At 42.7% G+C, this 288358-nt stretch overlaps 1 protein-coding gene across 1 annotated transcript; it reads right to left on the reverse strand.

The window, feature by feature from the left end:
• Positions 1–28282: 28282 nt before the first annotated feature.
• On the reverse strand, positions 28283–195173 carry rad50 (RAD50 homolog, double strand break repair protein). Its single transcript, XM_073067338.1, has 26 exons — positions 195092–195173; positions 176857–177026; positions 175144–175227; positions 167931–168082; positions 166879–167064; positions 163652–163856; positions 145720–145848; positions 137958–138123; positions 136742–136935; positions 134363–134569; positions 129451–129633; positions 124577–124734; positions 109687–109862; positions 106922–107159; positions 103364–103553; positions 98290–98416; positions 96811–97004; positions 94103–94213; positions 92760–92852; positions 91438–91551; positions 72986–73113; positions 71687–71911; positions 43203–43288; positions 38137–38279; positions 34186–34319; positions 28283–28669 (listed from the first exon to the last, which is right to left on the reverse strand). Exons 2-26 carry the CDS (start codon positions 176983–176985, stop codon positions 28486–28488), a joined length of 3936 nt encoding a protein of 1311 aa, XP_072923439.1. The 5' UTR covers positions 176986–177026; positions 195092–195173; the 3' UTR covers positions 28283–28485.
• Positions 195174–288358: the final 93185 nt, after the last annotated feature.

Below are 288358 nucleotides of genomic sequence, written 5' to 3' on the forward strand. Positions count from 1 at the left end.
AGGAAGGAGTTGTGGTGGCCCCACCATGTATTAGGCAGATACTATTGAAATTATATCATGGGGTGATGCATCAGGGAAAGCAGAGCATGAGCACAAACCTCCGGCAGGACTGGTGGTGGCCAGGGATGGGCGAGGATGTTGAGAAAGTCTGCCGCCATTGTATCAGCAGCTGGCAAATCAGCCTCGGCCGAGGGACCCTGGGAAAACATCCAGATGGACTTCACAGGGCCCCAGCCAAAAAGCAGAGGGAAAAGCTACTAACTAGTAACTATGGACCACTTCACCCAGTGGGTAGAGGCTTTCCCAACAAGGGACTGCACTGCCAACACCACTGAACGGATCCTAGTCTTGGAATTCCTCCCAAGGTGGGGAACCCCAGTCCAGATGGATTCAGATCAGGGAGGCCATTTCACGGGGAAAGTGATGAAGGAAGTGTGCCGACTGCTAGGAACAACGGTTCCACGTACCCTACCACCCCCAGAGTTCAGGGATGGTAGAAAGGATGAACCAAACAATCGAGAATGTGTTAGCCAAAGCTATAGTTGAGACAGGAAAGACATGGGTTGATGTATTACCGGGAATCCCGATGAGATTGTGCGCAACCCCGAACCGCACGTTGGGTCTCAGCCCCTGCGAATTATTGATGAGGCGAGCAATGCAACTCCCCTATGGGGTAATTACGAGTTGCAGGGAGCCTGGGGCTTACACGGATAGAATGACCCAATATGTGAAAGACCTTTGTAACCCACTTAAAGTGTTGAAGGACCGAGCAAAACAACACAGCGAATCAGAGAGAGCCAGAGGGAAAGGAGATAGTCCTTCCACAGCCTGGCGACCAAGTGTGATGACAACGGTACTCTGTAATGAAGACTGGTTGCTGAAGGTAGATGATTAATTTTATAGCAAAGAATAGAAAATTATTGGAAAATAGATGGGGAGGGATTTTTAAGTTAAAGCAGAGACAGCAAGTTCCACCACTTCGATGGCATTTCAGACTGCACACGGTATCTGAAAGCAGTCACCCCCAGTCTGAGGTTGGGAAAATGATCAACCGGACAGTTCAGAAGGGGGTGACACAGGGGAGAGGTCCTTGCAGACATTTACGTAGAGACCACCCCAGCCCCTTCCTGTACACCAATGAGAGGGTCTGTGGGTGTTCCCGGAAAGAGAGCTTCAGCGAACAGAGAATGAAGGGCTGAAGACAAAGGAATGCGATTAAGCTGCAATTAGTCTGTAGGAAAAGAGCTGACAGGCACATAAAAGAGGCCGCATTTCTAAAGACTTGTTTAAACTTCAGGGACAGGCTCTCTGCTTAACATTTGGTAGGGAAATCTAGGGAAATCTAGGGTAGATATTGAGGCACACAAATTGAGGGGGAGCTTCAAGACAGGGCACTTTTGCTGCCCTATTTGAGTAGATCCTAGGTTGGCCTTTCCTGGTACAAATTTAATTTTGTCCAGGAGGACCAAGAGGAGGGACTGTTAGAGTAAATTTTTGAGTTTAGGTCATTCACACTTAGCAAATGGTTTGGCCACCGGTCTTCTGTTTGACAAAGTACTGTGGATTGAGTTCATAACATTTCCTAAAAGCTGTGAATACCAGAAGCTGCTGACGCCGTAGTTTGACCAGATGCTGTAGTTTCGAAGAGAGTATTATCTATACTTTATCTATATGCAAAATACCAAATAAATATATTGTGGATTCAGTTTGGAACAATGCGCCGGTGGAATGGATTTAGTCAAAAGGTGTGAATGCTTCAAAAGAAAGCATTGTCTATACTTCATAAATAGGGATTACCCTTTGTGTTTAGCAAATAAATATCAAGCCCACATTGGGCTAGCAGACCTTTTCCACCAAAGGGTCTCCGTATGATGCTTGCTGTACCATGTTGTGTCGAATAAAGAAACTGCTTTGTATCTACCAGTAACACGCTCTCCCGTGATTTCATCCATGCTACAATGCTGATTGTTCATGCCCCTCTCATCACCACATAACTCAACTCCATTTTAGTAAAGTCCCTTTCTACCTACATACAGGGCACCTTGTATGCTCTTCAACACTTTAACTTTCAATTTCCTGATCCCACCACTCACCACTCATTTTCACCGTGAACTTCCAGCCCCTATACAGCTCTAACCCCCACTAAAAAAGTCCTGGCGCTCTCCATTTCTTTTTCAAGCACTGATCTAACCAATTCCAAATCCACTTTCCTCTGCTTGGAAAGACTTGTACTTAACAAATTCTCTTTGAACTCCTCCCACTTCCTCCAAATCAAAGGTGTAGCCATTGACTTGTTCATGGGCCCAAGTTATGCCTGCCTTTTATTCAGCTTCTTGGAACAGTCTATGTTCCAGACCTACCCAGGTAATGCTCCCACTCTTTCCTCTCCACAGGTGCTTTGTAACCTGTTGAGCCTTTGTTGTCTTAGATTCCAGTGTGTTCAGTCTCATTAGCCTTCAGGCCTCTATAGTTACTGGGGAAGTGACCAAGATATTGAAATAGAGTCATAGAATACTACAGCACAGAAACAGGCCTTTCTGCCCATCCAGTCCATGCCAAAATATTATTCTGCCTCGTCCTATCGACCTGCACCCGGACCATATCCCTCCACACCCTTCCCAACCATGTACCTATCCAAGTTTCTACCCCGCATCCACGAATGCAGCTCATTTAACAATCTCACCACCCTCTGAGTGAAGAAGATTCCCATCATGTTCCCCTTAAACATTTCTCCTTTTACCCTTAACCCATGACCTCTAGTTACGGTCTCACACAATCTCAGTCAAAAAAGCTTGCTTGCATTTTCCCTATCCATACCCTTCATAATTTTGTATACCTCTTTCAAATCTCCCCCCAGTCTTCTATGTTCTAGGGAAAGAAGTCCTAACCTATTTTACTTTTCCCTATAACTCATGTCCTCAGGTCTTAGCAACATCCTAGTAATTTTTTTCTGCACTCTTTCAATCATATTTACATTTTTCCAGTGGATAGGTCACAAAACTGCACACAATACTCCAAATTAGGCTTCAACCAATGTCTAATACAATTTCAACATAACATCCCATCTCCTGTACTCAGTACATTGATTTATGAAGGCCAATGTGCCAAAAACTTTCTTTACAACACTGTCATGCTGTGACACCACTTTCAAGGAATTATGGACTTGTATTCCCAGGTCCCTCTGTTCTTCTGCACTGTTCAGTGCCTACTGCTCACCATGTAAGGCCTACCCTAGTTGGGGCAACAACTTACACTCATTTACAATAAATTCCTCCTGCTATTTTTCAGCCTATTTCACCAGCTCCTCCAGATCCCACAGCAACCCTTGATAATCTTTGTTGACCACTGCACACTCAATCTTGATGTCATCTGCAAATTTACTGATCTAGTTTACCATCTTATCATTCAGGTCATTTATACAGATGGCAAACAACGATATTCCCAGCACTGATCTCTGCAGCACACCACTAGTAACAGGCCTCCACTCAGAAGGTGGCCATCTGTATCCACTCTCTGGCTTCTTCACTGAAGCTAATGTCTAATCTGCTTTACTACTTCATCCTCAATGCCAAGTGACTGAACCTTCTTGACCAGCCTCTCATGTAGGTCTCGTGAAAGGCTTTGCTGAAGTCCACGTAGACAACATTCACTCCTTTGCCCTCATCAGCTTCCATGGTAACTTCCTTGAAGTGAATAGACGTGACTTTCCATGCACAAAGCCATGCTGACTATGCCTAATCAGTCCCCATCTAACCAAATACTTATATATCTGGTCCCTTAGAATACCTCGCAATATCTTTCCCACTACTGATTGGCCTATAATTTCCTATCTTATTCTTAGAGACTTTCTTAAACAACAGAGTAACATTAGCTATCCTCTGGTCCTCCGGCATCTCACCCGTGGCTAAGGATGTTTTAAATATCTCTGCTAGGACCCCTGCGGTTTCTGCACTTGCCTCCTACAGGATCCAAGGGAACATACTGTCAGTCCTTGGGGATTTATCCATCCTGATTTGCCGCAGGACACCAAGCACCTCCTCCTCAGTAATCTGTATAGGGTCCATAACCTCACTCCTGCATTGCCTCACACCTATAGGTTCTGTGTCTGTGTCCCTAGTAAATCCAGAAGCAAAAAAATCCATTTAAGACCTCCCACATCTCTTTTGGATCCATGTATAGATAGATTACCACTCTGATCTTGCAGAGCACCAACTTTGTCTCTTGCTATCCTTTTTCTCTTAATAAATCTGTAGAGTCTCTAGGGATTCTCCTTCTCCTTGTCCAATAGAACAACCTCATGTCTTCTTTTGGCCCACATTCAAACACACATTACCAATTAGTCTTCTGTGTCGCACAATGTTAGCGGTTGCTCCGGCTTAGAATTTATCTATCAAGGAAGACAGAATATAAAACAATACAGCCCAGGAACAGACCCTTCAACCCTCGATGTCTGTGACAACCACGATACTAGTGCAAATTAATCCAATCTGCCTATAATATTCAGCCATTCCCTGTCTGTGCAAGTGCCTCTTAAATAATGTTATCACATCTGCTTCGTTCTTCTTCTTCTTGTAAAGTTTCATGGTAGAGTACATAAGGTGCATTACCGCTACCTTGGAGTGGAGTGGGGAGCTAAGAGCTAAGAAGTATACCTACTAAATTCCCCTCAAAAAAACTCAAATAAGATAATCTGAGGGGGCTTATTTACCTCATCCTCAGAAGCAATGAAGATATTCTGCTGGGTGTTTTTTTTATCCATTTGTATCTCTGGAAATAGGTGACTTCCCAGCATCTCGACTTTTCAGCAATAAGTTAATCCAGTGAGGGAATCATACTCCATGGACTGCTTCTCCTTATAATTAACTCATGGTTGAGTGAACTTGGCCTTTTCTCCTTGGAGGGACGGAGGATGAGAGGTGACCTGATAGAGGTGTATAAGATGATGAGGGGTTTTGATCGTGTGAGTAGCCAGAGGCTTTTTCCCAGGCCCAAAATGGCTAACACGAGGGGGCATAGATTTAAGGAGCTTGGAAATAGGTACTGAGAGGATGTCAGGGGTAAGTTTTTCACACAGAGTGGTAGGTGCCTGGAATACATTGTCAGCAGTGGTGGTGGAGGCAGATACAACAGGGTCTTTTAAGAACCTCTTAGATAGATACATGCAGCTTAGAAAAATAGAGGGCTATGCACTAGTAATATTCTAGGCAGCTTCTAGAGTAGGTTACATGGTTGGCACGACATTGTGGGCCAAAGGGCCTGTAATGTGCTGTAGATTTCTATGTTCTAATATCAAAAAGTCTATTGCTTTTCAGAAGGTCAAATATATACTTATATATTTTACAATGGCAGTGATATCCTTACAATTTTTCCATGTTAAGCTGTGTCTCTCCCAAAGGTCTCAATTTAGCATTAGATGTTTCCTTTGTACCTCATAGGAACTGCGTTCAAACAATATATGCTGCACCATTTTTTTGACAAGTGCCCTCCCTACAAACGCCAGTAGCATGGATATTATGAACAAGGAATTATTCAACTTAGCATGCCCAATATGTAAATGTGTAAGCATAACTTCTTCTCTCCTTTTATAGACATCTCCCAGTTGAGTTCCCACCATCCTCTGAATTTTATAAAAATGCTGTCATTTCTTTTCCTTATCCCAATTTTGTTGCCACAGTGATTGAACAGACTTTTTAATTATGGCTTTTAACTCCCTCATGCAAAGGCGCCACTGCATTTATATCCTTAATTTTAAGTGATTGTTTGGCTAGAATGTCTACCTCCTCGTTTCATTCAACCCCAAACATGGGCAAGGACCCATAAGAGCTGGATACACAAGACTCAACAGATGTTGCTCAATCCCAAGAAAAAATTCTGGCCAACAATTTGAAATACGGTACCTGTTTTAATAGAAGTCAAAACCAAGAGCTAATCAGAGTACAGAAGTACATAATCAGGATGTACTTGTTCAACCCATTCCAAAGCTGAAATGATAGCAACCATCCCAGAGGTGAATACTGATCCTTTATCTGATACTCTTCTTAATAGTCACCTGAAATTTTGGAACATGAACAGAAACACCTGAGCGACCAGTCATTGGATCTTCAGAAGTTAAGATGATATGTTGCAATTGTACGAGACCTTGTTGAGGACACATTTGGGATATTGTGCTCAGTATTGGTCTCCCTGCCAAAGGAAAGATGCCAGTAAGCTAGAAAGAGTTGCCAGGACTCAAGACACTGAGTCCTTTGAATCCTTGATGGGTTGAGATAGTCAGAGATAGGTTGAGTAGGTTGGGGTTTCATTCATTGGAGCATAGGAGTCAGAAGTGTGAACTTCTAGAGATGTATAAAATGATGAGGAACATAGGGAGAACATGGCCAGCCTTTATTTCCAGAATTGGGGAATTAAGAACCAGAGGACACAGGCTTAAGGTGAAAGATTTAATAAGGACTTTTTCACCTGAAGTACGGTCCATATATGGAATGAGATACTGGACGAGGTAGAATAACCTTATTTTGATACATTATAGGGTGTAATATAATTTCACATTTTTGCAAACAAATGAAAATAGATTTGATGTCCAGACTTGTTGCTAGAGAATAAAAGAAATAGTATCTACAGTAGGACAATTGTACCTTCCATCCTGCTCTGCCGTTCATCAAAATCAGTGGTATATTAGCACAAAGATTAGGGAAATGAGCTTAATGACTAAGCCATTATCATCTAGGGTTAAAAAATTCTGAAGATTCACTCTTTGCTGAGAGAATAAATAGTTCTTACCTCAGTTGTAAATAGCTGATCCATTTTTCTGAGCCACGGAAACATTCTTCTTACACAAGCCTGCTGAACTGTAAAAGAGTTTCCAAAGCTTCAATTATTTTATCCCCTCACATTCCTTCAAATTCCAGAAAATATAGTATAGTTTACTCAATTTTATGTTGATGAGGACATGTACAGGAGTGAGATACTGTAGATTGCTGGTTAAGTGGTGACACAACAATAACTTTGCATTCAATATCAACAAGACCAAGGAATTGATATGGATTTCAGGAAAGTGAAGTGGGGAGAACACACACCAGATCTCAGTGGTGGAAAGAGTGAGGAACTTCACATTCCCCTTTCTGCATTTCACAATCAATTCCTCGATCTTGCTGACATTAAGTGCAATGCTGAGGCAACACTTAGCCAGCTAATCTACTTCACTCCTGTATACTCCTTCGTTGCCACTGAGATTTTACCAACAACAGCAGTATCATTTGCAAATGGTGTTTGAACTGTGTCAGTCATGTATAGAAAGCAGAGCAATGGGTTAAACACACATCCTCAGAGCAGTTGTGTTGTTTGTCAGTGAGGAAGAGATAATATTGATCCATACCAACTGTGGTCTCCCACTGAGGAAGCTGAGGATCCAGTTGTTGACAGAGGTTCAGAGGGCCAGGTTTAGATCTTGGTGATTAGTACTAATTGAACAATGAGATGTAATCAATAAACAGTAACTTGATATATGTTTTGCTGATGTCTAGGTCATCCAAAGCAGAGTGCAGAGCCAGTGAGATCACATCTGCTGTAGACCTGTGGCAGCGGTAGGTGAACTGCAGTGGGTCCAGCTCCTTACCAATCTAACTGAATTTGGACTAAACTTTGATACCTAAATGTCAAAATATAGGGTGATTCCACATTTCCATAAAATACTGAAAAAGGCCGTTTTGGTGCCTAGGGGCTATGGCTCACAGACCAAACCCCTTTCCACACTACTTTTCCATATTCTCCCCATATTCTTGTGAACTTTCCCCAGATTCCAACACCCACCACTGGTAGGAGCAATACACAGCAGCTGATTAACCATGGACCAACATATCTTTGGGATAGTAGAGGAAACTGGAGCACCAGGACAAAAAGACAATGTTCACAGGGAGAATATACAAATTTCATACCGTGATTGCTGGAAGTGAGGGCTGAACTTACGCCATGGGGGGTGCATTATTGTGCATTGTGTCACACTACTTTTAAAACAAAGACTATACCTAGGGACAAAGATGCTAATGACACATCATATTATCTCTTGGTAACAATATTGAAACAGCAAGGTGCAATGCCAAAGCAAATAGAAAATGCATTGGGACTGGTGTGGTTGACAAAATTAAAACATTGATCAGTGTCAAAGTAAATTTATTATCAAAGTACATATATGTCACCATACACACCTTGAGATTATTTTATTGCAGCCAATTACAGGAAAATAAAGAAACACAATAAAAATTATGAATAACTGTACATAAATAAAGATTGATGACAAATGTGCAAAAGAAGACAAATAGAACAAAAAAAACTGAAGCGTGAACTGTAGAATCCTTGAAGATGAGTGTGTAGGTTGTGGAATTGTTCAGAGTTGTTCTGAGAGAGGTTATCCACACTAGTTCAGGAGCTTGTAGGATAATAACTGTTCCTGGACCTGGCAGTGTCAGACCTAAGGCTCCTGTACCTCCTAACCGATGGTAGTAGCAAGAGGGCATCATGGCCTGATGGTGAGGTCTTTAACGATGGATGCTGCTTTCCTTTGGCAGTGCTCCATATAATGGTGCTCAAAGCTCGTGGTGGGGGGGGGGGGGGACATGGACTATGCCTGTGATGAACTGGGCTGTATCTACTACTTCTATCGACTTTTGTGGTGTGAGAATATATACACAGTACTGTATGTTTTATTTGTAGTATGACCTCCCTACTTTATACTTAGCTGTAACATCCATTACCTTCTCCAAATTATTTGCTGTCTTGCATACAAGACTTCAGTAAATCATGCTCTAAACAACCTAAATTTCTCTACATCTGAATTCTGCAATCTCTTAACATGTTTTTAATCTTCACGGGTCATCTTTAACTCTTATCAGTTACTTGGGGAACTAAAGCACAGAGCAGAGAGACTGTGCTTTATTCATTTCTTCTTCCAAAATCAGAAGCATGATTTTCTGCACCATGCTCCATATGCCCATTCATTCAATATCTTGATAATCTCTTTGTAGATTCCCTAAGTCCTCTTTACAATTCAGTTTCCTGCCTTTGTCAGCAGCAAACTTGGTGCTTCCATCGATGTCATTCATATGAAGTTGGGACTCTAAAACTGATCCTGTGGCACTGACTTGACACATCCACCAACTGGAATAAAACTATGTTTGTTCTGTTTCTTCCTAGCCAACCATTTCTACTTACACCACTGTATTACTCCCTCTACCATGAACTTTTATCCACTAACAAGGAACCTTCACAAAATCTAAGTTCAAAGTTCAAAGCACAGTACATCCGTTAGTTTCATTTTACCTATAACATGCTACTTCGAAGAACACTAATATATTGGTCTGTCGTAGTGCAGGGTTTCAACCTGAAACGTCAACATTTCCTTTCCTCCCACAGATGCTGATTGACCCGCTGAGTTCCTTGCTAATCGGTCTAACATGATTTCCCTTTGATTGGCTGATTACATGGAATCTTTCGAAGTAACTTGCCGTAACATTAAGTAATAGATTCCAACATCTACCCGTAATGACGTTCAAGTTGACAGATCAGCTATTTTTGGTTTTCTGCCTCCCTTCATTTTAGAATAAGTCTGAGGAAGAACTGTTTACTCTTTCCCATTCTCTCTTAACCAATTCTGAATGCATGCTGGTGTTTCACTCCTACTTCCTTGTGCTCTAACCTTATTGACATATGTCCTCTGTGGGATTTTTACCCAAACCTTCAGAAACCTAAAAGCACCTCATTCATTAGTTGCCCTTTATCTGCTCTGCTCATTATATCCACATTGCATTAGGTCACAACTATGAAAGGAATGGAGATGGCAAGAGACTGCAGATGCGGGAATCTGGTGCAACAACCAACCCCCTGGAAGATCTTTGCAGGTTGAGCAGAATCTGTGGCGAGGGAGTGGGGGTGGGGGAAAGAATTGTCGACATTTGGGGTCCAAACTGTGTATCAAGCACCTTTACCTGAAACATTGACAGTTCTTTTTTCCCATGCACCACACCCACTGCCCCCCAAAACAGATACCACTCAACTCATTGAGTCCGACCAGCAGATAGTTTGCTGCAAAGAGAGTTATATTGCTGACCTCAGTCCCAGAAGAGGATAATGCAGCTAAGGTCATTAACTCAATCCATTTATGTTGAAGTTAGACGAGCACTGCCATATTACTTGAACAATCATCGCTTAGTCATCAAAGGTGTTTCAGATTTGTTTCAGATTCTTTTGGTACTGCAAATTGGAGGCTCCACACCAGGTGGTGATGCAATCCGTCAGAATGCTCTCCTGTGGAAGTTTTGTAAGAGTCTTTAGTGACCTACCAAATGAATTACAGCCACTGACGTGCCTTCTTTGATTGCACCAATATGTTGGGCCTCGGAGGGACTAATCAACTTGCAGCTTTCTGGGATGTGGGAGGAAACTGGTAAACTTAGAAGAAATCAATGTAGTCACAGAGAGAACGTGCAACACCAGAGGTTGGGACTGAATCTGGGTTGTATGAGAGTTGGGACAACTTTATTAGTTGTGGCATTGTTCTACCCAAAATGTCACCAAAGGGAAAGTACCGGAGAAATTAATGGAAATAGCACTGGGGGAAAACCACCTACTCCAGGCAACCTGTATCTTCCATTGGTAGGGGGTGACCATGAATGTTGCATCCTCGCTGGACTTGGTTGTCAGATGCAATTTGAGATGCATCATTGAGAGCATTTAATAGGTAGTGGGAGCTTATTCCCGTTACCACCTCCATCTATAACAACTTTAAGAAACCAACCTGTATCAAAAGCTTTGAAATAGCTGTAGGGGGAATATTAGTAATGATCTTCCAAAATCCCCTAGATCTTCAAACAATCCCAGCAGACTGGGAGATAGCAAAATGACAAGGTTGTTAGGTGTGCTTGCCTTCATTTAGTCAGGCTCTGAATTCAAAAGCCATGAGGCAAGGTTGCAGTTCTATAAAACCCAGGTTAGACCACACTTGAAGTATTGTGTTCATTTCTGGTCACTTCATCATAGGAAGGCTGAGGAAGCTTTAGAGGTGTACAAGATGATGAGAGACATAGATCGAGTGGATACCCAGGAACATTTTCCCGGGACAGAAATGGCTAATACCAGGGTCATAATTTTAAGGTGATTTGAAGGAAGTATAGGGGGATGTCAGAGATAAGTTATTTACACAGAGAGTGGTGGTGCATGGATTGCCCTGATAGGGGTGATGGTCAAAGCAGGCACATTAGGAATATTTAAGAAACTCTGAGATATGCACAGGGATAATAAAAAAATGGAGGGCTATGTAGGATGGAAGGGTCACCTTGATCTTAGAGTAGGTTAAAAGGTTGGCACAACATTGTGGGCGGAAGGGCCTGTAGTATGAAGTAATGTTCTATGTTCTAGCATTACTATTCAGGAAAGGAGGGAGAGAAACATATTGAGTTGGCTTGGTGTGTAGTTAGAAAATACTAGTATTGGAATTGGTTTATTTTTGTCACGTGTAGTGAGTTACAGTGAAAAATTTGTCTTGCATACTGTTCATAGGGAGCAAATCGTTGCACAGCGCATTGAGATAGAACAAAGTAAAACAATAACAGAATGTGTTAAGAAATGTCACACAGAAAGTGTGAGGCAGGCAGGCAATAAGTTGGGGGGGGGGTATGAGGACAAGTGTCCATCTTACCTAACTAAGTCTTATAAGCTGTTTTTGAGCCTTATAATACGTACTTTCAGGTTTTTGTATCTTCCCCCTGATGGAAGAGGGGAGAAGAGGGAATGTCTGGGATCTTTGATTCTGCTCTACTGAGGCAGTGAGAAGTAAAGACATTCATGACTGTGTATGTTGTGTGGGACATTTAGAAAATGACACTATGATTAGTTCAAGTTAAAATTTAACAGTCATTCAACCATACGTGAAGACCCATGAATACAGCCAAATAGAACAGCATTCCTCTGGGGCTAAGGTACAGAACATAGTCCCAACAGTCATGCACAACACAAGACACATATAAGACAGCAAGCACATATAGGATATCAGTAAAACACAGTTACACAAAAAAAATCATTCAGGATTTTGAGTCCATGAAAATTGCAGCAACCTACCGTCAAACACTGTTTGGCCTGTCTTCTGCAGAGCAAACACTTGGGGGCAGCATCAACTCCGGCATGGACTCCATGCCACTGATGGGTGGCAATGTCTCCAATGCCTCTCCCCTGGGCAGCTGTAAACAAGGCTTGAAGCTTTGTCCTCGCCACGACCAAGGCCACAAAACACTCCTGCCATCCGCCAATATATCAGTGAATCAGACATGCAGCTACCCACATTAACAATATCCAACAGGGTCTCGCAATCACAAGAAAAGCAGTGGAATTGATTCTATGAAGAGAAGGTCTTATTGGTGTCTTCTTAAAGTATGTAAACAGTTAAGGAAATAACTTGAGTGGTTAAGGACTAGGTGTATAATACCTGGATTTTCAAAATGGATTTGATGGGGTACTTTTATATCAGATTGTTACATAAAATACAGGACTGTGCAAAGAACTTATGCACCTAGCTATATATATATCACTAAGATTTTTGCACAGCACTGTAAATAAGATTACTACATAAAATTAGGAGTCCAGAGAATTAGTATCATACAGACAAACAGCACAGAGACAAACCCTTCAACCCACCATGTGTACGTTGTTTGTGGTACCTATCTATACTAATCCTAGTTATCACATTAGGTCCACAACGCCCTATGCCTTGGTGATTCATCTGTGGTCCAGATACTTCTTAAATGGTGTGTGTCTGCCTCCAACGCCACTTCAGATAGCAGATTACAACCATCCTGTATGAGAAAGAAATTCCCCACAGTTCCCCTCTAAATCTACCTCTCACCTTCAACCAATGCCTTCTTTTTGTAGATGGGAAAGTTAGTTTTACCATCTATACTACCTTATGTTGGGGGTAGCACATGGATAGATTATGTAAATGGGGAATTGGTATAAATGGGCACTTTTCTGACTACCGGTGTGGGTACAGTGGCCTTTTCAGGATCTACAGTTATTCATCATTCATATTATTGTCGTTATTGCTTTCTGTGCCTTATGGCACATCGGGTGGTAACTTTGCTGTTTCTTTAGCACTTGTCTGTTTTTTTTTATGAGGCTGAGTTGCTAGCTCGACACTCAACCCCGCGTGGGTAGGAAGCGCGTGAGGAGCTGGCGAGACCGCTCACCTCGAAGTCTGGTGCGGATGCCACTACACCGCCGGTTGGCACGTATATTCTCACCATCCTCACCACATTCTACAGGGGTTGTGTCAAGAGCATCCTGAGCAGCTGCATCACTGCCTGGTGCGGAAATTGCACCGTCTCGGATCGCAAGACGCTGCAGCAGATAGTGAGGTCAGCTGAGAAGATCATCGGGGTCTCTCTTCCCGCCATTACAGACATTTACACTACACGCTCCAACTGCAAAGGAAACAGCATTATGAAGGACCCCATGCACCCCTCATACAAACTCTTCTCCCGCCTGCTGTATGGGAAAAGGCACCAAAGCATTTGGGCTCTTAAGACCAGACTATGTAACAGTTTTTTCCCCCAAGCCATCAGACTCCTCAATACCTAGAGTCTGGACTGACACCAATTTACTGCCCTCTACTGTGCCTATTGTCTTGTTTATTATTTATTGTAATGCCTGCACTGTTTTGTGCACTTTATGCATTCCTGGGTAGGTCTGTAGTCTAGTGTAGTTTTTTTCGTTTTTTTTTTGTAGTTCAGTGTAGATGTTGTACTGTTTCATGCAGCACCATGGTCCTGAAAAACGTCATCTTGTTTTTACTGTGTACTGTTCCAGCAGTTACGGTTGAAATGACAATAAAAAGTGACTTGACTTGACTTGACTTGATATATTATTGACATAGGTGGAAATGCAGATGTGACATATCCCCATATGGTAATGACGCAGAGTGGGCTGGGATCACCAGGAGGGTGCAAATCTGTATAACAGGGCGGACAGATTAAGAGAGTGAGTAAGAAGGTAGCAGAAAGTTTTGAAGCATGTTTATTATCAAAGTATTTATACAGTATACAGCCCTGAGATTCATCGTACCACATGAAACAAAGAAACATCATGAAAGTAATCAAAACATCAAACATTCAACGCATGAGAAAAACAGATCATGCAAACAGCAGACTACGACGTGGGAGCAAGGCATCTGGAAGTAGGAGACTATGGACTTTAGAAGAACAAGAAAGCAGTCTAATTTTTAGAGACTGTGTATAGAAAGCAAGTATTCACATATATATGTTGGCTGTGGAGTAGAGGCATCAGCACTGGAATTTGAAGCAAGTTGTCCAGGTTTGAATCTGGCCGACCCCTTGCATGCTTTCCATCCATGCTGTGGAGCATCAAGCTAGCAACTCAGCCTCGCAAAAATGGATAAATGCTAAGGAGATGGCAAAAATACCGCCGGATGCACCACGGGGTGTGAAAAGGAACAACAACATACATGGAGAGAGGGTTACCGTTGAAATAGTTCATGAAACACAAAGAATAAATATAGCAATAAAACAAGCAGATAAAAAATGATAAATGGGATTGATGTAAACACGTGTTTGATGGTCGACATTGATCCAAAGAATCAACGGGTCTATATGCCTCCATTACTCTATCATATGCAGTAAGTGCAGAGATAAAGATCAACCATGATCTCATTATTCCCTCCCATTCAGTACCAGATAAATTAGATGGTCAATGACCTCAACAGAGTTGACAAACGTATACCATAACCAAGGCTGGATACAGATTGTGGAGGAGGAGAACATGAAACCATGACCATATACAGCCAAAGGCATTGGTGGCTTGGTACAATCCAAGCATTCAACCAAATGTCAATGCAGCTGAAGTAGGGTGTAGATTGTTTGAAAGGATGGGACAAAATTGGCTCAGATCTGACTCAGCCAGCTGGAAAAATTATGTGGTGACAGATGACTATTTGTCAGACACCTGGGAAAATTGCTTCGAAAACTTCCTTCATCTTCAGTATCTTACAAGTTCAGTGGACAGTTTAGCAGAGGCAACTAACCACAGATGAAGGGCAATGGTTCACAGCGGACAACCTTTTGACAGTATCGGGCCAAGAGCCAGGCATGGCAGAAGGCTGTGGTGGCTTGATTCAGTTTGGGCCCCTAAATCAAATACTGTGAGGGCATAAAGGAAGAACAGCTACCAGCGCAGGAAGCATGCGGATGAGGCTTGTTTGATAGAAGTAGATGAGGAGATACCATAGTATACACCACAAACCCCAAGATAGGGTGGAGTACTTAGCAGCACAAGTATTTCATGCCAGTTTGAAGCACATGGAAAATGGGCAGCTACTTGAATGTATTTTTCCTCTCCTTTCTTTCATTGTTATATGAGAAATTAAAGAAAAGTGATTGAAGGACTATAACGGTTCCTTTAAATATGTTGCCCCTTAAGGATTGTACCCACATCACTGCTTGCTTTGCCATAGTCTCTCTTAAAAGAAAGCTCCAGAAGTAGCCTGTTCAAACAATGTGCAGCGTAGTGCAGGCCCATTGGCCTATGAGGTTGTGTTGACCTTTTAACCCATTTCAAGAACAATCAGAACCAGAAACAAGTTTAGTATCACTGGCATATGTAGTGAATTTCGTTGACTTTGTGGCAGCAGTACAATGCAGTACATAATAATAGAGAAAAAACTGAATTACAGTAAATATATATATTTACTGTAATTATATAAATAGGTATATACATATATATATATATATATATATATATAAATAGCTAAATAAGTACTGCAAAAATAGAAATAAAAAAAGTTAGTGAGGTAATGCTCATGGTTCATTGTTCATTCAGGAATCAGGTAGCCGAGGGGAAGAAGCTGCTCCTGATTCGTTGAGTGTGTGTTTTCGGGCTTCTGTGCCTCCTCCCGGATGTTAGCAATGAGAATAGGGCATGGACTGGGTGATGGGGGTCCTTAATGTTGCATGCCACTTTTTTGAGGCACTGCTCCTGGAAGATGTTCTGGTAACTAACCTTTTCCTACTACTTACTGTTGTAAGAAACAACTGTAAGGATGCAGAATGATCCCTCATCGGGACACCATTCTTGATGAAGGATCTCGGCTCCATAGACCTTGCTGATCTGCAGAGTTCCTCCAGCATTTTGTGTGTAATGCCCAGCATTTGCAGAATCTCGTGTTTAGCCAAAATACCCTCTTTGATCAATGTCCACCACTCAATTCTCACTCCTCTTTTCACTAGAATATGCAACAAAATGGGAAATCGCCATCGCATTTCCCACACAACCTAGGCAATGGTAGTAATGCCGCTCTGTGTAGATTTCCTTCCAAACCCTACACTGTCCTGATTTGGAAATCTGTGTTTCTTCTTTGCCACTGATTAATGTCTGGCTAATTGTGGCAGCACTTTGAACAACAGGACTGCCTTAGATCATGACAGCAACTGCCTTCAAAATAGGCAATTAGATATGCACTATTAATGAACACTGTTAATGAATTTAAAAGTTTATATTCAGTAGGTTACGGGGGTGATTGATAAGTTCATGGCCTAAGGTAGAAGGAGTCAATTTTAGAAAACCTAGCACATTTATTTTTCAACATAGTCCCCTCCTACATTTACACACTTAGACCAGCGGTCGTGGAGCATACGGATCCCTTCTTTGTATAAGTGGTCCACAGCAGGGATGATTGATTAGTTTGTGGCCTAAGGTAGAAGGCAATGAGTTATACAGCTCTTGTTACATGCACATGCAGTTCAACTCTTTGAGTGAAAATGCAGAAAGTTTGAAGTTAATAATTCATCTCTTCCTACCTTAGGCCACGAACTTATCAATCACCCCATGCTGTGGACCACTTCTACAAAGAAGGGATCCGTATGCTCCACGACCGCTGGACTAAGTGTGTAAATGTAGGAAAAATAAATGTGCTAGGTTTTGTAAAATTGACTCCTTCTACCTTAGGCCACAAGCTTATCAATCACCCCTTGTACCTTAGGATTCATCTTTTTGCAGACGCTTACAGGAAAATAAAGAAATTACAAAAAAAACATAAACAAAGATTGACAAACAACTAATGTTTGTCCTTAAAGGTGATCCTTAATGATCCTTAAAGGTGAGTTTGTAGGCCATAGAATCAGTTAGGAGTTGTTATGAGTGAAGTTATCCATGACGGTTCAGAAGCCTGGTGGTTGTAGGCTAATAACTGTTCCTGAAAATAGTGGTATGGGACCTAAGGCTTCTGTACCTGCTGGCCAAAGGCAATGGAGAAGGGAGCAACATGCTGGATGGTTGGGGTCCTTGATGCTAGATACTGCTTTCTTATGGCAACTCTCCATTTACGTAACTGTGCTAAATAGTGGAGGCTTCTTTATCTGCGACGGACTGGGCTGTATCCACCACTGTCTGTGGTCTTTGCCTTTCCTGGGCATCGGTGGTTCCATACCAGGCTGTATTGCAACAATACTCTCCACTGCACTATCGCTCTTACTTAAAATCAAATAATCCAACATCCTTGGGAATTTGGTGGTTAGCAGAGTGTTAGACAATTGGATATTACTCATGTTGATACCTAAACACACTTATAGTCACTTTCGAAAACACCTTACACGCATTATAATGATTTTTTCAGTGAACCTCGTGAATTTGAAAGATGCAAGAAACATACAGATTGGACCTTGGGACTGTCCACAGACCTATGTTTCAAACCCCAGATGTTCTCTACCATAACCCAGGCTCTGCCTGTACCCCCAGCCCACATTTTAGATATGTGCAATCTGGATTTCCAGCTTACATTCTTGACTAATGAGTGAATAACCAAGATTTACAGACAGTTGGATGCCAGGTCATTACAGTTTTCTTTGTGTAAACGTACTTTCAAATACTTATCACTCCCTTCTATCTCAGCAGTATCCTCAATCTCTTAAGATACTCCTCCGATTCTATCTAGCTGATTTAAAATTTTATCTCTTCATCACTGTTTAGTTTCCAATATCCTAAGCTTTAGATTTTCTTCCTGAAACCTCTTCAATATTTCCATTAAGATGTTTAGCCTCCACATCTTTAAGCAAGGCTATAGTCACATGCTCTAATATCTCCTTATGTGCATTGGTGTCATTTTCTTTTAATGCTAACGCTCCTGTGAGGTACATTGGAATAACTTGCTGTTTTAAAGATATTGTTTAAATAAGTCGTTGCCAGAATTTTTGACTTTTTAATGTGCTGATAATGGTGCCCTCTAGTGGTAATTAATGGGAACTTATCTTAGGTCAAGGTAAGATAGGAACAAGATTGAAAGACTACAGAGAAAATTTACAAGGCTATTGCCAAGACTTGCGGATCTGAGTTAAAGGGGAAGATTGAATTGGTTAAGACTTTCTTCCCTGGAGCCTAGGAGAATAAAGGGAGATTTGGTAGAGGTACATAAAATTATGAGGAGTGTAGATAAGGTTAATGCAAGTAGGTTTTTCCCCCTGAGGTTGGGTGATATGAGAACTACAGGTTAATGGAGAGAGGTGAAATATTTAAAGGGAACTTCTTCATTCAGAGGGTGGTGTGAGTGTGGAATGAGTTACAGAGGAAGTGGTGGATGTGGGTTTGATTGCAACATCATGAGACTCTGTCAAGCAGCTTCACTCCATCTGCTGCAACAGACCAGATATCCCGGCGGCCATGCATTTTAATTCTACTTCCCATTCTGATTCCAACATGCTGGCCCATGGCCTCTTGGACGACTGCAATGAGACCACTCTCAGGGTGGAGGAGCAACACCTGATATTCTGTCTGGGTAGCCTGTAACCTGATGGCATGGATTTCCCTTTCCACCCCATCCACAAAAAGCTAAATTTCCTGGTGGCCAACCACTTTAACTTCTATCCTCATCCCGTTCTGACATATTGATCCATGGCGTCCTTTACTACCAAGATGTGGCCACTGAAAGAGTGGAGAAGCAACATCTCATATTCCAATTAGGTAGCCTCCAACCTGATGGCATGAGTATCAATTTCTCCTTTGGATAATTCCCCCTCCCCCCCTTCACTCTTCTATTCTCCACTTTGGCCTCTTATCTTTTCTTCTCACCTGTCTATCACCTCCTCCTGGTGCTCTTCTCATTCTCTTTCTCCCATGGTCCACTATCCTCTCCTCTCAGATTCCTTCTTCTCCAGCCCTTTGTCTTTTCCACCTATCACCTCTCATCTTACTTCATACCTCCCCCCACCCATAGACTTTACCAATCACCTTCTAGTTGTTTCTCCTTCCCTTCATCCCTTTTTATTCTAACATCTTCCCCCTTTCTTTCAAGTCCTGATGGGTCTCAGCCTGAAACATCAACTCTTTATTCATTTCCATAGGTATGTGACCTGCTAGACTCGAGTTCAGCTCTTTACCTGTCAGCTTCCCACATAATCCCTCTTCCCCCACCCACCCATCTTCCTTGTCATTTGGTTTCTGGTTTCGCCAACTTGTACTACTTCCCCTCCTGCCATCTTCCCCCTTCCCTTCCTTTGCAGTCCTGATGAAGGATCTTAGGCCAAAAGGTTTGCTGTTTGTTTACTTACCCTCTCCCCCATAGATGCTGCCTGATCTGCTGAGTTTCTCCAGCATTTTGAGTATGCTTTTTGTGACCCCCCAACTTCATGACAACAAGGCTGAAGCAACTAACTGCTTAGGTGAGCCAGACTTCCACCTGGTGTATGAAAACATATAACTAACTGTCCTCTCAGGACCTGTGCCATTAGTTAGCTACTTATCATATTACATTAAAAAGTATATCACATAAAAGTGTAGCTCCTGGTGTAATTTGGAGATTTAACTTACAAATTAAACTGATAAATGAATACAGGAAAATTCTATCTCCTGATATTCCATCTAGAGAACATTTCCTCCACGTAGGTTGTGGTTCAAGATCTACAGCAGTCACTCGACTGTAAAATGGTGGCCGACCCTCCTTGGAGTATTGAAGTGCTATACGATCAGACACGCCATTCTCAGGTAAAGAGCGACAAAGCCTTTTACTTTTTCTAACAGATTTTAAAAACTCCCATGAATCACTTGAAAGCAGAGAAGAGAATTTTTCAGATATATAAACAGTCTTCACTGTGGAAGACAAAAGCAGTTTGTCAAGAAGTTCAAGAGTGTCAGGGGGTAGAAATGAGTGCAGTTGGTATTAGTAAGGTGAAGGTGCTCCAGAAGCTGGAAGGTCATAAGGTAGATAAGTCACCTAGACCAGGTGAACTACACCTCAGGATTCTTAAAAAAACAGATTGCGGAGCCATTAGTAATGATCTTTCAAGAGTGGAAGAGTTAAAGAAATTTGAAACCTGTAAAAGTGGCAGGATAGGGAGGGGTCTTATATTGGAAAAAGTCAATTTAAAACTTCTTTAAGAGAACAACGTTCCTTGATGGGCGTTTAAAAGAATGATTTAACCTGGACCCTCAGCACCTCCTCATTAGCAAAGAAGGCACACTTTCTGCAGAGATTGAGGCATGCAAGACTCCCTGCCCCCATTCTAACAGCTTTCTACAGGAGCACCTTCAAGAGTATCCTATCTGACTACATCATTGCGTGGTACAGAAGCAAGACCCTATACAGGATAGTTAAGACCACTGAGGGGGTCATTGGGGTCTCCCTCCCCACTGTCTGTGACATTTACCGGGAGTGTTGTATACGAAGGGCCAGAAGCATTGTTGACGATCCCTACCACCTATCCCACAGTCTCTTTGACCCACTACTGTCAGGGAGGAGGTACAGGCACATCAGGACCAGGAGTGCCAGACTGGGTAACAGTTTCACAAACAAGAGAAAATCTGCAGATGCTGGAAATCCAAAGCAACACACAGAACGCTGGGTGATCTCAGCAGGTCAGGCAGTATCAATGGAAACGAATAAACCTCGACGATTCGGGCTGAAACCCTTCTTCAGGACTGAAAAGGAAGGCTATGAGACTCTGTCAGCACCGAGGTCTTGTCACTAGGCCAGCGAGCTGTTAACTGTTTACCTGTGCTGTGCACTACATGCACTTTGAGTTATATTTTATTTACTTACTTTGTGGTAATATTTTGTTCTATGTCTGTGTGATAATGTTTTGTGGGTGCACCATGGTCCGGAGGCACGTTGCTTTGTTTGGTTGTATATATGTAGTCAGATGACAATAAACTTGAACTTGAACCATTGTTTTATAAACTGAGGCATCGAGTACAAGGTCACACTAAACCTTTATGGATTGTTCAGTTCATTCTGGACATTTCACCCTCAATGTCACGAGTATCACCTGCCAGAAAGTTACTTAGACAGAGGGCTGGGTGCCTTTAATCATGAACATACTAGTGAACCTACATGTTTCACCAGAGAATAAAATGCGGTGAAGGGACCAGCCATCAATCGACATCTGGAATGAGTTTTGAAAACACATTATTTCCCCAGTGAGACTGCATGTCTAACCAATGACCGGAAGCCTTGGGATTGGTTTTGAGATTATCGTCAGTAAGCACAAGAGATGTTGCAGATGCTGGCAAACCAGAGTCACTGAATATGCTGAAGAAACTCAGAAGGTCAGTCAGCATCTGTGGAAAGGAGGGAAGAGTTGATGCTTGGGGCTGAGACCCTCCATCAGGATGAAGGGTCTCGATCCGAAACGTCAACCTTTATTCCTTTCCACAGATGCTGCCCGACCTCCAGCATTTTGTGGTGTGTTACTCTGGTGAAGAAATGGAATACTTTATCACTGTTACAATATGAAAACACAAGTATTTTAAAACGGGTAGAAAAGTCTATATAGAAGACCAAGAACATGAACGAAATGGACAATCTTTGTAAAGACTTGGTGCAGGTGAACATAGAACAATACAGCACAGTACAGGCCCTTCTGCCCACAATGTTGTGCCGACCCTTAAACCCTGCCTCTCATATAACCCTCCACCTTAAATTCCTCCATATACCTGGAGAAACGGGTGAACCTGACTTATTCTGTGATGTAGTATTCATAAAAGTACAAAGTAAAGCTGGCACATGTATCTTACATCATCTGGCTCAAAACCACAGATGAATCACGAAGAGACAGATACTGGCCCCCCAACCCAAACCCTTGTGGACCCGGCTAATGAGTTTTCAGAATTGCCCCCCTCTCTGTCCTGCCCCAGGTAGACAGGTGAGAGGAGTGTCATATGGATTAGGGCCATAAGGGTTGTAGTGAGGACCATCGAATGATTCCATACAAATAGATCCCTGAGCTGTAGTGGCAAAAATTTCTCCAGAGTCCAGACACAACCCAAACCCAACTACACTCAGTGACCACTTTATTAGGAACATCTTGTTAAAGCGAATATCTAATCAGCCAGTCATCCAGCAGCAATTCAATGCAAACATTGTCAAAAGATTTAGTTGTTGCTCAGACCAAACATCGGAATGGGGAAGAAATGTGATCTATGTGACTATGATCATGTAATGATTGTTGGTGCCATATGGTGTGGGTTGAGCATCTCAGAAGCTGCTGATCTCCTGGGATTTTCACACGCAGGTCTCTAGAGTTTACAGAGAATGGAGTGAGAAATAAAAAAAAATAAGACAACATCCTGTGCTTGACTGTTCTGTGGGCAAAAACACCTTGTTAATGAGAGAAGTTGGAGGAGAATGGCCAGAATGGTTCAAGCAGACAGGAAAGCAACTCAAACAACCACGTTACAACAGTGGCGTGCAGAGAGCATCTCTGAATGCACAACTCGTTGAATCTTGAAAGTGGATGGGCTACAGAAGACCACACCAGGATGGACCCGCTTCCTGTATGTGCCAAGCTCCGGCCAGCTATTATCATAACGATGGCTCAGGTTGGATTTAGTCAAAATATGATCAAGCCAGAATTTTAAACCCACTTCTACAAATTCTGATGAAGGTTTTTACAACTTGTCTTTCCCTAGATGCTGTCTGACCTGCAGAGTTTTTTTTTTCTCCCACAGTATCTTTTATATTTAGTTTCAGACTTCAGTACGAGTTTCCATCAGTAGCTGTCCACGACATGACATGAACATGACAAACTGTCTCGTTTCCTCCTTCCTTGCAGACAGCGCAGAGTAATGAAAGTGGAAGCCATGCACTTACAGCTTCCTCTGCAGCACAATGGAACAATAACAAAGACTGCAAACTACTGCAGAGAAACATTTCAAAGCAAACTTCAAACACTTTCTCCAACGACCTCTAGCAGTTTTATTGGACTTGAAAGCCTCAATGTGGTGAGGCATAAAATAGGAGGCAGTTTTATATCCCTGAACAGGATATGCCAGAGTGGCTACAGGCTTCACTAACAGAACAGTTCTGGCCATTACCTTATAGACTTAGTTTCTATCATGACTTTACATTACTAAACAACTTAAACACTTCATTCATTAAGGAAGCGGAAATCAGGAGAAAACACGCCATTCTTCACTGAAAGGTCAATGGTGGAAAGGGTGGGCAGCTTCAAGCTTCTTGGCACCTCGGAAGATCTATTCTGTGCCCAATTCATTGATGCACACAAGAAGGTGGCACGGCAGCAGCTCTACTTCATGAGGAGTTTGAGTACGTCTCCAAAGTCGCTTACAAATTTTCTACAGATGTATGGTGGGGAGCATTCTGACTGTTACGTCATGGCATGGATTTTGCTGTGAAGACTGATGAAGGTAGAGCAGTGGATGTTGTCTATATGGACTTTAGTAAGGCACTTGACAAAGTCCTCCTGGGCTAATCCAGAAAATTAAGACATAGGATCCGTAGCGAATTGGCTGTTTGGATTCATATGTTTGCATATAGAAGACAGTGAATAGTGGTTGAAAGGACTTATTTGAGCTGGAGGTTTGGAATCAGTGGTATTCTGTGGGGATTTGTGCTGGGACCTCCACTGTTTGTGATATATACAAATGACCTGGATGAAAATGTAGATAGTTGGGTTAATAAGTTTGCGAATGATACCAAGATTGGTGGAGTTGTGGATAGTGTAGAAGACTGGCAAAGAATACAACACAATATAGAGCAGGGCAGAGAAATGGCAAATGAAGTTTAATCCAGATAAATGTAAGGCATTGCCTTTGGTAGGACAAATGTAAGGAGACCATAACAGTGTTGCTGAGCAGAGAGATTTTGGGGTCCAAATTCATAGCTCTGTGGAAGTGGCTAGATAAGTCCATAAGGTGGTTAAGAAGGCTTATGCAATGTTTGCTTTTATGAGTTCAAAAGCAAAGGAGTTATGTAGCAACTTTATAAAACTCTGGTGAGGCCACATCTGGAGTATTGCATACAGTTCTGGTCGCCCCACTAAAGGAGGGATGTTGAGGCTTTGGAGAAGGTGCAGAAGAGGTTTATTAGGATGCTTCCTGGTTTAGAAGGCATGTGCTTTCTTGAGAGACTGGTTGTTTTCTTTGGAACAGCAGAGGCTGAGGGCAGATCTGATAGAGGTATATAAGATTATGAGAGGCATAGATGGAGCAGACAGTGATCATCTTTTTCCTAGAGTAGAGATGTCTAATACCAGAATGCATGCATTGAAGATGAAAGTGGGCAGTTTCAAATGGGTAAGTTTTTTTTTTACTCAGATGCCTGGAGTACGCTGCCTGGTATGGTGGTAGAGGCAAATACATTAGCAGCTTTTAAGAGATGTTTAATTAGGTCCACGAATGTGAGGAAGATGGAGGGATAGAGACATTGTGTAGGTAAGAGGGATTAGTTTTTTGGGGTGTTTGATTTATTTTTTAGCTGGTTCAGCACAACATTGTGGGCTGAAGCGCCTGTTCCTGTGTTGTACCGTTCTATGAAACAGAGATTCTAACGCATGGACTGCAAGGTGGCAGAGGGTTTATTGACTCAGCCAGCTCCATCACTATCACAGCGCTCCCCATCTTCAAGAGGCAATGACTCAGAAAGGCAGCATCCATCGCTAAGGATTCTCGCTGTGCGGGAAATGCCTGCTTCTCATCACTACCAGAGATGGTCCAAATTTAATGATTCAGAGAGAGCTCTTCCCTTCCGGCAGCAGATTTCTGAATAGTCCATGAACATCATCATGTTCTTTTTATTTGTACTATCTAATTTTGTAATTTATAGTAAATTTTAATGTCCCTGCTGCTGTAAAACAAATTTCACATTGTATAAGTCAGTGATAATAAAACCTAATTCTGATTCAGAAAAAGTTTACAATGTTTACAAAGCAAAATAATAACATCTTCCAACTTTTGCAGTCCCAACGTTACCAAATTTTCTGAACTAAATTTTTAGGCTTGAGACGCTGTACTTGATTCGACAAGTTCTTTTCATTTGTAGTTGCTCCAATAATTGTGCTAAAGATAGCTTTGGGCCAAATGGCCATCTTTGGGCCATTTAAGTGTACGTATGGTGTGTCAAGTCACTGACAGCCAATTTCAGAATTTATCAAATTTGCCCATTGCCCTTTTCACTCTCTGCTTACTGAGATTGATGGACAGTGGGCAAGCTTATTCAGATAATTCTAGCTGCACCAACCTTAGGTGATATCAAGGCACAACTTAGAACTTCTACAAGGGCCTAGCTGGAATGGAGAGCAGAATAAACTAGCAAGATTCACAAAGATTCAAAGAGATGAAACTTTATTTGAGGAAAGTGTATAGTCAGCCACATATCTCAGCTTTCCTGCACTGAGAAAATGGCTAATACTGGACTACAACCTAGCTTCCCCACTCACTCTAATTATTACTTGTTTTAAATAACCCTTGGCCATGGAAGGCAGAGGATAATGGTGAATGGGTGTTTCTCTGACTGGGGTTTGTGACAAGTGCTGCCCTAGGGATTAATTCTGGGACCCCTGTTGTTTGTGGTGGTTTGGATGAAAGGGTACAGTAGGTGTGCTGGTTAGGAAGTTTGTAGATGACACAAAAGTTGGCGGAGTTGTAGATAGCGATGATGGTTGTCAAAGGATTTAACAGGATCAGTTAAAGATATGGGCAGAGAAGTGGCAGATTGAGTGCAAAGTGTTCCACTTTGGGAGATCAAAAGTATAAAGGGAAATTAAATGGTAAATGATAAGCCCTTAGGAGCATTATGTACAGAGGGATCTTGGAGTGCAAGTCCATAGTTCCCTGGAAATGCAACTCAAGCAGCTGGGTGTTAAAGGAGGCATACAGCGCTACAGGCAGTCCCCGAATTACAAACAACTCGTACTTACGAACGGCCAGCCATAAAGGCTATTACATAGAAAATTTGAGTTAAATACAGTTGTTTGCAATAACAAACGCACACACTACGTAGTGATGTACCTGTTCCGACTTATGTACAAATCCGACTTGAACAAAGACAGACTTAGGAACGGAACTCGTTTGTAACCCGGGGACTGCCTGTACTAGCCTTTGTCAGTCAAGGCATTCTGTATAAGAGTTTAAAAGTCACATCACAGCCGTGTAACTCTTTGTTTAGGCCATATTTAGAACATTGTGTGTAGTTTCAGTCACCGCTTTACATGAAGGATGCGGAGGCTTTTGAGAGGGTGCAGAAGAACTTCAAGCAAGTCATCTCCAGAACTCAAGAGTATAAATTAGGATTGGTTTCTCTGGAATGTCAGAGGCTGGAGAGAGAGGTACATAAAGTGTAAGGCATTGACAGCATAGATAGTTCGTCTTTGTCCACATGGTGGAAATGCCAGATACTAGAGGAACACACACAACACGCTGGAGGAACTCAGCAAGTCAAGCAGCATCTATGGAGAGAAATAAACAGTCAATGTTTTGGGCCAAAAACCTTCATCAGAGTTTATTTTGCTTTATAGATGCTGCCTGACCTTCTGAGTTCCTCCAGCATTTGGTGCGTGCTGCTCAAGAATTCCAGCCCCTGCAGAATGGCATGAACATTGACTTCTCTAACTTCTGTTAATGCCCCTCCTCCCCATCCCTGATATATTTAGTGTTTATCCCCCCTCCTTTTTTTCCATTCTCTTTCTGCCCATCACTCTGCCTGTTCTCCATCTCCCTCTGGTGCTCCCTTCCCCCTTTCTTTCTCCCTCGGCCTCCCGTCCCGTGATCCTTTCCCTTTTCCAGCTCTGTATCACTTTTGCCAATCACCTTTCTGGCTCTCAGCTTCACCCCACCCCCTCCGGTCTTCTCCTATCATTTCGCATTTCCCCCTCCCCCTCCTGCCTTCAAATCTCTTACTATCTTTCCTTTCAGTTAGTCCTGACGAAGGGTCTTTGCCCGAAATGTCGACAGCGCTTCTTCCTATAGATGCTGCCTGGCCTGCTGTGTTCCACCAGCATTTTGTGTGTGTTGTTGTTTGAATTTCCAGCATCTGCAGATTTCCTCCTGTTTGTCCTGCAGAATCTCTTGTGTTTATGAAATACTAGAGGATATAGCTTTAACTTGGGGGGGGGGGGGGGGGGAGAATTTAAGAGTGCATTGCAAGTATTTACACAAAGAGCGTTAAGTACATGGAATATGAAACCAGCCGTCGGTGGTGACAGTGATGTGATAGTAATAATTAAGAGTCATTTAGACAGGCAGAGTAGGAAGGGATATAGATCATGTGGTGGCAGACGGGATTCATTTAATTTCCCCATCATGGTTAGCACAGGCATCATGGGCTGAAGTGCCAGTCTTTTCTACACTCAGTGGCCACTTTATTAGGTACAGGAGAGGTCTTCTGCTGCTGTAGCCCACCCACTTCCAGGTTCACACTGCTGCAGATTCAGAGATGCCCTCTGCACATTCGGAGATGCCCTCTGCACACCACTGCTGCAGTGCATGGATATTTGGGTTAATGTCGCCTTCCTGTCAACTTGAACCAGATGGGCCATTTTCCTTCGACCTCACTAAATACAAGGCATTTTTGTCCCTAGACCCACCACTCACCGGATATATATTTTTTGTTTTTCCTCCCATTCGCTGTAAATGCTGTTGTGCATGAAAATCCCACAAGATCAGCGGTTTCTGAGATACTCAAATCACCCCATCTGGCACCAACCATCATTCCAGTCAAATTCACTTAGATCACATTTCTTCCCCATTCTGATGTTTGATCTGAACAACAACAGAACCTCTTGACCACGTCTCCATGCTTTTAGACACTGGGTTACTGCCACAGATATCCACAGGCTGATCAGATATTTACATTAATGAGCTGGTCCGCAGGTGTACCTAATAAAGTGGCCACTCAGTGTACTATTTCAAACACAGTTCATGGAAAAACTGTAATTGTACTTTCCTGAATCCACCTGAAATTCACATCCATGACTGACTTCAACGTTGCATAGATGGGAGAGTGAAGGATGGGGAAAGCAAGTTGGTTTTATTTTTGTACCAGTTCAGTGTTGTTACATGTCAGAAGAGAAAACTCAAACTTTATATCAACAACAAAATAGAAAGTACAAGACTAATCTTGTAATCATCCAGAAAGAATAGTATCTGTTTCATAAAATGGTTCTCGCTACAGCTTACCCTGAAAACTATTATTCATGACATACATTTTTACTAAACATGGGTGTTCAAAGAGCTGACGCGGCATTTAATGATTTCTGAGCATTGGTCGATGTTCTTCTTGATACGGTAAAAGTGCTCGACGTATTGGGAACGACTCAGCAACTCGACAAAATCCTCATCGTGTGTGATGACCAGAAGCTGAAAGTTGCTTTGGTTTGAGCGGCTCTTTATTATCCTAGAAAACAGCAACACAGCTTGGTCATCGGCTGCAGTCTGCCATCACTACAGGACTCACGAGGCAAAGAATCAGATAGGAAAAATCATTGCAGATGCTACTTGTCCCGCCAACTGTCTTTGCCCAAAGTTCCCTTCTGGTAAGCACTATAAGGCTATTAAAAAAAACTTCACGCCACCTTAAAAATTTCTTCCCCCAGGCAGTTAATCTGATCAACCATTCCAGTTAGCCCCATCCCCACCCCCTCCCACTATCTACTTTCTTAGTCACTGCACTTCATGGTAAACACTTTAAACCGCTGCAACACCCACAAAATGCTGGAGAAACACAGCAGGTCAGGCAGTGTCTATGGAAATGAATAAACAGTTCTATCACCTTCCGGCTATCCTCTTTCCCTTTGCCTCAGCTTTTTATTCTGGTATCTTTCCTCTTCCTTTCCAGTCCTGAAGAAGAGTCTGAGACCAAAACGTCGACTGTACTCTTTTCCATAGATGTTGCCTGTCCTGCTGAGTTTCTCCGGCATTTTGTGTGTGTTGCTTTGGGTTTCCAAAACCTGCAGATTTTCTCATGTTTATAACTTTAAATCACTTTTTAAAATGCTGCTGGTATATACATGCTGGCAATTATGTATTTATGCACATTTTAATCCATATCCATTTATTCTAAACTTTTAATATCGTTCTTTATAATTGTTGAATGTTTGTTTTGTTGTATGTTGTGCTAACACATAACAGCAAATCCCTAATACACATAAATGTGTATGGCAACTAAAGTTGATCCTGGTTAATAACAATTGATTCCTTGTTAGGAAGGATAACACACTTGTCATCCAAACCTCATTGCCATTGCTAGCAATGCAAAGGTTGGCTAAGGGCAGCACTCTTGACAAAATGTTTTGGGTATAAGTTGGACTTCAGACTTTAGTATGTAACCTGGGTTGGCCGTGGCTTTTATGTCAGTCTGTGATCATGGGTCACTCAAAGAGGCACATTTAATTCTCTCAGCTAATTGGAAAGCCATCAGGCCAATGCATGTGTCAACATGTGCCAAAATTCATCAGCTTTATTGGCTTCACTGAATGTGGAGAGTTGTTCTGGAGGGAGGGAGAGGAGGCAGTGGAGGGGAAGGGAGAGGGGGCGAGTGGTTGAGAGGGTGAGGCGGCCAAAGGAGAAGGCAGGTGGGGTGAGGGAGGACGAGGGCAAGTCACAGTGTGGATGCAGGACCGAGAGGGAGTCAGAAATGGGAAATGAGGGCGTGGGGTAAAAGGAGGGAAGTGGTATTGGTGGGCAGGCATGGAATGGGATGAAGGGAGCTAAGGCACAGCAAGACTACACAAGGATAAAGTTAAGAGGTGGTACAATAGCACAGCAGTTAGCATAACACTATTACAGTGCAAGGGACTGGAGTTTAATTCCGTCACTGTCTGTAAGGAGTTTGTACTTTCTGCCCATGACTGTGTGCGCTTCCTTTAGATGCTCTGATTTCCTCCCCAATTCCAAAGACATACTGATTAGTAAGGGTTAGTAAATTGTGGGCATGCTGTGGTGGTGCTGACAGCATTGTAACACTAGCGGGCAGTCCCCAGCACGCCCAAGTGTTGATTGTAGATGCAAACGATGCACTTAACGATATGTTTCAATGTACAGCACATGTAACAAATAAAGTCAATCTTTAAAACTTAAAAGGTTAGAGGCTTAACCATTAATTTTTAGGAGTAGGACATAATGCAAAAATCAGGAGGATGATGAACAGATGGAAATGGGTGGATCGTCTTAATATGTAAATATGATCACATGGAGATGCCAGAGTTAACTATCAAAGTATTCAATCAAAATGTGGTTCCAGATCCTTGCTCAGTCATTTTTAAAGATCAAGTTTTCAGCAAAACAGTTTGCCACAAAATGTCAGTATGACCAGTAAGTGCACACAGGAAGAACTCTCAGTGTCAATGTGATGTCCAAAAGGGGAAAAGATGATTTGCTTTTAAACCCGAAAAAATCTGTAGAAGCTGGAAATCCAAAGCAACGCAAACAAGTCAGGCAGCATCTATGGAAAAGAGTAAACAGTTGACATCTCAGGCCGAGACCCTTCCACAGGACTGGGAAAAAAGATGGGGGGAGGGGAGGAAGGTGATAGGTGAAACTAGTGGGGTGGGGGGGTAAAGTAAAGAGCTGGGAAATTGATTGGTGAACGAGATAAAGTGCTGGAAAAGGGAAAATCTGATAGGAGAGGACAGAAGATCATGGAAGAAAAGGAAGGATGAGAAAAGGAAACTGGAATGGGATAATGGTGAAGGGGGTGGGGCAATTATCAGAAGTTTGAGAAATCGATATTCATGCCATCAGTTTGACGGCTACCTAGATGGAATATAAGGTATTGATCCTCCATTCTGAGTGTGGCCTCATTGTGGCAGTGGAGGAGGTTACAGATGGATATTTCGGAATGGGAATGGGAAGTGGATGGCCACTGGGAGATCTCGCTTTTTCTTTTGGATGGAGCTTAGGTGCTCGGTGAAGCGGTCTCCCAATCTGTGTCTGATCTCAGCGATATACAGGAAACCACACTGGGAACATCAGGTAGAGTAGATGGCCCCAAGGGTGAAGTGTTGCCTCACCTGGAAGGACTGTTTGGGCCCTGAATGACAGTGAGCGAGGAGATGTAGGGGCAGTTGTGGCATTTGTTTCGTTTGTAAGGATAAGTGCCAGGAGGGAGATCAGTGGGGAGGGTTGAATGGACAAGGGAGTCACGTAGGGAGCGATCCTTGTGGAAAGCAGAAAGTGGTGGGGAGGGAAAGATCTATTTGGTGGTAGAATACTGTTGGAGAAGGCAGATGTTATGGAGAATTATGTGCTGGATGCGGAGGCTGGTGGGGTGGTAGCTGAGAACAAGAGAAATCCTATCCCTGGTGGGGCAGCGGGAGGACGTAATAAAGGCAGACATGAGTGAAATGGAAGAGATGTGGGTGAGGGCAGCTTTGATGGTGGAGGAAGAAAGCCCCATTCTTTGAACAAGGGGGACATCTCATTATTTCTGGAACGAAAAGCCTCACCTTGAGAGCAGATATGGCGGAGATGGAGGAAATGAGAGAAGGGGATGGCGTGTTTACAAGCGACAGGGTAGGAAGGAACTCTTTTAAATTCTTTGGCTTTATGTCATTTCTGCACTCTTCTGGCAGATTATGGAATTACAGGATAGGTGTGGGTTGTCACATGAACTTAAATATATGTAATTAATTTAAATTGGTTTATTATTGTCACATGTACTGAGATGCAGCGAATACCTTGTTTTACATACCTTTCACAGAGATCAATGCAGAATAAACTGTTCTCATAAGGTGCAGTGCAGGTAGACAATAAAGTGCAAGGACATAATGAATTAAATTAAAAGGTCAGGAGTCCATCTAACCACACTAGGAAACTATTCAATAGTCTTACAACAGCAGGACAGAAGGTGTCCTTGAGCCTGGTGGTGTGCGCTTTTAGGCTTTTGTATCTGCTGCCCAATGGGAGGGGGGAGGAGCGAGAACGGCTGGGTCTTTGATTATGCTGGCTAGTTTATGGAGGGGAGGCTGGTTTCTGACGTGCTGAGCTGCATCCACACTCCCTGCAGTTCCTTGCAGTCACAGGCAGAACAGTTACCATACCAAGCCATAACTCATCTGGATAGGATGTATAGGAGCCATGCATCTGTCCTCTGTCTGCACTGTACTCTGTGTTCCACTGATGTAAACTGCCTTTTCCTGAAATGAATGACGTTTGCTGTGCTAACAGTGAGGGAAAGCTTGTTGTCAAGACACCATGCCACTAGGCTCTCCATCTCCATCCTGTCCTCCAGCTCATTGTTACTTGAGCTGCAGTGGTGTCTTCAAACTTGTAGGTGGAATTTGAGCAGAATCTGCAGTGGTGTCTTCAAACTTGTAGGTGGAATTTGAGCAGAATCAGAGCACACAGTTCTGAGTGTATAATAATTAAGACTGTATGCAGTTAATACCTCTGGGACATTTATGTCATGAGTAAAAGGGGGTTGGTGTGGATGAAGCCACCAGTGAAGGAAAGTCTATGTAAATGGAGAATGAGACATGGAGAAAAAGCATTGAAATATTTGAAGACCGAATGTCACAAACACATGAATGAAGATTTCAGGAGAAGATGCACTGAGACACTGGTATCCTGTCTCCACACCAGTCTTCAAGTGTTGTTACAACAGTGCCGTCCGAGGTCATGATGTGGGCTGTAGTGTACTGTATTTTTGCAAGGACAGCAGACAAGAATCTGTGGGGCAACAGCATAAGGATTTTGGAGGAACAGGAGGCTGGAAGCAGGGCTGTCAAAGCTCACATTCCTTCAAAGGCTTCTGACTTTGCTTCAGTCTCCCAGAAATGGTGTGGAGAGAGACACAGTACATGTTTTATTCCACTTATCCAGTTCCCCATACTCTTTTAAGCATGGAGAACATAAGCCTGTCAGTTTCAGCGTTTAAATATGAAGTGACTCCATTTATAAAGAGCATTAAGTTTTTTTGAACTCTTTCCTGCATGCAAGGTGTCTGATTTAAAATATCTATCACAACATTTTAGAGCTGGTGGGTATGGAATCTAGAACTTATGTAATAAAAAATCTTCAAAGCATTAGTTTGACTTGGGAAAATACTCCATTTCTTCTTGGGCAGATCTGGATGATGGATGATCTGCTTCCAACTCACTTTCACTGATGTGCACCATTGAGCACATTTTCAAGGAACATTGCCACATGAAAGCAGTATCCATCATCGAAGACCCCCACCACCCAGGTCGTGCCCTCCTCCCACTATATAGATCCCACACCATCAGGTTCAGGAACAATTCTTACTCCATTGGGGGAGAAGAGCTGGACTTGTCTTCCTTCTTGAAATGGTTATAATGACTGCATTTCTAAGGTCGACTGGTATATTGTCTACTTTCCAGAAATGGTCAATGAAGTTGTGGATTCACGACTGAAACCCTTCACTCTACAGCCTTAATAAGAAACCAATAACTCTTCTCAGGCTTCCAGCCGGGTACAGGTATTGATTATAACAGATGTTTCAATGTCAAACTCTGCTACCTTCATCAGGGATGATGTCTGGGCATGTCTAGTCCGGTGGTATTTATACTCCCATCATCCATCTCTCCTGTTTGATTATTTCTCCTTCAATGGGAAACAATGTGGGAGAGCAGAAATCTGATTGGATGAAGACTAATGGTGTGCTGACCTTTTAACCTACTCTAAGATCAATCTATCTTCCCCTCCTACATAGACCATCACTGTTTTATCGTAATTGAGGTTGACACTTTGACAGTGCTAGCTATACGTGTGAAAGTAGATTAGGGTGCTGCATTTACCCTTGAGGTTAGAAGAAGAATTAAATGAATGAATGACGAAAATGAATGAATACCAATCCCAACGCAATGCAAAAAGGAAACCTGAATTAATTTGGGATGAACCAGAAAGCTCACTCCTACAGATCGAATGTTTTCTAGGTCTGTTCGGGATACTCACTCAACCAAAGCATGGGCCAGTGACTCAATGTTTTCCCGGTCTAAGTTTGTGGTCGGCTCATCCAGAGCTAGAATCCCGCAGTTCAGACAGAAGGTCTCCGCCAGAGCCAAGCGGATAATGAGTGAGGCCAGAACCTGAAATGGAATGAGACAGCAAGTCAGAGAGAAGCCCTTCTTTAATGGCTGAGTCAGAGTGTGTGAGATGAGTGTGGTTACTCATAGAAACCAACTGAATATTGAGTAGAGTAGAATGTCAAGCACTCGATAGAGTAGATGTGGAGTGGACGTTTCCTGTGGTGGGGGAACTCTCAAACCAGAGGACACAACCTCAAAGCAGAGGGACGCTCTTTTAAAATGGAGATGTGGAGGCATTTCTTTAGCTAGAGAGTCGTGAATCTGTGGAATTTGTTGCCACAGGTGGCTGTGGGGGCCTAGTCATTGGGTATACTTAAGTTAGAGGTTGACAGAATCTTGATTGGTTAGGGCATGAAGGGATACGGGGGGGGAAGGCTGAGAGGGAAAATGGATCAGCCATGATGAAATGACAGAGCAGACTTGATGGGCCAAATGGCCTAATTCTTCTCCTATATGTTATGGTCACATTAGATTCCGCATAAAGTACTAACCAGGCCACATTAAGAGTACTGCACAGTTTGCAGTCCACACTACAAGAAGAAAGCTTGGTACCAGAAAGGGTCCGAGGATACAGAGTCATAGTGTTAAGCAGCGAGGAAATTGTCACCTGCTCGACCAAGTACGCATCAATCTTTAAGCATCCACATTTTCAATAATCCTATCCCAACCAATATCTTACCTTTCCCACATTCCTTTCAATTTCCCATCCCAAATCTTATTGTTCACTTATGCACTTCAGGCAATTTACAATGTTCAGGTTTATCATCATTCAACCATACACATGTACACTGCCAAACAGAACCATGCTCCTCTGGACCAAAGTCCACAGCACAGTACATATAGACACAGAAAACACATAAAGCAGTATTACCACAAATAAATCAACAAATAACAAAAGATATTCTACAAGATTTGACATTTAGACATCATTAGTTGGAGCCAGACTGGCCGCTCTGCCATTTTATAATGTGATCAATTAACCTACCGATCGGCACTTCTTTGGTAATGTGGGAGGAAGATTGAAGCACTCAGAGGACCGCAATGTACTTACAGGAAGAACGTGCAGACTCCACACTGGCAGCACCAAAGATCAGGATTGAACCCAGATGACAGGTGACAACAGCCCTCCTCTACGTGCCACCGAACAGCCCTGATGTGCAATGCCAGGGCTGGAGAACAAGCAAGTTCGGATTCAGTTGGATCGTTAGTATGCAAAGGTATTGATGTATTAGAGGAGTGAATTCAGACATCCAGGCAGAGATGGCTCAGGGAAAAAGTCACAGTATCAGAGCAAAGGAACAAGTCCACGTGGCCCACATCAAGCATTAACCATTAACTTTTACATTGATGCTATCCTAACCCATCTATTCTCCCCACAACACTAACTCTCATTCACAAGGAGAAATCTTGCCATCGGGGTAAAATACTTTTGCTGCATTTGAACATAGAACATTGCAGGACAGTTCAGGCCTTTTGGCTCACGATTTTGTGCCGACCTTTTAACCTACTCCAAGATCAGTCTTACCCTTCCCTGCTACATAGCCTCCATTTTTCTTCTTTTTTGTAAATTTATTTTTATTGAAGTTTATCATTAAACATTTCCATAAGATGTATTTCAGATACTGTACATATATATCATATAATCATATTTGTCACAAATCTCCACATAATAATTATCTGAGGTATACACTTATAGAAAGGAGAGAAAGCCTCCATTTTTCTATCATCCATGTGCCTATCTAAGAGTCACTGAAATGTCCCTAATATATCTGTCTCTAACACTACCCTTGACAGGGCATTCCATGCACTCATCACTCTGTGTGTAAAAAAGAAATTAGCTTTGACATCCCTTTACATCTTCCACCAATCACTTTAAAATCATGCCCCTCACATTAACCATTTCTGCCCAGTTAGTGAAAAGGCATTCTCATAAAATGACTTTGATAGCCTACTTAGGGAACCACAGCCAACTGGATCTTACATCTTCTATGTTCTAAAAGCTGTAGGAAATCCTTATTGTAGAACTGTCATACTTATTCTTATTTGTGGCAGTGTTTTAAGTTTAGGTATGGTTCAATAAAAAACTAGTTACTGGCTGTTGTCTTGCCAGACATATAGTATCATCCTGATGACCAAATGCCATACAGTCTAGTAGTGAGTTGCTGTCTTGCTCGCTTTTCTGAGATCACCAGACCCTTCTAGACATTGTTAATGTGGAATGCTGCAAGTTGGATTCACTGACTTATTACCAAGAGTGGATGGTGCTGGAATCCCGTGGACTCAGTCACAGTGAGGACAACACCTCATGCTGCAGTGTCTCCTGTTTACAGCCGCAAGCAGAGAGGCATTGGAGCCAGTGCGCTCTAGCACGGATGGTGTAGCGTGGCATCCGGGCTGGAGTCAGTGTTGCACCCCGGTATAAACTCGGCAGAAGACAAGCTGTATTGTGGTCGACTGCAGATCTCTGTGGCATTCACAGCTTAGGTCGGGATTATTTTTTTTTGCGTGGCTGTATCTTACTGATAACCTCATGTGCTTGCTATCTTGTATGTTCTATGCAACACACACAAAATGCTGGAGGAACTCAGCAGGTCAGGCAACGTCTATGGAAAAGACTACAGCTGATGTTTCAGGCCAAGACTATTCAGCAGGATTCACTGAGGTACTTTTTCATAGATGCTGCCTGGCCTGCTGAGCTCCCCCTGCCTTTATGTGTGCTACTTGGTGCAGATTTTCTATTGTTTGTATGTTCTGTGTGTGTTTAGTGCTGTGTGAACACTGGTACTGTGATTTGTACCTTGGCCCTGGAGGAACGCTCTCTTGTTCGGCTGTATTCATGTATGGTTGAAGCACAATCAAACTTGATTAAATTGAAATGAATCATTAATGGTTTAAAACCTCAGATGCATGAATACTGTATAGAACACAGAACGGTACAGCACAACCCAGGCCCTTCAGCCCACAGTGTGGTGCTGACCTTTCAACCTACTTTAAGATCAATCTAACCCCCTTCTACAGAGCCCTCTATCCATGTGCCTACGTAATGTATCTGCCTCTACCTCCACTCCTGGCAGAGTGCTCAATGCATTAAGAAAATTTCATGCTTTAATCAACTTTGAATTAGAAGTGCAAATTGGTTAAAGGAGAGAATTTACATCATTTTCAACTGCAGTTGAAGAAAATGAAATGGACTGTTAAAATGATCAAAGAAATAGTATTGCTTTATAAATGAACAAATGAAGGACAGAGGCATAAGAGTAGACAGGAAAGGACCAAAGTAATCACATAGTTAAGCACAAGATAATTACACAGAGCTACTCTTCAGTAAAAATGAACCAGATTTAGCAGATTATCAGGTAAATATGGAATAGTTACATTATTATATGAAGTTTTACCTAATGCCTCAGAGAGGAGGTACCGAGAGATGCTACCGCAGCAGAACAGTTAGTTCACCGCTTTGCAGCACCAGCAACTACCATTTGGGGTTCAATTCCCGCCATTACCTGTGAGGAGTTTGTACGTTCTCCCCATGACCACATGGGATTCCTCTGGGTGCCCTGGTTTCCTCCCACATTCCAAAGATGTATGGTTAGGATTAGTGAGCTGTGGCTATGCTGTGTTAACACCAGTATGGTGGCACTTAAAGCGGCCCAGCTGATCTGATTCGACACAAATGACACATCTCCCGGTATGTTTCGATGTGGATGTGACAAATAAAACTAATCTTTAAAAGGCCAGAGAGAAAAGAATAATATTGCTGCCCTTCTGTCACTGATGTTAAATACATGATGCACAGAATCTGAGATTTATTCCATACCTTCTGTCCAGCACTGTACCTTCCTCTCATGTCCAGAGCTGTATCACCCTTCACCATGACTACACGGTAATTGTAATTTCTTCTTTTGTCACTGGCAGACACATTTTCATCAGCATCAGAACGGATCTCAATGTATTCAATATCTATCGAAAGAAACCACCAAGTCAGGACACATCACAATAGTTTCTCAAAATCTTCCACAGACACTTGGAGAGGCCAAGATTGGGAGGAATTTCTTCAGACAGAAGGTGGTGAATCTGTGCAATTCATTGCCACGGATGGCTCTGGAGGCCAATTCACTGGGTGTATTAAAGTGGAGCAGAGGACACATTTGATTAATAAGGGTCTCAAAGATTATGGGGAAAAGGTAGGAGAATGGAGTTGAGAGGGAAATTAAATCAGCTAAGAATGAATGGACCGAATGGCCTAATTCTTCTTCCATGTCTTGTGCATGATTCCTCAATTTAAAATCTTATCGGAACAACTGTGCCTCTGGCTGGGTAGAACATAGAACATTACAGAACAGTCCAGGCTCTTCAGCCACAATGTTGTGCCGACAACTTAACCTACACGAAGACCCATCTAATCCTTCCCTTCCACATAGCCCTCCGTATTTCTACCATCTATGTGCCTGCCTAAGAGTCTCTTACATAATCCTAGTCTAATTGTCTCCACCACCATCTCAAGCAGCATATTCCATGAACCCTCCACTGTGTGTAATAAACCTACCCCTGACAACCCCCCGATACTTTCCTCAAATCACCTTAAAATTATTCCACCTCTGTTAGCCATTCCCGCTCCCTCTAGCTCTGCACTATACTGCAGTGTCTGTCTACTCAGAAACAATTGGTGGGCCGGACACGATGGGCCAGATGGTCTAATCTTCCAGCTGTTTGTTGTGGTCTAATGGGCAATTCCTCATATTGAAATCCTACCTGAGCAACTGTGCTTCCGGCAGGGGAGCACTCTCTCAGCACTACATTAGTCTATCGCATCAGAGAACCCAGAAACAAGTGTGTTACAACTGAGCCACTGTTAGGACATAATGCAATATTCTGAAGCTCAATCACTTGTAGTAAACAAAATTAAATGCTATACTAAATTTGAACTCAAACTTACATCCAGTTGAAACATTTACACTGAACTAGAAGTAACATATTGACACTGACCTTTCCACATCCTCAGTCAGTGGGGGTTTAACCCTGTGAAGCCAGCAGATTATGTGCTTTTAAGGCAGGGGTTCCCAACTTTTTTTTATGCTATGGGCCCTTCTCATTAACTGAGGGGGTCCATGGATCCCAGGTTGGAAACCCCGGTTTTGAGGTGACTCACCACTGAGTTGCTACAGATGACTCTGTCTAGCATCTTGTCACTGTTTTGTTTTCTTTTTCCTTCACTCTCCTCAAACGTCATCAAGTGTGGACTTCGGAGTTTTAGTTTCAGACCAATAAATAAATCCAGCAGTTCAAAGTAAATTTATTATCAAAATATGTATATGTCATCGTATACAACCCTGAGATTCATTTTCTTGCGGGCATTCACAGAAGAACAGAAAAAAAAACTACAGTAGAATCAATGAAAAACTACACAGTTTACCTCAGCAACCAAAACACTGAGATACCTAGGAAGGAATTCAAAATGAGCTTACAGAGGAAACATATGTAAGGAATGACAATTATTTAAAGGACAGGAAACAGACAACTCGAACAATTAAGTCCTCCTTGGGTGGTTGGTGGGGCCAGTGGGCTGCTGTATGGGCCATCACTGGGTAGCATGGTAGCCTAGCAGTTAGTGTTATTACATTGCCAGCAATCAGTGATTGGGGTTCATTTTCCCACAATTGTCTGTAAGGACTATGCACTTTCTCCCCACGACCGCCTGGGTGCTTCGGTTTTCTCCCACGTTCAAAAGACGTATGGGTTAGGATTAGTAAGCTGTGGGCATGCTACGTTGACACTGGAAGCACGGAGACAGTTGCAACCTGACCCCAGCATATATTTGGACTGTGTTGCTCATTGTCGCAAATAACACATTTCACTGTATGTTTTGATGTACATGTGATAAATAACTTATTTGATCTAATAAAGCTAATATAATCTGAATTGAGATTCCAACTTCCCATAATTTATCAGAATTTAGGTACTCACTCAATCTTCTCATCCAAGTTTGCTTATCGTAGATGAGAACGTGACAAGGGCCAGGTTGAAGGGATTGGAGGAGAGGGATGGCTGGTTCAGCTCACTGCTCCGCGAGATTTACTCACCTCTGTGCTAAACTGAGGATGTGACCTGCTCCTGAATCAGCTGCAATGATGCCTAGCTTCACATCTAGGGACTCACTTTTGTGAACTTCGGTTTTGAATGTTCCTCGCTTACTTTAATTGTCTACACAATTTTTTTTCTGCCCATTGGGTGTTTGACGGCAATCTTTTTCTAAATAGGCTCTTTTTGGTTTCTTTGCTTTGTGGCTGCCTGTAAGGAGGTAAATCTCAAGGTTGTATATATTATACATACTTGATAACAAATGTACTCTGAACTTTGACTCAAACGGATATGGACAGATTATACTCGTGGGGAAGAAGTTATGATAAGGGACATCATTAAGTTATAGACTTTGGTACAAAGATTGAAAAAGCCAATATCATATCCAACTGACAAATCAATGGTGCTGGTTGATAGAAAATTGCTGTGCTCATTCACAAGGTACAGAACGTTAACATACAGAAACACCACACCACTAGGAAAGCTGGAGGTATGTTAGCCTCAGTCATAAAGGGCTTAGAATAAAAAGACAAAGGAAATCTTGATTATTATCAAACCTTTGAGTAGGTTTCTTTTGTAGCGTGAGCAGTTTTGATTTTCTGAAGATTTTTGCTGCATTCTTCATATAACTCAGTGGCTACTTTATTAGTACACTGCTCATTAATGCAGTATCTAATCAGCCAATCATATAGCAGCAACTCAATGCATAAAAGTATGCAGACATGGTCAAGAGGTTCAGTTGTTGTTCGGACCAAACATCAGAATGGGGAAGAAATGTGATCAAAATGACTTTGACTGTGAAATGATTGTTGGTGCCAGATGGGGTGGCTTGAGTGTCTCAGAAACTGTTGAACTCCCGGAATTTTCATGCACAGCGGTCTCCTAAGTTTACAGAGAATGGTGCAAAAAACCAAAAAAAGCAAACCACTCTGTGAGTGGGAATTCTGTAGGGAAAAATGCCTTGTTAGTGAGAGAGGTCCAAGGAAAACGGCCAGACCATTCACACTCACAGAAAGGGGGTAGTAATTCAAATAACCACACGTTACAACAGTGGTGCACAGAAGAACATCTCTGAACGTCTATGCTCAACCTTGGAGTGAGTGGTCTACAGCAGAAGCACTGGCCACTTAATTAGGTACAGGAAGCCAAAGAAATAATTTTTAAAGGGGAGACCGCACCTAGAGTATTGTGTGTAGTTTTGGTCCCCTAATCTGAGGAAAGTACAAAGAAGGTTCACCAGATTGATTCCTGGGATGGCAGGACTTTCATATGAAGAAAGACTGGATCGACTAGGCTTATACTCACTGGAATTTAGCAGATTGAGGGGGAATCTTATTGAAACGTATAAAATTCTAAAGGGATTGGACAGGCTAGATGCAGGAAAATTGTTTCCGATGTTGGGGAAGTCCAGAACGAGGGGTCACAGTTTAGGGATAAAGGGGAATCCTTTTAGGACGGAGATGAGGAAAAACTTCTTCACACAGAGAGTGGTGAATCTGTGGAATTCTCTGCCACAGGAAACAGTTGAGGCCGGTTCATTGGCTATATTTAAGAGGAAGTTAGATATGGCCCTTGTGGATAAAGGGATCAGGGGGTATGGAGAGAAAGCAGGTACAGGGTTCTGAGTTGGATGATCAGCCATGATCATAATGAATGGCGGTGCAGGCTCGAAGGGTTTTACCAATGTAAAACTACAGTTAATTATGCTGACACTATGCACGGAGTTTGAGTCTTGCTCTCCTTATTTAAAACCACTGATAATAAACTATTCGGAGCTTTTGCTTTTCCAATGGTAATTTATATCTTGGAATGACTGGATTTAATATTCCACATTATACTCTTAAACTGTCTTAGTAGCTCAAAAAATGGAATGGCACAGTAGTGTAGTGGTTTGCACAACACCTTACAGTACCAAGAACCCGGGTTCAATTCCAGCTGCTGCCTGTAAGAATTTTGTAAGTTCTCCCCGTTTCCCCCTGGTGTTCCGGTTTCTTCCCACAGTCCGAAGATGTACCAGTTGGTACATTAATTGGGCATTGTAAATTGTCCCATGATTAAATTAGGGGATTTCTGGGCGGCATGGCTCGAAGGACCAGAAGGGCCTATTTTGAGCTGTGTCCCAATAAAGAAATAACATTTCAGCCAAGGTACCATGGTAAGATCTTGGGTCCAACGTGGTACTGGAGGGGTTATGGGAGAGGGCTGTATGTCAACACCAAAACTCAATGAAGATGGAGACATTTAAAAGTATGATGATTTAAGTTCTGTGCTCTGCAGAGAAGCCAAGTTACATTTCAAAATTAAAGGCAATTTATAGTGCCATGTAAAAATTAAAAAGTGTAAAGGACCCTGATGGGGTCCAACAGATAATCAGGACGGATGATGGAAAACAGAAGGTTTTAGTAAGGAAAATAAGGAAACAAATTCCTGTCTTCAGACATGAGATATTCTGCTGATGCTGGATATCTTGAGGAATACCCACAATGCTGTAGGAACCCAGCAGGTCAGCAGCATCTATGGCGTGGAATAAACAGTTGACGTTTTGGGCCTTCAGGAAATGTGTGGGCAGGCTTGATGACAAGATCTGATGAAGGATCATGAACATGAAATGTTAATTCTGTTTGTCTCCCCAATGATGCCACCTGACTTGCTCAGTATTTATAGCACGTTTTATTTCAGGATTCTGGCATCGGCTTTGTTTTTTGTTATTTTAATTTTTCTTCACAACCTGATCCCCAAAACCTTGGTTCTTTTCTCTGGAACTCCCACACTGGAAATGGTAGTCCTCATCATCATGTACTATACCTTGCCCTCGATAAGTGCTCCGCCACAAGTCCCGGATAATTTTGTTAATTTCTTCCATCTTCATGCTGTGGAATTTCATGATGGCTCTAAACCAAGAGGAAATATTAATTACTCTGACCTTGTTTCTGGACCTGATCACTAGCATCATTTTAATAATGAAAGGTGGCCAGTACATTTTAATGTCAATTTGTACATTGACACTGCAAGCAGCCTGGCTCATAGTAAACCCCTTGAAAAGCTGTAAGGAAAGATCACGATAAAGCTAGCATTTTCCAGATTCAGTCACAGGACTCGACAATTCAAAGATACTTTTTGCGCTTTTTATTTCGATCAACCTTCAATCGTGATGCATCAGCCCATCAGCACAAAGAAGCAAGCAGGAAAAAATCGTTGTGCGGATTACCCGTCCATCCTACTAACTCCGTTTTCCAAAGGCTCCCTTTGGCAAAGTGCTAGAGGGCTATTAAAACAAAAACTCCACACCGTCTTAGAAGTTTCTACCCCCAGGCAGTTTATCTGATCAACCATTCTAGTTATCCCCACCCCCCTCTATCTATTATTCCTATCGCTACATATTAAACACTTTAAGTGGCTTTTCATAATGCTGCTTACATTTTATTTATTTATTCATGGATATTTTACTCCATATTCATTCTTTAACCTCTAAATTTATTAGCTTTTAATTTAAATATAATTTTTAAAATATAGTTCTTTGTTATAATTTTTGCATGTTGTTGGTATATGTTGCATGCTGACCAACACAGCAAATACTTTCTACCTGTAAATGTACCTGTAAATAAAGTTGATCCTTGATCAAGCTGTCTGAGCACCTTTACAGCAACTGTACAAAATGCACTATTTGGACTTCTTCACAAACTACAGGTAGCACTAAGCTACACTCTGAACTTTAAACAGTTCACCTTAAAGCATCTATTTTCCCAATAGAAGTTTCAACCTGTGCAGACTTTTTTAATATTAGGAATGAGTGAATATGTGTATTATGTTTCATCACATCAAAATGGGCACAGAAGCAAGTTAGCCTGCCTTGAAATTTACTTATTTATAGAGATACAGTGCGTAACAGAGCCTTACGGCTCTTCAAGCCTTGCCAGCCAGCAAGCCCTGATTTAACCATAGTCTAAACACAGGACTATTTAAAATGACTAATTAACCTACCAACTGGTACATCTTTGGACTGTGAAAGGAAACAGAAGCATCCGGAGGAAGACCACTCGTTCAAGGAGAAAACGTACAAATTCCTTATAGGCAGTGGTGGGAATTGAACTTGGGTTACTGGTACTGTAAAGCGTTGTGCTAACCACTATGCTACCGTGCAATCCCAGTTTGAAATTATTGCACTAAAGATGAACATTATATATTACGCAAACCTTATCATTCCTGCTGATATCTCAAAGTATCTCTGACTCCCAGTATGATGTATATTTTAATGTATTGCCTGCTTTCACATGACTGTTGTGGTTTGGATTAAACAACCAGGAGCTTAATTTCTAAACCAACCTTGTTCTTTCCTGAACTGCCACTGAATTTTACAGATATATGATCATTATTTTTAACTTCAAGCATTAAAAAAGGTAATAATGTATGACAAGAGAACAAATTCTGTGTAATAGGAGTTAGAACTGCACTTTGTTTGCTAGAGATACCATATTGTGAATAGTTCCTTTATTAAAGCAATTGATAGATCTCATTTCTTAGATGTAGACATTATTTGTAGGAAACATTATTTAAAAAAACATGAAGAACAAAAGGTTGCATTATAACATTATGGCAAATTACCAATAACGTGACAATGTGTTAAAAATATCGTAGCATGACAACATTATGAGAGGCATAGACAATGTAACACAAACAGGCTTTTCCACTGGGCTTGGGTGAGATTAGAACTAGAAGTCATGGGTTAAGGATGAAAGGTGAAATGTTTAAGGGGAATGAGGGGGAACTTCTTCACTCAGAGAGTGGTGAAGGTGTGGAAGGAGCTTCCAGCGCAAATATGGATGCAGATCACCATTTAAGAGAAACTTGGTAGGTACATGGATGGGAGGGATATGGAGGGCTGTGGTCAGGGTGCAGGTTGATGGGAGTAGGTGCAAAACACAGTGCGGACAATCATACAGAACAAGGCACAAATAGCACATATAAGATACCAGGCACATACAGTTCCTATAAAAAGTATTCACTCCCTTTGGAGTTTTCATGTTTTATTGTTTTTACAACATTGAATCACAGTGGATCTAATTTGGCTTTTATTTGACACTAATCAACAGTGTCAAAGTGAAAACAGATCTCTACAAAGAGTTAACACTATGGTTCACATTTTTACTGCCTTGTAGGTATTTCATTTCAACAGTTCTGTAAGCAGTCTGCTCTGCTTTCAACCTGTTTGGGTTACCATTAAGATAAGGGAGGCTTAGGAATGTATGTCATCCAGTTAGGATGGTGGAAGTGGGAGAAGGTTGTAGAGATGGCTGGGGGAGAGGTTTTGTGAGGGACACTAAGGTTGATCTCATGCTTTGTTACAGGGAGATGAAGAGAGAAGGCACTAGAGAGAACTGGTCACAGGTTTCGATCCAGTGGGAAAACGTGATTTGATGGAGGCAAGGCACAGAGGCCTACCAAGGATGAGTGAATATGACTTTTGGAAGATTTGAACTCCAACCCGTGCAAATTTGACTGTTTAGTTATAATGGGCCATTTTTGATTTTTCTTTTTTTTCTTTACTAACTCTTTGGTTAAGTTGACATTCACAAATATACTTCTTTATAATTGTATGCAGTATGAGATCTGTCATTTCGTGCTGATGAGCTATTGCAGGGTAGTAAATCACACAACATTCACACAAATCGGAGTCTGGGTGGGTGAGACATCCCAACCCCACGGATTTGGCGGGACCAAAGCCACATATACCCTAGATGAATGAAGCCTGAGAAAGATGGGTTCTTGCTCCAGAATCCAGTGGCTGTTAGCGAGGGGCTAACGAGCTGCATTTCCAGAGATGCCCAGTAAAAGGGGGTTTCATGATCTAATTTAATTGCAAATATTAAAAACACTAAATAATCAACTGCATAATTCACCCCCTTTAATGTGACACACCAAATCATCACTGGTGCAGCCAACTGGCTTTAGAAGACAGTAATTAGTTAAATGGAGATCACCATGTGCAGTCAAGGTGTTTCAATTGATTGGAGTAAAAATACACCTGTATCTGGAGGGTCCAACTGCTTCAGTCAGTATCCCAGCAAAACCTACATCATGAAGACAAAAGAACACACCAAGCAACTCCACGAAAAAGCCATTGAAAAGCACAAGTCAGGAGGTGGTTAAAAAAATATTTCCAATTCACTGAATATCCCTTAGAGTACAGTTAAGTCAATCATCAAGAAATATAAAGAATATAGTGCAGCTGTAAATCTGCCTAGAGCAGGCCATCCTCAAAAACTGACTGACTATGCTAGAGGGGGATTAGTGAAGGATGGCGACAAGACCTATGACAACTCTGGAGGAGTTACAGACTTCAGTTGTTGAGATGAGAGAGACTGCATACAACAACTGTTGCCCAGGCACTTCACCAGTTGCAATTTATGGGAAAGAAGAAAAAAAACTCACATGAAATCTCAGCTAGAGTTTGCCAGAAGGCTTGTGGGAGACTCTGAAATCAGCTGGAAGAAGGGTCTATGGTCTGGTCTGATGGAACAAAAATTGAGCTTTTTGGCCATCAGACTAAACACTTTGTTTGATTTAAGTCAAACACTGAACAACACCAAAAACACACTGTCCCCACCGTGAAATATGGTGGTGGTTGTGTTATGCTGTAGGGATGCTTGTTAACATCCTCCGCCAGTTCCATGATGGGATGACTGATCGGGTGACCATAGGAGGACAAGAGTCCGAGCTCTTCCTTGTACGCACAGGGGTGAGGCAGGGGTGTTGCTAGCGCCTGTGCTCTTTAACATCTTCCTCTTGAGTGTTACCAAGCTTCTCCACAATGAGATTGAGGATAGCAGCAGTGTGGCAGTGGACGTCAGATTAGATGGCAACCTCTTTAACATCAGGAGGCTCCACACAACCACCAAGCTCCACAGAGAACGGGTCCTGGAGCTCCAGTATGCAGATGACTGTGCTCTTGTGGCCCATATTCATACTGTCCTTGCTGTGGCGGTGAGAGCATACAGCAGGATGGGGCTGACTGTCAATACCACCAGGACAGAAGTGGTTTGCCAATGGAGTACCAGTGTCCCACCCACCCTACCTGACTTCACTGTTGGTGATGAAAAGCTGTCAATAGTGCCATCTTTCAAATATCTGGGGAGCATTCTCTCTGACGACAACAGCATTGCCAAGAACATCCAGAGTCGCATTAAACATGCATCAGCTGCCTTTGGGAGATTTTGGCGTAGAGTATTTCAGAACAGGAGCCTTTGTCCCTCCACAAAGGTCGCTGTATACCAAGTGGTCTGTGTCACCACCCTCCTTTATGGCTGTGAAGCTTGGGTAAGCTACAGCCGTCACATCAAGCCCTTGGAGCGCTTCCACATAAGCTGCCTTTAGTGCATCCTGGGAATTACCTGTCGTGAGTGGGTACCTCACACTGAAACACTTGTAAAGACCAACTGCAGAAGTATTGAGACCATGATCACCCAGTGACAGTTGCAGTGGCTGGGACACGTGATAAGGATGCCCCGATGTCGGCTACCCTGCAGAGTGTTATACGGCCAGTTATATCATGGTCGACGCTCAGCTGGAGGGCTGAAGAAGCGCTATAAGGATCAGATGAAGAATGCTTTAAAGAAGTGCAAGATCAGACCTGAGGACCTGGAGGATGTTGCTGCTGACCGTAACACTTGGTGACAGCTGTGTAGGGACGGGGTTTGTATTCTGGAGATGGAAAGAACAACCAGAAGACAGCAGAAGAGAGCCAGGAGAAATGCAGCCATGGTTGCCATCACTACCACATATACATGTTCCACCTGCAATAGAGCTTGTGGGTCCAGGATTGGACTGTATAGTCATCAAAGATCTCACCGTTAAAGGAGTGGACTTCGTCATCAGATTCCGATGGACAACCGAAGAAGGGGATGCTTCACTGTATCAGGCTCTGGAAGGCTTGTGAAGGTAGAGGGTAAAATGAATGCAACAAAATACAGAGAAATTCCGCAGGAAAACCTGATGCAGTCTGCAAGAGAACAACTATTTGGGAGATTCGTTTTCCAGCAAGACAATGACACCAAGCACAAAACCAAAGCTACACAGCAGTGGCTTAAAAACAACAAAGTTAATGTCCTGGAGTGGCCAAGTCAGAGTCCAGACCTCAACCCAATTGAGTATTTGTGACTGGACTTGAAAAGGACTGTTCACTCATGATCCCCATGGCAATCTGACAGAATTTGAGCAGTTTTGTAAAGACGAATGAGGAAAAATTGCAGTGTCCAGATGTGCAAAGCTGATAGAGACCTCTCCACACAGACTCAAGATTGTAATTGCTGCCTAAGGTGCATCTACTAAATACTGACTTGAAGGGGTGAGTAATTATGCAACCAATCATTTAGTGTTTAACAATGGAAATAAATTTAGACCAATATGTAGAAATTTGTTTTCACTTTGACACAAAGGAGTCTTTTGTTTTGATCAGTGTCAAAAAAGCCAAATTAAAGCAACTGCGATCCAATGATGTAAAACAATAAAACATGAAAACTTCTAAAGGGGGTGAATATTTTTATAGGCACTTTATAAGACAGTAGTAAAAATATAGTCCAGGTTCCTGAGTTCATGAATGTTGTATCTGTCTGCCTTCTGACACAATATAGCTTGCCTTCTGTCGAGCAAGCTCTGGTGGGCCGCACTGGGTCCAGCATGGATTCCGTATCACACCGCCTCCGGCACTCTAGTGAAGTGCCTAACTCTGATGTTTCTCCCCGAGTGGCTGCAAACAGGCAACACCGTGGCCTGAGGCCTGGACCTTGCTACAACGAAGCCCATGCAGCTCCTCTGTCTTCCGCCCCTGCCATTTGCCAACGAACAAATGAACGGGACTTGCAGCATTCAACACCACCATTGTCCATCAGGGTCTTGCAATCACAAGAGAAGCAACTAAGATGATCACTTGCTGTTAAGACTGCACATCTCCTTTGTGCACCAATGCCTCTAGTGACACAGCAAGAGTTTGGAAATAGCAGGAGCTTTTTAAAGAGACAGATGATAAATGTTCACGGAATTACACCACAGTAGGAATCAACATGGTCTACTGAGTCCACATTAGCTCCTTATCCAGTCAGTCCCATTACCCTGCTTTTCCCAAGGCAGCCCTGCATACTCTCTTCCTCTCTGTATCTTATCTAAATCTCATTTAAAAGTTTCAACTTGACATTTAGTAAAAATAAATGGATATTCAAATGAGGGGTTGGCTGAAATTGGGAAGAACATTTAAGGGTGAGTTTGATTAGCAACTTGCCAACTCAATGGAAGGCTACTGGCTAATATCGTTCTCAGATACTTTGAATGACAAGGGAATCACAATGAATTTTTTTGGCCCTACACTGTCATCTAGATCTTGCATAATCAGCACAAATCAGATCTTCTGTTATCACTTGTAATATTTATTCAAAATAACACATTAACGTGATGCAAAATCTGTAAGAACATAATAAATAAGAGCAGAAGCCTAGTAGGTCCTTTAGATGTTATTCACCATTCGGCATCATGGCTGATCTGCTATCTCACCACTACTTCCCTGCACTATCTCTACATCGTTTGATTATTCTAATATTCAGAAATCTATTAACCTTTGTTTTTTGATTGAATTTGATGAATGAACTTCCAGTCGACTGCGATTGTGAATTCAAAATACTCACCAGTGTGTGGCTATTGCTTCTAATCTCATTTCAAAATAACACCTTGCTTATTTTGAGGCAATAGCCCATGGTTCTAGTCTCATTGGCCAGGGGCAACTTTCTTCCCTAATGTACCCTGCTGGGCTTTTCATTGAGGTCATTTCTCATTCCTCAATATATTTGACTATCTCAGGAACCAGTCTGTTGAATTTTCTCGATGCTCCCCTAATATAGCAAGTATATCCGGTTGTAGATAAGCAAACTAAGGTTGTACACGATTGTACACAATAAATGCCAAAAAAGGCATTAGGCTTTCTGAATTCACCGTACAGCTCTCCAGAGGTTGCAAAATGACTCAAATTACCGATCATAATAACCCAGCATCTTTGACACAATAATTATCTGATTTAAGAAACAAATGCAATCAACGTTTTTTCTAAACCAAGGTTGAGTACTTTCGAGAGCTGACAGAAATGAGTCACACAACTTTTCCAAACTTCACTGCACTGAGAATCTCCGACAATGCAATTTATAGTTGCATTGTTCTTTAAAGAAACAACGCTTTTGTTATATTAAATTAAATGAACTCTGGCAGTAAACTAAAAATAATAAAACATGGACTTAAGTATAAAGACATCAATTTTTGGAATTCAATTCCATTGGAACTTTATTTTTGCTAATATGTTACTGCAGAGTTAAATGTCAGAACATCAGAGTACCCTTGATAGGGAGATGACTGAAACCTTAGCACTGTTGCAACTTCATCTACTTTTCCACCTGGTCACAGGGATTGGTCATCTCACTTCCACACATACCCCATCACAGAGATGCTGAACAACCTCCACTCGACTGTACAGATTTGAAAGATCTGTTAATCCATTGATTTAGTTTTAAATTTTGAAAACATTGTTGTATAAGACTATACGACCAGAGCAGAATTAGGCCATGTGGCCCATCGAGTTAGCCCTGCCATTCCATCATGTGATTTCTTATCCCTCTCAACCACATTTTCCTGCCTTCTCCATGGAATCATTGACACCCTCACAAATTAAGAACCTAGTCACAGAGAAGTACAGCACAGGAACAGGCCCTTTGGCCCATCTAGTGCATGCTGAAACCATTTACTGCCCACTCCAATCGACCTGTGCCGGGACCATAGCCCTGCTATCCACCTACCTATACGAACTTCTCTTAAATGCTGCAATCAAGCTTGCATGCACCACTTGTGTTGGCTGCTTATTCCATACTCTTATGACACTGATTGAATAAGTTTCCCCTCATGTTCCCCTTATTCTTTCACCCTTATCCAATGTGCCAAAGTTTTCTTTACGGCCCTATCTACCTGTGATGCGTCTTTCAACGAATTATGTACCTATACCTGTATTCCCAGATCCTTTTGTTCTACCACACTCCTCAGTGCTCTACTGTTCACTGTGTAAGACTGACCCTAGCTGGTCCTACCAAAGTGCAAAACCTTGCATTTGTCTGCATTAAATTCTATCTGCTACTTTTCAGCCCCCTGCAAGCCATGATAGCCTTCCTCAGTATCCACTACACCCCCAGTCTTGCTGTCATCCGCAAATTTACTGATCCAATTCATTATCATCTAGATAATTGACTAGGATTACATACATCAAAGGACCCAGCACCAATCCCTGCAGCACACTACTAATCACAGGTCTCTACAGAGAGGCAACCCTCTACTACCACTCTCTGGCTTCTCCCACAAAGCCAATTTACTATCTCATCTTGAATGCTTGAGTGACTGAACGTTTTTGACCAGCCTTCCATGCGGGACCTTGTCAAGTGCCCTGCTGAGGTCCATGTAGACAACATCCACTTTCCTGGCAACTTCCTCGAAAAACTCTGTCAGATTGGTTAGACATGAAATACCATGCATGAAGCCACGTTGACTATCCTTAATCAGTCCATGTCTACTCAAATGGTTATATATCAGGCAGGTCCCTTAGAATACCTTCCAATAACTTTCCCACTACTGATGTTACACTCACCAGCCTATGATTTCTTGGTTTCTGTGGAACAACACTGGTGGTCCTCCAATCCTCTGGACCTCTCCTGTTGCTAAGGATGATTTAACCATCTCTGCTAGGGCTTTGGCAATTTCTGTACTTGCCTCCTGTAGGGTCCGAGGGAACACCTTGTCAGCCCTGGGGATTTATCCACTCTGATTTGCCTCAGGATAGCAAACACTTCCTCCTCTGTAATCTGTACAGAGTCCATGAAGTTGATGCTGCTTTGCCTCACTTCTATAGACTCTGTCTCTCTCCTGAGTAAATACAGAGGCCAAGAATTATTTTAAGATCTCCCCCATGTGTTTCGGCTCCACACATGAATTATCATTCTGAGGACCGGTTTTGTCCCTTGCAATCATTTTGTTATTAACATACTGGTAGAATTCTTTAAGATTCTCCTTCATGTTGTTTACTAGAGCAACCTTATGCCTTCTTTCAGCCCTCCTGATTTCTTTCTTACAAATTCTCTTGCATTTCTTATACTCCATAAGCACCTCATTTTTTTCTACCGGTCTCTACCTGCTATACATCTCTTTTTTTCTCTTAACCAGGGTCTCAGTATCTCTTGAAAACCAAGGTTCCCTACACAGTTATATTTACCTTTTATTCTGACAGGGACATACAAGCTTTATACTCTCAGTATTTCCCTTTTGACGGCCTTCCACTTACCAAGTACAGCTTTGCTAGAAAACAGCCTGCCCCAGTCGACGCTTGCCAGATCATTTCTGATACCATTAAAATTGGTCATCACAACCCGTGGACCAGACCTATCTTTTTGCATATTCACTTTGAAACTAATGGCATTGTAGTCATTAGATGCAAAGTGTCCCCCTACACAAACTTCTGTCACCTGCCCTGTCTCATTCCCGAATAGCAGATACAGTATGGCGCACTCTCTTGTTGAGACTTCTATGTGCTGATGAAAGAAATTTCCTGAGCACATTTGACAAACTCTATCCCATCGAGTCCTTTTACAGTATGGGACTGCCAGTCAATATGTGGAAAGTTAAAATCCCCTACTGTAACAACCATGTGGTTCTTGCAACAGTCTGTGATCTCTTTACAAATGTGTCCCTCTATATTGCTAGGACTGTTGGGTGGTCGGTAACATAGCCCTATCAACGTGGTCATACTTTTCTTATTTCTCAGTTCCATCCATTACGTCTGACTAGTTGAGTCCTCCAGTCTGTCCTGACCACTGTCGTGACATTTTTCCTGACTAGTAACACAACTCCTCCTCCTTTAATCTCTCCCACCCTGTCATGTCTAAAACAATAGTACTCCAGAATTTTGAGCTGTCAGTCCTGCCCCTCCTGTAGCCACGTCCTGCTAATGGCCACAATATTAACTGTCCCTTTTGTACAGGTTCCACCTTCCCTGAAAGAGAGCCAAATTATCCAAAAATCTTATGCCCTCCCTCCTACACCAACTCCTTAGCCACCTGTTAAACTCTATAACCTTCCTGGTACTGGCCTCACTAGCACGTGGCACAGGGAGAAATCCTGAGATCACAACCCTCGAGGTCCTGCCCTAAATCCCTGAACTCCCTATGCAGAACCTTGTCTCTTGCTCTACCCTTGTCATTGGTACCTACGTGGACCATGACCTCTGGCTCTTCACCTTCCCTCTTGGAATGCTAAGGACTTGATTCGAGATGTCCTGGACCCTGACACCTGGGAGGCAACATACCGTTTGGGAATCTCATTCTTGCCCAGAGAACCTCCTTTCTGTTCCCCTAGTTATTGAGTCCCCTATCGCCACAAAGCGGCTCTTCTCCCCCCTGCCCTCTGAGTCACACAGCCAGACTCAGTGCCCGTGATCCTACTGCTGTGACTTTTCTCTGCAGGTCATTCCCCAATAGTATCCAAAGTTTTGAGGGGGATGGCCACTGGGGCACCAAGTTCCACCTTAAATATACCCAATGACTTAGCCTTCACAGTTGTTGTGGCAGTGAATTCCATAGTCATCATCCCTGGTTAAAGGATCCTCACCTCTGTTTTAAGAAAATGTCCTTGTATTCTGAGGCTGTGCCCTCTGGTCCCAGACTCCACCACCATAGGAAGCATCCTCTCCATGTCTACTCTATCTAGCCGTTTCAATCGAGATCATTCAACGCAAAATACATTACAAAGAGATCAATGATTAAACAGTGTATCCTCTCTAGGTTTCCAAACACCACATAACTGCCCTCTGAAATGACCCTCTGAGTGGCTGTCAAAATTTAAAAAAAAGGTTAAATGTTTGCCATGCAAACTGTCCTGGCCACAAAACTGCTATCTCCCAGGATCTCCAGCATAGGAGTGGCCTGTGATGTTATCAGATGCTGAACGGGTGATGAGCGTTTTATCAGAAGTGAGCAAATGGGGCTTTCTTCCAAAAAGCTTACAAACCACAATTCTCCTTAACAGTAGTAATTACCCTTCAGAAGTCTGCTAATCCCACTCTCTCCACTCCGCTTCATCCACCCCACCCATCCTCCTCTTGCCCCTCATCCTTTTAATCTATCATCCTCTCTCCCTGTCCTTTCACCCATCAACCTCTCACCTACTGTCCTTTCACCTCTCCATCCTCTTACCCATTGTCTTCTTCACCCTCATCCTCGCCCCATCCCCTTTACTCAATGTCCTCTTCCATCCTCACCCCCACTTTTCTCTTACACCCTTCTTCTCTCCCGTGTCCTCTTACCCCATCCCCTCCCCCACTGTCCTCATACCCCATCCTCTTCACCCATTGTCCTCTTACTCCTGTTCTCTTTACCCCCAACTGCCCTCTTCACCCATTGCTTTCACCCCATCCTTACCCCACCATTCTTCTTTGCCCTGTCCTCTTTACCCATTGTCCTCTCCTCCCTCCCATCCTTTCCCCTCATGCTCTCCTCTCCACCCTTCCTTTATCCCCCTCCTCAACAAAGTGAACCTGAACTTTTCTTTAAACTTAAAAGAAACTGAGTAGAAGAAAGCAAATACTAACTCCAGAGGCTCTCCCTGTGTCTGCACATCCAGACTCTCAGATCTGGAGTCAAGCTCTCTGCCCTTTCACTATACATCCAGTTCATTTGAAGTCACTTTCTATAGGAACTCCTCTTTTTCTGTTCCCCATTCTGTTTCTCCTCTCGTCCTTCCCTTCTCCTTAACCTGCCCAGCACTTCCCTCTGGTGCCTCTCCTGCTTCTCTTGTCCCCATGGTCTACTTTCCTCTTCTACCCACAATCTCCCAACTTTTCACTTTATGTTCCCTCCCCCACCCACCTATTTCCCCCCCTCACATGGCTTCACCTATCACCTGCCAGATTGTCACTTCTTCCCCCCTCCTCCCATTCTTACTCTGGCTTTTGCCTCCTTCCTTTCCAGACTGATAGAAAGGGTCTCGGCCCAAAACATTGACGAGTTATTCCCCTGCATAGACCTGCTGCCATCTTGTAGCATGTTGTGCATCACTCAGGAGAATCAGGCAGAGGTTGATGAGCATGTGTGAGAATAGTTAATGAAGGAATGAGGACTGCTGGGATTGTTCTACCAGCCAGTCACCCAACCCAGGACATGTTCTCTTTTTATTACCACGATCGGGGAGGAGGTACATGAGGCTGAAGACACATACTTAACAGTCCAGCTTCTTCTCCTCCACCATTGGATTTTTGAACAGTCACTGAACCATCACATGAATACCTCACTACCTTTTAAATTTTAATTTATCATCATCATCGCCATGCACTGTGTTCTATGACGTGGGCGATCATAGTCTTTGGTCTTGATTGTTCTTGGCAAATACTTCTGCCAAAGTGGTTTGCCATTGCCTTCTTCTGGGCAGGTCTTTACAAGACAGGTGACCCCAGCCATCATCAATACTCTTCAGAAATTGTCTGCCTGGTGCCAGTGGTTGCATACCAGGACTTGAGATGCTCATATGACCATCCACTACCTGTTCCCATGGCTTCACGTGACCCTGATCGAGGGGGCTAAGCTGATGCTGCACCTTGCCCGAGGGTGACCTGCAGGCTAGCAGAAGGAAGGAGTGTCTTGCACCTTCTTTGGTAGAGATGTATCTCCACACAGATGTCTCTCTTCAGAGAGACATCAGACACAGACATCACACACATCTCTCTTATACAATATTCCTTATTGTAATTTAGAGTGTTTTTTATGCGTAGCACCACACAATTACAAATTTCACAACCTATGTCTAAATAAACCTGATTCTGATTCAGTATTTACCTAATGGGCTGAATGTCATTTTATGACATAATAGTTCTATGTCAACAGAAATATAAGAAAAATATTGATCCCTGAGGACGCCTGAAACCAAGTTCTTGATAAGCACTTGGTGTTCATATAATGTGGGAGGACTTCACGGGATGTGACTGAAACATTATCATATCAAGAGGCACATGATGAGTATAATGCTGACATTCACTGCACCTAGTACCGGTATCCCAGGCTTTTATTCCGAAAGACTGCTCGAGCCACTGGACAAGGGTCGTTGTGAGAATTGAAGAAGAATGTTATGTAAGTGACTTTGTTTTCCTTCTGATTTCAAGTTAAGCAAAAATAATTCTTTATGTATCAAGAATGAGTTCTTCCATATGTCCTATCTGATTAAGGTGCATATTAACAGCTGGCGGTTATTTCTAGAGTGGTGTTAAAATGGAGAGGAGATAACGGTTCAAGCAGATAGTAAATGCTATACATTTTTAGATTTTATGATCATCATTACTGGTGTTGCCTTTCTATTCTAAATTTATTAACTGCATTCCAGAATGATAATGAACTTGAATTCTCCTTTCCAATCTTTGTCACAACATGAACCATAAGAAAATTATTATCAATCTAAATTTATGTCAGGATACATAACCTTTTGTGATCTGGTGTTGATCTCTCACATTTTGTGTAGTTGACGCAGATTACACAATAGTTTTCCTTATATTTCATATGAGAAAAAAAAAGGAGGCACTGCAGTTCTTCAGGTCAATACTGTCTCCTAGAACAATCCCATTCAGTAGTTTGGAATTATCTATGGAGATAAGCTATCTTATGTATTTATATTCACTATATTTTTATTATTGTGTCTTTATGTTAGTCTGTTTTTTATATGCGGCATCAGATCCGGAATAATATTATTTTGTCTCCTTTAAACTTTTGTACTGGACATTACATTAAATAATCTTATTTCTTGAATTTATTTTTTAAGTATATTTCTTACTGCAATTTTCAGTAATTTTTTTTATATATTGCACTGTACTGCTGTCAGAAAATAGAAGTTCACAACATATGCCAGTGATAATAAACCTGACTGTGATTTTGAGGGAGCTCTGATTTGACTGCTTTTCAAGAATCACACATTATATCCCGGAAAAGATTAAGCCGACTTTTCAGATACAGTGGAGATATGTTGGAATGAGACTTTAATGAAATGAAAAGAAACAAGACTACTGTCACAAACATGACAACAGAAGTTTGTGCAAGCTAATTCAGATGTTTATGTTGATGACAGCATTTAAGGAGGAATAAAAGAAAATTCTTTGCTTTTGGCTGGGAAATCCAGAACAGGGAGATGTGAGTTTAAAATTGACAGCTTAGATAATTTTGTATGCTTTGTAGAAATTGCATTCAACCTCAAAGATCTAATAAGGCCAGGTGGTTGATTGGAAATTGCAAAGTTGCAGTTGGCAGATTTTAGTTAGATAAGACTGTAAGGGCAAATGGAACAGAGGTGGGGTGAGTGAAATACACTACAAGCAATATAATTGATTGTTCTCGCATGGTCAGAGCTCACCCATTTTCTTGCAGCAAAAATGGAAATAAATGAAGAATCTGTCCCCTACTTTCTGCCTGTTTGTCTATATCCTCATGGAATCCTTAAGGGAACAGGAGTTAAAATGTTCAGAACTTCCCCGAGAGGAGGAGAGTAGTACTGAAAGGCAAATGGAACTCAAGCAAACAGGAAATACACTTCAACCAATATAACTGATTGGATTCATGGCTCTAACTTGGCTGGACGTACACCCATTTTCTTAAATGCAAGCAGAGCAGAGCTAGTTGTTGAGTGCCTCATGGCGACCCCCATGGATAGCGTAGTTGCCCATAGGGTTTTCATGGCAAGACACAGAAGTAGATTGCCAGACGTTACTTCCGTGCAGGTACTGCTGCTGCCCAGGTCGGGATTTGAACTAAGGATCATCTGCCTCGAAATCCAGTGCTGATGCCACGACACCATTCAATTACTGCTGTTTAGGAAATGACAAGGAAGATTCTCTTCCTTCATTTCTGTCAGTTTGCCTTTATCTCCATTGGAATCCTCAAGGGAACTGCAGCCAAAAATTTCAGGAGCTCCCCAAGAGCAGAATAGTATCGAAACTCAAATTCTAAAGTTAGTAAGTTATTAAATGCAGCTTCAACAAAACGTAGGTCAGAATGATTCCAAATAACTCCTAAACCAGGGACTCCACAAGTTCCTGAGTAACTGGATCCTTGACTTCCCGACCAATATACTGCAATCTGTAAGGATAGGCAGTAACTCCTCCACCACGAGGACCAAAACTGCTGCTACAGATCAAACGTGAGGAAATCTGCAGATGCTGGAAATTCAAACCACACACACAAAATGCTGGTGGAACACAGCAGGCCAGGCAGCATCTATAGGAGAAGCACTGTCGACGTTTCGGGCCGAGACCCTTCGTCAGGACTAACTGAAAGGAAAGATAGTAAGAGATTTGAAAGTAGTTGGGGGGGGGAGGGGAAAATGCGAAATGACAGGAGAAGACCGGAGGGGGTGGGATGAAGCTAAGAGCTGGAAAGGTGATTGGTGAAAGTAATACAGAGCTGGAGAAGGGAAAGGATCATAGGACGGGAGGCCTCGGGAGAAAGAAAGGGGGAGGGGGGAGCACCAGAGGGAGATGGAGAACAGGCAGAGTGATAGGCAGAGAGAGAGAGGTGCTACAGATTATGTCCTCACCCCCTACTCTATTCCCTGTAGACTCACAACTACCTGTAGAAGCCCCCGGCCCCCTACTTTACTCCTGTAAAAGCATTCCTGCGTAAGTCCAGCAAAGTACTTTAAAAAGCAACAAGTTTTTCAACACGTGTCTTTGACTGGAGTACGGCGTAGACACAGTAGAAGAGTTCCTGCGCAAGTTCAGAGAAGAGCTTTAAAAACCCAGTCCCCATAAAAGAGGGATACTGTCTAGAGGAGGGGACACTGTGGGAACGGCCATTGTCAGAGTGACAAGGCTGTAGCTCAACAGGGCTTCAGTGAGGCGGAGGCAAGGTGGGTAGGCAAGTTCATTCCTGGTTTCTCACTTTTTTCTTATTTAACCCTTGAGAAAATAGGTGTATGTCTATAGGGTCAGCATTCTGTTCCGGGTGTCAGATGTGGGATTTCTGGGAGACTACCAGCCTCCCCAATGGCCATGTCTGCACCAGGTGCATCCAGATGCAGTTCAATGGCCTTTGGCTTGTAAGGGTAAGTGCAGAAGTGCTAGACTGGAGCTACGGGGACGTAATAACCCCAAGACTGCAGGAGACAGATGAATGGGTGACTATCAGGAGAGGGAAGGAAGAACAACTGATAGTGAAGAGTATCCTGTGGTCATCCCCCCCAACAGTAAGTACTCCATTTTGAGTACTGTTAGGGGGATGACCTACTGGGGGAAACAACAGAAGCCATGTCTCTGGAACTGAGTCTGGCCCTGTGGCTCAGAAGGGTAGGGAAAGGAAGAGGATGGCAGCAGTGATAGAGGACTCTATAGTCAGAGGGCAGACAGCCGATTCTGTGAATGCAAGAAAGAAACACGGATACTAGTTTGCCCCCCAGGTGCCAAGGTCTGCAATGTTTCTGAGCATGTCCACAATATCCTGAAAAGGGAGGGTGAGCAGCCAGAAGTCATGGCACATGTGGGTACCAAAAACATAGGTAGAAAAAGGGAGGAGGTCCTGAAACAGAATACAGGGAGTTAGGAAGGAAGCTGAGAAGCAGGACCTCAAGGGTAGTAGTCTTGGGGTTGCTGCCTGCGTTGCAAGACAGTGAGGATAGGAATAGAATAAGGTGGCAGATAAATGTGTGATTGAAGAGTTGGAGCAGGGGGCAGGGATTCAGATTTCTGGATCATTGGGTCCTCTTTTGGGGCAGGTGTGACCTGTACAAAAGGGACAGGTTGCACTTGAATCCGAGGGGTGAAGAATCAAGGACTGGAGGTGCTGTATTTAAATACATGTAGCATTCGGAATAAGATGGACAAACTTGTGGTGCAGTTAGAGACAGGTCGCTAAGACGTGGGCATCACTGAGTTGAGGCTGAAAGGCGGCCATAGTTGGAATCTTAACATCAAAAGATATACTTTGTATCGAAAGGACAGGCAGGAAGGCATAGGCAATGGTGTGGCTCTGTTGGTAAGAGATGGAATTATATCTTTAGAAAGAGGTGACCTAGGGTCAGAGAATATTGAATCTTTGTGGGTGGAGTTAAGAAACTGCAAGGGTAAAAATAAGCATTATGGGAATCATATATAGTAGCCAAGATGTGGGGTTGAGGTTGTAAAGGGAGCTGAAAAGGCACGCAAAATGGGTAATGACATAATTGTAATGGGGAACTTCAATATGCAAACGGATTGGGAAAATCAGGTTGCATGTCAGATCGTACGAGAGGTAGTTTGTTGAATGCCTACGAGGTGGCTTTTTAGAAGAGCTTGTGCTTGAGCCTACTGGGGAAAGGACTGGATGTTGTGTAATAACCCAGATCTTATTAGAAAGCTTAACATAAAGGAACCCTTAGGAGGCAATGATCATAATATGATTGAATTCATATTGCAATTTGAGAGGGAGAAGCATAAGTCACATGTATCAGTATCGCAATGGAATAAAGAGAAGTACAAAGGCATGAGAGAGGAGCTTGCCAAGGTGGACTGGAGGAGGCAGGGATGACACCAGAGCAGAGATGGCTGAAGTTTCTGGGAATAGTTCACTAGGCGTGGTTTGGATATATCCCACAGAAGAAGCAGTTCACAAATGGCAGGGGTAGGCAACCATGGCTGACAAGGGAAGTTGAGGACTGCATAAAAGCCGAAGAAAGCACATATAAGGTAGCAAAAGTGAGTGGGAATTTGGATGATTGGGAAGCTTTTAAAAACCAACCAAAGGCAACTAAAAAAGCTATAAGATCAAATATGAGGGTAAATTAGCCAATAATACAAAGCAAGATACTGATGAGTAATGGCTGACAAGCGAGTGGGAATAAAGGGGGCCTTTTCTGGTTGGCTGCCAGTGACTAGTGGTGTTCCTCAGGGATCAGTATTGGGACTGCTACTTTTCACTTTGTTTTTCAATAATTTGGATAATCGGACTAATGGCTTTGTGGCAATAGGTAGTACTGAGGAAGCAATGCGATTGCAGCAGGACTTAGACAAAATGGAAGAATGGGCAAAAAGTGGCAGATGGAATACAGTGTTGGAAAATGTATGATAATGCATTTTGGTAACAGGAACAATAGTGCAGACTATTATCTAAATGGGGAGAAAATTGGGGTGCAAAGGGACCTCATGCAAGACTCCCAGAAGGTTAATTCACAGGTTGAGTCTGGGTAAAGAAGGCAAATGCAATGTCGGCACTCACTTCAAGGGGAATAGAATATAAAAGCAAGGAGATAATGTTAAAAGAAGGTGGATGTGTAGAAGATGTTTCCTATGATGGGGATATCCAGAACTAGAGGGCACAGCCTCAAAATTGAGACGACCTTTTAGAATAGGAGGAGGAATTTTTTTTAACCAAAGAGTAGTGAATCTGTGGAATGCTCTGCCACAGACTACAGTGGAGGCCAAGTCCATGGGTATAATTAAGACAGAAGTTGATCGTTTCCTGATCCGTCAGGGCATCACAGAACACAGGTGTGTGGGGTTGAGTGGGATCCGGGATCAGCCATGATGGAATGGCAAAGCAGACTGGATGGGCTGAACGGCCTAATTCTGCTCCCATGTCTTATGGTCTTCTGGGCTGCGTGGCCAGACTCTGCTCTAACTCCTCCTACAACTTTGCACGATAGCACTGTAGTGGGCCGTATCTCAAAGAACGATGGGTTGGAGTACAGGAAGGAGATAGGATTTTGTCACCAACCTTTCTCCCAGTGTCAGCAAAACAAAAGAGTTGGCCATTGACTTTAGGGAGCAGTCCACCTGCTCCTGTTTAGGTCAATGATTCTGACGTCAAGTTATGATAAGCACGTTCCCGTCTGTATCAAATGTATTGAGGAGGAAAGGTTTGAGAGCTTCAAGTTCCTCAGAGTGAACATCACCAGCACCAGTGAACATTCCAATCACTTTGACACTCTGGCCAAGGAAGCTCATCAGTGCCTTTATTTCCTCAGGAGACTAAAGTTGTCTATTACGTCTCCTTTGACTCTCACTAATTTTCATACATAACCCCACAGAAAGAATCCAATCTTTATGCATCATGGCCTGGTATGGGAACTGCTCTGCACATGACCACAAGAAACTGCTGTGTGTTTGACATAGTTCAGCGCTCACGGAAACCAGCCATCCACCTCCCCCTCCCCCACAGACTGCCTACACTTCTCACCGCCCCAGTAAAGCAGCCAGCATAGTTAAAGACCCCAACCACCCTGAACCTCCCTCCCATTGGACAGAAACACAAATCAGGGGTTCCTATCCTTTTTTATGACAGGGACCCCTACCATTAACTGAAGGGTCTGTGAATCCCTGCCTTCAGGCGTGCACCACCAGGGTCAAAGACAGTTTTTATCCTGGTGTTACAAGACTATCTAATGCTTCCCTGGTACAATAAGACGATCTTGATCTCACAATCAACCTTGTTGTACCTGCACCTTCATATCCATCTGCATCGTAATTTCTCTGTTCTCTAACACTTTACTCCACACTGTTACAATTTTACTTTGTACTACTTCAAAGTGCCGTTTTTTTCTCAGTACATATGAAACAAGGATCTCATTGAAACCTTTCGAATGCTGAAAGGCCTAGACAGAGTAGATGTGGAAAGGATGTTTCCCACGGTGGGAGAGTCTAGGACAAGACAGCATAACCTCAGGATAGCGGGGCGCCCTTTCAAAACGGAGATGCGGAGAAATCTCTTTAGCCAAAGGGTGGTGAATTTGTGGAATTTGCTGCCACGTGCAGCTGTGGAGGCCAGGTCGTAGGGCATATTTAAAGCAGAGTTTGATAGGTTCTTGATTGGACATGGCATCAAAGGTTATGGGGAGAATGCCGGAAACTGGGGTTGAGGAGGAGATAGAAAAACATGAATCAGCCAAGATTGAATGGTGGAGCAGACTCAATGGGCCAGATGGCCTAATTCTGCTCCTATGTCTTATGGTCTTACATGACAATACAGAATAATTTATCACTTTTAATGGAAGCGAATAACCAGAGAGATCCCTGGTTTCAGTTTACCGTTTCACAAAAGATGAATGCAAACACACAGTTCAGATACACAACCCACAAGTATTTCTGTGCTTCCAGCACAGGCATAACATGCCCATATCTTACCTTAGAAACACAGAAAACCTACAGCAAAATACAGGCCCTTCGGCCCACAATGCTGTGACAAACATGTACTTACTTTAGAAATTACCTCGGGTTACATGTAGCCCCCTATTTTTTTAATGCCTCTTAAAAGACCCTATCGTATCTGCCTCCACCACCGTTGCTGGTAGTCCATTCCATGCACTCACCGCTCTCTGCAGAAAAAACTTAACCAACATCTCCTCTGTACCTACTCCCCAGCAACTTAAAACCGTGCCCTTTTGTTTTAGCCATTTCAGCCCTGGGAAAAAGCCTCTGACTATCCACACGATCAATGCCTCTCATCATCTTATACACCCCTATCAGGTCATCTCTCATCCTCTGCCGCTCCAAGAAGAAAAGGCCGAGTTCACTCAACCTATTCTCATAAGGGATGCTCCCCAATCCAGGCAACATCCTTGTAAATCTCCTCTGCACCCTTTCTATGGTTTCCACATTCTTCCTGCAGTGAGGCGACCAGAACCGAGCACAGTACTCCAAGTGGGGTCTGACCAGGGTCCTATATAGCTGCAACATTACCTCTCGGATCTTAAACTCAATCCCACAAATGATGAAGGCCAATGCACCATATGCCTTCTTAACCACAGAGTCAACCTGCACAGCAGCTTTGAGCGTCCTATGGACTCAGATCCCAAGATCCCTCCGATCCTCCACACTGCCAAGAGTCTTACCATTAATGCTGTATTCTGTCGTCATATTTGACCTGCCAAAATGAACCACCTCACACTTAACTGATTTGAACTCCATCTGCCACTTCTCAGCCTAGCTTTGCATCCTATCAATGTCCTGCTGTAACCTCTGACAGCCTCCCACATTATCCACAGCACACCCAACCTTTGTATCATCAGCAAATATACTAACCCATCCTTCCTCTTCCTCATCCAGGTAATTTATAAAAATCACAAAGAGAAGGGGTCCCAGAACAGATTCCTGAGGCACACCACTGGTCACCGACATCCATGCAGAATATGACCCGTCTACAACCACTCTTTGCCTTCTTTGGCAAGCCAATTCTGGATCCACAAAGCAAGGTCCCCTTGGATTCCATGCTCCCTTACTTTCTCAATAAACCTTGCATGGGGTACCTTATCAAATGCCTTGCTGAAATCCACATAGTCTACATCTATTGCTCTACGTTTCATCAATATGTTTCGTCACATCCTCAAAAAATTCAACCAGGCTCATAAAGCATGACCTGCCTTTGACAAAGCCGTGCTGACTGTTCCTAATCATACTATGCCTTCCCTAAAACATATGCCTTTGGAATATGGAAGGAAGCCAGAAGAAATCCACACAGTTGTGATGAAAACATACAAACTTCTTCGAAACAGCAGAGGGAATTTAACTCTGATCACTGGTTCTATAAAACTTCACACTAACTGCTACACCACTGTGCCAGTATATACGCAGCTCACCCTAAAAAGCAAAATCTGCTCTGTTCCAATAGTGTGAATAAATCAAACCCTCTTTGACAACGTCTACAGTTAAATTCAAATTGCTTATTACTTTTCATGCCAATTACAACAGTCAGAAGAAGCACAGAAACATCAACCTTGACATTGTTTATAGATCAGGTGAGCAAATTCAAAAGGACACTTGGTTCTGAAATTGAAAATAAGTGGATTGGTAGGGAGAGATAGACCAACATGCCAGAACATTGCGTAGGAAAGCTCCTGTTCATAAACCTAAACTGATCTGTTGAGTTTGTGTGCTTTTATTGAGAAGTAGTTAACTGAAGGGGAGTTGCAAGTCCAGAAGGCAGGGTTTAATGACATGGAAAGGAAAATCTCAAACTTTGCCCAGCTGTGATTAAAGATCATTGGCCGAAATACTAACTCTGTTTACTCTCTTCATAGACGCTGTTCGACCTGCTGAGTACTTCTAATGTTTATTTCAGAATCTCCTGCATCGAAGGTATTCTGCTCGCAATACAGGAATAGCAAAGTAAGGCAGGTAGTGTGTGGCTGGAGAAATAAGAACATTAAAAATATGAGCAGGAATACATGAAGATTGGCTTTATTTGCCACATGCACATCGAACCATACAGTGAAATTCACTGTTTGTATCGAAGACCAATACTGTCCGAAGATGCCTGCAAGTGTTGCCGTGCTTCCAGTGCCAACGTAGCATGCTCACAAGCTACTAAACCATATGTCTTTGGAATGTAGGAGAAAACTGGAGCACCTGGAGGAAACCCACGTGGTCACGGGGTCAACGTACAAAATCCTTACAAACAGCGGCAGGAATTGAAGCCAGATTATGGCCACTATGTTACCATGACGCCCTAGGCTATCTGGCCTGTCGAGCCTGCTCTGGCATTCAATAATATCATGACTGATCTGGCTGTGGACTCAATACATCAACCTACATTTTCCCCATAACCCTTATTACACAAAAATCTAAGTTTGTCTCAAGTATATTTAATGCTGTGGACCCTAATGCTTCCCTGGGCATTTGTGAATTCCACAAATTCACTAATCTCTGGGAAAAGCAGTTTTTTTCTCATCTCCATCTTAAATCTATTCCCCTGAATCTTGAGGCTATGCCCTCTAGCTCTAGTCTCACCTACCAGTAGAAGTCTTCACATTCACATCTGAACCAGTTCTGGAATATTGAATCACAGTTTTAGTGCATGACATACTTAACACAAAAGGGGCTGTATACTTGCAACAACATTAGCCAATTATTTGGAGGACAGTTGGCACCTAGACAACATATTACTGCAGTAAACTCATACTGAAATAAAGAGCAGATCAGAGAGGTGAGGAGGTAGATAGGGGAAACTCCGAGCAGCCTATATAGATCTGGACAGGACATGCCTAAATGCACGAACTAGATCAGACAAACACAAAGGACAATAAGAGAGGAGCACTGACAGAGACTTAGCCTGAGGTGGCAGGACCAGGTATGGAAACCCCAAGCAACAAGGCATTCAGGTAAGACTAAGGATAGGAGATGATGGAACATTAATCTGATGAAGTTGCAATGATGAAGTTGCAAAGGTGAGTCAAATAAAGTATCTATTTGGAGAAAATTAAAGAACAATATACAAGGGTTTCAGTTCTTTTTGTGTTGGCTATAACTGCACTGTGGATTCCGTCTATCCACAGCAGGGGCTCCCAATCTTTTTTTCATGCCGTGGACCAATACCAACAAGCAAGGGGTCCGTGGACCCTAGTTTGGGAACCTCTGATCCAGAGCCACTGCAGAAGCAAGGTAACCCAAATGTTAGTCGTAGTAGCAGTGCGATCACTTGAGCCGAGAATGATGTTCCCCTAAAGAGTTGTCCATTGGTGGGTCCTCAGGTGGCTCTAGAAGCTGAACTGGGATCCACATGGCCAAGTGAAGTGTGGGCATGGGTAGCTGGGCTGCAGCATGTAGACAAACTTTGCTGACTCCTATACTCAAGCATAAAAGAGAACTTTACACTCGACATCTGCAGACCCAAGGTCAACTGGGCAATCTAACTATCTACAATTGTCCCTGATGACTACAACTGCAAAAGGTGCATCCGGCTGCAGCTCCTGACAAACCGTGTTAGGGAACTGGAGCTGGAGTTGGATGAACTTTGGATCATTTGTGAGGCAGAGGCAGAAATAGACAGGAGTTTCAGGGAGATAGTCACCCCTAGGAGTCAGGAGACAGGTAACTGGGTGACCGTCAGGAGAGAGAAGAGGAATAGACAGGAAGAGCAGAGCACCCCTGTGGCCATTCCCATCAACGATAAGTATACTGTTTTGGATACTGTTGGTGGGGATGACCTACCAAGGACAAATTGCAGTGGTCGCGTCTCTGGCACCGAGACTGGACCCTCAGCTCAGAAGGGAAGCAGGGAAAAGAGGAGAGCAGTAGTGATAGGGGATTCGATAGTTAGGGGGACTGATAAGAGGTTCTGTGGGAGAGATCAAGAATCCCGAATAGTCTGTTGCCTCCCTGGTGCCAGGGTCCGCGATATCTTGGATCGAGTTCTCTGTATTCTCAAGAGGGAGGGTGAGCAGCCAGATGTCGTGGTCCATGTAGGGACCAATGACATGGATAGGAAGGAGGAGGTCCTGTAAAGAGAGTTTAGGAAGTTAGGTGCAAAGAGGAAGGACAGGACCTCCAGGTTGCAATCTCAGGATTGCTACCCATGCCACGTGCTGGTGAGGCTAGAAATAGGAAGATAATGCAGCTAAATACGTGGCTAAGGAGATGGTGCAGGAGGGAGGGCTTCATGTTTCTGGACAATTAGGCCTTGTTCCAGGGAAGGGGGGACCTGTTCCGACGGGGCGGGTTGCACCTGAACTGGAGGGGGACTAACATCCTTGCGGGAAGGTTTGCTAGTGCTGCTCCGGGGGGTGGGGGGGGGGGGTTAAACTAAATTTGCAGGGGGAGGGGAACCAGAGTGTTAGAGCAGATAGTGAGGTGGAGGAGGATAAAGGTCATGCGAGAACTGCAAGTATAGTGAATGGAGTAAGGCCAGATCTAACATATAAAGAGGCTTTGAGGAAAGAGAAGCAGAATAAAGGATGTAAAGGTAGTAAGGTAGAAGGACTAAAGTGTGTGTACTTCAATGCAAGAAGCATCAGGAACAAAGGTGATGAACTGAGAGCTTGGATACATACATGGAATTATGATGTAGTGGCCATTACAGAGACTTGGCTGGCACCAGGACAAAAATTGATTCTCAATATTCCTGGATTTCAGTGCTTTAAAAGGGACAGCGAGGGGGGAAAAGGGGAGGAGTGGTGGCATTACTGGTCAGGGATACTATTACCAGCTACAGAAAGGGTGGGTAATGTAGCAGGATCCTCTTTTGAGTCAGTATGGGTGGAAGTCAGGAACAGGAAGGGAACAGTTACTCTATTGGGAGTATTCTATAGGCCCCCTGGTAGCAGCAGAGATACCGAGGAGCAGATTGGGAGGCAGATTTTGGAAAGGTGCAAAAATAACACGGTTGTTATCATGGGTGACTTTAACTTCCCTAATATTGATTGGCAGCTGATTAGTTCCAATGGTTTAGATGGGGCAGAGTTTGTTAAGTGCTCCCAGGACGGATTCCTGTCCCAGTATGTTGACAGGCCAACTAGGGGGAATGCCACACTAGATCTAGTACTTGGTAATGAACTGGGTCAGGTCACAGATCTGTCAGTGGGTGAGCATCTGGGGAACAGTGATCACCTCTCCCTGGCCTTTAGCATTATCATGGAAAAGGACAGAATCAGAGAGGACAGGACAATTTTTAATTGGGGAAGGGCAAATTATGAGGCTATAAGGCTAGAATGGGATAATGTTTTTGCAGGGAAATGTACTATGGACATGTGGTCAATGTTTAGGGATCTCTTGCAGGATGTTAGGAATAAATTTGCCCCGGTGAGGAAGATGAAGAATGGTAGGGTGAAGGAACCATGGGTGACAAGTGAGGTGGAAAATCCAGTCAGGTGGAAGAAGGTAGCATACATGAGGTTTAGGAAGCAAGGATCAGATGGGGCTATTGAGGAATATAGGGTAGCAAGAAAGGAGCTTAAGAAGGGGCCAAGGAGAGCAAGAAGGGGGCATGAGAAGGCCTTGGCGAGTAGGGTAAAGGAAAAACGCAAGGGATTCTTCAATTATGAGAAGAACAAAAGGATGACAGGAGTGAAGGTAGGACCGATTAGAGATAAAGGTGGGAAGATGTACATGGAGGCTGTGGAAGTGAGCGAGGTCCTCAATGAATACTTCTCTTCGATATTCACCACTGAGAGGGAACTTGATGACGGTGAGGACAATATGAGTGAGGTTGATGTTCTGGAGCATGTTAATATTAAGGGAGAGGAGATGTTGGAGTTGCTAAAATACATTAGGATGGATAAGTCCCCGGGGCCTAACAGAATATTCCCCAGGCTGCTCCACGAGGCAAGGGAAAAGATTGCTGAGCCTCTGGCTAGGATTTCTATGTCCTCGTAGTCCACGGGTATGGTACTGGAGGATTGGAGGGAGGTGAATGTTGTTGTCCCCTTGTTCAAAAAAGGTAGTAGGGATAGTCAGGGTAATTATAGACCAGTGAGCCTTATGTCTGTGGTGGGAAAGCTGTTGGAAAAGATTCTTAGAGATAGGATCTATGGGCATTTAGAGAATCATGGTCTGATCAAAGACAATCAGCATGGCTTTGTGAAGGGCAGATCGTGCCTAACAAGCCTGATAGAGTTCTTTGAGGAGGTGACCAGGCATATAGATGAGGGTAGTGCAGTGGATGTGATCTACATGGATTTTAGTAAGGCATTTGACAAGGTTCCACACGGTAGGCTTATTCAGAAAGTCAGAAGGCATGGGATCCAGGGAAGTTTGGCCAGGTGGATTCAGAATTGGCTTGCCTGCAGAAGGCAGAGGATCGTGGTGGAGGGAGCACATTCAGATTGGAGGGTTGTGACTAGTGGTGCCCCACAAGGATTGGTTCTGGGACCCCTACTTTTTGTGATTTTTATTAACAACCCGGATGTGGGGGTAGAAGGGTGGGGTTGGCAAGTTTGCAGATGACATGAAGGTTGGTGGTGTTGTGGATAGAGTAGAGGATTGTCAAAGATTGCAGAGAGAAATTGATAGGATGCAGAAGTGGGCTGAGAAGTGGCAGATGGAGTTCAACCCGGAGAAGTGTGAGGTGGTACACTTTGGAAGGACAAACTCCAAGGCAGAGTACAAAGTAAATGGCAGGATACTTGGTAGTGTGGAGGAGCAGAGGGATCTGGGGGTACATGTCCACCGATCCCTGAAAGTTGCCTCACAGGTAGATAGGGTAGTTAAGAAAGCTATGGGGTGTTAGCTTTCATAAGTCGAGGGCTAGAGTTTAAGAGTTGCAAAGTAATGATGTAGCTCTATAGAACTGTGGATAGGCCACACTTGGAGTACTGTGTCCAGTTCTGGTCGCTTCACTATAGGAAGGATGTGGAAGCATTGTAAAGGGTACAGAGGAGATTTATCAGGATACTGCCTGGTTTAAGAAAGTATGTATTATGATCAGAGATTAAGGGAGCTAGGGCTTTACTCTTTGGAGAGAAGGAGGATGAGAGGAGACATGATAGAGGTATACAGATATTAAGAGGAATAGATAGAGTGGACAGCCAGCGCCTCTTCCCCAGGGCACCACTGCTCAATACAAGAGGACATGGCTTTAAGGTAAGGGGTGGGAAGTTCAAGGGGGATATTAGAGGAAGAGTGGTTGGTGCGTGGAATGCACTGTCTGAGTCAGTGGTGGAGGCAGACACACTACTGAAATTTAAGAGACTACTAGACAGGTATACGGAGGAAATGAAGGTGGGGGGTTATATGGGAGGCAGGGTTTAAGGGTCGGCACAACATTGTGGGCCGAAGGGCCTTACTGTGCTGTACTATTCTATGTTCTATTAAAATCAACTCCTAAATAACAGGCATGCCTTTTGGTCAACTGAACTGAAATAGCTTATTCCAAATCTTTTCTCTCTCTCTCTCTCTTAAGCTTGAGGACATGCACCACCAGCCTGAAGGACAGCTTCTTTCCTGATATTATAAAACTATTCATTGGATCTTGAGTATGGTAAGGATGAACTCTTGACCTCACAATCGGCTCTGTCATGGCCCCTGTGCTGCACTTCCTCTGTAACTGTAACACTATATTCTGCATTCTGTTATTGCTGTTCCTTTGTACTACTTAGCTGTACTTACCTTGTGAAATGATCTTCATGGATGACAAAAAAAGCAAAGGATTTTCACTGTATCTAAGTCATGTGACAACAATAAACCAGTTACTAACATTTACCATTTAGGCAGATTTCACATGACTTGGTGACAATTTTTCAAAACACTCATGGAAAGTGCCTTTGAGATGTTCAGTTGCATTAAAGGCAAATAATTGGGGTTAACTAAGTAAATACTATTTGAAAGATTGAAGATCTATCCTTTTTCAAAATTCATGGAATTTTCAACCTCTAACATAACTTTCTACAGCAAGATCGGATTGATCCCACTGTGACGCTCAAGATATTTTTAATAAAGCAAAATATTCTGGTGAAGTTTTGTCAGAAAACATTTCACATGGCCAGAAACAAGAAAGTTTATGACATGCTAACATACTTACTGGTCCAGTGCCTTGTAATAAATATCTAGGTCCTTGTTAGCCAATTCTGTTGTTCTCATTTTGATCATCATTTCTCTGAACTTTTCCTCAGCATCTCTGTACTGATCCTCTCTCAGTTCCTTTCTGAAGTGAAGAATTTCTTCTTCAAAGCCTTTCTGTCGCCCTTGGGCCAGATTTCGTTTCTTTTTGCAATTATCTAGTCGTTCTTCCAGTTGTTGTCGTTCGCTGTCATCCAAAAGAAAAGTACTTTAGGCTTGGATGTATAAAATAATAATATAAATTGCCCACACAAATATCAACAAGCTTCATATGTCAGGAGAATCTACTCAGAACATTATGATTTTTGGTTGGAATAGTGAAGTAGCTATTAAAGCCACCGCCTTGTAGCTCCAGCTAACCGGGTTCAGCACTAACCACTAATACCGTTTGTGTTCAGCTTGCACATATCCCCTGCAAATGCATGGCTTCTACACCCAGTAGCCACATTATTAGGTGCATCTACTTGTTAATGGAACTATCTAATCAGCCAATCATACGGCAACAACTCAATGCAGTAAGCATGCAGGTGTGGTCAAATGGTTCAGCTGTCGCATAGACTGAATGTCATAATGGGAAAGAAGTGCGATCTAAGTGACTTTGACAGTGGAATGATTGTTGGTGCCAGACAGGGTGGCATGAGCATCTCATAAACTGTTGATCCCCTGGTATTTTCATGCACAACAATCTCTAGAGTTTATAAAGGGACTCAGCCCGAAACACTGATGTTTGTTCATTTATGTAGGTGCTGCCTGACCTGCTGAGTTCCTCCAGCATTTTGTGTATATTGCAAAGTTCATTAACATACTTAAAAAGAAATCATGCTCAGTTGTGGGCAGCACTGTGAGGTCAATAGATGCCATACTTCCTTGTTGTATTTGGACTAAATTGTTTGCAGGGTAATTTCAGAGCAAAAGGTTAGCCATGTTGTGGATTCCATCCACCAAGAGATACAATGGACATTATCTGCACCACACAGAAACTTATCAATCAATGACTGTTCCAATATGCACAAAAATTGTGGATGTGACCAACAAGCTCACCCCCCAATCACATATTCCACATACTCTTTGCTGGAGGAGAGTTAATCCTTGGAATGACAAAGAAACTGTTCAACAGCCATCATCCTACCCCTAAGTCCAAGGTCACCCCAGCTTCAGACATTTTCTTACACTAAGTAGTTGTAATGCTGCTGGTGCTAAAAGATAGGTTCAGCTCAGTACTGAGGGGATGTGTCCACTACATGGTCAAGTTTTCACTTACCCCCTGAGCTGATTTACTCCCATCTCTCCCATCTCTTTCAGCCGCTCTTTCCTCTTGGACTCCACAACTTCCAATTCTTCCATCCTTTTGCGCAGCGTCAAATTATCTTGCAACCACCGCTCCTCGAGCTGAGGCAAAAATAAGCGAATTACAGCATTAACAAGAGAAAATCTGCAGATGCTGGAAATCCAAGCAACACACGCAAAATGCTGGAGGAATTCAGGAGGCCAGGCAGCATCTAGGAAAAAAGTGCAGTCGACATTCCGGGCTGAAACCCTTCTCGGTCTCGGTCTGAAACGTCGACTGTACTTTTTTCCATAGATGCTGCCTGGCCTGCTAAATTACAGCACTATGTAATTTCAAATGCATCCATTTGCCAGTGCCCAAAGAAAGTGAATATTTGCAGTCTAAAATCTAATGGAAAAAAATTGCAACAGATAAGAAATAAATAACTAAATGCTCCACATGCAGAAATTCTGAAATGAAAACAGGAAGTTGGAGACATCCACACACATTGACGGGAGCAGACAGGAGAAGCTGCTCTGACAGGACACCACCGCTCCGAATCATTAAAATGTTTCCTTCTCCAAATATATTGCCAGACCTGCTGAACTGTTCCTGTGTACCCTTTCAGCAGTTATAAAGAGAAAGGATGTATTAGTACAAAGCTCCATTGCTTTGTGTAATACATTATAAGCTCTAAGCTATGCAGAGTGGACATTACAGGGTGCTTCATGACTTGAGGACCCGAGTTCTAGGGAAAGGTTGAATAAACTAGGACTTTATTCCCTGGAGTATAGGAGAATGGTGATCTTGTAGCACTTGTTGCCATGTGCAGCTGTGGAGGCCAGGTGGTTGGGTGTATTTAAGGCAGAGATTGATAGGTTCTTGATTGGACATGGCATCAAAGGTTATGGGGAGAAGGCCAGGAACTGGGGTTGAGAAGGACAGAAAAAAAGGATCAGCCATGATTGAATGGCGGAGCAGAGTCGATGGGCCAGATGGCCTAATTCTGCTCCTATGTCTTATGGAATAAGGGGACACTTGATGGAAGTATACACAATTATTAGGGTTATAGACAGGGTAAATGCAAACAGGCTTTTTCACTGAGGTTGGGGGAGACTAGATGAGAGATCATAGGTTAAAAGTGAAAGATGAAATATTTAAAGGAAACCCGAGGGGAAATGTCTTCACTCAGTGGCTGGCGTGAGTGTGGAAGCAGAAGTGGTGGGTACTGGACTGATTTCAATATTTAAGAGAGGTTTGGATAAGTATATGTACAGAAGGGAAATGAAGGCTCAATAGGACTAGGCAGAAGAACTGTTTGGCATGGACTAGATGGGCCAACAGTCCTCTTTCGGTGCTGTAGTGCTCTATGACTCTAACAGTCTCAATTCCAAAGTATTTCACATCTTCCAAAAGCAACAAGCATTTATTGCTACAACACAGGGGTTCAAGGTCTAAATACTGACTTGATGACCTAGTGATCGACAGCCAAATGCCGTTCGACTCCTCCACATAGACAGCCTGAACACTGGTCAAGTCTGCATGAAGTTAGCTCAAGTTGTGATGGGAGCACTGTAGTGTCTGCAAGCTCATGTGAGAATCAATGCAGGAAACCAGTTCAATAAGCAAGTCCTTTTACAAGCCGAATATATTGAACATGGATGGAGTTGAGCCCATTTTCACGTTGACTAAAATAATCTTCAGTACATACCATGCTTCATGCTGATTGGCCATTTACATAACACCTTGAGAAAACAACAGCCAATAGCATACCAGATAGACCATTCATTCTCTATCATTGTCACAGGGAGATACAGCACAAAAGTAGGGCCATTGTCTCACTGGCTCTTTATGGAGCATCAAGCACCCAATTTTTCCTAATTCTATTTTATTTACCTTACATTCCCAACAAAACCCCCTTCCTCAAAGTCTGACATTTGGGGCAATTTACGTTGGCCAATGAATCCATGGGATGTATGAGGGAAGCTTATGCAGTCACAGAAGAACATGCAAATTCCACACAGAAGACACGGAAGGTCAGGAATGAATCCAGATCACTGGAGATTTGAGGCAGTAGCTCTACCATCTTTCCATTGTGCTGTGCCATGTACCATGATGCACTAAGATCATGGCAGATCTAAGCTTGAATTCAATCCATGTTCCTGTCCCATGATTGTTGACTTTTCATAACAGTCCAAAACCAGTTCTGATGAAGAGTCTCAACAGCCCAAAATGCCAACTGCTTATTTCTCTCTATAGATGCCGCCCGACCTGCTGACCTCCCACAACATTTTGCGTGTCTTTCCCAAAAACAATCTGTCTACCCATTTACAAACAAGAGAAAATCTGCAGATGCTGGAAAGCCAAGTAACACACACAATGTTGGGGGAATTCAGCAGGTAAGGCAGCATCTATGGAAAAGGGTAAACAGGCCGAGACCTTTCTATTCATTTACTTATTGAGGAACAGGCCCTTTGAGCCTCACCACCCAGCAACCTCCGATTTAATCCTAGCCTAATCACAGGACAATTACAACGACTAATTAACCTATCAGCTGTTAGGTTATTGGACTGTGGGAGGAAACCCACGTGGTCACGGGCAGAATGTATAAACTCCTTACGGGCAGTGGTGGGAACTGAACCCAGGTCACCTGTACAATAGAGCATTGTGCTAACCACTACGCTACCTTACCGTTTTCTACATACACACTATAAATTTCTTCACTAATTCACCCTCTACAACTTTCTTGGGTTGAGAATACTGGATCCACAGTCTTGAGAAGTCACTCTCCCTCGTCTCCATCTTAAATGAGCGATTCTCCATTCTGAAAACATGGCCCTCAGATCTCCCACCCGCTGCCACTACCCTGCTCCCTAACCACCACCAACAATCCCACAAGGGTCCTCTTAGCATCTGTTCAGTGGACTAAATGGCAGGGAAAGACAAGGGAGGAAATTCAGTGAATGTACTCTTGTGTTTCCGACAGCTGTCTGTAAAGAAAAAAAACAAGAATAAAATGAGGAGAACACACAAAATGCTGGAGGAATTCAGCAGATCAGGCAACCTCTGTGGAAGGGAATACAGAGCTGATGTTTTGGGACAAGATCCTTCATTAGGGTTTGAACGGAATGGGGAAGAAGCCAGAGTATGATGGTGGAGCGAGGGAAAGGAGTACAAGCTGGAAGTGTTAGGTGAAGCCATGTGGGGAGGATAAAGCAACAAGCTGGGAGGTGATAGGTGGAAGAAGTGAAGGGCTGAAGGAGGAGAAATCTGATAGGATAGTGACCCACTGGAGAGAGGGAAGGAGAGAGGTGAAGGGCTGTGAGAAGGAGTAAGTAGGGAACCAGAATGGGGAATGGTAAAAGAGAGATGGGGGACGGGGAGAAATTACCAGAAGTCAGAGAAATGAATGCTCATGCCATCAGGTTGGAAGCTACCCAGACGGAATGGGAGGTGTACAACCTGATTGTGGCCTCATTATCACAGTAGAAAAGGTCACGGACCAACATGTTAGAATGGGAATGGGAAGTCAAACTGAAACAGGTGACCACCAGGAAATCCCACCTTTTGTGGTGAACACAGTAAACCCAGTCGATGTCAGGCCTCACCAATGTATAATAGGGAGCAGCAGGTACAGTCGATGACCTTGACTCACAGACAGACAGACATACTTTACTGATCCCAAGGGAAATTGGGTTTCATTACAGCCGCACCAACCAAGAATAGTGAAGAAATATAGCAATATAAAACCATAAATGATTAAATAATAAGTTAATCATGCCAAGTGGAAATAAGGTCCAGGACCAGCCTATTGGCTCAGGGTGTCTGATACTCCGAGGGAGGAGTTGTAAAGTTTGATGGCCACAGGTAGGAATGACTTCCTATGACGCTCAGTGTTACATCTCGGTGGAATGAGTCTCTGGCTGAATGTACTCCTGTGCCTAACCAGTACATTATGGAGTGGATGGGAGTCATTGTCCAAGATGGCATGCAACTTGGACAGCATCCTCTTTTCAGACACCACAAAATTCACAGGTGAATTCATTTTCTCATGGGCATCAGATTCATCATGAGCTAGTGTTTTCAATTTTGCACTAATTAGCATTTGTGTCCAAGCATGATATGGGGACAGCTGATATGAGAATGGAATTATTGCTGGTGGGACCGGAGAGCAGAGGAAGAGAAAGTGGGTTATTAAGCCTGAACTTCAATACTTCGCTGGGCTAGTGTGGGCAGTGCTTTTTTTTTTACCTTGAATCTGTACTATCTTCACAAGATACAAAGAAAGACACAGTAACCTTTGCTTACTTTGCACAGCAAAACCTCCAATTCCTACCTTCAAGCCAATATGAAAGCCCCAAGCTTCACTTTACTTACAATGAAATAAATAAATTTCAATAATATGAGCCATGCACAACTTTACACTGACCATTATCTATTTGCAGGAAAGTAGAATAGTTTCCATCCCAACATCGATTATTTCATAAACTAAGCAAGCCTTTAATCTTTTGCTGATAAATGCTTTTGAGGTAACCAAGCTAAGTTAAACAGAACTGCAGTAAGTAACTATTTATCAGTGCAATCTACTATCTGTAGCCGCACCGATGCAGTTCGGTGCCTCTTCAAAAGTTCCATTAATCTGCTTACTGAAAACGAAGCTCAACAGAAGGTTGTACTTTCCATGTTTGCTCTTGCAAAACACTACACATTCCTCCAAAAACATGAGGGCTATCCAGAATACCTTCTTTGATAGATTTTATTTGCCTTAAAATGGAACCATAAATAATTCAAGATTCAAGACTGTTTGTCATTCTTCAGTATGAGTGTAAAGGAGAATGAAATGATTGCTACTCTGGAACTGAGGCAGCATTAAAAAAATCAAAATAAGCTTAAAAAAATAAATATAAATGGGCCACTATTTGCCATTTTGTCTCTGGAAGTACTGGTCGTAAAGTCATCCTTGGGCAGAGTTAGTCCAAATGACACAAGGACCTACATGGCCCATGCAGCCATGTTTCACAAGAAAAGGAACCAATATGGAACTATGAAGATGCCCTTTTTCAGGCCATCTGAGCAGAGGCTACCCCTCTGGGTGGTGTGAATACTCCTTGTTCATTCTATGTGGCTGTGTTGAATACATTGTTCATATTGTATCTCAGCCTTTACTGTGACAAGGATACTAATCTGGAGATACAAGGTTTAACATTCAAATAGTTCTACCGTTTGTTCACTGGTACAAAGCCATTCCACATGATTCTTACTCATAGGTTTCTGATGAAACACTTATCTTTATGTTGACAATCTGAGGCTGCCAGTCAGAATCAGAAACAGGTTTAATACCACTGGCATCATCATCAACATTATGTACTGTGCTGTATGACACAGGTGATCATGGTCTCATGACCATGATTGCTCTTAACTATTGATCAACTTATATGAATATGGGGTAATGTAATTGTTATTATGAACAGATATAATGTAATTGTTTTTTAAAATCTTTTCTGACCCTTTATATACACTTTCTTGTACTCTGTATTCCTCTATGTAGAAACTAATAAAAATATTGGAAAAGACCATGATTGTTCTTGGCAAATATTTCTATAGAAGTGGTTTGCCATTGCCTTCTTCTGAGCAGTGTCTTTACAAGATGGATGACCCCAGCCATTATCAATACTCTCTAGAGATTTTCTGTTTGGCATCAGTGGTGCAATAACTAGGACTTGTGATATGCACCAGCTGCTCATATGACCATCTACTGCCTGCCCCTGTGGCTTGACGTGATCCTGATCGGGGGGCTAAGCAGGTGCTACACCTTGCCCAAGGGTGACCTGCAGGCTCGCAGAGGGAAGGATCTCCTTTGGAGAGGTATTATCTCCAGCCTGCCACCCACTGGCGTATGATGTGAAATTAGTTGTTTTGCGGCAACAGTACAGTGTAATATGTCATAAAAAACTATAAATTACAGTAAGAAATATATCAATAAAAATCTTACTTGAATTAGTAATGCAAAAAAAAAGTGAGGTAGTGTTTATGGGTTCATTGCCCATTCAGAAATCTGATGGCTGAGGGGAAGAAGCAGTTCCCATAATGTTGAGTATATGTCTTCAGGCTCCTGTACTTCATCCTTGATGGTAGTAATGAGACAAGGGCATGTCCTGGGTGATAGGGGCCATTAATGATGGATGCCACCATTTTGAGGCATCATGACTGAAGATGTCCTCAAAGCTGGGAAGGCTAGTGCACCTGATGGAGCTGGCAGTGTTTGCAACCTTCTGCAGTTTTCCAATCCTGTGCAGTGGCCCCTCCACACCAGACAGTGATGCAATGCTCCCCACAGTACAACTGTAGAAATTTATTAAGAGTCTTTGGTGACATACAGTTGCAAGAAAAAGTTTGTGAACCCTTTGCAATTAACTGGTTTCTATATTAATTACTAATAAAATGTGGTCTAAGTCACAATAACAGACAAACATAATCTGCCTAAACTAATAACACACAAACAATTGTATTTTTCATGTCTGTAATGAACATATTGTTTAATCATTCATAGTCCAGCCTGGAAAAAGTATGTGAACCCTTGTATTTAATAACTGGTAAAACCTCCTTTTAGCAGCAATAACCTCCACCAAATGTTTCCTGTAGCAGCTGATCAAATTTGCAAATCAGCAAGGAGGAATTTTAGACCATTCCTCCGTAAAAAAACTGTTTCAGTTCATCAATATTTCTGGGATACCTTGCATGAACATCCCTCTTCAGGTCATGCCACAACATCTTAATTGGGTTAAGGTCTGGGCTCTGACTAGGCCATTTTTAAAATACAAATTTTCTTCTTTTTAAACCATTCTCTTGTTGATTTACTCTTGTGTTTTAGATCATTTTCTTAATGCATCATCCAACTTCTATTAAGCTTCAGGTGATGGACCGCTAACCCGACATTCTCCTGTAATATGTCGATACAATTTTGAATTCATTGTTCCCTCAATGATCACAAGCTGTCCAGGCCCTGAGGCAGCAAAGCAGCCCCAAACCATGATGCTCCTTCTGCCATGCATCACAGTAGGGATGAGGTTTTGGTGTTGGTGTGCAGTGCCCTTTTCGCTCCAAACATAGCAGTGTGCATTTCGGCCAAGAAGTTTAACTTTTGTCTCATCTGTGCACAGAACAATGTCCCAGAAATACTGTGGAACACACAGGTGGTCTTCTGTAAACTTGAGACATGCAGTAGTGTTGTTTTTGGAGAGCAGTGGTTTCCTCCGTGATGTCCTTCCATGAACACCATTCCAGTTCAGTGTTCTTCTTACAGTAGATACACGAACAGAGACTTTAGCAAGTTCCAAAGATTTCTGCAGGTGTTTTGCTGTTACCTTCGTAGTCTTTTTCACCTCCTTCAGCATTGCACATTGTGCTCTTGGTGTGATCTTTGCAGGATACCCACTCCTGGGAGAGTAGCAACAGTATTGAATTTCCTCCATTTGTAGGCAATTTCTCTTACCGTGGACTGATGAACAGTCAGATCTTTAGAAATGATTTTGTAGCCTTTTCCAACTTCATGCATCTCTAAAATTATTCTTCTAAGGTCCTCTGAAAGTTGTTTTGATCGAGGCATGGTGCACATAAACAGAGCTTTCTTGAGAAGAGAAGGCTCTGTCAGTAACCTGACCTTGTGTGTCCTTTTTTTAATATAGGACAGGACACCTCTACAACCCACGCCTCCAATCCCATCTCATTGAATGGAACACCTGATTCCAAATAACCCCAGAGGTTCACATTCTTTTTTGAACTTAGACTGTGATTGTTTAAATTCTGTACTCATTATTGATGAGCAGTACAGTTGTTTTAGTTTTATTAGTTTAGGCTGATTGTCTATTATTGTGACTTAGATGAAGATCAGACCACATATTATGAGTAATTAATGCAGAAAACCAGGTAATTGCACAGGGTTGACAAACTTTGCTTTGGAGCTGTACCAAATCTACTTCAAACAGATGACATGCACTGCACATTATCTTCCATGAACGTGTCATTCCTACCACAAAGGTCTCCGATCACTGCAAGATGACTTAATTTCACTCTCAGTGCAGATTCCAAGTTACCATTTATGAGTACTTTGGTGGTGTTGGACCAGCAGACCTTCTGGACCACTGGAGGCATGGTAGCGTAGCTGCTAGTGCAAAGATTTACAGCACCAATGATTGGGGTCCAATACCTGCCGTTGTCTTTAAGGAGCTTGTGTGTTATCCCCAAGACTGCATGGGTGTCCTCCAGGTGCTCTGGTTTCCTCTCACACTCCAAAGGCGTACTGGTAGGGTTAGTAAGTTGTGAGCAAACTATGTTGCCGCCAGAAACAGGGTATTATGCAGGAGATCCTCGGAATGTGTTGATCGTTGATGCAAACAATGCCTTACACTGTTTGTTTCGATCCACATGTGACAACTAAAGCTAATCTCTTTCATCTCTATTGGACGGTACTCCAAAAACGCACTTTTATTTTTACATGTTGCACAACTTTTTCAGTGGATTCAGTGAATTTAAAGGGCCAGGCACCCAGCCCAAAGCCAGGAGCCCAGACCCCAGGTTCTGCCTTATACCCTGAACCTTCAATTCATGTTCTGAATTTCCAAATCAGCCAGATGACAGAAGTTCTGAACAATAGATTGATGGATTACCCGAACTCTACTACACAAGGATTGAAAACTTGAATAAGCCAGTCCATCAACAACACTTCCAAGTGGTGAATCGCCATTGAATATTCAAGGTCAGGGAAGCGTTAACCCATGAATCAACTGGTATGCAGACGTAGTTCCAGAGGCAATCATAAATATAAGAGATTGGTAGATACCGGAAGCCCTGAGCGATGCACACAGAATGCTGAAGCTACTCAGCAGATCAGGCAGCATCAATGGAGGGGAATAAACCATCAAAGTTTTGGGCAAGATCTGTTCATGATGATGAGAAAGGAAGGGGAAGAAGCCTAAAAAACATGGATAGGAGAGGGGGAAGGCATGTGAGTGAGGGAGGGGTGATGAAGTAAGTGGAAGAGATGATGAACTGAAGAGGAGTATGATAGGAGAGGACAGTGGACCATGGATGAAAGGAAGAGGAACACCAGAGGGAGGTGATGGGCAGATGAGGAGAAGGGATGAGTGAGGAACCAAAGTGAGGAATCAGAGAGAAGGGTGAAGGGGGAGAAATTATCCATGGCAATCACAGATTTATGCAACCATAAAAGAACCCACTCAATTATCTTTTAATGTCACTTCTGGAATTAAATAGCTGGTCTCAATAGCAGTAACCAAAAGCAACTAAGTAGCTGCAAAACTACTAGTTCATGACTGTCTTTCAAGGAGAGGAATTTGTCATCCTTACTCAGTCTGATCTGTTCAATTTCAGATTTATCAACTCTCTACTCTGTGGGCAATAAGGAACCAGCAACACCACTCCCATTCCATGAAAAAAACTGCTTCCTATGAAGTAGATAAAATAAATCTGTCCTGAAAGAAATGTGGTCATAGGCCAACCACTTTTGTCCATTTTTATGTTCTTTGCAGACTTTGTGGTCACGATGTAACAGGATTTCCAGCACTCATTGTCCAGTTGGGCCTGCCAAGCCTTCCTTTGTTTATTCTTTCACAGGATGCAAACCTTGTTGGAAAGGCCAACATTTAGTGAACAGATTTTCCTTATTAAAAGGCATCGTGCTACATGGTTGTCAATATCAGTAGAAAGTTTATACTGCAAATTTATTTAATTACATTAAGTTAAATTCCCTGTTGCTGTGATAGGATTTAAACCCACTCAAAACATTCAGTTACTACATGACTCTACATCACCCTCATTAAGAGAATCAATTTCTTTCCTTCTCTTATATGCCAATATGTGAACTGTAATAATTATTCCCTATGAGTTCTGTATTCTAACCACTCTCAAAATATGAAAAATAAACAATTCCCTGACAAATCCCTGCATTTGTTTGGCACTTTTATCCTAATGGAATTTGTACATTAATTTTAGTAAAAATCAGGAATGGTTTTAATCAGATTTTATAGAATAAAATAACTGGCTTTCTCAATGAAGATCCAGATCTTGTACTTATGCAAATACATGTATAGTCTGAAGAGTATTGACAATGGTTGGGGCCACCCATCTTATAAAGACAGAAGAAAGAAATGGCAAACCACTGCTGTAGAAAAATTTGCTAAGACCATGATCACGCATATCATATGACATGGCACAAAATGAACTGTATTATTCATGACTGGGTCCAGAGCAGATACATGAGAATGATTCCAGGGATGAAATGGTTAATGTATGAGGAATGTTTGATGGCTTTGGACCTGTACTCACTGGAGTTTAGAAGAATAAACGAAAATCTCATTGAAACCTTTTGAATATTGAAAGACCTGAATAGAGTTGACAGGTAGAAGATATTGAGAGTAGGGGTGGGTGTCTAGGGCCAGAAGGCAGAGCCTCAGAATAGAATGGCGTCTCTTTAGAACAGGGAACAGGCAAAGTTTATTTAGTCAGAAGGTGATGAATCTGTGGGGAATTCATTGCCACAGATGGCTAGAGGCCAAATGACTGGGTATACCTAATGTGGAGGTTGATAGGACCCTGATTCGTAAAGGCATCAGAGGTTACAAGGAGAAAGCAGGTGAATGGGGTTGAGAGGGATAACATGATGTATTGGCGAAGCAGACTCACTAGACAAAACAACCTAATTCTGCTCCTATGATCTTATGGACTGCAGGAATGGCTCAATGTACTTAACAGTCAACGATATCCAAGCCTTTCAACACCATCCAGCTCAGTCACTTGGAGCAGACACATCAGTGTCAGATTTCTTACAGAGCATGAACAGATTCACATAACTTTCAACCAAGTGGCAGTTTAGAAGCTCTGCCCACCACTGAGCACATCTGATAGATAGATAGATAGATAGATAGATAGATACTTTATTCATCCCCATGGGGAAATTCAACTTTTTTTTTTCCAATGTCCCATACACTTGTTGTAGCAAAACTAATTACATACAATATTTAACTCAGTAAAAAATATGATATGCATCTAAATCACTATCTCAAAAAGCATTAATAATAGCTTTTAAAAAGTTCTTAAGTCCTGGCGGTAGAATTGTAAAGCCTAATGGCATTGGGGAGTATTGACCTCTTCATCCTGTCTGAGGAGCATTGCATCGATAGTAACCTGTCGCTGAAACTGCTTCTCTGTCTCTGGATGGTGCTATGTAGAGGATGTTCAGAGTTTTCCATAATTGACCGTAGCCTACTCAGCGCCCTTCGCTCAGCTACCGATGTTAAACTCTCCAGTACTTTGCCCACGACAGAGCCCGCCTTCCTTACCAGCTTATTAAGACGTGAGGCGTCCCTCTTCTTAATGCTTCCTCCCCAACACGCCACCACAAAGAAGAGGGCGCTCTCCACAAATGACCTATAGAACATCTTCAGCATCTCACTACAGACATTGAATGACGCCAACCTTCTTAGGAAGTACAGTCGACTCTGTGCCTTCCTGCACAAGGCATCTGTGTTGGCAGTCCAGTCTAGCTTCTCGTCTAACTGTACTCCCAGATACTTGTAGGTCTTAACCTGCTCCACACATTCTCCATTAATGATCACTGGCTCCATATGAGGCCTAGATCTCCTAAAGTCCACCACCATCTCCTTGGTCTTGGTGATATTGAGACGCAGGTAGTTTGAGTTGCACCATATCACAAAGTCCTGTATCAGTTTCCTATACTCCTCCTCCTGTCCATTCCTGACACACCCCACTATGGCCGTGTCATCAGCGAACTTCTGCACATGGCAGGACTCCGAGTTATATTGGAAGTCTGATGTGTACAGGGTGAACAGGACCGGAGAGAGTACGGTTCCCTGCGGTGCTCCTGTGCTGCTGACCACCGTGTCAGACCTACAGTCTCCCAACCGCACATACTGAGGTCTATCTGTCAAGTAGTCCACTATCCAATCCACCATGAGAGAGTCTACTCCCATCTCCGTTAGTTTGTGCCTTAAGATCTTGGGCTGGATGGTGTTAAAGGCACTAGAGAAGTCAAGGAATGTAATCCTCACAGCACAACTGACCCCATCTAGGTGAGAGAGTGATTTGTGCAGCAAATACGTGATAGCATCCTCCACTCCCACCTTCTCCTTATACGCAAACTGAAGAGGATCCTGGGCGTTCCTGGTTTGTGGCCTCAGATTCTGTATTATCAGCCGCTCCATGGCATCATCCATCATCAGGGATGCCCCACCTCCCAGGTCATGCTCTTATCTTGTTGCTGCCATCATGAAGGAAGTACAGAAGCCTCATGACTCACACCACCAGCTTCAGGAACAGCTATTACCCCTCAACCATCAGGCTCTTGAACCATTGTGGATAACTTTACTCACCCTATCACTGAACTGTTCCCAGATCGTATGGACTCACTTTCAGGGTTGTACCACGCTCTCATGTTCTCAATATTAATTGCTTATCTATCTATCTACTTACTAATTATTTTCTTTTTTGTATTTGCACAATTTGTTGTATTTTGCACACTGGTTGTCTGCCCTGTTGGTGCGGTCTTTGACTGATTCAATTATGGTTATTGGATTGAGTATGCCCACAAGGAAATGTATATCAAGGCTGTATATGGTGACATATATGTACTTCGATAATAAATTTACGTCGAACTTTGTACTGTTCCAGTAGACAGAGTAAGGGATTGATAGAGTGTAAGGTCCCAAAATTTGCAATTGTTACACGCCAGCTGACACAATCTTGTATCAAAATGGCACCTTAGCAGAGTATTCATTACATGAATACTACGTCGAGCACAGACAATTCTATAAAATTCCAAGCTAATTCTTAAGAACAATTTCTATCTTCTTCATAATAATCCATCTGTCGTCTTCTTGTTATTTTACACGTTACTATACTACTGGAATTTCCTTCATTTGGCTTTCAGCTTAAACTCTCAGAATGATTAAGACTTCCTGTATCTGATCTATGATAAGCAAAACCCAAACCAGTGTATTTGTGTTCCTAATTCATATACAATGTTTGTTTATACACTACGAGCTCAACTGTCCCATCTTACACTTTTTTTTAAATTACAAACACAACTCCTTTTCTCTTAAACACCAGAGATTCTGCAGATGCTGGAAATCCAGAGCAACACACACAAAATGCTGGAAGAACTCATCAGGTCAGGCAGCATCCATGGAAAGGAAAAAATCAGTCAACGTTTTGAGTTGAGGCCCCTCAGCAGGGTTGGAAAGGAATTGGGGAAGAAGCCAGAATCTTTTCTCTTAGAAATGATTTAAGTCTCAAACTTTGTGACATAGTTGAGAGAAGAATAGGTTTGGAATACGGGGAGGAAGGGATGGCAGCAAGTGTTCAGTGAACCAATCAAATGGCTGCTAAAATCTCACAGGCTTGCACATGAAGCAGTGTGATATTAAATGTACTTAACTACATCTGTGAAGAGAGCAGGAAATCAACGGTACATAGCAAGCCCGTATCCATGTAATTTATGTTCAATAGTTCAACAGTTCCATTTAATATCAGAAAATGTATACAATGTACAACCTAAATTAGTTGTCCTTCGCAGACATCACAAAAACAGGAGAGCTCCCCAAAGGATGAGTGACAGTAAGAACACTGGAACTCCAAAGCCCACCCTACTCCCCCCTCCCACGCACAGGCAGCAGTAAAGCATCGACCCCTCCCCCCCAAGCAAGCAATAGCAAAGCTTCCAAGAAAGACAATGATCTGCAGAGCAAAAAAAAACCTAATCGTTCAGCCGAGAATTTGACCTACCCCAGGCTCTCTCTCTCTCTGCCCCCCAACACAGGAGCAGAGAGGTGTCACTTTGCGAGAGGGAAGACAGAAACAGAACAACTTGCAGATTTACAGTGTTTAAGTCTGCTGTGTGGAAGCAATATCCAAAGGTTGTACGGCATGATGCAACTGTAACTGGTCCTTTCAGATGTAGCTTTTTACCTCAGTCTTAAACCATTCTTCCTCCTGGCCAGATGGCATTAGCACGCCATCTTGTGTCCTGATTGAAAAAGAGCTTCAAATTCCATCTTTAATACCAAGAATTCCAATTTCCATTGTTTAGGGACCTTCCTGTTTGACCCAACCTCTCACCCAAACTCTGTGCACAATTATCAACTGCTCTGCACCTTTCTTAATCGTCTATCACTGGAAACCGATTCTGCCTGTTTGCGGCAGCTTGTTAGGGACATATCTAATGCCATGTTACCTAAACTACAACAATAACAACACAGGTATCAGACATCTAAAGATCAACAATAACACCACATAAATTTAAATCTGTCTTTCCTTTAACAGAATTAAACTTAATTCCAGCTCAATGATAGGTTCTTTTCACTGGCCAACAGAACACTGTTCCCAACACATCTACATTCAGTGGATACTTTATTAGGAACACCTGAACACCAGCTCATTAACGCAAATTTCCAATCAGCCAATCATGTGGTGGGAACTGAATGCATAAAAGCGTGCAGACAAGGTCAAGAGGTTCTGCTGTTGTTCAGACCAAACATCAGAGTGGGGGCAGAAATGTGATCTAGGTGACTTTGACCGTGGAATGACTCTGCTGCTAGATGGGGTGATTTGAGCATCTCAGGTACTGCTGATCTCCTGAGATTTTCACGCACAACAGTCTCTGGAGTTTACAGAGAAACAAAAAAAAAAAACCATTCAGTGAGCAGGAGCTGAAGAGGCATTGTTACTGAGAGAGGTCGGAGAAGAATGGCCAGACTGGTTCAAGCTGAAAAGAAAGTGACCGTAGCTCAAATAGCCACGCATTACAATTGCACGCAGAAGAGAATCTCTGAATGAACACCTCATCGAGCCTTGAAGTGGTCTCACTTTAAGGTCTCTTTCTCTTGGTATTTAATGTTCTCGTTATCTATTGCTATTTATTTCTATTTGCAGTTGCAGTTTGTTGTATTTTGTATTGTATCTTTCATTGATCCTGTTATAGTAAGTACTCTAGAGATTTGCTGAACATGCTGCAGGAAAATGAATCTCAGGGTTGTAGACAGTGACATACACAGTATGTACTCTGATAATAACATTTACTTTGAACGGGCTACAGCAGAAAACCACAAACACACAGAAGGTATCTAATAAAGTGGTCCCTGAGTATATTTCTGCATTGTGAAACACCCCCCAGTGCAAACCCACTGCATACCCTGCTGTTCAGTCCCTGTCAGCTCTAGTTTTCAAGAGCTTACAATCTGATCTACTCCTATCAAGAACTCATAAGCATTTCGCTCTGACAGTATTCTTAACCGCTCTGTTTTGTGACTGGATTCATCCTCAAAAATGTGTTTCAAGCAGCCCCTTTGAATGTACGGCCTTCACTCAGCAGTACTGATGGTTTCCTGACTGCCCTTTGTCCAAACAGGAAGGCTAAAGCGAAGGACAACACTTGGCTCACTGTGTTTATGGTGGTTCTGAACAAAGGCAACCCATTAACCTGCCCTTTTAAACAACACACACAAAATGCTGGAGGAACTCAGCAGGTCAGGCAGCACCTACGGAAAAGAGTACAGTCAACGCTTCAGACCAAAACCCTTCAGCAGGACTAGAGAAAAAAAAAGATGAGAAGTCAGAGCTAGAAGGTGGGGGGAGAAGAGAAAGAAACACAAGGTGATAGGTGAAATTGGGGGAGGGGGTAAAGTAAAGAGCTGAGAATTTGATTGGGGAGATACAGGGCTGGAGAAGGGGAATCTTATAGGAGAAGACGGAAGGTCATGGAAGAAAGAAAAGGGGAGGGGCATCAGAGGGAGGTGATGGGCAGTCAAGGAGATAAAATGAGAGAGGGAAAAGGGGATGGAGAATGGTGAAGAGCAGGTGGGGGTTACCAGAAGTTGGAGAAATCTATGTTCATGCCATCACGTTGGAGGCTACCCAGACAGAATACAAGGTGTTGTTCCTCCGATCTAAGTGTGGCCTCATCGTGGCAGTAGAGGAGGCCATGGATGGACATATCAGAATGGGAATGGGAAGTGGAATTAAAATGGGTGGACACTGGGAGATCCTGCTTTTTCCAGCAGATGGAGCACTGGTGCTCGGCAAAGCAGTCTCCCAATGTATGCTGGGTCTCACTGATATAAAGGAGGTCACACCGGGAGCACCAGATGAGCCCAACAGACTCACAGGTGAAGTGATGCTTCAGCTTGAAGGACTGTTTAGGGCCCTGCATGGTGGTGAGGGGGGAGGTGTAAGGGTAGGTGTAGCACTTGTTCCGCTTGCCCGGCGAGAGATGAGTGGGGAGGGTCAAATGGACAAGGGAGTTGCATAGGGAGTGATCTCTGTGGAAAGCAGAAAGTGGGAAGGGGCGGGGGGTGGAGAAGGTGATGGCATGGGAGACAATGGCCTGGTGCTCTACCTTGCTGAGGCACAGCAACAACTGTGATACACCTCCTCTCACTTACCTCTCGAACAGGATCTTACTATGGAGCTCTAGGCCATTGTCTCACACACTATCTCCGACCTTATCAGATGTGGGGATCTCTCACCCATTGCCACCAGCCTCACATTTCTTGCACCTCGCACCTCCCGTTTCTACCTTCTGCTCAAGATCCACAAATCTGCCTGTCCAGGTAGACCCTTTGCTGCAGCTTGTTCCTGCCCCACTGAACTCATATCTGCATACCTCAACTCAACTTTATCCCCCCGGTTCAAGTCCCTTTCTACTTACATCCGTGACACTTCACATGCTCTTGATCTTTCCAAAGATTTTAACTTCCCTGGCCCCGAGCATCTTATTTTCACCATGCATGTCCAGTCGCTATACACGTCCAACCTCCACCAAAAAGGCCTCAAAGCTCTCAGTTTCTTTCTGGATACCAGACTCAACCAGTTCTTCTCCTCCGGCCAGTGAAACTTGTCCTCACTCTCAACAATTTCTCCTTGGCTCCTCCCACTTCCTTCAAACAAAAGGCGTATCTATGGGCACTCACATGGGTCCTAGCTATGCCTGCCTTTTTGTCAGCTTTGTGGAACAGCATATGTTCCAAGCCTATAATGGTGTCACTTCTTTTTTCCTACTCTACATCAACTGCATTGCTGTTGCTTCCAGCACCCACTGGGAGCTCACTGACTTCATGAACCTTGCCTCCAACTTCTACCCTGCCCTCAAATTTACCTGGTCTAATTCCGACACCTCCCCCCCCTTTCTCAATCTCTCTGGACTATATACCCCTTCCTACCCCGTTACTTGTAAAAATGCCATCCCTTTCTCTCAGTTCCTCCGTTTCTACTGCATCTGGTCTCTAGATGAAGCTTTTCATTCCACAATGGAGAAGTCCTCCTTCTTCAAAGAAAGAGGCTTCCCTTCCTCCACCATCAACACTGCCCTCACCCCATCCTCCCACCACCCCACCAGGGGCAGAGTTCCTCTTGTCCTCACCTACCACCCTACCAGTCTCTGCGTCCAGCACATAATTCTCCATAACTCCCACCACCTCCAACAAGATCCCAATACTGAGTACAACTTTCCCTCCCCCCACTTCTTCTGCTTTCCGCAGGGATCGCCCCCTACGTGACTCCCTTGTCCGTTCGTCTCTCCCCACTGATCTCCCTCCGGGCACTTATCCTTGCAAGTGGAACAAGCACTACACCTGCCCCTACACCTCCTCCCTCACTACCATTCAGGGCCTCAAACAGTCCTTCCAGGTGAGGCGACACTTCACCTGTGAGTCTGTTGGGGTCATATACTGTATCTGGTGCTTCTGGTGTAGCCTCCTGTATATCAGTGAGACCCGGCGTAGATTGGGAAACTGCTTCACCAAGCATCAGAAAAAGCAGGATCTCCCAGTGGCCACCCATTTTAATTCTACTTCCCATTCCCATTCCAACATGTCAATTCATGGCCTCCTCACCTGTCGCCTTGCCTACCCATCACCTCCCTCAGGTGCTCCTCCCCCCTGCTCTTTCTTCCATGGCCTTCTGTCCTTCCTATCAGATTTCCCCTTCTCCAGCCCTGTATCTCTTTCACCAGTCAACTTCCCAGCTCTTTACTTCACCCCTCCCTCTCCCTCCCAGTTTCACCCATCGCCTTGTGTTTCTTCCTCCCCTTCCCCCCACCTTTTAGCTCTACTCCTCTTCTTTTTTTTTCCTCCAGTCCTGCTGAAGGGTCTCCGCCCGAAATGCTGATTACACTCTTTTCCATAGATACTGCCTGGCCTGCTGAGTTCCTCCAGCATTTTGTGTGTGTTGCTTCGATTTCCAGCATCAGCAGATTTTCTCTTGCTTGTGATTGGACTGACCTTTTAAATGTTGTTTGATTTCCAGCCTGTTGTGTACAGACCTGTGGCCGTCTCATCACATTCAGAGACCTCGTCAGTAAGATCACAAAATCTGCTTAAACATGCATCAATTCACAAAGGCTAAAATTCTTCACTTACCTTCTGTGTATCGATGGTCTTTCGTATGGTCTCCATTTCCTTGTGCATCTTCTCCCGCTGTTTCTCAGCGTCACTCAGTTGAGTTGTAGTGTCCTGAAGCTCCGACTCTTTTTGCTTGGAAAGGAAAGCAAGCACACACTCATTACCAAAAATTTCACAGAATCGTCCAGCACAGAAGTCACGGTCCAGGTCCTAGTGTACGTGCCAGCCAAACAAATCTAAATAACCCTGTACTATTCACCGGCTCTTGACATAGTTTACTCCTCTTTGTGCAGAGCCAGGCGCCTCCAGTGTTTATCCAAACAACACATACAAAATGCTGGAGGAACTCAACAGCTCAGGCAGCATCTATGGAAAGGAATAAACAGTCAACTTCTCGGGCCCAAACCATTCAAGTTGGTCACTACACAGACAGAATAGAAGGTGTTGTTGAGTGTTGCTATTTGTCTGGGGTTTACCTCCAACCTGACGATATGGTTTCTCCTACTCCTGGTAATTTCTCCCCTCCCTCTCCTTCGTTACTCTTCCATTCCCCATTCTGGTTCCCCTCTTACTCTTATTCTCCTCAGCCGCCTATCACTTCCCTCGGGTGCCCCTCCTCTTTTCCTTTCTGCTATTGGTCCACTCTCCTTTCTGATCAGATTCCTTCTTCAGGCCTTTACCTTTCCCAGCTATCACCTGCCAGCTTCTCAGTTTATTCCCCTCCCCCAGCCACCCACCATCCCTCTTCATCTGGCTTTACTTATCACCCTGCTCACTCCTACTTCTCCCCACCCCCACTTCCTCATTCTGGCTTCTTCCCCAGTCCTGATGAAGGGTCTGACCCGAACCCTTATTCCTCTTCGTACACATTGCCTGACATACTTGGTTGCTCCAGCATTTTGCAAGTGCTGCTCTGGATTTCCAGCATCGGCAGAATCTCATGTTTATCCAGGCAAATGCTGAACTACAGAGTATGCCAGTAGACTCCCACAGATCTGGAATGAAGAAACTTTATTCCATGCTTCTATAATCATTTTGCCACAAATTTTAGATCGATGTCCCATAGCTTACTGGCCAAATGGGCAGCATGGTAGTGTAGTGGTTAGTGTAACACTATTACAGTACCAGCGACCTGCGTTCAAATCCGTTGCTGTCAGTAAGGAGTTTGTACGGTCTCTCTGTGACTGTGCGTGGGCTTCCTCCGGACGCCCCGGTTTCCTCCCACATTCCAAATTGTAGCATTCTAGGCTAATAGGTCACATGGCTGTAAACGGGCCATGTGGACTGGCTGAACCTGTTACTGAGCTGTATCTCTAAATTTAAAAAAATGTACAGTTTACCTCTTTATGTTCATCTCTTCTTTCTTTGATGTATCTTTCAATTTCTCTCGCATAAGCATCAATATTTTTCATTTTGTCTTTGACTTCATTTATCTGGAAATAAGAGAAGTAAACACTTCTATAAATTTTGATTCTTCTCTGTATAAAACCATCTATTTAATTTTTTGATGTCGGCCTCCTTCGAATTCTCTTGCACTCCTGGCAAGTGCGACCTGATGCTGGTCACCTGAAAGGGATTCACTTCTCCTTTTGCAATTTAATTCAGAGTCAGGGCACTACAGGCACATCAGCCTTTAGATCCACCAAAGTCCCCACTGACCACAGCGCCCTCCCAATCTCCTCAACTTGGCCCACATCCCACGAAGCCTGCCGTCTGTGGACCTCTCCATTCATCTAATCATACACAATTCACATTGAGAACCCGACTATCACATGAAGGCTTGGAGCAGGAACTAATTCGAAGAAATGGCCCATGTGGAGGCTACTGAATGAAACATAATACACACTCAGTGGCCAGTTTATTAGGTACAGGAGTAGAACCTGGTGTGGTCTTCTGCTGTTGTAGCCCGTCCACCAAGGTTTGGTGTACGAGTGCTCAGAGACGCTTCACTGCATACCGCTGTTGTAATGAGTGGTTATTTGAGTTACTGTCGCTTTGAAGGAGTACCTGGAGGAGACCCCAGTTGTCATCGCCTGTACCTAATAAAATGGCCACTAAGTGTATATATCAATTGTCTTCTGCTGCTGTAACCCATCCACTTCAAGGTTTGACATGCCATACATTCTGAGATGCTCTTCCGCACACCACTGTTGTAAAACATGGCTATTTGAGCTACCATTGCCATCCTGTCAGCTTGAACCAGTCTGGCCATTCTCCTCAGACCTCTCTCGTTAATAAGGTGTTTTTAAAATAAAAGAGGCCTTAAAAAACGAAGTGTTTTTGCCCACAGAACTGCTGCTCACTGGATGATTTTTTTCCTGTTTTACCCACCATTCTCTGTAAATTCTAGAGACTGCTGTGTGTGAAAATCTCAGTTGCTTCTGAAATACTCAAACCACCACAGCTGGCACCAACAATCATTCCATGGTCAAAGTCACTTTGATCCCATTTCTTCCCCATTCTGATGTTTGGTCTGAACAACAACTGAACCTCTTGACCGTACCTGCATGCTTTTCTGCTCTGAGTTGCTGCCACATGACTGGCTGATTAGATATTTGCATTAACGAGCAGGTGTACAAGTGCACCGAATGAAGTGGCCACTGAGTCCATTTGAGACAATAATCTGGGGCTAAGCAATTAAACATTACCGATTGGAACTCAAATAAATCACTTTGCCCCTGACCTTATCCTGCATCTCCTTGTAGCTGGTACTTTTCCGCTCCATCAGCTCTTGCTTTTCTTCCCGTAGTTTATTCAGAGTTGTAGCTATTGGAGATAACTGTTCCTTAGATTCCTGCAAAAGCGCAAACTTGCATTAAAGGTGGTGGAATTATTTATTAATAATATGGATAATTGTTAGAAATTGTGTATCAGCTATGTAATACCACAAGTTCTATTTAATAAAGCTCACTGCTGCATATGCAACACCAAATAGTTTGTCATCTGAGGTTGTGGTCGACAAATACTGTCTTACAGTAAGTCGCAACAAAGTACTTGGATTATGAGGAAAGAGCAGCAGAAGCAAGTCCTCCCTGTCCTCATACAACGTCTGCAAAGGTAGGCTTCCCAGTCAAGGGCCATACTCCACAATATAGACACTGACCATCTCCCTCTCTGGCCCAACAGACTAAAGCCAACTCCCGCTGCTCATTCCTCAGAAACTGGTGGGGAAACTGTCCTCACTGGGTCTCAACACCTCCTTCTGCAACTGGATACTGGAATTCTTAACAGTCAGTCCGCATGGGCGGCAACATCTCTCCTCCCATTGCGCTGAGCACCGGCGCTCCCCAAGGCTGTGTGCTCACCCCACCGCTGTTCACACTGCTGACACATGACTGTGCCACAGGATCCAGCTCAAACCGTGTCATCCAAGTTTGCGGATGACGTAACAGTGGTTGACCTCATCAGGAATGATGACGAGATGCAGTACAGAGAGGAAGTGGAGCGGCTGGTGGATTGGTGTGAGAAGAACAACCTAAGCCTGAATGTGGAGAAGACAAAGGAAATCATTGTGGACTTCAGGGATGTGCAGACGTACCATTCACTGATGTGAAAAATTGGCTGCTCTATAGAAAGTTAAGTGCACCAAGTTCGTTTGAGTTCACATCAGGGATGAACTCACCTGGTCCCTTAATATCACCTTCCTGAACAAGATGGCACAAGCAGCATCTTTACTTCCTAAGAAGATTGAGGCAAGCAAGGCTTCCTACTCCCACCTCCCCATCTCAACTGAGTTTTACAGAAGCACCATTGAGAGCATCCTGAAAAGTTGCATCCCCATCTGGTATAGGGGCAGTTGAGCATCAGACCAGTAGTTCCTACCAAGAAACTTGAGAGCAGCTGAGAGGATCATAGGGGTCGGAGGTCCATCGGGGAGATTTATCAGGAGTGCCGCATATGCAGGGCCCTTAGTATTTTTAAGGATGCCACCCATTGATACAGTATCCTCCGACTTTCTACCATCAGGCAGGAGACTACGATGTATAAAAGCAAGAATGGTTAGGATGAGAACCAGTTTCTTCCTGCAGGCCAATAAGCTTCTGAACTCCCTGTTGCATCTTATTTGAAGTGTCAATGATTAATCTGTTTCATAACTTACAATATTTAATATTAATGCACTTTAGTTTGTTATTTATGTGTGATTCATTTGTAAATTTTATCCTTAACTTCATAAGTTATTGAGCGTTATGTGTGCTAAATGCACTTCTGTGCTTTACACCCTGGCTCGATGAAGTGTTGTCTCATTTCTATATACATTATATGCTTATATATGTTATATACATTTACATTAAAGTAGACAACTTGGCCAGCATGGGCCTATTTCCATGTCACATAACTCTCTAACAGTAGAAGTCTTGTGTGACTTGGAGAAAGAAACGTTTTGCAGAAAGTGCACAACGTCACTCAACTTAGAAACAGGGTCTATGGACCTCCCACGTATGTAAGGTCGCAATCCACTGATACTAATTGCAATGAACTGGCTTCCTGGCTCTGGATTCACTTTCGTGCACTTTAGTTCTGAGTGTCATTGGTTTAGTTTTCTTTGTTTACATGATTTGTTTGTTTTTTTTTGGACATTAGGTGTTTAACAGTCTGTTTTAACGGGTTCTATTGGGGTTCTTTGTTTTTGCGGTTGCCTGTAAGAAAACAAATTCCAAGGTTGAACATCATTTTCATACTTTGATAAGAAATGTACTTTGAATTTTGGACTTTACAAATTTCAACTTGTCTGCTGGAAAAGAGCAGAAGTTAGAATTGCTGGTTCTGAATTTTCTGAACAGAACATAAAGCGGATATTCTGAACAGAACAGAAAGCAGATATTCTGAACAGAATATAAAGCAAATATTCCAACCGGTGCGGAGAAATAATGGCAGAAGAACATTGTAAGATGGGGTCAGAAAGCTGAAGAACATTGTGGGGAAATGATTGGGGTAAAAACCTGACACTAGAAGTTTGAGTCATAGAGCAATATGGCGTAGAAACAGGCCCTTTGGCCCATCTAGTCTGTGCTAAACTATTACTTGGTCTCGTCCCATCAACCAGCACCTGGACCATAAGCCCTCCATTCTCCTCTCATCCATGTAGTTACCTAGTTTGCTTTGCACTGTAATAATAACAATTTATTTCTAGAGCACTTTTCAGGCAGATGATGTGCTCAATGTGCTTTACAATGGGATAAAAGACAAAAAAAAAAGTTACTAGTTAAAAACGAGGTTAAATAAATAGGTTTTGAGCTGGCATTTAAAAGCGTCAACTGAGTCTGCATCCCTTATAGCTTTAGGTATTGATTTCCACAGTTTAAGAGCAAAGTTCAAAAAAGTTGACCTGCCAGTTATTAAGTAGATAGCAAAGTAAAGCCAGAGTCCTTAACAACGCTAATAATGTCATACTTGTATTTCCCTGTGTAAGGATTGAATCTCAATGGAGAATTCTGTACTCTGCTCCTCTAGCTGTTGACGGTGCTGCATGTTGCTGGCGATGTGTAGTTTCTGAGCTCGGATCTCGTTGACAATGCTCTTCAGTTCCTGAATCTGTTCCTGCTGGTCTTGAATCATCTTCCTCTTCAGCTCGATTTTACTGGAAACTGCCATGGAAACAAGAGTAAATGCAAATCAGCAATAATTTCTCAGCAGAAATCTGGGTCCTTTATTAATATTCAAGACACCATTATCACCCCTCAACTGGGGGGATAACTTCACTCACACCAACCCGGCACTGATTTCACAACCTATGGACTCACTGTTAAGGATCTACAACTCATATTCTAGATTTATTTATTTAATATTATTTACTTTATTTTTATTTACACAGTTTATTGTCCTTTGCACACTGGACGCTTATCTGCCTTTATCATGCGCAGTCTTTCATTGATTCTATTGTGTTTACTTGTGTTTAATGTGAATGCCCAAATGAACATGAATCTCAGCAATTGCAGATTCTCTCTTGTTTAAAATTAAATGAATGAAATTAATTTATTTTGGTCAGTACAAACATAATAAAAAGCATCATTTACAACGATGATTTCATAGGACAAAATTACAACAAAAAACATAGATATTCTTTTAAACAGACCGAAAGGGTGTAGGCTGAAGCTACAGCTTATTACAGCTACCCCTCTTACTTATACAACAACATATTTGGCGTCAATCATCACATCAAAAACAAAAAATTTCATAATCTTTTAACACAAAATCCAATTCCAAATATCATTTACTTACATTACTCCCATTCATTTTAAATCATGCATTTAATATTTGTTCATTAAATAATTTTTTAAACTTGTTAAGTGTAGTGCATGTTTTTAAATTCTTACAACTGTTCCATAGATTCACCCCTCTGACTGAAATGCAATGATTTTTCACATTTTTTCTTATCCTTTGTTTTTGAAATATACACATTCCTCTCAGATCATGTTGGCTTTCTCTCATTTTAAACAACCTTTGGATACTTTGTGGTAGCTGTCCATTTTTTACTTTATACATAATTTGCATTATTTTAAAATCTACGAAATCTCTGAATCTTAAAAGTATTATTTTAAATAATACTCTGAATTTTAAAATTAAAGATGTACCAAGAGACCAGAACAGAAAAAAATCTCAGCAATCTTAGGCTTTTAGGGTTAGGGTTAGAGAGATTTTGGAGATAGGCTGGTGTGAGAATCCGAAGGCATTTGGAAACAAAAATTATGATTCTAATTGGGCAATTAGTTGACTGGAATAACAGATAGAACATGCTGGAAGAACTCATCAGATCAGGAAACATCTAGGGAGAGGAATAAAGTCAACATTTTGAGCTGAGAAACTTCATCAGAACCCCAATCGGTGAAAGCAAGTACTCGTACATTTAAAGTTCTCTTCATTCCTCCTTACCCGTCTCCACTTGCAGCTTCATTTCTTGCTTCTCTTGATTGACCTGTTGCATTGTACGGTTCATGCTTACCCCCTGGAGCTTGGCAGCTTGCTGCGCAATCTTGCGTTCGACATCTCTCAAGTCTGTCTGTGGACGGTTAAGTGCAGTTGTCAGTCATAAACATTTGCAATGGAATATCACAGGAGGAGTCAGGAAATTCCATTGTGAACTCTTTCAAAGAGCCTTCCAATTATTCTCAATCCTCTCCTTTTATTATATAGCTTACACAACATTCCCATTTCAAATACAAATCCAATTTCCTTTTAAAAGCGGCCATAAAATTTATCACCACCCGTTCCATCACCAACATAGCATGCCCTCAATGCTTGTCTGAAAAACAGAACAGGTCATACCAACCTACAAAGCAACTGAGGAGCAGGGCTTGCTTCTGCTGTTGCTCAGCCACTTGGTATACTCCCTTTTGTTGTGTTCTGCATTGTTCTGCATGTTGCTGCCAGACTGTGTGCTGACACTTGTGTGCCGTCCCCCAGCACTTCCTCAGGTGCAATGTTTCTCAATACAAATGACACATTCCACTTGTTTCCAAATACATGTGACCAAATAAATGAATCTGAAATCTGAAAATCTTTCTCCATCCCAGTAAAGTGAAGGCAATTTGCTCTTCGGTCAGAGTTACATCCAATTTACAAAATTTAAAAAGCCAGCCCTTGATTTTTTTGTTTTGTTTTCAGAGCTTACCCCTGAACAACATGAAAAGGGCTTGTAGTTCCACTCAGGCTTAAATTATAGCTTCCTACCTCATCTGAAAATTAGGTGGTTAAATAACTTTGACCATTACAGTCAGGCCTAATTCAAAACTCAATACTACTGTTGCAATAGCAAGGCATCTCTGCGCAAACTTGAAAAATAAACTTGCTTAAAAGTTTTATTTATTTCTAATACTAGATACAGCACAGTTACGGGCCCTTCCAGCCAGCACCATGTATCCAATTAACCCATATGTCTTTGGAATGTGGGAGGAAATTGGAGCACCCAGAGGAAACCCATGTGGTCATGGGGAGAACGTTTCCAAACTCCTTGCAAACAGCAGCGGAATTGAACCTGGGTGGCAGGCTCTGTAATAACGTCGTGCTAACCACTATGCTACTATGCCGCCCTCTACTGGCTCCCAAATGACATTAAGTGATAAAGTTGCAAGATTTTAGCGCAAACTACACAGTTGAAATTGTAAGGAGATAACGTAACCAAATTAGAGGTAATACCCGGTTAATGGAAACCTAGCTCCCTCACATGGTTCAGCTCAGTAAGACAAAAACCAATGCATCAGAAGGGATTTTTAGAAAAACCTAGCAGATTTAGGCAGCAGCAAACGCGAATTATTAGAAAATGCTAAGACTAGTCATGTTTCTTGTCAAACACTTGACTTTTTAAAGTTTTACAGATATATTCTAACTTTAAGGAAACATTACGAATGTAAGCTATGCAATATACACTGGACCCAAAAAAAATCCTCCTTTGAAAAGGGACAGACAGCATATTTGTTCTTTTGTCATTAAAAAAACACCAATGTAATTAGCACAGTACACACCATTTTGTTTTAAATATATAAGGTAATGGATATGTTATGCTATCTACACTAATGATGTTCTTCCAGTGTTACAGACCATAAACTGTCTGAAAGGACTGGCAAGTTGCTCTAAAACTTCACCGCTATTTAACAAAGGACTGCCCCGGGATAAAGGGGAATTGGATGTCCAAATCTACAACTTCCCACCATAAGCATGGCCTAAGCAATCATACATGGTTCTCTCTCAAGGCAATTTAGTTTGCATCTTGTAAAAGGGGATATTTTCCTGCTATTTCAAAGGAATAAATCGAGAGGAAGTCTAACAAGAAACAAAGTGTATTCACACAGACAATGTTGCACTTCAAATGTCGAATTAAATGTCAAATTGGCGGCACAGAGATATGTCTCCACCATCGGAGCTGTAAGGCGCTCCACTAGCCGGCAGGTCACCCTTGGGCAAAACCACCACCACCCGCCTCCCCACCCCCAACCAGGAACACGTGAAGCCATGGGAGCAGGTGGTGGATGGTCGTATGAGGAGCTGGTGAATATCACAAGTCCTGGTTATGCGACCACTAACGCCAGGCCAACAATCTCTTAAAATTATTGATAATGGTTGGGGTCACCTGTCTTGTAAAGACACTGGCTAGAAGAAAGCAATGGCAAACCAGTTCTGTAGAAAAAATTGCCAAGTACAATCATGGTCATGGAGACCATGGTCACCCACAGCATACAACACAGCTCAAAATGATGATGATGATCTTAACATATCATTTGCACTATAATGAATCCTGTTTTTAATTAGCTTTAATTGTATCCTTTCTTTTAAGCGTTGTGTATAATTTATGTTTAGTAAGTTTTGTATCTGATGCACTATGCCTGTGATGCTGCTACAAGTAAGGCTTTCATTAAACACATTGAATTGCGCATTTGACAATGAACTCAACTTTAACTTTTAAAACTTTACAAAACATCAGTTCGATCACATTGATGATTCATTTCTGTTGTCTCACTGTTTGAAGGACATGACTGTACTGGACAGGATTTGAAGGAGTTTTACCAGGAAATAGGCTGGGATGACAGTTCAGATTTCAGAAGACACTGGATGAGCTGGGTTGGTTTGCCTGAGAGCTGAGGAGGGTCCTGAGAGAGATAAACAAAGTTATGTGGGGAATAGATAGGGAGCATAGAGGGAAACTTCTCTCTAGAGCAGTGGTATCTATAAAAAAAAGAGGGTAAAGACTTGAGAGGGGAAGGTTGAAAGGGGATCTGAAGACATTTTTTTTCCACTCTGGTGGTAATTGGTATTTAGAATGTCCTGCCTGAGATGTTGATGGAGGCTAGTACTCTCACATTTTGGTAATGCCTGGATGAGCATAATGGAACAATCGCTAGCAGGTGGGATTATGACAGACATGTCGGCCAACGTGCTGTTTCTGTGCTGTGTGACATCAGATCAAACCAGCATGGTTGCTGAAGAGGGTTAAGAGTAGGGAAGTGGGACGGGCATAGAGATTTAGGCTGCAAATTCCAGTCCTGATGTGATGTAATGATCTGTCTGGTTGGCAACCAAAACAAATCTTTTCACTGTACCTCTGTACATGTGACGATAATAAACTTATTTTAATAATAGTATCCAAGGACCTATATGCTTGGCTACAAGGCTATCAATTGCCAGTAACAGTTTAGACAACCTTGATATTAAAGATGAATACAGAGAAAGACAGAGGCCCTTTACAATTACAAAGATGGAGAAAGGTACTGAGGTACCGTGAGACCATGGTGTGGTAAGAATTTCACAACAAGGGGTTAAAGAAAGCCACAGCATGAGACTGAGCACATATACTCTGTGGTCACTTAATTAGGTACACCTGAATATCTGCTCGCGAATGCAAATATCTAATCAACCAATCATGTGGCAGCAACTCAATGCATAAAAGCATGCAGACATGGTCACGAGGTTCAGTTGTTGTTCAGACCAAACAACAGAATGCAGAAGAGATGTGATCTAAGTGACTTTGACAATGGAATGATTGTTGGTACCAGACAGGGTGGTTTAAATATCCCAGAAACTAATGATCTCCTGGGATTTTCATGAACAACAGTATATAGAGTTCACAGAGAATGGTGTGACGAACAAAAATCTGGTGAGTAGCAGTTCTGTGTGTGAAAATGCGTTGATAAGGAAAATGTCCAGACTGGTTCAAGCTGACAGGAAAGTGACAGCAACTCAAGTAACCACACATTACACACGTGGTGTGCAGAAAACCTACTCTAAATGCACAACCCCTTGAAGTACATGAACTACAGCATCAGATGGCTGTTGTACTAGGTACAGGAGGTACATAATTAAAAATGGCCACTGAGTGTAGATGGGAAATAATCAATGGAGTGGCTGTGGTCAACTATAACACTGAATGGAACTCAAGAGAACAATGCTGGAACGAGGTGAAAGCATAAACAATCTCAGAAAATCCAAATCTGGTAACTTAGTGCTGGCTACCAAAAAAAAACACTTTTCATTGTAACAGGACAGAAATAAGTTAGTAAATAAAGAATATTAAAGGCAAGATAATAAAAGATTTGCATTCATAATACATGGCTTGAAATCTTATCAACATCAAGACTCTACTTTGAACTTTGCACAGTGGCTAGAAAAAGCATTTATGAAGGGCCTGATGAATTGACCAGACTCGATACAAAGGAGGCGGCACCGTTCTCCTCGTGACTGTGCGGTTTCCTCCAGGTGCTCCCTATGACTGTGCTCGGTACGTGCAGGAATTTAGCCCTCGGTCTTCTGCCCGTTGGGTTTATTTCTCAAACACTTCGGTCTGGAATTGGAATCAGTTTATTTTTGACCCATATTCTGATATAGAAAGGTCATGATCAACTGAAACAAGGTGGCTGTGATCAGTGAAGAGAGGTCCCTCAGTGTGGAGAACCAGCCGTCAAACTTCTGCAGTTTGTGCGATCTCATACTTTGTGTAAGTCTCCCAATCGTGCTCAGCTGGAAGGAGCAGCGGGTGAGAGGTGCAGGAGAGGGTTATTCAGCGAACTGGGATCAGGAAATCAGGGAGGGAGGGATTAACTCCTCCCAGCCGAAATCTGTCCGCAATGGGTGTGACTTCAGCTACACTCTGGTGCACAACTTGGTCACGCTGCCCGGGGTTACTGTAATCACTATAGTATCAGAGATAACTGATTCGATTCAATTCCCATTAATGTTTGTATGTTCTCCCTGTGACTGCGCAGGTTCCCTCCAGGTACTCAGGTCTCCTCCAACTTTCCAAAGATGTTGGGATAAGGATTAAGTAAACTGTGGGCATGCTATGCTGGTACCAGAAACGATGCATTTCACTGCATGTCTCAATGTACATGCAACATGTTAATCTTTCTTTCTTTCTTCCAAATATACTTTGCACCTCTTTCCACAGAAGCTGCCTGATCCGCCACGTTCTCCAGCATTTTCTCTTTTTTATTTTAGAACACAGCCTGCCTACTGGTACCTGGTATCTCTCCATATGTGATATGTCTTGCAGACATGATTTTGCTGAGCCTTCCTGCGATATCAAGCAAGCAAGCTGAGTCTCCTCATTCTCAATATCGCTCTTCAGGTGCTGAATGTCTCGGTTGATGCTCTGCAGTTTATTTCGAAGCTCAGGCAGATCTTTTTCTTTAAGTTCAATGATTGTTTCCCTGCAGAACAGAAAAAGTTTGATGGAAGTTTAAGTAAATGTTACAGACAAAAAAAAAATGGAGGCTGATCAAATGAGACAGAAAAATATTTGAACCTTAAATAAATGCCTTGATGCACCTTGTGTGAGGTTGACATTGCACCTGTTCTACTGAAATACAATAGGCTTGTTTGTTATATGGCATAACTCATTGATGTTAGTCTTGCTTCCGTATAAACTCAAATTTAGGCTGCATTTCTGTAGATTGATGGAACACCAAGTACTTTCCAAATTCAGCCATCTATGCAAAATGAAATGGGGGCTTAAACACTGATATTATGGGTGCGGGGGGGGGGGGGGGATGTGGTAGGATGAGTGCAAATGACTCCAATCAGAATAACATAGTTAATACTATGCAGAAACGCTGCCTGGGCCCTGAGGTCAGGAATTATTTTTGAACCAGACCTATTTTCTCTTTCAGACTAACAAAAATCCTGATCTGCCTCCTCATTTAAGACACATAGAGAAGTACAGCACAGAAGCAGCCCTTCGGCCCATCTAGTTCATGCCAAAACCATTTAAACTGCCTACTCCCATCGACCTGCAACAGGACCATCAACCTCCATACCCCAACCAACCATATACCTCTCCAAACTTCTCTTAAACGTTGAAATCGAGCTCGCATGCACTACTTGTGCTGGCAGCTCATTCCACACTCCCACAACCCTCTGGGTGAAGAAGTTTCCCCTCATGTTCCCCTAAACTTTTCACCTTTCACCCTTAACCCATGACCTCTGGTTGTAGCCCCACCCAAACCTCTGTGGAAAGAGCCTGCTTGCATTTACTCTGTCTATACCCCTCATAATTTTGTATGCCTAACAGTGTAGGAACAGTGTGAAAGATTGCTAATGCTACATTAAACCATATAAAGGGAGCACAAATTTAATCTAAAATTCAATATATCCTGAAGAAATGGGATAATATCAGTGGAACTGGAGTTATTTTATTCAGAAATGAAATTAAAAAGGCCAGTTAAAAGGGAAGGGTGAAGAGAATAAAGGGAACGTTTGAGACAAGGTGGGCAGTGACACAAACTGAATTGTACGTTCAGTGGCCACTTGATTAGGTACAGAGTATACCTAATAAAATGACTATGGGAATGGAACCCGGTGTGGCCTTCTGCTGTTGTAGGCCATCTACTTCAAGGTTTTACATAGATTTTTTTTTGTTTTTCACACCATTCTGTTAAATCTAGAGACTAACAACAACACACACAAAATGCTGGTGGAACACAGCAGGCCAGGCAGCATCTATAGGAGAAGCACTGTCGACGCTTCGGGCCGAGACCCTTCGTCAGGACTAACTGAAAGGAAAGATAGTAAGAGATTTGAAAGTAGTGGGGGGGGGGGGGAGGGGGAAAGGCGAAATGATAGGAGAAGACCGGAGGGGGTGGGATGAAGCTAAGAGCTGGAAAGGTGATTGGCGAAAGTGATACAGAGCTGGAGAAGGGAAAGGATCATGGGACGGGAGGCCGTTTCGCTGAACACCTATGCTTGGTCCGCCAGAGAAAGCAGGATCTCCCAGTGGCCACACATTTTAATTCCACGTCCCATTCCCATTCTGATATGTCTATCCATGGCCTCCTCTATTGTCAAAATGAATCCAAACTCAGGTTGGAGGAACAACACCTTATATACCGGCTGGGTAGCCTCCAACCTGATGGCATGAACATTGACTTCTCTAACTTCCGTTAATGTCCCTCCTCCCGTTCTTACCCCATCCCTGACATATTTAGTTGTTTGCCCGTTCACCATCTCCCTCTGGTGTTCCCCCCCTCCTTTCTTTCTCTCGAGACTTCCCGTCCCATGATCCTTTCCCTTCTCCAGCTCTGTATCACTTTCGCCAATCACCTTTCCAGCTCTTAGCCTCATCCCACCCCCTCCGGTCTTCTCCTATCATTTCGCCTTTCCCCCTCCCCCCACTACTTTCAAATCTCTCACTATCTTTCCTTTCAGTTAGTCCTGACGAAGGGTCTTGGCCCAAAATGTCGACAGCGCTTCTCCCTATAGATGCTGCCTGGCCTGCTGTGTTCCACCAGCATTTTGTGTGTGATGTTGTTTGAATTTGCAGCATCTGCAGATTTCCTTGTGTTTGTTAAACCTAGAGACTGTTGTGTTCTGATATTGCTGAACCTCGACTGTTTCTGCATGCATTTCAGAATAAGAATTAGTTTTACATGATTGGCGGATTAGATATTAGCAAGATACTTGCACACCGAGGTGGTGGATAGGTGTGTCTAATAGTGTGGTCACAGAGTGTAAGTGCTGATGCCAGCTCTGAATGGGCAGAGAAAGGCTTCCTAATCACAGCTGGTGTTCTGGAAAGTCTGTCAATCAGAGGGGAGAGGAATTAACCCAGTCAGGGTCAGGGTTATCTTGTAGACTATACAGTCTTTTGCAGTCTGTGAATGCAGATAGCAATAAAAAATAAACAATTTCAATTTGCTTTGGGTATCCAGTGACCGCAATGGACGGCATGGTAGCGTAGTGGTTAGCACAATGCTTTACAGTACCAGGTAACACGAGTTCAGTTTTTGCCGTTGCCTGTACGGGGTTCGAACGTTTTCCCCCGTGACCACATGGGTTTCCTCCGGGTGCTCCGGTTTCCTCACATAGCCCAAAGACGTACCAGCTGGTAGGTGAATTGGTCATTGCAAATTCTCCCATGATTAGACTAGGCCTAAATTGAAGATTGCTGAGTGGCGTGGCTCGAAGGATGGAAGGGCCTATTCTGTGTTGTATCCCAACCAACCAATCAATAAATAAATAAAATAAAATCTTGTAACTCACAGTTCTGGCATTACCTTCATTTTACAGCACTGTAACAGGCCCGTCTAGCTGGCCCGATGAAACTGCTCTGCCCGGTTGTACCCACCTGACCAATTAACCTACTAACCTGCACACCTTTGGAATGTTGGAGGGAACTGGACCACCTGGAGGAAACGCACAGGGTCACGTACAAACTAACTGCACACAGCGGTGAAGATTGAACCAAGGCCACCGGAGCTGGAGGAGCATTACTCTGACTATTCTGCAACCATGCCCCATCTCCTCTATTCTCATTCATTCCCTCATATTCCAAACCCTGTAGGTTGTAATTAACATCCCTTTATAACCCTCTGACCCACACCAATCACTCTCTTGATCTCTACACTATCTCACAGATAATCTGCTATCTCCATCTCTCTCCCTTTCAAGAGAAATTTGGATAGGTACATAAATGGGAGGGTTTTCTGTGCTGTAGTTTTCTATGACTTGATTCTCTGCAAATCCAATGGAGAATTGATCAGCAGGCAACAAGAGATAAAGGGCAGCTGTGTTTGCTTTATACCTGAAAGGCCTGAGTTCCATCATTTCGTCACGACGCTTTTCTTTCTTCTTCAGCTCTGACTCAGTTGACTTCAACGTGTTGGGAACGAGGCGAAGCTTCGACTGCAGGTCCTCGATGATGTCCTGCAGCTCTGCCTCCGACGGAAAGGTGCGCTGGCACACTGGGCAACAGGGCTCGTTCTCCTCCGTCAGCTGGCTAATGAACTGGCTATACACGGCCGTGGCTCCAGACAGCATGGCTGCAAGTAAGGGAAAACAAACGGCCGAACAAATTCAGTCATTCCCCGCAGGGATAGGGCTGCACAGCAATGGGAGATTTCATTTTTAACATCTTCATTCTTGGCAGGTGCTAAAGGTGGTCTGAGTAACAGAACTCCCTCAAAATCCATCTGAACAAAACAAAATTTGAACTGCAGAAGGGGTCTTTCCCCTTCCTTTTCAGCCTTGATGAAGGGCCCAGGCCCAAATGTCAACTATTCCTTTCCATAGATGCTCCCCGACCTGGGTTCCACCACTATTTTGTGTGTGTTGCTCTAGATTTCCAGCATCTGCAGAATCTGCTGGGTTAATGAAAAACTGCAGATGCTGGAAATCTGGAGAGAGGAAAAAGCAACCATACTGACTGGACCAGAAGTACTCACTACATTTCCTTCTATTGTGTTGCCTGACTTTTGAGTGCTTCCAGAGCAGTACATACAAAACTCTAGGAACTCAGCAGGTCAGGCAGCATCTACAGAGAGGAATATACGGTAGGTGTTTTGGGATGAAACTTTTCATCAAGACTGGGACAGAAGGAGTCAGAAACTAGTATAATAATGTAGGGAGGGTGGAAGGTGTACACGTTGGTGAGTGATAGGCGAAGAAAGGTAAGGGGGAAGGTAGGTGGGTGAGGGAGGTTGGAATGAAATAAGAAGCAGGGAGGTGATTGGTGGAAGGGGTAAAGGGCTGAAACAGATAGGAGAGGACAGAGGACCATGGGACAAAGGGAAGGAGGAGTGGCTCCCCCCTCTGGGGGTGAGTAGGTGTATGAGCAGGTGAGAGGAGAGGGGTATGGAAAAGGAAAAGAATGGGGAAGGGGAGAAATTGTCAGAAATTAGTGAACCTCCCTCCAATGAATATGCGATAAAAAAAAAGTGAAGATGGGGCAGCAATTATGTTGCAGCACATAAAATTCAGGAGGAATTCAGAGGGTCAGCCACTGCCTATGGGGGAGGAGAACAGACAGCTGAGGGGCAAGATCTTTTCTCTGCCAATCATTCAGTTGACCTGAATCACTGATTGTCTATTTCCCTCCATAGATGCTGCCTGACCCACTGAGTTTTTTCAGTGTTTTGCGTGTTGCTCCTGATTCCCAGCATCTGCAGTCCCTTCTGTCACTGACAGCAATTATGTTACTGGAAATCGCAGTCCACGTGTGTAATTCAATTCTCATCAATTGAATATATCTAGAAACTGTATTGGTGAGAGATTGTTAAACTTCATTTGGGTCATCAAAGTCCATCCGGATACTCCAGTTTCCTCGCACACTCCAAATTAAAGGAGGTTAATTTGTCACATGGTGCGACTGGGCGGCACGGGCTTATTGGTCCAGAAGCACAGTATTCCTAAATATCACTCAGTCACCAGGTTGACTTCTTTAAACCCACAGCGCTGTAGCATTCTCTGCCAAAAGTGAATGGCAGAGCAGAATCGAAGGCCCAAATAGCCTAATTCTGCTGCTATGTCTTAAGGCCTAAACCAGAAAGCTTGGTCTTTTCTCCCTTGGTCTCGATTTCGGTTAAGTCTTGCTTTATTTATAGCACTGACCCTCCCTGTAGCCACTCTCCACAGCCTCTTTGCTATTTAAACTGCTTTTGAGTACTGAACTTCTGCCTCTGGAGACACTGATGAGATGCTTGTAAAAAGACACAAATATAAAGCTCAGAGCTCAAGGTGTAGAAACTGTTTCTGTGTTGTTATCGCCTCAGCATCAGGTGGTGAAATCCTTACTATTGTCCACGCTATCGGTGCTAGAGCAGCAATGAAGATTCTCCATCTCCTGATGAGAGATGTTAGTTTCTGCTGAGCAACACTGCAACAACAATTTTCTTCGGGATAAATAAAGTTTTACCTTGCCTCATCTTAAAGCTGCTCAAAAAATAGGGAGGGCTATGCCCGTGATGTAATTTTTTTTTGCAATTTGCAATGAAAAATGTTAAAGGATTCAAATGATGTCGCTGCAAAAGAGTAAGAGGTACAAAAGCATTTTAGGTAGAGAAGTGTGTTGAGGTGGGAAAAGGGGCAAACGTGATCAATGCCTTGGCTGGGTAAAGCAGATGGTGGAAAGTCCAATTAAATGGATATGCTTGAAGACATTTACCAGCAAGAACTAAATAGCATTAAACTCTACGATAACATTCCACCATAAGCACTAAGAGCTTGAATGCCAACCAAAAAAAATCTCCATCACATTGCAATGAGCCCACAATAGCGCCACCATCGCAGAGCAGTTAGCTGAACACTATTACAGCTCAGGGCTTTCCAGAGTCTGGAGTTCAATTCCGGCATCCTCCGTAAGAAAGTTCGTACGTTCTCCCCGAGAACTGTGTGGGCTTTCCTCTGGGTGCTCTGGTTTCATCCCACAGTCCAAAGACATACTGGTGGTCATTGCAAATTGTCCTGTGATTAGCCAGTGTTAAAACTGTGGGTTGTGGGATGGTGCGGCTCGTAGGGCAGAAGGGCCTGTTCTGTGCTGTATCTCTAAATAAATAAACAAACAAACCCCACCTCTTTGCTTTGATGTCTTCTCAATATCATCCTTCAGTTTATACAGATTGCTTTCGAAATCCTGTTCTCCGCACACATCGAAGAGCCTGTCTTCGTATGTAGTGAGCTGCTGTTCTTTTGTCCGCAGGTCAGTAGTTATGTGGTTTTTGTTCTGGTCTGCCGAAGCCAAGTTCTTACTGAAAGTTGCAGAGGGAAAAAAAAGATAATTCAATATAAACATCCAAGAGGAATAAAGGCAAAGGCTCAATGTAAGCCCAACGGATTTGGCATTTTGATTTAATTGAAGATCCCAGCTTTAAATTAACTTTTAAGGCATCAGGATATGAAGGCTACTCAATGAACCAAAAGGATTTGATCTGAAATACAGTAAACAATATGGAAGTTTACAAGGAGTCACCTAGGTTACAGGATGGACTTTAAAACAGACAGTTGTACTGACTGATTTAAAGTCAAGACGGGTAACGTCGGTAAATTTCAAGGTGGGAGGCAACAGGGAAAACTCTTCCTGTAGTTTTACCAAAGGGGGTGCAAAGTACTCCTTCCCTCTATTAGCCTGCAGGTCTCCCTGGGCAACACATAGCACTTGCTCAGAATCCCACCCCCCAGCCCTGGATCAGGATCCATGGGAGCAGCTGATGTGTATCACAAGTCCTGTCTGCGGTCTTCACTTTTGTTGAGCGCTGATGGGTATTCGCGGCTGTTTCACGGTTACCTATTAAGTGGACAGCACGGAGGCTCAGCAGTTAGCATTGTGCTAGTACAACACCAGCTGCCAGGTAAGACCATTTGGCATAGGGGCAGAGTTAGGCCATTTGGCCCATTGAGGCTACTCCACCATTCCACCATGGCTGATTTATCATCCTTCTCAACCCCATTCCCCCGCCTCCTCCCTGTAACCTTCGAATGCCCTTCCTGATCAAGAACCTATCAACCCCCACTTTAAAAGACTTGGCCTCCACAGCAATGATTTCCATAGATTCACCACCCTCTGGCTAAAGAACTTCCTGTTTTAAAAAGATATCCTTCTATTCTGAGGCTGTGCCCGCTGATCCTGAACTCCCACACTAGAGGAAACATCCTCTGCACATCCGTACTCTCCAGGCCTTTCAATTATCAATAGGTTTCAATGAATTCAAACCACCCCCCGCCCCCATTCTTCTAAACTTCAGCAAGTACCAGCCCAAAGCCACGAAACGCTCCTCATATTCCCGGGATTTCTAGGACATTAGGATAGTGGTCACCAATCTTTTTAAGCCCAAGGTCCCTTATCTCAGCCTTAGTGAAAGGCAAGATCGACCTACTAAATCGGTTAGTCACACGCTTGTACACCGGGCAGATTAAGACCGGAAGTAAAACCCCGCAACACGGAAGTAGAAATAATGTATGTACACTGTGTAGCTTCACTTAACAGAATCGGGAAGATTAAGCCAAAACTGATTTGTAGAAAAGAAAATGGGCGCGTACACGCATGTGCACACACGTGCCCGCGCAGGGTTCATGGTCACGGTAGTCTTTCTCAGGGTAAACACAAGTGTCCCGTATTTGACTGCTACTTTTGACTCACTCCTTATTTGGGAGTGAGAAATTTGGCACATAACTACAGACAGCCAGTCTGAGACAGTCTGTGAGGTGTCTGTCTGTATGACAGGTCCTGTACTTAGATTTCATAATTTTAATTTGTTGCAGCACAGCGCCCTCGCAAACCTCCCGACAGACTGAACATTTGAATGGACAGTTCTCTTTGTTAGACTGAATGTTGAATCTGCCACGTTTTTCAGGTGTTTTGTATTGGTAAACTGTTACTGAGACACTAGTATAAGTTTCAGAGGTACGCAAGATAATGACACCACTGTTTTTTTGTTTCCCAGTTATTTACATTTGAGTATGTTGGAATTCAAAAGGGGGAGAAGTGTTCTAACATGAGCATGATAAAGATAAGTTAATACAAATTAAGATAATGATAATATAGCAATAGCCCCCCGCCACGGAAGCTGTTTGTAAAGAGAAGTTGCTTCCGGGTTGCGGGGTTTTACTTCCGGTCTTTTCTACTGTGGTGTGTGGTGGGGGAGCTACACGCATGCACACTGGGCAGAAAGAACATAACTAAACCCCTGCAACCCAGAAACAATCTCTCAACAGTACTTGTGTATTTATTTTTCTTTTTTTTTTCGGGATCTACTGGGAAAGTCTCAAAGATCGACGGGTTGGCGACCACTACATTAGGATAAGGTGAGGTTGGAGCAGCAGAACGCCCTATGGGGAGAATTCAGCCAGAATTAAAACAAGGTAACATTGCCCTTGCACAGAGGCTAATAGAACAAAAATTCTGTATCTCAGGCAAGTGGGAAGTACAGATCCTCACCAGGTTACAGAGCAATTCCATTCCTGTGAGCTTCTTGTAACCCGCGTAGCAAGTTGGAAATAAGCCATAAGACATAAGAGCAGAATTAGGCCATTCGGCCCATCAGGAATGCTTCACCATTCCATCATGTCTGATTTAGTATCCTTCTCAACCTTATTTTCCTGTCTTCTCTCCGTATCATTGACAACTTTACTAATCAACAACCTAGTAATCTCCAATTTAAATATTCCCAATGACTTGGCCTCCACAGCCATCCAGAGCAATAAATTCTGTAGATTCAGCATCATCTGCCTAAAGAATTTCCTCTTCATTTCTGTTCTAAAGTGCCCTTATACTCTAAGGGTTTGCCCCTCCGGTTCCAGCCTCTCCCACAAAAGGAAACATTCTCTGTACGCCTACTCTGTCTAGGCCTTTCAATATTCGATAAGTTTCAAGGAGTTACCCTTCATTCTTCTAAACTCCAGCGAGTACGAGCCCAGCACATTGACACATTGCTCAAATGTTAAAACCGATGAATCAGAATCCGGTTTATTATCGCTGACATACAACTTGTCATGAAATTTGTTCTTTTGTGGTAGCGGTACAGCGCAATACAGAAACTACTATAAATTACAACAAGAAATATTAAAACCCAGGAATTAGCATGCAGTTTGTGAGTCTGCAGAACAGAGAGGAGAGAGATGCAGACAGTGAAGAGAGGTATTTGGTGACTGAGCAATGTGTCAGGATTGTAAATAAGTGAAGCATTAAAAATTAAACTGAGATCCTAATGAGACAGAGACCAAGTTTCTCTCGAAATCAGGGACTCCCAAACTGAGGTCCACAGAACCATTGCTTAACGTATCAGTCCATGGCATTCAAAAAGTCTTGGAACCCCTGCTCCACATGGTGCTGTCAGCAAAAAAAAAAATCTCCCCAGGTGCAAAATCATTAGAAGATAGAGGCTAAGTAACAAAGAGTTATAAACCAAATGAAATTTTTAAAAAAATCAATAACTATAAACGAGGGGACATTATTAGTTACCAAATACCAGTAAATGGCCTTTACATGCATTTTGATATATTGTAGGAGACAGAAATGATGAATATGTTCTCTCATGATACAGCATCTAAGGCAGGATTATTTTCATTTGAACACATCAAACCATTTAACACAAAGTTCCGGTTTAAGATGGCACTGGTGAACCACAGTGATGACTTGTTGGCAGCAAACAAATCAACTACTTTACTACTCACACCTTTTCTTGGAAACAATCACTACAATCAACAGCCTACAGCTTCCCCATTGGAGTTAAGCTTCTGAAATGTCTGTACGACCTGGTGCAGGATGGCTGCGACATGGTGAGTGCAGGCCGAATTGAAGCGGTGGGGCTCGGGCCCAAGAGCAAGGAACAATATCACCTGCGTCTCAATATCACCAAGACCAAGGAGATGGTGGTGGACTTTAGGAGATCTAGGCCTCATATGGAGCCAGTGATCATTAATGGAGAATGTGTGGAGCAGGTTAAGACCTACAAGTATCTGGGAGTACAGTTAGACGAGAAGCTAGACTGGACTGCCAACACAGATGCCTTGTGCAGGAAGGCACAGAGTCGACTGTACTTCCTTAGAAGGTTGGCGTCATTCAATGTCTATAGTGAGATGCTGAAGATGTTCTATAGGTCAGTTGTGGAGAGCGCCCTCTTCTTTGTGGTGGCGTGTTGGGGAGGAAGCATTAAGAAGAGGGACGCCTCACGTCTTAATAAGCTGGTAAGGAAGGCGGGCTCTGTCGTGGGCAAAGTACTGGAGAGTTTAACATCGGTAGCTGAGCGAAGGGCGCTGAGTAGGCTACGGTCAATTATGGATAACTCTGAACATCCTCTACATAGCACCATCCAGAGACAGAGAAGCAGTTTCAGCGACAGGTTACTATCGATGCAATGCTCCTCAGACAGGATGAAGAGGTCAATACTCCCCAATGCTATTAGGCTTTACAATTCTACCGCCAGGACTTAAGAACTTTTTAAAAGCTATTATTAATGCTTTTTGAGATAGTGATTTAGATGCATATCATATTTTTTACTGAGTTAAGTATTGTATGTAATTAGTTTTGCTACAACAAGTGTATGGGACATTGGAAAAAAAGTTGAATTTCCCCATGGGGATGAATAAAGTATCTATCTATCTATCTAAATTGCTGTGTGGCTGACCTAAGTGCTGGGCCAGATTAGAAAGTTTGAGTATGGGCCAAATAGAAGCCAGTAGAGCCTGGGCCTGAGAGCATATCAAAGCAACAGGGCCCAGGTCCGAGACTGAGGAACAACCTGAGGTTTGGGCGATTTAAGCGTTGGACTAGATTGCAAAGGTCAAGGTGTCCAGGCCAGAGAAGGAGGACGGGCTGGTGTTCAGCTTGCTGCTCTGCCAGGTTTACTGAACTCTGTACTGAACCAAGGCTGTGGCCTGCAATTACAGGCTCTTGGATCGATTGTGACCAGCTTCATTGGCTGTGGATTCACTTTCGTGAACCTCAGTTCTGAATGTTATTTGCTTACTTCTATTGTTTGCACGACTATTTTTTATATACATTGGGTGTCTGATGGCCTTTTTTAATGGGGTCTACTGAGTTTATTTTGTGGCTGTTTGTAAAGAGATGAATCTCAGTACTATACAGTATACATATTTTGATAATAAATGTATTCTGAATTGTTGAACTTTGAACTACCAGAAGGTGGAGACACTTGTCATCACTTTGTTGGCTGCTCAATTCTGCCATCAGCTGGCTGCTGTTGGTTTTGCACACAAGGTGCAATAGAGATACACGGCTACAGTACAGGCAGTCTATAACAGTCCATTTTATAAAAGTCCATCCTTTCTTATTAAAGGGACCAAATCTGCATAGAACACTACTGAAGTTGTCTCATCAAGTGCCTGTAAAACTGCAGTAAGACACCCTTCATCCTGTACTCAAAACCTCCGGATTACCACTTAGGTTGCTAATGTTGCACCTGTAATGTCTGCTTTTAGCGAACAATATGCAGGAATATTTCGATCTCATGGTACCTCAACAGCTTCCAATCTATCACCATTGAAATATCATGTTGCATTTTAGTTTTCCTACTGAACTGCACGAATCAACATTGATCCACATTACAACAACCCCATGTAATTGTGCACTTGCTCAACTTGTCAAAAATCACACAGAAGCGTCTTTACATTCTCCTTAAAATCACAAATTAGGAAGCATTACACTCAGCTCCCTCATTCATATAAATCATATAACAATACTGTGCAAAAAACTTAGGCACATATGTACAGCTAGGGTGCCTAAGACTTTTGCACAGTACTATAATAATTTTATGTATTGCACTGTATTCCTGCCACAAAAAAACAAATTTCATGACATACGCGAGTCATTGATATGGGTCTCTCTTGTGGACGGAGAGTGGGAAGGGGGCAGGGAGAAGGAATCATGGTTGGGGAAAGGGGAAGAGAGCGGAGAGGGAGTAGGAATCATGGTTGGGGAAAGGGGGAGAGAGCGGAGAGGGAATAGGAAGCACTGGAGAGACTCCTGTGATGACCAGAAATCAATTATTTGTAATCAAATGACCTTGCCTGGTGTTTCAGGGTTGGGTGTGTCTGCACCCGCACCACCTCTGCCACCTGCCCCACACCCTACCCGCAGTTCTCCACTCTCATCATTCCCAACATCCTGTGCTCCCGCCAGATTTACAAACTTGCTCTCCGCTCTACGTTGACAAATACAGTACTGTGCAAAAGTCTTAGACTCCCAAGCTATATGTATGTGCTAAGGATTTTGCAGTTCTGTATTTGGGATTCCAAGAATCCTGGTGTTTCCCCATTCATTATTGTCTGCTATTCCAAGAAAGATTCGTTTATTCCTCTCTCTCTGTTTCCAGCTTGCTAACCTGTTTTCAATTCATAAATTTATTTCCAACCCTGTGCTCTACTTTTGCATAGCACTATCGGTGTGACAAATTAAATTCACCACAAACACTCGTTCTCAATAATTTATCTTAAAGATTAGAAAAAAACATTAGCTTTAATTGTCAAGTTCAAGTTTACTGTCAAAATAAATTTGTTATCAAAGTATATTTATGTCACCATATACAACCCTGAGATTCATTTTCTTGTGGGCATTCACAGTAAATACAAAGAAACACAGTAGAATCGATGAAAGACCACTCCCAATGTGCAATTAATGTGCAAAAACAAAAGGAAAAAATAATTAAAAAAATAAATGTCAAGAATGTGTGATGAAGAGTATATGGGTTGTAGCAAGAGTTCAGTGAAGAGGCAAGTGAAGTTGAGTGAAGTTATCCCCCTGGTTCAAGGTCCTGATGGTTGAGAGGTAATAACTGTTCCTGAACCTGCTAGTGCGAGTCCTGGGGCTCCTGTACCTTTTTCCTAATGGCAGCAGCAAGAAGAGAGCATGGCCTGGGTGGTGGGGGTCCTTGATGATGGATGCTGCTTTCCTGTGACAGTGCTCTGGGTAAATGTGCTCAGTGGTGGGGAGAGCTTTATCCATAACGAACTGAACTGTATTCACTACTTCTTGTGGGCTTTTCCATCCGAGAACAAAGGTGTTTCCCTACCAGGCCATGATGCAAGCAATCAATATATAATACTCTCCACCACACATCTACAGAAGCTTGTCAAAGTTTTAGAAAACATGCTGAACCTTCACATACTTCTAAGAAAGCAGAGGCACAGCTGCGCTTTCTTCATAATGGCACCTACATGCTGAACCCAGGACAGAGCTTCTGAAATGATAGCACTGAGGAATTTAATGTTGCTGACCTTCTCCACCTCTGATGAGGACCAGCTCACAGATCTCCAGTTTCCTCCTTCTGAAGTCAATGGTCAGCAAAGTGGTCTTCCTGGCAATGAGTGAGAAGTTATTGTTGTGGCACCACTCAGCCAGATTCATCACCACCTTTGATTCAGCTAGTGACAGCGGTGCTGCCAGCGCACTTACATATGCCATTGGAGCTGTGCTTAGTCCCACAATCATGGGCGTAAAGCGAGTAGACCAGGGGGCTAAGCACACAGCCTTGTGGTGCACCTGTACTGACGGAGAACGTGGAGGAGATGTTGTTGCTAGACTGAAATGACTGGGGTCTGGGAGTAAGGAAATCATGGATCCAGTTGCATAAGGAGGTATCGAAGCCTCGGTCTTGGAGGTTATTGGTTAGTTTTGAGGGGATGACGGTGTTGAATTCAGGGCTGTAGATGATGAACAGCATCCTGATGTATGTATCTTCAGTGTCCAGACATTCCAGGGTTGCGAGAAGAGCCAATAAAATGGCATCTGCTATTTACCCATCGTGACTGGAGGTATATTGGAATGAATCCAAATAACTACTTAGGCAGGATTTGATTTGTTTCATTATCAACCTTTGAAAGCACTTCATCACAGTGGATGTTAGTGCTACTGGATTATAGTCACTGAGGCAGTTTAATTGGCAACAGTATAATTGAGGCCTGCTTGAAGCAGGTGAGTACCTCAAACCGCTGTAGCGAGAAGTTAAAGATATCGGTGAACACTCCAGCCAGTTGATCAGCACACTCAGCCAGCTACCCCATCTGCCTCACCCTCTTGAAGGGTGCTGTCATGTCGGCCTCAGAGGCTGAAATCATAGGATAATCAATGTGAGCTTGTGAAGGTTTTCCTATGTTTTGACAGCCGAAGCGAGTATAGAAGGCACTGAGCTCATCTGGGAATGAAACCTTATTGTCGTCTATGTTGCTTGGTTTCACTTTGTAGGAGGTGAAAACATTCAAGCTCTGTCACAAACGTTGAGAAGTTTTGCCCAGAATTGCCACTTTGCACGTGAGATGGCTTTCTGGAGATCATACCTGGACCTCTTGTATTTTTACTTGACCACCAGACCTGAAGGACACTGATCTGGCCCTCAGCAAATTGCAGATGTCTTGGTTCATCCAGGGCTTTTGGTTGGGGAAGACTCTGAACGATTTTGTGGGGCCCACTCATTTACGACTTTTTTTTTAATGAAGTCTGTGACAACCGTGGTACATTCATTCAGATCCTCTGTTGAGTCTTTGAACACAACCCGGTCCACTGACTTGAAGCAGTCCTGTATCTACTCTTCTGCCTCCTGTGACCATCTCTTTGCTGTCCTAATCTCTGGAGCTTGCTGTGTGCCTCTATCTGTGCAGGTAGGAGGATAGCCAAGTGATTAGATTTCCCGAAACGCAGTCTAGTCATGGAACGATAGGCATTCCTTATTATGGTACAGCTGTGGTCAAATGTGTTGGGACCCCTGGTGTGCAGGTGCTGATAACTGGACAGATATTTCTTCAAACAAACCTGATTGAAGTCCTGGATAATGATTTGAAAGGTTGGTTGCTGACTGTAGTACTCAGTACCTTAAGCGCCTGTTTAATGTCAGCACTTGGTGGGATGTAAACTGTGGCCAGGATCACGGAGGAGAACTCTCTTGGGAAGCAGAACGGGCGGCACTTAACCATCTGACTGTACATACAACCAAACGAAACATGTTCCAACACAAGAAAGCAAAACAAATTTCCTCCAGACCATGGTGCACCCACAAAACATACATCGCACACAGTGCATAAAACAAAACATCACCAGAAACATGTTAATAAAATGTAATTTACAAAGTACGTGAAGCGTGCAGCACAGGTAAACAGTAAACTGCTCGCTGTCCTGGTGACAAGACCTCGGTGGTGGCAGGGTGTTCATTAGTCTCACAGACTGAGGGAAGAAGCTGTTTCCCAGTCTGGCAGTCCTAGTCCTGGTGTACCTCCCTCCTGATGGTAGGGGGTAAAAGAGTGGCAGGAATCCTCAAAAACATTTTGGGCTCTTTGTATACAATGCTCCCAGTAAAGGTCACAAAAAAAGGGGGGAGACCCCAGTGATCCTCTCAGCAGATTTTACTATTCTCCATAGGATCTTGAGGCCCAGTGCCCTGCAGCTTCTGTACCACACAATGATGCAGCAAACAGGACATACTTAAAGGTGCTCCAGTAGAAAGCTGTTAGAATGGGAGTGGGGAGCCTTGCATGCCTCAGTCTCCTCAGAAAGTGTAGATGATGCTGTGCTTTCTTGACTAATAAAGAGGAGTTGTGGGTTCAGGTTAGATCATCCATTCTGTGCACACCATGGAACTTTCTGCTCTTCATTCTATCCACAGCAGAGCCATTGATGTGCAATGGAGAGTGGAACACCTGTGTCTTCCTGAAGTCCGCAATCATTTCCTTCATCCTGTGCACACCAAGACTCAGGCCGTTATCCTCACACCATCTGACAAGCCTTTCTACCTCCTCTCTGTATGCTGACTCATTGTTGTTGCTGATGAGGCCAAACGCTACAGTATCATCAGCAAACTTGATGATGCGGTTTGAGCTGAACATGGCAGTGAAGACGCGAGTCGGCAGCAAGCTGCGTACACACCCCGGGGGTGGGGGGCACCAGTGCTCAGCGTGACGGAGTTTGAGATGTCGCTGCCAACTGGGCCTGACTGGGGCCTTTCCATCAGGAGGTCCTCTTACAGAGTCCTAATGAGGACAGTTTACCCACCAGCCTCTGAGGGGTGATCGTGTTAAGCACCGAGCTAAAAGTGATGAACGACATCCTAGCACGTCAGGCATCAGTCACACGTAGACTGAACCATCGAAACATAGGGTGAAATATGTCGTTCGCATTGAGGATGCACTGGGCCAGCCCACAAACATCGGCACGCTTCCTGCGCCAACGCAGAACGCTCTCAACTTACTAAGCCTAACTCAGATGTTTGTTTGGAATGTTGGAGGAAACTGGAGCTCCCGGAGGAATCCCACGCAGTCACGGGGAGAATGTACGAACATAGGTTCTGGAGTACCGAACCCGAGTCTTACAGCTGCTCTGTAAAGCATTACACAAACCGTACACTACTGTACCACCCGTTACCAGACATCCACAAAAATACTTCAGTGGCTTGTTCAAAAATAGTATCTCTTTCATACTATAAAATACTTTGTTGAATCCAGTTGATACTTCGTAAGTGTTCCGCAATCACATCCTTTATGAGTAACGTTAACATTTTCCCTACCACCAATACCAAGCTAACCAGATACTAGTTTTGTTGATTCCTTGACTTATGACGAGAGTGGAGGATGGTCCACTCTCAGCAGTGGAGAGTGGTGCTGTCTGCCTGTGTTTGGCTGCTCTTCCTCTCCCTCTCACTAGCTGTTGTCAGAGGAAAATGCAGGAGCCTTGGGCTCCACGCCGCAAGGACTGATTGGTGAGATTATAGACTTGTTTTGGGGGATCTTGAGGTTCATGGTGCAAGTATTTCTAGAGTCTAGGTACTCCTGTTTTTGATCAATGCGGACCGGGGTGCTTCAGCGAAGAATGGCTCAGCATGCAGCCCATACTGGGCTAGCACTGTGACGCTGAATTGAACTAAATACTACTGGACTCCCGGTTTGATGCTTGATGTTCTACATGCTGTTCACTTGCTTTCTGCCCTTTGTGCAACTTGTTCTATTTTTGTGCATTGGATGTTTGATGTTTACTTGGAGGGGTTCCAGGTGTTCCTTTGTTTTGTGGTTGCCTGTGAGAGAACAAATCTCAGAGTTGTATTCTGTACACATACTTTGATAATAAATGTACTTTGGTTTTTGAATCAAGACAGCAACCTGACACACTGTGTCTGGGCTCCCTGTGTCCCTGTAAACTCAATCCTGTGGCAGTCTGCAGGGTGAATGGCCTTTTCCCTGAGATTCTTCATTTACCACTGAAGGAAATGTGACAGTCTGGAAGAAATCAATGCAGCGGGGCAGCGGTGAGAAGCTCTGGCATTGGGATGCTGAATTTTGAATGCTGATTCAGAATCAGAAATCAGGTTTAATATCTCTGGCATGATCATGAAATTTGTTGTCTTTGCGGCAGCAGTACATTGCAATACACAATAGAAAATGTGAATTACAGTAAATGTAAATACATTGAATAGTTAAGTTAAATAAGTAGAGCAAAAATAAAGTAGTCATGGGTTCAATGTCCATTCAGAAATCTATGGCAGAGGGGAAGTTGCTGTTCCTGAATCGTTGAATGTGTGCTTTCATGCTTCTCTACCTCCTTTCTGATGGTAGGAATGACAACATGACATGGGGGTCCTTAATGATAGACAGTGTCTTTTTGAGGCATCGCTCCTTGAAGATGCCCTGGGTACTACGAAGGCTGGTGCCCATGATGGAGCTGACCAAGTTTACAATTCTCTGCAGCTTATTTTGATCCTGCGCAGTAGCCCCCCCCACCACCCCCATACCAGACAACTGATGCAACCAGTTAGAATGCTCTCCATGGTACACCTGTAGAAACTTGAGAGTCTTTGGTGACATACCAAATCTCCCCTAACTCCAGAAATATAATTGCTGTTGTGCCTTCACTTTCCAGCTGCTGTTAGCTCTTCAGCCAAATCTGATCTGTATTCAGAATCAACTTTATCATTGGCATATGTCGTGAAATGTTGCTGTTTTGCAGCAAAGGTGGATTTTCTAAACGTCTTAAAACAATGTTGCTTACTGAAGCACCCATGGCTATGACTGAATTTCAGCTGCAGTAGTGCTGAAAAGGGAATACGATGATTTTCTTCGAGGCGGAATGCAAAGGGTCATCACTTTCCGGCGCCACCTGCAGCCAAATAGGAATTGACTGCTGTTGAAAACATGCCGGCAAACATGGTTATATGTTGCCCCAGGTCCAAAAGAGGAGCAAATACAAGAAAAGTGGGAAGTCACCAATCAAGAACACCTCTAACATAACCACTGTTTCCAGAAACCAAAGCCAAACATAATGATGCTGGATGGCTTTAGCGGGTCAGGCAACATTCGTGGAGAGAAATGAACAGCCAACATTTCAGGTCAAAATCCTGCATCTGGATTGGGCTTGATCTGAAACATTGACTGTCCATTTCCCTCCATCGGTGCTGCTTGACCTTCTGAGTTCCTCCAGCACCTTGACTGTTGCTCTAGATTCCAGCACCTACAGTCTCTTTCACTTCACGCTTTTGTCATTCATGCCTTGTCAAGTGGTTTTTGTCTTTCCTTTATGTGGCAATCTTCGAATCCATGGAGATAAACTTGTACCGAAGTCATCCTACACCAACACACAGGACGTGATGTGTTACGCTATCTGCAGTTGCCAACCACTTACCTCGTTACGACAGCGCAACAAGCTATCAGAAAGAAAAAAAAACTACGCCAGTTGGTTGACAGTCATCAATATTTCCACCCTCTTGTCCGATTCCTGTAACATCTTCAAGGTAAAGCAAAAAAGACGAGCAATCTTCTCTCAATCTTTGCAAGTAGTCGCTTGCAAACCTAGCTACAATTCTGTGGTTGGCACCCCTCAATAGTACAGCCCTCCTTTCTATTTCTCACCTGATAAGACTCAGATGGTTCCCAAGAGCTCAGAAGGGGCAGAAAGAGGAATCAACTCCATTACCACAAAACCTGCGATTAAAAGCAGCCAGAAAAGTCCCCTCCTATACTGAAACACAAGTGTTAATTCGTAATTTTACACAGACCGAGTTTCTTTTAGGCAAAGGATTTGGAATTAGTGATTGAACATTTCCAAAAAGGGTTTATGACAGAAATATAATAGTGTGGGTTACAACTGCAACACTCTTCTAACACTTAAACAAGACCTCCAATAAATCACAAGGTAGTAGACAGTAACATACCTATACGATCTTTCACAAGATTTTTCTCTCTGCTATAAGTATTTATATTTTCCCAGTAATGTGACTTTCAACTCTTTTTACTCAAAATGGTGCCCGAGAGAGAAAAACAACCCAGAGTAACAAAATGATTTCTTATAATCGCACCCCCCCCCCCCCCCACCAACCTAACTCAGACCAGCTTAAGCTTCTCAGAAGAATTACTTTGCTGTTGTACTTGGAGATGACCTCAGAATCAGAACCAGGCTGGCACATGTCACGAAATCTGTTGTTTTGCGTCAGTGCCATACATAATAAGAAACATTATAAATTACAAAAGGAAAAAGAAAAAAATGCAAAACAGGAACTTAGGCTTGACTGAGGCCTAAAGATAAAGAACTGAAGCACTGCCTAGCTGCTGGCCTTATTAAGAGACTAAGCCAGTTTAACATTTTGGGGTGGAGGTGTCAGGAGTGTACCTGATAAAATGGCCACAGGAGTACAGCCCACTGTAGTCTTCTGCTGTTGTAGCCCATCTATTTCAAGTTTGACATGTTGAGCATTCAGAGATGCTCTTCTGCACACCACCATAGTGATGTATAGTTATTTAAGTGACATGTCACCTTCCTGTCAGCTTGAACCAGTCTGGTAATTCTCCTTTGACCTCTCTACAGTGCAGTACTCAACACCATAATTCCCTCCAAACTCGACAAGAAGCTCAGAGACCTTGGCCTTCACCCTGCCTTGTGTAGCTGGATCCTGGACTTCCAGTCAGATCGCCGGCAGGTGGTAAGGGTGGGCTCACTCACCTCTGCCCCTCAACACAGGAGCCACTCGGGGCTGTGTCCTAAGCCCCCTCCTTTACTTTCTGTATACCCACGACTATGTCGCCACCACAGCTCCAATCTGCTAATTACATTTACTGATGACACTACACTGTTTGGCCTAATCTCAAATAATAATGAGGCAGCCTACAGAGAAGAAGTCATCACCCTGACACAGTGGTGTCAAGAAAACAAACTCTCCCTCAATGTCGCAAAAAACAAAGGAGCTGGTTGTGGATTACAGGAGGAATGGAGACAGTATAACTCCTATTGATATCAATGGATCCGTGGTTGAGAGGGTGAACAGCTTTAAGTTCCTCGGCATCCACATCGCTGAGGACCTCACGTGGTCTGTACACACCAGCTGTGTGGTGAAAAAGGCACGACAGCGCCTCATTCATCTCAGACAGTTGAAGGAGTTTGGTATGGGCCCCCAAATCCTAAGGACTTCCAACGGGGGCAGAACTGAGAGCATCCTGATCACTGCCTGGTATGGGAACTCTACCTCCCTCGATCACAGGACTTTGCTGGGCTGTGTGTCACTTTAAATGTTTTTTGTTTGCAGATGGCATTGATGACAAGGCCCCTCATAACAGTTTAGTCAAAAGGGAACAGATGCAGATGGTAAGGTAGTAGGATGGATAGCAGATCGGTAAATAAGCAGGAATAATGGAATTACTTGAAGATTATCAATTTGTAACCAGTGGGATTAGTACTGTAAATGCAACTACTTACAGTAAGTGTTGTATAATTTTTCACTAATGCAAAAATTAAGGAATGTGAAATACAGGCATAAACAGCTCGCTCTGGGTAAGGTGTCTACGCAGGATTCCCCACACTAACGACAGATCCTATTGGTTAATCCAGTTCCTAAAATGAGTGGCTTAGTTACATGCCATCTAACTAAAGTGCTGAATGAACTCAATGTAAAAATGACTATATGTTCTGTGTCACGACAATATTATAACAATGCTAGCTCTTACCCCAGCAATGTTGTTCTGAACCAGCAAATCTAGTACTCACTTCAGCTTGAACAGCTTATCCCGGCATAGACTGATCTCCCCAGCTTTTGCATAAAGCCAGTCATCCAGTTGTTTCTTGTTTGGGAAAAAACCCAACAGCGTTGTCAATCCTTCATTGTGTCTGGATTTTATCTTCCTGATCTGTTCCTCCTTGTCAGCCTAGCAAAGAGTTTAAAAAAAAACCCTCAGGAACTGGACCTCTCTTTGATCAATACAAAATCCAGCTGCAGCAAAATCAAATGAAATAGATACCCTCTTTATAAAAAGGTCAATAATTCAATCAAAGAATACCAGGTCAAAGACTTACAAATTTCAAAGTTCGAAGCAAATTTATGATCAAAGTACACATATGTCACCATATGCTAATTTGAGATACATTTTCCTGCAGGCATTTTCAGGAAAATAAAGAAATACAGAAGAATTTATGAAAACTGTAAGTAATAAGGACCGACAGACAACCAACATGCAAATATTAAAAAGTAAATAAATAATACTGAGAACACGAGTTGCTCTCCAGTAATCAGAAGTAATCCCAAATATATAGGCTTAAATACTCTGATAACAAGTTAAATTTATTATACAAGCCTCCACAGCTCTCAATTCAAGGCTAAATGAAGAAATTTCAAGCTTATTAACCACTAGAGAATGTTCTAAAACAACTTTGGTCAAAAGCTGAAATTGCAGTAATCCAAGTGGCATCATTTGGCAAAACTAAAGTGTGGAGACACTTTGACAGAACCTAACAACCATTTTGCTGAATTACATCAGCTCTTACATTGATAAACATCTTGGGTAACTTGCTAAGAAAATAGGCTTAACTTACAACCAAGTATTAAAAGAATTATGCTTCAGTTATATCAGGCAATGGTAAGATCACATCTGGACTATTGTGTATAATATTGGTTTCCTTATACTGGGAGGAATGCTGATATATGTTATTTCTAAGCCCAGAACATGCAACATATTAGACAAACAAAATGTAGGTATTTTAAAGCATACTTTTGGACGAGTTGAGCATGTATCTGAGAAAGTGAGAGGGAATATACAAGATCCTGACAATGGTGAAAATGTAGACATGGACAGGATGTTTTCTGTTGCCACAGCCTAAAAGTAGGTGGTCACTATTTAAAAATACGTGGTCACCCACTTCAAAAAGATGAAACAACTTATTTTCTTTCAATTACTGAGAGTCTTTAGAATGTTCCTCACAAGGTAAGATTATAGAGCACTACAACACATAAACAGGCCCTTTGGCCCAATTCACCATTGCTAACCAAAGTATCTCCGATTTCATTAGACTTGGCCCATATCCCTCTAAACCAGGGGTTCCTCGGTTAATGATATTGGTCCAAGGCATAAAAAAGGTTGGGAACCCCTGCTCCATGTACCTGTCCAAACGCAATTTAAGTTTAAGTACCCAACTCTGTCATTTCCCCTGCAGGATAAGCTATGATCTTATATTTCCTGTTTTCTACTGGGACAGGTCTCTTTCAAATCTTAATTTAAACCTATTCTCTTTAGTTTTAGACTCCCCTGTAAAAAAGACAGTGATCATTCAATTTATCTATGTCCCTCATGATTTTGTAAACCTTCACAACGTCACCCCTCACTCTAGAGACAAAAAGCCCCACGGTAGCGTAGTGGTTAAAGTACAGGCAACTCAGGTTCAATTCCCACCACTGCCTGTAAGGAGTTTGTACGTTCTCCCCGTGACTGCGTGAGGTTCCTCTGGATGCTCCGGTTTCCTCCCACAGTCCAAAGACCTACTGGTTGGTAGGTTGATTGGTCATTGTAAATTGTCTCGTGGTTAGAATCAGATTAAATTGGATTTCTGGGCAGTGCAGCTCAATGGGCCAGAAGGGCCTTTTCCGTGCTGTATCTCAATAAATAAATTATCCAGATTCTTATTATGAACCAAACCTTCCTGACCTGGTGCCCCAGTAAAGACAGGAAACGGAAGCAGTATTTGGTCATGATACAAGATCATGGCTCCATTTTTTACCTCAGCACCCCTAACCTGCACAAACCCTATATCCTTTCATTCCAATAACATTGGAAAATTTGTGAGAAATTTAGGAAATGGGCCCTGAAACAGATGGCTTGGTCTGTAATGATTTCAAATAGTGTGTTTTAATTACCAGTTCACACCTGGCTATATTCAGTTAATCTAAGGTTTCTGCGGCAATTCTATCATCAACTAATTAGTAATTGACCATTAGAAGGGTGAGCTCAATAATTAAAATAGGAAATAATTACTTTATTGTTAAGATATGCAGGGCAGGGGTGGAATGTAACATACAAGTTGTATCAGACGTTGGTGAGGGCTAATTTGGAGGATTGTGTGCAGTTCTCGTCACCTACCTACAGGAAAGATGTAAATAAGATTGAAAGAGTGTGGAAAATTTTACAAGGATGTTGCCGGGACTTGAGTGCCTCAGTTATAGGGAAAGGTTAAATAGGTTAGGGACTTTATTCCCTAGAACCTAGAAGAATGAGGGGAGATTTGAAAGAGATATAGAAAATTATAAAGGGTATAGATAGGGTAAATGCAAGTGGGCTTTTTCAACTGAAGTTAGATGAGACTAGAGCTAGAGGTCATAGCTAGGTTAGCGAAGGAGGTGCCAGAGGTGGCTGTGTGCCGCTGTAACTCTTACTGGGTTGGGGGCAGGCCGTTCCCATCAGTGCTGCCCCCTGTTGCTCACTCAGTAGAAATACAAGCTGGACTGGAGCAACTCAGTGTCCTGGGTTATATTTTTTCCCCTCTTTGTGACTGTATGCATTTCTGAAATCATAACTATATGTGCTATTTGTGCTGTGTGCAATGTAGTGTGCTGTTGGTAATGTGTTTTGCACTTTGGCCCTGGAGGAATGCTGTTTCATTTGGCTATATTCAAGCATTATTAATTGATAATTAAACTTAAAACTTGAACTCAAAGGGTGAAAGGTAAAATATTTAAGGGGAACTTCTTTACTAAGTGGGAGGTGCGAGTGTGGAACAAATTGCTAGTGGAAGTGGTGGATTTCAACATTTAAGAAAAGCTTGGATAAGTACATAGATGGGACTAGATTGGAGGCCTATGGCCCAGGTGTGGGTCGATAGGGCAGGACAGTATAACAATTCAGCATAGACTAGATGGACCAATGTGCCTGTTTCTGTGGTGCCGAATTCCCGCCCGTAAGGAGTTTGCACATTCTCCACGTGACCAAGTGGGTTTCCTTCGGGTGCTCCAGTTTCCTCCCACAATCCAAAGATGCACCGCGATTGGGTGGTTATCTGGTCATTGTAAGCTGCCCCGTGAGGCTAGGGTTAAATCAGGGGTTGCTGGGCAGCACAGATCAAAGGGCCAGAATGGCCCACTCCATGCTGTATCTCAATTAATCAATCAATCAATAAATGAAAGCCCTGTCTGTATACCGCTGCTTGGCATAATGCAGAGGGCAACTTCCTGCCGAATATTAATGGAATGGACAGGTTTATACAAAGAGCGTTGGGGCTGCTGATAATGACAGTATCTGAAGTGGCCTTCAGATGTTATTTCCTGGAAACAGAAGAAAATGTTGTTGATTGCCTGTTGAGTGTCAGTTGATAGAGATTGGGAGGATTGTTTGGGAATTGTTCAGGGGTGAAAATAGGATCAGTGAACATCTCTTCCAGTCAAAATGGTGACAGCGAGTAACGAGTTCTCGGGTGACATCTTCCAGAGGGCAAATCTATCCAATTATTTCACTTTTTCTACACCTGCTTGTTCTTTTTGTCTCCTTTGTCTCACGGAAACCATCGAAGCCTGTGATGTGCAGTTTGGAACCGTGTCCAGAGAGCAGCCTTGTGGAGATCATGGAGACGGTTGGGGTGAAAAGTCTGAGAACACAGCTGGCTCGCAGAAAAGACCAGAGACAAGGTACGGGCTCATGAACGACTTCATCTCAAGGGGGGGTGAGGAAGAATGAAACATCGAGGTGAATGTGGATGGGATCAACAATGGCTCCCGACAGAGACAGTCAGCAGGCAGGTCAGCTGATTTGGACCTAGGTCGGCGGTCACTCTTTACAGAAGGTCTGAGTTTGTGTGGTTGCTCTTCTCATATACAGATGAGGAGACATTTCCCATACCCTGAGATTTATGTGGTTATTGGACTGGACTTTGTATTTGTTTCCTTCAGTTTTTTGGTGCTTTTTTCCTTGTGGACGGTTGGTGGGAGGTGTAATCTGTTAATTTTTGTGTGTTTGGGGCGGGAGTTAGGTTTTAAGTGTTACAGTCGCTGTTCTTTTCTGTGAGTGAGGGGATCGGGGATTGTTATGTGTAGGGGGTCAGTGACTGTTATTGTGACTGTTTTTTTGCGCAGCCGGGGGGGGGGGGGGGGGCTGATTTTGGGGTTTGCAATTTTGTTTTGTTTCTTTTCCATGAAGATGGGGGGGGGGGGGGGGTTAGTTGATGTCTTTTCTTTTATCAGTACTCATGGTCTTTCTGTGCTGAATGACTATCTGGAGCAGACAAATATCAGAGTTGTATTGGATATGCATACTTTGACAGTAAAGTGAACCAAGGTCATCAAAGTTCAATATAAATTTATTAACAAGATATGTAAATACTACCCTGAGATACATGGTTTAGCAGGCACTTACAGGAAGAAATACAATAAAATTTACAAAAAACTATACATAAACAAAGACCGACAACCAAAAGATGACTCCTAACAAAAAACAACTGAGAACATGAGTTGATGTGGACAGCGGACTTCTCAGTGTGAGATTAGCCCACTAAGTCCACATAAAGTAGGATAGGCCTGTTGTGGACTAAAAGACTGCTTCTGTTTCGTTAGCTTTTAAGAAATTAACCGCTAGATACAACGATGACAGTGATAAGCAGATATCTACCTTATCTTTTTGCAGCACTTCCATCTGAGTTCGAGTGGAGGTATGCATGCTTATTGTCTCCATTTCCTGATCTAGTTTCCGCAAGGACTTGTCTAGATCTTCTTTCTCTGTCCGCAAGTTTGCCACTTCCATATTCAATGCTTCCACGTTACTGCTTTTTACGGAACGTTCGAGGTCATGCTCCTAAACAGGTGAGTATCCCCAAGGAGAAACAGTTAATTGAGAAGAAGAAAAAGCACCAGAAACCAAAAGAGAACCAGTAGCTTCAACACTTACACATCGCTTTTCAGTAACTGAATTAGGAGCATTCTAACCATCAGGTGAAACACGAGCAAGTAAGATGTCAAATTCCAAATGAAGAATATTGTAAACTCTTGAAATACGAAATAAAAATGGGAAATGCTAGAAATACTCGGAAGAGCAAATTGGAAATAAACCATGTTTTAGCCTGCAAAGAAAGAGTGAAATGAGGAAAGAGCCAAAGGGAAGCTCTGTGTCAGTCTGGGGACTAGGAGAGATTGAATGATAAAAGGGATGATGAATCCAGATAATAACCTGATCCTGTTCTGGAGAACAGTTAATGACCTGAAACATTATTTCTCCTATTACGTGCACACTGCTCAACCTGCTGAGTTTTTTTTGTAGTTTTTGTCTGATAAGGTTGAGATATACACTCATTGACCAGTGTCCATTGACTGGGTTTCACCATTCCACCTCCAGTCCTTCCCACTTTTCCTGAACCATCAGGTACACTGATTTGTGCACAACATATCCACCACTTAGGCAAATGCAAAATGAAGCTGAATCTGAGGAAATCACTCCTGAGATACTGTTTACTGCTGCTTGGCCTATAGTAGAAAGCATCTTCTAGCCCAGGCATGGGCAAACTACGGCCCGGGGGCCATATGCGGCTCGTTAAGCTTTTTAATCCGGCCCGCAGAACTTGATGAAATTATATTAATAAACCTTGTTAACGTTTTTTCCCCGCAATTCTGGCGTTATTTTTTTCAATAAGCCTTACATGTTACATGTAATTTCTGTTAAGTGATGGACATGAGTACTGCGCAGGTGCACGTACGTTCTCAAAATAAAAAATGCGCTCCAGATCAAATAACGCGCTCCGCATACTGGCGCGCTGTCACTGTTCTGTCCTTGTGTTGGTTGTTGTTGAGTTTTGGCACAGGGGACAATTGAATAAGAAGGAGCAGGACAAGTAGACCTGCATCTCCTACCGTTTTTGAAATAAAGACAGTCAGGAGGAGAGTGATGATGATAATATCTTGAAGGATAACAGAATTTTCAGTGCTTTAAAATAATAACTGTTACTATTAAAAAAAGCTGTATTTTATTCATTTAATTTTCAGTGTTTTAAAAGTCATTTCAATAAATAGCTAAATACCATGGGACTTCAAAGACAGATATTTTGTTGTAATGCATTTGTTCATTTTCAATTGAAATTAAAGCACATGTTTTCTACATATCCCATGATATTTTATTTTCTCTTATGAGGTGTATTACCAAAACACTCCGTCCATCTGCTCCTGGTCCGGCCCCCCTGTCAAATTTTAGAACCCTTTGTGGCCCACAAGTCAAAAAGTTTGCCCACCCCTGTTCTAGCCTAATATAATTGAAGTAGATAGACCACAGCATTGGGGATCACAACATTTAAGCCAGTCTCCAAATGCGATCATGAACTGGAGAAAAAAAATGTTAAATATATACTAATTATAGAGCAAAATGCTAAACATTTGGACACAACCACATTGTTAAGAACAGAACAACTTGCGGTACATTGCTTCAGGAAGGCTAACAATGCCTAGCACTCTGACCATTCATTGTCTACTTTCCGGGAAAAAATACAGGAGCTGGAAAGTTTAGACATTCAGACTTAAAATCAGCTTCTTCCCCACCGCTGTCAGTCTTCAGAATGAATCAGCTTTCGCACAACCCCTTGCCCATGGTGGTACCACGTTCTTGTTCCCTTAATTCTATCTCTCTCTGCTATTCTGTTGTAGTTCAGCATTTATTTTTGCATTCTCTCAGTTCACACTCAATCTTTGCAACATTCAGATGTTTTGCACTTCTTGTTATATATATTGCTGTATTTATTAGTACCAACTATACTGTTTATTCTATATGCAAACAAGAAATTTCATTGTACCCTATTGTATATGGCTATAAACTAATCTGAATCTGGAAAATGGTAGAGTTGGAATCAAATTACAGCCCTCCATTGGTGGGGTTTGATTGTGAATGCTGCATCCTATCTGTATGTGATATGCAAGCCAGGGCCATATGATATGGAGAGCAAGCTGTTTCCCATGTAGCAGGTTCCCCCGCTCCATGCAGCTGATAAATCCAAAGGAACAGCAGAGGCCGATACAGTTTGGCACCAGTGGCATCGTAGGAGTTGCCGGTCAGCGTTGAACTCTACCTAGGACTGCCTTACAGACTCCAGCTCGGTACGTTTCCTTGGGGTTTTCTCCCGAGGCCTCCCCCATAGCTGCAAGGCAGCAGAGGTTTGAGATCAGAGTTCTCCTTCTCAAAGCTGAGCTGCTAAACACAGCTGATGAGCCCCATCTGCCCGAAATGACTGATTTTAAGGCACCAGTAACTTGCTTTTGCCCCTTTCCGTCAGCAGAAATTGCTCCACCTCACTCTGCCGCTCGGCCACACGTGAAGACCAGGAGTTGGACTGAGTTGTCAGATGCTAACTGAGGCAAATGCCATTGGGAGCTTATCCCCACTTCCACCCCCAGCTATAGCAACCTTAAGATATATGGAACATAAAACAGTAAAGCACAGTATGGATCCTTCGGGTTACTGAGTTGAGCCAACCTTTAAGCCTACTCCAGGAGCAGTCTAACTCAAGTTTTAGGAACAGATTCTTCTCCTCTGCCATCAGATTTCTAAATGGACCATGAATCCATAGACACTACTTCACTTTTTGCTCTTTTTTTATACTTTCTTATAGTAGCTTACAGCAATTTTGTATTGGCTGTCACAAAAAAAACTTTCATGACATGTGAGTTATGGTATGGATCTCTATTGTGGACTGAGAGTGGGAAGGGGGCAGGGAGCAGGGTAGACAAAGGAGATGCAGTAGATGTGGTGTACTTGGATTTTCAGAAGGTCTTTGACAAGGTGCCACACATGAGGCTGCTTAGCAAGATAAGAGCCTATGGAATTACAGGGAAGTTATTTGCATGGGTGGAACATTGACTGATTGGCAGAAAACAGAGAGTGGGAATAAAGGGATCCTATTCTGGCTGGCTGCTGGTTACACAGGGGTCGGTGTTGGGACCTCTGCTTTTTACTATGTTATGTCAATAATTTAGACTATGGAATTAATGGATCTGTGGCTAAATTTGCCAATGATACAAAGATAGGTAGAGGAGCAGAAGGAAATGGATAGGCTGCAGAAAGACTTCAGATAGTTTAGGGGAATGGGCAAAGAAGTGGCAAATGAAATACAATGTTGGAAAGTGTATGGTCATGCACTTTGGTGGAAGAAATAAACGGGCAGACTCTTATTTAGATGGGGAGAGAATTCAAAATGCAGAGATGCAAAGGGACTTGTGAATCCTTGTGCAGGATATCCTAAGGGTTAACCTCCAGGTTGAGTCGGTTGTGAAGAAGGCGAATGCAATATTGGCATTCATTTCTAGAGGTATAGAGTATGAGACCAGGGATGTGATGTTGAGGCTCTATAAGGCACTCATGAGACCATACTTGGAGTATTGTGTGCAGTTTTGGGATCCTTGTTTTAGAAAGGAAATACTGACATTGGAGAGGGTTCAGAGAAGATTCACCAGAATGATTCCAGGAATGAAAGGGTTACCATATGAGCAATGTCTGGCAGCTCTTGGGCTGTATTCCCTGGAGTTCAAGAGAATGAGGGGGGATCTCATAGAAACATTCTGAACGTTAAAAGGCCTGAACAAATTAGATATGGCAAAGTTATTTCCCATGGTAGGGGAGTCTAGGACAAGTGGTCACGACTTCAGAATTGAAGGGCGTCCATTTAGAATAGGGATGGAAAGAAATTACTTCAGATTTACCACCCTCTGACTGTGGAATTTGTTGCCACGAGTGGCTGTGGAGGCCAAGTCACTGGGTGAATTTAAGGCAGAGATAGATAGGTTCTTGATTAGCCAGGGCATCAAAGGGTTTGGGAAGAAGGCAGGGGAGTGGGGATGACTGGAAAAATTGGATTAGCCCATGGTTGAATGGTGGAGCAGACTTGATGGGCCGAATGGCCTACTTCTGCTCCTATGGTCTTATGGGAGAGGGAAATCATGGTTGGGAAAAGGTGAAGGGAGAGGGGAGAATGCGGGAAGCACCAGAGTGACATTCTGTGATGATCATTAACCTGATGGATGGGAACGAAATGACACTGCCTGGTGTCTCAGGGCTGGGCTGGGTGTATCTGCATTCACACCCTCCCACCCCCCCCCCCCCCCCCCCATTCCTGGCACTCCTCTGCCACCTGTGTTCCACTCCTCTCGTGCGCTCCATCATCGCCATTCACAGCATCCTTTGCACCCGCCAGATTTACAAACTCGCTCTCTGCTCCACACTGACAAATACGGTACTGTGCAAAAGCCTTAGGCACCCTAGCTACATATTGAGTACAAGACTCTGCACAGTGCTGAACACACCGTCAGTGATAATAAACCACATTCTGATTCTATATTCAGAATCATTTGGATATTCCTTTCAATCATCTCCATCCCAAAACAGGTACCTCTCCTTAGGTTTCAATGCATGATTATCAACACAGCATTTAATTTCTTTTACTTCACACGCATTGAAAATAAAAGATTGATAGCGCACTAACCCAACGTCCTGACTGAGATTAAATGCACTTTTGTAAGATAATGATCAAAGGGTAATCCCAATACTGCCTTACCGCTTTACTCAGTTCCTGGTCGAGTTCCTGCAGTCTATCAGACGAGCCCTCCAGCTGCTGTAGGTCCTTTTTAATATTCATCAGCTCAGTTTCCCTCTTCCGTTGAATGTCCAGCTTCAGCTCAATCGTCCGCTCTAATCCTGTCTTCTTATCTCTGAACTCATCAATCTGCTTTTGTTTTGCTGTTTCTTTATTACTGTATTCATTCTGTTGAGAGGAATTATTACCGGTAATCTCTGTATAACTGCTACTAACATTTTTTTTAAAAAAACAGAAAGAGATCGTGTGGATAGTCCGAGGCTTTTTGCCCAGGGCTGAAATGGTTGCCACAAGAGGGCACAGGTTTAAGGTGCTTGGGAGCAGGTACAGAGGAGATGTCAGGGCTAAGTTTTTTTTACGCAGAGAGTGGTGAGTGTGAGGAATGGGCTGCTGGTGACGGTGGTAGAGGCAGATACGATAGGGTCTTCTAAGAGACTTTTGGATAGGTACATGGAGCTTAGAAAAATAGAGGTCATTTCTAAGGTAGGGACATGTTCGGCACAACTTTGTGGGCCAAAGGGCCTGTATTGTGCTGTAAGTTTTCTATGTTTCCAGATACCTCGCAGAATAGGCTCTTTTGGCTCTTCAAGCTGTGACACCCCAGCAACCCATACAAACCCCAATTTAATCCTAATCCAATCAATTTACAACGATCAATTAACCTCCCCGATATGTCTTTGCAATAGCATCACACTAGCTCTAATCACTCCTCAACTTGATTGTCAGAACACCGTTAGCCAGGTTAAAAAATAAACCTGTTCACGAACACCAGAGATTCTGCGGATACTGGAAATTCAGAGCAACACACACAAAAGGAACTCGGGTCAGGCAGCATCACATTCGGGCCAAAACGTTTACTCCTTATTTCTGACCGACCTGCTGAGTTCCTCCAGCATTTTGTGTAAATAGCTCCACCACAAACAGTATTCTAGCTATTTATGTATGCTTTTTCTCATTCTAAAGCTAACCTCATTTTATCATCTGGCTCAATAACAGCCGACACTGTCATCGCAGTTACGCAGCCTCACAACGTCTCCAGTTATTTTACAGCTGAAGAAACGCTTCTGAAACAATGGCATTGGTGAAGTTATACTCAGAAAGCTCCTCTGAGTCAGCATTGTGAGAATGGGTAGCTCAATTGTTATAGTGATATTAATGGAGGGCAAAGTAATGCTGGCAACACCTAACAAGAGAAAATTACAAGTGTATTGGTTGCAGTGACTACAACAGAAAACTGGAATTATCTGAAACCTATGGAACATACGCCCTTCAACCCACAATGTTAAGCTGAACTTTTAACCTACTCTAATTTCAATCCCTCCCACATCACCCTTGATTTTTCTATCATCCATGTGCCTATCAAAGAGTCTCTTAAATGTCCCTCACGTATCTACCTCTACCACCACCCCTGACAGCGCGTTCCATGCACCCATCACTGTGTAAGGGAACTTGCTTCTAATATCTCCAAACACCTTAAAATTATGTCTCCCCATATTAGCTATTTCAGTCTTGGGAAAAAGTCTGTGGATATCCCCTCGATCTATGCCACGTCAAAGTTTAAAAGTAAATGTATTATCAAAGTATGTATAAAAATTTACAACCTTGAGATTCCTCTCATCATCTTGTACACCCCTATCAAAAGCACTCCCATCTCCATTCACTTCAAAGAGAAAAGCCCCAGCTCGTTCAACCTTTCCTCATAAGTAATCCTCTCTAACCCAGGCAGCATCCTGGTAAATCTGTTCGGCACCCTCCCTATAGGTTCCACCTCCTCCCATAAGCCGACCAGAACTGAACACAATATTCCAAATGTGGTCTAACTAGGGTTTTATAGAGCTGCAAATTAACTCGTGGCTCTTCAACTCAGTCTCCTGACGAATGAAGGCCAACACACCATAGACCTTCTTAAACCACCCTATCAATTTGCACGGCATCTTTGAGGGATCCACGGATGGGAATCACAAAATCCCTCTGTTCCTCCACACCGCTAAGAACCTTGCCATTAAACCTGTATTCTGCATTCAAATTTGATCTTCAAAAGTGAATCACTTTAAACTTTTTGAGGTTGAACTCCATAAGCCCCACACCTGTTCAAAGCTTCAATTCTCTTTTATTCAAAGGTATTGGCAGATGGAAATGAGCCCATAGCGAGTAACTACAAGGAAATATAGTCAATACCTCTGGTAAAATTGGGACCTAATCCTGTATTGTAGAGATGACCAAGCATGATGAGAGTGGACCAAGTTCTTGTATCAGCCAGTTAGAGTACAATGGAACAGACTCAAAGTGGGGAGCATGGGAAAATAATACCAGTTCATCCAATAAAAAGCATAGCCTCACCAGCAGCTGATTGGCTGTTTCCTTCTCTCTCTCCAACCTAGCATCCAGCTGTCGACGGAAACTTTCAAACTGTCGATCACTAAAGGGTGCTCTTTCATAGCCATCCAATTTGAGCTGTGTGGCCAGGGAGTGGACCAGTGAGTCTCGCCTCTTGATGTTTTCCTGCTGACGATCTGCTTCAAGCTGAAGTCGTCCTGAATGGGCATGGGAACAGGGTGGTGGGGTGGAGGGTGGATAATTTATCAGTTCATGAGAATATAAGTAACTTACACCATCAATATTATACTGTCCTGTCTCTTACGTTGATTCAGAATCCAAATAAATCTATATGTGCTCAAGTCAAATTTTCCCATTTGGACAGATCTGTTACTAAACTTAAGAGCTGACATGATATTCAGTGGATAACCTTTGGTGAAACAGGACTATTCACATCCAATAAAGTCATAAACTGCACTTGAATTGAAGTAGACACCTACCAAGGTTCTTGGAAATCGTCAGCCTTCAATCTCAAGATCCATTCTAAAGAAGCTCAAAGCCAAAATAATACACCTGGGTACTCATCACCACGTCACATTAAATATCTTTTTTTTTAAAAAAACAGTGAACAGAAAACCACAGCACATCAAAAGAACGGTGAGTCAGCTAATCAAATATCATGTAATATGTGGGGCAGTTGCAATTTTGGTAGGTGATGGGTGGAAGCAGATGAGGAGGGGATGTTGGGTTGCTGGAACCTATTTGAGAGCAGGGGTGAAGGGTAGGATAGTATGGGTTTGTGTGTGCATGTGTGTGTAGAGCACTGGGGGGGGGGGGGGGAAGGGTTGTGGTTACAAGTTACCCAAAACTTTTTTTGAGAATATCATTTATCACAAAACAACAATCAGATTTGATCCCTCAAGACCAGTTTGTCTCCTTTGTCCCAACCTAACCATCCACGTCCAAAGGTTAAGCATGAGTGCACATTACATTTTCCTGACCTTGTCTACAAATCTCTGTTGAGGTGACAACCAGTTCATTACAGAGCATTTCATTCCTCCCAAAGTTTCAAGCAGTGATTCATCAGAGTGTGCAATAAAAGGAATTTTATCTTTAATGGATGGAACAAAATCAACTTACTTGATGAATAGTAAAACAGGTTTCAGGTAGGGACCCTAACACACTGTCACTGTACAGAAAATGAAGAGTTCCATTCACAAATCCCATTGGTAGGTCATACCTTGCTCAATCAACATTTCCGATTTCTGTCTGGTGAGTTTCTGACACCGCTGGTTGATACCTTCAAGCTTACGCTGACGATCATTTAACTGCTTCTCCTTCTCATTCACTGTTCTGTGGTGATTGTAATATTTGTCTTGAAGTTGCTGATCTGTCCCTTGGAAAACCTTAAAGCAGAATAAATTAACCATGGATCATTCTTAGAAGGCTCGTCAACTAATTGGTATTGACAACTTGAAACTTTGGTGTGACCACTACAGAACGTGTCCTTTTATAAATATTTCACCTATAAACTCGTGCAATATGTTTGGACACCGAAGTAATGCCACAATGAATTCCTACCGACTTATTTCATGAGATTTATAACTCATGAGGTATGATCTCAAAACAAGCTAAAGCACAGAAATGAACATGATTGTTTGTAGTCTATGACTGATCGACCGTCGTATCCAACCATGTCAGTCAGTAAAACCTGCGTAAGAGTTTTTAAAGTGGTGAGGGGGGAGGGAATAAATTACTGCACAGTGGCAATTCCGCTACCTTGACCTCAGAAGTCTGGGTCCAATAGTACAGGTAGTCATCACAACGGGGGTCTTCCTTGGTTGCAGTGGGTGACCATGGCATCTTCTGTGCCTTGTCATGCCCTTCGCTCTCCACTATAAAGGGGAATAAACAGTCCACATTTTGGGCCAAGGACATATATCAGGACTCGTGCCTCTGAAATACCCAAGGACATGCATTTACAGTGAGAAGGTGGAGGAAAGCAACAGATATTAAAAGGAGGAGAGCAGATGACAAATGGAGCAGAACAGCAGAAAACCACAAAACTTTTGCAGATGTACGGTGGAGAGCATTCTGACTGGCTGTATCACTGCCTGGAATGGAGGTCCCAACACCCAGCATAGCTCAGAGGGTTGCAGACTCTACAGCTCCAGCCTGGGCACAACCCTCCAACCACTGAGGGCATCTTCAAAAGGAGGTGACTCCAGAGGCAACATCGATCATTCAGGTACGTTGCCACCCGTAACATGCCCTCATTCTGTTACTACCATCGGGGAGGAGATACAGGAGCCGGAAGACCCACACTCAACACTTCAGAAAAAGATTCTTCCTCTCTGCCATCAATTTCTGAATGGACCATGAACACTACCTCACTATTCATTTTCTGCACTACTTATTTATTTGTAATTTATAGTAACTTTTTTGGGTGACGGGGTAGAGACATGTTTCTACCAAAGTAAGGTGCTCCTTCCTTCCACTAGTCTGAAGAAGAGTGCGAGGGGATCTCATTGAAACCTACTGAATGTTGAAAGGACTAGATTACGTGGATGTGGAGAGGGTGTTTCTTCAATGCTGGGGTATCCAGAAGTAGAGGACACAGCCTCAAAATTGAGGGATGACCTTTTAGAACAGAGGTAAAGAGGAATATTTTCAGCAAGAGAATAGTGAAGCTGTGTAATGTTCTGCCATAGACTGCGGTGAAGCCCAAATCCATGGGTATATTTAAGGCGGAAGTTGATAGTTTCCTGATTGATCCAGGCATCAAAGGATATGGCCAAAAGGCAGGTGTGTGGGGTTGAGTGGGATGCGGGATCAGCCAAGTTGGAATGGCAGAGCAGACTCGATGGGCTGAATGGCCTAATTCTGCTTCCATGTCTTATGGTCTTATCTGTATCAGCTGCAAAAATGGGCTGGAAAATAATGTCAGGTGGAATTTAATGTAGATAGGTGTGAGGTTGTGCACTTCTGCAGGATCAACCAAGGTAGGTCTTATGTAGTAACGCACACAAAATGCTGGAGGAACTTAGCAGGCCAGGCAGCATCCACGGGAAAAAAAAAATACTGTCGACGTTTTGAGCCGAAACCCTTTGGCAGGGCTGGAGAAAAAATGCTGAGAAGTTTTAAAAGGTGGGGGGAGGGGAGAGAGAAACACCAGGTGAAACCAGGACGGGGAGGGATGAAGTAAAGAGCTGGGAAGTTGACAGGTGAAAGAGACAGAAGGCCATGGCAGAAAGAAACAGTGGGGAGGAGCACCAGAGGGAGGTGATGGGCAGGCAAGGAGATGAGGTGAGAGGGGGAAAAAGCAAATAGAAATGGAGAAGGCGGGTTGTTGGGGGTCATTACCAGAAGTTTCAGTAATTGATGTTCATGCTATCAGGTTGAAGGCTACCCAAATGAAATATAAGGTGTTGTTCCTCCAACCTAGGTGTGGAGGAGGCCACGGATAGACATATTGGAACGGGATTGGGAAGTGGAATTAAAATGGGTGGTCACTGGGAGATCCCTCTTGATCTGGCGGACGGAGCATAGATGCTTGGCGAAGCAGTGTCCCAATGTACATCCAGTCTTACTGACGTACAGGAAGCCATACCTGGAGCACTGAACACAATAAATGACCCCAACAGACTCACAGGTAAAGAGAATGGGCACCCAGAATGGGAGGGGGGGTGAGGAGGGTTAGAAAGAAAAAAAAAGTTAAAAAAAAGAGGTGAACATGGGATAAGAGGGGAGTGGTTACCCAGAGTTAGAAAAATCAATATTTATGCCGTTGGGTTGGAGGCTATTCAGACAGAATACAAAGTGTTTCCCTTCCAACTTGAGTTTTGCCTCATTGTGGCAGTAGAGGAGGCCATGAGTACAAAAGACAGTGAGGGAATAGGGAGTCAAACTGAAATCAGAGGAAATCCTGACTTTTGCAGTAGGCAGAGCAAAGGTGCTCGACAAAGTGGAACACAATCTGCGTGGGACCCACTAATGTAGGAAAAGACCATCCAGGGAGCACCAGATACAATAAATGATCCTGAGAGACTGTGGTAAGATCATGGCCAACTGGACTACAACCTCAGTCTGCCAGCACTCTTTATTCTATGCCTCTTTCCTATCCTATGAGTATAACCTTATTTATTTCTTCCTTGTACCTACCTAGCCTCTCCCAAAGTTAATGCTCAATTCAGCATAGTATGAACAAGTGAATAATTAGTTCTAGTTTCCCGTGTTACTGTTTTTTTTTTTGCCCACTAAAGGCATACTGGAGGAGGAGATCAAATTGAGAAAGTACATGGGTTTGTACAAAGGTACCTTCCCCACTCTGTTCCCACCAAAAAATGACTATCCAAGAAACAGCAGACATGCAAATCCTCAAAATAAAACAAACAAGCTCCTAACCAAAATACTCAAAGCTGTCACTGCATTTCAGAAATGAGCCCACCTAATCCTTTGATCATTGATAGCAATCTGTTCTTATATAACTTAAAGCAGCAGTTCTAACTTCAACCACAAAGCTTTCACCAAGACAATTACTCTAAAAGTGCCCTGTGTTTCCATCTAAATGAATAACACCTCCTTTTAGGGCTCAAGCTACTGATTAATGGCATAGTTAATTAATTTTACATATTCACACTAGAGATATGGATCAAATCAAATTAATCATTTGTCACGCAATAGCACCTCATTGAGAAAATAAAATGCGAACACTGCAAAGAATATAACCAAACCTCATCTACACATACATCAATAGTCTTCAAACATAATTCTGAAACAACTGAAAATTATTTTAAGCAAAACCGTGAAGTGATTCTCAAGCTTTTGCAGAGCTGGGAGAATGTCAGAGTTGACAGGGCCTTCAGATATTGAAAGGCCCAGATAGAGGGGACATGGAGAAAATGTTTCCTATAGTGGAGAAATCGAGGACCAGAGAGCACAGCTTCAGAACACAAGAACAACACTTTAGAACAAAGATGAGGAGAAATGTCTTTGGCTAGAGGGTGGTGAATCTATGGAACTCATTGCCACAGACAGCTGTGAAAGCCAAGTCTTTGGGGATACTTGGAGCGGAGGTTGATAGGTTCTTGATTCGCAAGGGCATCAAAGATTATGGGGAGACGGGAGGAGAATGGGATTGAGAGGGATAATAAGTCAGCCATGTTGGAAGGGCAGAGCAGTCCCGATGGGTGAATGGCCTAATTCTGCTCTTACATACGTCTTATGGAAACACTCAGCTGGTCAAGTGACATCTGTTGAAAGAGACAATGAGTAAACATCTAAGGTCGGTGATCCTTCATTAGGGCTGACAAAGGATCTGTAACCTGAAGCATTAAATCTGCTTCTCTTTCCACAAAAGTTACATGCATTGAGGCTCAGCAAGCTGAGATAGGCAGTAAATGAGTCATCACAATTGCAACACATTGTTTTTTTGATCACCCTTAAAAAGGAGTTTTGGTTACCCGTCACCAAGTCACAGGCCCTTAAAGTAATGTTGGGCCAACCCTTAAATTGCCTGCAGAGATAAAAAAAAATTATTATAAAAGCCTAAAGGCTAACAATCTAAATTGAAAAACAGAAAAAGTAAGAAATGTCTGCAGAACAGAAACTCGGTTAATGTTTCATTAGCAGAAATGAGGAGGAGTTTCTTTAGCCAGAGAATGGTGAATATGTGGCGGTCAAATCACTGGGTATCTTTAAAGTGGAGGGTGACAGGTCATTGATTAGTAAGGACGTCAATGGTTACAGGGAGAAACAGGAGACTGGGAATGAGAAGGATAACAAATCAGCCATGATGGAATAGCAGAGTAGGCTAAATGGCCTAAATCTGCTTGCATGTCTTATCGTCTCAAGCTCATGACCAATCATCAAAACAATTTGGAGGTAGAGTCATAGAGAAGTACAGCACAGAAACAGGCCCTCTGTCTCATCCAGTCCATGCCAAAACTATTTAAACAGCCTACTCCCATTGACCTGCACCAGGACCATCGCCCTCCATACTCCTACCATCCAAGTACCTATTCAAACTACTCTTAAACATTGAAATCAAGCTCGCAAGCACCACTTGTGCTGGCAGCTCATTCTACACTCTCACGATCCTGAGTGAAGAAGTTTACCCTCATGTTCCCCTTATACTTTTCACCTCTCACCCTTAACCCATGACCTTCAGTTGTAGCCCCACCTAACCTCAGTGGAAAAAGCCTGCTTGCACTAACCCTATCTATACCTCTCAATTACGTATACCTAATATTGTATAGGTAGAACGGTTTTAAGATGCACAGAGGGGGAGAAGTAAGAGAACAGAAGGAAGTGTCTCTTACAAAATAGAGAGAAGGAGAGCCTGAAAGACAAAAGATGGAGCGACATGATGAAAGGATAGAGAAAAGACAGGTAAAGAACAGGTGGTCTGTCTGCAGGAGATGCAAATTGGTGACCATGACCCATTCGCTAGTTACCAAAGAAAACTGGTGGGAATGTTGAAAGAACATATACTTTATCATCTGATATTTTTGGAATACCCATTCAAAGATAACAAAGACATGTGCAAGAGTTGTTGCAGATGACCTGTGTCTGGAGTAATGTGGGACAATGCTGTGGTGTTGGAATTTGAAGAAAGTGAGTGAAAGGGTAGATATGCGGCTGAAGTTCACTGTCAAGTTTCACAAACACATTACAAATTATAGCCTAGTTTCAGCTACTCTGTAAAGATGGACTCAATGTCTAGTTGTAAGAGAATGGTCTGCCCAATACCCAGAAGGAAATTTCTGCCCATTTACTGCCCGTTCATCAGATAGGCAGTTTGATGTGGTTGAGAGAGAGAATAAAGAATTAAAGTTCAAAGTAAATTTATTATCAAAGTACGTATAGGTCACCATATACCACCTTGATATTACATAGAAATGCTGACAAAGAACCAATGACGAAAAGAAGACAAACTGTGCAAATTCAAAGAAAAACAAATAATTAATAGATAGATAATAAATAAATAACAGTGAGAACACAAGTTGTAGAGTCCTTGAAAGTAAATTTGTAAATTGTGGCATCAATTCAGAGTTGAGATGAATGAAGTTACCATGTTGGCTGAGAAGCCTGATGGTTGTAGGGTAATAACTTGGTGCTATGGGACCCAAGGCTCCTGCACCTCCTTCCCAATGGCAGCAGCAAGAAGAAAGCATTGTCTGGATGGTGAGTGTCCTAGATTAGTGGTCACCGACCGTTTGAAGCCAAGATCTACTACCTCGGTCTTAGTGAAAGGCAAGATCGATTCCAAATCGATTAGTTACACGCATGCGCACTGGGGCAGAAAAGACCGGAAGTAAAACCCCGCAACCCAGAAGTAGAAATAATGTATGAACACCAAGGCTTACCATCCTTTTTTTGCACAGCAGATCAGTTTACTATTGACAATATTCTTGTGGAGCGGCTGACGGGGGTGGGGGGGGGGGGGGTGTTAAACAGGACCGGAATACAACAATACTTGAAGCAAGTTCCTTATGCCCAGTCTATTCTGCAATTTAGTTTACGTGGCTCTTGGCACTTAGCTGCTGTCCCGCTTGCTCACGTTTTTAAACGCTGGAAAAAAAACTCAGTGGGTTTGTACTTAAATGCAGGGTGCTTGGACTCAGGATACCGAAGCAGTTTTGAGGGCTTCATTACCTTATTGGACAACCTCCCGGCCCGAACTCTAGCCTCCCGCCCGCCCGCTGCCAGACGCCTTGGCTAGGTGCGTCTGTTCCTGTACCGGGGCCGTGGCAGTCACAGTCTGGAGAGAGCGACTGAACAAGCGAGGAGTGCGGCAGGGCGCCTGCACGCCCCCCCTTGTAGGATCTATCGGCCAACAAAAGTTTGTTTCAGTAGATCACAGCGCGGTAGCTGTTCTGTTACTTACAGAACCCTGAGCCCAAATTAGGTCTGCAAATACTTTAGCACTGGGTTCCCCACGAACATTCGATGTGCTAAACAGGTTTAGAGGCGGCGCCCATCTCTCCGCGCTTCAGGCTGGTAGCAACGGCACTTCTCGCTGGCTGCACAAAGCGGCCGGTTACCCGAGGCCAACCAGTGATCCCTGACTCGCTTGGGTAATGACCTCGCGTGCGTTCGAGTTCAACAGTGGGCGTGACAGGGAATGAGGAAAGGTGCAGCTGACTCGTATTGGTTCCTTGCGGCCCGGTGGTTGGGGACAAGCGTGTGGTGGGGGAGCTACACACATGCTCACTGGGCAGAAAGAACGGAACTAAAACCCCACAACCCGGAAACAATCTCTCAACAGTATTTGTGTATTTATTTTTCATTTTTTTTGGGATCTACTGGGAAAGTCTCAAAGATCGACGGGTTGGCGACCACTATCGTAGATGATGGATGCTACTTTCAAGAATGAAAACAGACGCTGTTGGAGACTGTATACAAAATGAAGGATCCTCATGTAAACTGATGTTATGCTTTTAGTCAACTTTCCTAAGGGGAGGAATCAGCTGAGAAATTAGAGGAGGCAAGGACTGAGGCCTCGTGAATTCCAGATGGAATGGTGCAAGTTGCCAAATGACAACAGATGATTCACAACAGAGACAGAAGAGTGTGCAGATGCAGGAATCTGGAGTAACAATCTGCCAGAGGAACTCAGCAAGTAAATGATTTATTGATAGATGAAGTCCTTTTGATCTTCTAAAAAAATAATAATACATGCATGCTATTTAAACATTTTATCACATTGAAAATCTGGTACTATTATAAAAGCTTAAAGCTATAAAAACTTACAAACTAACATTGATCTTATCTGCAAAATTATTAAACAATAGAAAATGAATTCTGCAAAGCCAGGGCATAAATCACTGCAATCAAAGTTCAGAGTAAATTTATTATCAAAGTACATATATATCACCATATACAACTCTGAGGTACAGCTCTGAGAAGATGAAGCAGCCAAAGAAACTACTGAATTTAAAGATACCTATATCACATCTATAATGAAATTATCTACACTAGCCTACTGACACAAAACACACCTGTTCCATTTTCTCCTCCAGATCTCGATTATCCTCTTCCATTTGCCTTTTCCGGCTCTCAAGAGCTTTGATGTCAACGTCGAGCGTCATCACCTTAGTCAAGTTCTTGTCAATTTCTGACAAGCGTTCCTGTAAAGACAAACAGTTTGAAGCATGACAGAGCAACCAAAGACGCGAACTAGTTTAATAAGAACATTTAAAACATAGTATTTCACACTTTAAGCCCTATAACCAACAGAATCAGTTACCGAGACATAAAAAGTAGGAATCCTCTGACATGCAGGCAGTAATAATGCAATTCTAAGACTAAAGTAATAATTGCAAAGATAAAGAAAGCACTTTTACATGTTATATTTGATATTCACACTGCACTGGGCTTAACTCACACTTATAACCCTGTGGCAGCTCAGTATTGCAGTGGTTGACACAACACTTTACAGTAGAGGTGACCCGGGTTCAAATCCCGAAGCTTTGTACATTCTCCCCATGACCATGTGGGTTTTCTCCGGGTGCTCTGGTTTCTTCTCACAGTCCAAAGAGGTACCAGTTGGTAGATTAATTGGTTAATTTAAATTGTCTCATGACTGGGCTACGGTTAAATTGGGGGCGGGATGATATTGGGCGGTGTGTCTGGAAAGGCTTACACCCCATTGTATCCCAATCAATCAATCAATAAAATCATTATTCCTTGCAAGCTTGAAATCAGCTGATCACACAAATTTGAAATAAAATCCTACCAATAATAATGAGCATACACACCCAGTTGCCACTTTATGAGGTACACCTGCTCATTAATGCAAATATCTAATCAGCCAATCATGTGGCAGCAGCTTAATGCATAAAAGCATGTAAACATGGTCAAGAGGTTCAGTTGTTGTTCAGACCAAATAGCAGAAGGGTGAAGAAATGTGATCTACGTGACTATGATCGTGTAATGTTAGACACAAGAGGTACTGCAGATGCTGGAAGCCTAGACCAATACACACAGTGTGCTGGAGGAGCTCACGAGGTCAGGCAGCATCTATGGATGGGAACAAACAGTTGACATTTCAGAAAGGAAGGGGGAAGAAGTTGGATTAAGGTGGGGGGGAGGGGAGGAAAGAGCATAAGGGGGTGGGTGATAGGTTAAACTGGGAGACAGGGGGGCAGTGAAGTAACGAGTTGGGAAATTGATTGGCGAAAGAGATAAAGCACTGGAGAAGAGGGAATCTGATAGGAGAGAAGACCACGGAATAAAGAGGAGGAAGAGCAGCAGAGGAAGATAATAAGCAGGTAGGATGATGTGAGAGGGAAACAATGATTGTTGGTGTCAGACAGGGTGGTTTCAGTATCTCAGAAACTGATGACCTCCAGGGTTTTTGTAGACAATAATCCCAGAGTTTACAGAGAATGATGTGAGAAACAAGACATTCAGTGAGTAGCAGTTCTGTTGGTAAAAACTGCCTAGTTAATGAGAGAAGTCAGAGAATGGCCAGCCTGGTTCAAGCGGGCAGGAAGGCAACAGTATCTCAAATAACTACACGTTACAACAGTGGTGTGCAAAGAGCATCTCTGAATGCACAACACGCTGAACCTTGAAGTGGATGGACCATGTGGCAGAAGATCAAATCGGCTCCTTTACTATGTACTAGTTGTCGTAAAAAGACACTAATCTAAGACACTTGAAAACCTATACAGATGTACTCTGGAGAGCATTCTGACAGGCTGCATCACTGCCTGGTATGGGGGTGGGGAGAGGCTACTGCACAGGATCGAAAGGACCAAAGAAAGTTGTAAAATTAGTCAGCTTCATCTTGGGTACTAGCCTCTGTAATATCCAAGACATCTTCAAGGAGTGGGACCTCAGAAAGACTGCATTCATTATTAAAGACCCCCATCACTCAGGTCATTGTAACCATCAGGAAGGAGGAACAGATGCCTGAAAGCACACTCTTATTGATTCAGGAACAGCTCCTTTCCCTCTGCCATACGATTTCAAAATGGGCATTGAACCCATGAATACAACCTTAATTTTATTATTTCTGCTTTTTTGCACTTTTTTAAAAACTTGTTAATATACATACAGTTGGCCCTCCTTATCCACGAGGGATTGGTTCCGGGACCCCTCGCGGATACCAAAAAACGCGGATGCTCAAGTCCCTTTTTTAACCTGGTTCAGTGCGGTGGACTTTAGGACCCAGCAGGACCCCTGACATTATTTAACCTATCTCAGAGCGGTGGTCTTTAGGACCCGGCAGAGCTCTGAATCCGCAGTGTTTCTGTTCACGAAAATAATCACAATCACGATTGAAAATAAAGTGGAAATAATAAAGCGGTGAAATGCCATCAGTCATTGGAAAAGCATTAGGCTACAGTCAGTCAACGATTGGAACAATTTTAAAGGATAAAGTGAGAAAGGCCCAGCCCCGATGAAAGCTACAATTATTACTAAGCAATGCAGTTGTTTAAATATTGAAATACTTACGTTTCTTAAGTGTTTTATATGCATAGAAAGGTAAAATATATACTATTTTCTAAGACAAATGTTTGACTAACTGATGCTAAATAATACAGTTCCCACTGAGTAAGAGAACTTCTGATTTTTTTTTACCCTGATCCACGATAACCTACACACATCCTCCCGTATAGTTTAAATACTTATAATACCTAATACAATGCAAATGCTATGTAAATAGTTATATTGCATTGTTTAGGGAATAATGACAAGAAAAAAAGCCTGTACATAGAACATAGAATAGTACAGCACATTACAGGCCCTTCAGCCCACAATGTTGTGCCGACCCTTAAACCCTGCCTCCCATATAACCCCCCACCTTAAACTCCTCCATATACCTGTCTAGTTGTCTCTTAAACTTCACTAGTGTATCTGCCTCCACCACTGACTCAGGCAGTGCATTCCACGCACCAACCACTCTCTGAGTAAAAAACCTTCCTCTAATATCCCCCTTGAACTTCCCTCCCCTTACCTTAAAGCCATGTCCTCTTGTACTGAGCAGTGGTGCCCTGGGGAAGAGGCGCTGGCTGTCCACTCTATCTATGCCCCTTAATATCTTGTACACCTCAATCATATCTCCTCTCACCCTCCTTCTCTCCAGAGAGTAAAGCCCTAGCTCCCTTAATCCCCGATCATAATGCATACTCTCTAAACGCTTGAACAATGAATGCTGGAAGAACACTTCCGGGTTTTCTCGATTCGCGGTTGGTTGAATTCACGCATGCGGAACTCGCGGATAAGGAGGGCCGACTGTGTGTGTGTGTGTGTGTGTGTGTGTGTGTGTGTGTGTGTGTGTGTGTGTGTGTGTGTGTGTGTGTGTGTGTGTTGTGTGTGTGTGTGTGTGTGTGTGTGTGTGTGTGTGTGCGTGCGCACACTTACTGTAATTTATTTACTTACTTACTTATTATTTTTCTGTATTATCATACATTGAACTGCTGCTGCTAAAGTAACAAATTTCATGTCATATGCCGGTGACATTAAACTTGATTCTGATTCAGTAACAAGCTTCAGGATGCGACAGAAAGGCTGCAAAGTGAACACAGCTGCTTTGTCCTGTTCCACCATGGTTCTGTTAAAGACTTTTTTTGCAAAAGTGACATTTGTCATACCTCCAGCACTTTAAGTATTCATTATTGAAATGTCTCAGAGGGCAAAATCTCAGAATTAAGGATGCCCCTTTAGAACAGAGATGAGGAGGAATTTCTTTAACTAGAGGGCGATGATTCTGCTGAACTCATTGCCAGAGAGGGCTGTGCGGGCCAAGTCACTGGGTATATTTGAAGCAAAAGTTCATTGGTTCTTGATTAGCAGGGGAAATCAAAGGTTACGGAGAGAAAGCAGGAGAATGGGGATGAGAGGTATCAGCCACGATGGGGTAGACTCAATGGGCTGAATGGCCTACTTCTGCTCCTATGTCTTATGGTCTCATATTTTCAGGTAGGGAAACCTGTTTAGTTTGAATCGTAACTTAAAGTCAATTTAAATGTGCTATAAATTCTCAAAGGGTCTATACGTGCACTTCAAAGTTTGTGTACCTTTGAAGAAGAAAAGTATGGTATAAACACAAGAGATTCTGCAGATGCTGGAAATCCAGAGTAACACACACAAAATGCTGGAGGAACTCAGCAGGGCAGGCAACATTTATGGCAAAGAGTAAACAATTGATGTTTCAGGCCAAGACTTTTCATCAGGACTGGAAAGAAAGATGAGAAATCAGAGTAAGGAGGGGGGAAGGGAGGAAGTTCAGGAAGTTCAAGGTGATACCTGAAACTGGGAGATGGGGAGGGAGTGAAGTACAGAGGGGGAATCTGATAGGAGAGGGGAGAAGACCATGGAAGAAAGAGAAGCAGGAGGAGAACTAGAGGAGGTGATGGGTAGGTAAGGAGGTAAAATGAGAGAGGGAAACAGGAATGGGGAATGGTGAAGGAGAGGTGGGGAGGGCAATTAACAAAAGTTCAAGAAATCAATGTTCATGCCATCAGGTTGGAGGCTATTCAGACAGAATATAAGGTGTTGCTCCTCCAACCTGAGAGTGACCTCTTCATGGCAGAAGAGGGGGTTATAGATTTCCATGTTGGAATGGGAAAGGGAAGTAGAACTGAAATGAGTGGCCGCAGGGAGATCCCGCTTTTCCTAGCAGACTGAGTGTAGGTGCTCAACGAAGCACTCCCAATCTACATCGGGTCTCACCAATATACAGGAGGCCACACCAGGAGCAGTGGAGACAGTAGGTAACCCCAACAGACTCACAGGTGAAGAGCCACCTCACATGGAAAGACCGTTTGGGGCCCTGAATGGTAGTGAGGAAGGAGGTGTAGGGGCAGGAGTAGCACTTGTACTGCTTGTATGGGTGAGTACCAGGAGGAAGATCCTAGGGCAGGATGAGTGGACAAGGCTGTTCCTCAGGGAGCAATCCCTGTGGTTAGCTGAAAGTGGGGGGGGGGGTGGGGGCAATAGAAAGATGTGCTTGGTGGTGGGATCCCGCTGGAGATGGCAAGGTTATGGAGAAATATGTGCTGGATATAGAGGCTAGTGGGGTGGTAGGTGAGGATAAGAGGAACCCTATCCCTGGTGTGGTGGCGGGAGGATGCGGTGAAGGCAGACGTGCGCAAAATGGAAGAGATGAAGGTGAGGGAAGCACTGATAGTGGAGGGGGGCAAGCCCTTTTCTTTGAAGGAGGAGGGCATCTCATTAATTCTGGAATGAAAAGCCTCATCCTGAGAGCAGATGTGGCAGCGTAGGAGGAACTGAGAGAAGGGGATGGCATTTTTACAAGTGACGGAATGGGAAGAGGTATAGTCAAGGTAGCTGTGAGAATCAGTGGGTTTATAAAAGATACAAGTAGATAGACTGTCTCCAGAGATAGAGACAGAGAGATCATAAAGGGCAGGGACAGAGCTGAAAATAGTACCAGAGGGCAACTTCTCCCAGCCCATCAGCGAAACAGTTAAATTGTTCTTCTTGTAATGTCTCTATTTTCCCTCTCAGGGTGGCTGGGATCCTGTCGGGTTCTTTGATCTACAGTGGCACTCAAACTGCAGTTCTGCACGGCGGTGTGTTCCCATCTTGGAACTCGTCAATTGGCCATGTTTCGATACCTCCAGGTTCAGACTGAAGTCGGGGCCTTCAGACTGCGGCCTTGTGCAGCTCTGTGGACATGAATTCACACCAGCGTCGTGAACTGAAGTGTGGTGAGAGCCAGAACGCCGAAGACAGCAAGAGCAGCTGTCGGAGGCCTCTGCACTCAGTGATTGATCACGCTCTCTCTCCGTCGATGGTGTGAGATTTTGTTGCTGATTCTTGAGTCAGAGAACTCGAAATAAAAGCAACGTTTAGACTGTAACATTGAAACAGCGACTGTTTGCCCTCCTTCTGTGGAAGGAGTAATACCTGTCTGTCCCTTGTTAGTGAGTGAGCATGACAGTGGGATGTTGAAATGTTGGCACGAACAGTTAGTTTTACATGTACTGTAGACCACGGTCTCTGGGAGCTTTGCTGTTGTTTGCCTAGTGTGCGATGAGAATGCCGCTGCTAATGCTAGAATAAGTGGGGGGGGGGGTTGATGCTGCTTGTGCATGGAATGGGGGAGGGGCTTTGGGGGTTCTTGTTCTTTTTTCTGTCATTCATTCTTTGAGATTTTTCTTCTGTTTCGAAGATGTCTGCATAAAGTAAGAATTTCAGGTTGTATACTGTATACAATCTCTAATTTCAAGTAGAACCATTGAAATGGACCAGGTAAATTTGAGGGCAGGCTGGAAGTTGGAGCCACAGTTGCTGAGGTCGATGAGCTCAATATGGGCGCAGGAAGCAGACGAACGCAGTCCTTGATGAAGTGCAGGAAGCGTTGGGGAGCGATACCGGTGTAGGTTTGGAACATGCACTGTTCCAGATAGCTGACAAAAAGACAGGCGCAGCTGGGATCCACGCCAGTGCTCGTGACTACACCTTTGGTTTGAAGGAAATGAGAAGAGCCAAAGGAGAAATTATTGAGAGTGAGGGGCAATTCTGCCAGATGGAGGAGAAGAACTATTTGGGTCTGTTGTCCAGAAAGAAATGGAGAGTTTTAAGGCCACCTTGATCAGGGATGGAGGTATATGACATTCATAGTGAAAATGAGATGATCAGGACCAGGGAACTTAAACCCTTCTCCAGCCCTTTATCTCTTCCACCAATCAACTTCCCAGCTCTTTGCTTCACCCCCTCCCCAGTTTCACCCATCATCTGCCATCCCACCTTCTTACTCTTACTTATAATCTTTCCTTCTAGTCCTGATAAAGGGTCTCACTCCAAAACATTATTGTTTACTTTTTTCCCCAATCGATGCTGCCTGGCCTGCTGAGTTCCTCCAGCATTTTGAGTGTGTTGCTTTGGATTCAAGAATCTGCAGATTTCTCGTGTTCTTAAAGTGTGGTCATCATCATTATGTGCTGTGTCGTATGACAAGGGCGATCGTGGCCTTTCCACGACCGTGATTGCTCTTGGGCAAATTTTTCTACCAAAGTGGTTTGCCATTGTCTTCTTCTGGGCAGAGTCTTTACAACAGTTGACCCAAGCCATTATCAATAGTCTTCAGAGATAGTTTGCCCCGGCATCAATGGTTGCATAACCAGGTCTTGAGGCATGTGTAGTAAACAACTTTTATTGGACAACACTATTTTAACTGCAGAGTGTATTTCTCAATAGGCAAATCAACTTTGGGTACTCAGTATATTCATAATTATAAGTATCATTCCCATGTCTAATGCATCTTAGGTAGTTGTGCTATCTACATTTCTTTCTCTTAGCAATGGAAAGGAAAATCCCTGCTTCCTCAATCTCAACACTAAAAACTAGTCAGAAGACTACTTAAAATTAACAGCACAACTGATGACTAATTGTTATCTGCCACTATTCTTACTTTCAATAGCTTCCTTGTGATATTTTACACTGATAATTTCCTAATAATTAGTTACAAATAGCTCAACACATAAGTCTTTCGGATGTGTTGACAAGAGCATACAACTACTAAAGCTATCGAAGTCAAAGTAAATGTATCAAAGCACGTATATGTCACTGTATACTATCCTGAGATTCATTTTCTTATAGGCACTTGCAGGAAAATGAAGAAATACAATGCAAATTACAGAACAAAAGCATACGTAAACAAAGACTGACAAACAGCCAGAGTGCAAAAGAAGACAAATTGTGCAAATCAGTACATAATACTGAGTTGTAAAGTTCTAGAAAATGAATCCTTCTATTACAGAATCAGTTCAGTGTTGGAATGAGTGAAGTTATCCACATTGGTTCAGGAGCAGTTATTACCCTACAATCATCAGGCTCCTTTAGCTAACGAGTTACCAGAAAATGGAAAAAGACTGATCTGTTTGAAGGAGGGGGTCAGGGCGGGACCTTCATACTTGATCACATTTAGAAAATGTTTTAATGCATCAGTACCTAAAAAAATTTGATGCACTGCCACATATGTACCAATATCTTCAGAGATCAAAAATGCTACAAATATAATCTCTCACCTCCTCGATAAACATCAAGTTTGCTGCATTTTAATAGGTTGTTTCAAACTCCAGAGTTAAAAATTGCAAACTTCTGGCATAAAATAGTCGAATCTATTTTATTTTGTGGGCCATTTGCAATTTTCTGCTAATTTTGATTCTAATCTTTTCAAAATGTGTGAAGTTGTGGTAGGTGCAGGTTAAGAGATGTCTGGTAATTAAACTATTTTGAAGTAGTAGCAATTTTATATGTAAACATATGCAGATATTGCAGCATAATAAAAGACATCAGTGTTGTCTATCTTTCAAGTTGTCCAAAATTCTTTCAAAATTTGTCATTCTGCAATGTGTCAGCTCTTGGGGGGGGGGGGGGTGCAAGACAAGCAGAAACATGAAATTGTTGTCACATTGTTAGTTTAACACGAGGTATACCTGTCAGTTGTGTGTATTCAAAAGTATTACTGAACTCCAGTGGGTCTTGCCTTCCCAACTGAAGACAATTTTCAGAGGAATACCTTGAAAGTTGTACTTTTCAACCCAAGGTTACATCATAAAGGGGGCTGCTTGCCCTCAAAGGAACAGTGCAAAGTGTCAGCATCATTTCTGTCAGGCTGAAGGACTCAATTCACAAAAGCATACAGACGTGGTCAAAAGGTTCAGACCAAACATCAGAAGGGGTAAGAAATGTGATCTACAGTAAGTGACTTCGACTGTGGAATTATTCTTGGTGCCAGACAGGGGAAATTAGGATAATCCAGGAAATGATATGTCAGTGAGCCTGATGTCAGCGGTAGGAAATATATTGGAGAGGTTTCTTAGAGATAGCATTTATGTACACTTGGAAAACATGGGCTTATTAGGGACAGTCAGCATTGTTTCGTGCTTGGAGGGTCATGTAATACAAACTGAGTTTATTGAGAAGGTGGTTGACGAAGGTAGGGCTGCAGATGTTATCTACGTGAACTTTAGTAAGGCATTTGACAACATCCCTCATGGTAGTCTGATCCAGAACCTTGAGATTACAGGCGAGGATGTGTTTGCGGTCTTGAGGAAAATTAAGTTGGATGAATCCCCAAAGCCTAACAAAGTGTTCCCTTGGAATCTATGGGAGGATAGACTAGTACAGAAATTGCAGGGGCCCTAGCAGAGATATTCAAAATTGTCCTTAGCCACAGGTGAGGTGCCGGAGGATTGGAGGATAGCTAATTTCATTCTGTTACTCAAGAAAGGCTCTAAGAATAAGCTTGGACTTTATAGGCCATAAGACTAACTTCAGTAATTAGAAAGTTATTGGAAGGTATTCTAATGGACCAGGTCTACAAGTATTTGATTGACAAGGACTGATTATAGATAGCCAACATGGCTTTGTGCATGGTAAGTCATATCTAAACACTCTCATAGCTTTTTGAGGAAGTTACCAGGAAAGTTGATGAAGGCAAGGCAGTGGATATTTTCTACGTGGACTTTGGACAAGATGCTACATAGGAGGTTGGCCAAAATGGTTAAGTCGCTTGGCATTCAAGATGAGGTACAAATTGGATTCGACTTTGGCTTTGTGGGAGAAGTCAGAGAATGGTAGTAGATGCCTGCCTTTCTGACTGGAGATCTGTGACTAGTGGAGTGCCACAGGGATTGGTGCTGGGCCTGTAGTTGTTTGTCATCTATATGAAAAATCTGGATGATAATGTGGTGAACTAGATCAGTAAATTTGTGGGTGACACCAACATTAGGGATGTAGCGGACAAGCAAGAAAGACTATCAATACTTGCAGTGGGATTTGGACCAGATGGAAAAATGGCAGATGGAACTTAATACAGACAAGTGTGAGGTATTGCACCTTGGGAGGGCAAACTCGGGTAGGATTTACGCGATAATTGGTAGGGTCCTGAGGAGTGAGTTCCTTGAAGGTGGTGTTACAGGTAGACAGGGTCGTAAAGAATGCTTTTCTCACATTGGCCTTGATAAATCAAAGTATTGAATACAGGAGATGGGATGTATGGTGAAGTTGTACAAGACACCACTGAGGCCTAATTTGGAGTATTGTTTGCAGTTCTGACCATCTATCTACAGAAAAGATATCCTTACAACCAATGGCACACTTTTGAAGTGTGGTCACGGCATATCACAGGAAGTAAGCAGTCTCTCACAGTGTTCCCTTGTATTCTTTCTCACAAATTTCATTCAGTTGTGTTATTGGATACAGTGTGGGCTAAGACATTAAATTATTGCACTAGTAATCCAAAGATCTGTTCTGACACACAGAGATGAAAATTCTTATCCCAGTATAACAAGTACTGGGTTTAAATTCCAATTAATTCTGAAACTTAAAAAAACACTAGACATCAGTAATGGTAACCACAAAACCACAAACACTCACCTGGTTCACTCATGTCTGTCATCCTTGCCTCGTGAGGCCCATACGTGACTCCACCCACCAAAGTGATTGATTTCTACAATGATCAGTTTAGACACTTGCATGTAGTAACATCCGGCCCAGTTAAACTTGCAATTTCCACCTTAGATTTAGATTAATTTATTTATCACATGTACATTGTAACATACAGTGTCGTGTATCATTTGCTTTAATAATTGTCACAACACAAGGATGAGCTGGGGACAGCCACACATGTCACCACACATTCTGGCACCAACATAGCATGCCCACAATGTTCAGCAGAACACTAGCAGCACAGATTCAAAGTACATTTATTATTGAAGTACGGATACAGAGATTTATCTTCCTGCAGGCAGTCACAAAACAAAGAAACACCATAGAACCTGGTCAAGGGAACATCAAACACCCAACATGTGATTAAAAACAAGAACAAATTGCGCAAACAGCAAAAAGCGAGTGACCATCACATAGAATATCAAACATCAAACCAGGAGTCCAGTTCAGTGTCCTGCCTCAAGCCTGCTGCAGACCACAGGGCCATTCTTTGCCAAGGCATCCAAGTCCCTATCGATTGGCCCGAGCAAACCACTCAAAAAACAGTAACCAGAATCCAGAAACACATGCAAAAGGAACCTCAAAGTCCCCTAAAACAAGTCCACAGCATCGGCGATCAATCCTGCCAACACAGTTCCCTGCATTTTCCTCCGACAGCAGCTAGCAAGAGGGAAAGAGGTCAAATGCAGCAGATGGCACCAAACACCCACAAGCCCCTCCACTCTCATCGAATTCAACCTTCCTTGACGCCTCAATCGGAGAGAAGCCATGGAGTCGATCATGGGCTCCCGCCCTCGACGCCTCAATCAGAGAGAACTATGGAGCCAACCATAGACTCACAGCCTCAATGCCTTTATCGGAGGGAAGCAATGGAGCCAACCATGGGCTTGCACCCCATCTCCAAACTTCCAGGTCTCTACGCCGCACACTCTACACCAAACCTCATCGAACCCCTCGGACACAGTAAAGTACCAGATCACTCAATCAGTCAGCTATTAAAATGTAAATCACAGGTTCCAATTACACACAGCTTAGTCATATTTGAAAGAAGTAGCAGCTTCGTAAACTGTCTGCAGATGGTTGCCATTGGTCGCACTGTTTGCTAGCACCATCTTGCTCAAACAGGCACAACAAAGCAGCAGTAGTAAAACAAGCCCCTTCCTTCCCTTCCAACCAACCTTAGAGCAAGTCTCCTTACAAACAGCTGTCTAAGTTTAGTGAGTTTGCCACACGAGGTCAACAAGCATGGTCATCTCTCAGAATTGCATCTTACACTCAGTGGCCACTTTATTGGGTACATCTGTACAGCTGCTCATTAATGCAAATATCTAATCAGCCAATCATGTGGCAGCAACTCAATGTATAAAAGCATGCAGGCATGGTCACAAGGTTCAGTTGTTGTTCAGACCAAACATCAGAATGGGGAAGAAATTAGATTATGATCGTGTAACGACAGACACAAGAGGCACTGCAGATGCTGGGAATCTAGAGAAATACACACAATGTGCTGGAGGAGCTCAGCAGGTCAGGCAACATCTATGGATAAGAATGATGAATCAACGTTTTGGACCAAGATCCTTCATCAGGAATAGAAACGAAGGAGGAAGAAGTTAGAATAAGAAAGTGGGGGGGGGGGGGGGGTGGAAGAGGTGAAGATACCATAGAGTCTCATGGTGTGGGATCAAACATTATTAATATCTTCGATCGTGTCTGAGCTGATAAATCAGAGATTTTTGTTGAATAAAGATTGGTAAAAGCACAGAAAGTGGCACGAGCACAGACTAGTCTAGGAGAAGGCCTTCAAAGGGAATCACCAAGAGTGGTTGTGTAACTCTACAATGAGCTAGCTGATCACATCCCGAAGGACAAAGCAACCACATTGGTACTGCAGCTGAATATAAGTGAACCAACATGAGGGGCAAACCTATTCCACCTCATCCTCATCAATCAGCCTGTCGCAGTTTGATTTTTCTAAATTACTTGGAATCTGCTGAACAAAAACATTGTGAAAATTCTATGTGTCTGCGGGATTGAAGTGGAGGTGTGAGCCACACACACACACACAATCAATAACCAGGGATACGAGCCAGCGAGGATCACTCAGCTATCCATGAGCGCTCGGCCATCAAGAGCAGTCAAGCAGTATAGCACAAGAACAGGCTTGAACGCTGCTACTACTAGTTCACATCCACATCAGCAATGGAAAGTAGGACCAGAGTAAGTCAAAACTCAAAATAAATTTATTATCAAAGTACGTATATGTCACCATATACTACCCTAAGATTCATTTTCTTACAGGCATTTACAGGAAAATAAAGAAATACAATAGAATTTACAAAAAGCTATATGTAAACAAGGACTGACTAACAGCCAATGTGCAAAAGACAAACTGTGCAAATAACTAAAAGTAAAAACTAACACTGAAAACATGAGTTGTACTTTGTTTAAAATGGTGCTGGTGAGACACAGCAACACTGCACAGGCAACAAACAAATCCGCTGTGTTTTGTAACTCCAAAACAGAAAACTAATTTGAAAGGAAAAGGTAGGAGTCTGAAACGATGCGAGTCAGTTTCATTTTCTTACTTTAAGCAAGGCACACGTGTATCACGTGGTGGCGTAATGACATATGCCATTTACGTACTTTTATATCTATGCAAACAACAAAAGATGCTTAATCAAACAATATATTTACAATATTACTGAAATATTAACACACAGCACTAGCTACTCTACTAATCACTCTTTTTTCTGGACAGTGTTCACTACAATCAGCAGCCTGTAACTTCCTTTTTGGAGTTGTGCTTTTGAACAGCCTGTACGATCTGGCATTGTTGTGGATTCCTGTGCGATTTGGTGAACTGAAGATGCAGTGAGATGGCATGGCAAGTACAGGCCAAATCGAGGCGGTGGGCCCTGAGTCTGAGAGTGAGGTATGAGCCGATGTTTGACCATCGCTGGAGTGGACTTGGGGCCGAATCAAAGCAGCAGAACCTGGACCTGAGAGCGAGGTTCGGCCAACGTTTGACTGACTTAACCGCTGAGTTAGATTGAAAAGTTTGGGTAGAGGTGGTGGGATCAAGCCTGTGAGCAAGGAACGAGCCGATATTTAACCATTGCTGCAGCGGACTTGGGGTCGAATTGAAGTGGCAGGGTTTGGGCCTGAGAGTGAGGAACGAGCCAATGTTTGGCTGATTTCAAAACAGGGCCAGATTGATAGGGTCGGGTTGTCAGGACCCGAGGCAATGGACAGGCTCATTGCTCTTTCAGGTTTACTTGTCTCTGCACCGAACTGAGGCTGAGGCCTGCAACTAACAGGCTTCAGGTCTACTGTCGTGATGAAATGACTCACTTTTGTGAACTTTAGTTTATTTGTTTACTTTTATTATTTGCATGATTTGTTCCTTTTTTCACACATCAGTTTTTGACGGTCTTTTTTAATGGGTTCTATTGTTTCTTCGATTTTATGACTAACTGTAAGGAAATGAAGTTCTAGGTTGAACATACTTTGAAAGTGATTGACGTGGCCCAGTCCACCACAGTCAAAGCCTGAAACAGTCACTGTCTAGACTCCTGTACCTCCTTCACGATGGCAGTAGTGAGAAGAGAGGATGGCCTGGATGGTGGGGTTCCTTGCTGGTGAATGTTGCTTTCCTTCTAACTGTGCCCTAAGACAAGAAAGGCTTTGCCTACAGTGGACTGGGCTGCATCCATCACTCTCTGGAGACTTTCCCATTCTTGAGCACTGTAGTTTCTATACCAGGCCATGAAGCAACCAGACAGGATTCTCTCCATGGGTGCATCTATAGAATTTAGTGCTGGTATCAGAGCAGAGATTCCAAATCAATGGAAGATCAACAGATTCTTGTCATTCAATGAATATTATTAGTAGGATATAAATTTACATTATTACCAACAACGTGTAAGGCCTGTAACACTGATCCTGTCCACTTGCGAGGACGTCAGGTATATTTATGAAACTCCTCTGGAATGTTTAAGCAACTGTTGCAATATAAAGTTAAGATTCACTCATCTCACTCACTCCAATAACCTCACTTCACCCATCTCAATACTGAACTGATTCCACAACCTGCGGACTCTACAACTCATGTTTTCAAAATTATTTCCTGCCTTTTTTTTTGTATTGGCTCAGTTTGTCTTCCTTTGCACATTAGTGGCTTGGCAGTTTTTGCTTGTGGGCAGTTTTCATTGATTCTATTGTATTTCTTTGTTCTACTGTGAATTCCCACAGGAAAATGAACCTCAGGGCAGTATATGGTGACATATACAGTTGGCCCTACTTATCCGCGAGGGATTGGTTCCAGGACCCCTTGCGGATACCAAAATCCGCAGATGCTCAAGTCCCTTATTCAACCTGTCTCAATGCGGTGGACCTTAGGACCCTGCGGAACCCCAAACCTTATTTAGCCTGTATCAGTGTGGTGGACATTAGGACCCGGCGGCGGAGCTCTGAATCCACAGTGTTTCGGTTCATGAAAATAATCACGATCACGATTGAAAATAAAGTGGAAATAATAAAGCAATCAGAAAGAGGTGAAACGCCATCGGTCATTGGAAAAGCATTAGGCTACGTCAGTTAACGATCGGAATAATTTTGAAGGATAAAATGAGAAAGGCTCTGCCCCGATGAAAGCTACAATTATTACTAAGCAACACAGTGGTTTAATTATTGGGTTTTGAGGTTTTGAGTTTTTGATCCTCCACATCAACCCAGCACGGTGGAGAGCGCACTCGGGAGTGGTCTGTCACTGGATCGAACTCGGGAACTTGCGTTCCTGAGCCCGGCACTGAAACATACATTCTTAAATGTTTTATATGCATAGAAAGGTAAAACATATACTATACACTGTTACGTACCCGTGACACGTGACAGTGGTGTACTTGTCACGTGACAGGTGTTGAAGCTATACTGGACTTGAGGTAATGGTCTTGTGATGGTGGAATGACGTCATTTTCCCGCCAGTAGAGGTCATGTGACAGTTTTTTTTTTACAGGGTATAAAAGGAGGACCCCTCCCTGTGAGGAGGGGCAGTTCATGGCTGGATTTGCCATGTTGAGTTCATGCCACTGTGTGATTTAATGTTATGACGCAGTTTAGTTGAAAGATGAAGTTTTATTTAATGCCTGAAGTTTAAAAGGTCATCGCCAGCAGTTTCTTTATAATACTGCTAGTTGAGAATTAGTGGAGAGTGAAGATCGGAGTTCGGGAGTTAAAAGATCGAGGAGAATCGATTTCGACGGTGAAACAGGTTCGACCTTGTTTGATCCTTATTCGGAAGGAATTCGTTGACTGTTCCCATGTTAATCCCTGTGAATAGCAGAAAGGATTGGGAACAGTTTTGTAAAGGAAAGGTCAGTGCCTTTAAGCCATTTCATTTGATCTTTGTGGGAAAAGTGTGGTTTAACTGGGAATTGCAACAACAAACGTGAAAGAGAATTTTAAGTCGTCTTAAAAAGTCTCTCCCTTAAATGGACTGTAAACATTTTGAACTTTTGCAATACTACTTTGAAGAACTGTTTTTGCAACATCGCTTTAAGAACTGTTTAAGCTTCCTTGCTTTAAGAACTGTTTAAGCTGCCGCACAGCAGCTGGTTTCCGGTTACGTTAGTGATTTGTTTACTTTTGGGGGGTTTGTTTTTCAGTTTTAATAAACGTGTTATTTGTTATAAAAACCCCTGCCTCACTCATATATTTATTGTTGCTTGAATCCGTAACAATACTAAGACAAACTTTTGACTAACTGACGCTAAATAATACCGGATGTACCTGTTCCGACTTACTTAGTAAGAGGACTTCCGATTTTTTTCGATCCCGATCTCACGCACATCCTCCTGTATACTTTAAATCATCTCTAGATTACTTATAACACCTAATACAATGTAAATGCTATGTAAAAGAGTTGTTATACTGCATTGTTTAGGGAATAATGACAAGAAAAAAAAGTCTGTACATGCTCGAACAACAAGTGCTGGAAGAGCACTTCCGGGTTTTCGTGATTCGCAGTTGGTTGAATTCGCGGATAAGGAGAGTCGACTGTATGTACTTTGATAGTCCAACAAAGGAAACTATACTTCTGACCTAACATTTATAAACAAGAATACAGTTATTACAAAATCAGACATTTTAACATAGAAACATAGAAAACCTACAGCACAATACAGGCCCTTCGGCCCACAAAGCTGTGAACTTGGTGCAATAGGTCTTTTTCCACAATTACACATGAGGGATATATATTAGACAGGCTCTCCACTGAGGTTGGCTGAAGCTAGAACCTGGGATAAGGGTGAAAGGTGAAATGTTTGAGTAGCAACTTCTTCACTCAGAGGGTGGTAGAAGTGTGGAATGAACTGCCAGTGGAAGTGGAGGATGAAAAGTTCAAAGTACATTTATTATCAAAATATGTATATTAGTAATGCTGTTTCATTTGGCTGTATTCTCAGATATTCATTTATGGCTGAAAGACAATTAAACTTGAACTTGAAGATGACCGTCAAACACCCAATGTGCAAAAAAACCAAATTATGCCAAAAAATAAAAAGTAAGCAAATATCATTCAGAACTAAAGTTTGCGGAAGTGAGTCAACACTGCAGCCGGTCCAGGTGTCCGCTACTTACAGCGTAGCGCAGAGATGAATGAACCTCACTGAGCAGTGAGCTGACCACCGACCAGCCCTTCACCTCCAGCCCCAACACTGTGACCTTTTCAATCTGGCGCGGCGCTTAAATTGGCCAAACACTGGCTTGTTTCTCGTGATCGGACACAGGTCCTGCTGCTTCGATACCCTCTCAGGCCCGCGTCCCAATGCCTGTTCAGCCCGTACCCAACCTTTCCAATCTGGCCTGGCACTTAAATTGGTCATGCACTGGTTATTTCTCTCTCTCAGACCTGGGCCCCGCCACAATCACCTTTCGGCCCATACACGTCACACCGCAACTGTTCCTCAGCTTTGAGACATTGGTTCACACCACAAAAATGCCAGGTTGTACAGGCAGTTCAAAAGCTCAACTCCAAAAGTTACACACTACTGATTACAGTGGTCATTGTCCAGAGAAAGTGTGGTTAATAAAGTAGCTAGTAGTTTTGTTTGCTGCCAGGAAGGCGTCACTGTGTTTCAGCAGAGCCGCCATAAAACAGAAGATTTGCAGGTTTGATTTCAACATTTCAGAGAAGTGCAAGGACGGAAGGGGTATGGAAGGCTATGGTCCAGGTGTGGGTTGCTGGGACTATGCAGCATAACAGTTCGATATGTACTTGATGGGCCGAAGGGCTTGTTTCTTTACTGTAGCGCTCTATAGCTCTTTGACACAGTAGAGTCCGACAATAAGATGATACCTTTGTGGCAGGGCAAATCAAGTAGGTGTTTCAGTGAATGCATTTTGAACTCTATGCCACAACCACAATAGTGCACTTCAAAGGAGTATCCAACACTGATTTCCTCTGCTAAGGGAAGTGAAGTGAAAAATGAAACTTGTTACCTCTAAGGGAGCTATCTGATTTTCAATCGATTGGACGTTCTCCTTTGAAGCAGCCAGCTGGGTCTCTTTGTCCGTCAGCTGATGTTGGATTTCTTGGGCTTTCTCCTTATTTTGCTTCAGGTACTTGAGCTCTGCTTGATACTCTCGGATGTTCTGTGACTGCTTCAGGCGGACCTGACGAAGCATTTCTAGAGCTTTAATGTACCTAGAGCAAAACAGCAAATTCAGATTCTTTGTCACTACAACTGATTTAACAGAATTTAATTCAATATCAGAAAGATTCCCTTCAATGAATGAATATTCATTGAATATTAAGTGTTGTAGAACCACAAAATATTAATAAAATTTAGTGTTCTCTACCACAGATCCTGTGGATATGTGACTGCATGTGCATAGTAATGTGTGTACCATTAACTAAAGGTGCTGCTAGATATTGTGCTCATTGTGTAATGTTTGTCTGTGCTGTGCAGTCGCCTTCTTTCACGTTTCTCTGAAACCGGGCTGCCCGGTGGAAGGACCACAGTTTAGAGTTCTTCTCCTGCGGGAGTGGGAGGGGTCAGGTGGTGGGGAGTTTACCCCTCAACAATGGTGTGTAAATATGAAACAACAGTGCTACGTGGGTGGCTAAAAGTGTGGAAATGTAAAGACCGTAATGGAAACATTTGTAAAGGATTGAGAGACATTGTACTTAGTTTTATTTCTGAAAAAAGTAAATTTTGTTAAAAAAAAGATGTTTCTCTGAGACTGAATGTGACTTGTTTCTTCCCCACAAGTATTGTGGGTTCTGAGGTGAGCGATATGGGATCCAGAGTCTGCCATGAGGACAGAACACTCTTGATGGTCTGGATGACTTGCACTCCTTCAACCATTAATATTGCTCTCAAAACTACCTCACCGGGTGGCACAGTCACGTAGGGGTTAGCAGAACGCTTTACAGTAACAGAGATCTGGGTTTAATTCCTGCTGCTGCCTGAAAGACAATTGTACATTCTGCCCTGTGACCACGTGGGTTTCCGTCAGGTGCTCTGGTTTCCTCCCACAGTCCAAAGAGGTACCAGTTGATAGGTTAATCAGCCATTGTAAATTGTCCTGTGATTAGGCTAGGTTAAATTGGGGAAGTGGGTGTTGGTGGGCGGTTGCAAAGGCTGGAAGGAACTATTCCATGCTGGGTCTCAATAAATCTCATTCAATAAATAAATAAATAAGCAAGCAACGCTCCTTCTATAAAATTCTAAAGGGATTGGACAGGCTAGATGCAGGAAGATTGTTTCCGATGTTGGGGAAGTCTAGAACAAGGGGTCACAGTTTAAGGATAAAGGGGAAGCCTTTTAGGACCGAGATGAGGAAAAACTTCTTCGCACAGAGAGTGATGAATCTGTGGAATTCTCTGCCACAGGAAACAGTTGAGGCCAGTTCATTGGCTATATTTAAGAGGAAGTTAGATATGGCCCTTATGGCTAAAGGGATCAGCGGGTATGGAGAGAAAGCAGGTACAGGGTACTGAGTTGGATGATCAGCCATGATCATACTGAATGGCGGTGCTGGCTCAAAAGGCCGAATGGCCTACTCCTGCACCTATTTTCTATGTTTCAAAGTTTCTCCACTTTGAGGGTCATAGATCATTAAGGATGCCTTCTTCCTTCCAAGGAATGAAAGCTTGGATCTTTTGTAACACACACAAAATGCTGGAGGAACTGAGCAGGTCAGGCAGCATCTATGGAGAGGTTTTGAGCCATGATCCTTCATCAGGACTAGATTGTGAATATTTCCCTCTGCCTGCTTGTTTTGGAAGTCTGGTGTGTGACTGAAGTAGCCTGTCCAACAGAGCCAAATGAGTGTAATTAGGTCCCAGTGCAATTTTATTTTGAAATAAAAATTGTTTAAACAAGAAATGAAGGGATTTATTGCACACTCAGCTGGGTCTCTGCCAGACCACGCATGCATAAGTTGCATTAAGTCATGAAAATAGTGCAGAGAATAGTGCTGACGCTTCAGAGAAAGGGCTGTGCAGGTTGATGACGGCCAAGACGAGCTAGACTGGGAGATCAAGAGTTGATATCTTAGTGCACCAGGAGTCTGATAACAATGGGACAGAAGCTGTCCTTCAGCAAAGTGGTTTGTGCTCTCAGGTTTTGGACCCTCAGCCTGATGGGAAAGGGGAGAAGAGACAACGACCAGAATTGGAGCATCTTTGATTAAGTTTTGCCAGGCTTGAGATGCAAGTAAGTGAAATAAACTTTACACATCAATTCAAGAGATTCTGAAAATGCTGGAAACACACACTAAATGTTGGAGGAACTCAGCAGGATCGTGGAAAGGAATAAATAGTCGACACTTCCATTCAACACCCTCCATCATGCTGGAAAAGAAGGGGGGGAAATGCCAGTATAAAAAGGAGGGGGAGGGGGAGTAGGATAGCTGGAAAGTGATAGGTGAAGCCAGATGAAAATGGGAAGGCGAGGTATGAAGTAAGAAGCTGGGAGGTTATAGGTGGAAAAGGCAGAGGGCTGGAGAATAAACAATCTGATAAAAGAGAGTGGGAGAAAAGGAAGGAGGAAGGGCATCAGGGGGAAGTAATTGGTAGATGAGGACAAGTGGTAGGAGACAAGAGTGGGGAATAGAAAAACTGGGAAGGCAGAGGTAAAAAACACTGGAAGCAGAGATCAATTTTTATGCCGTCAGGTTTGAGGGCACCTGGATGGAATTTGAGGTGTTGCTCCTCCACCCTGAGAGTGGCCTCATCGTTGAGCAGGAAAGGGATGGGAATTAAAATGCTTAGCCACCAGGAAATTCTGCTTTTGGAGGATAGAGCAGAGGTGGTTGATAATGCTGCCTCCCAATTTACGTCGGGCTTCACAAACGTAGAGGAGCTCTTATCGGGAGCACCGGATACAGCAGACGATCCCAACAGATTTGCAGCTTAAGTGTTGCCTCACCTGGAAGGACTGTTTGGGGCCCTGAATGGGTGTGAGCGAGGAGGTGAATGGGAAGGTGCGTCAGCCCTGCCACTTGTAGGGAAACGTACCAGGTGAAAGATTGGAGGGGAGGGATGAATTTCAGGGAGATGTGCCAGGAGGGAGATTAGTGGGGAGAAACAAATGCACAACATCTTTGCATATCAAGATATGCACACATCAAACTACATTCTAGTCACTGCGCAAAGAAAATGTGTCAGGTTTGGCTCATTGAAATAAATGCCGCATTCTGGAAATGGAAGGAAATCTCACCTTGTGGCTGAGAAAATCTCATCAAATTTCTGCTTCAGGGCCTTTCCCTCACTCAGAGGCCAGTTTGAATCTTCTTGGTGACAGAATATAACATTATTTAACACAGCTTTTGAGACGCCCAAGGCACTGATCATCTCACGATCCATCTCCGCACACTTGGAACTCAAGCTGACCTTTTCTCCATGCCTTTAGAAAGGAACACAAAAGCCCTCAATGATGCTCAATTTTTCTTTCGTTTATTCTTTCTTTTCTCCTTCCTTCCCCCACCCCTCCAAAGGGAACTTAATTCCACATTCATTTCTATACCTAATACAGTATAATTTAAAGCAATATCTATCCATTATTAATAGTTTAATAGAAAAATTATCTTGACATTATCATGATACTGCCTGAAGGAATTTGTGCATGAGCAGATCTCAACACTGTCCAAACGTACTTTAACAGAAAGTAGAATATCAGAACCAGAATCAGGTTTACTATCATTAGCATATGCTGAGAAATTTGCTGATTGATGCTTTACAGATTGCAAGATGATAAAAGAAGCAAGCTTAGATATATACTGCCCTTGATGGGTGGTGGGGTGGAGATACGCCTCTGGCAAAGGAGGTGTAAGACACTCCTTCCCTGCACTCATCTGCAGGTGGCCCTTGGACAAGGTGTAGCGCCTGCTTAGACCCCAGATCGGGGTCACGCGAAGCAACGAGAGTGGGTGCTAGATAGTTGAATGAGCCGCTGGTGCACATCACAAGTCCTAGTTATGTGACCACTGACAACAAGTAGACAAGCTCTGAAGAATATTGATAATGGCAAGGGCTCACCTGTCTTGTAAAGACACTGCCCAGAAGGCAGCAATGGCAAACCACTTCTGTAGAAAAATTTGCCCGGTACAATGGTCATGGAAAGACCATGATCACCCATGTCACATGGCACAGCACATAATGATGATGACACTGCCCTTGAGCCACCATAACCCAGTCACTTTTCTTTCAGGTATCCGTTCATGAGCCACATCTGTCACACAAAGCAAAAATTCTTTGCTGAGTTCAACTCACTTCATCCGTGTGATCACGCCCTCCAAGGTTTTGAATTCAGTCTTTTTGCCCTTCTGTGTGCAAAGCATCGATCTCTGAACCGCCACCATTTCTCCGTTCACGTCTCGAAACTGCAGACGGATTTGCGCTCGCACGTCAGTTTCATGGGCGACCTTTGTGGAAAAAAGCACAAATATGCTCACTTCCTGCCCTCATTTATTGCAAATCCCAAAAGAAGACATAAATGCACCACATGGTAATTAATTTTACACTTGTTTAAAACTGCTTTCATTATTCTTTAAATTTACATCATTGCAAAGAATAATAAACACTTGGGGTTAAGGTTTCTGTCTCTTGCAGTGGAAACTTCTTTCACTCCTGCCATTCTTGCGCTCATAACAAAATGAAGCTGACATGGAAAATATGAAGTACCTCATTGGTAAACATGTAAAAATTAGCTATGGTTCAAATATCGTTCTATTAAGTATACCCTTGGTGGAACGATTACTAGGTAGGTTAATTGCTCATTGCAAATTGTCCCGTGATTGGGTTAGGGTTAAATCAGTATTGTCGGGGGTTGCTGGGGCAGTGCAGCTGGAAGGGTTGAAAAGGCCTATTCTGTACTGTATCGCTAAATAAATAGAGAAGGGAGGAAGTGTAAGCAAACGTTGATTGCTTATTCATCCTCCATAGATCCTGCTTGACGTGCTGAGTTCCTCTGGTGTTTTGCGTGTACATAAACATACACACACAGTGTCTAAAAAAAAGTATTCAGCCCCCGCCACCCTTAGAAGTTTTCATGCTTTATTGTTTTACAACATTGGATCACAGTGGATTTAATTTGGTTTTTTTTGACACTGATCAACAGAAAAGACTCTTCATGTAAAAGTGAAAACAAATTTCTACAAATTATTCTACAATTATTAAACACAAAATAACTGATTGAGTAATTACTCACCCCCTTCAAGTCAGCATTTAATAGATGCACCTTTGGCAGCAATTACAACCTTGAGTCTGTGTGGATAGGTCTCTATCAGCTTTGCACATCTGGACACTACAATTTTTCCCCAGTCTTTTTTACAAAACTGCTCAGGCTCTGTCAGATTGCATGAGGATCATGAGTGAACAGCCTTTATCAAGTCCAGCCACAAATTCTCAATTGGATTGAGGTCTGGACTCTGACTTGGCCACTCCAGGACATTTAAGCCATTGCTGTGTAGCTTTGGCTAAATGTTTGGGGTCATTGCCTTGCTGGAAAACAGACCTTCTCCCAAGTTGCAGTTCTCTTGCAGACTGCATCAGGTTTTCCTCCAGGATTTCCCCTGTATTTTGCTGCATTCATTTTACCCTCTACCTTCACAAGCCTTCCAGAGCTGCAGTGAAGGATCCCCACACCATGAAGCAGCCACCACCGTGCTCAGAGTAGGGACGGTGTGATTTTGATGATGTGTAGTACTTGGCTTATGCCAAACATAGTCTTTAGTCTGATGGTCAAAAAGCTCAGTTTTTGGTTTCATCAGACCATTGAACCTTCTTCCAGCTGATTTCAGAGTCCCCTACATGCCTTCTGGCAAACTCTAGCCAAAATTTCATGTGCGTTTTTTTTAAACAGTGGCTTTCTCTTTGCCACTTTCCCATAAAACTGCAACCGGTGAAGTACCTGGGTAACAGATGTTGTATGTGCGGTCTCCCATCTCAACCACTGAAACTTGTAACTCCTCCAGAGTTGTCATAGGTCTCTTGGTGGCCTCCCTCACCAGTCTCCTTCTCACACTGTCATATTCTTTCCATTTCTTGATGACTGACCTAACTATACTCCAAGGGATACTAATTGTCTTGGAAATTTTCTTGTAACCACCTCCTGACTTGTGCTTTTCAATAACCTTTTATGTGGAGTGTTCTCTTGTCTTCATGATGTAGTTTTTGTCAGGATACTGACTCACCAGCAGTTGGACCTTCCAGATTGTGGTGAACTACATATACCTGTCTGGACACGCCCCCCACCACTGACTCCTCCTGTGGCTCCTCCCACAGACCCCTGTATAAAGGTGATTGGAGGCACTGCTCCTCCCTCAGTCTCCAGGATGTTGTGTGATGGTCTCTTGTTGCAGATAGTGCTCTCTTCCAGCTAATAAAAGCCCATCTCTCGCCTCACATCTCCGAGAGTTATTGATGGTGCATCACAGATACAGGTGTATTTTTACTACAATCAATTGAAACACCTTGACTGCACACAGGTGATCTCCATTTAACTAATTACATGACTTCTAAAACCAACTGGCTGCACCAGTGATGATTTGGTGAGTCATATTAAGGGGGGGGGGGAATACTTATGCAATCAAATATTTTGTGTTTTATATTTGTAATTAATTTGGATCACTTTGTGGAGATCTGTTTTCACTTTGACACGAAAACAGTCTTTTTCCTTTGATCAATAGCAAAAAAGCCAAATTAAATCCACTGTGTTTCAGTGTTGTAAATCAAATCAGAAGAAAATTTCCAAGGGGGTTGAATACTTTTTGACGTGAATATACTGTATGCCATTGGGGAAAATCTAATAACACTAAACCTCTGGTGTTAAAGTCATGGTCAGAGACTCATGCAACACTCAAGCAGCCTCTGACCATGAAGGAAACCCTCCAGACCCACCAAGTTCTGACTCACTCAATTTTATTCTCCTCACATTCCCAACAATTCCCCAGGTTTGTCCAATCACCTACATGCTTGGGGCAACTTGGTGGCCAGATAATCTGCTGTTCTGCACATCTTGGGTAAGTGGGAGGAACTGGAGCACCTGAAGTGTACCTTCATGGTTACCAGAAAACATGCAAGCTCCAGGCAGATAGCAGCCAAGGTCAGGATTGACCCAGACTGCGAGAGAAGTGGGTAACAGCTGCAACACTGCACAACCATGCCTAAAAGACATGACTGGATCACAGGTCGTAACACTTACTTTATGCTTGGTCACTTGCTCTGTTCCCACTCCCAGCAACAAAATGAGTCACATAGACCAGCTGACCCCCCCTCCTCACATCAAGTCCTGTTCTAGTTGTTTTTCAAAATATGGTAGCAGTTACTGTTTTACTAAAAGCATTTTAAATAGACTTTCTGTAAACGATTTGAAGAAAAAAAACATTCCGGGAGGATAACTTCTCAGTATCACACATAGACTGACACAATGACTTCTTAGTTTGCTGAAATGCACCAAGTGTCTTGCAGCCCACAGGAAGTCGCCGATGATCACCGGCACGTGTATTTTGTAGCTTGAAAAAAACCGGTTAACTGTACTCACTTGCTCACCCACTGAGAAGTTCCCACAACCAATGACCTCACTTTAAGGACTCTTACGTTCCCGGCATTTACCGCTCTTCATTTATATTTGGATTTGCACAGTTTGTTGTCTGCACTCTGGTTGACCTTTCATTGATCACGTTATAGCTACTATTCTATAGATCTGCTGAGTATGCCCGCAGGAAAATGAATCTCAGGGTGGTATTTGGTGACATACATGCACTCGGATGCAATTTGAGTCAAACCAAACTGATTCACTGCTTGAGGTTGGATTGCCCCTTTCACTATCGTTGAGCTCACATTCTGTCCTGTAAACAATGAATAAGCTAAAGAGGTCACATGTGATGGAAGTCACCTTCAGAATCAGGTTTATTATCACTGAAACACGTCATGAAATGCGTTGCTTTGTGACAGCCGTACAGTGCAATACAGTAACAATGACTATAATTTTATTAGGGGAGGCAGGGTGGAGATACGTCTCTACCAAAGGAGGTGTAAGGTGCTTCTTCCTTCCGCTTGTCTACAGATCACCCCTAGGGAAGGTGCAGCATCTGCTTAGCCCCCAGATCAGGGCCACATGAAGCCATGGGAGCAGGTGATGGATGGTTGTATAAGCAGCTGGTATATATCACAAGTCCTAGTGATGCAATCACTGATGCCAGGCAGACAGTCTCTGAAGAGTATTGATAATGGCTGGGGTCACCTGTCTTGTAAAGACACTGCCCAGAAGAAGGCAATGGCAAACCACTTTTGTCGAAAAATTTGCCCAGTACAATCATGGCCATTGAAGACCATGATCGCCCATGTCATATGACAGGGCACATAACGAATGAACAAATTTAATTTGTTTAATTTATAAACACTGGAAGGAAACGGGCCCGTTCAGCCCAATTAGTTTTTTTTACATCTATGTGACCTACTAACCTCAACACCTCTGGAATGTGGGAGGAAACAAAAGCACTTGGAGGAAACCCACATGATCACAGTGATAATGTAAGAATTCCTTACAGACAGTGGCAGAATCGAAGCAGATTGTTGGTGCTGTAATAGCTTTACAGTGCCGCCTTAAAGTTACAATGAGAAATGGGAAAAATAAATAGAGCAAAACAGGGTGGAAGAGTTCGAGAACCATTCAGAGGGAAAGAAGTTGTTCTTAATATACTGAGCGTGCATCTGCAAGTTGCTGGATCTTCACCCTGATGATAGTAAGGAGAAGAGGGCATGTCCCGGATGGTGAATGATGGATGCCACCTTCTTGAGGATGGAGATGTTCCCAATGGTGGGAAGGCTAATGCCAATGATGGAGCTGGCTGAGTCCACAACACACTGCAACTTTTTCCTCATTGGAGCCTCCACAACAGACGGTGATGCAACGAGTCAGGATGCTTTCCGCAGTACGTCTGTAAAAATTTGCTAGTCTTTAGTGATATAAAAAAATCTCCTCTACAGACATTTTCCATGTCGTAGCTAATCAAGCTATAGAAACAACCAGAATATGCAGATTCTCACCATCGACCTTTAAGGTGGTCAGTTTTCTTGAAATCAGTAGTTAAATCATTTTATTCACCAACCTGGAACCTAGTTTCTTTGCTTTATCATCAAATGGAGAAATGAAAATGAAGTAGAGTTACTATTGTCACCATTTAAACAATAAATTAGTCTGACATGTAAACCTAACCTTTCAGATGCTGGATTTGCCTCATCTCTGAACACAGAGCAATGAATCTGTGGAATTTGTTGCCACAGGCAGCTATGGAGACCAAGTTATTCAGTATATTTAAGGCAGAGTTTAATAGATTCTTGATTAGTCAAGCAGGAAGGGATACGGGGAGAAGGCAGGCGATTGCGGCTGAGAGGGAATTGTGGCAGAATGATAGCCATTCCTTATCGTAGTGTAACAGTGGTCTAGTGCATTGGGACCTTTGGTGCAACAGGTTACATGTCTCAAACAGGCCTGGTTAAAGTCACCCACTATAAATTTGAAATTCATTGGGATGGGACATTGCTTGTTTACAGAGAGCAATGTCCAGTTTCATGAGTGCTTGCTTATAATCGTCCGTTGATGTTATTTAAACTGCGGTCAAGATCATGGATGAGAAATCTTGAGGCAAGTAGAATGGTCTACATTTAATCATTAGTTATTATAAGTCAGGGGTCCAGGAAGTCGACATAACCCCAACATCCATGCACCAATGAGAATTGACTAAAGAGCACACGCCGCCACCTCCTTCCTTAACAGAATTCGAGGTTCGATCCATTCTGAAAATCGTAAAACCTTCTGACCGGATAGTTGTGTCCAGCGTGTTCACTGTCAATGCAACAAACAACTGAGATCAGCCTCATCTGCCTCTGACACAGAAGCCTTGCCCTGAGGTTGTTGATCTTTTTCTCAAACGACTCTACGTTCGCTCACAAGATGATAGATAGAGGAGGCCCCTCTGCATTTCAACCTGATTTTAATTCCACCTGTCCTGCTGCGCCTTTAGCCTTGGCGTTGACCATTAAAGGCACTGCATTACATTGCCATAGAGAAGCAGTATCCATCATCAAAGATCCTCACCACCAGGCCCTGCTCTTTTCTCAATGATGCCATCAGGTAGAAGGTACAGGAGCTTCAGGACTTGCACCACCAGGTTCTACCCTCAGCTACTACCCCTCGACATCAATCTCTTGAATAAAAGGGGATAACTACACTCATTTAATGGCTCAGTTACATTGTTATTCCATGCTTGTTATTTATTGCTATTTATTTATACCTGCATTTGGCTAATCTGTTTATGATGTCTACAGTTTCTGTTCTACAGATTTGCTAAGTATGCCCACAGTAAAAGAATGTGAGGGTTGTACGTAGTGACATGTATGCACTCTGATAATAAACTTTACTTTGAACTTTGCAAAAGTTCTGATCTATTTAAGAAAATAGAACAAAAATTCTGTTTTGTTTAAATTTAGGCCAGTAACAGAATTAACCTACTTGCTTTGTATTATGAAAACACAGCTAGGACAAATTTGATCACTTATCTATCACTCTCAGTTCAGATACACATGGGTGTATTCACCAATTTCACAAAGCAAATGAAACTACCAAATATCTTATTTGCTATATGTGCAATCTTGACAAGCACAGAATTAGGGGCAACATGAATCAAAAAATTTATCTTTACAAGTAAAATGTTTAACCTAAATCACATGAGCTGGCCCACATTCCCAAAATTCTACAAATGACCATTTGCAATTTTTGTTCCGATCCATTTTTAACTGCAGGGAAATATGGCAGAATGCGATGCCCTGTGAACAGGCATGGACCTGCAAACTGAATGACTTCTTCTCTGCCCTGCGAAGCTACATATAAATTGTATGTTCACATGCGTCTGTGCACTCTGCTTCCTTTAGTAATTGGAATAAAACTTCAGAGCCCTAAACAGATCAGAATTTCACTTTTTAAGAAACCTACCTCTGATATCTCCTCTAAACATTTCCCCAATCACATTAAACAGATGTCCTGTGGGGTAGCCACTGACGTCCTAAATAAAGGCGTTGTCTGTGCCTCTTATAATCACGCACAAATTTATCACATTTCCTCTCATCTTCCTTTATTCCAGAGAAAAAACCCACCTCGCTCAACCTCTCCTCATCAGATTTACCCTCTAATCTGAACTGACTTTTGTGAAGAAAAATCAAAAATGCTTACAGTTTATTATCTTTTTTTGATTGTGGTTGAAAGTAAGTAGAAAAGGCCCTGAAAGCTTATCACGTTATCAAGATTCCAAATGAGCAGCATCTCTGCGAAAGAGAAGCAAGGAGCACCCCAAACTTCCTCCATTCTTAAACACAAGACATGCAGAACAAAAGCAGTCTGTAGGAATATTACAGCAAAGATTTGAAATTTAGAACAATTCTTTCAGCATGGAATGCATTGTGCACAATTCTAAATCTGTCCTACCTTTGGGTCATGAACAAATGTTTGCCCTTTGGTTCCAGGAGGGAAATCACCAGTGCAAATGTACTTTAAGCACTCAATTATAGTCTGTAACACAAAAACATAATCCTGTTACATTAAATTCTGTATCACGAGAAGTGTTCTAAAGCTCCACAAAACACTTTAAATAAATTAGTGCTGTGATGATTGGTAAGAACTACTACACTCTCATTTCTCTCCATTAAAATCAAAACCTACAGATTGTGGTGAATCAAAGTGATTGCATTATCTAATCTTCATTATCTTTGCTTCGATATTCATGATGCGCTTCCCTTGATAGTGTGTTCCTTTTTACGCTACCCAGGAAAAACTGGTTCACAGGAGACCTGCTGCTGTCTTGGGAAATGTATGATCCAGTTCCAATGTCCGAACGCGACAAGCAGCTGAATTGAATGAGTGATTCCCACCGTCTATGCAAAAGACTCCGGGGACCTCTTACAACCTACTTAAGCCTCTCAATTGCTTCTCAGTCCACCCAGCGACAACATCTTCTTCCTCCTGGTCAATGCTACCTCCCAACAGTTACTGTCTCTTCTTTTATTCCTGAAATTGCTGTTGTCACCTCTTTTGTTGAAATATTGCTCCATTATTTTACTTCAAGTTGATGATTTTCAAGAATTGAGCCGCTTTTCGATAAAGTGGTGAATAGTTTGACTTAATTTATGATGAGGCCACCCTCAGGATGGAGGGGCAACACCTTGTATTCCGTCCAGGTAACCTCCAACCTGATGACAAGAGTATCGATTTCTCCTTCCAGTAAAAAAACATTATCTTCTTCTCCCCTCTTCTTCTTCTTCTATTCTCCACTCTTGCATCTTACCTCTTCTCACCAGCCTAACATCTCTCCCAGTACCCCTCCTTCTTCCATTTCTCCTATGGTCCACTCTCTTCTCTTATCAGATTCCTTCCTCTCCAGTCCTTTAACTTCCCCACCCACCTGGCTTCAACCTATCGCCTTCTAGCTAGCGTCCTACCTCTCCACCAATCTTTTTATTCTGGTGTCTTCTCCCTTCCTTTCCAGTCTTAAAGAGTTGTCTCAGCCTGAAATGTTGACTGCTAGTTCATTTCCAGAGATGCTGCCTGACCTGCTGAGTTCCTCCAGCATTTTGTGTGTGTTAATTTACGACAGACCGCACCTGAAGGTTCCAGTCACATCTGGAGAACCATGCTCAAAAAAACAAAAGATTTCAACTTTACACTAATAACCCAAAGCAAATTTCAAATACTTCAAAGCAATCACGACATATCAATTACAAGTTGCAGGAGGCTGCAGATGGTTTGGACTGTGGGAGGAAACCAGAGCACCCAGAGGAAACCCACATGGTCACAGGGAGAATGTACAAGCTCCTTAAATAAAGCAGCAGGACTCAAATCCTGATCGGTATTCACTGGCACTGTAAAGTGATTGCACTAACCACTACATGTCTGTACCAGCCTAAATGTATAAACAGTCCACCACGACTCAGATTTATTCCATGGTCGTCACTTATTATAAACATTCAGTCTGTTCCTTTCTGGTTCATTGAATAATTGACAGTTGTCTTTATCTGCTATGAAAATTACAGAAACTGAATAAAACAAAGCACAATGTGAATCATGATTTAGTGTCAAATTAATGCACATTACAAGGATCTTCGTCGGTCTGTGTATATTTTAAATTCCAAATGTAGAACTTACCGTTTTTCCTGCACCATTTGGTCCCACTAGAACAGTTAATGGAGTATTGAAGGTGATAATCTGTTTATCTTTGTCATCTATCCCAAAACTCCTCACACCCTGAATGCTCATCTTCTCAATTTTGGACATCTTGGCAGGTCTTCAATCGTTCCCAATCTAATAAAAGAATACTAGAAGAAGACATAATATTCAGTTAAGCTCACTTGGGAATCCTAATTGCCAGTCCATGTTCACGTTATGGATCACCAAAAGCTGGCACATTTAGGAATACATCTGAGGTGCCATATGAGGTCAGTGAAAATGGGAGTTTCATCCACAGATGGGTAGGTGAAGGCTGACAGGGCAGGTCAGGACGGTGTGTGGTTTGTGACTTTTGACTCTTCTCTCACAGACACAGGCCTCTGTGCACTCCCAACCTCTTTAGGCTCTCAATAACATCCTGTATGCCTTCTCTCTATGATCTCTCTGGATGCTTTCAAGAAAGAGTTAGATAGAGCTCTTAAAGATAGCGGAGTCAAGGGATATGGGGAGAATTCAGGAAAGGGGTACTGATTGTGGATGATCAGCCATGATCACAGTGAATGGCGGTGCTGGCTCGAAGGGCCAAATGGCCTACTCCTGCATCTATTGTCTATTGATTCAGTTATGATTGGTTAAGATTTGAGCATTCCCATGGATGGTCTTATATACCTCATACTCACTTCCCATAGCAGGATTCTATTGTTATGCAGCGAATTCAAAAGACGATAAGACATAGGAGCACAATGAAGCCATTCGACCCATTGAGTCTGTTCTGCCATTCAATCATGGTTGATTTATTTTTCCTCTTGACCACATTATCCTGCCTTCTCCCCACAACTGTTGATGCCCTGACTAATCAAGAACGCATCAACCTCTGCTTTAAATATACCCAGTGACTTGGCCTCCACAGCCATCCATGGCAATGAATTCTAGATGTCATTCAACCATACATGAATACCCATGAAAACAGCCAAAAGGAACAGCGTGACTCTGAGGCCAAGGTGCAAAACACAGTACCAACAGTACACAGTGCAGGGCAGACCTAGCACGTAAGACAGCAGTAAAATAGTCACAGAAAAAAATAGTCCCAGTCCCTGAGTCTCTAAATGTTGCAGCAGTCTGCAGTCAAATACATCTTGCCTCCTGCTGAGCAACCAGTGAAGGGCAGCACTGACTCCTACATGTACGCCGCACCGCTCTGCCCCTAGCATTCCAGTTGAGTACTCGACTCTAGCAGCACACAGGTGTAATGCCCTGTTTAAGATTTCTATAGCTATGCTGTGCTGTGAGGTGTCTATTTTAGCAGTTTTCTGTAAAAGCAGTGTACCCTGCTGTTGAAAATGTTTTGGTTTCAGTTAAAGATAAGGAGCCATGTTGTCTGATTTAAGAATGTTGTGTCAGCCAATCAGGATGGCGAGATGGAGAGGGTTGGGCGGAAAGAGATTTCTGACAGACTGTGGCTGGGTTCGCGGTGTTTTGGCAGAAGATGAGAGAGGATCTGGGAGGATGTCTGGAGGATCCCATCTGAAGGGAAGACCCTATTGCGAGGAGAGCTTGGCGCAATGAAGGAGTCCAAGAAGGGCTACCTGTGATTGTTGATGAGAACTCAGTGACATAAGTACAGTGGTACACCGATCCACTACCAAAGTAAGCCTCGACGTTTATGTGCATACTTAGACTGGTTTAACTGTAGAAGGCCCTTTTATTCGGTTTCTCTCTTTTCTTTTTCCTATTGACTATTTGATAAACCTGAAATTGGTAAATATACTTTCTTTATAATTTTTTTTACTTTATTGAACAAACACATATCTACAAACAAGCATTAGCTATCAGTCCACAGTTCACTGCACAATGGTAAATACCTGTATCAACAATACCAGGGGTAGAAGAGAGTAGGAATAAGAGAAAAAAGAAACAAAGAGCGCATACATACAATTACAAACACAAACATACACATGATCTACATCGCCCCTCAATGGAGATTTACATCTATTTTAAATAAAATCACAGTCCTCAGTAAATCAACTCAAGTCCTACATTTTACCAGGTCCCTGTGTGGGCCTTTCACTGTGCCAGGTACACTATAGCAGAGTTTCATCTGTCCAAGTAAGAGGCCATTTTCAGTTGTAAACTTGCAGTGATATTTTCCACACAATTCACTTCTTTCAATCTCTGTATCCACTGTTCCAAAGTGGGTGGATGAGTTTTAAGCCAGCTGACAGTTATCATTTTTATCAGCAATCAGAATCAAGACTTAACATGTATAGTTTATTCTTCTCTAATGCAGATTGTGGGATGTTGCCTAAAATTAAAAGAGTAGGTTCAAAGGATTTACTTATGTCTAAAATCATTCTTATTTCCTCAGTGATGTTGTACCAAAATTCCCTTAATTTGGGATAGTCCCAGAATATATGTACAAAATCTCACGCTAGGCCACAGCCTCTCCAGCAAGGTCTGCTGTTTTTTTTCTGCGTATAATGATATTACTGACGGGGTTTTAAAGTACCTCACCCTTATTTTCTTAGAAAATTCCCTCCATTTGGGATTATTCAAGCATTTATGCCATGACTCTCAAGACCTCTCTCACTCTTCCTCTTCCATTATGGTATTTACCTCCAATTCCCACTTCTGTTTAACATCTAACATGTTATCCATTGCATCCAGGTGTATTTTTTTATATATATACAATTTTCTGGGATTGTGTCCTACCCATGATGATCTCTATCCAAAATCTTTCCAAGTTATTTGGCTGTATTTTAAGATTGTTCCATTCTTTGTGTGAAAAAAGGTAATGTCTAATTTGGAGGAATCTGTAAAAGTCATTTGATACAAGGTCAAATTCAGTTTGGAGTTGGGAGAAAGATTTGAGCGCCTCACCATCAAACATTTGGTCCACAAGAACCAGGCCTCTTTACGCCCACCTGTTAAAACAGGTTAAGTCTTGCTGGAATAAAATCTGAAATGAATGCAATTCTGGATGCCCTTGATATGACACAATTGCTCTTAATTGGGCAACCCAATAATAGGTCTTTAAATGAGGTAAAGCAAACATCCCTGTTCTTTATTTGAGTATAACACTTTTAGTCTGACCCTGGACCTCTTTTTCTGCTATATAAACCTACTGATAAGACTAGCCAATATTTTAAAAGTAGATATATGAACTGTTATGGGTAGAGGACTGAAAAGAAAAAGAAACCTGGGCAAAATATTTATCCTGATCACTTCTACTCTACCTATCAGTGATAAAGGAAGCATCTCCCAATGTTCAAGATCTCTCCTCACTTGATTAATAAGTTTAACATAATTGGCTGCAAACAGCTGGGAGGAACTGCGAGTTAAACTACCCCCAAATATCTAAAGCCCCGTTTTGGCCAACAAAGAGTCACTTCATCATCCAGCTGGCTTGGCCAGGTCCCTGTAATCATCATAGCTTCAGATTTCGCTTCGTTAACTTTGTATCCAGAGACCTCTCCATAGCTTCTCAAACATTGCATAAGCTGGGGAACTGATGAAAGAGGATTCTTTATAAAAAGAAGACTGTCATCTGCAAATAAAGCTATCTTATGGGTACTACCTCCTTTATCTGTTATTACCTCAAATTGTTAATTTTGTCTTATTAACTCAGCCAGTAGTTCGACGATTAAGGCAAATAACATCAGGGATAGGGGACTCCCCTGTCTGGTTCCGCTTTTGACCCTGAAGAACATGGCACAGTATCCATTTACTCTAACCCTAGAAATTGGATCTTTATTCAGTGTCTTCATCCAACTTCGAAATGTTGCATTAAAACCCATTTTTTCTAAGGTATATTCTAAGTATTTCCAATCCACCCTATCCAATGCCTTCTCGGCATCTAAGCTAAGAAACATTGAAGGGTGGATGGATCTCTGTGCTAAAGACTGGATATTTAAAGCTCTTCTAACATTATTTGCTCCCTGACGGCCTAGAATGAATCCAGTTTGATCTGGATTAATCAATTTTCCTATATATTTCTGTAATCTCTTTGCTAAAACAGAACAAAGAATCTTCACATCAGTACCAAGCAGGCTGATTGGTCTATATGAACTACATGCTATAGGGGCCTTTCCATCCTTGTGGAATACCAATACGATTGCCTCAGACCAGCTCTCCGGGGGTGGGGGGGGGGTCATGTTCATTCAGAGCATAATTAAAACCTTCACATAAAACTGGAGTAAGTTCTGTTGTAAATATCTTATAGAACTCACCCAGAAATCCACCCGTACCCAGAGATTTATTATTTTTTAATGTTTTCATAACATCTTCTATTTCTAGTTCTGAGACTAGTTGTGTCAGTGTAACAATCTCACTTTCTGAAAGTGTGCTCATACAGATGTCTCTGAAAATTTCGTCCAGCTTGCCTTTATTTTGTGGTGGATCCGAAGAATCATACAGATCTTTACAGAAAGCCCTAAATGCCTCTGCTACATCGTTCGGGTTCGATACCTCGGAGAAAGTTAAAGGACGTCTAATTTTTGGTACGACCCTGTTAGATTGTGCTTTTCTCAAATGAAATGCTAACAGACGACTGGCCTGGTTCCCCATCTCATAATACTTCTGATTTGCGTACCTAAGTGCTCCTTCCGCTTTATACGTGAGCAATGCATTCAAGGCATCCCTACACTTTTGTAGGTTTTTCCAATCATCCTTGTTCAGTGTTAATTTGTGCCTTTGTTCCAATCTTTTTATTTCACTTTGTAACTGATTATATTTTTTGCTTCGGTATTTTTTCATTTGAACAGCCAAATCAATACATTTTCCCCTAATCACAGCTTTTGCATCTTCCCACATTATCAATGGGGAACCTCCCCATTGTCATCTGTCACAAAATATTCGTCAATGCATTGTTTTAGTTGATTATAGGAAGAGTGGTCCATCAACGTGGAAACATTGAGCCTCCAATATTTGAAGTGCCGCTCACAGCCTACATTCAATACAAGTCTAACAGGAGCATGATTTGACAATGTAATGGGTTCAATAACACATTCCTTCACCTGATGTGGATTCTTCTTTGGGATGCAAATAAGGTCAATTCTTGAATATGAGCTATGGGTTGTTGATATATGACTAAAATCCCTGGCACCTGGATTCAATGCTCTGCAGCCATCAACTAGCCCAAGCTCATCCAACATAATTTTTACTGCTTTAGACTTCTTGCTCAGGGGTTCCCCATTCCCAGGTAATTTATCCAAACTCCTATTAAGAATACAATTAAAGTCTCCTCCAACTATAACAGTACCTCTAGCTTCCCTGGCAAGTCATAAAGCTATTTCTTTGAAAAAGATGGGGTTATCTTCATTCTGTGCATAGATACTCACAATAGTAAACTCTTCACCTTCCATCGAGCCCAAAGCTAACACCTATCTATCCTGCTTGTCTTTAACCTCTTTTTCCACTACGAAATAAACTGATCTGTTAATTAATATTGCAACTCCTCTCTTTTTACTATTAGGGCAATATGAATAATAGACTTGATCTACCCATTCACTTGTTAATTTTTTGTGTTCCATGTCTCCCTAAATGTGTTTCTTGTAATAGAGCTATAGAGCAATTAAGTTTTTTCAACTGAGCCAATATTTTTTCCTTTTAATGGGGTGATTGATTCCATTAATATTATAACTATGTTCAAAGTGGCCATGGATGCCTTGTGCAAGAAGGCACAGAGTCGACTGTACTTCCTAAGAAGGTTGGCGTCATTCAATGTCTGTAGTGAGATGCTGAAGATGTTCTATAGGTCAGTTGTGGAGAGCGCCCTCTTCTTTGTGGTGGCGTGTTGGGGAGGAAGCATTAAGAAGAGGGACGCCTCACGTCTTAATAAGCTGGTAAGGAAGGCGGGCTCTGTCGTGGGCAAAGTACTGGAGAGTTTAACATCGGTAGCTGAGCGAAGGGCGCTGAGTAGGCTACGGTCAATTATGGATAACTCTGAACATCCTCTACATAGCACCATCCAGAGACAGAGAAGCAGTTTCAGCGACAGGTTACTATCGATGCAATGCTCCTCAGACAGGATGAAGAGGTCAATACTCCCCAATGCCATTAGGCTTTACAATTCTACCGCCAGGACTTAAGAACTTTTTAAAAGCTATTATTAATGCTTTTTGAGATAGTGATTTAGATGCATATCATATTTTTTTACTGAGTTAAGTATTGTATGTAATTAGTTTTGCTACAACAAGTGTATGGGACATTGGAAAAAAAGTTGAATTTCCCCATGGGGATGAATAAAGTATCTATCTATCTATCTATGGTACAATATCTCTCTTACTACATCACCACCCCCTCCCACCTTCAAACAAACCCGGCATTTTTATAGTACATTAACTGAAAAACCTGTGATGCATAGAGAACTATTTACAAAAGAATATAACCCACAAAACCAAACAAAACTTCCAGAAACCCAGTTGGTCTTCTAAAATTCCTGATAAAACAAATTATTATGACTGCTTTTTCTCTTATCAAGACCAGCCCCTAATAATAATCAGGCAGAGAGTAATGACACCTGCTTCTCTCTGGGGAACACGCACACAGTGTGTCATAGCTACAAACCACAGAGAAAACATACCCCCCGGTTGAGTTGTTGCCCTCCCTTGACGATTCTTTTTCCTTTTCTGTCTGCTTAACAAAATTTAACTCACCCCCCCAACGAAACTACATTGTATATCAAAATATGTCAGTTACGCTGGTAAATAGCTGTACATGTTGATAAAGACAGTTAAATATTACTCACACCCAGAAATTTGTTGAGCTGATCAGACATGAGAGAGGAGGAAAATATGATGGAGGAGCGGGAGGCCCCGACCAGTTGGGCAAAGTCCTCAGTAGTAGCCTCTGTTGCTGAAGCAGCCCCAGAAGCCACACAAGTGGGGGTTTTGCAGGATGAAATGAAAAACAGACAAGGTATCCCAGTTGATGTCAGTGAGTGGTGCCACCAAACGTGACAAGTCCAACAGGGAACCAGACCTACCAGCAGGACACTCTCAGCAGAGGGCTGCTGCTGACAGGGGTCTCGTGATGGGGGAAGTGACTGGTGTTTTCTGTTACAACTGTGGTTAGGATGGACATTTCAAGTGGGAGTGTGAAGGAGTGTGAAACCTTCAGAAGGTAACCCAGTGGTTGCTGAAACAAAGAGGGAAGTTGGGAAACCTCGGAGGGACCCAGTGATGGGACGGGCCGGCGTCTCAGAGAAAACACATTCCAATTCATACATCAAGGAAAACACGAAGCTGCAAAACTCTATTCCTGAAGCCCTAGTGGGACCGTATGTATTGAAGGTATTTATGCTAATCATACTTGACACAGTTTCTCAGGTTACTGTACCCTGCGGATCCTTTTTCAACCAGTATTTGACGCATTTACCATTGACGCCATTCTGTGCTCTAGAAATCTAGTACCGATGATTACTTGTCGTTGAAGCTGGAGTTTTCGGAAGCAGAAGCTGAAGTAGCTGAGACCCTTGATACATTAGTTTTGGTCTGTCCAGATCCGGTTGAAAAAGGTGAAGTTTCCATTATTGCGGGAACAAATGCTCCCATTGTGAGAAGGCTCAAAGGAGAATGCAAGGAGAGAAATGCAGAGGATTTTCTGAAAACCTTTTGTCCATTCACCTGGTGTTCAGAGCTGCTTTTGAGAAGGTGCAAGTTCCTCCAAAGCAGGATGATGAGCATAAATGAGGAACTGTGTGGTACACCCAGACCAAAGCCATTGCGTTACGCCCTGGGCAAGTAGCTAGAATGACGGGAAACCCCATTTTCCCAGGAATGCCCAATGCCAAGGCCCTCCTGGTGGATGCTCTGCCCGGAGAATCACAACAAAGAGTCACGCTTACCTGCCAGAGTGCTGGTGAGACCTTAACTGCAGAAAACTTCGGCCGTACACATAAACAGGATGACAGTGATTATCAGGAACACATCGGAGAGAGAGGTCACCATTAGACATGGGATGCAGATGGCACATCCTTTCCCTGTGACATAATGTCTAGTTTTCCAGTGGGAAAGATAACAGGAAAGTCATCCAACTTTGGTGAGTCCCTGGTCCCTGAGGGATAGAAAAGGAGACTAATGGAGAAGTTGTTGAAGCTCAAAGATGTCTTTTCTACTGCTAAGTTCGATGTGGGTGGCTCTAAGAGTACTCGCCACACTCTTTGAGTGACAGAAGACACCCCCTTCAGAGAGAGGTCTCGATGGTTTGCACCAGGGGAGGATGAAAAAGTTCAGCAGCACCTGCTGAAACTGGAGGTGGAATTGTCACCGAGTCGAGGAGTCCCCATGCGTCACCCATTCTAGTGGTGAAGAAGAATGGGAAGGTATGAATGTGTGTTGACTATTGGACGCTGAACCAATGTACAATCCCCGGCCAATATACTGTGCCATGGATCAAGGATGCTCTGGCCTGTCTGAGTACAGCAAACTGGTACAGAGTGTTATATCTCTGGAGTGGCCATTATCAGATACCCATAAGTCAAGCTGGTTAAGAGAAGACAGTATTTATATGTCCACTTGGATGCTTTCAGTTTGAAAGAAGCCCCAGGGCATATTAGGAGCACTGGCTTCTTTTCCACATATCATGGAGAAGACACATATCATGTTGGAGACATGAACTTGTTTGAGGTACTGGTCTACTGGGGTGATCTCATTGTATCCGGGTATACACCTGAAGGAACATGAAACAAGGGTACTGAAGGTGCTAGATCACCTGAAAGCTGGAGGGTTAAAACTGTCACTGGGCAAGTGCCAGTCCTGTAAGATGGCAGTCAACTATGTCAAGACTGATAGTCTCACCGGATGGGGTACCTACCAATTGCAGAGGGAGGTACAGAGGCCCAGTTTCTGTAACTGATCAATCAGGATTGTGGGAATGATGGTATTAAACACTAAGCTATAGGCAACGAACAGAATCCTGACATAGATTTTTGATTATCCAGGTGATCTAATGGCTGATTTATACTTCTGTGTAGGCTGTACACCGTAGCCTACACTGTTGTGAGCATTTATACTTGTGCATTGGTGTGTCTGCGTCGCTCTGCAATTCACCGCCAAAACGCTAGTTGGCGGTGGGGTTTCTATGCCACTGTGTTGAGTTTCTTCATGTTCGTATGTACATATTTTTGGACTTCCTCAATTAACCTCGCCTCGAATTGGTCCATTTTTCAACTCATGTTCTTCTTCTCTCTTCCCTCTCAATTCGAAAAAGGCAGAGAAGCAGCAGCAACTGGAAATGCGTAGTAGGAAACGCCATGCTGCCAAATGGACCAATCACTGTTGTTGCGGTCTGCATCGCCACGACGCGTAATTACATTTTTTGGGGAGGTGCGCGTCAGGCTACGGCATAGGGTATGGAGTAGGGTACGCGGCTATGCTGTAACTATGGCGTAGATTCAACGCAGAAGTATAAATTGACCTTAAGGCCATGTGAAGAGCCACTGAGATTGTGTCTGCCGTAGACTGATTGTGGCAACAGGCAAATTGCAGTGGGTCCAGGTCCTTGCTAAGACAAATGTTCATTCTAGCCATGGCCAACCTCAAAAAGCATTTCATCACTGCAGATGTGAGTGCTACAGGGCAATGGTCATTAAGGCAGCCCACACTGCTCTTCTTAGGCACTGGTATAATTGTTGCCTTTTTGCAGGTGGGAACTTCTGACCATAGCAGTGAGAGGTTGAAAGTGTTCTTGAATACTCCCACCAGTTGGCTGGCACAAGCTTTCAGAACCTCATCAGGTATTTAATCAGGACTCAGTACCGTCACTGACAGAGGCCAGCTTGCCAAAAGCCGCCTTCACCACCCTACCTACCTGAGACTCTGCTTTCTGGAGACCTTGTAGCTGAACTCCCAAGTCCCTCTCCCATCAGACCGTAGACTCTGATGCATAAAGCTGATGACCGTGGTGAAATCAAGGAAACCCTTTTGATTTCAAGCATAAATTTCTTTCCAGCAATGGGAACGCACAGTTTTCTGCTTGTCAAAATAACACTGTACTGTGTGTGATAACTTCAGCACATTGTGTTCCAATTGTTTCACTTCACAGCTCAGGATTCCAGAGTTAAAATGAGTCGTGTAAAGGGTTGCCCGTGTCATTGAGTGAAGTTATCCCCTCTGGTTCAAAAGCCTGATGGCTGAGGGGTAATAATTGTTCCTGAACCTGATGGTTTTGATGCTGAGACTCCTGCACCTCCTTGCTGATGTCAGCGGCGTGAAGAGAGCACGTTCTGGGTGGCGGGGATCCTTGATGCGGCTTTCCTGTGACATTGGTCTGTGCAGATGAGTCCAATGGTGGGGAGGGCTTTATCTGTCATGGACCGGGTCCTATCCACTACTTTTTGTAGAGTTTTCCATTCAAGAACAATGGTGTTTCCACTCCAGGCCGTGATGCAACCAGTCAGTATACTCTCCACCGCAGATCTATAGAAGTTTGTCCAAGTTTTAGATGTCATGCCCAAATGTTCACAGACTTCTAAGAAAGTCAAGGTGCTGCTATGCTTTCCTTGTAATCGCAGTTACATGCTGAACCCAAGATGGATCCTCTGAAACGATAACACGGAGGAATTTAAAACTGTTGACCATCTTCACCTCTGATTTCCTGATGAATGGCTCATGGACCTCCAGCTTCCCCCTCCCGTAGTCAATAATCAGCTCCTTGGTACTCCCTACATTGAGTAGGAGATTGCCGTGGCAGCACGCAGCCAGATGTTCAATCTCGCTCCTGTATCCTGATTCATCACACTTTGATTTGGCCAATGACAGCGGTGTCGTCGGCACGCTTAAATGTGGAAGAGTTAATGCAATAACAGCTGCTGTTGACCTGTTGTGGAGGTAGGCTAATTGAAGCAAATCCAAGTCACTCCTCAGGGAGGAGTTGGCAATGGTTCATCACTCAAAGTGGATGTAAGTGCTACTGGACAATAGCCATTGAGGCAGGTTACTATGCTCTTCTTTGCACCAGTATAACTGAAGCCTGCTGGAAGCAGGTGGGTAGCACAGATGCCAAAGAGAGAGGTTAAAGATATTTGTGAACACTCCATCCATTTGATAAGCGCAGGTCTTCAGTAATCGGCCCAATTATCTTTAAAGCAAAATACCTTGGATGCTGTGATTTATTTTTCATTCACTCAAGGCAATTACAAAGAAGGCACGTCAGTGGCTACACTCCATTAGGAGTCTGGAGACATTCAAAATGTCAGCAAAGATTCGAGCAAAGTTCTGCAGATGTACCATGGAGAGCATTCTGACTGGTTGCCCCACTGCCTGGCACAGAGCGCCAATGCACCAGATCAGAAGAAGCTGCAGACTCAGCCAGCTCCAGCATAGGCACAAGCCATCGAGCACATCTTGAAAAGATGCCTCAGAAAGGCAACACCCATCACTAAAGCAGGGAGAAGAGGGGAGCAATAGTGCTAGGGGACTCAGTCGTCAGAGGAACAGACAGGAGGATTCTGTGGACGTAAACAGGACACCAGGATGGTGCCTGGGTCAGGGATGTCTTGGATCACGTCCACAGCATTTTGGAGGGGGTGGGAAAGCAGCCAGATGTCTTGGTACATATTGGTACCAGTGACATAGGAAGGAAAAGCAAAGAGGTCCTGAAGAGAGAATTTAGAGAGCTAGGCAAAAAGAAGCAGGACCTCCAGGTTAGTAATTTCTGGATTACTGCCTGTGCCATGTGCCAGTGAGGGTAGAAACAGGATGATTTGACAGATAAATGCGAGGCTGAGAAACCAGTGCAAGGGGCAGGGCTTCAGGTTCTTGGATCATTTTGATTTTGTCTGGAGGAGATATGACCTGTACAAAAGGGACAGGCTGCACCTGAACCCAAGGAGGACCAATAGTCTAGCAAGTAGGGTTGCTAGAGCTATAGAGGGTGATTTAAACTAATTTGGCAGCGGGGTGGGAACCGGAGTGAAGGGACTCAGGAAAGGACAAATGGTAAAAAAGCAAAGACAGTATGCAGTCAGACTGTCAGGAAGGGCAGGCATGTGATAGGACAAAATTGCAGCCAGCATGGTGAGTATCAGTGCAAAAGAATAACAATTAAAAGTACTGAAAGTGTTATATCTCAATGCACAGAGTATAAGAAACAAGGTGGATGATCTTGTTGCACTTTTAGATTGTCGTGTATGCTGTTGTGGCCGTCACTGAATTGTGGCTGAAGAACGGTTGGAGTTGGGAACTGAATGCCCAAGGTTACACATTGTATTAGAGGGACAGGAAGGTCGGCAGAGGGGGAGGCATGGCTCTGTTGGTAACGAATGGCATCAAATCATTAGAAAGATGTGACATAGGATCAGAAGATTTTGAATCCTTGTGGGCTGAGTTAAGAAACTGCAAGGGTAGAATGAAACTGATGGCAGTTATATACAGACCTCTCAACAGTGGCTGGGAGGTGGACTATAGAAAGCAACAGGAAATTGTAAAGGCATGTCAAAAGGGAAATGTTATGATAATCATGGAAGATTTTAACATGCAGGTAGATTGGGAAAATCAGACTGGTAATGGATCTCAAGAGAGTGAATTTGTTGAATGCCTACAAGATGGTTTTTTAGAGCAGCTTGTCATCGAGTCTACTAAGGGATCAGTTATACTGGATTAAGTGTTATGTAATGAACCGGAGGCGATGAGGGAACTTGAGGTCAAGGAACCCTTAGAAGACAATGATCACAATAAGATTGAGTTCAACTTGGAAGTTCATAGGGAGAAAGTAAAGTCTGACATAGCAGTATTTCAGTGGAATAAAAGAAACTATAGAGGAGTTATTATAGAGAGAGGAGTTGGTCAAAGTAAATTGGAAGGAGCTGCTGTCACGGATGACAGCAGAGCAGCAATAGTGTGAGTTTCTGTGAAAAAGGAGGCAGATGCAGGATAGGTGCATTCCAAAAACAAAGAAATACTCAAATGGCAAAATAGTACAACCGTGGCTGACAAGTCAAAGTTAATGGAAAAGCAATAGAAAGGACATACAACAAAGCAAAAATTAGTGGGAAGATAGAGGATTGGAAAGCTTTTAAAAACCTACAGAAAGCAACTAAAAGAATCATTAGAAAGGAAAAGATGAAATATGAAAGCAAGCTAGCAAAGAATATCAAGATGGATAGAAAAAACGTATTCATTTATACAGAAAAATAAGACAGAGATGAGAGTGGATATATGATGGCTAGAAAATGAGGCCAGAGAAATACTAACAGGGGGACAAGGAGATGGCAGATGAACTAAATGAGTATTTTGCAATAGTCTTCATTGTGGAAGACACTATCAGTGTGCCAGATGTTGAAGGGTGTGAGGGAAGAGAAGTGGGTGCAGTTACTATTACAAGGGAGAAGGTGCTCAAAAAGCTGAAAGACCCAAGGGTACATAAGTCACCTCGACCAGATGAACCGCACCATAGGGTTCTGAAAGAGGAGGTGGTAGAGATTGTGGAGGCAGTAGGAATAATCTTTCAAAAAATCACTGGACTCCCGGCATGGTGCCAGAGGACTGGAAAATTGTAAATGACACTCCACTCTTTAAGAAAGGAGGGAAGCAGCAGAAAGGAAATTAGAGACCAATTAGCCTTACCTCAGTGGTTGGGAAGATGATGGAGACAATTGTTAAGTATGAGGTTATGGAGTACTTGGTGACACAGGACAAGATAGGACAAAGTCAGCATGGTTTTCTTAAGAAAAAGTCTTGCCTGATGAGCCTATTGGAATTCTTTGTGGAGATTACAAGTAGAATAGATAAAGGGGACGCAATGGATGTTGTATTTTTGGATTTTCAGAAGGCCTTTGACAAGGTGCCACACATGAGGCTGCTCACCAGTTAAGAGCTCATGGTATTACAGGAAACTTACTGGCACAATTAGAGCATTGGCTGATTGGTAGGAGGCTACGAGTGAGAATAAAACAATCCTTTTCTGGTTGGCTGCCAGTGACTAGTGGTGTTCTGCAGGGGTCAGTGTTGGGACCACTTCTTTTTATGCTGTATATCAATGATTTAGATGATGGAATAGATGGCTTTGTTGCCCAGTTTGCAAATTATATGAAGATTGGTGAGGCGGGGGGCAGGTAGTTTTGAGGAAACAGGAAGGCTGCAGAAGGACTTAAGACAGATTAGGAGAATGGGCAATGGAGTGGCAAATGAAATACAATGTTGAAAATGCATGGTCGTGTACTTTGGTAGTAGAAATAAACGTGGAGACCATCGAATAAGTTAACATTCAAAGGGACTTGGGAGTCCTTCTGCAGAACACCATAAAGGTTAACTTACAGGCAGAGTCAGCGGGTCAGTGGTAAAGAAGGCAATTGCAAAGTTAGCCTTCATTTCAAGAGGTCTAGAATACAGGAGTAGGGATGTGATACTGTGGCTTTCTAAGGCACTTGTGAGACCTCACTTTGAGTGTTTTGAAGAGTTTTGGGCTCCTCAGCTAAAAAAAAGACGTGCTGGCATTAGAGAGGATTCAGAGAAGGTTCACAAAGATGACTCCTGGAATGAAAGGGTTATCATAGGAGGAATGCTTGATAGCTCAGGGTCTGTACTCACTGGAACTTAGAAGGATGAGGGAGGATCTCATTGAAACCTTTCGAATGTTGAAAGGCCTATATGTGGAAAGGATATTTCCCATGGTGGGGGAATCTACGACAAGAGGGCACAGTCTCAGGATAGAGGGGCATCCATTTAAAACAGAGAGGCGAATAAATTTCTTTAGATGAAGGGCGGTGAATTTGTGGAATTTGTTACCACAGAGGCTGTGGAGGCCAGGTCATTGGGCGTATTTTAGGCAGAGCTTGATAGGTTCTTGATTGGACATGGCATCAAAGTTTACAGGGAGAAAGCCAGTGAGTGAGGCTGAGGAGGGGAAAAAAGGATCAGCCACAATTGAACAGTGGAGCAGACTCAATGGGCCAAATGGCCTCATTTTGTTCCTATGTCTTAAGATCTTATTAAGATCCTCCACCACCAATGACATACCTTCTTCTCATTGCTACCACTAGGGAGAAGGGACAGGAGCTTGAAGATACACACTCAACATTTTATGAACAGCTTCCTTCCCTCCGCCTTCAGATTACTGAATGGACAATGAACCCATGAACATGACCTCATTACTTTTGCTCATTCTGCACTAGTTATATATTTTTGTATATCTATCTCATTGAAATGTATACTATATTTTATGTATTGCAATATACTGCTGCTGCAAAAAAACAAATTTCATGACATACTTCAGTAATAATAAAACTGATTCTAATTGTGGGGATGTGGGCTTCACAGGCTGAGCCAGGATTTAATTGCCCATCACTAAAATCTGCAATAGAATCCAGAACGGTTGAAATACTCAGCAGGTCAGGCAGCATCCAGAGAGAAGAAAACAGAATTACACTGTAATGCTTCAGGCCAATGGCAAATAAAGTTAGCAATCTGAAACATTGTCACTGGTTCCCTTTCCATAGACAGTGCCCCTTAACTGCTGAGAATTTCCAGTATTTTGAATTTCCCCCCATTCAGCTGCTCTTCTCATAAGGTTGAAAGAAGATATTTGCTGATGATTCAGCCGGTGCCTACGTACAGCGAATTCAAACAAAATGCAGGCTGAGGGTCACAATCACATTTCACAAGTTACAGCTGATAACCATCTAGAACAAGATAAAGTCTATTCAACTCTTCCTGACACTTAACATTATTACCAGAAACCCCATCAACATTAACAAGGGATGCATCAGAACACATCTAAATTGCAATTATTTGCAGGAAATTAAGATTAGACCACATAACAGCTCTATATGCCATCTGCTCTGCTCACAAATGCAAGAAATAAGCAGAGTTGTGGACACTGGTTAGTCCACTGCATACACCAACTTCACCTCTGTGGACTGCAGTTGCCGCTACCTTTTGAAAGCAGTTGACATAAATACCCCTCCCACTCTCAACATTCTCCTCCCTACTCACATTGGGCAGAAGGTGCAAAAATCTGAAAGCACAGACCACCAAGCGCCAAGAACAGTTCCAGTCCCATTATAATAGATCTCTTGCACGATAGGGTGGACTCTTGACGTCAATACACCATTGTACTGTCTTGAAATGATCTGCATGGAGAGCATGCAAAACAATTTTTCCACTATATCTCAGCAGCATGTAAACTCAATAACTCAACCAGAAAGCTATTTTTGGCCAAGGCCTTTTAACAGCAAGTGATGTCCCATTGCACCCTCACACACTATCTCTATTCTGGATACTTATTCACAAGGGGAAATGCCAAGTGGAATCTCATTGAAACTGATCGAATATGTCAGACAACCTGAATCAGTCTTCCCTGTGGAAGATGCTAGCAGTATGCTAGAAGTCCGAGTGTGTCAGGTGACAGAATTGTATGAAGTTTATTACTAGGGAGAGACTAAAAGGTTTAAAGGTAGATAAGTCACCTGGACCAGAAGGACTACACCCCAGGGTCCTGAAAGAGGTGGCTGAAGAGATTGTAGAGGCATTAGTAATGATCTTTCAAGAATCATTCGATTCTGGCATGATTCCAGAGGAATGGAAAATTACAAATGTCACTCCACTCTTCAAAAAGGGAAAGATACAGAAGAAAGGATATTATAGTCAGTTAGTCCAACCTCAGTGGTTGGGGAGATGTTGCAGTCAAGTGTTAAGGATACGGTTTTGGGGTACTTGAAGGTACATGATAAAATAGGCCTAGGTCAGTATGGTTTCCTTAAAAAACCATTCCTGAAAGATTTGCTGGAATTCTTTGAAGAAATACCAAGCAGGATTGACAAAGGAGAATCAGTGGGTGTTGTGTACTTGGATTCTAAAAGGTCTTTGACAAGCTACCGCACAAGGCTCTTTATCAAGTTCAGAGCCCATAATACTAAAGGAAAGATACTAGCGTGGATAGAGCATTGGCTGGTTTGCAGGAGACAAAGTGTGGGGAGAAAAGGGAGCCTTTTCTGGAAGGCAATCATGATGTTAGCACTTATTTCAAGAAGACTAGAGTATAAAATACAAGGATGTAACCCTCGGAGTATTGTGAGCAGTTTTGGGCCCCTCATCTACAAAACGATGTGTTGACGTTGGAGAGTGTTCAAAGGAGGCTCGCTAAAATGATTCCTGGTTTGAAAGGCTTCTCATATGAAGAGTGTTTGATGGCTTTGGGCCTCTACTCACTGGAATTCATAAGAATGAGGCAGGACCTAACTGAAACCTATTGAATGTTGAAAGGCTTCGATAGACTGGATGTGGAGAGGATGTTTCCTCTGCTGGGGAAGTCTAATACCAGAGGACACAGCCTCAGAATAGAGGGTCATCCATTTAGAATGGAAATGAGGAATATCTTTAACCAGAGTGGTGAATCTGTGGAATTCTGTGCAACAGACAGCTGTGGAGACCAAGTCTTTATGTGTATTTAAGGCAGAGGTGGATACATTCTTGATTGCTCAGGATATGAAGGGATACAAGAGCAAAGCAGGGATTGTGGCTGAGAGGAAAAATGGATCAGCCATGATGAAATAGCGGTGCAGGCTCAATGGGCCAAATGGCCTAATTCTACTCCTATACCTTATACCAATATTCCAAAAAATCCACTTCCTCTGTAGCCACCATGAGTATAAGATGCAAAGCATCAAGTTCAGAGGGCCCGTAACACTTTGGCCACATTACTTCGCTTAGTACTCTTTTTTCTGGAGGTGAAACTTGCACTTAATTCCTCGATTTATCCTTTCATTATTATCACCACGTGGCCACACATTAAAAGCAAAACGTTTCGCGCGTTCAACACCCAGTAGTCCTAAAGGTTAAAGTCTTATGCATACTGCGAGTTTATAACTAGATCAGGCCCTCTTAACACTGCAACAAAAAAAAACTCCTTAAAACAACTAAGCAACGGTTTGACCGGCTGTCAATAAATATTTCTCAATTTCAACCTTAGGAAATATCCTTAACCCAGAGTCTAAAAGAAATCACTGTCTTCGGCTGCAGAAATATAAACTCTCTCTTTATTAGGGCAAGCGGGGACTTATCGATTCATGGTTAATCAACAATTAAACGTGGAAGTTAAAAAAATAGCATCAATATGTTGGTATCTGAAAAAAAAAATGAGGCCCTAGTTTAAATGCTACAGAACCTGCTGAAAGCGGGATTACAGCGACCGGAGTTATAATCAAGGCCTGGAACGGCGAAAGGCTGTGTGAGAAACGTGAGGTGCGGGGAAATGATAGCCAAGCGGCTCCGACTTACACCGGTCATAGAAGGTAAACTCCAGCCCTTATACAGCAACACTTCCTTCTATGGAACCCTGGCGCCAGCTGATACTGTTCAAATTGATACACTCTTCCTCCTGCGCATGCACCGCCCTCTTCCTCCGCACCGATGAAGGCGGAACTTCCAGCCAGCCAGCACTGTCACTCAACATGCACACCGTCTTCCAGGGATCCCAGAAACTTCGTCCACCTTTTGCTTAAAACCCATTTATTATACTATGCTGTGGCTTTGTTTTCACTATTTCAGTAATTTTGTTTAATGAAACTCTTTTAAAAATGCTGAAGACCGTTAATAATACGTTTAAATATTATGAAAAGAACAGTTTTTTTTCAGCTATCAATGCACCGCGCCTTTAGCCTTATACAAATATTGTGCATTAAGTAATGTTGTCAGTCAACTCGCCCTAAAACTGCAACGTTTCGTAACTTGGTACATATTTTTTATCATTTTAATATCTAAACAAATTGTTTAGCAAAGATGCTTGCAGAAACTCATGATTTAGTTCTGTTCCATTTCAGATTTTAACTTATAATTCTGTTCCGATTGCTTATTTCCTCTTTTAAAAGCAAGACTTCAAATCTCACATTCCATTTCTTCGATGGAGAAGCTTATTTTTGCTTGAATTCCCTATTTAACTGCTTGCTGACTGCTTATTGATATCCTGGAATCCTGTTCCAATGCTTTTGAAGTTCAAAGTACATTTATTATCAACATGCCGATACTTTATACAGCCCTGAGATTCATCTGCTTTCAGGCAGCCACGAAACAGGGAATCCATTAAAAACAAAAGGAGAGCTTCAAACACCCAGTGTGCAGAGAGATGGAGAGCTCCTTTGCATGAATTTCTCACTATATTAACAACACAGCTGATTTATGAAGATTGTTGCCATTTTCCTGTCGTTTGTGCATTCCCCTGCCATCCACTCCTTGGTCTTTTAGATAGTTCTTTTGCATGAAATCGCTATTTGATAATCACGGCCATCCATTAACTTGCGGCTGGCATGGTAGCATAGTGGCTAGCACGACACTTCACGGTGCCGGAGACCCGAGCTCATTACCCACCGCTGCCCGCAAGGAGCCTGCGCAATCTCCCCCGTGACGTGTGGGTTTCCTCTGGGCGCTCGGGTTTCCTCCCACAGTCCAAAGATGTACCGGTTGTTAGGTTAATTGGTCATTGTAAATTCTCCTGTGATTAGGACTAGATAAAATTAGGGTATTGCCGGGTGGCACAGCTTAAAGGGCTAGAAGAGCCTACTCTGTACTGTATCTCCATAAACTATAAAAAAGCAAGCAAACAGCATTCATCACTAAAGCTTTATATAATTTTCAAAACATCTGGCTTTGTCTGCTCATGGGGTAGAATGACTTGCTTGGTCTTCTGTCCATGCTGAGTATAATATAATGTTTCTGATACCACTTTCGTAAATCATTTTCAAAATTATCCAGACTTGGTGGCACAGGTGTTTGGAAGGATTTGGGGTAGTGGGGAGGGAATCTCTGAAACTTATAGGCCTGAATAGTGTGGACGTGGAGAGGATGTTTCCTATAGTAGGTGAATCAAGAACCAGAGGACATAGACTCAGATTACAAGAACGTTTCTTTCGAACAGAGATGAGGAGGCATTCCTTTAACCAGAGGGTGGTAAACATGTCCAATTCATTACCAGAGATGGCTGTGGAGGCTAAGTCATTAAATATATTTGAAGTGGAGGTTGATAGGTTCTTGATTAGTCAGGACATCAAAGGTTACGGAGAGAAGGCAGGCAAATGGGGTTGAGAGGGAGCAGACTCGATGGACTGAATGGCTTTATTCTGCTCCCATATCTTATGGACTTTTCAGGCCGGTTCAAGAACTTGGTAAAGGTGGGGAAAAGGTGTTGTTGAACCCTGTGGTGTAGGTCAACTGCCTCCTACACCACCTGCCTGACGGCAGCTTCATAAAGATGGAATGTTCGGGATGGGGGAATGTCTGTAATAATAGATGTCATCTTTCTGAGACATCGCCTCTTGATGGTGAGGAAAGCTGTACCCATGGTGGTACTGACAGGGCCCACCACTCTCCAGTGCACTGGTGTTTCCACACTAGGCTACAGAGCTACCATTCAGAATGCTTGCCAGTGCAGACAACAAAGGTCAGCAGTATATGGAGTCTAGTAATAGAAGAAGGGAAGGTGAAGAGTGGGACACGTAAGGTAGAGATGGTCAACGATCAAGGATTTACTTTATCCACCATATACTTACTGTACAAACACGAGGAAATCTGCAGATGCTGGAAATTCAAACAACACACACAAATGCTGGTGGAACACAGCAGGCCAGGCAGCATCTATAAGGAGAAACACTGTCAATGTTTCGGGCCGAGACTCTTCGTCAGCTCTAACTGAAAGGAAAGATAGTAAGAGGTTTGAAAGTAGTGGGGGGAGGGAGAAATGCGAAATGATAGGAGAAGACCGGAGGGGGTGGGATGAAGCTAAGAGCTGGAAAGGTGATTGGCAAAAGTGATATGTCTATCCATGGCCTCCTCTACTGTCAAAATGAATCCAAACTCAGGTTGGAGGAACAACACCTTATATACCGGCTGGGTAGCCTCCAACCTGATGGCATGAACATTGACTTCTCTAACTTCTGTTACTGCCCCTTCCTCCCCTTCTTACCCCATCCCTGACATATTTAGTTGTTTGCCTGTTCTCCATCTCCCTCTGGTGCTTCCCCCCCACCTTTCTTTCTCCTGAGGCCTCCCGTCCCGTGATCCTTTCCCTTCTCCAGCTCTGTATCACTTTCGCCAATCACCTTTCCAGCTCTTAGCTTCATCCCACCCCCTCCGGTCTTCTCCAATCATTTCGCATTTCCCCCTCCCCCCACTACTTTCAAATCTCTTACTATCTTTCCTTTCGGTTAGTCCTGACAAAGGGTCTCGGCCCGAAACGTCGACAGTGCTTCTCCTTATAGATGCTGCCTGGCCTGCTGTGTTCCACCAGCATTTTGTGTGGATATACTTACTGTACATGTATTAGGAATTTGATGTGATGTGTTGGCACAAAATGCAACAATAACAACATTTTACAATTGCAAAAAAATATATAAAAGTAAAGTTCGAGATTAAAGGACAGATGTGAAATAAAATGTGTATATTTACATAAGTACCAGAAATGTAAACGACATTATAAAATGTGGTTTAACATGTTTGCAGTGACTAAGGTAATAGATAGAGAGGGGCCGATTAGAACGGTTGATCAGATTATGTGCCTTGGGTAAGAATCTTTTAAGATGGTGTGAAGATTTTGTTTTATTGGCCTTATAATATTTATTCAGAGGGGAGCTTTTGGATAGAAGGTTTTCAAAACTGGAGAGGGTGGGGGAAGTGATAAAGGACCCAGTGGGAGGAGCATGTGGATGGTAGGCAGAAGGAATGGGTGGGGGAAATGCGAAAGTAACTGGGTGACCTGGCTGGGATGTGCAGGGTTGGAAAGAAAGACCCAGAGAGATTAGAAAGAGAGAAAAAGATGCAACGGTTCAGAATTCTGTCGGTGGTACATCTGCGGAAATTTGCTAGAATCTTTGGTGACAGCAAATCTCCTCAAACTCCTACTATAACTGATGGCATCCCATCTTCATGAATGCATTAATATGTTGGGCCTAGGATATCCTCTGAGATGCTGACACCCAAGAACTTGAGGGATCTCACCTTTTCCACTGGTGACCCCTTGATGAAGACTGGTCTATATTATCTCAGCTTTCTCTTCCTGAAATCCACACTCAATTCCTTGGTCTTACTGACAATGAGTACAAGGTAGTTGTTGCGATACCTGTCAACCAGTTGATCTACCTCACTCCTGTGCGCCTCGTGCTCCTCTGAGATTCTGCCAACAACGGTTGTGTCATCAGCAAATATATGGAACGTCAGAATTTACAGAATGCAAGAATGTCAGAAGTAGAAATGTTAAACAAGTTAGAGATAAATGTCGGTGATAATTTGATGAATTTTTATGTGTTTCCTTTTGCTTTAATCTAAATCAATTCAGGTTGAATTTCATTTTAACCTATATTATTATACGATGGAAACATCTCTCTCAGCAAGGTTGTCAGTAAGCAGGAGGTAGGACTTTAATGCAGGATGTCTGATAGAATGATTGCAACAAAATGGAAGAAAGATGTTTTCACCCAAACACAGGAGGAGGAGGGTGCGATGGGGAGAAGAACATGATGGGGAAGGGGAATAAGAGGTGTGCTGCAAATTGATTGAAAGTATTGTTGAGGCAGAAAGCCTCACCACATTTTAAAAGTATCCGGAGGAGCTCTTGATACACCGTAACCCACAAGACTATGAACTAAGCGATGGAAAATAGTACATTTAAAAGTTACATTTAAATAATACATTTTAAAAAATACTTTGATGAGCTTTTGATATACAATAACACACGAGACTATGACATCACTCCTGAGGAATGATGTTTTGTTTCACAGCATATGTGAATATGGCTAAATGACAATAAATTTGAACTTGAACTAAGAGGTGGAAAATAGGGTTAATCTCAGACTGCTTTTGACCTGGACAGAAACATTAAGTCAAATAGCTGCCTTCTGTATATCAACTCAGACTGTTGCAAGGAACATGAGGTTGTTTTTGGAGGTGATTTTATCTTTCCACATATTGACTGGGAATCCTATACTGTAAAGGGACTAGATGGGATAGAGTTTGTCAAATGTGTTTAAGGAAGTTTCCTTAATCACTATGTAGAAACCCCAACAAGAGAGTGTGCAATATTGGATCTGCTAGTAGGGAATGAGACCGGGCAGGAGACAGAAGTTTGTGTAGGGGACACTTTCTACAATGCCATTAGTGAAGACAATGCCATTATATTCAAAGTAAATATGAAAAAAGATAGGTCTGGCCTGTGGGTTGAGATTCTAAATTGGAAAAAGACCTATTCTGATGGTATCAGAACTGACATGGCATGTGTGGATTGGGGCAGGCTGGTTTCTGGCAAAGTTATACTTGGTAAGCGGCAGGCTTTCACATCTGAAATTTTAAGAGTACAAAGCGTGTATGAGCCTGTCAGAAAAATAGGCAAAGATAACAACTGTTATCCCGGTTTTCAAAAGAAATTGAGGCCCTGGTTGTTATCTCTATGTATAATACATATTGATTAAATAAAAGCACACATGCGGGAGATGGCTTTAGCTGGTGTATTCACATTGCAGCGAGAGAGAATAATGTGCATGAGTAGACAACAGCGCAATACCCATGCATGGACACAAATTAATACGTACGTGTAGACAACAATCCATACATAGTGCTAGGGGCGGGGTGGTCATTGCTGTAAAAGAAATCGATTCATACATTACACTTCCTCCCCAGCAAAACATTCAACTTCCCTTTCATAAACCCATATTCCAAATTATCATGCTTTCACAATAACAGTCCATAACTAACTTCACAGATCTAAAGATTCAGGCTTTTGGGTGGTGCTTTCAGGAGAGCACCTCTGGGCCTGCAGAGTGGCATCAGGTTTGGTAGGTGTCTTGACTAAGACAACGTTCTCATTGCACCTCTGGGCCTGCAGAGTGGCATCAGGTTTGGTAGGTGTCTTGACTAAGACAACGTTCTCGGTTTCCGGTGTCACGTTACTTTCAGTGACATCATCACTGAGAGGTAAGTCTGGTGACTGTAATGTGTCCATCTTGTTGAATAGATTTGACTCAAGTGTGTTCTCAGGTTGAGCATCCAGAGTCTGCTCTACATGATGTCTCCATGTCTGATCTCCGACATCCACTGTGGTCCAGTTTTGTAGCTGTCCTACCGGGTGTCCATTTGTCTTCTTGGTAATCGCATGCTAGGACTTCCTGTCCAATCTCAAAGCTCCTTGTTGCTTCACTTGGCAACTGGTTGAATTGTTTATTCTGCACTTCCCTCCATAGGTCTGATTTCATGAGGTCTATGTGAGATACACTCAAAAACTTCTATAGATGTACCATGGAGAGCATTCTGATTGGCTGCATCACTGTCTGGTATTGGGGGGGGTGGGGGGGCTACTGCACAGGACTGAAAGAAGCTGTAGAGGGTTGTAAATCTGGTCAGCTCCATCTTGGGAACTAACCTACAAAGTACCCAGGACATCTTCAAGGAGCGGTGTCTCAGAAAGGCAGCGTCCATTATTAAGGACATCCACCCAGGGCATGCCCTTTTCCCATTGTTACCATCAGGTAGGAGGTACAGAAGCCTGAAGGTACACACTCAGTGATTCAGGAACAGCTTCTTCCCCTCTGCCATCCGATTACTAAATGGACATTGAACCCTAGGACACTACCTCACTTTTTTTAATAAACAGTATTTCTGCTTTTTGCATGTTTTTAATCTATTCAATATACATAGACCATAATTGATTTACTTATTTATTATTATTATTATTTTAAATTTTTTCTCTTCAATATTATGTATTGCATTGAACTGCTGCTGCTAAGTTAACAATCACATCCTGGTGATAATAAACCTGATTCTGATTCTGTTCTCAGATTCCTGTTCATGAACAGCATTGCAGGTGTTTGATTTGTCGTCGCATGAACAGAGTTCCGAATTGCAAAAAGGAAGTTGTCCGCCTTGTGCTTTAGAGAAATGTCTCCTTGTCCGTCGCCCTAATAGACTTCATGAAAGTTTGGATAAACATTTCCGCTAACCCATTCACTGCTGGGTGATGAGGAGCTGACTTGAAATGTCTATTGCCATTTTTTCTTCATGAACAGTTGGAATTTTTCTGATATGTATTGTGATCCGTGGTCACTTGTAGCTTGTTCTGGTAAGCCATTTCTAGTGAAGGTAGTTCTCAATGCAGAGACAGTCTTTGTCCACAGTAATCAGGGACATGGAGTCAGGGACATGAATGGCCCAGCAAAGTCAATATGCTATGGCGAAGATGGCCTTTCCATAGGTGCAACAGCCTGTGGGAGGTGCATTTTGAGCTTTTTGGTATCCTAAACAGATTTGGGCAAGTTTTCAATTTGTTTATCTGTTCCCTTCTCAAACACATTGTCATAAGTATTAAACAACTGTGACAGCCTCTGGTTGGTGCTACCATTTGGGCTGCAGCTGCCTGTTGGTTCTACACTGATAGCTTTGATTGCCAGTCTAGTTGGATTTTTCTCAACCATTCATGTCTGAAAAGTGCTGGCTGTCCACTTTTCAATACATAAAGCTCTAACTGTTGTGTTTGGCTTCCATACATCACATTTACTTTCAGTTTGCCTTTGGGAGACACTTTTTCATCAGTGTAAGTCTTTAGCATCACAGAGGTCTTCTCTAATGGCATCTTAGCAAACAGACTGTTGTAGTCAGCATCTGGAATTACGGACAAAGCTGACCCTGTATCCAGCTCCATTTTCAGTTTTACACCAAACACATCTAACGTGATCTGCTTCAGTCATACCAGGCAGTTTTAGGCATGACAGTTCACCTTTGTCAGACTCTACGTTGTCTGATTCCGTTTTACGTTTGGTAACTTTATGCATTTGCTTCGTTTTGTGTTTGAGACTTTTTACTCGGTTGTGCTTTTTATCTGCTTTGCACACTCTCTCTATGTGACCTTGTCTGTGACACTTCCTGCAGACTTTTTCTTTGTATCATGAGAGGATTTGCCACATTGATGATATTTTTGGCCTTTTGCACCGTTCGGGGACATTTTGTGCATTTCACACCCTGACCTCCTTTTCTGTAGTTCTGCTGCATCCTTCGCTGCAATCTCTAATTGCAATGGCCAATGGCCATTCTAAGGTTAGGTCTGTTTCGGGTAGTAGCCTCTTTTGAGTGCTTTGACTAGGCATGCCACATACAAGCCTGTCCCTTAATGCATCAGAAAGTCACAGTACTGGGAAAGTTTGCTCAGCTCAGCAATGAATTCAGAAGCACTTTTATCTCTTGACTGGTTCCTTTTGTAAAATCTAAATCTTTCAGTTATTACCAGTGGTTTAGGGCTCAAGTGATTTCTGTAAAGTTATAACAATTTTGACAAATGTCTTGCTTGCTGGCTTTTTAGAGGTTACCAGGTTATATAAGAGACTGTATGTCCTATTTCCCATTAAGCTAAGAAGTGTAGGGACTTTGTTTTGCTCCTCTACTTTGTTTGCATTACAATTCAACCCTCTAATATACAGCTCCCAGCCTTCATTACCACAATCAAATTGAACAACTTTCCCAGCTTGAAGCAATTGCCACGTTATTGTCACTTTAAATTCGGCACATTTTTCACTATTACTAGCACTGTACTCATGTGTTTGTTAGTGTCTGTGACGGCCTTCTTACAGTGTGGTGAACTACATATACCTGTCTGGACTGCCCCTGTGGCTCCTCCCACAGACCCCTGCTGACTGCTCCTGTGGCTCCTCCCACAGACCCCTGCTGACTGCCCCTGCTGACTCCTCCCACAGACCCACGCTGACTGCTCCTGTGGCTCCTCCCACAGACCCCCGCTGACTGCTCCTGTGGCTCCTCCCACAGACCCCCGCTGACTGCTCCTGTGGCTCCTCCCACAGACCCCTGCTGACTGCCCCTGCTGACTCCTCCCACAGACCCACGCTGACTGCTCCTGTGGCTCCTCCCACAGACCCTGCTGACTGCCCTGTGGCTCCTCCCACAGACCCCTGCTGACTGCTCCTGTGGCTCCTCCCACAGACCCCTGCTGACTGCTCCTGTGGCTCCTCCCACTGACCCCTGCTGACTGCTCCTGTGGCTCCTCCCACAGACCCTGCTGACTGCTCCTGTGACTCCTCCCACAGACCCCCCGCTGACTGCTCCTGTGGCTCCTCCCACAGACCCCTGCTGACTGCTCCTGTGGCTCCTCCCACAGACCCCTGCTGACTGCCCCTGCTGACTCCTCCCACAGACCCACGCTGACTGCTCCTGTGGCTCCTCCCACTGACCCCTGCTGACTGCTCCTGTGGCTCCTCCCACTGACCCCTGCTGACTGCTCCTGTGGCTCCTCCCACAGACCCCCTGCTGACTGCTCCTGTGGCTCCTCCCACAGACCCCTGTATAAAGGCGATTGAGGCCTGTGCCCGGCCTCATTCTCCAGGATGTAGTGTTGTTCATTCTTCCAGTCAATAAAAGCTGATATCTCGCTTCTTACGTCTCAGAGTTATTGATGGTGCATCATACAGTGTTTAACTCTTGCTGTTTTGTCCCATAGCTGTCAGTGCAATTCGTGATATTCTCTGGCATTCCGGTTCATACTTGTAGCCAATTTGCTGTGTCTGTGCACAACTATGTATGAATCAAATTAAGGCACGGGAGATGGCTTTAACTGGTGTATTCACATTGCAGTAAGAGAGAGAGAGAGAGGGAACAATACGCCTGTACAGACATAGATTAATACGCACACATAGACAACAACCATATGTAGTGCTGGGGGGAGGGGGGGTTCATTGTTCTAAAAGAAATAGATCCATACATTACCCTACATAGCAGGTATAGGCAGGTAGGAACAAATGAGATGCTTATGGAGTATAAGAAATGCAAGAGAACACTTAAGAAAGTAATCAGGAAGGCTAAAAGAAGGCATGAAGTTGTTCTAGCAGACAAGGTGAAGGATAATCCTAAGGGATTCTACAGATATTTTAAAAGGATTGCAAGGGACAAAAATGGTAATCCATGTGTGGAGCCAAAACAGATGGGAGAGATCTTAAATGAATTCTTCGCATCTGTATTTACTTGGGAGACGGACACAGAGCCTATAAAAGTGAGGCAAGGCGACATCAACTTCATGGACCCCTACACAGATTACAGAGGAAGAGGGGTTTGCTACCCTGAAGCAAATCAGGGTGGATAAATCCTCGGGGACTGACAAAGTGTTCCCTCGGCCCCTACGGGAGGCAAGTGTAGAAATTGCTGTGGCCCGAGCAGAGAAGCTATCCTTAGCCACAAGGGGGATACTAGAGAATTAGAGGACAGTCAATGTAGTTCCACTGTTTTTAAAAAGGTTCTAAACATAAACCTGGAATTTATAGGCCGGTTAGTTTGACATTAGTTGTGGGAAATTTATTGGAAGGAATACTAAGGGATGGGATATTGGATTGACATGGGCGGATTAAGAATAGTCAGCATGGATCTGCTCATGGCAGATCATATTTAGCCAATCTTAAGAGTTCTTTGAGGAAGATACCAGGAAAGTGAATGAAGGCAAGACAGTGGACGTTGTCTACAAGGCATTTGCCAAGTCCCTTCTGGGAGGCTGGTCAAGAAGATTCAGTCGCTTGGCATTCAAGATGAGGTAATAAATTAGATTAGACACTGTCTTTGTGGGAGAAGCCAGAAAGTGGTAGTAGATGGCTGCCTGCCTGACTGGAGGCCTGTGACTAGTGGTGTGCTGCAGAGATCAGCGGTGGGTCCATTGTTGTTTGTCATCTATATCAATGTTCTGGATGATGATGTGGTTAACTAGATCAGCAAATTTGCAGGTGACCCCAAGATTGGGGGTGCAGTGGACAGTAAGAAAGGATATCATTGTGCAGAGAGATCTGGATCAGCTGGAAAAATGGCTAAAAAATGACAGATGGAATTTAATGCAGACAAGTGCGAGGTTTTGCACTTTGGTAGGACCAACCAGGATAGGTCTGACACAGTGAACAGTAGGGCACTGAAGAATGTGGCAGAGCAAAGGGATCGAGGAATGCAAGTCTATAATTTGTTGAAAGTGGCATCAATTGTAGATAGGGTTGTAAAGAAAGCTTTTGGCACATTAGTCTTTAGAAATCAATGTAATGAGTACAGGAGATGGGATGTTATGTTCAAGTGGTACATGTTAGTGAGGCCTAATTTAGCATTTTGTGTGCAGTTTTGGTCACCTACTTACAGGAAAAATGTGAACAACGTTGAAAGAGTACAGAGAAAATTTACAAGGATGTTGCTGGGCCTGGAAGATCTGAGTTATAAGGAAAGATTGAATAGGTTAAGACTTTGTTCCTTAAAACGTATAGGAGATTTGATAGAGGTATACAAAATTACAATGAGTACACATCAAGCCGGCTTTTTCCACTGAGGTTGGGTGGAACTACAACCAAAGGTCCAGTGTTAAGGGTGAAAAGTTTAAGGGAAACAGGAGGGGAATCTTCTTCACTCAGAGGGTCACGAGAGTGTAAAATGAACTGCCAGCACAAGTGGTGCATGTGAGCTCGATTTCAACGTTTAAGAGAAGTTTGGATAGGTACATGGACAGTAGGGGTATGGATGGATATGTTCCCAGTACACATCAATCAGGAATAGGCAGTTTAAATGGTTTCAGCATGGATTAGATGGGCTGAAGGGTTTGTTTCTGTGCTGTACTTCTCTTTGACTAACTCCTTCCTGAGAAGTGATTTGGATCTGCTCCAATTTGTCTACTGAAGCAACACTCACAGCAGATACCATCTCATTGGCTCTTCACTGAGCCCTAGAGCATTTGGACAACAGAGGTGCATTCATCAGAATGGTTTCTATCAATTATAGCTCAGCATTCAATACCATCATCTGCACAACACTAATCTATAAGCTCCAAGGCTTCAAAACCATCTTGTACAATTGGATTTTCATCTTCCTCACTTGTAGACCTCAATCAGTTCAGATTGGCAATACCATTTTCTCCCCAAACTCCATCTGCACAGGTGCACCACAAGGCTGTGTGCTTGGCCCCTGCTCTACTCACTTTACACTTATGACCATGTGGCTAAGCACAGCTCAAATGCCACATTCGAGTATGCTGATGACACCACTGTCATAGGCTATATCAACAGTAGCGATGAATCAACATTTAGGAGGGAGTTTGAAAATCAGGCTGAGAGGAGCCATAACAACAACTCGATGTCAGCAAGACAGAGGAGCTGATTATTGACTTCAGGGGAAGAAAACCCAGAGGTCCATGAGCCAGTCCTCATTGGAGGATCAGATGTTGGAGAGGGTCAGCAACTTTAAATTCCTCAAGTGTTATTGTTTTAGAGGGCCTATATGAAAAAAGCACAGCAGTGCCTCTACTTCCTAAGGAGTTTGCAAAGATTCTGTCAGGAACAGGGACAGGATTGAACCCAAATGCAGGACACAGACACTGAAGTACTAGGGTAGGACAGGATGGGGATGCCACAGCATCTGAGGGGTAAGGCAGGAGGATCCCAGAGTTCAGAAGAGGCAGGCGGATTCCTCATGGCAGGCCACATGGATCCGAGGCAGGGCCACCTCCCAGGCAGAAACACAGAGGCCTGGGCAGGTGTAGGGCACAACCCTTAGGGAGCAATAGGTGGAAAGGGCAGAAACCCCCACTGTTCAGCAGCAATCCAGCCAGACCTGGCCAACAGAGGCAAGGGATCAGAAGGAGGCTGGGTCCAGGGTGAACAGCAGGACTACCATGATACACAGGTAAATTGGGAAAGGCAACCAACAGCATGGCAGCACAAGCAAGGAGAATAAGGCAGAACAGCAGGACCAGCACACAGGAGAGAAGCAGGGGAACAAGACCAACCAGATAGAGCATATACAGAGCAGGATTCAGAGCTAGCAGTCCAGGTACAGACCAGATTAAACCAGCTTCAAAGCAGTACAACCCCACAACTAGGCTCAGTCTCCGAGCCCCTTATAAACACCTGCCCCCTAATAGGCAACAGGTGTACCTCCTTAAGCCAAGATGAGCCAATGGCTCCGTGTGACAGGAGGGCTGGCTGAAAAGCCCGGAGTCCGGAGTAAACGGACCGGAGCAAAACCCGGAAGACGGCTTCAGGACCGGACCCTAACAGATTCAGCATGGCATTTAAAACTTGTCTAGAAGTGTAGTGGAGACTATATTGGCTGGCTGCACCACAGCCTCGCATGGAAACAGAAATGCCGTTTAATGGAAAATCATACAATAAGTAGTGGGTACAGCCACTCCATCATGGGTAAAATCCTCGTCATTATTGAACACACTTACATGACACGCTGTCACAGGAAAGCGGCATTTATCATCAGGGACCTACACCACCCAAGTCATGCTCATTTTCACTGCTGCCATCAGAAAGAAGGTACAGGAGCCTGAGGACACACTGCCAAGATCAAGAACATTTATTATGCTTTGACCATCAGACTCTCGAACCAAAGCGACAACTTCACTTGCCCCATCATTGAAATGTTCCCACAACTTATGTACTCACTTTCAAGAATTTTTCATCTACAGTTCTCAATATTTAGTGCTTATTTATCTGTTATTAATTTGGTTCCCTGAGGTTGTTATAGCCTGGGGAGCGGGTTGATAATGGAGACAAGCTCCATTAAATGCTTCCAATGGTGTGTGCCTCAAATAGCCTCTGACAACCAAGACAGTTCCTGGCCTTCACATGTGGCTTAGTTACTAAGCCCGGCGAAACTACTTCTACTGATAGAAATGGCAAAGACAGGTTACTGGCGCCTTAAAACCAGTTGCTTCCGACAGATGGGGCTCATCAGCTGTGGTTGGTAGCTCATCTAGGAGAAGGAAAACTTTGATCTCAAACCCCAGTTGCTTTTTGGCCTATACCCATTCATGGGGAAGGTGTCGGGAGTAAACCCTGAGGGAAAAATCTGGAGCTGCAGTCCCTAAGGCAGCCCTACATTGAGCTCAGTGCTGACTGGGAACTCCTGCAATGCTGCTGTTACCGAACTGTGTCGGTCTCTGCCATTCCTTCGTGTTCATCAGTTGTGTGGAGAGGGGGAGCTTGCTACATGGGCAACAGCTTGTTCTCCATATTGCCCAGGCTTGGGTAGCTAGGCAGCTAGGACACAATATCCATGGTCAACTCTGAATGACAGAGGCCTTAGACTCAGACTCATTATTTATTTCTTTTTGTATTTGCACAGTTTGTTTTTTTTTGCAGACTAGTTGAATGCCCTAGTTGGTGCAGTTGAATAATTGCACTTGCTAATTGAATGTGAAAATGGTGGTCATATGACAAGTGATGTGCCAAAATATTGAGAAAATTCCTTATTGCATAGGTTATTGTATGATTTCCAAAATTCATAATCCCTTCATAATCAGATGATTTCATGATTTTGTTATGGTTATTATTTTATGGATTTATTGACGATGCTTGCAAGAAAATGAACCTCAGGGTTGTATATGTTGACATCTGTGCACTTCGATTATAAAGTTACTTTGAACTTTAAACTTAATTGTCTTTCACTTCTTTCTGAAGAAGTCACAAAGGAGTTCTTACCTAATTAAATATTAATCAATGTGTAGGCTGCTGGATTGTCATAGAAAATTGATTTTGTTCACAAGATTAATGTTTGATGTAGAAAAAGACCCTGAAAAGTCCCTAAACTGTAATAGAACATTTATAGTTTCCTTGGCATTTGGAATAATTTACTTACTTTCTTTAAACTTCTTGCTGGGTACAACAATTATTCATTAGCATTCATTTGCTAATTGAATGTGAAAATGGTGGTCATATGACAAGTGATGTGCCAAAATGTTGAGAAAATTCCTTATTGCATAGAAGGAATAAGGAATATTGCATAGTATGATTTCCAAAATTCATAATCCTTCATAATCAGATAAATAGAGTAACCAATTTTCTAAAATTGTTTCCCTGGGTTAAGATGCCTGTCTAATACCAGAGGACATGCATTTAAGGTGAAAGGAGGCAATTGCAAAGGAGATTTACACAGAGTGCTGGGTGCCTGCAATGTGCTGTCTGGAGTGGTGGTAGAGGCAGGTGCATTAAGAACTTTTAAGAGGTGTTTAGGTAGACACATGAATGTGATGAGAAATGGAAAGCTATGGAGATTGTGTAGGTAGAAGGGATTCATTTAGTTGGCCATTTGATTACTAATTTAATTGGTTCAGCACAACGTTGTAGGCTGGATGCCCCGCTCCTGAGAAACACACACAAAATGCTGGAGGAACTCAGCAGGTCAGGCAGCGTCAATGGAAATGATTAAACAGTCGACATTTCAGGCCGAGACCCTTCTTTGGGACTGAAAAGAAAGTGGGAAATGCCAGAATAACAGGATCCCTGTGTTGTACTGTTATGTGATCTATACTATAATGGAGAGGTGGCAAACCAGAAAATGGACCAATTTGAGTTGTTCTTTCCAATCTTGTAGAAGCTGGTCGTGAAACAAATTCTCTTTGTCTTGATGGCTTGTTACCTTATTTCCTGCAAACATACTGCAGTGTTTTAACAGTTAGAGAGGGTAAGAAAGAGGAGCAAATAGTTGAATGCTAAGAGAATTTTTCCCCCTGAATGAAATTATTAATAATCAACAAATGCTTAGAGAACCAGATGAGACATTGGAGAAAGTAATGACTAGTGAAAGATCATTGGCCTGAAGCATTAAACATGTTTCTCTGCCAACAGTTTCTGTCTGACAGGTTGAGTGTTCATAGAAAGTTTCATATTATCTCAGAATTCTAGCATCTGCTGCATTTTACTTTTGGAAGGGAAGGAAGTTCAATGATTTGCAATTACAGTTACACATTACTCATTTTCATCAGAGATACAACAAAAGCCCTCCAACACCACTGAGTATATCTAAATGGAGCACTGACACAAGAAAGCAGCATCCATCATCAAGGAAACCCACCATCCAGGCCATGCTCTCTTCTCCATGCTACTATTAGGAGAGAGGTACAGAAACTTTCGGTCCCACACCATCAGTTTCAGGGAAAGGTATTATCTTTCAACCACCGGGCTCCTAAACTTCACTCACCTCAACCCTGAACTGATTCCACAATCTATGGACTCATTTTCAAGGACTCTACAAAGCATGTCCCTAATATTATTTCATTACACATTTTGTCTTCTTTTGCACATTGGTTGTTTGTCCATCTTTGTTCGTGTGTAGTTTTTCATTGATTCTGTTCTGCTTCTTTGTTCTGTGAATGCCGACAAGAAAATGAATCTCAGGGTAGTGTATGTGACATATATTTACTTTAAACTTCGAAGTTTGAACTTGGTAATGATTAAATCGTCCCTTACAGGGAACTTAGGATGAGATAGCAAACAGAAAATTATAGCTGTGATATGTCAAGATGGCACAGCTACCAGAGAATGACTCAAATTCACAACTGGAATTTGAAAGATTTAAAGATCTTTAAAGATTAACTTCAGAACATAGAAAAATACTGTCCACTCTTGGGGGCAGTTTGCAAGAGTCGTCATTCTTTTGGCATCGACATAACATGCCCACAGCTTACTAACCTGTACCTCTTTGGAATGTGGGAGGAAACCAGAGCAGTTGGGGGAAACCCTTGCGGTTGAAGTGTGAATGTATAAACTCCTTATGGACAGTGGAAGGAACTGCTGGCACTGTAAAGCGCGACTCTAACCGCTATGCTACTGCGCCGCCTTTGGTGTTCACAAATACCAAAGCCTCAAAGCAGTGTGTAAATCTCTAATTAGTACTTAATCTTGCCCTTTTTGCATATTCTATTATTTCTTTACTTATATGCACTCAGTGATACCTCCCGTACCTAATAAAGTGGCCACTAATGGTCTGTTTGTGGCCTTCTGCTACTGTAACCCATCCCCTCAAGCTTCGACATGATGATCTTCTGCACATCACTGTTGCAGGTCACCTTTATTTGAGTTACTGTTACCTTCCTGTCAGCATGAACCAGTCTGCCCATTCCCCTTGGACCTCTCTCATTAACAAGGCATTTTTGCCCACACATCTGTCGCTCATTGGCCTCCGTCGGTCGTGGTCGACCATGGGTACTGCACCTCTGGTAGTCACTGGGAGTGGCTTCTCCAGGGTGCAAGCTAGGGCAGAGTTGATATGGAGATCCGTCTGTTGCCTGTGCAGTGGGACCCCCCCCTCTCCAGGTCCAGAGGCTTTCTGAGATGCACGCCATGAAGAGCATTTGTTTAGCAATGGGAGCCCGTCCCCACTACTACCCTTCATCTATGACTACCCCTGGATGTTTTTTGATTTTCATTGCATTCTCTGCACAGCTGTGCATGAAAATCCCAGTAGATCAGCACTTTCTGAGATATTCAAACCACCTCGACTGCAATGAACAATCATTACACAATTAAAGTCACTTTGATCACATTTCTTTCCCATTCATGTTTGGTCTGAAAAACCACTGATCTCTTGACCATATCTGCATGCATGATTGGCTGATTAGATATTTTCATAAATGAGCAGAAGTACCAGTGTACTCAAAAAATTGCCAATTTCCTTCCATAGAATATACTTATGCATATATTCAGAAAATGGGCAGAAGTGAGTGTAGTTGCTATTAACAAGAAGAAGGTGCTCAGGAAGCTCAATGGTCTGAAAGTAGAAAAGTCATCTGGACCAGATACATTCCAGGATTCTGAAAGAGGTTGATAAGAGGTTGTGGGGGCATTAGTAATGATCTTTCAAGAATCACTATATTCTGGAATGATTCTGGAGAACTAACTGGAAAATTGCAAAAGTCACTCCACTCTTTAAGAAGGGAGAGAGGCAAAAGACAGGAAATTATAGGCCAGTTAACTTGACTTCAGTGGTTGGTAAGATTTTGGGGTTAATTATTAAGGATAAGGTTTAGGAGTACTTGGAGGCACATGGATCAAGAAGAGAGGGATTCAGGTTAACCTTGGAGGGGACATTCATTTCTCTGATGCTGAATTTTGGACATGTGGTCCACAGTTATTACCTGGATGTGGCTAATGCAGGGATATCAGGACGGAGAGGAGCAGGCAGAGCTACTATATGGAAGAAGGGACAATAAAAGGGTTAATGAACTAAGTAACTAACTTGCATTAGTGAATTTTTGTAATGCAATGTCCAACACTTATAGCAAAGAGTCTTTCATAATCAGGATGCAGCACTGAGTGAAGAAAAGAGGAACACACACTTATATGACTTAATTACTGCCTGTTCTATGATTAAAAATACCTTGTGCTGGAGATGTACTTACTTGCTCCTGGTTGCGTACTGTATATCTTCTTGTGTGACAGAATAACTCGCCTGTTTAGAAGTATAAATATATGCTGAAACTTATCTATAACTTAGAGGCTTGCACATTTCTGGAAGCTTTCCATGATATCATGCAGAATAAAGGTATGAAGTCTGGTCTCCCAAGTCATTTTTCTTCCACAGACTGAAACAAGTAGTTGAGCTTGAAAGGAAATTGAGTTTTTAACCGGGCAGATAATAGAATCCTGGGGTTATTTGAGTGAGTGCATGAATGATAGAGAAAAATCGGCAAACAGGAGACAAGAGGCAGTGAGAGGGCATTTTCTAGAGATTGAGAAGGTAAAGGCATGGAACAGATTTAATGAGAGGAAAAAAGAAGAGGTATTTAAAGTCGAAGTCAGGTTTACTGGCATATGCACAAACACCCTTATTCACACATGCAATTAAAACTTTCTTGCAGCAGGCTTACAGGCTCAAGGCATCACATGAGCAGCATTCACATGAAAACATAAATTCTACACATTTTTAAAATAACAGAGTCCACTTTAATGCAAAATGCTCAAAGTAGGGTTGCTAAACTGCAGCGATTAGGGTTGAATCGGTTCTTTCGGGAACCAAAAGGGAAGTAGCTGTTCTTAAACCTGGTGGTGTGGGACTTCAGGCTTCAGTACCCGCGGTGAATGGTAGCTGCAAAAAGGTGGTATGGCTCAGATAGCAGGGATCTCTGATGATGGACGTTGCCTCCTTGATGAAGTTGTTCCTCTACTAATGGTGGGGAGTGATGTGGCTGTGATATATTGGACTGAGTGCACTATGCTCTGTAGCTTCTTATTGTTACGTTTTGTAACTCTAACAGATTAAGCTAATTCAAAGGAAAACAAGAGCACCAAGAGATGTGAGTCTTGGTTTATTCTTTAAGTCTGGCACACACATATCACGTGGTAGCATCAAGACGTATGCAATTGACATATTTTTACATATAATCTGTAATGAACTATTCAAACAATATATTTACAATGTTACTCAGATTTTACTGAAATATTAAATACACAGCACTCCTCCCTTTTCAGCTGTGAACTCCAACTCAATATAGAATGCATCTCAACTATATACAAGGTATAATATATAATGCAACCACGATATACAGACTTCCACTGCATAGTCAATTTTACATTGTTCTATTCAGACCTAAAGATTTACTTGCTCTGGGTGATTTCTTACTTTTGTGGGATAATGTTTTTCTTGACAAGGGGGCGTCACTCTGCTTGGCAGGTGAGACCTGTGGCTGTGAAACAAACTCAGGTTCTGGGGCCTCCTCCGTGCTGTTTGTAAGAGTTAATGCTAAGACAGAAGGAAGTGGTTCTGACAGCTCTGGATGCCTTTCTCCTCCTTTTCCACTTCTTGCCTTTCTTTTTCTTACTTTCCCTTTTCTTCTTTTAGTTTCTTGTATCACTGAATTTGCTAATTTCTCGAGAAATTAGCTCTCATTTATCCTCTTTCATTTCCACAGCACTTATGTCTTGCTCCTCTTTCATTTCCCTTTTCTTCTTTCTAGGATGTGCATTTTGATCTTGGGAAAGTGGATTTAGTTCACTGAAATATTCTCCTATCTCTTCCTTTATGACCTCATCACTCCCCTTGGTTTCCGCATCTCCATTAATCCTTTGTTTTCATATCTGCATTGTGTCCTCTCTTTCTTGGCCTTCCATTCATCCAGCTGGGCTTTGGTCTTTGCATCAATTTTTATAAGCAACCTTTTGTCTCCCACTTGAAGTTCATGCAATAACTTTAATACACACAGAGTAGATTCTGGTTCTTTATAATCACTGAAGCAGAACAATTACGGTTTCTTGAACACCAAATTTCTTGGTGTTCACCTGGTGGAAAATCTCACCTGGTCCCTCGACACCAGCTCCATAGCAAAGAAAGCCCAGCAGCGTCTCTACTTTCTGCGAAGGTTGAGGGAAGTCCATCTCCCACCTCCTATCCTCATCACATTCTACAGGAGTTGTATTGAGAGCATCCTGAGCAGCTGCTTCACTGCCTGGTTCAGCAATTGCACCATCTCGGATCGCAAGACCCTGCAGTGGATAGTGAGGTCAGCTGAGAAAATCATCAGGGTCTCTCTCCCCGCCATCATGGATATTTACACTATACACTGCATCCGCAAAGCTAACAGCATTATGAAGGACCCCATGCACCCCTCATACAATCTCTTCTCCCTCCTGCCATCTGGGAAAAGGCACCAAAGCATTCAGGCTCTCACGACCAGACTATGTAACAGTTTCTTCCCCCAAACTATCAGACTCCTTAATACCCAGAGCCTGGACTGACACCTTACAGCCCTATTGTCCTGTTTCTTATTTATTGTAATGCCTGCACTGTTTTTGTGCACTTTATGTAGTCCTGATAGGTCTGTAATCTAGTGCAGTTGTTGTGTGTGTTTTTTTTTGCTCTGTGTTGTTTTTTACATAGTTCAGTCTAGTTTTTGTACTGTGTCATGTAACACCATGGTCCTGAAAAACATTGTCTCATTTTTACTGTGTACTGTACCAGCAGTTATGGTCAAAGTGACAATAAAAGTGACGACTTGACTTGATGTTCTGAAGCTCCTTGAACTCTCTTCCAGCTTAAAACCAAACATTTCGAGTAATTGTCTGATTAACATATCAGAAGCTTTCTTAGATATGTTGCCTACAAAAACTGTTGTAGTTGGATCACTGCTTTTGAAACTTTCACATTGCCTCTGAGCAGCATAGTCCTTCCATGGTCTAATGTGCTTTCCAAGCAGTGGCACAGAGGTTGGGACCAGTACCTCTTTGTGAGGCATGCTTCATGGTGTACAGTATGGAGACAGTTTTGGCATCATCCAGTACCTTTTTAAAATTTTTTCAGTTGACAATTTCAGGGGGTCAGCAAAATTGGCACTTGCTTTTCACTGGCTATTTCATTTGCTTCAAAATACAGTTCAATTTGATTTGTGCACAACATCCAGTTATCTGTTGTGGTATCAAACACACAAGTCTTTCTGATGTAGCTAGCCACTTCTACCCTTTTAAAAAAAATGATTATTATCACTTGGCACTCACAGTTCATGCGCAAGTGAATTCTTCCATTTTCTGCCTTCTTTTTAAACTCGATCATGTCTTCCCTTCTGAAAAACACATGCTGTATTGCTGTTTCTTTTGCCTTGCAGTGCTTCCACAGATAAGTAGTCTTCCTGGGTTTTGTTTTGAAAATGCCTCATCGTCACTGTTACGTTTTGCAACTCCACAAAGAAAACAAATTTCATGACACATCCCGATGATGTTAGACCTGGTTTTGATTGATGTATTTTTATGTATAACCCATAATGAATTACTTAAATGAGTAAGAATGTTTAATCAAACAATGTATTTGCAATATTACTTAAACACCATTGAAATATTAACTACACATCACTTATGTTCCTGTGCATTTGATTTACCGTACCAGACCATGAGGCATAGAGTCGGGATATTGTCAACAGTACATCTGCAGAAGCTTGTTAGATTATTGACATGCTGAGTCCTCTTATTCTACTAAGAAAGGAACAACACTGGTGTCCTTTCCTTATTATTGCATCTATGTGCTGGACCCAAGACAAACCATTCAGCCATTCGATGCTCACTCTATTAACACTGTGTCCTGTCATGCCCACAACCTGATTTAAGTTCTGCTTTACCATAAGATCTAATGGATTCTATTTTACAAACGTGGTGCCAGCCCTCTGCGGCTTTTTTCGATCCCGTGCAGTCACCGGCTGGTGATGGGAATGGTTAGAGTGGTCTCCACGGTTCACCTGTAGAAATTTGAGAGTCTTTGGTGAAATATAACTACTGGGGTGTGGCTTCTTCCTGACTGAATACTACTGAAATATTAACTACACAACAGACCTTCAGAAACGTTGACACTCAGTAACGTGAACCTGCCCACCCTTTCCACTGCTGACTCCTTGATGTGGATTAGACAAAATAACTTTATTTGATGAAGTCACGCATGAGAACTCTCAAGGTAGAAATTACTCATTTAGTCTTATTTCACTCATCACTAATCCCTTAAATTTTTTTGACGCTTCATCCGTTTAACCTGCTGACACGCGGCTGGGTTTGGGGATGGGACCATCTTGTTTTTCACTCTTATCCAAGTGTCTTAATCCTGCCAGATAATTGTTGAATAGTTTAGGCTGAAGTAGTTTCCCTTAATGTCAAAATGAATATGAAATTTAAAGTCAAGGAGCTGAAATATTCATTCTACGAGTACAATGTTTACAAACCACCAAAGTGTGAGTCACACAACTGTCTCACCAGCAACATTTTTAATAACATATAACATTACCAAAATATTCCACTTACCCCAATTGAACACTCAAGCAGTCCCCGAAAACTTGCAGGTAAGTTAGTTCCCCTTTTAGATTGCTACAAATAGATGCATGTACTGATCAAGTTTCAAAGTTCAAAGGTCAAGGTAAATTCATTATTGAAGTATATATATGTCACCATATACTACCCTGAAATTCATTTTCTTGTAGGCATTCACAATAGAACAAAGGAATGCAATAAAATCAATGAAAGATTGACAAATAACCAATGTGCAAAAGTCAAAACTGTGCAAATACAAAAAACAGAAATAATAATACACATAACATATAGAAATCAATGTATATACACGTATAGAAATCAATAAGTGAAAAACACCAGAAATATGCTGAATTAAATGAAGAAATTGAAAGACTTTGAAACATGATCAGGGTATACATTGTCCCAATAGTAATATCTAGAACTGGTGCCATCCCAAAGGCACTATGTGATAGCATTTAACAATTTGGGCTACACAGTAATATCTACTCAAATCTCCTGAAAGTCACAATACTAAACACCATGAGAATAGTCCGTAAGTTCCTAGCAATTAACAAATAAGTGTTCTCGGCTATTCTTGCATCTCACACTTTACCAGCCTGAGCTGAGAGAAAAATAAATATAATAATAATAAAATAGTAAATAAGTAACACTGAGAACATGAGTGGTAGATTCCTTGAAAGTGAGTCCATAAGTTATGGAATCAGTTTGGTGTTGAGGTGAGTGAAGTTATCCATGCTGGTTCTGAAGCCTGATGGCTGAAGGATAACACCTTTTCCTGAACCTGGTGGTGTGGGACCTAAGGCTCCTATATCTCCTTCCCAACAGCAGCAGTAAGAAGAGAGAATGGCCTGGATGGTGGGGTTTCTTGATAATGGATCATAATATATTGCTGAAATTACTATTGTAAACAATATTATTGATGCACCATCAATAACTCACGCCGAGACTTAGGAAGTGAGATATCGGCTTTTATTGACTGAAGAACAACACTACATCCTGGGGAAAATGAGGGAGAGCAGCAGGCCACAGTCGCCTTTATACAGGGGTCTGTGGGAGGAGCCACAGGGGCAGTCAGCAGGGTCTTGGGAGGAGCCACAGGAGCAGTCAGACAGGTATATCTAGTTCACCACAATTATATTTAGCACTTTTAACTGAAAAGTAAAACACACAGACATCATAATTGGCCAAGAGATTCTTGGTTAATAGTATTGTGCGCATTGATAGCAGCTAAATTTTCGGTGGCTAATGATACACAAAGCTGGCTACATTGGGCAGGCTACAGTGCCGGCAAACCAGACTTCCAAAGCAGGTGCTCTATTTCCTCTCTGTCATAGGAAAGGATTCCCAGGTGGACAGAGGTAAAGTTTCAAGGATGTGCTTCAATCACACAACTCTGAACTGGTTCTATGAGCTACAGACTCACTTTCAAGGGCTCTTTACAACTCACGTTGTCAGCATTATTTCTCATTTGCACAGTTTGTCATCTTTTGCACATTGGTTGGTTGCTACAAGTATAGTTTTTTTTTGTAAAATTCTTTTGTGTTTCTTTTTTCCTGTAAGAAGATGTACGGGTTAGGGTTAGTAAGTTGTGAGAATGCTATGTAGGTGCTGGAAGCATGGCAACATTTGAGGGCTGCCCCCAGCACAGCTTCAGACTGTGTTGGTTGTTGATGCAAACAATGCATTCACTGTGTTAAAATGCTTTGAAAAAAAAAGTTAATCTTTTAAAACATTTAAAGAAAATGACTCTCAATTGATATTTGGAAATACTTTATAGAGGTACTTTGATAATATATTTATTTTGAGTTTTGAACGTCAAGTCTCTTTGAAGAAATGCGAGAATCCCTGTGACTCTATGGTGGCAAAGTAATTAATGTTTCACAATTACAGCTTGGGGTGTCAGAGTTCGGAGTTCAGTCCTGGTGTCCTCTGTAAGGAGTTGTACATCCTCCTCATGGAACTAGAACTAGGGGACATAGCCTGGAGATTTGGGGGAGTGGATTTAGGACAGAGATGAGGAGGAACTACTTTTTCCCATAGAGTGGTGAATCTGTGGAAATCTCTGCCCAGTGAAGCAGTGGAGGCTACATCAGTAAATGTATTTAAGAAAAGGTTGGATAGATTTTTGTGTAGTAGGAGAATTATGGGGAAAAGTCAGGTAGTTGGAGTTGAGTCCATGGCCAGATCAGCCATGATTTTATTGAATGGCGGAGCAGGCTCGACGGGCCAGATAGCCTATGCCTGCTCCTATTTCTTATGTTCTTATGTTCCTATGGTATGTGTGGGTTTCCTCCTGATTTCCTCCCACAGTCCAAAGACATACTGGTTAGTACGCTAACTAGTCATTGTAAGTTACCCCATGATTAGGCTAGGGTTAAAATGATGGATTGCTGGTGGTGCAGCTCGAAAAGCCCGATGGGCCTATTCCGTGCTGTATCACTCAATCAATCAATCAACAAACAAATAAATAAATAAGTAAATCTCCTGGGAATCTGGCTCATGGCAACTCAAAGTACAGAAGGAGCGTTCATTAGTCATGGGAACTCTGAGACTGTGCATACAGAAACATGGTGGAAGCAAAACTCCACCTCACTGACTACATACCCGTCATCGCATCAATCATCTCCTGACACATCAGTGGAAGAGTCCGCAGAGGGCCTCATCAACAACATCAGCACACACAAAAGCAGACACAAGTTTCCTTAACTCAAAGGAAGAAAGAAGAAGCGAAGAAGGAGTAAATGGAAATCAGATATGTGAAACATGAAAAAGTTCATCTGTTTTTATCATGAGCTTCATGGTACCATACTAAAGAAAGGAAACATTAATGCAGTTTACCTTCTGGTGCAACGGCTGACCGTGAAGGTCATGATAAAACAACTGATCTTTTCTACATTGCACATATCTGATTTTCATTTGCTCCTTCTTCTTTTTGACCATAAGACAGAGGAGCAGAATTAGGCCATTTGGCCCATCGAGTCTGCTCTACCATTTCATCATGGCTAATCCATGTTTCTTCTCTGCCCCAATCTCCTGCCTTCTCCCTATATCACTTCATGCTCTGACCAATCAACCTCTGCCTTAAATATACATGAAGACTTGACCTCCACAATTGTCTGCAGCAAAGAATTCCACAGATTCACCACTCCCTGGCTAAAGAAATTCCTCCTCATCACCATTTTAAAAGAACACCTCTCTATTCTGAGGCTGTGTCCTCTGGTCTTAGATTCTCCCAACATAGGAAACATCCTCTCCACATCCACTCTATTAAAGCCTTTCACCATTGGATAGGTTTCAATGAGATCACCACTCATTCTTCTCAATTCCAGTGAATACAGGCCCAGAGCCCTCAAACATTCTTTATATGTCAAGCCATTCAATCCTGGAATTATATTCACGAGCCTCTTTTGAACCCTCTCCAGATTCAGTACATACTTTCTAAGATAAGGGGACCAAAACTGCTCACAATACCCTAAGGCCTTATCAGTGCTTTATGAAGCTCCAATATTACATCCTTGCTTTTGTATTCTAGTCCTCTTGAAATGAATGCTAACATTGCATTTGCCAACTTTCTTCCTTCTTCCTTGGAATTAAGGGAACTTGCATCTTCATTTGTGTGTGCTGAGGTGATTGATGAGGAAACCTTCGGAAGTAAGGAGGCAGTAATGATAAGCTGGATGTTATCCGGCAGATAGAATCAGCGGTACTGCTCTCATAACTGTTCACAGAGGTAATTATTTGTTGTGGCATTTTGCATTTACATCTGCCTTCTGTATTTTCAGAATGGTGGTTAGGAACCAGGTGTTAGCTGTTTCCTCACTCACAGAGCCATAGTTCATGTGGCTTGAGAGCTGTCACACTTCAAATGATTCAAATGGTTCCATTTATCATCAGACGACGTACAGAATATACCACTTGAAATACTTGTTTTCACAGACATCCAAAAGAAACAGAAGCCTAGAAAAATGTTAGAACCCCAAAGCTCCCTCTTCCCTCCTCCTCACAAGCAGCAGCAAAGTACAAGCGAATCAACCCCCCCCCACCATTTCAGCATAAAGCCCTAGTGCCCACCTGCTACCAAGCAACAGCAAAGCTCCCAAAGAGACACCATGATCCTCAGTCAACAAAAACTATTGTTTACCTGACACGTTGACATGCCATGGGCTTTCTCTCTCTCTCTGTCTCTCTCTCTCTCTCTCTCTGTCTCTCTCTCTCTCTCTCTCTCTGTCTCTCTCTCTCTCTCTCTCTCTCTCTCTCTCTCTCTCTCTCTCTCTCTCTCTCTCTCTCTCACTAATGTGGGACAGGAAGGTGCCATTTTATTAGGTACAGGCGGTATCTAGTGCAGTGGCCGCTGTATGTATATACAGACAATACCCAGAATATAGCTTGTATGTAACCATAAACAAAAGAACAGCAGGACATTAGAATCAGAAGAACCCAAATGAGGTTTATTATCACTGACATAAATTGCAAATGTCATTGTTTTGTGGCAGTAGTATAGAGTGCAACATAGTAAAAAAACTACAATAAATAAAGAAAATAGTGCAAATGGAGAATAGGGAGGTAGTTTCATGGGTAATGGACAATTCAGAAATCAGATGGCAGGGGGAAAGAAACTTTTCATAAATTATTGAGGTCTTCAAGCTTCTGTACCTCCTCCCAGAAGAGGGCACACCCCAGGTGGTGAGGGTCCTTAATAATGGATGCTGTAATGTATAGATCTATTTTTTTTAGAGCAATGACCACCCCCAAGCACTACATACTAATCTGTTGTCTGCGCATGCACGTTGCTCTCCCTCTCTCTCACGCAGCAATGTGAACATACCAGTTAAAGCCACATCCCACATGCGTGCTTTAAATTAATCGTTACGTAGATGTGCACAGACACAACAAATCGACGACAAATGCAAATCTGAATGTCATAGAATATCATGAGCCGTACTCGACAGCTACGGGATGAAACAGCGAGAGTTAAAAGCAGCGAGAAGGCTGCCACAGATGCTAACAAATGCGTGTGTATGGTGCAGAGTAACAGTGAAAGATGCATTGAATTTAAAGTGAAAATAACGGCAATGGCTTCAGTTGGGAGAGTAGGCAAATTTGATAGTGCTGGGAGTCGTATATCGAGAGGGTTGAGCTGTATTGTAGCACGAACATCATGGACGAGCAAAAGAAAGCCCCTAGCTTAATGGATGTACAATCTCTTATGCAACTGAGTAACCCCCCTGAAAAGCCAAAAGCAAGACGTTCGATGAAATCGTTATAATTTTACAAAATCACTTGAGCCCTACACCACTGGTCATAGCTGGGAGATTCAGATTTTATAAAAGGAACCAGTCAACCTTTCTGAATGCACTGCAGAACTGGGCAAACTTTCCAAGTACTGTGACTTTAGAGGTGGACTTTCTGATACATCAAAGTTCAGATTTGTATGTGGCATGCATAGTCAAAGCACTCCAAAGAGACTACTGTCAGAAAGAGACCTAACCTTAGAAAGGGCATTGACCATTGCAATATCGTTAGAGACTGCAGCAAAGGATGCAGCAGAACTACAGAAAAGGAGGTCAGAGTGTGAAATGCACAAAATGAACCTGAATGGTGCAAAAAGTCAAAGATGTTATCGATGTGGCAAATGACTGTTGATTCAAGGAAAACGTCTGCAGAAAGTATCACAGACAAGGTCACAGAGTACGTGCAAGATAAACAAAAAGCACAAAAAGTGAGTGAAAAGCCTCAAACACAAAACTAAGCAAAAGCTACTGAATGTAAAGCAGAAGCAGACAACACAGAGTCTGACAAAGGTGAATTGTCGTGCTTAGAACTGCAGAGTATAACTGAAGCAGATCACAAAATTTCTGGATCACGATATAATGTGGCTGGTGTAAAACTGAAAATGGAGCTGGATACAGGGTCAACTTTGTCCGTAATTCCAGAGGCTGACAAAAACAGTCTGTTTTCAAAGATACCTTTAGAGAAGACCTCAGTGATGCTAAAGACTTACACAGGTGAAAAAGTGTCTCCCAAAGGCAAACTGAAAGTAAATGTGATGTATGGAGGCCAAACACAACAGTTAAAGATTTATGTATTGAAAAATGAAGGGCTAGTACTTTTCAGGCGTGAATTATAACACCATAACATCATAAGACATCAGAGTTGGTTTAGGCCATTCAGCCCATTGAGTCTGCTCTGCCATTCCATCATGGCTGATCCCAGATCCCACTCAACCCCATACACCTGCCTTCTTGCCATATCCTTTGATGCCCTGACCAATCAGAAAACTATCAACTTCTCCCTTAAATATACCCATGACTTGGCCTCCACCACAATCTGTGGCAGAACATTCTACAAATTTACTATTCTCTGGCTAAAAAAAAATTCCTCCTCACCTCTGTTCTAAAGGGTCCTCCCTCAATCTTGAGGCTGTGCCCTCTAGTTCAGTATACCCCCACCATGTAGATACCTCCACATCCACTCCATCTAGTCCTTTCAACATTTGGTAGGTGTCAATGAATTCCACCCCAACTTTCTTCTAAATCCAGGGAGTACAGGCTCAAAGTTGCCAAATGCTTCTCATATGTTAACCCCTTCATTCCTGGAATCATCCTCGTGTACCTCCTCTGGACTCTCTCCAATGACAACACATCCTTTCTGAGATATGGGGCCCAAAACAGCTGACAATACTTCAAGTGCGGCCTGACTAGTGCCTTATAAAGGATCAATATTATCTTCTTGCCTTTATATTCTATTCCCCTTAAAATAAATGCGAACATTGCATTTGCCTTTTTTTTTTATCATCGACTCACCCTGCAAATTAACCTCCTGAGAGTTTTGCATGAGAACTCTTAAGTGCCTCAGCACCTCTGATGTTTGAACCTTCTCCCCATTTTTATAATAGTCCATACTACTGTTCCTTTTACCAAAATGGATTATCGCATATTTCCCAATACTTCCATTTCATCTGCCACTTATTTGCCCATTCTTCCAATTAATCCTGTTGCAATCGCATTACTTCCTCAGCACTATCTACCCCTCCACCAATCTTCGTACAATCTGCAGACTTTGCTATGAAGCCATCAGTTCCATTATCTAATTCATTGACAAACAATGGGACCCCTGAGGAACACCACTAGTCACTGGCAGCAAACCAGAAAAGGCCCCTTTTATCCCCACTCACTGCCTCCTGCCTGTCAGCCATTCCGCTATCCATGCAATCTTCCAGTCCTCCGGGACCATGCCAGAATCAAGTGATTCTTGAAAGATCATGGCCAATGCATCTGTTATCTCGTCAGTTACCTCTCTCAGGACTCTGGGATGTACTCCATCTGGCCCGGGTGACTTACCCACCTTAAGACCTTTGAGTTTGCCTAGCACTTTTTCCTTTGTAATAGCAATGGCACTCACTCCTGCTCCCTGACACTCACAGACCTCTGGTACACTGCTAGTGTCTTCCACAGTGAAGACTGATGCAAAGTAGCCATTAAGTCATCTGCCATTTCTTTGTTCCCCATTACTACCTCACCAGCATCATTTTCCAGTGGTCCAGTATGGACTCTCACCTCCATTTTACTCTTTATTTAATTGAAAAAAATCTTCTGGTCTCCGACTAAATATCATTGGCTAGTCTGCCCTCGTATTTCATCTTTTCCCTTCTTATAGCTTTTTTAGTTACCTTTTGTTGGATTTTAAAAGCTCCCCAATTATCCAATTTCCCACTCACTTTTGCAAGCTTATATGCCCTTTCCTTAGCTTTTATGCAGTCCTTAACTTCGTTTGTCAGCCAAGGTTGCCAACCACAGTCACTTGGATACTTCTTCCTCTGTGGGACATATCTATCCTGCACTTTGTGAACCATTCCCAGAAACTTCAGCCCATCTCTGCTCTGTTCCGCCAGTATCCTCCTCCAATCCACCTGGGCAAGCTCCTCTCTTGTGCCTTTGTAATTCCTTCTATTCCATTGCAATACCGATAGATGTGAATTAAGCTTCTCCCTCTCAAGTTGCAGGATGAGTTCAGTCATATTATGATCGGTGCCTCCTGACAGTTCTTTTACATTAAGTTCCCTAATAAGATCCGGGTAATTACACAACACCCAACTGAAGATAGCCTTTCCCTCAGTACATCAATCACAAGCGGCTCTGAAAAGCTATCTTGTAGGCATTCAACAAATTACCTCTCTTGCAATCCATCACTAACCTGATCTTCCCCAATCCCCTTGCATATTGAAACCCCCCAAAACAATCGTGACATTACACTTACTGTGTGCGTTTTCCTGCTCGCTTTGCAATTTCAACCTTACATCTCGGATACTATTTGGAGGCTTATATATGATTCCTATAATGGTTTTTTTCACCCTTGCAATTTCTTAACTCCACCCACAAAGATCCAACATTCTCTGACCCTATGTAACCACTTTCTAAATATGTAATTTCATCTCTTACCAACAGTGCCACACCACTGCCTATGCCTTCCTGCCTGACCTTTCAATACAAAGTATATCCTTTGGTGTTAAGCTCCCAACTATGGCCTTCTTTCAGCCATGACTCAATGATACCTACAATGTCATATCGAGCAATCTCTGATTGTGCCATCAGTTTGTCAACCTTATTCCAAATGCTACGTGCATTTGAATACAGCACCTTCAGTCCTGCATTCATTACCCTTTTGAATTTCACCTCCGTGATACAATTTAACTCTTTGCTTTTGTACCCTATCATTGGCTTGTCCTTTCTTACATTCATGTTACAAAGGATGAAAAAATCCAACTAGACTGGCACTCCATCAAAGCTTTCAGGGTGACATCAACAGGCAACAGCAGCCCAAATGGTGGCACTAACCAGGGAATGGCACAGCCGCTTAAGGTTGATGAGAAAGTGTTGGAGAAGGGGATTGGTAAACTCAAAAGCATGAAGGCTAGAATAAACCAGATGAAACAGGAACACCAAGATTCCATAAAGTGCTTCAAGTGCCTTATGCACTATGTCCTGAAGTGGATGCTAAACTGCTCAGCTTGGAGGTGTCTGGAATTTTCTCCAAGATTGAGTGGAGTGAATGGGCCATGCCCATTGTCCTGGTGATCAAGAAAGGGAAGGCCAGGGCAGTTCCCGTATGTGGGAACTTCAAAGTGAGCATCAACCCAGTGTTGTGTACTATGCAGTATCTCCTGCCACGAATAGAAGACATTTTTTCATCTTTGGCAGGTGGGGAGAGTTTTCCAAAGGTTGACTTGTCGCAAGCCTATCTGCAAGTGGAAATTGAGGAGTCAAGCAGGAATTTCCTCACAATCAACACTCACAAGGGACTGTCCCTGTATAATGACCTTGACTTTGGCATCACATCAGCTCCAGCAATTTGGCAAAGACCAATGGCCCAAGTGCTCCAAGATATGTTACCTTGATGGCATGATCATGAAGAGTACCTCCAGAACCTTGGTAAATTGCTTACCAGGCTGAGTGAGTCTGGTCTGTGGACAAAGAGAGAGAAATGTGTGTTTTTCAAGAATGAAATCTCCTATTGTGGACATGTCATTGACAAGCATGGCTTACGTACATCACAAGAGAAAACTGAAGCAGGGCTACAGGCACCCAAACTGGAAAATGTGTCACAACTCAGGTTATACTTGGGCCTTGTAAACTACTACCACCAGTTTCTCCCAAACATTGCAACAGTGCTGCATCCATTGAATGTACTGTTACAGACAGTAGCAAAGTGGGAATGGTCAGAAACAAAGAAACTAATAACATCCCATGAACTGCTCACCCAGTATGACACATCTCTGCCCATCAGACTGGCGTGCGATGCATTGGTGCCATTTTGTCACATATTATAAAAGATGGATCTGAATGTCTGATTGTGTTTGCTTCAAGATTACCGACAATCGCAGAACGTACCTATGCATAGATTGACCAAGAGCCCCTTAGTCTAGTATGGGGAATAGACAAGTTTCACCGCTACCTCTATGGACAAATTTTACACTAGTGGCAGATCACCAGCCCCTTGTGTCCATTTTCAATCCCAGGAAGGGAACCCCAGTGATGACTGCTGCCTGGTTACAACATTGGGCACTATTCCTTGGAGCACACTCTTATGACATAGGGTTCAAGGGTCTAAGCAACACTGCAACACTGATGGTTTGTCACACCTTCCACTAAAGGCATCTGAAGAAGAAAAGTCTTCATACTGTGACCCACCAGAAACGTTCCACACTGCAGTGGTAACAAATTCAGAAATTCAAAGGGAAACAGGGAATGAACCGGCATTGTCGAGAGTCTGTGAAATCACCATGCAAGGATGGTCAGAACACGGTAAATGTACGTTTCCAGAGTTCTCAATGAGACGAGACCAACCGTCAGTATGACAAAGAACGCTGATGTGTGGATCTAGTGTTGTGGTTTCTTCCAAACTGCGTACCAGAGTGTTAGAAAATCTGCATGAAGGACACCTGGGTACATCTGGAGGGAAATAGACAATAAGCAGTTCAGCAAGTTTCCAAGTGAAGCAGCAAGAAGCTTTGAGATTGGACAGGAAGTCCTAGCACAAATTTACCAAGAAGACAAGTGGACACCTGGTAGGTTAGCTACATGAACTGGACTACTGAGTACACAGTGGATATTGGAGATCAGGCATGGAAACATTATGTGGACCAGACACTGGATGCTCAACCGAAGAACACAGCTGAGGCAATTGCAACGAACACGATGGACACATTACAGTCACTGAACTTAGGTGAAACTTTCTGCCTACATTTTCACACTAGAGAGATAGCTGCATTGCTTGTGCTGTAAGGGGGCAGTTCAAGCGGCTGAGATAATTAAGGATGGGGCTAGCTGTGAAGTGTGTGCTGTCACAAAGTGGTTGTTTCAAGCCTTTGAGTGACTCATGAGACACATCCCCCTCCCTCGTTTGCTAAGCTGATCAGGTAAGTGAGAGAGGTAGAAAATATGACAGAGTGGGAGGCCTTCCACCCACCGGTTGACTCCTCAGTCATAGCCTTCATTGCTGAAGCAACCCCTGATGCCACACAAGTGGGTGTTTTACAGGAGGTAATAGAAGACCTACAAGCTAGCTAGTGGTGCCACCAAACGTGACAAGTCCGATAGGAAACCTGACCCGCTTGTAGGACATACTAAGCAGAGGGCTGCTGCTGACAGGGGTCTTGTGATGGGGGAAGTGACTGGTGTTTTCTGTTACAACTGTGGTTAGGATGGACATTTCAAGTGGGAGTGTGAAGGACAGGGAAACCTTCAGAAGGTAACCCAGTGGTTATTTAAACAAAGAAGGAAGTTGGGAAACTTTTGAGGGAGCCAGTGACGGAACGGGCTGGCGTCTCAGAGCTAACACATTCCAATCAGTGTATCAAGGGAGACAGCAAGGTGCAATACCCTATTCCTGAAGGCTTACTGGGACCAAGCTTGAGGGTACCCATTCAGTTTGAGGGTATTGAGGGATGGGATGAAGATCATCACCGGATGTGGTGCAAAGCGGGGGGCAAACATAAGTGGAGATGTGGAGAAAGCGAACCAGCTGAACAACTTCTTCAATAGGTTCGACAGCACAATCTCACCCTCACTGCAGAACTCCACACCAGGCTTACTTCCCTCACAGGAAAATAGCCACTCACAGGAGACCTGGCCCACGCCCAGGTTTACGGCTGCACAGGTGGAAGGTCAACTGAGGAAGATCTGTACCAGCAAGGTGGCTGGACCAGATGGAGTTTCCCCACGATTACTGAGGGCCTGTGCGACTGAACTGGGAGAACCACTACAGCGCATCTTCAACATGAGTCTAGATCAGAGAAGAGTACCCAGACAGTGGAAAACATCCTGTATTGTCCCGGTACCGAAGAAACCACAACCAAAGGAGTTGAATGACTTCAGACCTGTTGCCTTGACGTCGCGCGTGATGAAGACCATGGAGTGGCTGATAATACAGAATCTGAGGCCACAAACCAGGCACGCCCGGGATCCGCTTCAGTTTGCGTATAAGGAGAAGGTGGGAGTGGAGGATGCTATCACGTATTTGCTGCACAAATCACTCTCTCACCTAGATGGGGTCAGTTGTGCTGTGAGGATTACATTCCTTGACTTCTCTAGTGCCTTTAACACCATCCAGCCCAAGATCTTAAAGCACAAACTAACGGAGATGGGAGTAGACTCTCACATGGTGGATTGGATAGTGGACTACTTGACAGATAGACCTCAGTATGTGCGGTTGGGAGACTGTAGGTCTGACACGGTGGTCAGCAGCACAGGAGCGCCACAGGGAACCGTACTCTCTCCGGTCCTGTTCACCCTGTACACATCAGACTTCCAATATAACTCGGAGTCCTGCCATGTGCAGAAGTTCGCTGATGACACGGCCATAGTTGGGTGTGTCAGGAATGGACAGGAGGAGGAGTATAGGAAACTGATACAGGACTTTGTGATATGGTGCAACTCAAACTACCTGCGTCTCAATGTCACCAAGACCAAGGAGATGGTGGTGGACTTTAGGAGATCTAGGCCTCATATGGAGCCAGTGATCATTAATGGAGAATGTGTGGAGCAGGTTAAGACCTACAAGTATCTGGGAGTACAGTTAGACGAGAAGCTAGACTGGACTGCCAACACAGATGCCTTGTGCAGGAAGGCACACTGTACTTCCTTAGAAGGTTGGCGTCATTCAATGTCTGCAATGAGATGCTGAAGATGTTCTATAGGTCAGTTGTTGAGAGCGCCCTCTTCTTTGTGGTGGCGTGTTGGGGAGGAAGCGTTAAGAAGAAGGACGCCTCACGTCTTAATAAGCTGGTAAGGAAGGCGGGCTCTGTCGTGGGCAAAGTACTGGAGAGTTTAACATCGGTAGCTGAGCGAAGGGCGCTGAGTAGGCTACGGTCAATTATGGAAAACCCTGAACATCCTCTACATAGCACCATCCAGAGACAGAGAAGCAGTTTCAGCGACAGGTTACTGTCGATGCAATGCTCCTCAGGCAGGATGAAGAGATCAATACTCCCCAATGCCATTAGGCTTTACAATTCAACTGCCAGGACTTAAGAACTTTTTTAAAGCTATTATTAATGCTTTTTGAGTTAGTGATTTAGATGCATATCATATTATTACTGAGTTAAGTATTGTATGTAATGAGTTTTTGCTACAACAAGTGAATGGGACATTGGAAAAAAATGTTGAATTTCCCCATGGGGATGAATAAAGTATCTATCTATCTATCTATTTGTGCTAGTCATACTTGACACAGGTTCTCAGGTTACTGTACTCCACAGATCCTTTTACAACTGGTATTTGATGCATTTACTATTAATGCCATCCAATGCGCATGAAATATGAGGCCTTAGTATTGATAATTACCCATGTGATGGTTACTTCTTGTTGAAGCTGGAGTTTTCGGAAGCAGCAGCTGAAGCAGCTGAGATCCATGATACATTAGTTTTGGTCTATTCAGATCCGGATGAAAAAGGTAAAGCTTCCGTTATTGAGGGAACAAATATTGCCATTGTGAGAAGGCTCATGGGAGAATGCAAGGAGAGAAATGGAGAAATTTTCTGAAAGCCTTGTCCATTCACCTGGTGTCCAGACCTGTTTTTGAGAAGGTGCAAGTTGCTCCAAAGCAGGATGATGAGCATAAATGAGGAACTGTGTTGTACACCCAGACCAAAGCCATCATTTTATGTCCTGGGGAAATAGCTAGAGTGACAGGAAACCACAAATTCCCTGGAATATCTGATGCCGAGACCCTCCTGGTGGATGCTCTGGAGGATCTCAACGAAGAGTCACATTTACCTGCCAGAATGCTGGTGAGACCTGAACTGCAGAAACCTTTGGCTGTACATGTAAAGAGGATGACACTAATTGCCAGGAACACCTTGGAGAGAGAGTTCACCCTCAGACGTGGGACGCTGATGGCACATCTTTTCCTGGTGACATAATGTCTAGTTTTCCAGAGGGGGACAGTTTCCTGGGTCAGGAAAATTAACAACAAAGTCATTCAAATTTGGTGACTCCCTGGTATTGAATGAATGGAAAAGGAGACTATCAGAGAAGATGCTGAAGTTCGAAGATGTCTTTTCTACTGGTGAAAATGAAGTGGGTTGCATCAAGAGTACTTGCCACACTATTAGAGTAATGGAGGATGTCTCTTTCAGAGATATGTCTCAACGGTTAACAGCAGTGGAGATGGTAGATGTGGGATTTGTTGCCACGGGTGGCTGTGGAGGCCAAGTCGTTGGATGGATTTAAGGCAGAGATAGATAGGTTCTTGATTAGCCAGGGCATCAAAGAGTATGGGGAGAAGGCAGGGGAGTGGGTTGACCGGAAGAATTGGATCAGCCCATGATTGAATGGTGGAGCAGACCCAATAGGCCAAATGGCCTACTTTTGCTCCTGTATCTTATGGTCTAATGGTCTTATGTTTAGCGGCATCTGCTGCAACTGAAGGAAGCTGGAATTATCACTGACTCGAGGAGTCTCTGTGCGTCACCTGTAGTGATGGTGAGGAATACGAATGGTAAGGTACGAATGTGTGTTGACTATCGGACACTAAACCGATGTACAGTCCCTGACCAATATACTGTTCCACAGATCAAGGATACTCTGGCCTGTCTGAATAGAGCAAACTGGTTCAGTATGTTGGACCTAATGAGTGTGTATTATCAGATACTCATGAGTGATAAAGAGAAGATGGCATTTATATGTCCACTTGGATTCTGTCAGTTTGAAAGAAAGCCCCAAGGCATGTTAGGAGCACTGGCTTACTTTCCACATATCATGGAGGAGACTGTTGTGGACATGAACTTGTTTGAAGGTCTACTTGGACAATCTCATAGTGTTAGGGTATACACTGAAGGAACATGAAATTAGGATACAGAAGATGCTAGATCACCTGAAAGCTGGAGGGTTAATACTGTCACTGGATGCACCAGTTCTGTAAGACGTCAGTCAACTACATCAGACTCATAGTCTCATATCATGGGGTAGCTATGAATCTATCCAAGAAAGAGGTGGTGATAAGATGACCAAGGCCCAAGAATGGGAGTTCCCTACATTCATTCCTTGGATACTGTGGGTAGGACCGGAGATTCGTGAAGGGCTACTCCAGAGTAAACTACCCTTTCAATCAGGTTCTGTGTGGTTAGCCCCCCTCTTTGGGGAAGAAGGAGAGGAGAACGAAGGAAGAAGATGGTAAGGTTTATCTCAGGCCTTCAGAGATATTTGGAGAAAGATGGGCTGCAAAATGTGAAGAGGTCTTTCAGCTGCTGAAAGAGTTGATGACTAAAGCACCTGTGCTGGCCTTTGCAACCCTGAGTTGTCGTATGTACTGCATAACAATGCCAGCCTTGAAGTCTTAGGAGATGTTCTATATCAGGACCAAGGTAAAGGGTTGAAACCTGTTGCATTCATCAGCTGGAGTCTGTCATCCTCTGGCCGAAACTACCCTAAGCACAAATTGGAGCTTCTGCCATTGAAATGGACCATGGTGGATAAGTTAGGTGACTATCTATATTGTTCCAAGTTTGAGGTGAGGACTGACAACAATCCACTGATTTACTGTATATTCTGACCTCAGTGAAGATGAATGCCACCGGATGTCATTGGTTGGTGGTGCTGTCTGCTTATGATTTCAGCCTGAAATATCATCCAGGGAGTCAGAACATTGAAGTGTAGTCCTGTCGTTTGCATAGGTGTCCAAAATGGATGGAGAGTGGGAGGGCGTTCCTGCCTCTGCTGATAAAGCAATGTGCCAGTTTTCCACAGTGCGGAAATCAGAGGCAAGCCTATGGCCTGATAAAGCTGTGGATCATTTGGGAGCTTCTGGTTGTGCCATTCCACAAGCATATTGCAACTTGACTGCTCTAGATATGAAGCAGTTGCCTGCCTTTGAGTCCTGTGAATGGGCAGCAGCCCAGCAAGACAACCTTTGTACAGGCTCCATTTGGTCATCAGATAGATAGATAGATAGATAGATAGATAGATAGATAGATAGATAGATAGATAGATAGATAGATAGATAGATAGATAGATAGATAGATAGATAGATAGATACTTTATTCATCCCCATGGGAAATTCAACATTTTTTCCAATGTCCCATACACTTGTTGTAGCAAAACTAATTACATACAATACTTAACTCAGTAAAAATATGATATGCATCTAAATCACTCTCTCAAAAAGCATTAATAATAGCTTTTAAAAAGTTCTTAAGTAGTTTACTTAAATACATTAAATACAATCAACCCCGGCACTTTAACATATCTTACTCCTGGCGGTTGAATTGTAAAGCCTAATGGCATTGGGGAGTATTGATCTCTTCATCCTGCCTGAGGAGCATTGCATCGATAGCAACCTGTCGCTGAAACTGCTTCTCTGTCTCTGGATGGTGCTATGTAGAGGATGTTCAGGGTTTTCCATAATTGACCGTAGCCTACTCAGCGCCCTTCGCTCAGCTACCGATGTTATACTCTCCAGTACTTTGCCCACGACAGAGCCCGCCTTCCTTACCAGCTTATTAAGACGTGAGGCGTCCCTCTTCTTAATGCTGCCTCCCCAACACGCCACCACAAAGAAGAGGGCGCTCTCCACAACTGACCTATAGAACATCATCAGCATCTCACTACAGACATTGAATGACGCCAACCTTCTAAGGAAGTACAGTCGACTCTGTGCCTTCCTGCACAAGGCATCTGTGTTGGCAGTCCAGTCTAGCTTCTTGTCTAACTGTACTCCCAGATACTTGTAGGTCTTAACCTGCTCCACACATTCTCCATTAATGATCACTGGCTCCATATGAGGCCTAGATCTCCACCACCATCTCCTTGGTCTTGGTGATATTGAGACGCAGGTAGTTTGAGTTGCACCATATCACAAAGTCCTGTATCAGTTTCCTATACTCCTCCTCCTGTCCATTCCTGACACACCCCACTATGGCCGTGTCATCAGCGAACTTCTGCACATGGCAGGACTCCGAGTTATATTGGAAGTTTGATGTGTACAGGGTGAACAGGACCGGAGAGAGCACGGTCCCCTGCGGCGCTCCTGTGCTGCTGACCACTGTGTCAGACCTACAGTCTCCCAACCGCACATACTGAGGTCTATCTGTCAAGTAGTCCACTATCCAATCCACCATGTGAGAGTCTACTCCCATCTCCGTTAGTTTGTGCCTTAAGATCTTGGGCTGGATGGTGTTAAAGGCACTAGAGAAGTCAAGGAATGTAATCCTCACAGCACAACTGACCCCATCTAGGTGAGAGAGTGATTTGTGCAGCAAATACGTGATAGCATCCTCCACTCCCACCTGCTCCTTATACGCAAACTGAAGAGGATCCCGGGCGTGCCTGGTTTGTGGCCTCAGATTCTGTATTATCAGCCACTCCATGGTCTTCATCACGTGCGACGTCAAGGCAACAGGTCTGAAGTCATTCAACTCCTTTGGTTGTGGTTTCTTCGGTACCGGGACAATACAGGATGTTTTCTACTGTCTGGGTACTCTTCTCTGCTCCAGGCTCATGTTGAAGATGTGCTGTAGTGGTTCTCCCAGCTCAGTCACACAGGCCCTCAGTAATTGTGGGGAAACTCCATCCGGTCCCCGCCGCCTTGCTGGTACAGATCTTCCTCAGTTGACCTTCCACCTGTGCAGCCATAATCCTGGGCATGGGAAAGGTCTCCTGTGAGTGGCTATTTTCCTGTGAGGGAAGTAAGCCTGGTGTGGAGTTCTGCGGTGAAGATGAGATTGTGCTGTCGAAACTATTGAAGAAGTTGTTCAGCTGGTTCGCTTTCTCCACATCTCCACTTATGTTTGCCCCCCGCTTTCCACCGCATCCGGTGATGATCTTCATCCCATCCCACACCTCCTTCATGCTTTTTTTCTGCAGCTTTTGTTCTAGCTTCCTCCTATACTGCTCCTTTGCCCCCCTTATCTGTACTCTGAGTTCCTTCTGAACTCTTTTAAGCTCCAACCGATCACCATCTTTAAAGGCCCTCTTCTTCTGGTTTAGGAGGCCTTTGATGTGACTAGTGATCCAGGGCTTATTATTGGGATAGCAGCGAACAGTTCTAACAGGAACAACGGCATCCACACAAAAGTTAATATAGTCCGTTGTGCATTCAGTGACCTCCTCAACGCCCCCACAGAGCCCCCCTTGCAGTACATCCCAGTTAGTAGTACCGAAGCAGTCTCTCAGGGCCTGTTCAGTTTCAGGAGACAACTTTCTAAAAGAGCGTGTGGTAGTGGGATGCCTCATCACAATTGATTTATATCTGGGCTGTAACAAAACAAAATCTGTTGTTAAAGGGGATATAGCCCAAGTTGAGAAGGCAAAACACCCTACCATTCCCTTACTGATGAGGGAATGGGACAAAGAGGAGTTGAGGAACAAATTTTTTTCCAGGGTTGTATCTCCTCCAGACAGGCCTCAGCCTTCTCAGTTTGTTTTCTCTGAGAAATATCAGGATGGTACGAAAGTCACTTCATGATGATGCAGGTTATTTGGGGTTTGACAGGCTTTACAGATTGGTCTGAGATTGGTTCTATTAGCCCCGAATGAAGCCTGAGGTTGAAGAGTAATGTAAGTTGTGGATCTGATGTACTTGGAGGAAGATGCTACCTACAAGAATTGGTCCATGATCTCACTTACAGAGTGTGGGATCACTTGATTTTGTGTATATGGATTTCCTCTCTATAGGGCCAGATTCCAGCAATGCTGCAAATGTCTTGGTCATCATGGATCAGTACACCAGATATGCTCAAGCTTTCACCACAAAGTATCAGAGACCATCCACAGTTGCCAACGTGTTATGGGAGAAGTATTTTGTTCATTGTGGCCTCCCAAGAAGGATACACAGTGATCAGGGAAGAGAGTTTGAAAGTCAGCACATACGTGAGTTACTGGGCAAGCTTGGAGTTGAGAAGTTAAGGACCACACCACAACACCCTGAGGGTGATCGTCAGCCTGAAAGATTCAACCAAACATTGCTAGAGGTGCTTGGAACCATTGATGCCAACAAAAGAACAAGTGGAGTCAGCATATTGGGCATTTGGTACACTGCTGCAATTGTACACAGAGTGAAGCTACCCCATACTTGCCCTACTATTTGATGTTTGGGTGCGAAGCGAGGTTACCTGTAGATCTCTGTTTTGGAGCTGGCAGTGACAACTTGCCGCAGAAGATATATCTCAAAGGTGCGTCTGACACGAGGAAACAACTGCAAAAAAACTTACGAGCTAGCAGCAGTTTCTGCTGCCAAGCAAAAGCAAGAAAGCAAGAGTAGATATGATCAAGAGACTGGGTTCTCTCAGCTGAAGCCTGGAGACAGAGCTTTTAATAAGAAATTTGGGGTTACCAGGGAACCATAAGTTGGCCAACCATTGGGTTTCTACACCTCACATAGTGGAGAGCCAGGTACCATATGTGCCAGTTATTCTGGCGATGCCAGAGGATGGGCATGCCCCGGTCAAAATTCTCCATCAGTATCACCTTCTACCCCTAAGAACTACGTGTTGACCCAGAACCTACAGGTAGCAGGAGAACTCTGCGCAGGAGGAGCAGAACAGAAAGGCAACCTGCCGACAACAGTGTGATTTCAGTGCAGAGACCTGAAGAGGGACCAGCCACCGAGTACTGTACGGACTCAGAAGAAATGGGAGTGTGGTATGGTTTACCCTTTGCAAACTTCCCCAGAACTGATGAAAAGATTTCTGAATCTCCGAGCCCTGACTTGAATCCAATGGAGAGGACTACCAGTGGACAGGCAGATGTGATAATAGACAGTGAGGGAAAACTGGGCTCGAAGATAATTGGGGATAAAGCTGAGTTCAGTCAGGTGGCCAGGGGATGTGAGTCACCGGAAGGAAGGAGTGATAGACAGGGGAGGAATCCCCAGGTAACAGGAATAGTAACAAGAAGTGCATAAGGCTGAAGAAGCAGACGATGAGATAAGAAGTTCTCAGAGAGTCAGGAAACCCCAGATAAGCTGACAAATGAAGCACTGAGGAAACAGAGTGTTGACATTATCCCAACAGCGAGATATGTTGCTCCCACTTACAAACAGATTGGGGGATGTTTTCCTGAAATCATGAAATTCATTTGAAAACTGTGAAAATTAAAATTGGTTTAATAAGTTCCAAAGTCATGAGGACATGACTATTTTTGGTGTCAGTGGTGGGGGGAGCAGGGAAGGAATGCAATGCCCTGGTTAAGATTTCTACTGTTATGCTGTGAGGTATTCCACTTTAGCAGTTTTCTGTCAAAGCGGTGTGTCCTGCCGGTAAAATGTTTTGGTTTCGGCTAAAGATAAGGAGCCATGTTGTTCAACTTAGGAACGTTGACTCAGACAGTCAGGACGTTGGATCGGGAGAAGGTTCCAGAGAGAGCTGGGTGGAAAGAGATTTGTTACGGGCAGTGGTTGGGTTCATGGTCTTTTAGCAGGAGAAGTGGGGAGGAGAGGATCTGGGAGGACAACTGGAGTATCCAGTCAAAGGAGACCCTAATGCAAGGAGCACTTTGCAAGACAAAGGAATCTATGAAGGGAAGTTCTAGCTGAGATCGGTGATGAGAATTCAGCACCGTGATTGAAGCAGTACACACAACCATAGCAGACATGACATGAACCCTAACATTGTGAGCACATTTAGACTGTAATGGGCCCTCTTATTTATTTATTTTTTCTTTCCTTTTTCCTATTAACTGGTTGATGAATTTGAAATTGGTAAATATACTTTCTTTATAATTTTTCATGGTGTACTATCTGTTACTTCTTGCCAATTGATAATTGTGTATTTATAAAGCATTTGCTCAAATCGTGGTTTCTGTAATCAGCATTCCCTACGTTCCTGTTTGGTTGAACCGCAAATCACACCAGCCTTGGACATATATTGTTTATGAAAGGTGACCTTCTGACCCTGAGTCATGTGGCCGTTAGCAGAGTTTGTATACAAGTCCCTGTGAGAGGGTCACAGCAGTAATCATGGAACCATGTGGCAGGACTGTTAGTCACAGCACGTTCTTCAGGAATTAATTGGATAGCAGGGATCAATACAAGTGAGGACCAATGTTTGAAAGAAATCTGTTCAAATGTAAATGGCAAGCAATAATCAGTTTTGAAATTAAGATAACAGGTTTGTGAATAAACAGAGCTCAGGCAACTGAGTCACAGGAAGCCACTCAGTAGATATGGGTTGCAAACTGAGATGACCATCAAATGTTTGTCTGAGATTCAGCCTGATATAAGATCATAGTTAAGAGTTTCAATGTCATGGGAAAGTCAAATGAAATTTGTTATCAAAGTATGTACTATTACCATATACTAGCTTGAGAGTGATTTTCTTACAAGCATTTACAGGAACAAAATGCAATAGAATTTATGAAAATCTATATATAAGCAAAGTCTGACAAACAGCCAACAAAGAAGATTAAAAGCATATAAAAATAATACTAAGAACATAAGCCGTAAGGTCCTTGAAAGTGAGTCTGTAGGTTGTGGAATCATTTCAGAGTAGTGGTGAGTGAAGTTATCTACACTGGTTCAGGAGACTGATGGTTGTAGGGAAACAACTGTTCCTGACCCTGGTGGAATGGGCCCTTTACTTCTGTACTTCTTGGCTGATGGTAGTAGTGAGATGAGTTATGGTGGCATTCTTTGATGATGGATACTGCTTTCTTGTGGCATTGTTGTCTGTAAATGTACTCGTTGGTGGTGCAGGTTTTGCCTGTAATGATTGAGCTGTATCCACTAGTTTCTGGAGTCTGTTCTGTTCCTGGGCGTTGCTGTTACCATGTCAGGCCCCAAAGCAAACAGTTCGGATACTCTCCACTGTGCATCTATAGAAGTTTATCTGAGTCTTTGGCGACATGCCTGAGAAAGTAGAGATGCTGCACAAACTACTAAGAAAGTAGAAGGATCTTGGGCTGAACCTTTAACTGTACCGAAGAAACCACAACCAAAGGAGTTGAATGACTTCAGACCTGTTGCCTTGACGTCGCACGTGATGAAGACCATGGAGCGGCTGATAATACAGAATCTGAGGCCACAAACCAGGCACGCCCGGGATCCGCTTCAGTTTGCGTATAAGGAGAAGGTGGGAGTGGAGGATGCTATCACGTATTTGCTGCACAAATCACTCTCTCACCTAGATGGGGTCAGTTGTGCTGTGAGGATTACATTCCTTGACTTCTCTAGTGCCTTTAACACCATCCAGCCCAAGATCTTAAAGCACAAACTAACGGAGATGGGAGTAGACTCTCACATGGTGGATTGGATAGTGGACTACTTGACAGATAGACCTCAGTATGTGCGGTTGGGAGACTGTAGGTCTGACACAGTGGTCAGCAGCACAGGAGCGCCACAGGGAACCGTACTCTCTCCGGTCCTGTTCACCCTGTACACATCTGACTTCCAATATAACTCGGAGTCCTGCCATGTGCAGAAGTTCGCTGATGACACGGCCATAGTGGGGTGTGTCAGGAATGGACAGGAGGAGGAGTATAGGAAACTGATACAGGACTTTGTGATATGGTGCAACTCAAACTACCTGCGTCTCAATGTCACCAAGACCAAGGAGATGGTGGTGGACTTTAGGAGATCTAGGCCTCATATGGAGCCAGTGATCATTAATGGAGAATGTGTGGAGCAGGTTAAGACCTACAAGTATCTGGGAGTACAGTTGGACGAGAAGCTAGAATGGACTGCCAACACAGATGCCTTGTGCAGGAAGGCACAGAGTCGACTGTACTTCCTTAGAAGGTTGGCGTCATTCAATGTCTGCAGTGAGATGCTGATGATGTTCTATAGGTCAGTTGTTGAGAGCGCCCTCTTCTTTGTGGTGGCGTGTTGGGGAGGAAGCATTAAGAAGAAGGACGCCTCACGTCTTAATAAGCTGATAAGGAAGGCGGGCTCTGTCGTGGGCAAAGTACTGGAGAGTTTAACATCGGTAGCTGAGCGAAGGGCGCTGAGTAGGCTACGGTCAATTATGGAAAACCCTGAACATCCTCTACATAGCACCATCCAGAGACAGAGAAGCAGTTTCAGCGACAGGTTACTGTCGATGCAATGCTCCTCAGACAGGATGAAGAGGTCAATACTCCCCAATGCCATTAGGCTTTACAATTCAACTGCCAGGACTTAAGAACTTTTTTTTAAAGCTATTATTAATGCTTTTTGAATTAGTGATTTAGATGCATATCATATTATTACTGAGTTAAGTATTGTATGTAATGAGTTTTTGCTACAACAAGTGTATGGGTCATTGGAAAAAATGTTGAATTTCCCCATGGGGATGAATAAAGTATCTATCTATCTATCTATCTATCTATCTATATTTCCCTCCATAGTTTAAAAAGAGCGCCTTTATTTCCTGCGGAGCATCAAGGAATCTCAGCTCTGTCCCAGGATACAGACGGACTTTTACCGCTGTACCATTGAGAGCATACTCACCAACTGCATCTGAGTGTGGTATGGCAATTGTCCCATATCGGACTGCAAAACACTCCAGCGGGTGGTGAAAACTGTCCAGCGGATTATTGGCACCCAATTGCCCACCATTGAGTACATCTACCATAAACGCTGCCAAGACAGGGTGAAAAGCATTATTAAGGAAGCATCTCACCCTAACCATGGACTTTTTACTCTCTCCCATCTGGTAGGCACTACAGGAGCCTCCGCTCACGCACCAGCAGGCTCAGAAAGTCAAGTGGATGTTGGAGATCATACATGGAAACACCATGTGGACGAGTTACTGGATGCTCATCTGAAGAACACACCTGGGTCGATTGCATCGAATGAGCTGAACACATTACAGTCACTGGACTTAGGTGAAACTTTCTGCCTACATTTTCAGACTAGAGAGCTAGCTGCATTGCTTGTGCTGTAAGGGGGCAGTTCAATCGGCAGAGATAATTTGGTTAAGGATGGGGCTAGCTGTGAAGTGTGTGCTGTCAGAATGTGGTTGTTTCAAGCCTTTGAATGACTCATGAGACACATCCCCCTCCCTCGTTTGCTAAGCTGATGAGAGAATTGTGAGAGGAAGAAAATATGACAGAGTGGGAGGCCTTCCACCCACCGGTTAAATCCTCATAGCTTTCATTGTTGAAGCAACCCCTGATGCCACACAAGTGGGTGTTTTGCAGGATGTAATGAAAGAAACATAGAAACATAGAAAATAGGTGCAGGAGTAGGCCATTTGGCCCTTCGAGCCTGCACCACCATTCAGTATGATCATGGCTGATCATCCAACTCAAAACCCTGTACCTGCTTTCTCTCCATACCCCCGATCCCTTTAGCCACAAGGACCATATCTAACTTACAAAGACCAACAAACTGGCTAGTGGTGCCACCAAGCATGACAAGTCTGATAGAAAACCTGACCCGCTTGTAGGACATACTAAGCAGAGGGCTGCTGCTGACAGGGGTCTCGTGATGGGGGAAGTGACTGGTGTTTTCTGTTACAACTGTGGTTAAGATGAACATTTCAAGTGGGAGTGTGAAGATCAGGAAAACTTTCAGAAGGTAACCCAGTGTTTGTTTAAACTAACAAGGAAGTTGGGAAACTTTTGAGGGAGCCAGTGACGGAACGGGCTGGCGTCTCAGAGCTAACACATTCCAATCAATGTATCAAGGGAGATAGCAAGGTGCAATACCCTGCTCCTGAAGGCTTAGTGGGACCGAGCTCGAGGGTACCCATTCAGTTTGAGGGTATTTGTGCTAGTCATACTCAACATAGGTTCTCAGGTTACTGTACTCTACAGATCCTTTTACAACCGGTATTTGATGCATTTACTATTGATGCCATCCGGTGGCCATGAAATATGGGGCTTTAGTATTGATAATTACCCATGTGATGGTTACTTGTTTTTGAAGCTGGAGTTTTCGGAAGCAGAAGCTGAGGCAGCTGAGACCCTTGATACATTAGTTTTGGTCTATTCAGATCCAGATGAAAAAGGTAAAGCTTCCGTTATTGAGGGAACAAATATTCCCATTGTGAGAAGGCTCATGGGAGAATGCAAGGAGAGAAATGGAGAAATTTTCTGAAAGCCTTGTCCATTCACCTGGTGTCCAGACCTGTTTTTGAGAAGGTGCAAGTTGCTCCAAAGCAGGATGATGAGCATAAATGAGGAACTGTGTTGTACACCCAGACCAAAGCCATCATGTTATGTCCTGGGGAAATAGCTAGAGTGACAGGAAACCACAAATTCCCTGGAATATCTGATGCCGAGACCCTCCTGGTGGATGCTCTGGAGGATCTCAACGAAGAGTCACATTTACCTGCTGGAATGCTGGTGAGACCTGAACTGCAGAAACCTTTGGCTGTACATGTAAAGAGGATGACAGTAATTGCCAGGAACACCTCAGAGAGAGATTTCACCCTCAGACGTGGGACGCTGATGGCACATCTTTTCCTGGTGACATAATGTCTAGTTTTCCAGAGGGGGACAGTTTCCTGGGTCAGGAAAGTTAACAACAAAGTCATTCAAATTTGGTGACTCCCTGGTACTGAATGAATGGAAAAGGAGACTATCAGAGAAGATGCTGAAGTTCGAAGATGTCTTTTCTACTGATGAGTTTGATGTGGGTTGCTTCAAAAGTACTTGCCACACTATTTGAGTAATGGAGGATGTCTCTTTCAGAGATATGTCTCAACGGTTAACAGCAGCGGAGGTGGTAGATGTGGGATTTGTTGCCACGGGTGGCTGTGGCGGCTAATTCGTTGGGTGTATTTAAGGCAGAGATAGATAGGTTCTTGATTAGCCAGGGCATCAAAGAGTATGGGGAGAAGGCAGGGGAGTGGGTTGACCGGAAGAATTGGATCAGCCCATGATTGAATGGTGGAGCAGACCCAATAGGCCAAATGGCCTACTTTTGCTCCTGTATCTTATGGTCTAATGGTCTTATGTTTAGCGGCATCTGCTGCAACTGAAGGAAGCTGGAATTATCACTGACTCGAGGAGTCTCTGTGCGTCACCTGTAGTGATGGTGAGGAATACGAATGGTAAGGTACGAATGTGTGTTGACTATCGGACACTAAACCGATGTACAGTCCCTGACCAATATACTGTTCCACAGATCAAGGATACTCTGGCCTGTCTGAATAGAGCAAACTGGTTCAGTATGTTGGACCTAATGAGTGTGTATTATCAGATACTCATGAGTGATAAAGAGAAGATGGCATTTATATGTCCACTTGGATTCTGTCAGTTTGAAAGAAAGCCCCAAGGCATGTTAGGAGCACTGGCTTACTTTCCACATGTCATGGAGGAGACTGTTGTGGACATGAACTTGTTTGAAGGTCTACTTGAACAATCTCATAGTGTTAGGGTATACACTGAAGGAACATGAGATGAGGATACAGAAGATGCTAGATCACCTGAAAGCTGGAGGGTTAATACTGTCACTGGATGCACCAGTTCTGTAAGACATCAGTCAACTACATCAGACTCATAGTCTCAAAGCATGGGGTAGCTATGAATCTATCCAAGAAAGAGGTGGTGATAAGATGACCAAGGCCCAAGAATTGGAGTTCCCTACATTCATTCCTTGGATACTATGGGTAGGACCGGAGATTTGTGAAGGACTATTCCAGAGTAAACTACCCTTTCAATCAGGTTCTGTGTGGTTAGCCCCCCTCTTTGGGGAAGAAGGAGAGGAGAACGAAGGAAGAAGCTGGTAAGGTTTATCTCAGGCCTTCAGAGATTTTTGGAGAAAGATGGGCTGCAAAATGTGAAGAGGTCTTTCAGCTGCTGAAAGAGTTGATGACTAAAGCACCTGTGCTGGCCTTTGCAACCCTGAGTTGCAGGTTATTTGGGGTTTGACAGGCTTTACAGATTGGTCTGAGATTGGTTCTATTAGCCCCGAATGAAGCCTGAGGTTGAAAAGTAATGTAAGTTGTGGATCTGATGTACTTGGAGGAAGATGCTGCCTACAAGAATTGGTCCATGATCTCACTTACAGAGTGTGGGATCACTTGATTTTGTGTATATGGATTTCCTCTCTATAGGGCCAGATTCCAGCAATGCTGCAAATGTCTTGGTCGTCTTGGATCAGTACACCAGATATGCTCAAGCTTTCACCACAAAGTATCAGAGACCATCCACAGTTGCCAACGTGTTATGGGAGAAGTATTTTGTTCATTGTGGCCTCCCAAGAAGGATACACAGTGATCAGGGAAGAGAGTTTGAAAGTCAGCACATACGTGAGTTACTGGGCAAGCTTGGAGTTGAGAAGTTAAGGACCACACTACAACACCCTGAGGGTGATCGTCAGCCTGAAAGATTCAACCAAACATTGCTAGAGGTGCTTGGAACCATTGATGCCAACAAAAGAACAAGTGGAGTCAGCATATTGGGCATTTGGTACACTGCTGCAATTGTGCACAGAGTGAAGCTACCCCATACTTGCCCTACTATTTGATGTTTGGGTGTGAAGAGAGGTTACCTGTAGATCTCTGTTTTGGAGCTGGCAGTGACAACTTGCCGCAGAAGATATATCTCAAAGGTGCGTCTGACACGAGGAAACAACTGCAAAAAAACTTACGAGCTAGCAGCAGTTTCTGCTGCCAAGCAAAAGCAAGAAAGCAAGAGTAGATATGATCAAGAGACTGGGTTCTCTCAGCTGAAGCCTGGAGACAGAGCTTTTAATAAGAAATTTGGGGTTACCAGGGAACCATAAGTTGGCCAACCATTGGGTTTCTACACCTCACATAGTGGAGAGCCAGGTACCATATGTGCCAGTTATTCTGGCGATGCCAGAGGATGGGCATGCCCCGGTCAAAATTCTCCATCAGTATCACCTTCTACCCCTAAGAACTACGTGTTGACCCAGAACCTACAGGTAGCAGGAGAACTCTGCGCAGGAGGAGCAGAACAGAAAGGCAACCTGCCGACAACAGTGTGATTTCAGTGCAGAGACCTGAAGAGGGACCAGCCACCGAGTACTGTACGGACTCAGAAGAAATGGGAGTGTGGTATGGTTTACCCTTTGCAAACTCCCCCAGAACTGATGAAAAGATTTCTGAATCTCCGAGCCCTGACTTGAATCCAATGGAGTGGACTACCAGTGGACAGGCAGATGTGATAATAGACAGTGAGGGAAAACTGGGCTCGAAGATAATTGGGGATAAAGCTGAGTTCAGTCAGGTGGCCAGGGGATGTGAGTCACCGGAAGGAAGGAGTGATAGACAGGGGAGGAATCCCCAGGTAACAGGAATAGGAACAAGAAGTGCATAAGGCTGAAGAAGCAGACGATGAGATAAGAAGGTCTCAGAGAGTCAGGAAACCCCAGACAGGCTGACAAGTGAAGCACTGAGGAAACAGAGTGTTGACATTATCCCAACAGCGAGATACGTTGCTCCCACTTACAAACAGATTGGGGGATGTTTTCCTGAAATCATGAAATACATTTGAAAACTGTGAAAATTAAAATTGGTTTAATAAGTTCCAAAGTCATGAGGACATGACTATTTTTGGTGTCAGTGGTGGGGGGAGCAGGGAAGGAATGCAATGCCCTGGTTAAGATTTCTACCGTTATGCTGTGAGGTATTTCACTTTAGCAGTTTTCTGTCAAAGCGGTGTGTCCTGCCGGTAAAATGTTTTGGTTTCGGCTAAAGATAAGGAGCCATGTTGTTCAACTTAGGAACGTTGACTCAGACAGTCAGGACGTTGGATCGGGAGAAGGTTCCAGAGAGAGTTGGGTGGAAAGAGATTTGTTACGGGCAGTGGTTGGGTTCATGGTCTTTTAGCAGGAGAAGTGGGGAGGAGAGGATCTGGGAGGACATCTGGAGTATCCAGTCAAAGGAGACCCTAATGCAAGGAGCACTTTGCAAGACAAAGGAATCTATGAAGGGAAGTTCTAGCTGAGATCGGTGATGAGAATTCAGCACCGTGATTGAAGCAGTACACGCAGCCATAGCAGACATGACATGAGCCCTAACATTGTGAGTACATTTAGACTGTAATGGGCCCTCTTATTTATTTATTTTTTCTTTCCTTTTTTCTATTAACTGTTTGATGAATTTGAAATTGGTAAATATACTTCCTTTATAATTTTTCATGGTGTACTATCTGTTATTTCTTGCCAATTGATAATTGTGTATTTATAAAACATTTGCTCAAATCGCGGTTTCTGTAATCAGCATTCCCTACGTTCCTGTTTGGTTGAACCGCAAATCACACCAGCCTTGGACATATATTGTTTATAAAAGGTGACCTTCTGACCCTGAGTCATGTGGCCATTAGCAGAGTTTGTATACAAGTCCCTGTGAGAGGGTCACAGCAGTAATCATGGAACCATGTGGCAGGACTGTTAGTCACAGCACGTTCTTCAGGAATTAATTGGATAGCAGGGATCAATACGAGTGAGGACCAATGTTTGAAAGAAATCTGTTCAAATGTAAATGGCAAGCAATAATCAGTTTTGAAATTAAGATAACAGGTTTGTGAATAAACAGAGCTCAGGCAACTGAGTCACAGGAAGCCACTCAATAGATATGGGTTGCAAACTGAAATGACCATCAAATGTTTGTCTGAGATTCAGCCTGATATAAGATCATAGTTAAGAGTTTCAATGTCATTGGAAAGTCAAATGAAATTTGTTATCAAAGTATGTACTATTACCATATACTAGCTTGAGAGTGATTTTCTTACAAGCATTTACGGGAACAAAATGCAATAGAATTTATGAAAATCTATATATAAGCAAAGTCTGACAAACAGCCAACAAAGAAGATTAAAAGCATATAAAAATAATACTAAGAACATAAGCCGTAAGGTCCTTGAAAGTGAGTCTGTATGTTGTGGAATCATTTCAGAGTAGTGGTGAGTGAAGTTATCTACACTGGTTCAGGACACTGATGGTTGTAGGGAAACAACTGTTCCTGACCCTGGTGGAATGGGCCCTTTACTTCTGTACTTCTTGGCTGATGGTAGTAGTGAGATGAGTCATGGTGGCATTCTTTGATGATGGATACTGCTTTCTTGTGGCATTGTTGTCTGTAAATGTACTCGTTGGTCGTGAAGGTTTTGCCTTCAATGATTGAGCTGTATCCACTAGTTTCTGGAGTCTATTCTGTTCCTGGGCGTTGCTGTTACCATGTCAGGCCCCAAAGCAAACAGTTCGGATACTCTCCACTGTGCATCTATAGAAGTTTATCTGAGTCTTTGGCGACATGCCTGAGAAAGTAGAGATGCTGCACAAACTACTAAGAATGTAGAAGGATCTTGGGCTGAACCTTTAACTGTATATTTCCCTCCATAGTTTAAAAAGAGTGTGTTTATTTCCTGCGGAGCATCAAGGAATCTCACCTCTGTCCCAGGATACAGACGGACTTTTACCGCTGTACCATTGAGAGCATACTCACCAACTGCATCTGAGTGTGGTATGGCAATTGTCCCATATCGGACTGCAAAACACTCCAGCGGGTGGTGAAAACTGTCCAGCGGATTATTGGCACCCAATTGCCCACCATTGAGTACATCTACCATAAACGCTGCCAAGACAGGGTGAAAAGCATTAATAAGGATGCATCTCACCCTAACCATGGAATTTTTACTTCTTCCCTGCTGAACCTCACATCACAGCGCTAAACATTATTGCACCCATATTGTACTGTCCCAGTACTTCTAACTTTGTATGATGTAGTGGTTACTTTTTATTCGCAGTTATTTTGTAAATAACAGTATTCTTTTGCACTTCTGGTTCGATGTTAAATGCATTTCATTGGCTTTGTATCTGTACTTGGCACAATGTTAATTACGTTGAATCTAATCTAATCTAATAGATGCTGCATGACTTGCTGAGTTCCTCTGCCATTTTGACTGTGTTGTCACAGAATTTTGTGGCGAGCATTTGGTCTATAATGACAGTTGAGGAAGCTCATTAATTCAACAACCATTTTATTGTGATAAACACAAAACTGATCGGGCATCGTGACCCGGATAGTGAACCCAACCAGTCTCATACGGACGGGTGAGGTGACCATCACATACCCCGGTTATAGTTAGGGTGACCCACAAATACACAAGCAAATAACCCAAGCTAAAATGTAATAATAAATGAACTGGAAATTCCCACCATAATCCCAGAAAGCATTTAACACAAGAACAATAAACAGCGTTGGTCATTAGAAATGCAGGGAGGGCTGTTGACCACGCCAACCCCCCCCCCCCCCCCCCCGCCCCCCTGCGTCACAATATCTCATATCTTCATTTGTTATTTTGCATCGAGGAAAGTTCCAGACCAGATTTATTTTATCACTTAGCACATGAAACATGGTCAAAGGCATATTTGCTCTGTCTGTTAATAATTGGGATTTCTGTGCAGCCAGAGTCAACCTCACAACACTATTTATTGACGCCTACATTTTCTGCCCTCAGAAGCTGTTAGACCGAACATACGAATTATATTGTCCCAGCAAAGGATAGTGAGATCTGTGTGGAATACATTTATATCAAGAGAGAGGAGGTGCTGAGTGATGAACATTAGGGAGTATTAGCTATAAGAAGAAGTTGAGAAAACTTCAATTATTTTCTCTGAAGCTTTGGAGACTGAGGGGTTACCTGACAGATATTTATAAAATTATGAGACGTGTGGATAAGGAGATGGTCTGAGTTTTCCCCCCAGAATGGAAATGTTAAATAGTGGTGTTCATACAGCAGGGGTCAGTGTGGTGCAGTGTCCAGCGGGAGTTGGTACTGCCCAACAGTGTTTGCTTGGCAAAAGACAAGCTCTATTGTGGTCAACTGCAGACTTCTGCGGCATTCATGGCGCGGGTCTTGTCTATTCTTTTTTTGTGTAGCTGTATCTTATGTGCTTGCTATCCTGTATGTGCTATGTGTGCTTTGTGCTGTATGTGACTGTTGGGTCGGTGTTTTGCACGTTGGCCTTGGAGTAACATTGTCTTGTTTGGCTATATTCATGAATGGCGGAATACAATTAAACTTGAATTGAATTGAATTTAAAGGATGAGAGAAAAAGTTTAAAGGTGACATGCGACACAAGTTTTTTTTAACACAATGTATAGTAGGAAATTGGAATGCACTGCCAGAGGAGGTGCTGGGCCTAAAATCAGAGTTTAAGAGGCGTTTACACATGCACATGAAAGGACAGGGAATTAGAGGATATGGACTATGTACATCAAGGGCCAAAGCACCTGTTCTTGTACTAATACTGTTCAGGTATCTAGACTCTGTACAAACAATAGCATGTATCGAAGTCTTTAGGATTGGAGAAAAAGAATCCAAAATGAAAAGCATTTTTAGTCTGGATGAGCTCAATAAATTTGAAAGATAAATGACTCCGGATTCGAGAAATATGAAAGAGAGAGAATATGGAAGTCTCAACAGGTTAGGCTGCATATGTTTGAGGTGAGGGAGAATGAAAATTTCAAAATAGTAACCATTCTCCAATAAAGGATCATCAGTTTGAACTATAACTCTATTACAAATTTAACGTAACTTTATTATCAAAGTATATATATGTTACCACATTGTACCTCAAGATTCATTTTCTTGCAGGCACTTACAGGAAAAAAGAAATGCAATAGAATCAGAATCAGGATTAATATCATTAACATATGTTGTAAATTTTGTTGTTTAGTTGCAGCAGTACAGTTAAATCATACATTATAAGAAATATATATATATATATATATAATAAATCAAATAAATAGTGCAAATAAAGAGCAAAAATAGTGAGGTAGTATTCATTGCCAATTAAGAAATCTGATGGCGGAGAGGAAGAAGCTGTTCCTAAAACATTGAAGTTTTGCACCTCCTCCTTAATGGCAGCAATTAGAAGAGGGCATGTCCTGGGTGATGGGCTCCTTAATGATGGATGCCACTCTTTTGAAGGTGTCCTTGATGCTGGGGAGGCTAATGCCCATGATGGAGCTGGCTGAGTCTACAACCCTCTGCAGATATTTCCAATCCTGTGCAGTAGCCCCTCCATCTCAGAAGGTGATGCAACCAGCAGGAATGCTCTCCATAGTAGATCTTTAGAAATTTGCTGATGTCTTTGGTGACATACAAAATTTCCTCAGACTACTAAAGAAGTATAGCCACTGTCCTGTCTTCTTGCAATTACATCAATATGTTGGGCTCAGGATAGATCTTCAGAGATGTTGACACCCAGGAACCTGAAACTGCTCACCCTTTCTGTTGCTGTCTCCTCAGTGAGGACTGGTGTAAGCCATATGGTACATAAACAGACAGAGACTGACAAAGACCAATGGCAAAAGAAGGCAAACTGTGCCAATAGAAGTTATACTGAGAACATGAGTTGTTCAAATTCTTCAAGTAATAGAGTCATAGAGTCATAAAACAGTACAGCAAGGAAACAGGCCCTTAGAAACATCTAGTCTGTAATGAACTATTAATTTGCCTAGTTCCGTCAACCTGTACCCTGACCATAGCCCTCCATGTACCTCTCCAAATTTCTCTTAAATGTTGAAACTGGACTGAAATCCGCCACTTGTGCTGGCAGCTGATTCCACACTCTCACCACTCTCTGCGTGAAGACATTCTCCCTCAGGTTCCTCTTAAACTTCTCATTAGATCTCTAGCTCTAGTTTCACCCAACCTTAGCGGGAAAAGCCTGCTTGCATTTACCTTATCTATACCCCTCATTATTTTGTATGCCTCTATCAAATCTCCCCTTATTCTTCTACACTCTAGGGAATGAAGTCCCAACATATTCAACCTTTTCCTATAACTCAGGTCATCAAGTCCTGGCAACATCCTCGTAAATTTTCTCTTCACTTTTTCAATCATTGACATATTTCCTATAGGTAGGCGACCAAGAGTGAACACAACATTCCAAAATAGGACTCACCAACATATTATACAACTTCAACATTACATCCCAACTTCTGCACTCAATACTTTCATTTATGAAGGTCAATGTGCCCTAAGCTCTCTTAATTACCCTATCTACTTGTAACACCACTTTCAATGTATTATGCATCTATATTCCTTCTTCCACACTCTTCGGGTCCCTACTGCTCACCATGTAGGTCCTACCCTGGTTTGTCCTCCCAAAGTGTAACACCTCACACTTGTCTGCATTGAATTCCATTTTTCAGCACATTTTTCCACCTGATCCAGATCCTGCTGCAAGCCTTGATAGCTTTCTTAGCTCTCTTTGATGCTCCTAAACTTGGTGTCATCCACAAATTTGCTGATCCAGTTTACCACATTATCATCCAGATCATTGACATAGATGACGAACAACAACCTCCAGTCAGAGGAGCAAATCATCCATTACTACTCTCTTCTGTGAAGCCAATATTTAATCCAATTTACTACCTCATCCTGAATGTCAAGTAACAAAGCTTCTTGACCAACCTCCCATGCAGGACTTTGTCAGCTACTGAGTACACTGAGAACATGCTGAAAACATAGGTGTTTCCCTTCAGAATTGCTGCCTGATCCAGAAATTTCTGCTTTATATTTAACTCAATAAGTTGCACAGGTCTTTGCTTTGCAATTCATAACATATAAGGAGGGTGACCGCACTGAACCTGGTAACTATAGACCGGTAAGCTTAATGCTGTATCGTTGGTAAGATAATGGAGACGATAATAAAGCGTGGGAAGGAATAGACAGATGATAAGAACAGTCATGTTAACAGAAAGCCAGCATGGGTTCAGAAAGGGGGAAATCATGTTTCACTAATACGCTGGAGTTCTATGAGGAGGCAACTAAAATTTATGATAACAATAGAAGGATTGATATAATTTACTTAGACTTTCAGAAGGCTTTTGACCAGGTACCCCACAAGAGGTTAATGATCAAATTACAGGAGATAAGGTGTGCAGAATAGGGTCAAAAACAGAAAACAATGAGTTATGGTGAGAGGATCATTTTTACACCAAGAAGATGTTAAGAATGGGGTTCCTCAGTTTTGGGGCTGCTGCTGTTTTTAATTTACATTAATGATTTAGATAAACACATCACACATAAACTAGTAAAGTTTGCCAATCACACACAATTAGTTGGGGTGGGCTGATAACATTCAGGCAGCAGAATCAATACAGTCAAATCTAAACAAAATCCAGATGTGGGCAGTTAAATGGCAGATGAAATTTAATTCAAGTAAATGTAAAGTATTATATATAGGGTGTAGAAATATTAGAAATAAATATAAAAAGCGGGATCTTGAGTTAGAAAGTGCACTGTATGAGAAGAACTTGGGTGCACTGGTAGACTCATCACTATCAACCTCTAAATGCACAGAAGTGATTAGAAAGGCGAATAGAATGTTGAGCTGTATAATGCACTCAGTGGAGTTCAAGTCTAGAGACATTCTCTTTAAGTTGTATAATGTACTTGTGAGGCCACATCATGAGTACTGTATACAACTTAGGTCTCCATATTGTGTGAGGGATGAGAAGGCACTGGAGAGAATTCAGAGAAGGGTGACTAGACTCTTTCCAGGTTTGCAGGGTATGAGCTATGAAGAAAGGCTGAAAGAATTAAATCTTTTTAGTTGACGTAGACGTAGAATGAGAGGAGACATGATAGAAGTGTTCAAAATCATTAAGGGTAAGGTTCGCCCATCGTCATCGATGAAGACCTCGACATCATTAGTACTTTTTATGAGGTCGAGTTGCTAGGTCGACCCTCAACCCAGCACGGATGGAGAACATGCAAGGGAGCCGGCTGGATTCGAACTTGGGACCTCTCGCCCCAAAGTACAGCACTGATGCCACTACACTACCAGCCGGCTTTTGATGGGGTTGAGATTAGTGAGTGATTTGGATTTAAGTGAGGGAGAGTTGCACAGCATCAGCCTCACTCTCTCTCTTCCCAATTCCCATCTGGGATCTGGTGGCAAGACAAGAGTCAAGATGGCTGGAGATGGGACTAGGTACAGTGGATGACCAGAACATCTTCTGTGTCTTGTCGTGCTCTACATGTTCCACAACACTTACAGAGACCGCCTTCTTGACCGTTGGACCTTCCATTGGTCTCATCTGCTCAGTCCGCTGGAGTCTGTCCTCACATGCTGGGATAGACAACTCCCTATCTCACTGAGGGTTTGAGACTCGTCGGCTGCCCTCACCTGGTTTAGCTGGCTTGTCAAAGCCATTGCCTGGGGTGTGGCCACTATCGCATGCAAACAGCTACGGGGAGCCACAAGTGACAGCTGAGTGCCAGGTGGTGACCAAAGGTGGACAATCCACCCGAAAAGGATGCAACATGTTCTCCCACCAGAGGTGCTACCCCTCCCTGACACCCCATACACCCCATAGATACATTAAGGGTATAAGAAAAGGGGATGGCAACTGCCACTTCAAAATTAATCTATCATCAAGGACACAGGGCCATAGATAGAGACTGGTTAAGGGGAGATTTCACACTAACATCAGGAAGCATTTCTTTGCACAGCAAGTTGTGGACATGTGGAACAAACTACCTAGTTATGTAGTTGAGAGTAGTACCTTAGAGACTTCCAAATCTAAACTCGATAGTTATTTCAACACACAGTGTGGATAGAATTTGGCCAGCTTTGTTGGGCTGAATTGCCTGTTCTTGTCAAAAACTTTCTAATGTTCTAAACAAGTTGCAGGGTTTTCTTGTAATAAGAAACACAGAGCTTCTTTTGCAAGTTTTATTTTTCTTAATTGCATTGTGAGGTTTAACACATTAGTATTGCGAATGTGAACAGTCTATGAATTCTTATAACCTTTTCCTAAACCTTTTAAAAATACAAGAACTGCCACCTCATAACAAAAATACAGAAGTCTGAGATAATTTCATTTTTGACTAACATCATGTCTGGCAATATTTTGTTTGTGATTCGTTCCCATCTTTAGGCACACTTACCTTTTTATCTCAATTGTCATCACCGGAAAATAATGAAAAACATGTGAAAATAAGATGTCAGCAAATACTTTAAACCTCAGTTGCTCTAATAGTTTCTTTAGAAGAAAAATTGAGAATATGAGCTTTCAAATTTAGAAAAGTTCTCATAAAGAAAATCTCGTAAAATCACTTCCGTTTGTCATGAAGTCAGTTACTAGAAATCTTAAATTTGAGGTCTTGACAAAGAAAAAGCAAAAATGAATTAAATTTCTCAGCTTGATGGGTTGTTAAGGCGAGGACCACTTTACCAAAGAAAAGTGGGAACCAGAATTCAGAATAGCTCTTGAATGGAAAGTGGCTAAAGATAAGAATTTCTGTTACAGGCTTACCAAGAAAGGGCAGTGACCGAGGAATCTTTGGTTGGTGGTGACGGAGACATTACAGCCAAACTCTTCTGGACTGTATTAGCACATGAAAGTAGCGCTGAGTTAAGTGATATGTTGTGGTCTGAATGGATGGTAGAGCAGGAGTGAGAGACTAAAGTTCTTCGTTTTTAAGGCGGTGTTTCAAGAAAGCAACATCCGTCTTCAAAGGTCGCTACCATCTGGGATATATCACCCTTTTGTAACTACCATTCGGCAGGAGGTATAGAAGCCTGAAGGCTCACACCACCATTCAAGAACAGCTACTTCCCTTCAACCATTCAGTTATTGAACCAAACCTGCAAAACTCTAATTACTACCATTTAGCAATGCTATGATCACTTTTTACTAAAATAGACATTTTTTTGTTCTAATTGTCTCCTTCATTGAAAAAGGATCTAGTGTCTTCCCGGCACATATGATGAATAAGCTCTTCTCTGGCTTCCAACCAGGTGAGGTATTGATTATAACCAACATTTTGACGGCAGACTGCTATCTTGATGGCAGGCAAAATTCCTGATGAAGACAGCAGAGTCTGTCTTCGAAGCATCGGTTATAGTTGATTCAAGATTAGAAATAAAGGCTCCATCGGAAGGATGTTAGACTGGGGAGCTTCATTGCAAAGCAATGAAACAGGCAATTGCTCACATTTAAGCTCATATGAAATGCAAAAATTACACTTTCACTTCTGACAAGAAAACGCAATCTAACTATGGCTTAAACATGTTAAGATCCAAAGAGAAGGCATGTATACATGAGAAATAGTAGCAGGAGTCGGCCACCTGGCCCGTTGAGCCCACTCTGCCATTCAATAAGATCATGGCTGATCTGGCCGTGGACTCATCTCAACATACCTGCCTTTCCTTCATAACCCTTAATGTAAAAATCTATCCAACCTTGTTGTACTTATATTTACTGGGGTAGCCTCCACTGCTTCACTGGGCAGAGAATTCCACAGATTCACCACTCTTCGGAAAAGCAGTTCCTCATCTCCATCCTAAACTTACTCACATGAATCTTGAGGCTAGTCCTAATCTCACCTACTAGTAGGAACAACTTTTTCCACACAGTTTATTCAGCTGACTTCAAAAGTCAACCACTGGCTAATGCTCTTGCATGCACTTAAAACCATAGACAAAACATTCGTCCCAAGTATATTAACTACTAAAGTGGAACTGTTAATGTGGTATGGCAGGTTAAGATCGCTGCTGAAAGAGTTTCACTTGGTTTGTGCTGAACTATGGGGCTCTCTTTATGCCCTTCAGTTCAGAAACAATATTTGCTTGCTGTTACTGTTTGCATGATGTTTTCTACCATTGTACGTTGAGTACTTGACAGTCTTTTTACAGGCTATTTTTGTTTTTTTGTGTGCTTGATGTGGTTTTTATTTTCTGTGCGTTGGGTGTTAGTTTTATTATATACATATATGAGGTTTGCTTTTGACTTTCTTTGTTGCGTGGCTGCGTGTTAGGAAAAGAACGTCAAGGTTGTATGATGGTTAGGTACTTTGATCATAAATGTACTTCAAACCTTGAACGAGCCAGTTTTCCTTTCCTCTCTCAGTGCGGAGTTGTGCCAAAGAGTAAAGCTGACAATTGATGGCTAAGCATGAAACTAATTGAAATATAGCAAATATCACAAACATAATCTTTTCAGAGTGCTTTTCTCTGAATTGTTGCCTCTAATGAGAAATAAAAGCATGAAGTATTCCAAGTTTACTGCCAGGCAGCATCAGTAGAGAAAATAACAGAGTTAATGTTTAAGGCTCAAGACATTTTATCAGACTGTGTACTGGTTTTGGCATATTTCCATATAAATATGTAAATAACAGCAATTTGCAATCATCAGATATAAACTAACATGGAGATGTTAAGGCAACTCTAATTCCTTGAATATAATTTCTGTACATACAATATTTGTATCAATAATAGAATTGTATTCCTTTACATTGGACACCTAAAACAGTATCAGGAATTGTCTTGTCCTCTCAGTACAATATTGATAGTCCCAATCTCCACAACCATCCCACTGTAGTACTGTTTCTTTGAATGATTAATTTCCTAGCAAAATAAACATGTATTTCACTACGTTACAGTGAAGTAACAATACACAACTTGATTGCTAGAAATTCACCCCGTCAAAAATGCTGTCTAGTCATGTCAGCATGTTGCAGATTCACTTCAAAATTATGTGAATTAGCTATTTACCACATTCAGCACAATTGACTGGTGCTAAATTTCTAGGTATATACTATATGTCTATTTCTTATGTGATAAATAAAGTCTAGTGAGTTTATGAAAGGTTAAGGTTTCCGAGATTCAGGAATAGTTTTGCCAGGTTCTGGAACAGATATTAACCTTCAACCATCAGGCTGCTATAACTTTGGCAAATGCCTGAGAACATCAAGTTCCCCATGATAATGCTGTAGATGATCTTTGCTCCACCTGGGTCCAGGTTATGGGTATATTGCCTATCAATGCACTAGAATTGAAAAGGCTGCAAAAAGTTGTGGATATAGCCCAGTTCATCACAGGAAAAGCCCTCCCCTCCATTAACCACATACAGTATGTAAAGAGCACTGCCGCATGAAAGTATCAACCATCCAGGCTATGCTCTCTTTTTGCTGCTGCCATCTAGAATGACTTACACCACCCATAAGTCCTACACTTCCAGGTTCAGAAACAATTATTATCCTTCAATCATGAGGCTCTTGAAACTGTGTGGATAACTTCATTTATCTCAACTCTGAACTGATTCCTCAACTTATGGACTCATTTTCAAGGACTCTATAACCCATGTTCTTAGTATCATCTATCTATGTATCAATCAGTCTATCTATCTATCTATTTAGTTGTCTGTCTATCCATCTATCTATTGATTTAATTATTTTTACTATTATTTGTATTTTGTCTTCTTTTGCACATTGATTGTTTGTCGATCTTTGTGAGTAGTTTTTCATTTATTCTGTTACATTTCTTTGTTCTACTTTGAATAACCTGCAAGAAAATGTATCTCGGGTCCATATGTGGTGACGTTTACATACCTTGATAATAAATTTACTTTGAATGTTGAATTTTGAACTTCCTTACAGAATTACACTTCTTCAACTGCTGTAAATGCATGGGTGGAGATACATGCACAATGTTGTTGGGTGTGAAATTCCAGGTCTTAGATAATGAAGGAAGGGCTAGACATTTCCAAGTCACCCATTTCCATGGGTGGAGGACAAAGCATCGATCAAGTGAGCTGCTTTGCCATACACAGTCTTTGGTGTTGATGGAACTATCATCAATAAGGCAAGTTCAGCATTTCCCATTTAGAAAAGAAAGATCAGATAGATTATCTTTATTTGTCACTTAAACATCTAACATTGAAACATAGAGTGAAATGTGTCATTCGTGTCAGCGACCAAAGGTCAGAATGCGCGCTGGGGCATGCTTCTGGCTCCAAAATAGCATGCTCACAATTTGCTAACAACAATCCATATACCTTTGGAAAGTTGGAGGGAACACACAGACGAAGCCCACGCGGTCACGGAGAGGACATACAAACTCCTTACAGACAGCAGGGGGAATTAAACCCTGATCCCTATTTTGTTCCTGACTTGTGTATTATGGATGATGGGAAGAGTTTTAGGGCCTCAGGATGTGACTAATTCACCGGAGGATATCCAGCCTACCGTGTATATGTGACAGAGCTAGTCAGTTTGCTGATCTGTGGTTCACTGCTTAAGGATATGATGATAACAGGATTTCATGATAATGCCTTTGTATCATAGTTGGATTTTTTTTTGTTGGAAATGGTTATTGCCTAGCAATTTAGTGACACAATATTACATACCATTCATTAGTCTATGCCTGAGCATTGTCTAGATCTTGCAGCAAGCAGGCATGGGGTTGCTTTATGTCCTGAGGTGTTTTAAATGGAATATCTGCACTTCTCTCTCACCCATTTATGTCAGAAATGTCGCAGTCGGGACCTGAGCATTTTGGTAAATTTTCACAAGTACCTGTACTATAACTTCTGCCATTTCAATCAGTTACCTGGGAATCATTCCATCAGGACCATGGAACTTGACTCCTCTAAGAGGACCACAAACTTGTCACAGGGTTTGGAGGCTTGCGTGCCTCAATGACTCGGAGAGCTATGTTGGCTGAAGTCATGGCCTTGAGCTTTAGCTCTTGGTAGAGTCACTCATGCCAAACAGGTCAAAGGGTAGAGGTCAGACTAAGAGTGGTCCACTGGTGCTACAGGTTTGGGGCTAACACCCCTGAATGATTAAAAAAAATTATTGTTATGGAAACAGCAATGAAGAATCCTTCTATATCCGCGTGCAACTGGCTGGACAGTGATGGAGGACTTTCATGCTGCCCTAAATGCCAGTGACGTAATAGGTAGTAAGTATGGAACTTGTCTACCTTAGACTCACTAGTTTTCTCAGCACTACTTCTTAAGGGAAAACTTGCTTAAAGACAAATTTTTATGTAAGGTTTTCTCTAACCCAGAGAGCCCCTGTATTGGTAGAATAAATTTCCCTGAACATCTTCAAAGCATTTGTTTCCTTTCTTAAGTAAGGACATCGTAGAGTCTGGTGTTAATATTGAGTATTCTCAGGTTTCTGACTGTATACCTCTGTGCCTTGGCCCTCTGATGGGTTGGCTCTCCCAATGGAACAGGCAGTACTCAGGGCAGGAAATGGAAGGATCTGGTATATTGTAAGGTATTATTTTGTGAGTACAACTATATCTAAGTTGGATTTCTGTGAAGAGGCTTTGGAAAGGTTGACTGGGCTTGGCTGGGGTAGACATTTTTGCGCCAGAATTTGATCTAGGGTCAATACCTGGTGGCTTTTTCATTTTTATCCTCCACCTACGCTGAGCAGTTCAGAGGATGGTTAAGAGTCAACTGCTTAGCCATGATTCTGGAGACACAGACAGACCAAACCATGTGGATGAGCAGATTTCTCTCAACGAAACATATTTGACAAGTTCCCTCTGGATAGTCTCCAGACTGACTGCATGATCATCGATTTCTCTAATTTTTGGTAATTTCTCCCCCTTTCCCCTTCTCTTTTTTTCCATTCCCCATTCTGGCTCACTCTTACCCCCTCTTTTCTCCTTACCTGTCTATCACATCTTTCTAGTACCCCTCATCTGTCCCTTTCTCACATGGTCCACTCTCTGCTCCTATCAGATTACTTCTTCTTTATCCTTTACCTTTTCCACCTATCACCTCCCAGCTTCTCACTTCACCTGGCATCCCCTAACACCAGCCAACTTGTACTCTTTCCACTCCCCCACCTTCTTATTCTGGCCTTTTCCCGCTTACTTTCCAGACCTGATAAAGGGTCTCAGCCTAAAATGTTGATTCTTTATTCCACTCCTTAGATGCTCCCTGACCTGCTGAATTCCTCTGGCATTTTTGTGTGTATAATTCTGGATTTCCAGCATCTGCATAATCTCTTGTGTTTAAGACTTGAGAGGTTGAAATGACTTCTTTTTCTTACCGCTCCATCAGCTTCATTGTCAATATTACTAATTTTATCTGGTTATTTCACTAAATTAAAAAAAAAATAAAGCTGCCATGCTCATGGGACTGTAAAAAATAACATTGAAGGACGTAAAACCGGCTTTCACCTTTCACGTTAAGTGTCATCATCACGAAGGAAAAGGTTACAGAGCTTTTTCAGAATTTCCTCATGCACTTGTGGATATCAGACTAGCACACATCCTCCACTGCTGAGATAGTACTTTGCACTTGTATTTTGCAATCATGGTTTGACAAAGAAAAAAGTGTAGATATAATTTATTCCTCAAAATTTACCCTACTCTACTCGCTTTACACTTATGACTTTGTGACTAAGCAAGGCTCCAATGCCACGTTCAAGTTTGCTGATGACACCATTGTCGTAAGCCGAATCAAAGGTGGTGATGAATCAGCATACAGGAGGGAGATGGAAAATCTGGCTGAGTGTTGCCATTACGATGGCCTCTTACTCAATGTCAGTGACTGATTATTGACTTCAGGAGAAGGAAGCCAGAGGTTCTCATGGGAGGATCAGAGGTAGAGAGGATGAGCAACTTTATATTCCTCAAACTCCTTGGTGTTATTATTTCAGAGAACCTGTCCTGGGCCCAGCATGTGTGCAATTATGAAGAAAGCATGGCAGCACCTCTACTTCCCTAGGAGGTTGCGAATATTCAGCATGACATCTAACGCTGACAATGTTCTATAGATAAATAGTGGAGAGTAAGTTGACTGGCTGCATCACAGCCCGGTACGGAAACACCAATGCCTTTGAATGGAAAATCATACAAAAAGCAATGGACAGCTCAGTTCATCATGGGTAAAGCCCTCCCCACCATTACAGTCACAGAGTCATAGAGAAGTATAACACAGAAACAGGCCCTTTGGCCCATCTAGTCCATGCTGAAACCATCTAAACTGCCTACTCCCAATGATATGCTCCTGGACCATAGCCTTCCATATACCTACTATTCATGTGTCTATCCAAACTTCTCTTAAACATTGAAATTGAGCTCACATGGACCACTTGTGCTGGAAGCTTGTTCCACACACTCATGACCCTCTGAGTGATGAGGTTTCTCCTCATGTCCCCTTTAAACTTCTCACCTTTCACCCTTAACCCGTGACCTCTGGTTGTAGTCCCAGTGAACCCAACTTTGATCCCTGTGACATTCCACCAGTCACAGGCCTCCAGTGAGAGATGCAACCCTCTACTACCACTCTCTGGCTTCTCCCACAAAACCAATTTACTACCTCATCCTGAATTTCCAGTGACCGAATGTTCTTAACCAGCATTCATCATCCTACAATTAGGACAACCCACCACCTAGACATACCCTTTTCCTGCTGTTGACACAGGAAGAAGTTACTGGAGCCTCAGATTTCCTGCCATTGGGTTCAGTAACAGTTATTACACCTGAAAGATCAGACTCTTGAACCAAGGGGTATAACTTTACTCAACTTCACTTGCCCCATCATTGAAATGTTTCTATAATCACTTTCAAGGACTCTTCATCTCGTGTTCTCAATATTTATTGCTTATTGATTTATTATTATTATTTCTTTCCTTTTGTAGTTGTACAGTTTGTTGCCTTTTGCACACTAGTTGAACGCCCAAGTTGGTGCAGACTTTCATTGATACTGGCATGGTTATTATTCTATGGATTTATTGAGTATGCCTGCAAGACAATGAATCTCATGGTTGCATATGGTAGCACATATGTACTTTGGACATAAATTTACTTTGAACTTTCCTTGTCTGATACCTGGCCTCTCAGTCAAATATTAATAAAAGATATGTAGTCTTAGAGATCTAAGTCTTGGGTGTATTCCCTGGTTGTTTGATTGGTCATATCGTTTTTAAGCATTTTATATTTTTTTCATGCGGGTTGCAGATGGCATGAAACTCCCCATAAATACTGCTGGAAGGGAAATGCCTGGTTGATTTGATCCTATATTCAGGCACCAAAATATAACTGAAATATCTACCCTTGTAGTACCTTCTTTGGGAAAGCTGACTGTCAAAATTTATCGATATTCGCATCCATAAGACTATAAGACCATGAGACATAGGAGCAATATTGGGCCATTTGGCTTATTGAGTCTGCTCCATTCTATCTCTTATTATCCCTCTCAACTCAATTCTTCTGTCTCCTCTCCATTACTTTTGGCACCCTTACCAATCTGTAAAGGTCCATAAAGCAGTTAACTAGCTTTTTTGATCGACGCTCCTAACCTGTGGAACTCAATCCTTAAAAGACCGTAGATGCAGTTGACACCTTTAAACACCAGCTCATGACCTATTTATTTAACCTTGCTTTAAACTAACACCACTTTGTCTTTTATTTTCATATTTGTATTATTCCATTGTAAAGCACGTTGAACTATATTGTTTGCATGAAGAGTATTTGTAATCTAATTTATCATTATTGTTAACCTACACTTGCTATTGATAAATATATCTATAAACCAAGTGCTTCTACATTTGACAATTGGAATACCAAATTTTCCCCCTTAAACTTCCATCCATTGATTGCATAAGCACAGAAATAGCTAACTTACACATTTTTTCATTTTCCTCCCCGGGATCATTTTCTATGCTCTTGAGTGTCACCAAAAACTACGTGGAATAGGGAAATACTTCAGTGTCATTGCTGCTAACAGCAAAGTGAGAAATGTGGTCTTTGTGTGTGTGTTACACAGCTCAACTTGGGTTTTCTTAGATGCAAGGCCATTGCGGCAAGTCATTTTTTTTTCCCCTATCAAATGCTGATTTTGAAAGATTAAGTCACATGTCTGGGGTTTCACGATTTCCAATCCGTAAATGCGAAAAGTATCAAATACTTTCATTACATAATGACTTCTGCTTAGATTATCATGCACCCTGACTCAGAATATGGCTTTGAATGTTACGGTGGATTCCATGGTGACCTCAGGAGGAGGCATTTCCTCCTTTCACCCCCCCCACACCTTAATTTCCACCTGATAATTGGACTTCCTGTGAGTTTCTGAAGGATATAAAAAGACCTATCATGCCCAAACAAATTATAGCTAAATCACTTGTAGTAGGCATCAGAAAGAAGAACTTTGAGAAGAAGAAAAATGATTCGCTTGTGTCTGGTTTTGTTCAGCTGCTGTTTCTTCACTACCTTTGCTAACCATCAAATTGATGAAATTATTAACGCTTTTCATAAAATGGAACAGAACTTACCACCGGTAAGATGCTTTAGTGATTTTTATTGCAATGGTAAAATATAATTTCTTTTTTTTTGTGTGCCATACTCTGCCAGAGCCTCGGCGACCACTTTTTTTTCCAAGTGGTTGTCTTGGAGGAAAGATTCTGTGAGTGGTCCCCCACGTCCTTCTCACAGCGCAGTGTTTTGTTTTACGAGGCTGAATTGCGAGCTCGACACTCAACCCGGCACGGATGGAAAGCGTGTCCGAGAGTGGCCTGACTGGGTTCGAACTCGGGAACTCGGGAACCTTCGCTGCACCATCAGCCAGCTCAAAATACAAATACATGTATATAAGTACTTGTAGAAATAATCAGTGTGGACATATCATAATCAAACTATTTTCTCTTACAGAACCTGGCTAACGACTATTTCCAAATACCAGAATGTCTGAAGGTAAGCAATGATTTTCAGTATTGTTTACAATAACTCTGTTTTCACATCAGAATAGGTTTAACTTGTGTTCAGGATGAACATTATTTTGTTTTTGCTGTATTTTAGAATGTGGGAAGTGATAGTTGTGTGTGTTTTTCTAGATTACATACAAAAACTTACAAATTTCATAACTTTCATTATTATTGGCATGCAGTTCAGTGTCACAGTGCATTCACAGCCACTTAAAGGCCATCTTTAACAACCGACCTCTGGTTGACACTATGTAGGCACACATTAGGTGCAACCACAGAGACAAGCCTAGAAGCTCCAACATGCAAGATTTCCAGGACATTAGGTTCAAGTGTTCACAGTGTGATGCTGTAGAATCAGAATGTGAATCAGGTTTATCACCTCTGGCATTTGCTGTGAAACTGATTAAACTTTGTGGTAGCGGTAAAATGCAATACATGAATATATAGAAAAAAAGCTGTGAATTACAGAATATATATATAAAATAGTTAAATTAAATAAGTAGTGTAAAAACAGAAATAAAAAAGTGGTGTGGTAGTGTTCATGGGTTCAGTGTCCATTCAGAAATCCGATGGCAGAGGAGAGGAAGCTGTTTCTGAATTGTTGAGTGTGTGCCTTCAGACTTCTGTACCTCCTTGCTGATGGTAAAAATGAGAAGAGGGCATGACCTGGGTGGTGGGGATTCTTAATGATGGATGCCGCCTTTTTGAGGCCTTGTACCTTGAAGATTTCCTGGATACTACAGTGGCTAGTGCCCATAATGGAGCTGACTAATTGAACAGCACTCTGCAGCTTACTTCCATTCTGCGCAGTGGCACCCCTCCCCCCACCCGTATGGTAGACATCGCATGAGTTTGAATTTTGCATCGGATGCAGTAGACTGATGACAAAATGTTGCAAGGTTTATTCACAGACTGTGAAACAGGTTAAAAAAAAGGGGGGGGGGCAAAACTAATTACAAGGTGTTTTGCATGTTTGTCCCGGAGGAATGCTGTTTCCTTTGGCTGTACTCATTGGTATGGTTGAATGACAATTAAACTTGAAGTAAGGCACAGACTAACACTCACCTGAAAAGTAGGTTAATGAGTCTGATGTATCGTAACAAGGTAACATGCAAAATATTTTGTTGCTCACTCTTCAACTACATCCTGTCTGAATAGTCTCATCTGAATACTAGTTATCATTTCACGTAGGCTCACACATTGCAAGGCAACTAACTGATAAGATCATTAAATCCTTTTATTAGTCAGGGTAATAAATAGTAATTCTGAAATCACACCTGTCTGCAGTGACTATTGGAGGATGGGTGTCCAATGAAAATTGTTTTTTGACAGGTGACGGAGACTTATTCAGTTCCTTTAGATATTATTATGGTTTGCGGAACATATTGCGGTTCCACATATTACTGAAGATTTGCCTTTACGTCAATACTTATAAGTTTACTGAAGATACCAGTCACTGGATCTGTATTTGTTTGTTAGTTTCTGGAAATTTGAAAAACAGTGCTGATAGGCTTGTAGAATGTCATCTCCCCAAGTGAGTTGTCTGAGTGCTTAAATCTGACCACTTGCATAGCAGTCAGCTTGAGCTTACTCAGCACTTGAATGAGTCCTGCCAGCTTCTGGATGATCCTCGTAGAAAGTTGATGCAAACTCAAACACAGCCACCTGCTGTAGGTGAGAATATGGAGAGTTGCTGATGAAAATAGTGATTATAGCCTCCAGCCGAGGCCAGGAACAGCTTCATGAGGAGTGCATCTCAGAATCGGTGATGTCTGATTTCAAACGTTAAGGTGAGGAGGAGGAGGAAATTTGAAAAGAAAATTCATGTTAAAAACTTTTATCAATCTTGTGGGCTTAACTGCAGCAAATGTTCCAGAAAATTATTCTTGATTTTCCTACGTTAATGAATATGGAGGCCATTGCTGTGTCTGTTAAAAATAAAGTTAGGAAAAAATAAATTCAAATGAAATTGTGGGAAGGGTCATTACTTTGAGGCACATTCTCCTTTTTTCATCTTAATTAATTTCAATCAAACAACAGATAAACGGTAATTTTTAATGTTATTTGACACAAATACATTGAAAAATGCTATATGGTGGTTTTGTTTTAAAAATAGCTTATTTAAAATTGTATTTCTAAAGATTCTATTTTTTTTATAAATTGTAGATCAAAAATGCCAAGCACACTCTCCCCAAACTGATTGAATTACTAGAAAGCATAGAGAAAAAGTGCCAAGAGGTAAGTTTTCCAATTAATCATATTTTCTATTTCTAATGATTAAAGATCCAATTAGTCACATGTACATTGAAGCAACAGAACATAGACAATTGTGTTGGCTTATATCAATGACCAGCACAGTTGAGAATTCTGCTGGGGGCAGCCCACAAGTGTTGCCACATTTCTGACACAAACATAATATGCCTACAACTCACTAGCCCTAATTGTATGTCTTTGGAATGTCAGAGGCAACCGGAGCATCCAGATGAATGCCAAGGTGTCATGGGGAGAACGTATTCTCTCCTTACAGACTTAGTGGAATCAAACCCTGACCGGTGAATGCTGATCATTCTGCTAACTGCCACACTACCGCGGTTAGATACTGCCAATTGAATTGGTAATTACAAGTCCTGGATGCAGAGTTTAAGTTGGATTGTAATAATTTGCTTTGGGCTCTCCACATCGTGTGTCAAGGATGGTGAGGGTTGCAAAAATAGAATCATTCTATCAATTGAAGGAAGCTATCAATGAACAAAAAAAACCCACCAGATCTTTAATTGCTTCTCATGAAGAGAAGTGACAAAACTAATATAATCTAAAGATACATTCTAGATTTTATCTATTCATTCAAACATGGGAATGGCATTGTCAGGACTTGTCTCCAAAGAGTATTTCAGTAGATAGTTACAAATAATCAACTAGATTTATGATTTTTCTTTCCATAAAAAAGGAACCAGATAGGGTTCTTTTACAATACAAATTCAAAGCTATTGAATATGATATTGATTCATTCATCAATTCAATTTAAATTCTAAATAAAAGAAATTCTGCAGATGCTGGAAATCCAGAGCAACACACACAAAATGCTGCAGGAACTCAGCAGGTCAGGTAGCATCTATGGAAATGAATGAAAAATCGAGGTTTTGGGCCAAGTCCTAATTAAGTCCTGATAAGGGCCTGAAACATTTCCTCTTCCTTTATGTGCATTACTCTGAATTGAAATTCCTTTTCTTTGGGATGGAATTTGAATCCCTCTGTATTGAAACTATGATACTGCATTTTACATCGGGACCAACTAAAATGTCCTTAGTAATACAACACTTAATAGTAAGGGAGGTTATTTTTATATTAGAGAATTTATCAAAACAAAGTATTTGAGGAAAAAGATATAGTCTATGTTTCAAGTCTGCGTTTCTCTTCTTGGATGCATCTGCCAACATACTGATTTAACTTCAGACTTGACCACCAAACTTATAATAATTGCCTTTTTAACTCATCACAACGTATTTCCTTCCTTGAAACTCTATAACTGTGACTGAGAGCAATTATCTTTTACAGTATCTAAGAGGCCCTAGATTCTTTGAAAATTCTTTGCAAAATAAGCTTCCTCTCTCTGTTTCAAGTAAAAAAAAGCAATAAAAAAACAAATTTTATTTTCTCTTTCAACTTCTTTTTGCTTCTGGTAAAGTGCATTTTCATTTCTATTTCCTATAGAAGGAATAAACTTCCTTTGGAAGCTGAATGAGCACTGAATGCTCCAAGCATTCTTTGTTTGTATTTCTCATCTCCAGTATTTGCATTTTATTTTACTTTTGGTGTGCACATTTAGTAACAAGGAGGTCGTCTGCTCATTCCTTAGTTGAGATGATACACCAGATAGAGAAATGGAACAATTACTTAACAGATTACTTTTTCATTCTGGAGGTGTTAGTTCAAATTTAATGATTCATTGGGAAGTAGGGTCCTCTTTTCATTGCTAGCATCAGGGAGGAGGTACAGAAGCCTGAAGGCACATATCAATGTGTTAGGCACAGCTTCTTCCTCTCTGCCATCAGATTTCTGAATCGACAATGACCACTGTCTCTTTCTTTACTTTTGATCTCTTTGTGCACTATTTATTTAATTATTTAAAACATATATTCCTGATTGTAATTTATTTTTGACGTATTGCCCTGTACTGCTGCCACAAAACAACAAATTTTATGACACAAGTTAATGATACTAAACTGATCTTGATGTTTAGTAAGTTAGTGTAATTATAAAGTAATTGATCAATTAAGCAAGATGGATGAAGCGAGAAAATTGGAATCGGTTAAGATTCAGTTGGATATTTGGAGCTGCAGGTGTTGATGAGTGGGAATAATTAAACTTCTACAGTTTATTTTTAATCATTGTCTAAATGCAAATTCTGAACTGCTGTGATATTGTAAAAAGCAAGGGAAAAACTTTCAGCATGGAAGATTTCACATTCATTGTTACCAGACATAGGAAGATCTTGATGAATTCTTTGTGAAAATTGTAACACTTCATTGCAAGTGTGGTAACTGGTTCACCATTTAAAAACAGCAAATTAACTGAGGCAAAAAAAACATGTTGATTTCCTTCCTTTATCTCGACTCAACAGCAACATAGTGTTAATGAACATGAGTAAAGTCAGTGGCAAGCTCTTTACCAGTGCTGGCACAATGATTGTAGATACATTAGAAAAATCCGGCTCTTTTTCTGAAAGTGCTTCTCTCTTTCTTTTAACCAGCAGTCCAATTGCAACGAAGAATTTCTAGGTCGTCTAGAAATAGCCTCTGCAAACCTAAAGCTTCTGTCAATCCATGTTGAGAAATGCCCAGTAAGTATCCTTTATTTTAAAAATTACCCTGAAGAACTATAAATTAATATATTTTAAAATATCAAGTACATTTGAAATAAATTTCTGACTTAACTTTGCTTTATTCTTAGAATTTACATAAAATCGAAAGCTGTCTAAAAGAAACAATGGACAAAATGATACGCAAATGCCTAACTGAAGTCAAAAAGTTTTTGCTTCAACTGAAGCAAAGAACATGTTACCAAACTCGTTAGGCTAATTTTTTACTGGAATCTCATTGGCTGTCAACAAAGAGAAAATGCTCTAAATATCACAAACCAGGGATATCTCCTTCCACTTTTCTCAACGTAGTCTGCTTTTTTGCTCTCTGATGAAAATGCTGATTCATATGCTGTAGACCTTCTCATAAACCTTTTAGCTCACAACAATTTTTTTTCTGTCCTTTGGAACTAGCCCAGAATTTTTGGTGTTTCTGTGAACTTAGCTCCTGAAATTATGACAAGGAAGCAATGCTGACTATTGTGAAGCAGGCAATTACTGTCATTCGTATAATATATGAAGTCTGCTTGATCGTATAAGGAACATATTTTAAAAAAGTAATTCCAATTCACTGATAGTTCTTCAATTCATCTTTATGATGGTTCTTCTGTTACTCCTCAGAGGGGAGATTTTAAGAGCAGGTGACAAACACAAAATGCTGGAGGAATTCAGAAATTCAGGCATCATCTATGGAGAGGAATAAACAGTTGACACTTTGGACTGAGACCCTTCATCAGGACTGGAAAGGAAGGGAAAAATGCAAGAATAAGAAGGTGGGGAGAGGGGAAGGAACACACGCTGACAGGTGATAGATGAAAAAAGGTGAGGCAGAAGATGGGTGGTGGAGGGGGTGATGAAGTGATAAGCTGTGAGGTGATAGGTGGAAAAGATAAAGAGCTGAAAAAGAAGGACTCTGATAGGAGAAAAGAGTGGACCATGGGAGAAAAGAAAGGAGGAGAGGCACCAGAGAGATGTGATAGGCAGGTGAGGAGAGAAGGGGTTAGACAGGAGGTAGACTGAGGAATGGAAAATGAGAGAGGGAGAGGTGGGAGAAATTTACAGAAGTTAGAGATATCGATGTGCATGCCATCAGGACAGGATATGAGGTGTTGCTCCTCCAGCCAAGAGCAGATAGTTTTGTTCTCAGCCCAGCATTTAGCTCACAACTCCACTGTATTAGTTTTGTCAATGACCTGCTTCATCTGTTCAAAAATGATTGGTTCTCCTGTAAATCTTCCTCTCTTGTTCACTATAATCACCTAATACCACCACTTGTAGTTTATACTTTGCCCAATTGGAAGTCAACATTCTCTACAGTTCATTAGGACATATCAATCTCCACTGGACTGCAGAATAACGCAAGCCATTCCTTTGAAAATGTTCAATCTTTTTTTTAAATGTTAAACTTCATGTTAATGAATCAGCACCTCTGAATTTATATTTCCTACTTAACAGTTTTGCAAATTTCCTGATCAACTTTATGACAAGCCTTTAGAGTATATTCAGTTTTCAGTTTAAAGATGTGTCAAAATGATGAGAATGGACACATTAATTTCAAATATGTTTGGATTGTTTCCATACAGTATATACGTATTGCAGCAATATTGTAGCTTGACATGAAGTATTTAAAAAGGAACTTATAGTTTTTTATTTAATTATGCAATCATTGTATGTTGGTAATGGCGGTCTAAACCATGTGAATGATATTTATTTATTTACATTTTATTTGCAAAATAAATTAAAAAGATGAAGTATTAAATAAAATGTTTTGTATGAAGATATGCAAAATTCATAAATATTTGTATCATTTTGATATATTTATGCTAATTATATTTTTAAAACAAAGTATTTTTAATAAACTTATTTTCCAAGTGAATGATTCCTAGTTGTTGATCTTTTTCTACCAGTTCAAATTACACTAGCAACAATTTTAAGTCAATTTATTTCATACTTAGCTACTACAATGCAACATCTAACAACTGAGTGAACAGATAGTCTTTTTCTATCACAGCATTGTTTTTAATTTCTCAAGGAAAACTTTTTAAAATCTTGATTGCCTTTGACTTTTCCATCCTCATGATACCCTCCTCAGCTACTACAATGTGACTTTTTTTTAACAACTCAGAATCAGGTTTAATATCATTGGCCTATGTTGTGAAATTGGTTGCTACGTGGCAGCAGTACATTGCAATACATAATAATGAAACCTGTAATTACAGTGAGAAGTACATATTTAGTAGTAGTAGGCAGCTGTTGATCCCAGGGGATCATGGGTTTGTGCCTCTGGTGAACTGTGTCCTCTCTAGGGCTCAAGCCAAGGATGGGAAGATTTGAAGTATCAGTTGTTGCCCATGCAGTGGGCTCCCCTCTCCACGTCACTGATGTAGTCCAAGGGAAGGGCAATCACTGGTACAGCTTGGCACCAGAGTCGTCGCAGAAGTTGTTAGAGTGAAGTTGTAAACAACTTCTAACTTCCTTAGGGACCCAGCTTCGGATTTCTTCCTTGGGGTTTGCACCTGAAACCCTTCCCATGGATGGGTATGGCCAGCAAGGCAGCAGAGGTTTAAAATCTGAGTTTTCCTTCTCCTAGGTGGGCTGCCATCCAATGTGGACGTGCCCCACCTGCCCAGTTCAACTGTTTTTGTTGCACCAATGTTGCCTCGTTGCCTTTTCCTCTTCCCTTGCCAGTAGAAACAGTTCCGCCAGGCCTAGTAGCTAAGCCACATGTGAAGGCCAAGAGTTGGACTTCATTGTCAGAGGCTGTTAGAGTCGCACACCATTTGGAGCACTTTATAGGTAATAGAAGGTTATCCCCACTACCGCCCCTGGCTATGACAACCTTAAGAACTAATACTTATTTATTAAACAGTTAAATTACTTAAGTAGTGAGGTAGTGTTCTTTGTTCATGGGTTCAATGCCTATTCAGAAATCTGATGGCAGAGGGGAAGAAGTGCTTCATGAATCATTGAGTATGTGCCTTCAGGCTCCTGTACCTCCTCCCTGCTGGTAGCAATAAGATGAGTGCATGTCCTGGGTGATCAGGTTCCTCAATGATGGCATCGTTCCTTAAAGATGTTCTGGATGCAGGGGAGGCTGGTGCCCATGAAAGAGTTGAATGAGTTCACATCTTTCTGCAGCTTATTTTGATCCCATCTTTAGAAATTTTAGAAAATACATCCCATCTTTAGAAATACATCTTTAGAAATTTATGAGTGTCTTTGGTGACAAATCTCCTCAAACTCCGAATAAAATAAAACCATTGTAGTACTTTGTTTGTAACTGCATGAATATGTTGGGCCCAGGATCAATCCTCAGAGATGCTTACAACCAGGAACTTAAAATTGCTCACTCTTTCCACCTCATAGATACCTCTATGAGGAGTGGTGTGTGCACCCTCGTCTACCCTTTCTGAAGTCTATACTCAATTCTTTGTTCTTACTGATGTTGTGTCCAAGGTTGTTGCTGCGATTCCACTTAGCCAACTGATTTATCTTGCTCCTGTATGCCCTCTCATCACCATCTGAAACTCTGCTAACAGTAGTTGTATCATAAGCATATTTATAGATGCCATTTGAGCTGTGCCTAGACATACAGTTGTGGGTGCAGAGAGATTAGAGCAGTGGGCTGAGCACACATCCCTGAGGTGCGGCAGTGTTGATTATCAGCGAGGCGGAGATGTTATTTCTGATCTGCAGAGATGGTGGTCTTCCGGTGAGGAAGCTGAGGATCTAGTTTGAGAGGAAGGTAGAAAGGCCTAGGTTTTGGAGCCTTTCAACTAGAACTGTAGGAATGATTGTGCTGCAGTCTGTAGTCAATAAACAGTATCCTGACACAGGCATTAGTATTGTCCAAGTGATCCAAGGCCGTGTGAAAAGCCAATGAGATCGCATCCACTGTAGAGCTATTGTAGCAATAGGCAAATTGCAATGGGTCCAGGGTGCTTGCTGAAACAGGGGTTAATCCTAACAATAACCAACCTCTCAAAACCTTTCATCAACATAGATATGAGTGCTACTGGATGATAATCGTTAAGGCAGCACACCCTGCTCTTCTTGGGCACTAGTATGATTTTTGAAACAGGCATTGAGAGTAGCATTGAGAGTTTGAAAATGTCTTTGATCACACCTGCCAGTTGGTAGGCCCAGGTTTTCAGAGCTCTACCAAGTACTCCATCGGGGCCTGCTGCTTTGCAATGGTTCACCCTTTTGAAAGACAGTCTGACGTCGGACTCTGCGAAGGGATTTATAGCTTTGCTCTTAGCACAACAGGAACTCCACATTCAAGTGCCATTTTAGCTGGGGACTTCAAGATAGCTATGTTTTTAACAAGGGCCTGTCTGTACTCAGCTCAGATTTGCAAAGGGGAACAGCTGAGTCCTATTAAAACAATGTCACTCCTGGTCTACAGCTTTCTCCATTACAGCTATCCCAACCACAGTGCAAAGGCCAGCTGATCGTTTGTTTGAATATTTCCATCCATTTTGTTCACTGTCTTTTTCTTCATTTATCTTTTAAATCAATGGGCATAATTGGCTTTTTATTTTATCTCCTGTCTGCAGCGTCATAAATTAGATTGTTTTCTGTTTGAGGATAGGAAACAGATTTATTTGACACACACCCATACCATGCCTCACCTTCCAAACAAATAAATGAATAAGCAAGCAAATAAATAAACAAATATTAGATGAATGAATGAATGAATGGCTGGATGCAGTTGCATTCAATACGTCATGAACAACAAATTAAATGTCATATATCAGTGATACTAAGCTCAAGGGATTCTGCAGATGCTGGAATTTCAGAGAAATACATGCAAATGCTAGAGGAATTCAGCAGGTTAGGCAGCATCTATGGCAAGGAATAAACAGTTGATGTTTCAGACCAAGACCCTGCGTCAGGACAGTGATAACAAGCCTGATTCTGATTCAATAAAAAACACAAAATGCTGGCAGAACTCAGCAGGCCTCGGCAGGAAGGAGGCTACCTAGTCGGGAGATAAGGTATTGCTCCATCGACTTGCGTGTGGCCTCATCTTGACGGTAGAGGAGGCCATGGACAGACATGTCGGAGTGGGAGTGGTCTGTGGAATTGAAGTGTGTGGCCACAGGGAGATCCCGCCACTGCTGGAGGACCGAGCGCCGGTGTTCGACGAAACAGTCTCCCAGTCTGCGGCGGGTCTCCCAAATGTATAAATGGCCACATCGGGAGCACCGGATACAGTATATCACCCTAGTTGACTCGCAGGTGAAGTGGTGCCTCTCCTGAAAGGACTGTCTGGGGCCTGGGATGGTGGTGAGGGAAGAAGTGTAGGGGCAGGTGTAGCACTAGGTCGATGGAGTAATACCTTATCTCCCGCCTAGGTAGCCTCCTTCCTGCCGGCATGAACATCCAACTCACTGACCTCTGTTGATACCCCTGCCCCCCCACCCTTACCCCCATCCCTATCTATTATTTTAGTCTGGTTCTCTTTCTCTCTCTTTTTCCCCCTCACTATAATCACTCCCCCCAGCCCTACCTTTCTTTCTCTTTTATTTCCCATAATTCTCCACCTTCCCCCAGCCCATTTCCCTCCAGCCTATCACTTCCCAGCTCTCTACTTTATCCCTCCCCCCACTTCCTTTCCCCCCTCGACCATCCCATGTTACTTCACTCCTGATGAAGTGTTTCAGCCCGAAACGTCGTTATTACCTCCTCCCATAGATGCTGTCTGGCCTGCTGAGTTCTGCCAGCATTTCGTGTTTTTTTATTTATTTCCAGCATCTGCAGATCCACTCGTGTTGCCTCTGATTCTGATTCAGCTGGTCCTTCCTTGCTGCCCATGGGCTCTCAAGATTCTGAGATTCCTAAGTGTGTGACCATCCTATTTGTATGTGCAAATGATCCAATCTCTTCCTCAGAGATCTTTTACTAAACCGGCTACCACTATTTCAGTAATGTAATGTACATACATGTACTACCTGAGCATTTTAGGTGCCTGGAAAATGAACCTGGACAATTCAACCTCCCGAAAGGGCTTAGAAATGGATTGCACATGACAGACGGTGGGAATCTCATTCCCTCTCTGCCTCATTGCAAGACAGATAGCAGGGGTCGTATGACAGAGCTCATATTCATTACCAGATTGAGGAATTTACAAACTGAGAAAACGCAGCTCCACAGCTTTCAGTCAAAGCAATGCAAATGAGATTACAGTGCTGTGTCAGTGATTCAGGTTCAATCCTGACCTCGGCTGCTGTGTTCACGTTCTCTCAATGACCACGTCACTCTCTCCTGATTGGCTCCGGTTTCTTCCCATATTCCGAAGTTGTGCTGATTGGTAGATTATTGAATTGAATTGACTTTATTACTTATATCCTTCATGTCCATGAGGAATAAAAATCTTTATGTGACGTCTCATTCTAAATGTGCAGTTTATAGTCATTAATAATGACAGTATGTACAATAGGACAGCCAATATATAGAAATACATTTGTGTCAGCATGAATTAATCAGTCTGATGGCCTGGTGGAAGAAGCTGCCCCTATGCCTGTTGGTTTTGGCTTTTATGCTGTTGTACTGTTTCCTTGATGGTAGCAACTGGAACAGTTTGTGGTTGGGGTGACTCGGGTCCCCAATGATTCTCGAGCCCTTTTTACACACTTGTCTTTGTAATTATCCTGAATAGTGGGAAGTTCACATCTACAGATGCGCTGGGCTGTCCGCACCACTCTCTGCAGAGTCCTGCGATTGAGGGAAGTACAGTTCCCATACCAGGCAGTGATGCAGCCAGTCAGGATGCTCTCAATTGTGCCCCTGCAGAAAGTTCTTAGAATCTGGGGTCTCATGCCAAACTTCTTCAACTGTCTGAGGTGAAAGAGGTGCTGTTGTGCATTTTTCACCACACAGCCAGTATGTGCATACCACGTGAGATCCTCGGTGATGTTTATGCTGAGGACCTTAAAGCTATTCACCCTCTCAACCCCAGATTCACTGATGTCAGTAGGGGTTAGCCTGTCTCCATTCCTCCTGTAATCCACAACCAGCTCCTTTGTCTTTGCGACATTGAGGGAGAGGTTGTTTTCTTGACACCACTGTGTCAGGGTGATGACTTCTTCTCTGTAGGCTGCCTCATTATTATTAGAGATTAGGCCAATCAGTGTAGCAAATTTAATTAGCAGATTTGAGCAGTGGGCGGTGACACAGTCATGGGTAAACAGAGAATAAAGGCGGGGGCTAAGTACATAGCCCTGAGGGGCACTTGTGTTGAGGGAGAGTTAGCTACCCCTGGTGTAGGTAGTCAGGGGGAGACCTGGGGGGTGTTCAGAATCAGAATCAGGTTTAATATCACCAGCATATTTTGTGCAATTTTTAAATTTAATAATTTCTTAAATGTTAAATTAAATAAGTAGTGAGGTAGTGTTCTTTGTTCATGGGTTCAATGTCCATTCAGAAATCTGATGGAAGAGGGGAAAAAGCTGTTCGTGAATCATTGAGTGTGTGCCTTCATGCTCCTGTACCTGCTCCCTGATGGTAGCAATGAGAAGAGGGCATGTCCAGGGTGATCAGCATCCTTAGTGATGGATGCCGCCTTTTTGAGGCATTGCTCCTTCAAGATGTCCAGAATGCTGGTTAGGCTACTGCCCATGATGGAGATGAATGAGTTTACAACTTTCTGCAACTCATTTTGATCCTGCGTGGTGACAACACCACCCCCCACCCACATACCAGAGAGTGATGCAACCTGTTAGAATGCTATCCGTGATAGATCTTTAGAAATTTGCTGGAGTATTTGATGATATACTGAATCTCCTCAAACTCCAAATGAAATATATTTGCTGGCGTGTCTTCTTTGTTACTGCATCGATACATTGGACCCAGGATAGATCCTCAGAGATATTGACACCCAGGAACATGAAATTGCTCACTCTTTCCACTTCTGATCCCTCTATGAGGATTGGTGTGTTTTCCCTTGTATTACCCTTTCTGAAGTCCACAATCAGTTCTTACTGACGTTGAGTGCAAGGTTATTGTTAGGACACCACTCAACCAGCTGATCGAGCTCACTCTTGTACGCCTTCTCTCACCATCTAAAATTCTGCTAACAATAGTTTGTTGTCAGCAAATTTTGTAAATGACTTTTGAGCAGTGTCCAGCCGCACAGTCATGGGTGAAGGGAGTGACCAGTGGGGTACCGCAAGGTTCGGTGCTGGGACCGCAGCTGTTTACAATATACATTAATGATTTAGATGAAGGGATTAAAAGCAACATTAGCAAATTTGCTGATGACACAAAGCTGGGTGGCAGTGTGAAATGTCAGGAGGATGTTATGAGAATGCAGGGTGACTTGGACAGGTTGGGTGAGTGGGCAAATGTATGGCAGATGCAGTTTAATGTGGATAAATGTGAGGTTATCCACTTTGGTGGCAAGAACAGGAAGGCAGATTACTATCTAAATGGAGTCAAGTTAGGAAAAGGGGAAGTACAACGAGATCTAGTTGTTCTTGTACATCAGTCAATGAAAGCAAGCATGCAGGTACAGCAGGCAGTGAAGAAAGCTAATGGCATGCTGGCCTTTATAACAAGAGGAATTGAGTATAGGAGTAAAGAGGTCCTTCTGCAGCTGTACAGGGCCCTGGTGAGAGCCAACCTGGAGTATTGTGTGCAGTTTTGGTCTCCAAATTTGAGGAAGGACATTCTTGCTATTGAGGGAGTGCAGCGTAGGTTCACAAGGTTAATTCCCGGAATGGCGGGACTGTCATATGTTGAAAGATTGGAGTGACTGGGCTTGTATACACTGGAATTTAGAAGGATGAGAGGGGATCTGATTGAAACATATAAGATTATTTAGGGATTGGACATGCTGGAGGCAGGAAGCATGTTCCCGCTGATGGGTGAATCCAGAACTAGAGGCCACAGTTTAAGAATAAGGGGTAGGCCATTTAGATCAGAGATGCAGAAAAACTTTTTCACCCAGAGAGTGGTGGATATGTGGAATGCTCTGCCCCAGAAGGCAGTGGAGGCCAAGTCTCTGGATGCATTCAAGAGAGAGTTAGATAGAGCTCTTATAGATAGTGGGGTCAAGGGATGTGGGGAGAGGGCAGGAACGGGGTACTGATTGTGTATGATCAGCCATGATCACAGTGAATGGCGGTGCTGGCTAGAAGGGCCGAATGGCCTACTCCTGCACCTACTGTCTATTGTCTATTGTCTCTCTTTCTCATTGATGGGGAGAGTTTGTTGCTGATTCTTAAATCAGAGAACTTGGAAAAGAAAGTGTTTGTGGCAGAATTTTATATCACAATTCCATTCCTACTTTTCCATCCTCATGAACGTCTCCTCCTTTCAACAAATGTCAAACATCTTTGGTTTGTTTGATAGTGAAAGAACACCAAAGTACACATATAGGCCCTTTGACCCATCTAGTCTATGCCAAACTATTTACCAGTACCTAGACCACAGCCCTCTGTACCCCTCTCATCCACCTATCCAAACTTCTCTTAAATATTGAAATTAAACCTGCATCCAGCACTTCCACTGGCAGCTCATTCCACACTCCTACCACCACCTGAGCAAAGAAGTTCCTCCTCACGTTCCCTTAAGCATTTCACCTTTCACCCTTAACCCATGACCTCTAGTCAACCTCAGTGAAAAAGCTGGCTTGCATTTGTTCTATGTATATCCTTCATAATTTTGTATCAAATCTCACCTCATTCTCCTATGCACTAGTGACTGAAGTCTTAACCTTTTCAACCTTTCCCTATAACACGGGACCTCAAGACGTTGATTTATGAAGACCAAGGTGCCGAAAGCTTTCTTTATGACCATATCTACTTGTGATGCCACTTTCAAGGAATTATGGACCTGTATTCCCAGATCGCTCTGTTCTACTTACTCCCCAGTGCCCTACCACTGACCATGTAAGTCCTCCTTTGGTTTACAGTCCAAATTGTAACACCTTGCGCTTGACTGTATTAAATTCCATCTGCCATTTTCAGCCCATTCATCCTGCTGGTCCAGATCCTGCTGCAGGCTTTGATAATCTTCCTTGCTGTCGACTGTGCTCCATCCTTGGTGTCATCCGCACATTTGCTGATCCAGTTTACTACATTATCATCTTTGGTAGAGATGAGAAACATCACCAGATCCAGTACTGATGCTTGTGGCACACCACTTGTCACAGGCAGAGAGGCAGCCATCTACAACAACCCCCTGGCTTCTCCTGCAGAGCCAATTTCTAATCCAATTTATACTTCACCCTGAATGCTAGGTGACTGAACCTGCTTGACCAACCTCCCATGCGGGACCTTGTCAAAGACCTTGCAAAAATCCACGTGGACAACATCCACTACCTTAACATCATCTATTTTCCTGGTAACTTCCACAAAAAACTCTAAGAGATTAATTAGGCACAACCTACCACACACAAAGTCACATTGACTATCCCTAATCAGTCCCTGTCTTTGCAAATACTTATATATCCAGTCCCTTAGAATACCTTCCAATATCCTACCCACTGCTGATGTCACTGATCAATAAATTCCCGTCTAATATTTAGAACTTTGCTTAAACAATGGAACAACATTTGCTATACTCCAGCACCTCTCCCATTGTTAAGGATATTTTAAATATTTCCGCTAGAGCTCCTACAATTTCTGCACTAGCATCTAATTTCTGAGTGAACACCTTATCAAGCCTTGGAGATCTATCCAACATAATTTGCCTCAAGACAGCAAACATCTCCTCCTCTGTAATCTGTGTACGGTCCATGATATTACTACTGTTTTCCCTCGCTTATACAGTATATACTCTGTGTCTGTTTCCCAAGTAAATACACATGCGAAAAAAATCCATCGACGATCTCCCCCATGTCTTTTGGATCAATGCATAGATGACCACCCTGATCTTCAAGAGGACCAATTTTGTCCCTTGCTGTCCTTTTGCTCTTCATATATAAAATATCTGTTGAAGCCCTTGGGATTCACCTTCTCCTTGGCTGCTAGAGCAACCTTATGCTTTATTTTAGCCTTCCTGATTCACTTCCTAAGTGTTCACTTGCATTTCTTATGCTCCACAATTATCTCAATTGCTCCTTCCTGCCTATACGTGTTATGTACCTCTTTCTTCTTCTTGACCAAGGCCTCACTATCACTTGAAAACACAGCATCTATCTTGCTTCTATGTTATTTTTCTGTTGTAGACAATAATAAACACTAGGGCTTGTCATAAACACAAGAGATTCTGCAAAAGCAGAGATGGAGGCGGAGTTAAGATGGCGTTAAACAGTGACTCTTTTGCTGGCATCTTTGGAAACAGCTCTATTTCCATCTTTAATATCTTTATTTTTCCCTTTCAGGGTTCTTTTGAAGATCCTGACCTGGAGTTACACGCTGACTTCGGTTCTTTGCGGGAATGGGACCCCTTGTTCGGCATGCCAAGGGTTCGTATTTGAAAGCCTAAGATCTCGGAGCCCAGGAGGCGGGCGGATCGAGGGTCGGTGTCACTGCAGTGTGTCGTCGGGGAAGCCTGAAAATCTATTGCTGCCGTGTGCCCGAAGACCCGGGATCTTTGCGATCTTCAGGCACAGACCTGGAAAAAAGCAACGTCAACAAGACATTTAACATCGTAAACCAGCGAGTTGTTTGTTATGTCTCCCCGCTCACTGGGAAAATGGAGGCACCCCACTCTCCCTTATTAGGGAGAGAATGCCGGATGAAACGCGAAGTCTTTGGGGTAACTGTAAGTCTGTGACTTTGCTATTGCTTTGCTCACTCTTGAGTGCCCGGTGGCGGTGCCGATGCTTGCTGTTGTTTTGCCGGGGGTGGGGGGGGGGGGGGGTGGTTGTTGATTGCTGCCGCTTATGAGTGGGAGGGGAGAGTTGGAGGGGACTTCGTGATTCTCACATTTAACTATCGTTCATTCTTTGGGGCACTTCTCTGTTTTTCGTGGATGTTTGTGAAGGAAAAGCATTTCAGGATGTATATTGTATACATTTTTTCTGACATTAAATTGGACATCTGAACCATTAAAATGCTGGAAATCCAGAGTAACACATAGAAAATGCTGGAGGAACTCAACTGTTCAGACAGCATCCATGGAGAGGAATAAACAGTTGACATTTCAGGCTGAGACCCCTCATCAGGGTTTATCATGCTATTTTTAGGGGACATAATGGATACAATTGGGCTGACTTCATAGCCAAAGGGTAAGGATACATGGAATCAGATTAAAACTAGTCTGTTCATAAAAATAAATAATTGAATATCTGTTTAAGGTAACCTTATCAGAAGTCAGGGTAAGATTCAAAACTCTTCAGTGGCTATTCAATGGTCAACAAAATTATTGAAGTTCTTTGAAACCAAACATACTGTCAATAAAGAGGTGTAGGTAGATGTATTGTGCTTCAATTTTTGGAAAAATTTGCAAACAAGAAACAGGCAAATGAAACACAGAGAGTGAAGATGAAAATAAGGCAGAGAGAGAGAGAGAGAGAGTGTCAAAATGGAATGTCATATAACATTACTACTTACATGCCACTAGCAAGAACATAGGAAGATGCAGGTCTAGAACTACAATGGACTTAAAAGACTCGTATTGGTATTGCTATTGGTTTACTATTGTCACATGTACCAAACATACAGTGAAAAGCCTGTCCTACATATTGTTTATACAGATCAAATCATTACACAGCGCATTGTGATAGAATAAGGTACAGTACTGTGCAAACCCTAGATCTTTTACATGGTTTCCACAGAGCCCTATTCACAACATCATCGAGGCTGTCTGGGATCACCTGGAGAGGCAGAAGCAAGCAAGTCAGCCAAAGTCTGCAGGAGAACTGTGGCAAGTTCTCCAGGATGCTTGGAACCACCTACCAGTCAATTTTCTTATAAAACTGCACAACAGTAAACCAAAACAATTGATGCAGTTTTAAAGGCAAAGTGTGGTCACTGGTTTGATTTAGTTTTTTTTTACTGCTTACTGCACCTTATACTACTTTTTATATTTCGTACATTTTACTTCATTATTTTTGAAAGTGTCTTGACAGAAATTTTTACATGTGCTTAAAACTTTTGCACAGTACTGTAAATCCAGAATAAATTTAAAAGTTACTAAAAAAGTGTGGTGTAGGTAAACAATGAAGTGAAAGATCATAACGAGGTAGATTGTAAGGTCAAGATTCCACCTTTTCATACAAGAGGTCCATTAATCTGTCTGATAACAGTGAATTTGAAACTGCCCTTGAGCCTGAACGTGTTTTTGAACTTTTGTATCTTCTGCCCAGTAGGAGAAGAGAGGAGGGAGAATGGAGAATGTCCAGTATGGATCGGGTCTTTGATCATGTAGGCTGCTTTACTGAGGCAGCAAAACATACAGACAGAGTCCATTGAGGGAAGGGTGTTCCTGTGATGTGCTGAGCTGTGTCTACAGCTCTTTGCAGTTTCTTGCGATCATGTGCAGACCAGTTGCCATACCAAACCTTTATTCATCCAGGCAGAATGCTTTCTAAAGTGCTTTGATGAAATTTGGTAGAAATCGACAAGGACATGCTGAATTTAATGAGCTTCCTGTGGAAGTAGAGGCTTACTGAGTTTTCTTGGCCATGACATCAATGGGGTTGGACTAAGACTGGATATTGGTGATGTTCTCACATAGGAACTGGAAGCTCTCAACCTTTTCAACCTCAACACCATTGACATAGACAGGAACATGTGCACACACTGCTCCCCCCATTTTCTGAAGCCAAAGACCAACTCTATTCTTCTGTGACATTGAGGGAAAGATTGTTGTCATAATACCATATCACCAAGCTCTCTATCTCCACCCTCACCTTTCCCAAGACCCTTTGCTCCCACTGGATTTACAAACTCACTATCTGCTCCATGTTGACAAATACAGTACTGCACAAAAGTCTTTGGCAACTGAGCTATATATATGTGCTTAAAACTTTTGTACAATTTTGGATGCTCAAGAGATTCAGTTGTAATTCAAAACAAACATAAGAATGAGGAAGAAAGATGACCTAATTGACTTTGACCATGGAATGATTGTTGGTGTCAGATGATATAGATAGATAGATAGATAGATAGATACTTGGTTTGATAGATAGATAGATGGTTTGAGTACTTCAGAAACTGCTGATCTCCTAGGATTTAGTGTGCAAAACAAAAAAAAAATCCAGTGAGCAGCAATTCTGTGGGCAAAAACACCTTGTTAATGAGAAAAATCAGAGCAGATTAGCCAGACTGGTTCAAGCTGATTGGAAGGCAACAATAACTCAAATAACAACAATGGTGTGCAGAATAAGTTAATCTGTCAAACTTCTCAGCTGTTCCAAGAGGAACAAATCCTGCCTTTCCAGTGTAACCTTAGAGCTGATGTCTCCGATCTCTCAAACCAGAATTACAGAGTCACATGCAGTTGAGAAGGGGGAAAATTGGGTTGAAAATACTTGACTGCTTTATGCAAGAGAATTCCAGCTAGATATCCCTCTGTCATCTCTCCCCAAGGCTGCAAAATCTTTTCTTTTAGCCTCCACTCCTATCCGTAGCAGTTTTTTCTGACCATATATGAGTAAAACGTTTTTCCAAATCTACTATCGGAAGCCATGGTTAACATCCCTAATAGGAGAAGAAAAACTCTGATCTTAAATCTCTGCTGTCTTGCAGCTATACTCACTCATAGGGAAGGCTTTGTGAGTAAATCCCAAGGAAAAATCTAAAGCTGGAGTCCCTAAGGCTGTCATACATTGAGTTAAATGCTGACTGACAGCTGCTGTGATGCTGCTGGTGCCAAACGTATTGGCCTCTGTCCTTCCTTTGGATTCATCAGCTACATGGAGAGGAGGAGCCTGCTACATTGGCAGCAGCTTGCTCTCCATATAATACAGCCTTGGCTTGTGTATCACACAGGGAGCAGAGATGCAACATTCATAGTCAACCCCAACAACGGACGGCCTCATGGATTCTTATCTTGTTAAGCAGCACCTTGTCAAAGACCTTCTGAAAATCCAAGAAAACAATATCTACAGATTCTCCTTTGTCTATTTTGCCTGTTACTTCCTCAAAGAATTCCAACAAATTTGCCAGGTAAGCTTTCCCCTTAAGGAATATATTGCTATATTTCTACACTATTCTTGGTTGGTGCGGCTGTAACGAAACCCAATTTCCCTCGGGATCAATAAAGTATGTCTGTCTGTCTGAATGTATGACGACTTTGGCATACTTTGTCATGTGTTTCCAAGTATTCTGAAACCTCATCATTAATAACGGACTTTAACATCTTCCCAACCACTGAGATCTGGCTAACTGGCCTATAATTTCCTTTCTTCTGCCTCTCTCCCTTCTAGAAGACTGGACTGAGATTTGCAGTTTTCCAGTCCTCCGGAGCAATTCCAGAAACTGGTGATTCTTCAAAGATCATTAATAATGTCTGTACAATCTACCCCTACACCTTCTCTTCCACCACTAAAGGCTCTAAGTAGTCCTTCCAGGTGATCTGTAAGTCTGTCGCAGTCACCTACTGTATTTAGTACTCCAATTTGACTTCCCATTCCCATTCCAACATGTTGGTCCATGGCCTCCTCTACTGCCACAATGAGGCACACTCAGGTTGGAGGAGCAACACCTCGTATTCCATCTGGGTAGCTTCTAACCTGATGGTATGAACATCAATTTCTCTAATTTCCAGAATTTCATTCCTCCCACTTCTCTCTCTTCCTATTCCCCATTTTGGTTCACCCCTTTCCCCTTCTCCTCCCCTACATAAGAGCATGAGACATAGGAGCTGAAGTAGGCCGTTCAGCCCTTCGAGTCCAGTCCGCCATTCCATCATGGCAGATTCTGGATCCCACTTAACCCCACACACTTGCCTTCTCGCCATATCCTTTGATTCCCTGACCAATCAGGAAGCTATCAACTTCCACTTTAAACATACCCATGGACTTGGCCCCACCACAATCTGTGGCAAAGCATTCCACAGATTCATCACTTTCTGGCGAAAAAAAATACCTCCTTACCTTTTTTGTAAAAGGTCTCCCCTCAATTTCAGGTTGTGACCTCTAGTTCTGGATACCCCACCAGAAGAAACATCTTCTCCATGTCCACCTTATCTCGTCCTTTCAACATTCAGTAGGTTTCAATGAGATCCCCCAGAGACTCAACCTGTACATTAAAGGAGACTTGCATTTGTGGGAGTCTTTCACAAGGACTCCTAAGTCCCTCTGCACCTCTGATGTTTGAATTTTCTCTCCATTTAGATAATAGACTACATTATCATTCCCTTTCTAAAATATGCATTATCACATATTTCCCAATGCTGCATTCTATCTGTCACTTTTTTGCCCATTCTTCTAATTTGTCTAAGTCCTGCTGCAATCACATTGGTTCCTCAGCACTACCTACCTCTCCACTTATCTTTGTATCATCTGCGAACTTTGCTACAAAGCCATCAATTCTATTATCTAAATCATTGGCAAACAATGTGAAAAGTAGCAGTCCCAATACTGATCATTGAGGAACAGCACTAATCACTGGCAACCAACCAGAAGAAAGCTCCCTTTATTCCCACTCACTGCCTCCTGCCTGTCAGCCATTCCTCTATCCATGCCAGTATCTTTCCTGTAATGCCACAGGATTTTATCTTGTTAAGCAGCCTCATGTGTGGCATCTTGTCAAATGTCTTCTGAAAATCCAAGTAAATGACATTCACTGCCTCTCCTTTGTCCACCCTGCTGATTACTTCCTTAAAGAACTCTAACAGATTTGTCAGACAAGATTTTCATTCACAAAAACCATGCAGACTTTGACATCATTAATCTCCAAGTACCCCGAAACCTCATCCTTAATAATGGACTCCAACACTTTCCAACCCCTGTGGTTGGCTAACCTATAATTTCCTTTCTTTTGCCTTCCTCCCTTATTAAAGAGTGGAGTGACATTTGTAATTTTCCCATCCCCTGGACAATGCCAGAGTCAAGTGATTCTTGAAAAATCATGACCAATGTGTCTGTTATCTCTTTAGCAACCTCTCTCAGGACTCTAGGATGTTGTCCATCTGGTCCAGGTGGCTTAAATCTTTGAGTTTGCCTCGCACTTTTTCTTTTGTAATATCAATGGCACACACTCCTGCTCCCTGACACTTATGGACCTCTCACACACTGCTAGTGTCTTCCACAATGAAAACTGATGCATAATACTTGTTAATTTCATCTGCCATTTCTTTGTTACTACCTCACCAGCATAATTTTCCCGTTGTCCAGTATCAACTCTCACCTCCCTTTTACTCTTTATGAAACTGAAAAAACTTCCAGTGTCCTGCTTTATATTATTGGTTAATTTTCCCTCATAATTCATCTTTTCATTTCTTATAGCTTTTTTAGTTGCCTTTTGTTGGATTTTAAAAGCTTCCCAATCAAACAACTTCCCACTCACTTTTGCTACCTTATATGCCCTTTCCTTGGCTTTTATCCAGTTCTTAACTTTCCTTGGTTATCTACCCCAGTCATTTGAGTGTTTCTTCTTCTATGGGTCTTATTTATCTTGTGCCTTGTGAACTAATCCCAGAAACTTCAATCATTTCTGTTCTGCAGTCATCCCTGCCAGTATTCTCCTCCAATCCACCTGGGCAAGCTCCTCTCTCATGCCTCTGTAATTCCCATTATTCCATTGCAATACTGATACATGTGTCTCATGCTTTTCCTTTTCAAATTGCAGTATGAATTCAATCATATTGTGATCACTGCCTCCTGACAGTTCCTTACGTTAAGCTCCCAAATAAGATTTGGGTTATTACACAACACTCAATCTAAGACAGACTTTTCCTTCAAGCATAAGCTGCTCTAAAAAAACATCTAGTGGGAATTCAACAAATTCCCTCTTTTGTGATCTGACACCAACTTCAATCCCCTTGCATATTGAAGTTCCCCATTACAATTCTGATATTACCCTTATTGTGTGTGTTTTCTTGTTCCCTTTGCAATCTCAACCCCACATCTTTGGAGGCCTATATGATTCCCATAATGGTTCTTTTACGTTTGCAGTTTCTTATCTCCACCCACAAAGATTCAATATTCTCTGACCTTACGTTCAGACAATGCTACTGCCTGCTATTCGGAGGCACAGAAATTGGTGCCTTTGAGTTGGTGTGAAGATGGTGTGCAATTTAACTGTGACTGACTGTCTTGGTCAATTCTTTTTCCTGTTGGTCATTAATTGCCACAGGCATGCTTCCCTTGTTTTGTGACATAACAGGCGGCAAGACAGCAGTGTTGCCTTGGCAGACATCCCACCCTGCAAAAACTCATTTCAGGGAGGTAGCACCCCACCCCCCACAACCCCATATTCCTCCCCCCCACAGTCGACCTCCAAGGGTGTATGTATACAGGACGTTTGATTATGAAAGAACACAACAATTTATTTGATCACATATTGAAACTATTTACACACACACACATATGTGTGTGTGTGTGTATATATATATATATTCCTTGTTGAGTATTTTGTTGGCAGTCTCAATGCTAGTACAAATAGCTTTTCTATTTCTTTTGCAAACTTTCCTTGTACTGTGATGTGGATTGCTCGGCAGATTTGAGCATTTTGCCGGAACCCTCAACCTCATAGCAGTCTGTGTCAATGAATTTGTTAATTTTGCAAGACATCAGATTCACAAGTGTTTTGTGAGAGAGCTGACTTCTGAATTCTGTCTTAATGTGACGCACCATGCTGAATGCCCTTTCTTCATCACAATTAGAATTTGGCAGCAACAAAAGCAGCTCCATCAACTGGCAGAGCTCTTTGAGTCTCAACTGCCCTGTGTTCACAGATTTTACTTCGGACAGCTTCCCCCAGAACTCATCAACTGGCAAACTTTTGTAGTTTGGCACCAGTCCTTCAAGGTTAGTTGAGACATAATCCAGGACTTCCAAGTGGAGCTGTTCTCTTGCATCTTCCTTGATCACATTTGGAAATCTCTCTGCCGAAGTCAAAATCTGCTCCGGATTCACCTCACCTTGGCTCTGTATTGACCACTGACAGAATTTTCAAGATTTGGTCTCTCATTGGGAACTTCTCCAAGATTTTTTGAAAGCACCTGACATAGAATACGGGAGATGCGATGGAGGGCAGAGTTGATAGTGGACGAAGGGAAGCCCCTTTCTTTAAAAGACTGGGAGACCGTTTCGCTGAACACTGGCGCTCGGTCCTCCAGCAGTGGCGGGATCTCCCTGTGGCCACACACTTCAATTCCACAGACCACTCCCACTCCGATATGTCTGCCCATGGCCTCCTCTACCATCAAGATGAGGCCACACGCAGGTTGATGGAGCAATACCGTATCTCCCACCTAGGTAGCCTCCTATCTGCATGAACATTCAACACACAGACCTCCGTTGATACCCCTGCCCTCCACCCTTACCCCATCCCTGTCTATAATTTTAGTCTGGTTCTCTTTCTCTTTCTTTTTCCCCCCTCAGTATAATCTTCCCCCAGCCCTACCTTTCTTTCTCTTTTATTTCCCATAATTCTCCACCTTCCCCCAGCCCATTTCCCTCCAGCCTATCACTTCCCAGCTCTCTACTTCATCCCTCCCCCCACTTCTTATCTCCCCTCGACCATCCCATGTTACTTCACTCCTGATGAAGGGTTTCGGCCCAAAACGTCATCACTACCTTCTCCCATAGATGCTGTCCGGCCTGCTGAGTTCTGCCAGAATTTTGTGTTTTTATTTATTTCCAGCATCTGCAAATTCACTCGTGTTGCTTTTGTACTCTCTGCTGGGCAACAGTGCAGAACTCTTGAAACT

Source organism: Hemitrygon akajei, chromosome 15, assembly GCF_048418815.1.
Source record: "Hemitrygon akajei chromosome 15, sHemAka1.3, whole genome shotgun sequence".
Taxonomy (NCBI): Eukaryota; Metazoa; Chordata; class Chondrichthyes; order Myliobatiformes; family Dasyatidae; genus Hemitrygon; species Hemitrygon akajei.

Excerpts from the sequence above, each read along its gene's own strand:
- rad50 (XM_073067338.1), bottom strand. The coding sequence starts at position 176,985 with ATGTCCAAAATTGAGAAGATGAGCATTCAGGGTGTGAGGAGTTTTGGG. Across the intron at positions 175,228-176,856 it reads CAAATGGTGCAGGAAAAACG|ACTATAATTGAGTGCTTAAA; the intron begins GTAAGTTCTACA and ends TTTGTGTTACAG. Across the intron at positions 98,417-103,363 it reads CACATATGGAGAGATACCAG|ACAGACTTGAGAGATGTCGA; the intron begins GTACCAGTAGGC and ends AACCGTCCACAG.